Source organism: Gracilinanus agilis, chromosome 3 (genome assembly GCF_016433145.1).
Source record: "Gracilinanus agilis isolate LMUSP501 chromosome 3, AgileGrace, whole genome shotgun sequence".
Taxonomy (NCBI): Eukaryota; Metazoa; Chordata; class Mammalia; order Didelphimorphia; family Didelphidae; genus Gracilinanus; species Gracilinanus agilis.
In genome coordinates this window covers 128,637,538-128,925,895 of record NC_058132.1, presented here as the reverse complement: position 1 = coordinate 128,925,895, position 288,358 = coordinate 128,637,538, and the positions used below count along the sequence as shown (strand labels likewise).

Genomic DNA, 288,358 nt, shown 5'->3' with positions numbered 1-288,358 from the left:
CTCTATTTGTTAAGTTTGAAACAAGAGATGCTGCTTAGACTAGAGAAAAATTCATGAATGAAATAAAGTAAAGAATGATATGTTTTAATCTACATTCTGCTCTTCCTGGTTTAGGTATCAGCACCACATTTGTTTCATAAGAGGAGTATGCAGGAGTCCTTTATGAACTGTTTTAAATAATTTATTTAATGTTGGAATTAGATGATCTTTAAATGTTTTATAAAATTATCTTGCAAATTCATCTGGTCCTGATGCCCTTTTTCTTTGGAAATTCACTTATGGCCTGTTTAATTTCTTTTTCTAAAAATTTCATTTTAAATTTATAAAAATGTATAGATTATTTAGATATTCTATTTCCTCCCTGTTAGTCCAGGCAATTTATATTCTTGTTAGTGTTCTTCACATTCACTTAAATTGCTCAATTCATTGGCAAATAATTGGTTGAAATAACTCACAATAATACCTTTGATTTCATCTTCATTAGTGATAAATTCTCCTTTTTCATTTTTTTATGTTTGAGATTTGGTATTCTTTTTTCTTTTTTTAAACATACTAAACAATGATTTATCTATTATGTCAGCTTTATTTATTAATTCAATGGTCCTCTTACATTCAATTTTAATAATTCCAATCTTAATTTTTAAGATTTCTGATTTAGTATTTAATTGTGGGAGTTAATGTGTTTTTTACTAGTTTTCAAAAATTATATACTCAATTCATTGATCTACTCTTTCTCTATTTTATTGATATAAGCATTTATAGATATAAATTTTCCTCTAATTACTGCTTTTGCTATAACCCACTGGTTTTGCTATGTTGTCTCATTGTTATTATTTGACAAACTCCCTGTGGAAATGTGGGGGACCTTGGAACTACATTTCCCATGGTCCAATGGGTTTCCTGTTTTGGATAACATCTTCTAGGTAAAGGACGTCTTTAAATATTGGGAAGGCGCTTTGAATTTTCTCTTTGCTACCTGAGTGGGCTTGCTGAGGTCCGAGACAGACGGGATGGAAGAAGATAGGTACTGGCGGGCATTTTGAATAGATTTTTTTACAGGCGTGTAGTTGATTTATTCTATCAAAATGGGCCCAAATAAAATATTAATTTTCCTCATATCAGCCTTTATCATTTTTAAAAATAACAATATTTGCATCTTTTTTTATTTGTGAGTTATTTTTGTAAAGGTGCTAAGTAATACTGAAATATAAATCTGCTCCTTAAAATTCCCATTTAATTATTTCCAGTGGTCATTGATATCTAATTTTTCTGATATTTTAAAATATTTAATTTTTTTTCTTTTTTATGCTGATCTAAATCAGAAAGAAGCATGTTGGATTTTCCAGGTATTATTTTCCTATTAGTTAGGCAACATGGTGAAGTAAATATAGTACTGGACTTAAAAGAGGCAGAAAGACATGGGTTTGAATCTTGCATCACATACTTAACATGCGATCCTGGGCAAATAAATTAACTTTTCTGAGTCTTAATCAATTCATCCATAGAATGGAGAAAATAATAGTCACTACCTCACAGAGTGGTTGTAACATTCAAATGCAATAAAGTATATAAAATGCTTTTTAAACTTTAAAGCACTATAAATGAGCTGTTAGTATCATTGATATTATTCATCATAATCATTATTTCTCATTCTAGTCATCTTCCTGATAGAATTAGTACAAGAACAAGTCACTGTTCCACTATTCTTTTTATTTAATGTTCTACAGACTATCAAACAAATGAATGAAGGTTTGGGGAGTGGGAGGAGTAAATGAATGAAAATATTAAGATATAGGTTCATTTTCTTAGACCTGAGGAAAACATCATCAAGACAACTCTAAAAGCAAAAAGAATGATGGAACTAATTTGTAGTTTGTTATGTTGCCACCTAGTTTATTTTCTTTTACTGTTTCTATATTTTGAGAGTTTTTCATTCCATGTTGTTTGGAGATTATGAGTATTTAGTATGGTCACATCTATCCAAAATGCTATATTTAAGCAGTGCTTTTTGTGGTGGCAAAAAATTGGAAAATGAGGGGATACCCTTCTATTGGGAAATGGCTAAACAAATTGTGGTATCTGTTGGTGGTGGAATACTATTGCTCTCAAAGGAATAATGAACTGGAGGAATTCCATGTGAACTGGAACAACCTCCAGGAAGTGATGCAGAGTGAAAGGAGCAGAACCAGGAGAACTTTATACACAGAGAAGGATACACTGTGGCACAATTGAACATAATGGACTTCTCTACTAGTGGCAATGCAAGAATCCAGGACAATTCTGAGAGACTTATGAAAAAGAACGCTATCCACATCCAGAGAAGGAACTGTGGAAGTAGAAACACAGAAAAAAAAAACAATTCCTTGATCACATGGGTCAATGGGGACATGACTGGGGATGTAGACTACAAATTATCACCCTAATGCAAATATGAGTAATATGGAAATAGATCTTCATCAATGACATATGTAAAACCCAGTGGAATTACTCATTGGCTGGAGAGGGGAGAGGAGGGAAAGAACACGAATCATGTAACCATGGGAAAATATTCTAAATAAATTAAATAAAATTTTTTCAAAGTGAAAAAAAAAGAAAAAGAAAAAAGATCCACTTTTGGCTTGAAAAAAATGCTATATTTAAATTTTTGTGGTTTGATATTATATCTAGGTGATATTCTGGCAATGATTTGTGGATAACAATGTTCTACTTCTAGTTTAGTATATTTGATGAACTTTTAAGTATATCTGAGGGTTTGCATTTGTTGTCTACGGCTTTGGCATCTCTTGTGAAGTATAGCAAGCTTAGCTCAGTGCTTGACACATAGTATATGTTTAATAGACATTTGTAAATTTGACTTGCTTTGACTATTCACATAAAATTCTAGCCATGTAATACCTGCATCAGAAAGTTGTAAAACGAATGGCTATATGAGGTATGAAGGGATCAGATAAGGCTAACTATAATAGGTAGTTTTTGAACTGACTTTTAAAATATGGACAAAAAACTGAACTTTTTCACAAAATGCCAAGGTATAGTTTGAAAATAAGACCCTAGAACATGAATCATTTTGGAAAATTGAAAAGATATAAATTGAACCATAGAAATTGAATTCTTCTATTTTTAGTATTACTACTAAACCTCTTCTTCTGGATAGTCTTGATATCTCAATTAAGGTCTTGATTTTGATACTTAATAACTATATGATTCCCAACAAATCCCATCACTTCTATGAGCCTCAGTTTTTTCATTTACAAAATAGGGATAATATTTGTCATATTGTACAATCTCATAGTGAGGAAAACTTTATAAAGTCTTAAATCCCTTTGCTGATATATTTTTATAACTTACTTTTGGGGTGAAAAAAAGGCTAATGTAGGAGTGAGATTTACTAATTTTGTTCTAAGATTTTCAGACCATGTGTTGTATGGATATAGAATGGAAGCTTCAAGCTTACATTGCTATTACATTTTAATATAAAGTAGACTTGCATTCATTAGTTTCCTTCAGTTCAAATGCCAAGTAAAGTGAGGCCAACAAATTATTTCTGGAATGCCAACTATGTGCAAAACATTATTTAGGCTGTAAAGGAAGATAAAAAGGTAGATGAGCTATAATCGTTATATTTCAGTAATTAATAATCTAATAGAACAAATAAAACATCTATACAAATAAAATACAGGTATAATAGAAGGTCACCAGAAGACAGAAAAGGCTCTGGCTAAAGAGGCCAAAAATAAATACATGGATGAGCACCTAACTAACAGCAAGGACCCACTGCAATAGATCCAGTTGTATTTCCTGGTGGCTTTCCTCTCTACTCCATTTCCCTATTCCTCCCCTTTACCAAACCACCTAGGAATTATTCACCCACAGAATTTGTTATTTAACCCACAGATATTTTTATTAGCATAACAGTATAGAAGAGGAATTCAAACTAGATGGCTAATGTATTAGCCTAGATTTTTTTACCTAATATACCACCATTCATTTTCATTTAAGTGAGAATAATAACATTAAAGCAGTGGGATTCAGCAGGAATAATGGCTAAAAACTATATGTAAAATAAATAATTTCATTTGCAATATTCATATCACATTTATAATTTTTATAAAGGATTCCCATTGTAACACACTTTATTAGTATTCACTCAGCTTCTTTTTGAACATTTCCAATTAGAAGGAACCCAATGCTTCCCAAGACAGCCATTTCACTTCCAAAATTGTTATGAAATTTTTCCTGACACTGTGACTAAAATATCTCCTTTGCATCTTCCAGGTTTTACTCCTAGTTCTACCTTTTGGATCCACAAAGAATGAATTTAATTCCTCTTCCATATGAGGACTTTTCAAGTACATGAAAACAGCTATCAGGTCCCTAGCCTTCTCTCATGCAAGCTGAACATTGCTAGTTTCAAGTGATTTCATACAGCATGAACAGGAAGCCCTTCGCCACCTGATTGCCATCATTATGCTCTTCAGCTCATTGTTGACCTTTATGAAAACTCATCTACCTTAGATCTTCTAGACTTGTCAAAAAGTTCAGGTATTTGAAATCAACTCATTCCTCCAAATGCACAAGTTAAGAAGGGAATCATCTTTTTCATTCCTACAGCATACAAAGGAAAAGCAAAAAATATTTTTTAAAAGAATGCTGTGTCAATTTTACACTTATCTGGCTTGGATGTAACTACAGTCCAGACAGATTATAAAGGACAAGAATAAAGGCTGCTAGAATTAATGGAAAACTAAGAACTGAACACAAAATTCTAGAAAAGAGGTTATAATCTCTTTAAACTATTACTGACCAAGCAGAGTATAAAGAGACCATAATCTCTTTTTTCCTACAAGGTTCATCTTTCTTAACCTAGTCCAAGATCATGTTTATTTTTTTGGCTGTCATATCTAATAGTTGACTCTCATTAATTTTACAATTCATTAAAACCTTTAAATCTTTTTCAGACAAACAACTGTTTAATCATGCTTCTTCATCAGTATCCCAGGCTTCTGAATTTATCCTACTACCTCCTGCCACAAATAGAACTTAGCTCTACTGGATCCACTTTTTCAGTCCCACTTTATTAGCCTCATATAAGTGACAATGAACACTAATATCAGATAAACAAATCTAACCTAAGGCATTAGACAACTACTGTGTCTGTGTTCTCCTATACCAGAAAGTGCCCTAATTCGAGTTCCAGAAAACCTATAAGAACAAGGAATCAATTTTTAGATATTGGAGGAAGTATTTTTATAGGACTTCAGGGCTCCCCAAATGCTGCCCTTTTTATATGTTTATAGGACTAGCCCTGTCTTTTAAGTATCTTTAGGGTAAACTGTTCTCGCTAGTGTATAAAGACTTGGCCTCTGATAGATCTCCTTGCAGCCAGTTTTGTTATGAAAATGGTTTTTTTTCATATACTATATTATTTTTATATCAGGGTCTTGGATTATAAAGGCCCCAAATCCATTCCTATATATTAGGGGGATTTTTTGAACTCCATTCATTCTACAGATTTTTGCACTCTCTTTGTTTCAAGGAATGTGATTCTTTCATAGACTCTGGTTAACAGGAAAGTTCTGCAATGATACTTTTACAGCGTCCATGACCTAAATACTAACAGTCCACTAGTGTTGCCACCAATGTTGCTAAATATTTATAAGACATGAAATATAACTGCTTTCAAATAATTAAAAATGAGTATCACATAGAGGGCAATGGAGAGAAGCCTATAGTTGATGTCATCAGGCTGTCAGACATAATGAAAAAGGAAGTATGAAGATTTGTTGTTATTGTTGTTCAGTCATTTCTGTTGTGTCTTTCTCTCCATGACCCCATTGATGATTTTTTTAATTGAAAATTTTTACTTAATTAATTGATTTAGAATATTTTTCCATGGTTTCATGATTCATGTTCTTTCCCTTCCTCCCACCTACCCCATAGCCAACAAGTAATTCCACTGGGTTTTACATGTGTCATTGATTCATATTATTAATGTTTGCATTAGGGTTATCGCTTAGAGTCTATATCCCTGTTGGGGATTTTCTTGTGATTTGTCATTTCCTTCTATAGCTCATTTTACAGATGAGGAACTGACGTCCAAGACCACACAGCTAGTGTTTGAGACCATATTTGAATTGAGGAAGATGAGTCTTCAGACTTCAGGCCCAGGACTCTCTCCATTGCACCATCTAGCTGTGAAGATAACCAATATATACCCATTTTCCTTACTTGTACAGCATACATCTATATCTCTATATCTTGACTATGTCATTTACAAAGTACAAATGAGTGGCACTGATACCAAGAAAAATATATAACTTCATTCTGGGAAGGGTTGAGGATATAGAAACACAATATAGATTTTTGGGTAGCCATAGTTATTAGTCATGAATATAACCAGCCAGTTCTTATTCCAGTTAATTATTTGGTTTTAGCCTCCTGTTACTGGTCTTCTTGTAAATAACTTACTAAAGATGACGGCATACTCTGCAGTACACAGTTTCTACCCCATAAAGTAGATGGGCACCAGAAATGGCCAGTAGATAGCCATCATGTCCCAATATTCCTAATATCCTTTTATTTTTCATATTATTAAACAGAATCAAATATTTAATGTTCTCCAGTGTTTGCTTATCTGTTGCTCCTCTTGAAAAAAGCCTATTTATAGTACTAATAGCCTGGTTTTTCAAGTATGCTGCTTCATCTTTTTTCTGTTTTTCCATTAAATAAGCTATTAGCAGCAAGTCACTGTTCTGGGACTGGGTTGCCTTAGATTAATAAGAATTGTGCATGAATGGCTTTCAATCATGCCCTCCCTATTTGCACACACCTGCTCTAGGCAGATATTTCCACAAGAAATTCCTTTTATAATTCTGCAACATAGCACATGGCTCATACATGAGATTTAATGACCCCCAAATATCATTAATATAATTACTTTGGCCTCTTCAGAGATGTTCTTCATATGAAAAGATAAAAAAATCAGTTTTCAAGAACTAGAATGAAAGAATTTATCATGTTGTCAAGCAAATTCTGAACCCACCTTCCCCCATTACCTAGCAAATATTATATGCTACATATTATTGATTCCTTACTAATTTCTTTCTTCTGTCATATACTAAAGATTCTAGAATAATTACAATGCCTTGCTTCCTAGAAAATCCTTTTCCTTCTAAAGAATGATTTTTCTTTGTGCACTCCTCCAGATATATTTAATTACCTTTTTCATAAATGGGGTATTTGACTCTTTGAATATCCCCCAACAAATGATTTTAAGTGACAGACTAAAGAAAATATCTTGAGTTTGATCTCTAGTGGTAAAAATTATCTTTTTTTGATCCTGTAGTCACCTACTATAGTAGTCCATGTATTTTAGTATAGGAAATACCCATAACCATTTTGGTATAGGAAATGCCCATAACCACAAATATCTGCAAGTCCTAGAAGACCAAGGAATGCTATATTCTTAGAGGAAACTAGGGAGATGATGGGGAGGAAGTGCTGCCACTAGGAGGAAAGTGTAACTATGGCCAATTTTTTCAGTCAGTATATCCTTTTACTTCTTTTTCAGAGTTAAAATATGAATGGCAAAGGGTATGCTTAAATCTGTACATGGTCAATATCGGTCAACAAAAAGACATTTTATTCTTGCTTGGTAGGCACTGAAACAACTTTTTTTTTTAACTAAACTTTTATATGATGTGTTATTATAGTCAAAGGAAACAGTTCTCCAGATCTCAAAAGATAAACCTTTCATCTAGATGCAATGTCAGCTAGTACTATTCTCTGAGTGCAAAATTAATAGTATTTCCACATTGCAGTTCAGATGAACTAGACAGCTAGGTTGTTCAGTGGTTAGAGCAACAGAGCTTGAGTCAAGAATACTAATGAAAATGATGATGATAACTAGCATTTATCTAGTTGCTAGATAAGTTACACACAGTGGTTTAAAGTTTGCAAAGTATTTTACAAATATCTCATTTAATCCTCATAGCAATCACCATTTTATAGAGAAGGAAACTGAGGCAGACAGAAATTAAGTGCCTTGCCAGGGATCACAGGACTAATAAGTACCTGAGGTAGGTTTTGAACTTTGGCAGTTAGGTAGTAAAGTAGATAGAATGCTGAGCCTAGAGTCAGAAGGGCCTGAGTTCAAATCTGTTCTCATATAATTTCTGTGTGATCATGGGCAAGTCATTTAATCTCTACTTACAGAGAGTTCATCATCTGCACAATAGGGATAATAATAGCTCCCAGATTGTTATGAAAGTAAAATGAGAAAATATTGGTAAAGCACTGTACAAATAAGCACTATGTAAATGCTAGCTATCATTATTATGGTTTTTAATTGTCAACAACCAGCCTTCCCAAAAGAAATTCACAATATGTTGTGATTTAGAAATATTTTATTAATAGGATTAAGACATTATCCTGAACATTGTGATTAATGAAGTTCTCTAGAGGCTGTATTTTTAGTTATATAGTATTATTTTATTAAAAAACTACTAAAGATTTCTAAACTAGCCTGTAGACTTGCTACAGAATCTGAACAGATGTTAAAATAACCTGAGTGGGTCCTACCAGAGAAAGATGTGAGCAAAAGCTGCTGAGCCACCAGGCTTGGGAACAAAAGAAGAAAAAACCTGACTACCTGCTTGGAAAGTCAATATATTTTCTCTGTAACTCAAGAGACTTTTTTCCAGAAAGTGGGGGATCTTCAGACCCAAGTCACTGGCATGTGGCCCCATCAAACTTCCAACCCTGTGTCTGCCTGGCTGATTGATGACTTCATCACTCACTTTATTTACAGAAAAACAAGGAGCTAGTCCTTGTAAAAACCTGCTAATTTTTACATCTAGACAAAAGAAAGGAGGGCCCAACCTAGCCTGGGAAGAAACAGTCTTCTGCTTAATAATCAAACTGTTTGAGTTTTCAAATCAAAAGGCTTTGGAGAGAGCCAAAAAGGGGTACAAATTAACTTTCCACAGCACCAGGAAGAATCTAACCTAAAATTCAATCAATGAAAAATAAATTGCAAAGCTGGGATGTTAACATTGTGAAAATATCTCTCTTGTATGTACATCACTGTATGCATATTTTTCTCTCTCATTAAAATATCTTGAGGACAGAGAATGCACTTTCTTCTTTCTTTATATTCCCAAAGTTTAGGATAGTGCCTGGTCCATAGTGTGCTTAACAAATGCTTGTTAATTTATTGGAAGACTGACTAAAAGTCCATAAAATTACCAAACTGAACCATTTTCAAACTGTTATGGGATGTTGTTCCAAAGGCAAATACAGATGGGAAACATCCAAAACCACAAATAGATCTACCTGTGTATCTGAGTATTAAAGGATTTGACTTAGGGATTTTTTTTTAAAACCCTTGTACTTTGGTGTATTGTCTCATAGGTGGAAGATTGGTAAGGGTGGGCAATGGGGGTCAAGTGACTTGCCCAGGGTCACACAGCTGGGAAGCGTCTGAGGCCGGGTTTGAACCTAGGACCTCCCGACTCTAGGCCTGACTCTCACTCCACTGAGCTACCCAGCTGCCCCTTGACTTACGGATTTTAATATAATCTTGGGATAAATAAGTGATATAATTATATATATATGTGAGCCCAATAGTCCTGATGGAGCTTAGAAAAAGGGAATAAAAGGATTTATCAGTTTTCTCTAGTATGGTCCAAGAGAAAAGATACTCTAATTTTGGATAACTAGTCTCAGCCATAAATTTGCCTACACTAAAGAAGGGAAATTTAACAGTTCATAGCTTGAAATGTATTTCAGGAACATCTGACTCTTTTTTCTTGAATTCTATGTTCAAGTGATTTTCTGATACATAATTATTTAGTCCCTGGGTAAGCCAGGATTGCCCCCTATGTAGATGACTGGACTATAATGTAAAAGCCTATTAATAGGCCTTCCTGCTTCAAGTATTTCTCTTCTCCAAATCATCATTCTCACAGACACAAAATAATCTTCCTAAGGCATATGTCTGACCATGATACTTCCCTGTTAAAAAGTATGAGGGAAGATGGGTAAAAGGGCAGGTGCCTCAGTGGATAGAGAGCCAGACCTACAAACAGGAGATCCTGGGTTCAAATATGGCCTCAGACACTTCCTAGCAATGTGATCCTGTGCAAGTCACTTAACCACCATCATCTAGTCCTTACTGCTCTTTGAGGGAAGGGAAGGATTTTTTAAAAATACTCATGTAAACATGTAAAAATACTCTACAATTTTTAAAAAAACAAATAAATAGCTCTACATATTAAAGATACAGAAATACACCAAAGGAAAAGTGAAAAAAAAAATACTCAGTGGCTTCCCATTGCTTCTTAATGAAAACGCAAGCTCCTGAGTCTAGAATTTGAGATTCTCCAAAATCCAGATTCAATCTATCTTTACTAACTTTTGGCATTATTCTCTTTCATGCACTCTACTCTTGGCCAAATTGGCCAACCAGCTATTCCCTCCTTATCTTTGCTTTTCAGAACCAATTCTTTTTAAGCTCAGATCAGTTGCTACAATTTAGGTGAAGCCTTTGTTAATCCACCCAGGTTAATGTTCCCTCCTTTCTCAAAATATATTTTCCAGTTACCGGTTATATCCTCCAGTGAAATATCAACTCTTTTAAGTCAGGGCCTATTTTGTTGTCTTTGTATCCTCAAGGCCAGTTCATTTCACACACAAGGCTCTTAACAAATATTCATTGAATTGAATATATGTCATGAATGATAAAGTGGGTTTTTTCACAACGTCTCATGTGAAAATCATTTTTGGCGATATGTAATAACCTAGTTATATACTCCCAAGCATTTTTCCATTGACCTTTTAGTTATCTATAACTTATATTCTTCAGAGATGATGGCATCCCATACTTCTTATTCATATGACATAACTAGGAAATTATTAGTGTTCAGAAGATGGGCTTTAGTGCTTTTGCCATGGACCTCCAATTCAAAGTCAAGAGGCCATCTAACATGGGGTGGGGGCTCCCTAACTTTCCACTAATATTGCTATAACACAAGTAGAGCACTGGAACTTGCCACTAATTCCTCACTCTTGCCATGTGACTGACCCTCTTATTTTTCACTCAGATTTTCATTTGATGGCATTTTTTATTCAAAGTTTTAATTTAATTTTATTTTATTTAAAGTATTTTATTTTATTTATTTATAATGGGCATTATTTGATTCAAAGGCAGTCTTTATTCAAAGCTTATGATCCATATATGGCACAGTCTAGTCATACTACCATGCACCTCTTCATTAACCTAACTATGATACTCATCTAATTCTTCAGAAACTGTAGCATTCCATCATTTGCAACCATATAACAACATTGTCTGAATACTGATTAAAAAGATAAATCTTTGTTTCAACAAGAAGCTGAAGGTCAGGAGCTTTAAAGAGATTTTTACAATTTCATTTATGGAGGCTTAAGCCAAATTATTTTGAGTGTTTATGAATCTTTTCCAGGATACTTGGCAGAGTGCCCAAGCTTGATACAAGCTCAGCATCATTAACAAACAGAAGAATCTTGAGGAACTCTCCAACAATAAGAAATCCCTCTTTAGTCTATATTCTGTATGTAGCTTCTATTGGAAAAGAATTGTGAGGAAGCTAGGTGGCACAGGGATAGAGCACAAGGACTGGAGTCTAGAGGACTTGAGTTCAAATTTGACCTCAGATACTTTTTAGCTGTGTGACTCACAAGTCACTTAACCCCAATTGCCTGGCCCTTACAACTCCTTTGTTCTAAAATTGATACTAAAAGAAGGTAAGGTTTAAAAGGAGAAAAACAGCTGAGCATCAGGACTCTATAAAGTATCTTTAGAAAAATCTATAATGCAAGAAGGCACTGGTTTAACTATCCACCCTTCAAAAACAGACTGAAAGATAAATGCATATTGCTCTTTACTATGGCATAGTGAATAAAGCATTAAACCTGTAGTCGGAAGACACATGCTTGAGTCCTGCCTCAAATTCTTAAGTATTTGTTTGATTATAGGAAATTTACAGTAACTCTCAGAGTCTATGTCCTCATTTATAAAACAAAGGCAATATATTTTACTACGTACCTCATGAAGTTATTATGAGGAAAATGATTTATGAACCTTAAAGCTCCATATAAATGATTATATTATTTACATTTAAAGATATATCATAATATGATATTCAACTGGAAAATTCATTGAGTTAGCAACACATACACATGTATACATACCTGTATATGTACACATATACAAATACATGTAAATAAATAATCCTGACCAAGCACTATATATGATCAATAAATTGGACCCAGAATTGAGTAGAAAAAAAATCTTCATGTATAGTAGATACTTAATTTTTAGTTAACTGAACTAAAATAAGTCATAGAACTTAAACAGAGAAACACTGCATATAAAACAAAAAGCTTTCCAGAACTTATCAAGTTTAGTCACATAGTGATTTTATTCTTTTGTTTGATATATCCATATTTATCAGTATAACACACAAATCTCCATTTAAAACTGAAGAAAAAATTTAGGACTTTCTTGATAATTGTTTTTAAATATTTGAAGGACTGTTAAGTGGAAAAGGAATCAGAGTTGCACTGCTTGGCCCCAAAAGATTAGAATTAGAAAGAATGGATAGAAAATGCAGAGAGGCAGATTTAGGCTTTGATGTAAGGAAAAAACTCCTAACCATTACAATTACCCAATTTATGGGATCTCCTTCAGAGATAGTGATTTTCTCTTCATTGGAAGCCTTTAACAGCTACATGACACTTTTTGGTAATCACCAAAATATAAATTTGGAGCTAGCACTTAGCACAGTGCCTGGAACATAGTAAAGCTTAATATATTCATATTTAATCCAATGCTCTCATTTACCAATGAGGTAACTAAAGTTCAAAGAAACTGATAAAGTTCATACCCATAATAAGCACCAAAGGTAGAATTTGAACCCAGATCCTCTGACTCTAGGGACAGTGCTTATTTCAAAGATATTTTTTGTTCAAAGGAATTCTATAGGATAGGTTAATCTAGATTGCTTCTAAATCCCTTCCAACTCTGAGCTTCTGTTAAATATTTTAGAAATTAATTCCTAAGAAATATAAATTAATTTAAAATTATCTACTATGTATTATTAACCAAATCTTGGTTTCCTCTCTTAATACCAAATAACTGATTGTATATACCCTAGGAATAATTTCAGTTAAAGGTTGGTGAAAATAAATATCTATTTTTCCCAAATTTCGGATTCCCCCTGAAATCTATCCTTTTTTAGGGGTCCAAGGATGTCAAATTAAGAACCAGGTTTTAGGTAAAATTGGGGGAATTATGAGTACTGAGTTTTATTCTTTAGTAAATGGATAGAAATAGTAAGGGAGAAAGAGAAGCAAAATCGTCCAAAACCACTAATGCTAGGAGAAGAGGAAGAGGCCATAATTTGCAGAAGTGGAAATGGCCTGTTCCAGTAGTTAATTGTTGAGTTTAATTTAATTTAGTTGAATTGTGTAAAGAAATAAGACTGGGAGAAGGACTGACATAACGGAACTCCAGGATAAGGAAATTTTCTCTTTATTACAATGCCACAAAAAGAACCTGATTAGTCTTTCCCAGATAAAACTTTTTTGGGGGAGTGTGAAATTAGGAATAAAGCATTCTTTCCGGAGAGGTGAGAATAAATGGGATTGTTAAAATACCAATAAAGAAGTATGAACAGGTTTTTCTTTCGAGAAATAAAAGAGTGGCCAAATAGGTAAAGGGTGTGGGATATGGGTGAGAATTAACGGTACCAAGGCAAAACCGCGAATCAAGGTACAAATTATTAAAGTTCCTCAAATCTCCATCCCCCGGATAAAATTACAAGATCACTTCCGGGTAACGCCCCCTACGGTTTTCAGTGGCCTTAATAAGACAGAGGCCATCTTTCTACACATGCGCAGTCCATCGAGCCTCGCTTAAGTCCTCGGTGCCTGAGTAGGGCTTGCCGCTTTCTCCCGCCAGGCTTTCAAACGCAGCCTCTCTTAACACCCTAACACCCTCGTCCTGCAGCGTGGGGCGGCGCAGGCGCAGGAAGAAAGGCTACTGTGCGCCGGCGCCGGTACCTACCGCCTCGGATGCTGGGGTCGACGTTGGGTCGGGCAGGTCGGTTGCGAGGAGGGTGCTAGGTTGTCAGGCCCAGATCAGCACCCGCAGCACGGAGACGCAGGGAGCTATCGAGCCGGCTGGGGCAGGCGGCTCCGCCGCCCCCCTGGCCGCTGCTCCCCCAACCCCGCAGCTCACCTTGCTGGTTATGCAGCCTTGCGGCGCGCGAGAGGAGGCGGCTGCCGGAACGGGAGCTGGCGCCATCCTGCGGCCGGTGGCCTTGGTGGCCACAGCCCCTTCCCCAGCCCCGAGGAGTTGCAGCGCCTCCGGGAACCTCATGTCCGGCTATGAAGTGGCGGGAAATGCTGAAGACGAGACCGCCGAGGACGAGGCGGATCTGCTGGACACCTCAGACCCGCCGGGGGGCGGTGAGAGTACGGCCAGCCCGGAGGAGCTGGAGGACGAAGAGACCCACTCGGGAGGCGAGAGCGGCCGAGCGTCCGCGGGGGTCGCGGGCGGGAGCTGCAGCGGGGGCAGCGTGAGTAAGACGTGCACCATCGAGGGCTGCAGCGAGACCACGAGCCAGGTGGCCAAGCAGCGCAAGCCGTGGATGTGCAAGAAGCACCGCAACAAGATGTACAAGGACAAGTACAAGAAGAAGAAGAGCGATCAGGCCTTGAGTTTGGCGGGCACCGGGGCCTCCACCAGCGGAGGTGCAGGCAGTGGCAGCGCAGGCAGCATTAAGCTCGAGGTACAGCCATCCAGTCTGGAATCCTCGGGCTAGTCGGGTGCAGGTGCTTGGTGGCCTGAGCTCTCCTGTCAGTGGCGGGAATCGATTACTGTAAAAGTATTCTAATGTTTGCAAGCTCAGAGCTTCTTGTGCAGTACACTGCATATAATAAGAGCTTAATAAATGTTTGTTGGCCCACAGCCCAGTGGAGAAAGCTCCAGGCCTGCAGTCAGAAAACGAGTTCAGATTTGGCTCCAGACACTTTCTAGCTGTTGTCACTTGGATAACCTGTTGGCCTTAGTTTCCTCAATTGTAAAAAGGGGATGATAACCACCTCCCTGGAAGGACTGTTGGGAGGATCAAATGAGATAAAAATTGTGAAACATAGTGCATGACACATCCTAAGCAATTATCTATTATTATTATCTTCCTTTTAGGGAAATAGATTCTGGGTGTCCCGAAAGTCTTAGCTCAGATTAAAGTTATAAAAGCTTAAACTGAAATTTAAAATTATTAAAGCTGAAACCCTCAACAACAACAATAATTAGCACTGCACTTATATAGTGAAGTGCTTAAAGGTGTACGTATTAACTCATTTGATAATAGATGGATTAATTATACAAGATCTCATTTTGATAAGGTGGTACAGTGGATAAAGCTGGACTTATCAGAAAGACCCAGGTTTAAATGCATCTTGAGACACTTTCACTAGGTGTGGGAACTGCTTAATTGAACCTCAGCCAGGTACTTGAACTTAAAGTTCTTTGCAAACCTTAAAGCATTGTATATGCTGTGGGTTGTTATGGCCATCAGAATATGTGACAAGGAAAAACAAACCTTCACCTGAGGAAAGCAGTATGAACTAGAATGGGTGGGGCATATCTATAGAAAATCAAATGCAATTGACATATTGAAGGCTTAATTATCTTCCTTTTTCTCTATAATTGGTATGATTACTCCCTGAGAAAAAGCATTTCAGGCAAAATATCCCAAGATATTAGGATTTTTAAATTTAGTTTGCTAATATCTACCACTTTGCCAGTGGTTTATTTCATCTCCTTTGTGGAAAGAATAACTCGCTGTGAGCTTGAGCTCAAGAACTATCTTTTACCTTTCTTTGTATCCCCAGTGATTAGCACAGTATGTGACACATAGTAGATGTTTAATAAATGCTTATTGATTTAACACATCTAGGTAGGACTTAACTGCCTAGGACCCTGTGCGGTAGGGAATGTAGGAACTATAATTTTTACAGATGAGGAAAAAGACTTGGAGATGATGCTGCAGCAATTAAGTGTAGTGGTACCAATAGTTCTTACAGGCTAGAAGATAAATGCAGTTCAGAATGTTGTTTGAAATTTCTACAGGTTTGACTAAATCACTTTTAAGATCCCTTCCAAACTGAGATATTTAGGAGACTTTTAGCTCTCCTTGAGGAGAGGTAGTCAGGTAGAATCAAGAGGTCTGAACTTGGAATCAGAAGACCCAGGCTTAATACCTGCCTGGGATAACATAGTAGCTACATGACCATGAGCAAGTCATCGAAAATCTTTAGAACCTCATTTGCCTATAGGAAAATTCCTATATGGAATATTTAATTCATATTTATATATGCTGGCTTTGTCTAAAGTACAAAGACATTGAAGATATGGCCTTTACCTTCAAAAAGCTCATATCCTTGTTGAGAAGAAAAGACTTAAGTCTATAAAAAACATCTAACTAAAAAGGGCATATAATAGGTTTCAAGTTAATGGCAGAGACATATAGTTCCAAAGAGAGATCACTGGAATGTTTATGAGAGACATCATGGAGAGGGGGAAACTTGCACTTAGGATTTGAAGGATGATGCACATAAATTGAAAGGAAGTAGACATATAGACGGGCAGGAGAAAAGCATGAGAAAAGGTGAAGTGATATTGAAATGTTTGTTTAAGGCGTAATATATCTAGACCTTTATATTAGCATTATATCTATGTCTATTTCAACCCTCAAATTTTGAACACGAGTTCAGAAAAGTGCAGTCTTCTACAGTAGTTGGAGAAAAGTGGATTTATGGTCAAAATTCAAGAGTTAGACTAGAGCTAATTGTTATCCTCTGATAAAATTGGAGTCAGATTATAGAGGGGCACACAGGTGATATGGTGTTTATATTTGACTGCAGGTGTTAGCAAACAGACATGGATTATAAATGAAAAAAGGTTAATTGTTTTTATTTAATCATTTTTTATATCATTAACTCTAGGAAAGCACAGATTGCTCAGCATCTATTGGCAAACAAAGAACTGGTTCAATTGGAGATCGTCCTGCAAGACCTACTCTCTTAGAGCAAGTGTTAAATCAAAAACGACTGGTAAATATGATGATTTCTTTTATTAAATTGAAAAAATCTAAAAACGTTTTTTGGAATTTGTTTTGTTTTAAACTTTGAGAGGTAACTGAAGCTTTATGAACTGACCGACACTTAAATTTATAACTTTATATATACTGGAGCCTTGCTATGACTATCCTTAAGGAACAGAGTAATCATGTGGTAAGATAAGTCCTATATATTAATTAAATCCTTTAGTTTTTTCAGCAAAATGGAATTCAATGTGAACCTGTCATCATGAACTATATTTTTAGTGAATAGTGTTCTTTTTAGTGCTGTTGGTCTAATATTAAATGTCTCCTTTGTAAATTTTTGACTAGCTTCTGGAGATAGCCAATATCTTGATCCAAAAAAGAAATCTAGAATCTAACACAGGACATTTATCTTACAAGTTTAGTTATAGCAAGGATAAAACAAAATGATTGCATTTGAACAGTCTTTTCTTTTTAGTCCTATAAGATTTGCAGGATGTTTTTACATATATTATTATCATTTAATCCTCACAAAAATGCCAGGAGATAGTTATTGTTATACTTATTTTGTAAATGAGGAAACCAAAGCCCTGAGAAGTTAAGTGACTTTACTAGGATCTCACAGCTAAGTTAAGTCTGAAGCAGAATTTGAATTCAGGTCTTCCTGACTTCAAGTCTAGCACTGACCATTACACTGCCATCCAACCACTTTGAAAGGACTTTGAAAACTGTAAAGCACTATATAAATGTAAGGTAGTAGTTCTGTTAACATTCGTGTTTAAGTCAACTCAGGAATAATTTGTTCAGATTTGTGGAATAAGAGGGTTCGTTAGGCATATACTCCATTATATGCTATATTATTTCCATTACTTCTCAGTTTCTAAATGTGGAAGTTCCCAAAACTCTGTCCTGAGCCGCCTTCTCTCATTCGCTCTACTCCTGGAAACTTTATCAATTCTCATAGGCTTACTTATTACTTATAGTCAGTGAATTAAACATTTACTAAGCACCTACTCTTCACCAAGCACTGTGAAAAGCACTGGGGAATAAAAAAAAAGGCAAGTCAATCACTACTCTCAAGAAATTCACAATTAATGAGGAAACAACATGCAAACAACTATGTACATACAACTATCCATACAGGATGAATTGGAAATGAAAGGCTTCCTAGAGAAGGTAGCATTTTATCTGGGACTTTAGCGAAACTAATTGGGGAAGATTGAGGAAGGACATTTCCAGCATGGGGGAACATTGAAGATGCTCAGAGACAGTTTACAAATTTTCTCCACGTCAGCCCAAATCTCTTCCTTCAGCCTCAATCCAATCTCACCAAGTGCATATTGTATGCAGTTGCAAACTGTATGACTTGTAGGTTTCTCAAATTTACTGTGTCCAAAACAGAGCTCATCTTTCCCACCCAAATCACTCCTCTTCAAACTTCCTTTTTTTCCATCTTTTTTTTTTTTTTTTTTGCTCCAAGCACTACACTTTTCCCAGTCTCCCAGATTTGTAACTTCAGTACTAGGACTCAACTCCTTATTCTCCCTTTCCCTACAAGTTCATTATATTGTCACATCTTCATATTTCCCCATTTCAGACAACTTCAATGGGTCTCTTCTCTTAGCACATTACTTGACGCCCTTATCACCTCTTACCTAGATAACTACAGTGGCTAACTTGGTCTCCCTACCTCAAGTTTCCCTACTTCAGTGCATCTTCTAATTACATATTACAAACAAAATGATTTTCTTTTAAGTTCAAATTTGATCATGGTGCTTCCCTAATTCCTCAGCTCTGCCATTGCCTGTAAGACCAATCAACATCCACATGTGTTAACACATGAACAAATTATTAAACCTTCCTCAGGTCAAAAACTATTGTAGAAAGCTTGCTACTTTTCATACAAAATCATGACATAACTTCTGTCTTTACTATTATTCTATGATTTAGCATCATAATGTATATCATAGGTTCTGTTCTAATGCAGGTGGTAGCCTTATTAGCATATGTACTATAATATTAAAAATTAATATTATACCAAATGTAATATGTTAAATGTAATATCTAGAAATTGGTTTGGAAATATTAGTTTAAAAAAGAGAAAATATTATTGTGGTCGCCATTTTTAAAATAACCCTCAAGTCACAAGGGTGATAGTAGCTTTTAGCAATATAATTTTAATATAAACATAGTTTGGGAAGGAAATAAAAAAAAAATATTTCCTAGTCTACCACCCTAATCTTACCAGCCCACAAGAGTGTCTCCCCACTCAGCCACCAACCTCCAGACAAGAATGCCCCTCTCCTCTACCATCTCATTCCTATATCCTCTCTCTCCACATTACTTCCTTTTCCTGTGTGCTGATCTAGTGCATCTCAGGAGCCAATCAGAGTCTCTGTGTTTGGAGCATGTGTCAAGCTAATGGACTGGTTTGGATGAGCAGAAAGTTCATGACATTGGGGGTTAGAGATTCCATTTACACAGTACTAATAATTTGAGTTTAGCATTAGATATTAAATATAAAAAGTTTCATTTATTTGTAGGTCTGTTTTATGTTTTGGTTCCTAACATGAAACTTAATCTGGATGATACTAGATTATTAATATTTAAAATGACTGCATAAATAATCAGTGTGTTATACATTTTTTTTCCCTTCTTTTAAGGCACTTTTAAGAAGTCCAGAAGTTGTGCAGTTTCTGCAGAGACAGCAGCAGCTACTAAATCAACAGGTTTTGGAGCAAAGACAACAACAACAGTTTCCTGGAGCATCAGTGTGAAGGGACTAATTGAAGCTAGCCACAGGTTTAGTACCTTATTGTACTGACTGAAGATATTTTTATATTAAAGAGAAGTAGGTTACAGTGGTCAAGAAGAACACATGCATATGATTGTCATAAAACCTTTACCTAGAGATACATATATTTGGGGTTTTTTGTGATAGGTTTTTAGACTGTGGAAATCTGGATTTTGAAGAAATCTGGTTCAAAGTTACATTTCAAAAACTCCACCTACTCTCACTGTTTTAAAACATTTTTCAACCTAAATTTTAAAAATACCCCAAATCTTCCAACATGTTACCAGGCAAAAGGTCATAAATATGGTCATTCTTAAAATTATTATTAATGAAGAAAACAAGATAGTTACTTTCTGTGGAAGTTGTGAAAATAATAGTTATTGATATTGAATTGTATAGCTTAGAAATTCAGGAGGCCTGGGGTCAGGAGTATTCTTCTCTATGCTTTTCTACACACTTAAAACTGGAGTTAGCAAGGAAACAGTATAAAATGTGTTTATGTCTGTGTAAGAAGAAAGGTGGTAATAATCAGCTGCTTTATAGGACTGCCTCTGTCTTCAAAGATGCCCTGCTAAAGCCAAGAGGACTTCATAAAGGATATTGGAATAAAGAAAAGATAGAAGAAACTGCTTTATTATGTTGCCTAATATGACATTGCTTACTTCATGGGAACTATTAAATAGGATCTCTGTGGAAGAAGGTATTCTTTAAGTGTAGACTCTATAACTAGAGATTGTAGCCGATTCATCTTGTTCACAAATTGCCTGATAAAACTGACAATGATTTCATAACATTACTTTTTTTCATGGAAAATATTGAGAAGAGGAGGAAAAACTCTGTATTTTATGAATTATTCAAGAAATTGAGTCTTTCAAAATTGTTACTATCGAATAGATACCCAAAGAATGAAGTGAGATACTTTTATCCTTTCTTCCTGAGATAAAACTCAAAATCAGATTTAATCATAGCACCCAAAAGAATGTCAGAGTCACTGTGCAGGGGAAAAAACATACTACTGCCAAATGGGTATTAAGCCAGGTTGTATAGAAACATTTGTTTTTGGTAAGATGGTTTTTAAGCCATGGCCTCTACAGACAAGGTTCTCTGATAAACATTCAAAGACCATTCTTGTTCATTTTATGTATATAGGATTTATAACTTTATATTGATACAAAAAATACTAAAATAAAAATTTACATACTTTTGAGTTGTATCTTTGAGTTGTCTAAAATTAATTTATCCTTATATTTAGCTCCTTTAAACTGTAAAGGGGATCAAGTTAAATTGATCATTTATTGTCATGCTGGCATGTGACTCTTGTTTATGCCTTTGTTATTTTGGGCAGGAAAGCCAAACCTCTGTTGAATCTTAAGAATTGAGGATAACTTCTGCTTCTTCATCTAGAATAAGGGGCGTTGCTATACATTTGAGGTCTGAATAAAAAAAAAGAGTTTAAATGACTTAGATGTTAAGATATAAATAATACCAATATTAAGAATACTGTCATGATAAATGATATACTGGAATAGATGCCCTGGAATAGAACAGAGAAACTGGGAAATTTGAAGGTAATGTTGAGCAAGAAAAGTAGGTTTAGGAGAAGTAGGGCATAGAAAGAGAAGAAAAGATTATGATCATTTGGAAGAATTTTTGGACATGAAGTAGAACAGTTGTGGATGATGGCAAGATCAAGAGAAACACCACCCCTGTGTATCGCTGAGATGGAGTCAACATGCAAGCTGATCAGGAACTAGGGTTAGTGTGTCTGAGAAAATAGTAAAGTCCTCTGTTATGAGAGGGGGAATTGGGGTGGAGAAGACCATAAATCAGGCCCTGAACTGACTGAGAAGGACCTCCATCACTCAACTAAAACTTTTATCTCCAAAGTTATCAGTAATGCCACGGCCTTTTCTCATTCCTCAGCCTTCATGACCTCTAAGCAGCCTTCTGCACTATCACCCTCTTCTTCTGGATAGTTTCTCAAGTCTTAGTGACATGCTCTATCCTGGCTCCTTTACCTCTTCTCTACTTCAGTGTCCTTTGCTAGATATTCATCAGCTCATACTCACTCCCCTTGGGTTCCCCCCAGCAGTCTGTGCTTGGTTATCTTCTCTATGGTACAGTTGGAGATTTCATCAGCTCCTATGGGTTCAATTAACACTTTCAAGCCAAATGAGTCTCATCTGTTTTTCCGTTGTAACCTCCAATCTCACATTCACCTGTTCTACTGGACATTATGGCCTGGATGTCTCATAGAAGACTGATAGTAACCATTGCTGTCACCAAGTTCATCTTTCTCTACAAACCTTGGATTTCAAATCTCCCAGTTATGATCAAGAGCAGTGACCCAGCGTCCCAACTCTTCCGTTGTCTTCAAATCCCTCACTCTACCTCTTCACTCTTGTCCATCTTATAATCTCCTACTCTGTATGTTTCCCAGATTTGCCTCCTTCTCTGCTCACACAGCCATCACCTTTGTCCAGGTTCTTATCACCTCACACCTAGACCATTGCAATAGCCTGCTAATTAGACTCCCTGTCTCCAGGCTCTTCTCCACTTGGCTATCATCATGATCTTCCTTAAGGACAAATCTGCTCATGTCACCTCCTCTCGTACACTTGATTTCCAAATACTTTAGGACATAGCAGCAAGGTTGACCTTCCTTGTTCCTGGAGTTCTTTGACTTCCTTCGTAGCTCAGCTTATATCCTACCTTCTGCAGAGGGTCCTTCTCTGTGAGGGTTCCTGGTCCTGACACCTGCTGGGTGCCTGCCCTCTATAATTGTCTCCCATTTACCTTCTATATATGTCTTTTGTTTAGGTAAATGCTTCTCTGCACCTTGTCTCCATCATCAGAATGTGAGCCCCTTGAAGGAAGCCTTATGCCTGTCTTTGCATCCCCTACATTTAGCAGAGCACCTGGTTTAAAGTAAATGCTTAATAAATGCTTGTTTTGTTATATTTGCCAGATTGCTCTACAAAAACATTCTTTAAATTGGTAATTTCATCAGCAATCAGTGAATGAACGTATTTCGCAGTGGATAGAGCATCCCTGGAGTTAGGGAAACCTGAGGTCAAATCCAGACGCAGACACTAGTGAGCATGGGCAAGTTATTTAATCCTGTTTGCCTCAATTTCCGTATGTGTAAAATGAGCTGCAAAAAGAAATGGCAAACCACTCCAGTATGCCAAGAAAACCCAGATACAACTAAAATAACTCAACAACAAACAAATTTTATGGGTATGACAGTGTACCTCAAAATTGGTTTATTTTGCATCTTTTTGGTTATTATTGGTTTTGAGAGTTTTTTCAAGTATTTAATAATAATTTGTGTCTCTTTAAAAAATTATTCATGTCCTTTGACTCTTCATTATGCACTGGGAATTACTACTTTGTCTTTTTTAAAGGTTTCCTGCCAGTTATGGTGGCATATTCCAATAACTTCAGTTCCTGGGGAGCCTGAAGTTAGCATATTACTTGAGCTTGGGAGTTCTGAATTGCAGTGGATGGCTCTCTGCCAGCTGTGCATCTGCACTAAATTTGGCATTAACAGAGTGAATCTACAAGGTGGATTGAAAGAGGAGGGGTGCCACAAAGTTGCTTAGTTTGGCAAACCAGCCTAGGTCATTCACAAAGCAGGTCAAAGTTTCCATGAACTGGTAGAGATAAGAAAAAAAATCATTTAAAAATTTTTAAAAAAATAAAATTCCATATATTAGGTGTAAAGTTTGTATATATATTTACTCTGAATGTTTTCCTTGTCATTTTTCTTTTTATTTCAATAATATATGTTTATTATACAGAAATGTTTTATTTTCCTGTGGTCAAGCACACCTCCCTGGCAATTACTTTTGGTAAATTGAAAAAGAAAATCTCTCCTCCAATTGAGATATTTTATTCCATTCCTTTCATCATTTTTATAGTCATAGGAGGAGTGTATGGTCTAAAATATGAGTCTTTTCCTGACCTGTTGCCAATTAATGTCCCAAGTTGTTTGTTAAATAATTTTATTCTAAGTTTATATTTCCTATATTTATCAAACACTAATCTTTTGTGTACATTTAGTTGATACTCTAGTGCAGTGATGGGCAAACTACTGCTCTATTCTATTCTATTGATCCTCAAAAAGGCCACCTACTTCTCTCCTCACTCTCTTAACCCTTTACACTTTGACTTTCATCTTATTTCATCAAAGCTGCTTTCCTCAAAGTTACTAATGTCTTTTCATTACCATACCTATTGACTTCTCATTTCTGTCTCCTTGCCTCCTCTGCCACGTTGGCAGTGCTGATCACTCTCCTCCTTGACACTCTCTTCAGGTTTTTGGGACACACTCTCCATTTCTGTCTTCTTTGCTGGATCCTTCTCAAGATCATACCCTCTTACCACAAATGTCTCTGAGGGTTCTCTACCCTGGGCCCTCTTCTCTTCAACTTTTATACTTTACTTGTTGATCTCATCAGTTCCCACGTATTTAATTACCATCTCTCTGCTGATGATTTTGATGATTTTCATATCTACCTATCCTGTCCCAAACTCTCTGCTGGCCTAAATCTTGCATCTCCACCTGCTTTTTGGGCATCCAGAACTAAAATAACTCAATATGTCCAAAACAGAATGCATTATCTTTCCTCCTAAACCCTAAATCACCCACCTCCACAATATTCCCCAATACTGAAGAGGGTAACCCCATGCTCCTCACCCCTCAGGCTTATAACAGGAGTCACTCTGGATTCCTCCCTGTCTCCCATCCCCTCATATCCAAACTGTAGTCAAGGCCTGTCCATTTCACCTTCACAGCATCTCCCAGATAGTCACCCTTTTCACCTCTGACAGTGTCACGGATCTGCTGCAGGCCCTCATCACCTCACACCTGGATTATTGCAGTAGCCTGGGGGAGGGGGGTCTTTCCCCCACTCCAACCCATCTTCCATTCAGCCACTAAAGTGACTTTCTTAAGGTATAGATCACCCCTGTCCCAACTCCCCACTCAATAAACTCCAGGGGCTTCTTATTGCCTCCAGGATCAAATACAAAATACTCTATCAGCATTCAAAGCCCTTCATGGCCTAGCCCCCTCCTCCATTTCCAGGCTTCTCATACATTACATCCTAAAGCACAGTCTTAGATCCAGTGACACTGGATGGCAGTGACCCTAGCGGTACCCCAATAAGACTCCGTCTCTTGACCCTAGGCCTTTTCTCTGGTTGTCCTTTTGCCTGGAATGCTTTTTCCTCTGCTTTGACTACTGATCTTTAAGTCCCAACTAAAATCCCATCTTCTCCATGAAGCCTTCCCCAACCAGTGCTTTCCTCATTTCCCATGATTTCCTTCTGTTAATTATTTCCTATTTATCTATATTTAGCTTATTTTGTATAGACTTGGTTGCATGTTATCTTTTCCATTAACTTATAAGCTCCTTGAGGGCAGAGACTGGCTTTTGCCTCTTTTTATATCTCCAGTGCTTAGCACAGTGGTAATATTCACTGACTGATGGATGGATTGATCTGTTTCTCTTTTCCCAGTAGTAAAAAGTTTTGGTAATTGATAATTTGGAATATGTTTTAGAGTTGGGAGTATAAGACTATCTTCATCTATGTTTCTCCTTAGTGTGCTTCTTGATATTCTTGTCCACTTGTTTTCCATATAAATTTCACTGTGAATTTATCTAGTTCTATAAAGAAATCCCTTGGTATTTTCATTATTTCACTAACTATATAAAATAATGTAGAAGGCATTGACATTTTTACTATGACATGTAATCCATTCACAAAGATTGACTGTAATTCAAGTACTTGTCTTCCTTTATTTTGGTCACAATTTTAGCTTTTTTAATGTGGCGCTTGTGTATTTCTAGATGGGTAAATTCCTAAGTATTTGAAAGTTTCTGTTAATGTAAGGATTTTTAAAATTGTTTCTTGATTCTTATTAGTACTGTAAAAATAAAATAGGTGAGCACACAATATAAAGGACAAAGAACTAGAAAACAAAGGTTCAAAACTGTTTCTTTGTCCTTTTGATAGATGATATCAAAGTATCTTCAGTGGTAAGTCAAGTGAAGCTCAAATATGAACTTCCCTTCAGGGCCAGGCCCAAGGAATGCTAAAGAGACTCTTGTTTCTGAAAAATAAACTATTTATTTAAATATATATAAGGGAAAAGGATTTCTAAGTCTAAGGGATTCTAACTCCACCTAAATAAACTCCCAGGTCCCGAAAGGAACTACTTCTCCTGTGGTTCACAGGCTACACTAAAACTCCCTGATCTAACTAACCAAATTTATACTATTCTTCTTCGCCTTTAAGTTATAAAGATAACCCAGGCTAGCTGGTTGAGTCGCCACAAGATAAATGAATAGTGTTTCCCATGTTGGAAAAGAAAACACTCCACTCCTTCAAGTTTTCCACTCAGACAGCGATAGAGAGAGGCAAAGATGTTACCTTCTCTAGCCCTGAGAGAGAAAGAAGCTGCATGTGGCTCTGTCAACTGCCAGAAGCCCCCTCCTGGAATGCCACACCCAGAGAGTGTAACTGTCATAGAATGGCGGTTATAACTGCCAACAATTGAAATTAACACTCTCAGCTCTATTTGAGACTCCAATTCTTTCTCAAACCAGCTTCTCTACTTCTTCTCTCTAAACTAATAAAATAATACTTATTTTCTAATATCATCCTTATAGTACTAAATAAGAATGCAGGTTGAGCACTGTCTTATTTTCCTTTATTAGGCTATTTGTAATTCTATTTACCTAAGATAGTTGTGTTTAATGATTTATAGAATATGTAATGTCAAGTGAATATGGTGTCAAAATGATGAATGTTTTTCTTTTTAAATTTTTTCCATGGTTACATGATTCATGTTTTCTCCCTCCACTCATCCCTCCCTACTCCTGGAGTTGACAAGCAACATATATACATATATAATCACTCAAACCCATTTCCATATTATTCATTTTTGTAAAGAGCAATCCTCTAAAACCAAAGCTCTAAATCATATACCCATATAAACAAGTAATAAATTACATGTTTTCTTCTGTGTTTCTACTCCCACAGTTCTTTCTCTGGATGTGGATAGTTTTCTTTCTCATAAGTCCCTCAGAATTATCCTGGATCGTTGCATTGTTGCTAGTAGCAAAGTCAGTCACATTTGATTGTCCCACAATGTTACAGTCTCTGTGTATAACGTTCTCCTGGTTCTGCTTATTTCACTGTGCATCAGTTCATGGAGGTCTTTCCATTTCTTATAAAAATCCATCAATTCATCATCCTTATAGCACAATAGTATTTCATACCATTTTATATCACAATTTGTTCAGCCATTCCCCAATTGAGGGACACCCCCTCATTTTCCAATTTTTTGCTGCCACAAAGAGCACAGCTATAAATATTTTTGTACAAACAGGTACTTGCCCAGTTGTTGTTTTTTTAGATAAATTTTTAAAATTGTTTTATTACTACGTTTGAACTTGTTCATGTTACATTAGGGTATTTACTAAAGAATACTTTTGCTGTTTTAGTGCCTAGTTTGGCATTTTATATTTTGTTTTGTTTTTGTTTCCTGGAGAGGAATAAAGATTTTTACTATCCATTCTTCCCACCATAAAAAAGTGATCAGTATAGAAAAAAAATTTCCATTATTTGCCTAAACTCTTTCCATGATTTCTCACTATAGTTTATAAATATAGTTTTAAATAAACATAAGTATGGTTTATAAAGTAACCCCTATAATACCTAATTAATTCATTTTCTTCATATTCAAAAATGAATATTCACTGCCCCATCTATATCAATCAATCAAATAATCGTGTGCAAATAAAATATAACAATGGAGAGCAGGGCTAACATAGGTCTGAGATTTAGGACTATCACTTTGCCAACAGGGTAATGATCATATTTTGTTTGGATGGTTTTATTTTAACTATTCTTTGAACTCGAAGAACTTTTAAAGTCATCTTTTATGGTGTGCAGCACATTGAAATGTTCACTAAAAGTGATAGTTATCTAGTAAATAGCATTTTAAAGTAATGCCTATAAGTCTTAATATTTTGTAAGCAATGTTCACAAGGCTTCCTGAAAACCTGAGTAGTTTGCTAGACCCATTAGGCACTTCGAAATACTTAATGTTGTTGACTAGCTCATTTAGGCTGTCTTTAAGAGGATTGTTCTTTCTAAAAGTCATTTCCCTAACAGAATTGAGGAAGTTGTCCATAGATATGAGTAAACAATTCTCAAAAGAGGAATTTCAGTTGCTACTATCACTAATGATAGAAATGAAAATTAAGACAACTTGAGTTTCATCTCACACACAGCAAACTGGCAAAGTTGACAAAAAAATGTAAGTAGTCGGTTTTGGAGGAACTTTTAAAAGAGAAGCACTCTAAACACTGTTGGTAAAACTAAATTGGTATAACCCTTCTGGAAAGCAATTATAATTACACTAAAATACAAATAAGATATTAATACCTTTTAACCCAGAGATCCCATGACTAAGCATATATCCCAAGGAACTCAAAGCAAGAAAGGTCCCAGGAATATAAAAATATTCACAACATGTTTTGTGGTAGCAAAGAACTTGAATTAAGTAGCCCAACAGTTGGGGAATGACTGAAAACAGTGGCACATGGCTATAAAGGAATATTTCTATACTGTAAGAATTGACAATTAAGACTTCTAAAAAACATGACAACTGATGAACAGCAAAGGAAGCAGAACCAAGAGAACAGCATATGCATTGAATACACCAGTGCAAATTCAGCAATCTCTTAATCTCTCAGTTTCAGGCAATTCTCTAAGACTAAATTTCAGAGCTGAGCTGTGCTGATAAATTTTCCTCACCTGGAAGTTCCCTATAACAATGAAATCACAGGCCCAGACCCAATCCCTACTTTTATCCTCTCTTATTAATTTCCTTGGGTTCTAGTTGTCTTTAACTGTATTTGGATCTTAATAAACTCTTTGAGAGCAAAGGGCAGTATTGTTTTTCATCTTTTATCTTCGGAGCCTAGTGCAATGCCTTACCCTCACACCCCTTTTTTTAATATTAGATTCAGACCTGTGATTTCAACAGGGTAGGAAAATCCTGGTGAAGAACTTCCTTTCTCCCTTTGCAGGTTGGCACCTTCACTCAACTGCTGGTCTCAAAGCATTGCCTGAGACACTAAGAAGTTAAATGACTAGTCTAGGGCCATACAGTCTTCTTGACTCTAAAGCTAGCTTTCCATTATATGTGAAGCTGCTTTTACGTTGTAGTAACAGGTATGTCTTGGGAACAACATAGAATGATACCTATTTGCAGAAGCTACTCACTTGTAAGTAGGCCCCAAATATCAATAAATTAGCAAATAAGACCTGCCATGTACAAAAAAATCAATTAAAATAATGCATCTTAAGAAAACCCCAAAAGGGTCATGAGAAATCTGACACAATGCAACAACTGAACAACAAAGTTCAAAATTGAATAAATTAGTATAATTTCAATGAAAGTGCTATTTCTTGTTTTTCTTGGCACTTGAGCAGGTCATCTAATAATTAGCAGATAAGCAATTTTTACACATGGACCTCAATTTATATTTACTATTATGTTATATATATTATATACTTTAAATATATCGGACTGTTTCCTAAACATATAGACAAATGCTCTGTTCCTTGTTCAATAAAACAAAAATTGAATCCCTTTTTCTCTGGGAAGCATAATTAAGAAGCTTAGAAAGCACTCAGCTTTTTCTAAAGCACACAGCATAATCAGGGAAGTTCATTTTCACCAGTTATTTGTAGCTTGGGTTTAAGAAAAACTCAGGCATGGGTAGGGGGAAGGGGGAGGTGACAAAAAAAAAAGGGAACCCTGATGAAAACAAATCCAGTAGACAAGTTGTGACCAGTAGGTTTTTCTATTCTGTTTATTATTCTAAAATTAATACCTTGTATTGTTGCCTGGCTCCCACTTGAGGATGGCGGTTGGTGTTGATTAGGTTTCACACTGGTTGCCTTTGAAAATTGACTAAGGAGGCTTTGCTTTCACATGCCTTCCTTACAAGCTGGTTGTGCCTCTAATACTAACAGCTCAACATTAGTATTGTTTATGGCGTGCCTGAAAAAATGATTGCCTTAGAGTGATAATTAACATCTGAGTTGTACCTGCCTCTATCAAGAAGCCATGGAAACCTGTGAGAACAGCAAGTAGGACTTTTAAAAATAGTTCAGAAATGATAACTTATTTGTACTGATCTTCAGGAACGTCCTGTTTGTGTAACTTTGTAAAATCAACTTGATTGTAAACCCTTAAAGGACGGAAGCCATGTCTTACACTTTCGTATTACTCTCACCTGCTAGCATAATATTTTGCACTGAGTGGGTGCTCAACAAGCAGAATCACGAGAAATTTAAAGCTGGAAGGGTTTTAAATATTAGTGCAGTGCTCATTGCATCAATGGAATCATAAACTACACTTTTAATTCATTTGTCATTGTATGTTTCTTTTTTATTACTTTCGCATAGTGCTTATTTATAGAGCTCTTTTAATGCTCCATATAGTAATTAAACAAAGTAGATGCAAAAATAATTTCGTTATTTTATCACAGTATAAAGGTATGATCTACATGAAATTGTCCCAAACAACCTAATTTTCCAATATGAAATTAGTCTAAGTCCCAAAGTAAGTTCAGTTCCCTGCTACGAAGAAAGACCGTCTCCTGCCTGAATACCAGCCCAATTCAGCTCTGAGATAGGTTGAGTTTTCATCCTTCATTTATGTTTTTAAACATTAGGGAAGGGTCGAAGCAGTTTTCTTATTAGGACTTTATTGGCAACCTCATTAATAAACAAAATGGTATCAGGTTCATTGTTCTACCTTGCTGTAACACAAAGAAAAGATTGAGGTGGGGGGTGATTTTGAGGGTTTAGAAATGTTTAGCCTGACTACTACAAATTCAAAGTCATTGTCTCACTGGTTACCCTTTTCTTCCAATCACAATTTCATACTGGACTGCAGTTCCCAGTACCCTCCCTCTACTACATATTGTTCTAAGGCTGACTATTATTCCTCTGGGATGATGAATTGTATCTTCCTAGCTATGGACAACAGATTTTGAGAAATAATTTTTAGCTTCCAGCTAGGATGATAAAATGATCCAAAGCAAAATAGACCAGTTCTCATACAACTACTCCAACAAGGATGAAAAGGAGCACAGAATATGTAGTGGTCAAGACATTTAAGTAAAACCTATAATTAAGTACATTATTCTAGCCCAAATCCACACAAAAGACAGCTAGAAGCATGCAGGTACTGGGGAAGAGGGCCTGACAGCAAAACTTTGTCTGCCTTTGGAAGAACCAGGAAAACCTGGAACCCCAAGAGTTGCACGTCCCAGGGCCTGAAGGTTGAAGTGAAATCAGGATAGATAGAGACACAGGAAACCGCATCCATGTCCCACTCATGCCAGACCAGGATGGGGAGCCTACAAAGCTCAGACTAGGAAGGTAGCAATCAGAAAAAACCCAGGACCTTAAACGTTGGCTTCCCAGTAGTCTGAGCCTTCTCTAAGGTCCTTTTAGGACAGTCTTCAAAACCTATGAAACATGAGGCAGGATCTGAACCGAATTAGTTCCCTCCATTCCTTCTAGAAGTACACAGAACCTGTCCCTGACTGGAAGTAACACTGGAAAACAAGTAAAACAGAACATAGTGATAATTTGTGCCTAAAACTAAAGCCAGAACAAGAGAATAATTCCACAGCATTTTTATACACAAAACCTTAAACAAAAACATAGTGTGTGCATTCACAAAACTTCAAATTCCAGGAAGTAATGAAGCAAAAGTTTTAAAAAGATATTAGGTGGTTAACATAGTAAAAGGGAAAAAAATGGCAGGCAGTGTAGTGGTAAGAGCACTAGGTCTGAAATCAGGAAGATCTGAGTTCAAATCCAGTCTTGGACACTACCTGTATGACCTGGGTTAAGTCATTTAACTGTTGCTTGCTTCAGTTTCCTCATTTGTAAAATGGAAATAATAGTACCTACCTCCCTGGGTTGTTGTGAGAATTAAAGTACTTAAAGAATGCTTGTTTCCTTTCTTATGAATGAAATGAGCCCTCTAGAGAAAAGAATTAGAAATGAAATGAGAACACCAAATAAATGAATCAGAAGGAAATTAAAATACTTTAGTATGTTGCAAAACCTTTTCAAGGTAATAAATCCCTTCCCTCAAACCATCTTCCCACACCCACTGTGGGAGTCTTTTCTTGCTCCAACTTCCTCAGTGCTTTCTCTCTGCTAACATTTTATTATATTTACTTGTAGCCCTCTCAAATGTGGGGCTCCCTGAGAAGCTACGCCAAGGTCAAAGTAATTGCTCAGTCCTCTTCCGCTCAAAAACCAGAGCTTCTGAAGTCCTCCCCGATTTTCCTGGTCAGCCAGAGTACACAATTATATCAAGTCAAAGCCATATAATGAATCAGCGGAGTAAGAAAATCAGAACACACACAAGAACAAAAAAAAAATCAGAACACATAATGGAACACATGTTTTCCTAATTATTCTAGAACATTTCTACCAGTGCACACACCCTTTGTGAAGAGAGGGGCTGTACATAGGGATCACAAATGAAGGGCACCCCTTTAATTAGAAAATAGCCACCATGAAATACGCATCAGCCATGGGGGGGGGGGGGGAATCTCAGGGGTGGGTGGGTAAAGGGGAAAGTAAGAGCATGAATTATGTAACCATGTTAACTTTTCTAAAAAATAAATATTAATAAATTTTTTTAAAAAAGAAAATAGCCTCCATGCATGTGTGGAGGAGCCCATGTACAGAATACACGTGAAGGGATGCCTCGGATGGCTTGTAAAGCTCTCCTGGAACAGTCTCCTTCCCCCTCATGCTGGGCCCTGTTAAGCAGGTCTGCACATGAAGGTGCCATCCCTCGCCTTCCCTCTCCTCGTCCCAGCGAGAGTCCTCCACCAAGGTTCCAAGGTGCAACTTCTTCACCATCAGGCGAGTGGACTCTGGCATCTCTCTTTTAGCGCAGAGCCCAGGTCTTTGCTTTGGATGTTCTAGAAGGAAGGCCCTTCACCATCTGTCATGTGGGGGGAAACAGCTTTTCTTTCCACAGACCTGTTGGTTCCCAGATTCTTCACCTCCAGCTGCTGAACTTTTGGAACACAAGCAACCTAAGAACCAAGAAGCCTGAAGTTGAGTCTAGACTAGGCTGGGCAGGTCACTTTATTCCCCAACACTCTGGGCAATCGCTAAGGCTACTTCAGAGAAAGTGTCCATCAGCATTGGTAGAGGGGGTTTCCTCATCCAGAGAGGTCCCTGGATCATCAAATCGTAGGTCCAGTTCCTGTGCCTAACAGCCAGCCAGCTCATTGGCATGCAGGCATTTATTTAGTTTTTTAACTCCCTGTAATTATGGCTGAATCATAGTCTATCATTTGGGGCAACAACATGACTTAAAGTTAAAAACTCTTTGTGATGACTTTAATTCATTTCACAAGCTGTGGGCTCTGCTGAAGAATCTTCACTTGGTCCGTGTGGGTTGGAGGCTCTGCAGTTTTTCTGAAGCCCTCGAGATGCTTTGGATATCCCATACAAAGGAAATGGGTATGAGAAAAACAAAAATGGACATATATGGCTGCCTTGTTTGAAAATCCTGACCTTATGATGTCCGTATATATGTGGATATACCTTCAACACTTTCAGGTACCCCAAATATTGTGTAGATATTAAATCCCCCTCCAGTGGAACTGAAGTTCCTTGAGGGCAGCTCTGTTAGGAAGTGCTTTCTGGAAAGAAGCCAAAATGTAGTTTCCACCCAGTAATCCAAGATCACTGAATTTAGAATGGAAAGGCATCTTAGTGTTCATCTAGAGACAAATCCTTTCAATTATAGATGAGGAAACAAAGGGCTAAGAAGAACTGATTGGCTCAAAGCTACTTACATCTTAGGGTAAAAAAAAAAAAAAAAAAAAAGCTAGGATTTGGACCTAGATCCTGATAACAAATCCAGAGCCCTCAAGCAACATGTAAAACAGCCCTGCTTCCCCTCCCATTCCCATAAGAATAGCATTCACTGATTCAAATGAAAAGCATCCCAATTTAGAAGCTACAAACTTCAGAATTAAGATGTTTGGTTTATTACATGATTTTGCAAGATGACCTCCTTAGAGAGCTGTCTGAGTAACTGCTGATTAAAGAAAAAAAATCCACAGGCATTAGACTAGTGAAAGAATCCATTAGTCTCCTGAACAGGAAAGCAATTTCAGAAACTGAACTATGAGAATGCCAATCTACAGAGTATAGGTGGCATTAGGATCCTTCAGTTTGAAGAAGCTCTTCCTTTATCCAGATGCATATTATGGGGTCTAGAATATGGTACACCTAAAGGGAGAGATCTTTAGAAGATACATTTCAAACAAAAGTTTCCTTTGAAGAGACAGCACTATAGAAAAAAGGGAAACTAAAATGGAATCATTTCAGTGATAATAATATGGCAGACTATACAAGGAAAGTAAAAGAACAGTCCAAAAGAGATGGTCATTCATAGTCATCAAAAGTGTGACTAATATGGAAATTCTAGGCAACTTTGATCAATTTAGAATGAAGGTAAATACATTGCTGATTAATATGCTTAACATCGGTGTTTATTTATTTTATTTATTTGTTTATGTATAATAAAATAAATTTTAAAATTTATTTATTTGTTACATTAAAAGAAATGGCAAGCTGGCAAGTTCTGGAAAAACATGGAAAAACCTACACAAAATTAAGAAGTAAAACAAGCAGAACCAAGAGAATATTATATACAGCATAGTTATGTATTTTAACTCTTTGTGCCTAAGTATGTTGCTTTGATTTCCAGTAAGAGATTATAGGATTTGAAAGCAAAAATAAGTTTAAGGGTACATTAAAATTATTTCCATTTCCTAAATACAAATAGAGATATACAAAGACAATAATATTGGTACCAGGATCTAACTTTGTTCAATGATCCTTTGATTATTGATATCACAGGAGGTTTATAACAGAAACATTTTCAGTTGAAAGGTACCCACCACTGTCATGGAAGATATCCTGGACAAAATCAAATTATGTTCCCAATAAATGGCAAAGCCCCTTGCTCAACAGTTTCTTAAGCGTGTAACATGTGAACCCCTGGGGAATCTCTAAGACTCTTTCAGAGGTCTGAGAGATCACAATTATTTTCCTAATAATACCTATTATTTACCCATTAAAATAGGCTAGTTTTGAAATTAGAAAGAAGTGAGGCTGAGTTGCATGCAGTCATCAGCCTCATTCTTTCTTCCAGAGTTATCAATGTCCAGTGACAAAGCAAAAGTCAAGACCACTGGCGATGGCTCAGGATGCAGTGGATGACCTTGGCATCTTCGGTGTCTGACCAAGCTCTCTGCACTCCACGGCACCTCCTTCATAGGCACTGGAACAAATTGTTCATATCTCCCTGTTCCACCAGGGAAATCTTTACATGCTTGAGGCAGACATTCATTCCCCTAACCCACCAATGGATTTCAAGCCTGTTGGTTACCTTCACCTAGTTTAAGCCATCTGTGGGAAATAACTACAGACGTAATCCACATAAACAAAAGCTTGGCATCCTCAATAATTTTTAAGAGCATAAGGGAGGCCTGAGAATGAATAGTTTAAGAGCCATTGCTCTTGTTGCTATTTGTGAATGAAGTTGCTTTGATTGCAACAAACCCCCTCATTCTGGAGTCTCCTTACAAAAAATGTACAACTTCTGGGAAGAACCAGTGAATGAAGAATGCCTATTGTCCAGATTATAACACAGTTAGATGGGCAGATCATTGATTTAGCCCAGTGATGCCCAAAGTGGGTGCCACCATCCCCTGGTGGGTGCTGCAGCGATCCAGGGAGTGGTGATGGCCACAGGTGCATTTGGGGGCAGTGATAGTATATGACAGGGGGCGCTAAGTAATATTTTTTCTGGAAAGGGAGTGGTAGGCCAAAAACGTTTCGGAACCACTGCTCTTGCCCATCAGTACAGAGATCTCCAATAAACGCTGCAGATGAACAATAAGCTGGGAATAGGAAGGAGACAATGGACTAGAATGGACTTGCAAACTTATAGAGCTTACAAGCTGTCTTCATTTTAACATCAACATCTGGACAATAGGCATTCTTCCTCCATTTGGTTCCTTTGAGTAGTCATACTGGTGATCCTCAGTTTCCATGTCTGTAAAATGGAAATATTATTTGAACTGGCTACCTCACAGGGGTCTTGTGTGGATAGTTCTTTGTAAACTGTGAAGTATTTATTATATAAACAAAAGCTACTATAATTGACTTTATCATAGAACAGTGGTTTCATCTTCAGTTGACATTGGATTTTACCCATTTGCTTGGCAGAGTGCTTTCGGTGAGATTAGGAACAAAAGAAATCAGACAAGAGAAAGGTACAATATTCTTTATTCATAAACAATCATATCAACAGATCATATATGCACTTAGAAGGCCGGCTACACTTAGCTACTACAGCCAAAGGTTTTAGGATACCTAAATGGAGACAGCTTTTCAGATTTTGGCATTAATTTTAGCTTACACGGCATTGAACAAGATCACCTCTTCTTATCATCAAGTTTAACTGTTTGAATATTGTTAGGAAAGATATGTTTGGCATGACAGTTTCTAGTTCAACTAGTATATGTGTAGTGAATACTAGGGATGTAGTCCCAGTGAAATAGGAATGCCAGCAAAACTGGCCTAACTAAAAAGTTCAACAAGGACTATTTAATATTTCCATCTTTTTTTTCCCCTTTGACTATGGGAAAAACCAATTTCTTTAAAGACACTAAAAACACAAGGAATTCTACATTCTTGGTTAACAGATTTTTTTATGTGATTTACAATAAGCATAAAAGCTGAAAGTAATTGTGTATAAAAGTGACATTTTAATAGTTCCAAAGCACTGGCAACTATAAAAATATCACCCTCAAACAAATACTTCATCCCAATTTTTTTAACTGGAAAATAACTGACTTGAACCACAGGATAAACACTCTGGGTGCTGTGAGCAGGTCAGAGTATCATTATTCTTTCTTGGTATGTGTCGTTTTTCCATAGCAACCTGAAACTTGCTCTGAATTGCTGTTTCATATAAATGCTTAAAATAGCAATCTACAAAAACCTGCCTTTAGTGGTGTCCCTTTAAGAGTCATTATTACATTTTGGGAGCAACTTGGTTATTAAATTTTATTTGGGGCCAAACATCAAACACTGGTTTATAATTGCTGGGCAGCAAAAATGATTAAAACTTCCATATTTCTCACCTAGATTGATCAGTGTCCAAAAGTGACTGGATGACATTTCAACACCTTTAGATACCAATTTGGGAATCTCATTTCTTTGCTGCAGAATTTATAGGATCTAGAACTGGAAGGGACCTTAGAGCTCCCCTATTCCAACTCTTCCCCAACAAAGTGGAACTGAGATTTGAATCTAGATCCCCTGACTCCAAGTATAGTGGTCTTTCCATTATAGCTTTCTATACTGCCTCACTCAGGTCCAGTTCCACAAATATCTTTGGGGGATTTTTGTGAAAGTTTCTAAAAATGACAACATGTAAAGTAGAAAGAACATTGAAGCTCAGACATAAAAGTCTTCAGTTCAAGTCTTGACTCTGTACCTTACTAGCTGTAAGACCTTAGAGAAATTATTTAACCACTCTGAACTTCAATTTCTTTATCTATGACAACGGATTCCCAAACTTTTTTGGCCTACCCTCCCCTTTCCAGAAAAAATATTACTTAGCGCCCACCTGGAAATTATGAAACTATTTATTGAACTCAGAATAGAATGTAATACAAAAAAAGTGTGGCCATCACCGCTTCTCTGGATGGCTGCAGCACCCACCAGGGGGCGGTAGTGCCCACTTTGGGAATCACTGATCTATAACGTAGGCGAAGTAATTCCTACTACCTGCCTGACTCACTGAATTATAGTGACAAAAATGCTTTGTAAACTGGAAAGTGCTATATTAGTGTACACTATGTACTAGATAACTACATGAAAGCCCAAACATTTAAAAGTAGATGGTTATGAGTAGTTAATTGTTCTGTTCTTTATAGAATTACTTTAGTGATTTACCTATGTAAGAGCATTTATATAAGTAGTATGACTACTTTGCAGAATTTCAAAATATTGGAAATAGAATTCTCAAAAAAATATAAAAATGAAGGAAGGGAGTAAAATTTGTAATATTATGAGTTGATGTTTTTTTAAATAAAAGGGATTAAAGTTTGAAAATTACTTTCCAAACACATTTTTATTACTTAACTAAACATTAAATAGTAGATGCCTAGTTTCAATGTAAAAAGACTTTAATTGATACAGCAGATTTGAAATAACATTATCCATTATCAAATGATAAACTATATTATATATGTAACTGGATAATGACATATGACACTAACTTTTGATATCATTTAAAATAGAAGCTCTTAAACTGATGTCTGTGAACTTTTTTAACACAAGGATAACTATTTTCAACATCATTTCTTTGTAATCCTATATGTTTTATTTTATGCCTTTTAAAATATAATTCTGAAAATTTACCAGACTGCCTTTGGGGCCTATGACCCACAAAAAGGTAGAACTCTTGATTTAATATCACTTAATTAATATATGCATTATTGTTGGAAACAGTTCAAATAAAATAGCCTTTTGACTAAAGTATCTTTTTTCAGCAAAACTATCATTCTATATTTATAGATGTATCTGCCTGCCTATAATCTGTTCCTTGAAAATACACTATCTAAGCAACATGAAGTTGAAAGTGTATTGGAGTCAGGAAATACTTGGGTTCAAATCTTGATTTTTCCACAGACTAGTTTCATGGCCTTGAACTAGTCATTTAATTTCTCTGAACCTCATTTTTCTCACCTGTAAAATGGGGCCACTAAGCCTACATAACTCACAGGGCTGAAGTAAGGAACAACTGAGATAGTGACCATGATACAGGATGTCATCTATTATTAGTGTTATTACTAGAGAAGGGGGAAGTTAGGGAAGGATAGTTCCAAAGGCATACTAACATCAATGGGTCATCAGCTGAATATTAGGGCAGGTCTTGGTGGTCTTTGGTTAAAACATATTAACAATTTTAAAATTTAAATTAATGTCCAGTAACTCCAAGTACTATCTTTTATAAGATTTATTAATAATTACTTGAAGTAGAAGAAATACAAGAACAAAAGTAAAAGCCTGAGTAAAGCCACGTGAGTAAAATTCTCCTGCCTGGCACTCGCCCAACTGCCACAGTTGCCTTCCCAGGAGCAGAGAGCAAGGATGGAGCTACACAAAACTTATATCTTCCCTATGTTGATGTAGATACAGAAATGGGATGCCGGGAAAGAGTCCTGGGGAGAAAATTCTAATTACACAATCCTCCCTGTGATTCCACTGGGAAATAAGCATGTAGAAATCTCCCAGATTTACCTGCCTAGTTTCCCTAATGAATTAGTACACATAACCAACTTTTATCTCTAAAGATTTTTAACTAGAGGTACATACAATATTGCACTTTCTAAGGGGAAATTACAATACAATGGAGGCAGCATAGTAGAGTGGGAAGACTACTGAACTTAAAGTCAGAAGATCTGGGTTCAAATCTTAGGTTATGTAACCTTTGGGCAACTTTACTTCTCTGGCCCTTCATCTCTATAGAATGAGAAAACTAAACTAGAAGATTTCTAAAGGTTCTTTCCAGCTCTGAAAGTAATATAATTATTAAGCATTTGTGAAGAATATTTCTAAGATGATGCAGTGCTTAGTGGGTGTTTTTTCCATAATGTGCAATGAAGTTTTAAACATTTCTTATTATTATACTTAAAGAGTGAGAGCATTCTGCAGTGTACAGTTTTTAAAAGAGCTTCCATTATTCAGCGCCTCCTCCTATAAGGGTCCGAAGGCACTCCGAAGTGATTAACATTTTATGGGTGAAGTGTTTGGGGGTCACAGCAAAAGAGAGAGGCTACAGCAAGTTTGGGGCCAAGCTGCAGCGACGTCAATGTGAAGGGCCATTCCGCTTCACAGCTGGTCACTTTTGCAAAATGTCCTCACAGTGTTTCACACACACTGGATGGCTACTACTTGCCAAGATCAGTGGCTGAAGAGAGACGGAAGCCATGGAAGGATCAGGACAGAAGGACCAGCCTCCTGGAGGCTGTACCGTGGCAATGGAAGCGTGGTCCTTCTAGGTATGTGATCCCTCCTTCCATGACAATTGGTCTTCACTCTCAGTGGCAAGGCGTAGAAAGAGGACCTGGCACAAACACAGGAAAAAGGGATTTATTTCCCCAGGGGGAAGACAGCTTCAAGAGCCAAATTCCCATCTGATCTATTAACATATATGTGTGAGCCTTGGAAAATCACTTATTTCTAAGCCTTCTGTCCTCACCTGCAAAATGGGCATACTTTTGCTACCTACCACACAGTGTTATTGTGATAAAAGTACCTTGTCAACGTCAAAGTGATAAATAAATGAGTTATTATTATGACTATCCAATCCACAGCATGTTCTTAGCAACTGATTTTTTTTTCTATCCATTTTCTCTATGAGGAGTTTCTTCCTAGATAAGAAACTTTACTATGATGGATTAAAACAGAACAAACTCTAAATCTCACAGTTCCTGTCTCTTGTCCCATCACAACTTAAATTCTTTTTTAAATGCACCACTAATATCAGTAGAATAGCCTAGTTAGGGGTAGTTCTATTTCAGAAACAAAAGATGTCTCTGACTTATCTTGTAAGATTCGTTTTATGTGCTTGATTTGTTCTTGCCAACAGCACTAAAAGTGGAATAATTTTAAAATATGTGGACTTGGGTTTTTTGTTTTGTTTGAAAATGTCATTTGCTTGGTGCTGCTAGTACCGTATATTTTCTGTATAAACAGTTTAAAATATTCCACTGACCCAGAACATTCCCAAAGTCTTGTAACGATATGAGAAACAGCAGCTGCTTTTCTCATTTTAGCAATATCCTACAAAATCTATTGACACAATGTCCCTCATTGTTTCCTCTGACAAAAGCTGCTTCTTAACAGAGCACAGACACAATAAATCTGACTTCCTAATTTCATTGTATTGGCATCCTTCTAACTTGAAAGCACAAAACAGACTGAAAAAAAATATGGCTAGTATATCATTGTATTTACACATATATTTAGAAACTTCAGTTAACTGCAAATATGAAATGATATAAGCCACTGCCTGCAATAGCATCTATTCTATTAGAAGGGTAGCTTCAGAGATCGCTGTTAAGATACTGAAGAAATGGGGTTATGCGGTGAACCCATCTGTGTCAGAACTTTGTCCAGCCACTGCAGTGGTCCATGAAGATGAATCTCAATCCAGCAGGGTGTGCTGGTGACATCCTGACGATGATATTCAGCTCCCCAGCCCTGAAAAACCAGAATGTGGAAAACTCATTATTTCTGATCTGACCATTAGCTGGCAATTACAGAGTACCTTTTTTTCCTCTATCATCTCGTTATGGGGTCTCTGTTCTAAAGTCAGATGCTGACAGATTCCCACCAAGCACCCTCTCTCCCAGCAACATGGTGCCATGGAAAACATTGGACTTCTAAGTCAAAAGATCTGAGTTCAGATCTTTGCCACCCATTACCTGAGTGAACTTGGGCTACCGGGCTTCAGTTTCCTCCGCTGTAAAAACATCGTCTTTGGTCCCTTTCAGCTCTAGGGCTACAATCTAAAGAACTGTAAGCTTTTGGAGCAAAGGAACGTATTTTGCACTTGTTTGTATCCCCTTCCTTACCTAGTAAATTAGTATGTAGTAGCAATCAATTCATAAGCATTTATTAAGCACCTATAATATTCCAGGTATTGTGCTAGGTAGGTAGTACAAAACAGAAAGTGAAACAAAAATTACTTGAAGAAATAGGTTTAGCTCAGTGGTGCAAACTCAAATAGAAATATGATGTCTATATGTCACATCCTGATTTAGAGAACTACAAATTACAGTAATCCCTCCCTTACACACGGTTCCACTTTCTGGGATCTCAGTGACCCCTGGTCAACCCCTGGGTCCCAAGATGACAGACACAGGTAGAGGCAGAAGGAGTGAAGCAGCAGCCTCCTCTCTCTGCCCTGGAGGTCTGCCTGCACCAGCAGTCTGCCCAAGGCTTTAGGGACACCCTGCTTATGAATACTGCAAGGACTGGCCCTCCACTGGCCACCGACGTTATACTAAGATAACTAAATCTTAGAGTGACGAGGTCTGAATTGCAGTCGACTCTTCAAAGGTTTGCTCCCGCATCTGGCTGACTTTCAGCCATTCCCTCTTTATCAATACCAACGGGTGGGTAAAATAAATGAAAAGAGATGAAATCTCAAGCAAGGCCATCTCATGACCTGAAGTCAATATCCTGCAGTAAAAGGAAAGTTCCTATGGGGAGTGGGGAATGAGCTAAAACACTGGCAGAAATGGTCTCCTCATTCCTGGTGAATATTATCCCCATCCCCACAACTGGAGAGGATGAAGGATCTGACAGGCAGCCATCTGGCTTTGTCGTTGTTATTGTTGTTTTAATCACTGGTGTCGGATAGTTTAAAATATGTTTATAAAACATGTTGTTTTTCCAATCATGAGTAGTTCATTTTCTGAGTTACATAATTGCATTAATCTAAAGTTGCCTATCTTGAGAAAGACATTGGCTGACCAGGTGAAAATCAGACTGTTAAGTGTGTGTAATAGTATGCTTACCCACACCATATTAATATTATATTTTAATTCTAAGGACAACCAAGAATAAAAAATATTTTTAAAAGAGCACAAGTGAATGGCTATGAAACAGTAATGTGCTGCCCTCTGCTGACTCTATGGGAAGTAAGAATCACTGGCATGTTTTTATGCTGTCGTGGACTTTAAAATACTCTTAAGATCATTGGTGTGAACAGAGACTGGAAGGGGCTTTATTTGTGCCACTAACAAAAAGAATGCTTACTAAGAAGTCATGTACTGCTGTAAACGAAACTCTTGCTGCTTGTTTTCACATTTCTCTTGAAAGGATAAATGAAAAAGGCATTGAGATGATGAAAAAAACCTTATTTTTGAAAACAGGAAAAGACTATTTTAGAGAGCGATCCCTCCTCAAACTAGCTCTAAACTGTACCTCAACAATATGACAGAGAGTGGAAAAGGACTGTGAGAGAGAACTTGCAGGGGCCAAAGAATTACAGAATTTCCAAGTCTGAAAGTATACCAGGGGCTACCTCATCCCCCTCAATGATGATCCAGCCTCCTTGTGAAAGGGAGCCCAGGCCTTCTCCAAGCAGCTGATTCTACTTTGGGGGACGGCTGATTTGGAAAAGAAACATTTCCTTCCATCAAGCCTAAATCAATTTCCCTCTAACTTTCATCTTAATTTTGTCTTCTTGGGCTAAACAGAAAAAATCTAACATCTCTTCACATAACAACCCTTCAAATACTTGAACATTGCTAACATTACCACCTTCCTTTACTTTGCAAGTTAAATATCCGGAGTGTCTTGCATGGATTAATCCCCACACAGCCCAGCCCCTCGGTCTTTGCCATCCTTGTCACCTTCCAGATACCCTCCAGCTAAAATGGAAAACCAACAACCAAGCGCAATATTCCATGTGTGGTTTGAACTAAGTGTGATGATCACCTCTCATATTTTGGATACTACTACTAAGAGTGAGTATTTATATAGAGCTATAGGATTTGCAAAACACTTCCCAAATATCTCATTTTATCCTCCCCCCAACTCTAGGGTGTAGGTGCTGTTATCCTCATTTTACAGATGAGGAAAATGAGGGAGACAGAGGTTGAGTGACTTGCTCAGATCATATAGGGAGTATCAGAGGATGGATTAGAATTCAGGTCTTCCTGACTCCAGCTCTAGCCCTCTATCCACTGCCTCTCTTGGTGAAGTATAAGATAGAATTATTTTTAGTTGCCACTTCACTGCTGACCCATATTGTTCCTTCAGCATACTATATATACCCCCAAATGTTTTTCACTAGAATTGTGTCAACCTGCACTTTCCCAATCTTATATTGTAAACTGGTTTTCTGGAAAACATTCATCCTTTTTTAATTTGATTTTTTTTTCTAGCTTTAGATAGTCTTTATCATTCTCAACTTTATGCCACCTGCAAATTTGCTAAATACACCATCTATATATACCTTCACTTCACTGCCAAATATACTCTATCACACAAGGTGAAGGACAGATCACCAATCCCCTTCTTCTGAGTAAATATTAACTATTCTTATTCTGAGTCTAATTTACTTAGATGTTCTATTATCTATTATATGTCTCTCCATCTTGTCAACAGAGAGATGACATGAGAGACTTCATCAAATACTTTGCTAAATAAAATTTGGGCAAACCCTATTTGTGGCATTTTCCTAATCTAATAGTCTAGTAACTTTATTAAAAAAAAGGTAACGAAGATGAGTCCACCATCACAAATTCTTAATAAAATCATTCTGCCACTTAATGATTAACACTTCAATTTCTAGACATTGATATCTCTTTAAATAATGCAGTCTCAAATTTTGCCAAGGCCTAAAGTTTAGTTCGCAGGTGTATAGTTTATAGAATCTACTCTTTTCATTTATGAAAAGGAGGGAAACATTCACCCTTCACCCTTCTCCAGTCCTGTGTCACCTCTCCTTATTCTCCATGATCTTTCAAAGATGAGTAATAATCAAATGCCCCAGTTGTCTCACTCTACTAGGATGTCATTTATCTAGGCCTGGGGTGATTTAAACTCATCATATTGCTCTTACCATCTCCCTCCTTATCTTGAATTTCAGCTCCCCCATAACTATTTTTGTGCTGTTTTTTTCCAGTCCCAAAATCACCTCCTTTGGTGCTCCTTTCCCTGCCACCGTCCCCTTTCCTCCCAAAATAGAGGCAAAATAAGAGCTAAGATCTGCCTTCCCACATCATTTGTTTTCACTGCCCCCCCCCCACTCACCCTAAGAAGTTGTCCTATTTCTTCTTTGGGCCTCTTTATTCCCTAATTTAGTTGAAAAGCTCTTTTTTGGTTACTCTTACCATTTGTCTTCAGTCTCAGTTAATTCTTAGGTTATTATTAATATTCTTCTTAGAGGATAATGTCACCTTCTTGTATTCATCCTTCCTTACCTAACTTTGTTTCCATCCTAACTTGGTTCATGGATTTTCTTTACATCTACACTGGTCTTTTTCATCAGTTTCCTCTTAACTGCCTTACTTTCTGGTTGAATTCTTCAGATTTTCACTTTTGAATTTTCTATCTCCCCTCAGCTAACTTCCCCTTTAGAATTTTAGTTCATCTTTTCCTCTGAATCATTTAAAATCTATGCTCTACAACTCTGCGGTGCATGACAGACTATGCCTGGATTTCTTCTTCTTCCACAGCAGGAATTCAATTATGAAATTATCACATCATTCAAGAAAGATGTCTTTTGAGCCAGGCCTAGAGACAGGAGGTCCTAGGTTCAAATTTGGCCTCAGACACTTTCTAGCTGTGTGACCCTGGGCAAGTCACTTAACCCCCATCACCTAGCCCTGTAACAAATAAAAAAATTAATATAGAAGGATATATATAAAAAAGATATTAGGGTTTAAAATTTTTTAAAAAAAGATAAAAAAATAATATATATTATAAATTAAATATAATAATATATTTATAAAAAAGAAAGATGTCTTTTTTGTGTCTCATTTTAGAAGTCTAAAAGAAAGTCACCCTTACCTTAACAAAACTCATTCGAATAGTGCACATCTTAGTTAGCTCATAGACGACTTCAAAGCCATGATTAACTGACTGAGCAAGCAGCTGGGCAAAGAGTTGATTGTTGAAAATCTTCAGGCTGCAGCCACTGGGAATCTTGCAGACAGTGGCTGGGTGAAAGCCATGCTGATAGTTGCAGTTACGGCTCTGTACAAAAATGCTGCTATCACTTACGCATTCGGCATAAACTTCTCCCCCAATATAATACAGGTGAACACCTGCAAAGACAGTGACAAGAAAAAAAATTTCAGACTAATACTAAAAATATGCTCTTATTCATAATTTTAGACTTCCTTTTGGACAGTATCACATTTAATTTACACAATACATTATCACCACAGCACATTTCATCCACATAACTTCTCAAAGTTCAGAATTTAGTAGTATAGTTGTAATTTCACATATTTCTAAATACTTATTTAGTAAAGAAAACTGGATGTGACAATTATTCTATATTTTAAAAAATTATGCTCTAGAGAATTTTAAATGAAAATGTTAGTTTCATATATTCTAGTAATTTTAAAATCAATTTTAGTTTATAAATTCTCAAATTAATATTATTAAAGGGCTACATAAAAGTATTAAGGGCTACAAAATGATCTTTATGCTCGTTTATAACCCAGAGGTAGTACAAATTTCCAGTTACAAAAAAGAAATTTTATATATAGCTAAGTATGTGTGTTTATCTATCTATATGTCCTTCTAATTAAAAATCAACTTAACTAAATCTAAAGTCAAATATATCTTTTATCAAGTTGCTTTAGATACCTGAGATTAATGTACAAGGAAAAATCTTGGAGTTATCAGTATTCCACTGAAATTTGTTTTCTAAATTAGATTAGGAAAATTTGAAAATTGTCCATAAAGGGAATTTTTTGAATTTTAGCCCATTCCAGGGGCAGCTAAGTGGCTCAATGGATTGAGAGCCAGGCCTGGAGCTGGAAGGATCTGGATTCAAAAAGAGCCTGATACTTCCTAGCTGTGTGATCCCATGTAAGTCACTTAACCCCAATTGCCTAGACCTTACCACTCTTTTGTTTAGAACTGATACTTGTATCAATTCTAAGATAAAAGATAAGGGTTTAAGAAAAAAAAATAATCCAGTCCAACTTTGAAATTCAGCATTAATTTAAATGTATTTAAAGCAAGAAACTGAATTTAAAAGGAGGATTTTTTTTTTACTATAAGGAATATTAGATAATGGAATGTTACTGAAAAAAATTTCCTTGTCTATAAAGTTTTAAAAAATAGAATTGATTGCAATGGTTGAAAACAATTTGAGGCCATTATTAGATGCATCCTTTTATTCCTTACCACTCATGGCTCCCCTCACCCCCCCACCTCTTTCTGTCTCTTATCTATATTTTAGAATTTTAACCCTTTAGTTACTTGAACACTACTGAATCCAACACTCTCAGTTTTACAGATGAAAAAAATGATGTCCGGAAACAGTAAATGCTTCAACCAATGTCACAAAGTTAGCTTATCTGCAGAACTGGGGGGGGGGGGGGGAACCTTCGAGTTTCCTTATTCCCTAGCCAATCATATTCTACTATATCATGTGCTTCACTTCTTTTATTTTTCATCTTCTCTTTTCATTCTCCATTGCTTATAATTTGTAACTGTCATTGAGATCCACAGGCATAATATAGCCTCATTCAGAGCACTTAAGATCAAAAAAGTCCTTTTTTACAGCAGGTGATCAAAGAACTACTTATATTTGAAGTGCTTCTTGTCAGTATGCTTGTGGAATGAGTACCAATTTATGGTGAGGGGAATAGCAAAAATTTTAATACTGGTATGTATTTTTAATCTAAAATAGTGGGGCTTCATTTTAATATCCATGTATAGATTTAATCTATCAGGGAATTGATCTTTATAAAAGATGGAGTATGGGCTTGTAAATGTGTTATGATTTACCTACAAGACTCAATTAAATTACTTCTGGTTATAAATTTCTTTTTCACCTAATATGTCAAAAAAGTAAACTTGTCTATCTAGGTCTGATCTATAATTAATATTTTACTTAATATCTTATATCCATAGTTTATGATACTTATGGTAATAAAAGCTTTGGAAACATTTTTGGTCCTACAGGTATAATTTCTTTCCATTATAGCCAGAGGGCTCTTAGAAGATAAGGGGGTATTCAACAGCTTAAGAGTGATGGGCAAATGGATATTTAGTTACTCCTGCTGAGGAAAAACATGGCAGGATACAGAATTACAGTCTTTGGCAAGGGGCAGCTCATCTGCAATGGATCCAAATGGCCAGATGATTTTATCTGAATCCTATTTATATCCTGAAGTAATAACTTTAAACTATATTTGCAAAATTCATGGCCTGTATAAATAAGAAGTTCTGCCTATCCATGTACAGTAGGCATTGAAATTGGAATATTATTTTTTACTAGCTGATCTGCCGTCTACTTTATATGTGTCAATTATTTTCATGAAATCATTTCTTTGGAATGACAGGCCCATTCTGTTCATGAACACTAATTGATAATATCATTCATCTGCATGTTTTTCTTCTATTAGCAAAATCAAAGTTTTCTTTTCCACTTCTGAATCTTGGGACCTCAAACTCATTATCTGTGAATTTTGTGAGTTTTCCCATTTTTTCAGATTCTTTCCCTTTAAAAAGATAAATAACAAAATGCAGCTATGCCAAGTGTTTTGTAGCCTACATTTCAACAGACTGGGACTATCTTCTGGATTACTAATCTTTTCTTGCAATGCTTAAAATTATCACCATTATTTATTGTAATTAAAATGAATAATTTTTATAATTAATGATATACTTTTCAAAAAATGCCTTATTTCACAATTCTTATGATTCTGAAATAGCACACATAAAATATTTTGACTATTACAGATGAGCTGCCACTATTCAATTTAGACCCTGGGGAAATATGATCATTGGGGGGGGGGGTCCATGAAGCCCCAGACAACATGGCTTTTAATAGGCTAGAGCAGTGATTCCCAAAGTGGGCACCACCGCCCCCTGGTGGGTGCTGCAGTGATCCAGTGAGGCGGTGATGGCCACAGGTGCATTTATCTTTCCTATTAATTGCTATTAAAATTTTTTAAAAATTAATTTTCAGGGGGCTAAGGAATATTTTTTCTAGAAAGGGGGTGGTAGGCCAAAAAAGTTTGGGAACTACTGGGCTAGACTGTCTGCTGTGTAGGCTTCTAGAACTTTACTTTTGCTTAGATGGGGTTCAAGCATGTTTCTGAGCTAGCAGGCACTTTTGTCATTATGAGAAGTTTGAAGCCCTTGATTGAGACAAAGGTTAAGTAAGAAGGGGGAGGTACCACCCATTCCTTTTTCTATGATCCATTCAACAAAAAGGTCATTCCTTGCTGTTTTCCCCCAAAAAATGGACTACTTTAGTGGAATGGTATGTGCAGACTATAAAAGACTGAAGTGACTGGATAATGAAGAAATGGAAATAGTGAACAAAGATCATTCATTACATCTGTTTAGCTGAGAAAGAATGTAAATGAAATTAGAGCTGAAAAAAAGTCAATTGAAATTATAGCTGAAAAAGGAAACTGGGGGAAATATTTTTATTGTTGCTGTTGTTTTTAAATGATAAAAGAAATGTATACATGTTCAAAGGCAAAAGTAATCTGAAAACTGTTATCACCACAAGGAAATCTGTAATTATCTAATATCGTCCACCACCAGGAGGCAATGGTTCATTAGCTTAGTGTCTTCACCATAAATGGCAGAAGCACAGAGCAAATAGTTAAGGGCACCACTTCTTAAAGTATCATTTTCTAACCAGAATTTCAGCAATTTTCCTACAATAATATCTCTTGCAACAACCACATGTTTGAAAAGCAAACATGCTATCACAGATATTCTCACATGAATCCTCATCGCAAATGTGGGCTTTTGCAAAGTGAAGCTGCAGGAATCTAATTACTGACAATTCAGAACCAGTTCAGAACAATACTAATAGCTCCTCTAGAGAAAAAGACAGTATTCCAATCTATTATATTAGCTGAAAAGAGCATTCCAAAATTCTCTCTAATACAACTTTGTTCATAGCCAATCAGCAAATACGTCTTCTATGATGACCATTTTCATACTACTTTAGAGAAAAGAAATCTAAAAGATAGTTTTAAGTGATTTGCCTAGGTTAAGAGGGAGAATATAAAATCTATTAAGTGAGACTATAATGCTTTAATTCTAAGACAACATTGCTGCCTCTAAAGTCAAGTGGAGGCTTCTTATGCTTGACTAGAATTAACTATTCTGTGGTTTATCATGGCAAATCTGGTTAGAGAATCTTGCTAATGAGTCTAAAGCCATTCAATCCCCCAACAGCAGTTAACTTTTGCTCCTTTGCAAGGTTAAAGGCATCCACCTTAAGTCTAGCCAGTTATCTTGAAAATGTATACCCTTGATCACAAGGTTAAGTAAAGAATGCAGATGAATTAGCATGAATCCACCATCACTACTGGAAAAACAACTCCAAAGCCAGTGATTTTCCAACTTTTCTGCCTTACCTATATGAAAGACTTGTATGTGTCTGTTTTATTTTGAAGTAACCCCAACACTACTGAATCTTTAAAATATCAATTTTCAACTCTATGCCAATGATTCTCATGTCAACTTGTCCAGCCCTAACCTCTCTCTCAACCTCCAGTCTCGCATCTTCAATAGCCTGTTGAACATTTCAAACTGATGGTCCTAAACACATCTCAAACTCAATATGTCAAAAACTGAACTAATTTTCCTTCTAAGCCTTCTCCTCTTTCCAACTTTCCTATTTCTGTGAAGAGTACCTTCATCCTCACTGGTATTTAAGCTCATAACCTAGGTGTCTTCTTTGACTCCTTCCTCTCACCCCATCAATATCCAATCAGTTGTCAAATCTTGTTTCTATGTTGGGAATGTCTCAGATATACACCCCCTTTTCTCCTTGGACACTGCCTGGACTCTAGTGCAGACCCTCCACACTTTGAGCCTGATCTATTATGCCTTTCCGGATTGTTTCCCTGCTGCAAGTCTCTCCCACTCCCATCTATCTTCCACTCATCTTCCAATCAAAATGATCTTCCTAAAGTACAAGTCCAGCCATGACACCCTCATATTCAATAAATTCCAGAGGTTCCCTTTACCTCCTGTTTGGCTTTGAAAGCCCTTCATAATCTGGTTCCTTCCTACCTTTTTCAGGCTTCTTATACTTTCCTCTCCTCCATTTACTATGTAGTTCAGTGATACTGGCCTCCTTGCTGTTCTTCCCACGTGTTCCTCTCCACTCTTACATCTCCCAACGCTGAGCATTTCCACTGGCTGTCCCCTATTCATGAAACTCTCTTCTCATCTCTGCCTCCTAGCTTCCCTAATTTCCTTCAAGTTTCAGTTCAAGCCCTACAATCTGCAAGAAATCTCCTTATTCTTGGTGTTTCCCTTCTGAGACTATGCCCAACATATATACATTTTTATGTGTATGTATGTACATGTATAAATGTGTACAGATATGATGTATAACTTGTTTGTACTGATTCTCCCTGATTTCCTTTAAATCCCAAGTAAAAGCCTAGCTTCTGCAAGAATCCTTCTCTAATCCTTCTTACTTCCAGGCCTTTCCCTCTGTTAATTATTTCCTATTTATCTTGTATATAGCTTGCTTTATATGTATTTGTTTGCATGCTTCCTCCTCCATTAGATTGTAAGCTCCTTGAGGACAGGGGCTATCTTTTGCCTCTTTTTGGATCTCCAGTGATTAGCACACATTGCCTATCATGTAATAGGCACTTAATAATAAATGTTTATTGATTGATATTGATTTGCAAGTCCTTTCTTCCCCCCAAACCCCATTAGATTGGGAGCAACCTGAGAGTAGACTTTGGTGATTTTGGCTATCTTTGCATCCCCAGTGCAGAGTGACTGGCACATAGTAGGTACTTAATAAATACTATTAAATGACTGTCTTTAGGGGTTTTTCTGAGATCTTGAGTCCTAAGGAGAATGTGTTATCACTCTCACTAGTTTGCCCTAGCTGATTCGTGTTGTATGGAGGTAACAGCTTTAGACAAATTTATATAGCATAAGGTTTGTTTTGTTTTCTCTCTGTAGCCTTAGCAGAGGCCTAAAGTGTCATTAAATGCTGCCATTTTGGAAGAGAAGGCAGTGCAAAGTTTTGCCACTTCATTCCTAAACTCTGACAATGTCTAAATAGAATTAGCTATAGCCCATTCATAGTTAAACTCTTACTTACCCTAGGCATAGAAATGATTACAGTCCAAATCAATGTAGAGACTGCCATTTGTCCCCTTGAATTAGAGGTGGACCCACGGGAAGTGATGAAGGACACCATCTCTTTAAGTATGTTGGTGACTTCCTGTGGAGGCAGTTCCCGCCTTGAACTTGGTGCTGAAGGAGCTCCTGAGACCACAGACAGCTTCTACTCTGTATTGTCATGTGGGTAAGTTAGGCTGACTTCCTTGGCCTACCTAGGCCGCTTCCAAACTCTGCCTTAAGTAGGCTTATAGCCTCTCTGGTTGCTGGGCCTTGAGGCTTGCAGCCTAATTTATTTAGCCTTTTAACCTTCTCTCTCCTCCAGGCCTCCACAGGACTGGACTAGCCTTTCCCTTTCTCTTTATTCCTACATCTTTACCTTCCTAATTGTAAATAAACTGCCTAACCCAATGCTGACTTGGGTCTGATTTAATTACGGAATCAACCTGAATTATTGATTCCTGGCGGCCACACTTTAAATACATATCTATAAAATACCTAAATTCTCCCTCTTACACAAAGAAAGGATACTTTCCAGGCTAGAGAATGAGCTTAGTCCCGATGGCCAATCAGCCTTTTCAACTGTGAGATTCAAAGAAGAACCATATCACATTAAAAGTTCTCTGCCCAGTAATGATGCCATTAATCTACTAAAGAAAACCAAAGTACTTGCTCAATAACTAGCTTATATTCAATGTTCTTCCAAGTTAATAACTAAAAAAGAAACCTAGCTACCTTTCAGTGGTCATAATCCAGAGAAACCTTTGCTTCAGAAGTTATCTCAGATAAAACCTTTTAACAAGTTCAAATAATGACCAAGCACTTGTGCATTTATTCCAGTGACCCAGTACGTTCACATCTAGTATCTCATTTGTCACCAAAAAATTCTATGAGATGAATTATCACATAGATATAAGGTATCATTAAACCTATTTCAGACATAGGGAGAACACAGAGACAGAAATGGTAACTTGTCGAAGGTCAAATCAATCATAAATTGTGATGCTTAAGCCTAGAAGTTCATTCACTTGGTTTATCAGCCCTCTGAGTTCTCCACTATTTTATACTGACAATATACAGATGATATCTGTCCATTGCCAAGTTCATACTCATAAGGATATCAACATTGGTTCTTACCCTTTCCTATATGTCTCCGAGTATTTTCTATTGTTGAGTTTCTGTTTACATTAGAAAGAAGTCCAAGACAGAACCTGTTCCTGTTATTTGAAGGATCTGTAAATCCATCTATGAGTACACTTCTAGAAGAAGCCTGAAAAGTCTCCCCAACGCGGTTGTTGAGCTCATAGTAGGCAACGGAACACCAGTGCTGAGGCTCTTCATAACAAACGGGCCGAAAGTCTAAAGGAAAAGAAATCAGGTTATGTATCCCCGTGGTATTAAGCCTTTACCTGGGCTTCCTATTCCAGGACCCAGTGAGTCAACCCTTTGGGCAGCAAGTTTGTGACAGATGCGGCCGCTTTATTCTTCTCTCAAAATTATCATTTTCTCTGGAGTTTTAGAGGTAAATGATGACTTGCAGCTAGCTAGCTCAGTTGATTAATGTCCCATGCTAAAGGACTCATGTTTAGATCCTCTCCATGGATCAGAGAGCTTTGTTCTGCCCCACAGACTACACTCCCAGCTCTGGCTTGGAGTCTTACAAAGGTAAGCTGGTAGTTACAGAAGGAAGGGAAAACCAGATCAAATGCTCTACCAGGGCTCTCCTCTGTTGGAAATACAACTTAAGACAAGTGGTAGGATAGTTCCATCCACGATAGGGTAAAAGAGACATGGTTGGGTCAGCTGGGTAGCTCAGTGGATTGAGAGCCAGGCCTAGAGACGGGAGGTCCTTGGTTCAAATCTGGCCTCAGACACTTCCCAGCTGTGTGACCCTGGGCAAGTCACTTGACCCCCATTGCCTACCCTTACCACTCTTCTTTCTTGGAGCCAATACACAATATTGATTCCAAGATGGAAGGTAAGGGTTTAAAAAAAAAAAAGAGAGAGACACGGTATTTTGTTGTTCATCTTTGGCCTCAGTCTTATTGTCTTCAGAGTTAATGCCTACTCCCATTTGATTTTTCTCAAAAAAAATGATGGTATGAGCATCCAGTTGTTGGCCCTCTCTGATCTTTTTGGTGATTTCAGTTAGCTGTTGGATCTGTTCCTTTAATGCTTGCACCAAGTCATTGTTGTCTTGTTTAGGCTTTCCCCACAAATGTTCAATCACCTTCTTTAAAGCCTAAAGTCCCTGAAAAATCGATACTACAATAGCAGCTAGTGTAGGCAGGAATGCTATTAACTCTGCTAGGCTCACAGCTAACCACTTATAAGAATCATAGATTAATAAAATTTTCAGCAGGTACTCTGGTATTGTTTCAAACCACAGAGTATAAGCACCCTGGGAAATGGTGTAGATCATTAGGTATAGACTAGACACGATAAAAGTCATTCTTCCCACAGCCATTTTCCTTCTTGATGTTAGATTTGGTTCCCTTTGACTCACCAAAAACTGTTAAAACTGTTTTCCTCACCTACCATAGGTTCATACTGTTATTTTTGTCTTTGAAGGACAATGAATGAATGCTTTTAGGAAGCAATGATGGGCAACATACCATTTCCCAAGCAAGAGTCTGGAATGGGTAGATTAATTTGGATAAAGAACCAATTGGAAAATCTACCCAGGAGTGAATGAATGTACCAAAAAAAAAACAACCAAAAAAACTTTCCTCACTAGCATAGGTTTTCATTCTCCTTTTTGCCTCATCTGTGGCTAGTAGCAACTTCAAAGGGAAGTGATTTCTTTGAGAATCATAGAATTTGGGGGCCGAAAGGTACCTTGAAGGTCAAACAGTCTGACCCATCCTCCCACATGAAGCCGCCTCTGACCATTGTGGCGAATAAGATGCTTGAAAGTAAAATGAGATGTGTGGCTTTGAACAAAATCTCGAGATTTCCAAAGATCATCTGATCCCACCCTTGATCTCAGACACATATTATATTACTGTCATCTCCATTATACAGATAAGGCTATCATAGTAGAAGAGGGATGAATAATACTCAAGTATTCTGCCATAACTGACATTCTAGTTGGGTATTTTCTCCAATACACTCCCATTACCTTTCAAAAATCTTCACTTAATAACAAGATTCAGTGGATTCCTTTAGGTCAAGGGTTCTTAATTTTTTTGTGTCATATTCTCTTTTGGCAATCTAGTGAAACCTATAGGCCCCTTCTCAGAGTAATTTTTTAAGTGTGTGAAAGGCTTACAAAGGAAACCAAAGGTTAAAGGAAAAAACTACTTATGTATATATAAATACATTTATTATTATATACTATATATAAACATATAAAACTATATATGTAAAGATATACCTATATTTCATGGAGTCTGTGAACATGAATAGGAAAAAACTTAAATATATTTGTGTATAGCTATATATGTGTATATAGGCATATACCAATATAAACATACATACACATATATGTGTGTATGTAGTTATATGTATGTGTAGGAGTTTTTCCCCATTCATGTTCACAGACTCCGTGAAATCTATCCATGGACTCCTCAGGCGGCTGTGAATCCAAGGTTAAGGACATTTATTTTTAGGCACTGAAAGTTGTCTTCAGAAAGTAGAATCTGGACCCATGATTAGAAACTACAGAGAGATGGATTTTTTAATTTAACATGTGGAAAATTTCCTATTAATCAGAACTGCCCCAAAATAGAATTGGTTGCCCCAGGAGCCTACCATGACCTGAGGATTTTGGACAGAGGCTGGATAACCATTTGTGAAGAAAATTTCATGTTTCAGAGTGAAAGACATCAGAACTATCTTCCAACTCCGAATCTGTGAGTTATTAGAAATTCATAGAATCATCACAAAATGCTAGAAGGAATTTTGGCAACCATCTAGTCCAAGGACCTTATTTTACAGATATGGAAACTGAGAGCTAGAAAACGGCAAAGTCACTGACTCAGGGTCTCACTGCTAATAAATAACAGTGGCAGGGATCAAAACTAGGTCTTCTAACTCCAAGACTAAAAATGTTCTTTCTGCTACATCACTCTGCTTCCGCACCACTAAAACATTTAAAATAATTAAGTTTCATAGGAATCCAATAGTTTCAGAGTCAAAAAGGGTCATAAAATGTAGGAAAAAAATGCTTTCCATGAAAATTTTTCAGGAATACATTTGCTACCTAAAGAGAAGTGATGCTTGAATAAATAAATCTGTGGAGATTTTATAAGAATGCATTATCGACCCTCAATAAATATTGGCAAAAATTAGAACAGACTTTCCTGACACTTACAGTAACACACTAACCCATACCACTGTATAGATATTAAAAATGATAAACTTATGAGCACGATGATTAAAATAAATAATTAACTTATTCCAAGAGTCCAGGTAACAAAAAAACACAAAAAACAGTCCTTGTTGTGTTTTGGAGAGGCTATCAAATTGAAGTTAGAAGTCACAGCAGCCCCCATGGAAATCATATGTCAAATAATAGTGCTTCATCTTTAGAGGGAAAGTGGGGAGAGGATGATAAAGAACTACTACCAAAAAGTATCAGTGTTTATAGTGCTTCATCCACAAATTTACCTCCATTAGGCAATGACAACACTAAATGGCTGTCAGCTGAGGCATCTAGAGGTCGTCCATTGTGGCTCCCTGGTGTTTCTGTGGCATGATAAGGTGGGGGTGGTGTATCAACTACAGGGGGAAAAAACAATAAAAAAACAAGGAAAAAAATCATCAAATAAACCGATTCCTTAAGAACAGAGTGATTCCCCCTTCTTTGCAACTAAACCCCCATGGGCAATATCACTACAGGAAAGAAAACAGTTAATGCTAAGATGGTGCTCAGCATTGCCAACAAGGAGGGAGAAGAGACTTGCTACTCTAGGATTCCTGGTAAAGAAGGGGTTGGCTAACTTTCCCTGGGCTTCAGGAATTGTCAAAGGATGATAATTACTTCATCACTATCTTTTTCAAGAAGATGTATTTTTCCTCAGTGGCAAAACAGGGTAATTAATAATCTGCTGCTTAATTGACTGTGTAGGAAGAAAGATACATATGCTTTGGGGGAAATTTATTATTATAGTAGAATCAGAAGTAGTCTTGAACTCAGATCTTCTGACTCAAAATAATGGACTTCTTCTTTATCCTTTGCTTCCTCTCTCTGGAATCTGGTTGTATCTTGTGGGTGAAAGAGCCGGGAATGAGATGGAAGGGTCAGTTGTCTTTACACAAATATACGTAAAGGCTACTATCCCCAAAATGTCTGTAGGTAGACAGAAAGGTACACATGGAGTGAGAAGAGAAATCTCTTCTCCATACTTGGCACACAAAGTCCTTTTAGAATGGTGCCTAGTGGCATTAGGTACATAGCATGTTTGCAGCAAAAACTTTCCAAAATGAGCTAAAGGGAAGCATTCTTTGGGTTGGTGGAAGAATGTCAAGACCCAAAATTATAATAAGAAAGGAGCAAGGTATGAGCTTGCCGAAAATCTTTGTACCTCCAGAGTTCGGTCTACAAGAATTTGTTAAGCATGATGTGCCTTAAACTATGCTTAAGTGCTGGGGTATATACACAAACAAAAAGATTTACAGTTTCTACCCTCAAGGGCAAACTGACATTCTAATGTTTTTGTTGTTCAGTTGTGTTTGACTCCTCATGATCCCATATGGGCTTTTTAAATTTTTTTAAAGCAAAGATAATGCAGTAGTTTGCCATTTCCTTCTCCAGCTCTTTTTACAAAGGAGGAAACTGAGGCAAACAGGGTTAAGGGACTTGCCCAATGTTACACAGCTAGTAAGTGTCTGAGGCTGGATTTGAACTCTCATCTTCCTGACTCCAGGTTCAGCATTCTATCCACTGGTCCACCTAGCTGCCCAGTTACATTCTAATAAGGGAAGAAAATACATAATAAGGAAATGAGAAGTATGGATGATGTGTTCCCTTCTTCAAAATGGAGGTTCAGAAGGAATTCACCAACGGGAAAATGGGTCTGTAGGGGCTCAGTATAGTGCTTAGCACATAATAAGTATCTAATAAATACTTGTTTTTTGTTTCTGAAACTGGATCTTCCTATCTCACTCAGGCACCCAATGCCAATATAAATCAGCATGGAAGCTCTGATCTGCTATTTTTTTTCTAACCTGGACCAGCCTATTCCATCTTGGTCAGCCTGGTGACCCTCTATTCCAATTGATTTATTGTTTTGTTGATTGTCTAGACTTAAGAAAGTGATGAAGAAAATGTTAACAATACAGATTAAAATATAAAAATGTGTCCTACTTTTTTCCAGAGAGTTAGTTGTTAAACATTTACCAATATATTATCCCCCAGCAACAAGGATTACAAACATGAGCTACCATATCTGACAATAAATGCTGGGGACCAACTGACTAACTGGGTGATCCAGGGTGAGACCATTAGCCCAAAGGCTAGGAAGTATATGTTCTAGACTTATAATTCTGTGCCTAGACAAGTCACTTACTCTCTGGTCTCAGTTGGTCATCTATAAAATAAGAGGGTTTTAAACTAGATGATTTCTAAGGTTCCTCCTGCCTTAAAAATTAGATCATTCTAAATCTATTTGGTTCCCTATCATCCAAAGAGGATGAATTTGTTTTGAGGTGAAAAAAATTCGTTAATTACTTTTTCAAGAAATTAGAGAAGGATGGCTTCCCAGTAAGCTTAAAAGAGGGTAGTTACACTATGATTTGTCACTGAAAAAGAAAAGAAAGACATTGAGCCCATTAATTTAACCAAAGACAGAGTTCAAAGTCAATGCACAAACTGCCTTAAGTAGTTGTTACATGAACTAAGAGATCCAATATAAGTGATAATAGATGTACATAGAGAGTTTTACAAATAATATCTAATTTTATCCTCACAATAACCTTGGGAGATGTTTTTATTATTCCCACCTTCTATGTCATCATATAAATTCCTTAATAAAACTCCTGAGAAAAAAAGATCCAATCTTCTTGTTATACCCTAAATGCTTGAGCTCCATAAATATCACAAATGCATACCAAGCTTAAGCTCCTTGGGAGTAGGGACCATTTTTTATTTTTTATTTTGTCTACTTTACTTTAAGTAGGTGCTTATTAAATAAATATTTCCTGAATCAGATTCAGGTTTGTTGTGAGGCTTTTTCTTTTCTCTCTTAACATTCTATTATAAACTCTCTTTCAGTGTTATCTCACCTACTCTGAGGACTCTGACAATCAGCTCTATACATACATAGGATTTGTACTTCTTTGTAGCTGGTGCAGACTTTCCTCTTGAGCTTCACTCCCACATTTCCAACTGTCTACTAGGCATGCCCATTTGGATTTCACTCTAGAATTTTATACTCAATAGGGTATTGATAAAGATAACTAGCTGTAAAATGTTATTCAAGTCACTTTATTCTGTTTGCCTCAGTTTCCTCATCTATAAAATGAGCTGGAGAAGGAAATGTCAAAGCAGCATCTTTTCCAAGAAAACACTAAATGGGATCACAAAGAGTAAGACATAACTGAAAAGACTGAGGAACATTAGCCATGTCCTTTTGGGATTTCACTCTTGTACTTCACACTCATTGGGGCTCAAACTAAATTCACCTTTTCCCATATGAATTTAATTTTGCCTTCTAATTTCCATATTCCTATTTATTATCTACATTATAACTCACCCAATTAGCCAAGCTTGAAACCTTTTTTAATTCTTTCACATCTTCCTGTTCCCTAATACATATTCAGTTGCTGGGTACTATTGATTTTTATTTTACAGCATCTCTTGAGCCAATTTCTTCATTTCTCTAGGCAGCCAGGCGATTAAGTGGATAGAACCCTAGGCCTATAGTCAAGAAGATCAGAGTCCAAATCCAGCTTCATTTTAATTAATTTCTAATTAATAAAATTAATTAATTTTATCTAATTTTGTTTATTTATTGTTTGTGTCATTTATGATTCATATATTATGCTACATTATTTATTTATTTAAATAGTGCTTATTTGATTCATAATTAATAAGTAATATTTATTTAAGAAATTTAAGAAATTTTAATTAATAAAATGGATTAATTTAAAATTTTTTATTAATAAATTAATTTAATTAATAGCTTTGTGGCCTTGGGCAAGTCACTTAACTTCTGTCTGACAGTTTTCTCAATTGTAAAACAGAGATGATAATAGCACCTACCTCCCAGGGATGTTGTGAGGATCAATAAGATAATATCAGTAAAGTTTTTAGCATAGTGCCTGGCACATAGTAGGGTATGTCATAAATTCTTGTTCCTTTCTTCTTTTCTTTCCTTCCCAGTGAAATGTTTATTTCTTTATTATCTCATGCTTGGAGAGATAGTGTGTTAGAATGGAGAGCATACAAGATCTAAAATTAAGAGGACCTGGGTTCAAATACTATGTCTACTACATCATGACTAGTATGAATTTGGGCAAGGCACTTATCCTCTACGAGCCTGTTTCCCCATCCATGAAATGAAGGAGTTGGACTAGATGACTGTGAAATTCCTTTGACTCTAAATTTATTTTCACAATGACTATTAGGAAAATCTGCTAAAGGGCAGTTCTGTTACTAGCCTCTCCTACCTCCAATCCATGTTGAACATCACTAGACATAGTTATCCCTAGTGTTCATCACCTATTAGGGAGCTCCTTGAAGAATCATTTTGATTATAGCACTCTCCTGCCCAAAATCTATCACAGGCTCCTCATTACTGAGAAAATTAAGTCTAGATGGTCGGGCAATCCAAGAACATCACAATTTGATCTGATCCCAATCCACATTCTGAGTCTGATCTCCCACTACTCTCCTAAATATCAAAGAATCTCAGAACTGGGAGAGACCTCAAAAAAAAAAAACATCTTCTGGGGGCAGCTGGGTAGCTCAGTGGATTGAGAATCAGGCCTAGAGACGGGAGGTCCTATGTTTAAATCTGACCTCAGACACTTCCCAGCTGTGTGACCCTGGGCAAGTCACTTGACCCCCATTGCCTATTAAAAAAAAATCTTCTCCAATATGTACCACAGCATGAAACCCCTCCACAATATAACCATTGAGTAGTTATCTGGCCTCCACTTGGAGTCCACCAGTGACAGAGAACCTACTAGTTCTACTTTTGGTCAACTCTAATTGTCAGAGGTTTGTTTTTTTTTAAACCCTCGTACTTCGGTGTATTGTCTCATAGGTGGAAGATTGGTAAGGGTGGGTAATGGGGGTCAAGTGACTTGCCCAGGGTCACACAGCTGGGAAGTGGCTGAGGCCAGGTTTGAACCTAGGACCTCCTGTCTCTAGGCCTGACTCTCACTCCACTGAGAGAAGGTTTTTCCTCACAACTTTAATCTGCTCCTCTGTAACAGCCAACCCTGGTCCAGTTCTACCATTGGTGGCCAAGCTGAACAGATCTAATCCTCTTCCACAAGAGGGTCTTCTGTTCTAGTCACACTACTTTCCATGCAACAATATTTATTGAATATATGAAAGAATAAAATATTCTTGCATTTGGTACTGTCATTTTCACTTGTCTCTAAAGAGTCACTTAGTTCATGATATTTCTCACCTCAATTTCTTTTAGATGCATCTAGTTATATACCTTGCTTAATTACTTTAGCCAGGCACACAATTCCTCTCCTAGCTGGGCTTGAGCCTCCAGACTTTCCCTACCATGACTCAGTTGCCATCTCACCCTGGAATTTTTCCTGCTGCCTGAGATCTTCTCTTTGAGTTTCTTCTGGAACCTGCATTATGCAGACAAGCCCAGGCCAGTCATGCTTCCTTCCCCTCCTGCCTGACTTTACTACCCCAGGGAGGTGCCTCCTCCCCATGTTCTGCTTCTGGGCTCCCTTAATGTGTTATCTCCCCTGATTAGAATATGAACTACATGGGGGCAGGGACTCTTTGTATTTGTGCTCCCAGAGCTTACTGTGTGTCCAGAACATAATAAGTGCTTAATAAATGGTTTTTGCTTTGCATTATACATTCTATATATGCTTTAGTGTGGATATTATGAATTGTTGTGTTATTGTCTTCTACTTATATAAGTAAAATACCATTTTGATTATGCTACACTCCCACTCTCTGTGCACTGGTGTACATGGAAGATGTCTTCCCAGTTTTCCCAAATCTCACTGACTCATTTCTTGGTTTTATACCAAGAGAACCAGTTGGTTATCTAAGAAACTATATTCTTAGCTATATTTGATGACCTGTATTCTATTTCTTCTCCTTATAATCCCAAACTAACACAAGAAACTTGTATACGCAGAAACAGACCTTTAGTTTAAAGGGAAGCAAAAGCAAGAATAACTGCTAAGGTCATTATATCCTGAATTCTATGCTGGCCATTTTGCACCTGATTTCTTGAAGGGAATTTTTCTCCTCTTGCTATACCTTATGTTCATATCCCTGGGCCCTGAAATACCTAAATTCCTAAGGATGTTTTCACATATTAGTAGAATTCTCATGAAGAATATTTAGAATCAAACTAGGCTTGGCTTCTGGCTCTACCCACTTATACCCTGTATACCTCCGGTGAAGTACCTGACTCCTCTGGTATTTGTTTCTTTATATGTAAAACAAGGCTGTTAGACTGAAGAACCTCTACAGTCCCTTCTATCTCTAAATATCTGATCCTATGATTTAGAAACCCTTAGAGCTATATAATCATATGCTCTAATGGCTTTTAATTCCCTCTGTATGATAGTTCTCTTGGCCATTCCTTCATCATCTCTCTAACAGGTTTTCTTACCTGTGAGTTGATATGGACTCCCTGGTCCAGAAGAACTTCCTGGGGAATGAGGGTAGCTTATGGTGCTGGGAGACGGCAAGAACATGTGGCTGGGTGATGATGAGTAGGCAGAGCCTGTGGGCTGCTGAAAAGACTCGGGATAGGTAGCATTATGTGGCATCAGGGGCTCACTGTGGAGGGATGCATTCCGAAACTTGGCCAGAAGACTGAGCTGGGGGTTAAATTCACTGTGTCTTGGTACAAGCACAGGTGGAAGCACTACAACGAGAAAGAGAGACTGCAGTTAGAACTGAATGCTCTCCCCCATCATTAAATTTATTTTCCCTTCAGAGACAAAAAGAATCTTATGACCCCTACTAGCTTTTTGAATTTCAGATTTGTTATTGATGCTAAACAGAGAGAATTCCTATGGCTCTGATGCAAAGATGTAAAGGTAAATACTTTTTAAAAGAATTCAACAATGTAGTTTATCTGCCAATTGGCCTTGTCTTCCCTTAAGAGTATTATAGTTAAAAAAAAAAGAACATGGATCTCTTAGCTGTGACTCTCTGCAGGAAGTTAAATTGTAGAGATTCAAATTCCCAAAGCCAAATGTCTCCCTGAAACTCAGAGTTCACATCAGTTCCAAGTATTTTTTACCCAGAATGACCCATCAAAAATGATGATGCTCAGTATAGTATTTGTCTTTTACCATGTTGCTTCATATTTCTTTCTGTATCTGACTGGGAGAAAAACTAAATCAAATGACAAATAATAGGTTTTAAAACTTCTAACTATAATACAGAAACAAACTGTTTTTCTTACAGAAATGACAGATGAACGCTATAATATGTCCTTTTTACATATTCCATCTACCTATAGAGATACAGATCAATTGAGAAGATGACCTTTTTCTCATAAAACCTGTTTGTAAATTGCAGTATATGATGGTGATGGAACACTATTGTGCTGTAAGGATTGATGATCTGGAGGCTTTCCATATGAACTGGGAGAATCTCCAGGAACTGATGCAGAGTGAGATGCCACTCACACTGCAAGACCATTGTACACAAGACCATTGTACACAGAAAGTAAAACACTGTGGAAAAATCCAATGTGATGGACTTTGCTACTAGCAGCAATGCAACAAGCCAGGACACTCCTGAAGGACTTATGGGAAAGAATGCTATCCACAATGAGAGAAAGAAACTATGGGAGTAGAAATGCAAAAGAAAAACATGTGACTTTTATTTATTCTCCCATTTCTACCATCCTGGATCATGAAAGGCAAACCAAATCCCTCATTCCCATAACAATCCTCTAAATATTTCAACACAGCAACTATATTTCTTATCTTCTCTTGTTCCTTCAAATAATTGCCACATATAATGATTTCTTACCATCTTGATCACATTCCTCTGGCTACTCCCCATTTTGTCAATGTTGTTCCCAGAACTGCACAGAGATTTGGTATGACCAGGGCACCCAGTCATCTGATTCTGAACTAAATGCCTCAACTCATTGTGTCCAGAGATTCCATTAGAGCCATCAAATCTTTTTTCAAACAAGAACTTTATTGGGGTAAAGAAAAAGAGAAAAGATGGCCATTTTTCCAGTCCCTTGATTAAGGCATAATGACTATTCCTTGCACGTGGATGTAGATTTTCCAGTGATTTATCTAAGCAGTTCAAGGATAATAATAAAGCTAGCATTTTTATAACACTTTTAAGGTTTACAAGTATGTTACTATTCTCACAACCACTCTCTGAGATAGGTAGATATTATTATTGTCCCTGTTTTTTTAGTTGAGGAAAGTGAGACACACAGAGGTTAAGCTGAAAGTTAAGTAACATAGCTAGCAAGTATCTGAGGTCAAATTTGAATTCTGGTCTTCCTGATTCCAAGCACAGAACATTATCTACTACACTATGACCTGTACAAAGGTGCCATAATTAATTTGCAATGTCACTGTTTTAGAAAGAGAAATTAAGAGAATGAGAATGGCATTGTTTAAAGTAAAAATCTGTTTATGGCAATTTAGGATAACAAATGTCACAAAACCTATGGAACTTTCAAAGCATCTTGATTTTTTCATTGTTCTTGAACCATTTATATGCAGATGATACATGTTCCAAACATGTCCTAAAATCAGTAGCAAGAATAATTGATTTTTTTAGCAGAGGAAAGTCAAAGGATGAAATGAGAGAATATGCGAATAAAACACAGCTTTTTAAAAGTCTTTGTTATAAAACTAATTCTGAAACTATTTCTTCTACTGTGGTAGTATGAACTCTTATCTACCTCTGTGAATATCTGTGTCAAAGCAATAAGTTCCTTCCCCATGCAAAAAATGACATTAAGCTAAGTTTTTATGAAAGACTGGATTACAAATATTCTTCTATTAGGTTTTGCTTCTCCTTGACAATGAGAAATTATCTATAAAACCCAATAGATGGAAAGAGCACTGGTTCTGGGGTTAGAAGACCTGAGTTCAAATCCTCCTCTGTCTCATATTAACTTTGTTACTCATACAAGTCACTAATCTTCCTAGGCTTCAATTTCATCAACTATAAAATGAAGGGGTTAAATAAAATAATCCCTCATGGATTTTTTAGATCTAAATTTATGATCATATAAAATTTTACAACTATCCTAGAAATTCACTATGGCAATATCTTTGGGGTCCATGGCATGGACCTATCTTAAAGAGATATGTGGGTGAGATGTAAGATAGACCTAACATGCAGATTAGTGTTAAAACAAGGCTCCAATAGGTTTGTTGTTAGTTTATTCAACTAAATCTCAGCTTCTCTTTTATGAAGAATTTAGGGAGAGAAGGGAGGGGAAACTTCAATGGATATTTTGCTATTTAATTCACTTAAAAATTGTAGAACTACTAGTTTTGCAAGAAATAAAGCCAAACTTTTTTATTTTTTAGATGAGGAAACTGAGGCAGACAGAGGTTAAGTAAGTTTGCCAAGGGTCACAGGAGGCTGTGTGAGGCTAAATGATGATGATAATAATAATATTTATATAGCATTTATTCAGTGCTAGGCTAATCACTATATAATCATTATATCATCTGATCCTCACTATAACCCTGGGAGTTAGGTTGTATTATCCCCTTTTACAGATGAGTAAATGGAGGAAGAGGTTAAGTGACTTAACCAAGGTCACATACATAGTAAGTATCTGAGGTTGGATGTGTACTCAGGTCTTCCTGACTCGAGTCTAACACTCTCTCAAGCCACTCTACCCCTGGAAGTTTTTAGGTCCAAAACTACTTCTCAGTAATTCTTTCAATGAATAGCTACAAACAGACCCAGATGGGGGAAAGCTTTTCCCTTTCATTCTCCTTCAATCAAAGGGCAGTCTGGATCTTCTGCAAGTCCTGGAACTAATGAAATATTTAACTCCTCTGAAATGCACTTAGTATAATTCTTCTAATGATGTAGGAATTTATTACCTGGGGTTTCCACTCGGCGGTAGTGATATGGGTTAATGCACACTTCTTTCTGCTTTGAACCAAATGGAAATTCACAGCATTCAAGTGGTTTTAATTCATGGTGAGACTGTAGATCTGGCCAGCGCCATACCCTGCAGTATATCACATGGGGTAGACCCTTTCGGTGGGACACCTGCAGCCTTCCATCTAGGGATCGTGGTATGGTGACACATTTACTGGGCTGGCCTGGGCAGCTCAGAGCCCTCTCTAGTTCTTCCATAGCTCCCTTCTTCTTCTTTAGTTTCTTCACCAGAGAGTCAACAGCCTTCTCAGCCCACTTTTCCTCTTCATCTCCCTGTTTCCAGCCAAGCAGTCTTTTTACTGCTGGGCTAGTGAAGGAGAACAGAGAGCTAATAGGGGTGCTGGAGTGCATAAGAGGCAGATGGAAAATGGTAGGTTCAGGCAGAAACAAAAGATTTCCCTTCTCTGACTAAAGATCGAAGAAAGTGTCATTCGAGTAATCTCAAGGACTATCCACATATACAGCTGCTTCCTTGTTTCTGGGAGCAGATGGGAGAGATTCTGGTTGGGAAGGATGTTGTCTTTTTCCCAAAAATCTGAAAATGCCGGTTGAACCTGAAAAACAAAGAGAATATAATAAGAAAAATCAAAATGATTGTGCTTAAAGGAATAATGAACTGGAGGAATTCCATGTGAACTGTAACGACCTCCAGGAACTGATGCAGAGTGAAAGGAGCAAAACCAGGAGAACATTGTACACAGAGACTGATACACTGTGGTACAATCAAATGTAATGGACTTCTCTACTAGCAACAATACAATGATCTGGGACAATTCTGAGGGACTTATGAGAAAGAACACTGTCCACATCCAGAGAAAGAACTGTGGGAATAGAAACGCAGAAGAAAAACATATGATTGATCACATGGTTCAGTGGGGATATGATTGGAGATGTAAACTCTAAATGATCACTCTATTGCAAATAGTAATAATATGGAAAAGGTTTTGAACAATGACACAAGTATAACACAGTGCTTGTTGGCTCTGGGAGGGGAGAAGGGTGGGAAAGAACATGGATCATGTAACCATGGAAAAATATTCTTCATTAATTAATTAACTGAATGTATTTTTTAGAAATGATGGTCTCAAAGATGACAAATGGGGAGAATTCAGGAACCTTTACCATTTATGTGTAAGACCTACCTTCCTTATAGATTTCGGGATAATTTACTCCCCAAAATGAAAAATTTAAGTCCTGGCTGCTTATACACAGAAAAACTCCTTTTCAAGTGACCAAAAGAGCTCGACCATCTCATTTACATTCCCAATATTGATTTAACTGGAATGCCTCAGTGGAAATCTCACCCTGGAACTTCCCTCCGTGCCTTGGGGCTTCTTCCCCCTGAGGAATTCATCAACTTCCTCCCAGATGTGTTTCAAACTTTCTAAACTTCAATATCATGACCTGATATTTTTTTTCTCCTGGTCCCTCCCATTTGCTTTTCAGCCTCTTTTTGTTTGTTGACTTCTCACATTAGAATGTAAGTTACTGGGGGGCAGCTGGGTAGCTCAGTGGATTGAGAGTCAGGCTTAGAGACGGGACGTCCTAGGTTCAAATCCGGCCTCAGTCACTTCCCAGCTGTGTGACCCTGGGCAAGTCACTTGACCCCCATTGCCCACCCTTACCACTCTTCCACCTATGAGCCAATACACAGAAGTTAAGGGTTAAAAAAAAAGAGAATGTAAGTTACTTGAGGGCAAGCACTATCTTCCTTTTTGCTTGTATTTATGTCTAGGGCACTTAGCACAATGTCTAATAATAATAAATAATATAGGCAGCTAGGTGTCACAGTGGTTAGAGCCCTGGGCCTGGGGTCAGAATTTCCTGAGTTCAAATCCAGCCTTAGACACAGCTAATTGCATGACCTTGGACAAATCACTTACCCTCTGTCTGTTTCCCTGTTTTAAATATATAGATAGTAATATCACCTACCTCCCAAAGATGTTGTGAGAATTAAATGAAATAATAACTGCAAAGTGCTTAGCATAGTGCCTTGCACATAGTAAGTACTATATAAATATTTAATATCTATTTAACTATATATAAAAATAATATATGTGTAATTAATAATAATAAGCATATATTGCTTTGCCTTGCCTGCATATGTCTTTTCTCCAACTTGAATTAAAAGAAAGAGGAACATACAATTACTAGGAATATACATATTCATTATCTTTTATCCCATTTATTACAGGCCAAATTCTTAAATTCTTTAAATGTAATTGCTTTTTTTGCTCTCTTTTTTTGCCCTTAATAAGTGAGTCAGTCAGTAAATCAGTCAACATTACTATAGTTTCATTAAATGTGTGCAGCCCTGCAGAGAAACCCAAAAGAAATTTAACCCAGTTTCTGGCTTTATGGACTCACAATTCAGAATACAAACAATTCAGATAAGACATAAGATAATCATAAAGCAACATGCAAATAAGAAAAAGTGAACACAGTAGCAAAAGAGAAAGCCAGAGCCTAAGAGAACCCTTTATATATCTCAGGGGCTTAATAAATGCTCTTGAATTTGGTGAATCAGGACTGTGGCAAGACAGGGCAGAGGAAGGAGCAGCTGACTGAGTTATTCAACATTAGATGTCACATCACTTTACTTCAGCTTTCGGGTTTCTCAGAGCAAGTTCAAATAAAAAGTTTAAAAGGTTTGACTTCTTACAGGTTGAGGGCATACTGGAAGTAAGAGTAAGCAAATGCGTGGTTTTCCTCAGAAAGGGTAAGCTTCTTGGAGAGGGGGAGTATCCACAAAAGCTTGAGTGAAATAACCCCCTGAGAAGATATTGCTTTTTTCCTGAGGAAAAGAATTTTCTGGATTTCCCCTCATAAGCAAAGTATGAGCAGTCTATGCATCTGATATATGCCTGGCATCGTATTAAGCAGAGAGGATACAAAGACAAACCGAAAGTCTCTGTTCTCAAGAAGGTCACAGTCTAAAGGGGGAGAGGACATGAAAGCAACTGTGTACAAACAAGACAAAGACAGGATCAATTTAAGGCACTAACATGAAGAGGGACCAGAAAAACTTCTCATAGAAGATGGAATTTTAGCTGTGACTTGAAGGAACAAGGAAACCAGGAGGCAAAGATAAGGAGGAAGAAGATTCTAGTCAGGAGAAACAGCTGTAATAGATAGGTTGGCTGTAAGAAGAATATGCTTGAACATAACCTTCAAGAATCTTGTGCTGGATGTATTGAAATCATCTGTAATTCTTCTAGCTGCTGAAGAGACAGTATTGGGGGCAATACTAAGTGACTCGGTAGAATGAGAGCGAGGTCTGGAGATGGGAGGTCCTGAGTTCAAATTTGGCCTCAGATACTTCCTCACTGTGTGACCCTGGACAAGTCACTAAACCTCAAATGACTAGCCATTACTGCTCTTTTGCCTTGGAACTGATACTTATATGGATTCTGAAAGAAAGGAATTTGGACAAAATGCAAAGTGGCAGAATAAAGATAGAGGAGTTTGCTGAATTGCAGAAGACAGAATGTGCAGGAGGGAAACTCAGAATTCTCAGAGAGGGTTCTGAGGAGAGGTTAACTGTCAGATTGGAGGAGGGAGTGATAGAAAGTAAGGGTTATTTTTTAAGATATTTTATTTTCCCAATTGCATGCAATAACCATTTCCATGTATGTTTTCTGAAGTTATTAGATCCAAATTGTTTCCTTCTCTCCCATCCCTCCCCTCTCCTTGAGCTCGTAAGAAATTTATCTGGATTATACATTATCACACAAAACATATTTCCATACTGTTCATTGTTGTAAGAGAATATGAATATAAAACCAAAACCCCAAAATAAAAACATAAAAAATAGTATGCTTTAATCTGCATTCCAACCCCAATAGTTCTTTCTCTGGAGGCAAATAGGATTCTTTGTCATAAGAGGAAGGTAAGAGTTTTTAAAAAAAGGCAAATGGCATGAAGCAAAAAGATCAATAGGCTGGAAGTTAGCAGCGTGAGATTCTAGCTGTGCCTCTGGCGCTTACCAGGTATGTCACCCTCACTGGTCTCAGCTTCTTCATCTGTAGGAGAAAGCTGGGCTAGATCCTGAATTCTTAACCAGGAGTCTATGAACTCCAAATGTTCGTTTTAACATTTGGAGAATTCTATTTCATTATAATTTCCTTCCATTGTAATCTTATCCATTTGAAAACATTATTCAGAAAAGGAGTCCATAGCTTCACCAGACTGCTCAGAGAGTTCCAAGATAAAGAAAAATTTCAGAATCACAAGACTGGAGTACATTTAGGGTCCTTATAGCTATAAAAGTCTGTGATTCTTCTTACATACCTTAAATCACAAAAAATCCTATTGACTTTTCTTTCAAAGTGCCTCCAAGTCAGTCCTTTCTCATTTCAGTTTCCAAAATCTTGCAACAAGCCTTTATCACTTCATATCTGAATTATTATAATCTCTCCTGACTAGCCCACTCTCTTTGGCACACTGCTACCCAAAACTGCTTTCATTGTGTCATCATCCTATTCAATAAATTTTAATGGATTTCGATAGTCCAGCAAAGTCCATACCAATTTGCCCAAGCCTTGAAGACCCTCCACAACATGTCCTCATCTCCACCTACTCTCCAACACCAGCTACCCTCTCCTCTAATAAGGATAGTCTCTTTGACTTTCCTCCACAGTTAATGTTCTTCCTGCCTTCAAATATTTGCTGTTACTTTCCCTCCTACCTCCAATGCCTTCTTCTTTTGCATATAAAACCTCTGGCTTTTTTTTTAAATACTTTCTGTCTTATAATCAATACTAAGGATTGGTTCCAAGGCAGAAAAGCAATGTGGGCTAAGTAATTGGGGTTAAGTGACTTATGCAGGGTGGCACAGCCAGGAAGTGTCTGAGGCCACATAGGAAACCCAGAAACCCACATCTCCAGACCTGGTTCTTAATGCACTGAGCCACCTACCTGCCCCTCCCCTGGCTTTTAAAATCCTTCACCACCTGGCTCATTCCTACCTTTCCAGTGTACTTACATTTTACTATTCAACATGAATGGCTCCTTGCTCTTCTTGTCACGTGGGCCACTCCATTTCCTGACTCCATTCCTTTTCATGACTGTCTCACCTGGAAAGCTATTTTTCCTCATTTCTGCCCCCTGATTTCCCGCAGGACTCTGCTCAAATCCTACCTTCTACAAGAAGTCTTTGCTGTTGTTCCTGACAGAATAACTGGCTATTTCAAACCTCACATCTTCCCTAAATACTCTAGCCTAACATAATCTCTTATTTCTCTGAAGTCCTATAACACTTCTTATAGGTACCTAAATATAGATATATAATTATATACACACACCTCATAATCATGTAATTTATGTGTTTTGTTGATGGTTTTGGGGAAAGCCCAGAAGGATAAACTCTCTCTACCAATGCAGAGTCTTAGAGAGTCAGGGGTGGGGATGGTGGGTAAAGGGGCTGGCCACTGAGAAACTAAATGTCTTGCCAAGGATGATACAAGTAGTAAGCATCTCATTCCACCAAAATTGCTCTCTCCAAAGGTTACCAAGTCAGTAGCCTCTTCTCACTGATCGCTCTGCAACCTTTCACACTGATTCACTCTCTTCTCGTTACTCTCTTCTATCTTGAGTTTTTAGGACACCACTCTCTCTGGTTTTCCTCCTATCTATGTGGTCCCTCCTTCTCATTCTCCTTTGCTAGATCACTCTTCAGATCATGCCCTCTAGCCTTATATCCCAAGGGTTCTATCTCAGTGCCCTCTTCTTTTCTCCCTCCACACTACTTCATTTAGTGACCTCATCAGCTCCCAGGGATTTAATTGTCATCTCTATGCTAATGCAATATATCCACAAGGATTATTCACTATGACCAGTTAGGATTTATAACAGGAATGCAAAGCTGGTTTAATATAAGGAAAACTAGCAGCATAAATGACCATATCAATAATCAAACTAACATATATCCCAAATAACATTCAAAATCACTAAAATAAGGAGTTTAACAGTTATTTACAATGGAAAAACAAATGGATAAAAAAATAGCTTATGCTCAGTTTACAATGCAATTAGATCAACAATCTATATAACTGATCTAATATACATGCATCTTGGACAGACATTGTAAGATAGACTATGAACTGAGCTCAGAAATGAATAGGAGTGGGGTGGATTGGTTTTGACAATGTTTTGAATAACTCCAACTTTCTCCCTAAAACAAAGGACCATTTTTTCAAAGGACCATCTTTTTAACAATACTCTTCCAATAATGCTGCATTGTTACAATTCATAGAATAACACAATCTACAAAATAATTAAACTTTGATAAGAAGCCAAGAGCAATGAAGAGGAATGTGATGAGTGTAAGCAGACTACAGCATGACATAAAGGATATATAACCAAAAGCATATATGGATAGAAAAGGAGATGGGCCATTCGAGCTGTAATAATAAGGAATAACTATGGGTTCGCTCTAATGGTATCCTTTGTTAGGATTAAAATATTTCAAGAAACTGGTTTTTGGGTAAGAATATCAATTTATTGATTAGGATAGCAAATAACCAACGGATTGATAGGTCAATGGCCTCCTTGATGACCAGAGAAGGTTCTTTAGGCAAATCTACAAATATATTTTTAGGAATTCATTATTCAACCCCTCCTTTGAAAATCTCAAGGCATCTCTAATTGGAAAATAGCTATTTAGGGGGTCATCCATCAAATCTTCACCCCTTCTCTACCTATAGGTTATGGGAGTCAGATAGACCAGGAAAGAATCATTGTCTCCTTTGCCTAACAAGATTTTATTAAAAGGAAAGAATTCATTGTAATTCCTAAGAACAAAGGAAACACAAAAGTCCATGGTCTAGTTAGAGCCAGTGATCCAAGACACAAACACAAGAATTCTTTCTAATATACGGGAATTCTTTCTAATCCAAGCCCCTGAAGCAGTCTATAAAAAATAAATTCTTACACCATGCAATGTCAAGAAACATATAGGATGTACTTTGTACTTTGAATGTACCCACTGTGAGGGACTCACAGAAAGACATGAAGAACAGGTTCACAGGTTAAAAAGTTACAGATAGATTACAATCTATACTACTGGAAAGAATACCTGTCAATGAGCTCATAAATCTATGGAAGTATCAAAAAATATGATATAGTTAATGCATAGATTGAACTCTGAATTCTGATTTTTTCCTTTTCCATTATTTTAAGATAGATTTTTCACATTTCTTTTTATTCCCCACACTTATTAATAATAGCAACATGATAAACCTTTACATTAATGTGGCAAAGTCTAGCTATTCCCCTATATTATTGTTCCATTCCTATCTGAGGTTATTATGAAAAATGTGGCTATAAATTTTTTTACAAAGAGTCCTTATTTTCTTTTTAATTACTTCCTTGGGGCATATTTTCAATAATGAGTTAATTACGTTAAATAGTCCAGTCAATTTTATTAGTCTTGTTTTCCAGACCTCTCTTCAGGAAGATTGAAGCTGTGTACAAAGCTCCTAGCAATATATGAGTATACCTATTCCCCACCCCAAACCAAATTTAATTTTCTCAAGATCAAGCTACATTTCCTCTCCTATAAAATCACTGGCTTAACAAAACCTCTGCCCTCTTCCAGAGTATACAAACTTCATTAATGTTAGCCTGATACCATTTCAGAAGCTGACTCATTTAAGTATCTTGGAATCAAGTAGCTTATTACCTCCAAAATTCATTTGTTTCATAAACAACGAAACTTTAGATCCTTGGAAGGCAAAATAAGCATTTCTGAGCCCAATTATTTAAACTGTTATTTAAATAAAATTATTATTATTATGACTGTCCCTTTTCTATCATAAAGTCTGTCCACAGTCTGCTTCCTGTGAGCATGTAGCAAAAATACAGCACTTCATTCTTCTCCTGGAATCTCAACCTTAACAATAAGCTCAAAAAGTGAGCAAAACAACCTCACATTTTCATGTTTTTAAATAAACCAGACCACTTGAAAGGCAAGCAAGACTGGCCACATGCTTTAGAGCAGATGCCATAAAGACATTATTCTATGCAAAAATATAATTTGCTGGAGCCAAATAAACATTTGGTAAATAAGAGCCTTTTAATCCTAATGGTTGGTTTAAATCCAATACAGAAGAATAGTTGGTAAAAGTTATTTCTACTTGTTTGGCACCTTTAAGGGAGTGAGTTGGTGCTCTCAATCCCAATCCTAACAGATGTTCTAAATGGTATGCTGCTTGGCTGCACATGAAAGCAATAAGTAGTTCTACCTACTTTTGAATGGCATTATCTTTGTGATTGTGACACAGAAAGTCTACCAACTTTTCCTACACACACATACACACGCACACACACACACACACACTAGCTCTAATGTACATAAATTATAGGATTACAGAATTAAGAGCTATAAAAGCCCTAAGTGCTCACTCTCTCTCTCTCTCTCTCTCTCTCTCTCTCTCTCGCTCTCTCTCTCTCGCTCTTTCACATTTTCATCTATTTTACAGTTGAAGAAACTGAGGTCCAGAGAAGTAATGATTTCCTCAAGGTTATATAGTTTATAAACAACTGAAACAGTATTCAAACCCCTATCCTCTAAATAAAAAATCCATCATTCTTTGAGATATATCACATTGCCTCACTTACCTTAAGAGCCAAAAGAGGACTGTTCACAAATATAAAACGTAAGTTTTCAAAAATACTGAAGCTGTATCAAATTGGATCCATAGCATAACCAAAAATAAGATGACCTCTATTTATCCAGTAACAACAAACTGATGATTTAGCTAAGTAGTATAATGAACACTGATTGGTAATATATATATTTCATTTTAATAAAAACAAACCATTTTCTAAAGCATTTATCAAAACCTTTTAATCAGTACCTATTTGCATACCAATTATCATTACAATAATTACATGTTTAAGCAATTCGTTTTAATTAAAATAGTCCCAAATAGAAGCATTGCTAACTGGCAAAATTTATAGTTATCAACAACACATTCATCAATATATTATAATAGGTACTTATTAACTCTTATTATTAATTCTAGATTTCTTGAAATTAGGCGGATAACCCTATAATATGTGCCTTGGTTGGTCAGTCAAAAAATATTTATTTAGTGCCTATTAAATACTACTAAGCACTGGGGTAGAAGCATCCAAGTTCAAAAGAAAGGTAAAAGACAGCTCCCCTCCACCCCCCACTCCCCACCCCAACTCTCAAAGAACTCACAGTTTAATGGGGGGAGACAACATGCTAACCACTACATAAAAAGAAACAAGGATACAGGATAAATTGGAAATAATCAACAAAGGGAAGGTTCTGGAATTCATAGAGCTCAGAGAAGTTTTCCTGTGGAAGATGGGATTTTAGCTGGGACTTGAATGAAGCCAGAGAAGCCAAGAGAAAGAGAGGAAGTAAAACTTCTGAAATATACTGATGGTATGAGGGTGAAGAAGTCACTTTTTCTTTCAACATACCAGGCAACTCTCTAGGGATATAAGTTGCAAAACATTGAGGATGTGCTTTGGGTTAGCGATTCTCAAATTTCTTAAAACTCTTTAATATTCTTAAAAATCATTGAGAATCCCAAAGACCTTTTTTTAATGTGTATTATATCTGTCAATATTTATTTTATTAGAAATATTTTATTTAGAACTGATATACTTTAAAATAATAAACTTTATACAATATAGATAACTTTTATGAAAAAATAATTTTCTGAAACAAAAAATTTATGAGGAGATGGCATGATTTTACACATTTTTGTAAACCTCTAATGTATAATTTATTTACAAACAGCTAGATTTTCATATCTGCTCCTGCATTCAATTTGGTGTGATATGTTGAATTGGTTAGAGTATATGAAGTATATATAATGAAGATATATAATTGGAAGACAGAGAAGTACTGTATTTTAATAGACAAATTATATATTGCTAGGTAGGCCTCTATTAATGAAAACAATGCATCCCACAAATGTTCACATGTATTCAAATTCTTACTTATTGAAGTTATAATTATGTACATAGGGCAACTGATTCCAGTCCTATGGAAATACGCAGCATGAATTCAAATAATGAGACATAGGATTCATTATTGCACTTATCAGGGACCAAGCTGGATTATTATGAAAATAGTATTAACCTCTCAGACCCTCTGAAAGGATTTAAGAACTCCTGATAACAGAAATTTTCTCATTAGGAATTCTCTATATCAGGGAAATTACAGACCTATATTTAAAGGCTTTGATTACTCTATTTTGTAAATATTCTATATATTTTATGTATGACATACATGACATAGAATGTGTAAGTTGTATGGATATAATTTATTATTGAATAGATTAAACTAACAAATTTTAACAGTGTTTAAAATTAAGACTATTTTAAGGGGCAAAGTCCTACTGAGTCATAGAAAAGTGACAGGAGTACCCACATCAATGAAATTACAGGTGGTCTGGAGTTTTAAATGGTTATATTTACAACACAGAATTGGAAAAGAATAAGACATTGAGGTTTTCTCTTAATTTAAACTTTCTCCTCTAATAATCAGTTAATTGGGTTTTACTATCCTTTTCAATTCTATTATGAAAGACTCTAGCATAAACAAGATCGTGTAGTTTTTTATTATGGAAAACAAGGGAAATGCAGATCAAATTAGGCCCGTGACTTCATATTTGGGGAAAGAGAAGAAATCAGTTTGGTATAATTGAAATAACATTGAATTTGAAGTCAAAAGAAGGAGTTCAGCTCCCTGTTCTGCTATTTATTTAGGTAAGTTGTTTGACCTCCCTGACACTCAGCTGTGTTTCCTTGTAAAACAAAGATGTTAGACTAAATGATCTCTAAAATCTCTTTGAATTTTAAATCCCATTAAGCCCACAATTCTATAATTGTATACAAAGATTTTCACACACCTATAAAGTAGTTAGCATCCTGTATACCTGTTTTCCAATTAGACCCTAGTTGTAAGGTGATCTCTCTATGACTCTCCTGCCCTAACTCCAGCTTGGCAAAACCTATATTATTAGAGACAAGAGGAAGGAAAAGAAAAAGCCAGTAAGTAGCTAAAGAGAAAGGGTGGGATTACTTCTTTTAAAAATTGACAATTTTCATTGGAAATTATTAGCGACTAAGAAAATGATATGGAACAAAAACATTTTGTATCATCTATTTTAAGTAATAGAGGGAATAAATAAAAGTAGAACTCACCTTCAAAATTCTCATTAATATTAACACTAGCCACGTTACCTAAAGATTTCCTGAACCATATTATTATTGTTGTTTAGTCATTTCAGTTACATCTAACTCTTCATGACCTCATTTGGGGTTTTCTTGCAAAGATTCTAGAGTGATTTGCCATTTTCTTCTCCAACTCATTTAAAGATAAGGAAACTGAGGCTAAAACTGACTTGCCCAGGGTTATATATCTGAGGCCAAATTTGAACTCAGGTCTTCCTGATTCCAGGCCCAGCACTATAGGATAGAACAATTCTTTATAGTCATATTCATTCGTTGGTGCATTTGTAGATGTTTAATTTACCAAAAATTTAACTGGATGGTGAACTCTCCAGTACTGAATTAAAAGTCTTGGTGAATAGGAATAGGGACTCAAAAGAATATGCTTAGGGACAGGTAGGTGGTTCAGTAGATAGAGAGGTATGTCTGGAGACGGAAGGTCCTGGGTTCAAATTTGACCTTGGAGGTATCTAGCTGTGTGACTATGGGCCAGTCACCATTTAACCCCCATTGCCTAGCCCTCACTGCTCTTCTACCTTAGAACTGATACTTAGTATAGATTCTAAGACAGGAGGTGAGGAATTTTTTTAAGAATATATTTAATTTCAGTAATGAAAAAGGTAGAACAGAGGGGAAAAATGTGAAAAAAATATACATATATATTTCCTACCCATCAGTAATAACAACTTGTGTGAAGCATTCAACCTTAGGAGTATGAAAGCATTATTTTTTAGCTAAAACTTAAACTATGTCTCATCCACAAAAAAAAAAAAAACCTTTTTGATATTTCCCATTGGGAAAAGGTATAAATAATTAAAAACAAAAGCTAAAGTCTTGGGAAAAGAGATGAAAAGTGATAAACAAATATAATTCTAGTTTAGTTGAGATAATTGCTTTCCCTACCCCCTGAAATGATTAGTGCTGTGACCCACGTAAGTTAGAGCAGTATAGTTTCTCAGCACAGAGGAAGCCCTTTCAGTCTTTGTAGGGTATTAAGGAAGGGTTTGAATAGTTTCAGTCAAAGAGTAACCAATTGTCTCTTGTCCTAGAATAGTAACCCTACACTGGGATTGTTTTTTGAGCCTGGATCTTCCTTTCTCACCCAGGCTGGAAGTTCACTGACCACTCAAAGGCTCAACTCCTCCCAAAACTGATCAGCATGGAAACTTTGACTTGTTCCACATTTCTGATGTAGGTCAGTTCATCACTCCTTAGGCAATCTGGTTTCCCTACTCCTCACCTCCCCAGGGGCTCACCATTTTGGTAAAGGACTTACTGTGGATACCTGATTTGTTTTAGCCTTACTACATCTTGGAACACCTGAACTCAAGTGATCTATCAGTCTCGTTTTCCCTAGTAAGAGGGAGACAGATATGGGCAATTATGCATAACCCCAAACTAGTTTTAACATAATGTGGCTTTTTCCTTATTCAGGATTCCTATGTTACCTCAAAAATTGTCCCAATTGAAAGATTTATCCAAAGGCATAAGGTAGAAGGGAGACCTGGCAGCTAAAATGGTTTGAATGTTTCTCTTCAATGTAGAAATGCTTGGATTTAGAATATTTTAAAATAAATTTAAAGTTATTTCTGGCATACTTGTGCCTAAAATGCAGACTAGAATATTAATATTCTTTCTTTAATGGGAGCAAGAAACCTCTGAAAAAAAAGCAAGCCCTGAGCTGTTTTAATTCCAGATGAGAGAAGAATATAGACATAGGTGAGAAAGAAGAGGACACAGAGATTATTTCCCTCACCACCCACAGACGCATATGATTCTGTAACCTTTGACTATCTCAAGTAAAATCTGGCAAGGTTTTAAAAAATAGTTTATTTTCCCAGTTACATGTAATAATTTTCAACATGTTTTCCAAAATTATAAGAGCCAAATTGTTTCCCTCTCCCCCCTTCCTCCTCCTCTTCTGGAGATGGTAAGCAATTTGATCTAGGTTATACATGTGTGGTTATGCAAAACATATTTCCATATTGGTCATTGTTGTAAGAGAATACGAATATAAAACCAAAACCTCCAAATAAAAATACAAATTTAAATGAAGAACAGTATGCTTTGATCTGCATTCAGACTCCCAACGATTTTTTCTCTGGAGGCGAATAGCATTCTTTGTCAAAAGTAGGCTGGCAAATTTAGAGTAAACATAGGCAAATAATGTTCAAACTCTATCAAGAGATCAGGCAGGAGCATTTAATTGCCACAAAATAGCTAAGTAAGAGAAAAATCAAGCAACAAATCTCCCAGGCTCCCAAAGGGTGATTACAGGGAACACTCTTTAAACCACTTACTCCCCCACGTGATTGCATCATGACTAGAACACCACTCACTGTATCTCCTGGAATCCTGCTGTGCCCCTTGCTGCTTCTTGACTCTATCTCTCACATCTCTTCTAGCATGGTTCCAGAGACTCCCTAAACCATTTATGCTCCCCTCTAACACCACACTAGCCCACTGTTCTGTCTCTAAAGAAGCCATTCACTAAAGCAGCTAATGTACTGGCATCCCCTCTAAAGCAGCTTCTCAGCCATGCTGCTGCTGCTGCTGCTGCTGCTGCTGCTGCTGCGATCAGCTGAAGGTTCTTCTTTTTCCCTGAAGTGTCACTGCTGTCCAGTGGAACTGACCTGGGCTAAGTTCCCTTAGGTACTAATCAACCCATTGGCAATTCTTGGTTAGTAAGGTAATTGATCACTTAGTCAGCTATCTAGACTCTTTCTTAACTCACTGATTTCTCATCAGAAAGACTCCCACCCAAAGCCTTCACTTCCAGCTCCACTGGGAGATGGGAATACAGTAGCACATGAATTCTTTTCTGATCCCATCATTCTCCTGATAGCTCATGCTTGATCTATGCAAATTGTCTTGAGGTTTCCAGAGCTACCAGGAGACACCTAGTAACATTGCAGAGGGCATAGCCGTGGACCTTTGCCCTGCACGCCTGCTGCCTCTGAAGGTGCCCCTATCTTCTTATCACTTTTTACTGACAGTGAACCGTGCCCCACTCCTAGCCACGAAAGCATTAAGCTACGTTTCTTGAGGGCTTATGCTCTTTTTCATCTAACACAGGCACTTGTACGTTATTAGGTACTTTAAGAGGTTTGTTGGATGCTAAATAAATAGGGTACACAGAGAAGAATATCTTATTCTTTCATATACATTAGTGAAAAAAAGGGGTAAGGTTAGCCTGATACTGCAACCTACGATGGAGGACTTTCCAACACCGTGTATCCTGAGGCAGAGGAGGACAAATACTGACTCAGAGTATATGTGTATAGTAAGAAAATGTGGTTCAGTCAGACAGGTGCATAGAGTCATTTATCTCCACAGGCATCAGGGGAGATTAGCTACACAGATCAGAAAGATATTCATTCATTTCTCCCACAGGGTAATCAACCTGTGTACAGGTTGCTGCAGTTGTGACATGCTCAGCTAGTACCATCAGTAAGAGTAAAGGAATATGTGGAAGTGCCCTCCTAAGCCTAAAAGAAGACATAATGTTTTATCTCCCAAGATGATGGCTTGATATTTCAATTGACCACACACACTGACCATGCAGTTGACAGTTGTATTTCATCTATCTAGATGTCATTGCTCAAAAAAAAACTCATATATTTAGAACACAGTCAAGAACCAGAAAGTAGCATTAAAGGTTGCTGATCAAACTATTAAAGATGCCACAAAGTTCATGCACTAAAGTTTATTCATTTTATTTCTTCAGAGAATCCCTCAGGGCCCAACTTAGAGACTATTTATTCTTAATTTAGAAACAGTTATAACAATATTTATCTGGTTTCCTAGCCAACAACAGATTAGAAGCAGCAAATTATATTAGCAAGGAGGAGAGTTCACTGCACACAGTTATAGAGTTAAACAAGTAATGACAGCAAAACAGATCACCTATTAAAAACATAACAATTCTGTGGCCATTTAGTATGGAGCAAATAGTTCCATGCATCACTATCACAGAACAATAACTACTGATTCCAAGGCATTAAAAATGTTACATTATATTCATTGAAGAAAGGATCATATAAGATAAAATGGAAATTTTTGATTACATAAAAATGAAAAGTTTTGCACAAACAAAATCAAGATAGGAACAAATCTTCAATCATTTCATTATTTACTATTCAATCAACATTTGTTGAATACCCACTAAGTACCAGGCACTGTGTTGAGCACTGGGAATACAAAGAAAGGTAAAAGACATTCGTTGTGATGGCCTTAAACAGTGCCCAAGCCAATTATCCAGTGAGGGGCTGTATGTATGTTCAACTGTTACATGTACATGTTGTCTCCCAGAAAAGATGATAATTTCCTTTAAGGTAGAGACTCTCTCATTTCTGCCTTTGTATATTCAGTACCAAGTATAGTGTATCAGGCACTTTATAAATGGTTGTTGATTGAGGGTCCTTATTTAATTGGCAGTTTTAAAACGTTATAGCCAAAGAAGGAATATCAGGCTATCTGGATAGAAATAACCTAGCCCATTTGCTGGAATTGAACTATTTGTATTTCTAGTTTACATGTATTTCACTAACTAAAAAATGTATCATGCCAATCTTATCATTTTATGATTTTTGCTGGGTGCTGAAGAATACAATTGTTTGACTGTAACAAATTAAGTTAGTTTCTGTTAACCTTATCTCATTAAACCTTCTGCCCATCAGAACAAAAACATTTTTTAAAAAACTTTTAAGAATTTTACAACTGTTCCAACTTTTTGTGAGCTCTACAGTATTAAATTACAACTTGTAGTCAATGAGTCATTTTTTAAAATGTTCCCAGTGTATCCTGACAGCAGATAAGCTCTATTAGTCTAAATATCAGATTATATACACGAAGAACAGTTCAGCTCAAATGTGGGAAAAGGATATTTCTTTTTATTTTTAAAAGAGTCTGTAAAGATGTTTTTGTAGTTAACTATCTAGCTATTCAGCTCTCCCACATACAAAAGATGACAAGTTGGTTTAAATGAATGTAGGAACAACCAAGGAGCCCTTATGTAAGCACAGTAAGGAAGAATGGGGCACTTCAGGGCACCATGGTAGAGGAAGGCACAGATGGCACCTTTCAAAGCTTATAAAACAACAATAATAATGTTTATATAGTGATTTAACGTTTGAAAAGCACTTAAATATTATTTCATTTTTATTCTCATAGCATAAGGAGGTGGATGTTATTATTATCCCCATTATACAAAGGAGGAAGACAGAGGCTAAATAACTTGCCCAGGACCCCTCAGCTAGTAAATATTTCCTAGGAGTATATTCCTGTGGCTCTGGGGCTATGGAAGAAAACTGAAACAAATGCACACTTACTGCACTGTCACTTACACTATGGTATTTAGAGGGGTTAGTCATTCAGTTAGCTATCAGTTAAGTTCCTACAATGCACCAGGTATGATGCTAAGCTCTGGAGAAACAAAGAAAAGCAAAAAAAAAAAAAAAAAAATCAGTCAGTGCTCTCAAGGAATTCACAGTCCAATGGTGGAGACAACATGCAAATAACTATGTACAAACAAGATATTCACATGATAAATGAGATAATCAACAGAGAAAAGGCACTAGAATTGAGAGGGATCAGAAAAAGTTTAGCCTATAAGTAAACGGTGGTGAGAAGGACATGGTAAGAATGGACAGTTGAAGATGAGGAATGATAAATCATAAGTGTCTTCAGTATTCTCTTCACTTGTGACAAATTAATTAATAAGGATTTTATTAAGGTTCTACTATGTGCTAGATGCTTTACTAGAGTTCAAGGGTACAAACACATACATGAAACAGCACCTGTCCTCAAGCTTACATCCCACAGATGGAGAAAAGACATAAACATAATTTGGGTGTCCATAAAATAAAAACAAGCAGCATGGGGAGATTAGGAAAGATTTCCACTAAAAGGCATTTAAACAGAGAGCTTTGAAGGAAATTTGAGATTCCAGGGGTAGAGATTAGGAAGGAGTGTATTCCAGGCACAAGGAGACAGCCTGTGGAATGACACAGAAAGAAGGCCAGTTTGGCTGAATTGAAAAATATGGAAGAGTATATTGTGTGAAAACCTAGAAAGGTAACCTGAAGTCAAATAGGAATTTAATTATATTAGTTTCTAGAGATAATAGGAAACCATTGAAGCTTATTGATAAGGGGATTGATATATCAGTCCCATGCTTCAGGAATATTACATTGGCAGCTGTGTGGATGAGAAGAGAGATTAGACTTGGCAACAGATTGGATATCTAGGAAAGTGAGAAAGAGGGTGTCACACTAATATTGCAAGCCATGAATGACTTGAAATAAGGTGGTATTCTTGACAAAAAATGGGGAAGTAAGGAAGAAGAGTGAGTTTGGGGGAAAAGATAAGGAGTCCTAGGTCTCTTTTTTCTTATTTTATCATTATAGTAAAGATATTCACATTATCTTCATTGGGCTAAGGCAGTGATGGGCAAACTACATTTCTAACACTCTGTGATTCTAAGTTAAATGCAGAATCAATACAATGTAGGTCTTTAAGAGGGAAGAGCTCTGAGTCAAGATTTGAGGAATTATCTGTAAAACACATAAAATGACAACTCCCTCATATTTAGAACATTCCTAGGAGAATGAATAATTATAATCACTTCTAAGTAATTCTTGCAATGATTCCTTAGGTGCTTCTTATTCTACTAATCAACCAACATCATTTATTAAGTTCCTACTATGTGCCATGAATTCTATTATGCACTGAGGATACAAAGATAAAATAAAACAGTCCCTGCTCTCAAGGAGCTTACAACAGGAATCATATGTATAGATACAAATATTTACAAAATATATTCAAAGCAAATACAAATACAATACATTTTCACTAATGAGGAATCAGGAAAGACTGCACATAAGAAGTAGAGTTTGAGCTGGGTCCAAGGTAACTAGCAATTCTAAGAGGAAGAGGTGAGGAAAGAGTACTTTCAGGCATGAAGAACATTTGTGAAGGCATAGATATATGGGAGATGATATATTGTTTGTGAGGAATTATCATCCCCTCTCCCCTAATTCTTCATCACATACCTTTGGTGAATAATTGGGATATGCTTGAAAAGAGTTCTAGTGATCATAACTATTATCACGGCATATAACATCCCCAAAATTATTCTCCCATTTCTCTTCAGCTGAGTATAAGGCACAGTTCAATTCCCATACACATAATTCGTTCAAGACTTCACATAGAGAGGGTGGAGCACTGAGAGGGGAGATAAGAAAATAAATGGACATTAAATCTTCCTGACATTCCAAAACCTAAAAAAAAGTATTTAAATAAACATTAAGGTGGTCCCAGGGTCACATCCCTCCACTAAATTGCTATTCCAAAGTCTCATTTTGGCATGTAGGTGACCCTGGGTTCTAAAAGGCTCTGACATAGAATTTTAAGCTATGCAAAATCCCACCAAACTAAAAAATTTTGTGGCTAAATTTGGGCAATTAGCCACTGGAAGACAATTGTTTTGGTCACCACACCTCATTAATACATCACCTTGGGCATATAAGAGTTGTGATCTGCACTGGTGGAAGTACCCACACAAATGAAATCACAGATTCTCAAAATACTAAAGCAAAGATGGGCTATGGTGTGATTCTTACTGCCACATCTATTCAGATTTGAGTAACTAATAATAATCATTAACACTGATACAATTTTAAGATTTACAGAACATTATTTTATGTGTATTATCTCATTTTAACCTCACAACCCTTGAGATAGGTGCTATTATTATTTCCATTTTGCTCCAAGAAAACAAAGACTCAAAGGTGTTCACTGGTTTGCCATAGGTCATAGGACTAAAAAAATCTAAGCTGGTATTCAAACCTAAGTCCATCACTGTTCACAACTCTTTTCTATGCTATCTTTCTATTCTTGCAACATGAGGTCACAGTTCTGAACTTGTCAACCCCTTTTTTCAAGGGAATTGATAAAAGATTGGTGGCCAGTAGTATTTTTGCTACCTTGTACACTAGGGAGTAACACATGATAATTGTTTTTATGGCCAGTTACAGTTAAGCATCTAGAAAGACACCCTATGTTTAGAGACTTTCTGCTCAAAAAAACTAAATGTAGATATCAATGTAGGGATTTGACCTGGAGACTGACTTTACTAAAGGGATAAACGTAAAATACTGCACTTTGGTTAAAAAAAAAAAAGGTAAAAGAAAGAGTGGGTCTGTGCCCATCTAAAGGAAGGAGGAGATCCAGCTAGAGAGTAGATCTAAAATAAAATAAAACAACTTTCAGCTCAACAGGCACCAAAGGTACAGCATGGCAGACAAAAAAAGTTAAAGTGACCTTTGGTCATATTAACAGGATCAGAAGATACTATCTTCAGAGGTAAGAGATTATCTGTAAAGCTGCATATAAAGATACTGAAATCCCTAAGATGTGAAGTAATGTACCCCCAAATCACAAAGATGGTAAAACAGGAGAACCAAGATTCAAATATATACTTTTGGTTTCACCCAAGTTAGTGAAATCTTGTACTCTATTATACTATGAGCTTAAAATACCTTCCACAGTCCAGAATAAAAGTAGTTATAGTCCCACTGTATTCAGAACTGGTCAGTTCATATCTGGAGCAATGTGTCCAGTTATAGATCCTCTATTTTAATAAGTAAAGTGACAAGTTGAAGCATGTCCTGAAAGGGGTAAGATTGTTTCTGGGTCTTTGCTCCTACATAAGGCCTTTCCTGATCTTCCCCAATTGCTATAAATGCTCTTTCTGAAATTACCTTATATTATTCTGGGAAGATGGCGGCATAGAAGCAGCAAGGCTCCAGACCTCCATAAAGTCCTTCACAACCAATCAAGGACAAAGGGCTCCAAGGGAACAGAAAGCCAAATCTAACAACACAACAGAGCTGGGGGATCCTCCAGCTAAACCCAACTTAAAAGGTACACGAAAAAAAAGAGAAAAATAAAAGCCTGAATCCTTGGAACTATCCAGTGGGAGGGGAAAGAAAGGAGGAAAATCCCAGAATCCCTCCTCCACCTAATGTGCTGAGTCTCTAGCAGATCCTGGAATCTCTGTGTGGGCTGGGGCCCTAGTCCGAGGGAGTGCCTTGCTGGCACAGCTGTGCCAAACTCAAGGCTCTGATCAGGGATAGCAGAGAAGCTGCTGGGGGAGAAACCAGAGAGGGTGAACATACCCTCCATCTTTGCTGCCCCCACCCCCTTTCTCTTGAGGTTTTGACTTCAGGGCACTTCAAGCTGTGTATATCAACCCCACCTGGTTTAATCCTATAAATACAGCAGACAAGAAGTCTTCAGAGGACAGGGAAGCTCCAACACCTCTCCCCCACAGAGTACAATTAGAGTAGCCGAATTTACTTCTTTAGCTTTTACCACCAGCTGGGAAATCTGGCCACAGGTCCCACTAACCTAATTAATCAATAAAACAGAGAGGAAGCCCTCCCAGGACTGAATAGCCCAAATCCACAGATAAAAAAAAATTATCAGAGGGCCAAGATTACAGCCAATTACAGGGGAGAAAGAAGGAAAAAATATGAGTAAACAACAGAAAAAGAAAAAAGAAACAACAATTGACAGCTTCTATCCAGAAATTGAACAAAGGGTAAATGGATCAGAAGAAGATAAAGGAACACCAAGAAAAAACACAGAAACTTCAGTGAAATGGATACAGGCATTGGAAGAAATTAAAATTCAATTAACTCAAGAACTCAAAATTCAATTAAATCAAGAACTCAGAAAACAACCAACAGAGGCCAAAGCCAATTGGGAAAAGGAAATACATGATCTAAACCAAGAAAATAATGTCTTAAAATCCCAAATTGACCAGCTGCAAAATGAAGCAAAGAAGCTGAAAGATGATCTACAAGGAAAATCAGACCAGAAGGAGGATGACCAAAAAGCCAGAGATGAAATTCAGTCTTTAAAAATTAGAATTCAACAACTAGAAGCAAATGACTTCAGAAGGCAGCAAGAATATATAAAACAAAATTTTAAAAAATGAAAAATTTGAGGAAAATATGAAATATCTCAGTGACACAACCACAGATCTGTAAAAATGGGAAAACAGGGAAAATGGAGTAAATTTATATTCCATAAAGAAGCACTGGAGAAGATCAATACACTGGAAGGGTAAAGAGGTTGGAGAGAGGAAATACTTAATACTTAAGTTCATTGAAATTAACTTAAAGAGGGAAGAACAATCAAATCCATTGGGACAGAGAATTGATTCACACCCTATGGAAGAGTAGCAGGGGACTGGTGGGGAGAGATGCAATACTAGGGAGGGAGGGGGGCATAGCTTTAAAAGAGCCTTAAGAACAATAAGAGGGGAATAAGAAGGGAGGAGGGAGAAAGGGTAGTACAATAAGGGAGGGTATTAGGGGAACTGATTAAAACCAAAACACTGGTATAGAAGGAAGTGGTGAAAGAAGAAAGGACAGGACAAGGAGAGGGAATCAAAATGTCTGGGAATGCACAGTTGATAATTATAACTCTGAATGTGAATGGGATGAACTTACCCATAAATTGGAAGTAAATAGCAGAGTGGACTAGAAACCAAAATCCTACCATCTACAAGAAACACCCATACATAGAGTAAAAATAAAAGGCTTGAGCTAAATCTATTGGGCTTCAACTGAGAAAAAGAAGGCAGGAGTTGCAATCATGATTTCTGACGAAGACAAAGTAAAAATACATCTGGTTAAAAGAGATAGGGAAGGTAATTACATCCTGATATTACATCCTGATGAAAGGCAGTATAAATAATGAAGAAATAGCAGTACTCAACATGTATGCACCAAATGGTATAGCATCTACATTTCTAAAGGAGAAACTGGCAGAGCTCAAGGAGAAAATAGATAATAAAACTATACTAGTAGAAGACATGAACCTTCCCCTATAGATCAAACTAAAAAATAAATAAGAAAGAGATAAGAGAGGTTAATGAAATCTTAGAAAAATTAGAATTAATAGACATATAGAGAAAAATAAATAGGGACAAAAAGGAATATACCTTTTCAGCAGCACATGAAACATTCACAAAGATTGACCATGTACTAGGGGCATAGAAACATGGCAAACAAATGCAAAAAAAGCAGAAATAATAAATGCAACCTTATAAGATCATAATGGAATAAAAATAGCTATTAGCAAGGATACATGGAGAGGGAAACCAAAAACTAATTGGAAATTAAATAATATGATTCTCCAAAATAAGATAGTAAAAGAACAAATCATAGAAACATTTAATAATTCCATTGAAGAGAATCACAACACTGATAACTTCTTACTAAAACCTATGAGATGCAGCCAAAGCAATACTAAGGGGGAAATTTATATCCTTGAGTGCATATATTAACAAATCAGGGAGGGCAGAGTTCAATAAATTCAGCATGCAACTTAAAAAACTAGAAACTGAACAAATTAAAAATCCCCAGATGAAAACTAAATTAGAAATACTAAAAATCAAAGGAGAAACTAATAAAATTGAAAGTAAAAGAACTATTGAATTAATTAATGACTAGAAGCTGGTACTTTGAAAAAACAGATAAAATAGACAAAGTACTGGTAAATCTAATAAAAAAAGGAAAGAAGAAAACCAAATTAACAGTATCAAAGATGAAAAGGGAGACCTCACCTCTAATGAAGAGGAAATTGAGGCAATCATTAAAAACTTTAAACATAAAAATTAAAAATTAAATTTTAAAAAATTGCCCAATTATATAGCAATAAATATAGCAATCTAGGTGATATGGATGAATATTTACAAAAATATAAATTGCCTAGATTAACAGCAGAAGAAATAGAATACTTAAATAATCCAATATCAGAAAAAGAAATTGAACAAGCCATCAAAGAACTCCCTAAGAAAAAAATCACCAGGGCCTGATGGATTCACAAGTGAATTCTATCAAACATACAAAGAACAAGTAATCCCAATACTATACAAATTATTTGACATAATAGGCAAAGAAGGAATTTCTACCAAATTCCTTTTATGACACTAATATGGTACTGATTCCAAAGCCAGGCAGACCAAAAACAGAGAAAGAAAACTATAGACCAATCTACCTAATGAACATAGACGCAAAAATCTTAAATAGAATACTAGCAAAAAGACTCCAGCAAGTGATCATGAGGATTATCCATCATGATCAGGTGGGATTTATACCAGGAATGCAAGGATGGTTCAACATTAGGAAAAACATCCACATAATTGACCATATCAATAAGCTATGAAAGAAAAATCACATGATTATCTCAACAGATGCTGAAAAAGCCTTTGACAAAATACAAAAACCCATTCCTACTGGAAACAGTAGGAAGTATAGGAATAGAAGGACCTTTACTAAAAATAATAAACTGTATCTATCTAAAACCATAAACAAGCATCATATGCAATAAATTAGAAGCCTTCTCAATAAGATCAAGAGTAAAACAAGGATGCCCATTATCACCTTTATTATTTGACATTGTACTAGAAACACTAGCAGTAGAAATTAGAGAAGAAAAAGAAATTGAAGGTATTAAAATAGGCAATGAGGAAACCAAGCTATCACTCTTTGCAGATGATATGATGGTCTACTTAAAAAATCCTAGAGAATCAACTAAAAAGCTAGTGGAAATAATAAATAACTTTAGCAAAGTGGCAGGATACAAAAATAAATGCACATAAATCATCAGTATTTCTATATATTTCCAACACATCTCAGCAGCAAGAGTTAGAAAGAGAAATACATTTAAAATCACCCTAGACAATATAAAATACTTAGGAATCTATCTACCAAAACAAACACAGGAATTATATGAAAACAACTACAAAACACTTTCCAAACAATTAAAACTAGATCTAAATAACTGGAAAAACATTAATTGCTCATGGGTAGGATAAGCTGACAATAAAAATGACAATCCTACCCAATTAATCTACTTATTCAGTGCCATACTTCTCAAACTACCAAAAAACTTTTTTTATAGAATTAGAAAAAAAAGTATAACAAAGTTCATCTGGAAGTACAAGCAATCAAGAATATCAAGAGAACTAATGAAAAAAAATGTGAAGGATCAGGGCCTTGCAGTACCAGATCTTAAACTTTACTATAAAGCAGTGGCCATCAAAACAATATGGTAATGGCTAAGAGACAGAAGGGTGGATCACTGGAATAGACTTGGGGTTAGTGATGTCAGCAAGACAATGTATGATAAACCCAAAGAACCCAACTTTTGGGACAAAAATCCACTATTTGACAAAATCTTCTGGGAAAATTGGAAAACAATATGGGAGAGATTAGGTTAGATCAACATCTCACACCCTACTCCAAGATAAATTCAGAATGGGTGAATGACTTGAATATAAAGAAGGTAACTATAAGTAAATTAGGTGAACACAGAATAGTATACTTGTCACATCTCTGGGAAAGGAAAGATTTAAAAACCAAGAAAGAATTAGAAAAAATTACAATGTAAAATATATAATTTTGATTACATTAAATTAAAAAGGCTTTATACAAACAATGCAACCAAAATCAGAAGGGAAACAACAAATTGGGGAAAAATCTTCATAACAAAAAACTCTGACAGAGGTCTAATTATTCAAATATAGAAGGTTTGTAGTATAGAGAGAGTGGGTCATGACAGTTTTTTCAAGCTTTGGCTGAGTTCTGAAATCAGTTAGGAGTTTAGAATCTTGAAGAGAGTCAGTTGGTTTGGGAATCTCGTGGAGAGTCAGACCAGCTGAGCTGATTCCTTGCCTGTCTGAAGAATTGAAAATTTAGCCTAGTTTTAGAATATATATTTAAGAAATTTGTTAGTTTATATAAACCCTTTGTATCTCCATACCCTACCTCATTTCCTACCTTCCTTCCCTTACCTTAAATGTCTGTGGATTGAATAAGGAGAGTAAATCAGAGAGTAGTTCAAGTCTGTGAGGAGTTTAACTATAATTTGGCAATATTTTATCTAGAGAAGTTAGTTAGTCATTATCTTATTCTCTTTAGATTTCAAAATCACCTTGAGAGCTGAGTTAAGACAGGACCTTGCTCAAACCCCATCTCTGCCTCCCTTCCCCACCTGAGGTTTCTTTAAACAACTGTTAGGGCTTCCTCAATCCACTTTTCCTGACTAATCAACCTTATAAGACAATAAACCCCTTTGTGTTTCAACAGACCTGTTAGTTACTTTGTCAGTTAATTAGTAAGAGAGGGAAGAAGAGGGAAAGAACCAACATATACTCTGGGCTTGAAGGGAAGCCAGGGTGTCCATCTTGAAGGAAGGTGTAACTTCAAAACAAGTCCCTTCCTGTGAAATTAACTAAAGCCTATAGTTAATTTCAGTTCAGTCTATTTCCCTCAGTTTGTCTTTATTCTAAGTCCTAGTTTATAAACCCTGCTGTTCTTTGCCTGTTTAGATTAATTCCTCCTCTCCCTGAAAATCTTTGTTACCTTTAGTGCTATACTCCCTGACTTCAGCCCATATTATATCCTGAATCTCCCTATTCCAGCCTACCTGCAACCCATATTACTTACCTAGCAAGTCCCTGACAATCTCCCTTCAAAATCCCCTTTTACCACACACCTTTCCTCAAATTCTGCTCATTACATGAGCTAAATCAATTGTATCAAAAATCAAGCCATTCCCAATTGATAAATGGGCAAGGGACATGAATAGGCAATTGTCAGATAAAGAAATCAGAACTATCAATAAGCACATGAAAAAGTGTTCTAAATCTCTAATAATTAGAGAATTGCAAATCAAAACCACTCTGAGGTAACATCTTACACTTAGCAGATTGGCTAAAATGACAGCAGGGGAGAGTAATAAATGTTGGAGGGGATGTGGCAAAATTGGGATATTAATGCATTGCTGGTAGAGTTTTGAACTGATCCAACCATTCTGGTTGGCAATTTGGAACTATGCCCAAAGAATGCTAAAAGACTGCCTGCCCTTTGATCCAGCCATACCATTGTTGGGTTTGTGCCCCAAAGAGATCATAGAGAAAAAGACATGTACAAAAATATTTATTTTCGCACTCTGTGGTGGCAAAAAAACTGGAAAACAAGTAGAAACCCAGAAGAAAAACAAATGCTTGAACACATGGGTTGATGCAGACATGATTTGGGATGTAGATTCTAAACGACCACCCCAGTGCAACTATCAATAATATGGAAATAAGTCTTGATCGATGACACATGTTAAAACCAGTGGAAATGCACATCTGTTATGGGGGTGGTGGTGTTTGGGGGGGTGAGGTGGGGGTTGGAGGGGAGAGTAAGAACATGAATCATGTAACCATGGAAAAATTTCCTAAAAAATGAAATTACCTTATATTTCACAAGACAATGAGGAGACTTGGAATCATGTCATATGAGGATCAATTGAAGAAAATGGGAAGCTTATAAAGGAAGTCTTATGTTAAATATGAGAGTTTTCTTAACTTCATCCTATTGTAGAAAGGAAATGGGATTTACTCTGCTTGGGCCCTGAGGATAGCACTAGAATGAAGAATTGATAGAAGTTATTGGGATACTGATTTTTTTTTCAATGTTAAGAATTGTCTAATAATTAAGGGTTCTCCAAAAATAAAATGGATACCCTTAACAGTTAGCAAGTCCTCCATCTAATGATGGATCTAATGATTGTCCCCACAGATACTGAATGGCAACTTGTTGGAGATTAAATAGATCCTTAGTAAGAGCTGGACTAGACAATGTCTAAAGCCCTAGGAAATATGTTATGGTGAAAAAAGCAATGAAATTAAAGTTAAAAGACCTACTTGACCCTAATGCCTACTCTTACCTCTCTTCTGCCTTGGCTCCAAGACAGAAGGTAAAGGTTTAAAAAAAAAAGACCTACTTGATATCTATATCCAAAACCTGAATCTTATTCAATTTCAGAGAAATTATTCCCTCTTTCACAAAATGGGAATAATAACATTGGCACTACTTTACAGCATTGTCATGAAGAAAGCATGTTTTAAAATTATGCAACACTAGGGATACACGCTATAATTATTACATATCCAGAATTACAAGATTCTATGGCTCAAAGTAGTGCAGGCTGGGGGAGAATTCTCTAACTGGACGCCACACAAGCAGGTATTTAAATTTATTCAATTAACATTTATTAAATGCTCATAAAACATTTACTAAACTAGGGATTATAGACTAAAGGTACATAACATAGAGAAGGCACGTGCTAATATGATCTATGCTAGCAGTTGCAGCAGTCAAAGATAACTTCCCAAATCACGGAAAATTTCTTTTTAAATTGAGTATTCTCTCTCTCTACCTCTTTCCCCTCTTTTCCCTACTCTCATTTTAGTACTTCTGATGTCTTTGGCTTATTAAAAATTATATACTTTCATAGGTCACTCCTTTCATTGGGTATAGCTGTCTCACTGGGCATGGAAATATGCATCTCAACTAATTTCTCTACTAAGCCCCAACTTCTGTCATTCTACATTATACACAGCAAGTAATTTGTGGCTTTTTATCTTTTACTGTTGTAGAAAATCCATTATTCAAATAAGACCAATAGTCACTTCTCTGATGGTGACAGAAAATGGTCACCTACCTTATCATTCCAGTATGGGGCTATGACCTCTGTCTAAGTCACTTAAAATGCCTCAAGAATTTTTTTAAAATTTTATTATTTCAGTTTTATGTTGGGGTTGGGGTTTCATATGAGTATTCTCTTACTACAATGACCAATATGGAAATATGTTTTGTGTGATAATACATGTTATAACCCAGATCAAGTTGCTTACCATCTCCAAGAGGGGAGAGGGAAGGGAAAGAGGGAGACAATTTGGATCTTATAATTTTGGAAAACATATGTTGAAAATTGTTACTACATGTAACTGGGAAAATAAAACATCCTTGAATAAAATGTATGATTCTTAAAAGCAAAGAATGAAGCCAAAATTGGGGCAACTTTTGCTCTTGCAAAGCTACTCATAGGAGAAGCTATTTACACTCTACCAAATCCAGGTGACATCATAATTATTTTTCTCAAGTGCTCAGAAATCAATTCAATCACTTTGATATTTCCCTGAATAGTGGATGGCCCATGGTCAGATTAATCTATTTGAAAATGCTTTCAGTGGAGCAGACCACCCCTGACAGAAACACTCCACACACGTATGCTGTCTCATACCCTCAATCCTAGTATTGTCTTAGAACAGAATAGGCTTCTGTGCAAGTCTTGGGGTAGGTTGTTTCAGCTCTTTCACACTGAGCTACCTTAAAAAATAATAACTAGGGTTCGTTGGTGGAGTAAGTCTGATAAGACCAAGAAAAAGAAGTCCAAGTACTGTAATTTTATCAATGCCATTCACTCAATTTAGCATATATTAACTCCTCCTCACACACAATATTGGAAATGGTCCTTTGGACCTAATTATGATTGTCTTGGTAAAACTGAAATTATACAATCGGTGTTGCCTTTGGGAAAACAGCTTGTCTTTATGAGCCTCAAATTTCTCAATTATTTAAAATGAGGGGAGGGTTGAACTAAATGACTTAAAAAAATAAGTCATACCTTCTGTTGTAGAATCAATAAGCATGAGTTCCACAACAAAAGAGCAGTAAGAGGCTAAGCAACTGAGATTAAGTAACTTGCCCAAAGTCGCACATTTATAGAGTATCTAAGGCCACATATGAAATCAAGACCATCCCATCTTTAGGTCTGACTCTCTACCCACTGAATCACATAGCTGCCCCTGAATTAAATAACTTCTATAGTCTCTACCACACTAAATCCTATAATCCAAAGTTTCTCTTTATTGTTCTCTTACCTTCTCTTCTCTTCTTTTCCCCAAATAGACATCTTCATGTTCAACTCTGCTTAAGCAAAATAGAACACCAAACCAAAGTTTGTCCTTTAACTACAATTCTATCTTTTCCCTTTCTTTCTCAATCTAAACTATTCCTTGATTGTTACTGTTTTTAGTTAGTATTTATCTCATTATTTCAGTAAATAAAATCCTATGAATGTATGAATGAGGCCTAACCTCTGCTTCAGTGATCATTTTTTATTTTAACATAGAAACTTTTTTAACCTAAGTTCTTTCCTCACAATTTAGTGCTGGTAGAGACCTTAAAAGTCATTTAGTACAGGGGCAGCCAGGTGGCTCATATGGTTGTTACATGTTTTTGCAAACTACAAAGTGCTGTAGAAATTCAAATAATACAAAGTAAGTTTGTATTATTTGTGTCATACAAATACAAATAACACAACTAGTACTGTTCTAAAACTAGCAAAGGCTTAGTACTGATAAGATTCCTATATTATATCTCAAATAACACAGGGCAAAATACTGACATCAAGAAGGGTTCAGAAATTACTCAAATTTCTCATAAAAATGTACGTATCCCTTTCAACTCTGAAAGGCACTACGTAATTAAAAATCATAAGGACTTATAAAATATAATTAATTTAATGCACAATGTTTCCATTGAATACATACTGTGAAGCAAATCCTTAGAAGACATCTGTCACATAGTATCTATTGCTATATTAACAATGTTATCTGAGAGTAGAAGTAGAGAAACTCAAACCTAACAAATACCAGCTTGGTAGCTCTATAGAAAACACAATCAAGCAGAAACAGACACCTTAACCTCCTATGCACAATTGCCAAAAAGTGAGTAAAAAGGTCACATAAAAATAACTAATGAGCACTACCTGAATATCCACTATGCAAAAAGACTATAAAATATGACGCCTCCCATCCATTGGTGAGTCAAGACTAATTAATACATATGAAACAATGAAAAACAGGATGAAATTATCCCAAGCTATCATATTCTATATGAAAAAGTACTCACTTAAAATGAAGTGAGAAGAGGAGCTAGACAAGACCAAGTACATACAGAAATGGATGCTGGCAGCATCCCCATGTTGAAAAACACTGGGGGATAAATTTTCAAGTTATCTGAACAAAAGAAAGATACCAAATGATCAGAAGGGAAAAAAAATCAGTCACTGGTTTTATAATCTAAAAAAATGACCATGAGCATATGTTAACATTTTCTTTATGCCAGTCATCATCATGGAGGTTGGAGACACAAAAAGTAAAGTAAATTGTCCCTCATATCAGAGAATTTACATTCTATGTACATTTTTATATACACACATACATATATTATACAATATAAACACAAGGATTTAGGACAAAAGGGGCTAATAACTAAGTGATCATGTGCCTTAACACATACATGGGGGATACCTGATTGCAGAATCTTTAGCTCTATATATTTCTCTATTGAGTAAAAAAAATAACCAGAAAATAATTTTAAAAAAACATCAGAATTACACAGTAGTTTGTTTTGTACACTTCTCAATCAATTGTGTAATTTTAACAATCTGGCCATCCATGAAAAGTTGTCAATTAAAATGTATTAAATTTATCTACATATTAAAAGTTATTTAAATTATCTACATATATAGCAAATACTCCTCAAAAATGTAAGAAGGGAATAGACACGTCTTTGGATAGCATGCTACTTTTTCAGTAGAACACAACTGACAAAAGGAATCTAAGAATACAGTATCCTACTGTGTTTATTGTTTGCTGATTTTTTTAAAGCTTCTGATTCAGCAGTGCAAAAGCATTTTTATAGCCTCTGTTCTAACAAGGTATGTCCCAAGCATATATTTCGGTCATCCAAGGTCCCTGATAGATGTAAACAAAGATTAACTTTGTTCAATAATCTTGACTGCCAATATCAAACAAGGTCTCAAACAACACTATGTATTTTTCCCCATAGTGTTTGCCACTGCTAAGGAAAATGTCCTTTGTAGAGCCCTAATGGAAAACAGGTTTTCCTATGATGTTAAGGTGCTTTTTAGATTAGTACAGTCAAACTCAAATTGAAAAGTAGCCACTGATCCATACATAAGAATCCCTGCAGGCCACATATAGTCTTAGTTTTAAAGTTTAATCTATGATTTATTGCATTTTTCTTTATTTTGTAAAATATTTCCCAATTACATTTTAATCTCGTTTAGGTGTACTCATGATATAACCCCAAGGATGGCATATCTGACACCTTTGCTTTAGATGTTTCCATTAACAGATGACCTAGCACTAATTCTATTAAATTCCAGAATACTATGGAGTCTCCTCAATCATACCCATGACCATTCAAAAATCTATACTGGGAAAAAAACCTAAATGACTAAATAAACTCGATTTTCCAGAATAATACACAGCTTTATGGGAAGTCCAAAAATTTAGTATTTAATCTGTTCCCCTGAACACATATTTTAGTATGCCAATTTTTTACATTAACAACAGGAGCTGAAATATTGTATTATAAGGTTTGCAAAGTGTTTCTTTTATTATTACAAATTATTCTTCTTCTTTAATTATTAACCTCATTTTATAGATGAGAAAATTGAGGCTGAGAACAATTAAATAATTTGGTCAAGGCTCAGAGGTGGTTAAGCACCTGAAACAGGATGTAAACCCAAGACTTCCTAACTCTAAGTCCAACATTCTATCCACTACACCACTCTGCACAATGGCTTACATAAAGAGACCTTCCAATACTTACTAGCTACAGGACCCTAGGAAAACTATGGCTGTTGGGCCTCAGTTGCATCATCTGTAAAACACAGATAATAATAGCACCTACCTCCCAGAGTTGTTTTGAGGATCAAATGAGAACATAATTATAAAGCACTTAGCACAGTGTCTGGCACATAGTGCTATATAGATATAATCTACTATTATTATTAGATTGTGGTGGGCAACAACAAAGGCCCCCATGGAAGAGGTGATGAAAATAAATACCATCTAGGAAACATTTGTGTGAAAACAATGTGGGAAAGGAAAATGTTAAAAGTAAATTATAAAAGTCCAAGTACTACAATGATATTCCCAAGATATTACTGAATGGTCCCTAGAGGAAAGTCTCCTGCATTTGGTATTATGATTTGCATCACTGGAAGAGTCATTTAAGACAGCTCGTGTTACAATTCATATATGTGTATATATACACGTGTGTATCACTTTTCTTGAAAAGAAGAAAACAAGGAAAGTACATCATTACAAAGTAAATAATATTGAAAGTTAGTAAATAAATTGAAATTTACTTCTAAAAGATAACCATAGAATACAGAATAAAGCTGAGGAAAGTAAAATAACTAAGTGATAAACAGCAATCATGACTAAAGACAAGATTACACCAGAAAAATGAGAAAAGTCATCAGTTAAATGTAGTATTAAGATTATTGATGGAAACATTTCAAAATTAGGCACACCATTTTGGCAGCTCAAACTGAAAAATGAGTCCGCTTCAATGTGAATAACATATAATGCTACCAAGAATGCCAATACCGACCAACCAAATAGTTATAGAGGCATCAGGTCTACCCAATGTTTATATACTTTTAACATTAATCATTATAACCAAATTAAATCTGCATGTTGACTAAAGAACAAAATGGATGGAAGAGAAGAAATTAGAATTTAAGAAAAGGCAGATCACTGATTTCAGACAAACTAATATGAAATTATTTTGCATTTTTTGGGCACTGCCTAAGCTCATTTCGATATACCAAATCCAATACCTTTTCCATCACACAATTCTCTGAGGACTTTGGCTAGTTTGACACCCCTACAGAAATATTATTTTACAAAAAGTAGACCATCTGATAAATTCCTGGACTGTTTTGCTGACAACTTCATCTTTTGGAAATTTAAGGAGGAGATAAATTAATGGAGGAAGCACTATTTTGGTTTTTACTCTCATCATCAAAGAACATAACAAAACTGACCTTGGTAAAAATATATCCATATCAATCTAGAGGTCATGATAAGAAAAAAAAATGAATACTAGTATAACCTGAAGGTATCACTGTGGAGAGCAAAACTGGATGGCTGGCAACTACCTTCTTTTACTTAGTCCTTCTGGTAAAGAAATGAGCAAAAATAACTCACCATACCCTTAGGTGGCACAGAGTTGCCAAACTGGGAAGGAAACTTTCCAAAAAATTCAATCCTTTATAATCTGATAGTCAAAAGCTTTCCAGTTTGCTCTCTCTGAACTCAAAAACAAACACACTGAAACAATTTAGATCAAGATTCAAAGATAAAGACAGATTTAAAGTACTAGGGAAGCAACTAAAAAAGTCTGTAAAAGGAAATAGTGAACTTCTATTTAAACCTCCTATCAGACAGAAATGGTAAAGGAAATAGTAATTTGAAAGGAGAGGGTTGCACCCCACCTGGCTTTTCAGACAGGGGAAAGTTGACTAAAAAAAAAAAAAAAGGAAAATCTCTGACTCTAGTCATAACTCATGTTTACCTCTAGAAGAAAGAGACACTAACCACTTTGACGGAGCCTAGGCATATTTGATAACATTCTTCTCCATCTCTGCTGTCCACCTGTCCATGTAACTCCTTGACTCTCCACTGATGTATCCTTCCAAACTTCCTGGCTGAGGAACAACAAAATATAAAAATCATGCAACAGTTTTAGATCTCCTAGGTCTAAGAATACAATAATAACTCTGAGATACTGGACTATATTTCGCAGGAATCCATGAAGTTGGTCCTAGAAGACTCTTTCTGTCTGCTGAGATCTGTCTCCAAAAGGCACTTTGCTAAAGATAATCAGATGAAGATTTAAATTTGACTATATGATCTCCAACTATAATTAAATCTGCAATTCTATGTATCTAGACACTAGATGTTAGGAAAATAGAAAAATCAAGGAAATGATAATTATGATTCTGTATCCACAGGCTCTAAAAAATAAAATATTAGTCAATAAACATTTATCAAGCATCTACTATGTGACAGGTACTGTGCTATACACTGGGGATACAAAAAGAGCAAAAGATAGGCCCTGACCTGAAGAACCTCAAAATCTAGTGGGGAGGATTAATGATAATTATAATAAATGAAGATGATGATGATGATGATAGTTAATACTTATATAGTGACTACTATATGCCAGACACTGTGCTAAGCACTTTCCAAATATTATCTTATTTCATCATTACAACTCTGATACGTAGGAGCTATTATTATCCTCATTTTAAGATGACAAAACTGAGGCAAATAGGTTAAGTGACTTACTTGCCCAGGGTCACATAGTTATTAAGTGTCTGAGGCTGGATTTTACCCCAGGTCTTCCTGACTCCAGATTCAGGACTCAACCCATTGTACAATCTAGCTGTCTCAATAAGCAAATAAGTATTTACAAACAAGCTATAGATAGGACAAATAAGAGATAATATAAGGAAAGAACTAGAATTAAGATGGGTTGGAAAAGGCTCTTTCTGGAAGATGGGATTTTAGCTGGGCCTTGAAGGAAGTAAGGGAAGCCAATAGATGGAGATGAGGAAGAGTATTTCATACACTCAGAACATCCAGAGAAAGTACCCAGTGCCAAGAGATGGATTATCTTGTTCCTGGAATGGCAAGGAGGCCAGAATCACTGGATCAAAGAGTACATAGTAAAGAATAAGGTATTCAAATAATGTAAAGGTAAGATAGGGCTTGGTTATTATGAAGGGCTTTGAAAACCAAACAGAGGATTTTATGTTTGATTCTGGAAGTAATGAGGATCCAGTGAAGATGACTAAGTTAAGGGAGTGGGTTATGGGGTATATGAGGCACGGTTGAATATAACCTTTAGGAAAAACACTTCAGTGATTGAATAGAGGATGGATTGTAGTGGGGAGGGACCTGACGCAGGAAGACCCACCAGCAGGCTATTGTAATAATCCAGATGTGGGGTGATGAAGGTCTGTACCAGAATGGTGGCAATGTCAGAGAAGAGAAAGGGCCCTATTCAAGAGTGGTTGCAATGGTAAAATCTAAAAACCTTGACAACAGATTGGCTTTGGCCAGGGAGGGGGGAGCCAAGTGGGGTAAGAGATGGTCAGGCGACAGAAATAACAGTTGAAAGCCTAAGGGACTAAGAGGACAGTGTTGCCTTCTATAGCAATAGAATAGTTAAGAAGGAGAGAAGGAATTTAGGGAGGATAGTGAGTTCAGTTTTGGACATGTTGAGTTTAAGATGTCTTTTGGATGTACAAGCTCAAAAGATGTCTGAAAGGTAGCTGGAGACAAAATTTTATAGAAGTTGGGGTAATTTGGGTAAATTTGAGAAATAGTAGCCTAGAGATTGTAATTAAATCCATGGGAGCTGATAAGATCAACAAGTGAAGTAGTATAAAAGAGGGAGAAGATGAGTACCCAGAACAGAATTCTGTGGGACACCTACAGTTAGAAGGAGGGATCTAGATGAGGATCCGACAAAGGAGTCTGAGAATGAGTAAAACTGATAAGTATGAAGGAACTTAGAAAGAGTGGTGTTCCAAATAAACTAATATGACCCAAATCATCTCTACACCAAAACAGTCATAGTCTTAGTTACTTAGAACTTTTTATGGTTCTGTATCTTGCTCAGTCATATAGCCACTATTTATCAAAGTTAGGAATTGAGCCTATATCTTCCAGGATTGAAGGTCAGCTCTCTTTTTACAGTAGGTTGCTTCTGTGATGCTAATCATATCTCTCAGTTTTGTTTTCTATTAAGTTGTTGCTCTGTTCTTTTTCCAAATATTTTGCATGAATCTCCAATTAATATTCTCCCTTACTGACATATTAAGAACTATGAATTTGCCTCATGTGCTGATAGCTTATATCCTCTAAGTTTTAGCATTTATCATCTTTGTAGTTAATACATTTAATGTAATCTATTATTTTAATAACTGTTTCATTCAAAAAGTAATTTTTACTTCATTATGGGACTCTGACTTATTCACTGCATCATTACTTGCAACTAGTTTTCCTGCATTATGACTTTTCTCAAATTTTCTATACATTCTTTCTGACATCACATGATATATTTTTGTGTAAATTCCATCAAAAGAGAAAAAATACTGAGATCTCTTTATACATAAGGTTGCTTAATACACTATCTTAATTTATTTCATTTTTGACAATGGGATGTTAAAATCTCCAACTATTATTTTTAAATCTATTTCTTATTGCATGACTGTGGCAAATAAAACTAATAAAAGTAAACTGAGGTACAGAACGCTGAGTCAAATCAGTTTATCATCAGTGACTTGCATAACTGTAATTAAATAGGTCAGATTGGCAACCTCAGTAAAGCCAGGGACCCAGCAAGAAGGGGTATCCTCTTTATTGACACACAAGGAAAGTCTTGGTAGGCACGGATAAAAAGTGATAGGTTGTAAGGTTGGGGTAGAAACATTACAATTGACTATACTAAGAAAGGTGGGTTTGGGGATTCACATAAGGCCAATCATCACTACCCTCTATAAATTACAGAATACTCATTGTTTTATGAGATCCATCTACATCTTATAATCTTTGCCAGAAAACTACCAGATTTTCTGTCTCCTTGGAAGAGATAAAAACTTCAATTGTACAAATATAGATAAGGACAAATGATATATCTTTTGGGGATGGTACATGAGTTAGCTTGTGGGGGGCAAAGAGATAAACAGATGTCCCAGAAATATCCTAATGGCTACAGTATGAGATAACTTTATTACAATTTTAAACTACCTGAGAGGCAAAACAGAATTCCTGAACTTATTCAAAGACATGGAAAGGTAACTTTAGGAATCAAAATAGTGCTAATTTAATCTTCTACAACTAAAAGGTTTTTCTTTATGAATTTCACATAGTCTTCACTAGGGGACTACTCTTCCTCTTTTTTATACTCCCATGTCTTTAAAACATCCTGTAAAGTCTTCCTTATTTAGCCAATACAATATTCTGGTAGTTCTCACATTTCATTAACAACTGGTATATCTCAATAATATTTCATATTTCAATGACAAGTATATTGTCTGGAACACACACATATGCATACAATTTCCACCAGAGGACTTGTTTTTTGGAGATCTTCTTGAAATTGGATATATCACTATAAGCTTTTTGGAATCTGTTTTGCTTCTCATGTAGCCATTCTTTGTCTTTATAAAACATCTTGAACTTTGATAATGCTGGGTACATGGTCAATGTACCTTAATTTTGCAAATGCTATATTATATCCTATTTTTTGTGATTCTCTCTTATCTTCCTTGAAAAGTAATCCGATACTAATTATTCCTTCATAAGTAATTAATGTGTTTCTGGCAACTAGTAGTATTTTTAAAAATCAATATACTGTTGGAGTTTAATTATGATTTATCAAGGTGTATTCAATCTTGGGTTTTATTTTCTGGTGTCCTATAGATTCCTCCTCTGCTAATTTTTAGTTTGATGTTATCAGTATTATTAGTCTTCTGCTATGCCAATCTGAACTTTTTCTCTCACAGTATTCTAAAATATTCTGATTCTTTTCTCTTTCTAAGTCCTCTGAAATATCAATAATCATGAAACTGTTGCATGGTCATTTCTTTCCCAAGTTTGTTTTTTTTGTTTTGCACATTTTCTAATAGCTTTGATAATTCAGTAATTTGGGGAGCTTATAATTTCAGTTACTCCATACTATGTATATTTCAATTTTCCAGCATTTCAAATTTTTGGTTGTTTCTCTGCTGTCTTTTTAAAGTTTTTTCTTTTTTATTCATATTGAGTCATTTTCTTCATTTTTCTCCCATTCTTTTAAAAACATCTTTTAATTCTCATTTGATTTTCTTTTCCTTAAAGCTCTTCAAAATATAGTTTTTTGATTCTCTTCAATTCTTGCTTAATTTCTTTGAATGTTTCATTTTTATATTTGGAGCTATCTCTCAGACTACCTTGCATTTTGAAAAACATTTCTAGTGCTTCTAAGGTTGTAGTTGCTTAGGTTCCTTTAGAGCAGTGATACCCAAAGTGGGCCCCACTGCCCCCTGGTGGGTGCTGCAGCGATCCAGGGGAGGCGGTGATGGCCACAGGTGCATTTGGGGGTGGTGAATAACTGTAATGGTGATAATATGTGACAGGGGGCGCTAAGTAATATTTTTTTCTGGAAAGGAGACGGTAGGCCAAAAAAGTTTGGAAACCACTGCTCTAGAGTATTTATTTTAATTGTGAAATGGCTCTTTGCTTTGTGACCTGCCATTACCTCTTAGAATTCTTAGTTTCTTTCAGAAGCAGCATAGTGTATTAATAGAAAACTGGACTTGAGAGACAGAAATACATAGTTCATGTCTTGCCTCTTACATATAGTACAATATGAACCTGGGAAAATCATTTCACTCTTTAGTATCCTAGACAGCTCACTATGAATTGCAGAGCAGGTGCCAAATTGCAATGGTAGAAAGAGTTCTGCTTTGGAAGTTCCTTTCACCAATGAAATCAGAATTCTACTCCCACCAACCCCATCATAGGAAAAAAATGTAACATTCAGCTCAAGTATTATATTCTCCATGAAACATTTCTAAATTTTCATAGTACCTGACCTCTTATAATTACCTTCTATATATTTTGTGTATGTATCCATATATGTGCATATGTTGGTAAATAAAAGCTCATTTAGGGCAGAGATTATTTCATTTTTGTCTTTGTTTCCTCAGTACTTAACACAGTGCCTGGCACAAAATAAATGCTTGATGAGGTACTGATTTTTATTTACATGCATGCTTTTTTAGCCATTATTTCCCTTTTCCCTTTTTATTTCTTATTTTTTGGTGTTATTATTTTTGTTTTTTGCAGAGTGGATTGGAGGGCCTCACTCCCTTAAATCTTTTATACTCGGGGCAGCTGGGTAGCTCAGTGGATTGAGAGCCAGGCCTAGAGACGGGAGGTCCTAGGTTCAAATCTGACCTCAGACACTTCCCAGCTGTGTGACCCTGGGCAAGTCACTTGACCCCCATTGCCTACCCTTACCACTCTTCCACCTATGAGTCAATACACAGAAGTTAAGGGTTTAAAATAAAAAAAATATATATATAAAAAAAAATCTTTTATACTCTTACATTTTGGCTGTCTTCTTCCATGCCAACCAATCATTTAACCTTTTTTTTTTTTTTTTTTGGAGTACTTGGAAAAGTTGCTAACTACCATGTGTGACAGACACAAAGAATAAACATTGCCTGACTTCAAAGATGTTGTGTCCTCTCTGAAGAAACAAGAGATATATATAAGAAAAAATTCTAAAAACAATTAAAAATATAATGGAGAAATAGGAAAGAAGTTCCATATTATCACTAAATTTTAATAGAAACAAATGTCATAGAAGTTTAGAGGAGGGAAAAATCATTGTTGTTTTTGGTCATTTTGGAAGCCTTCACTTCAAAATTTGGAATTATAGTAGAAAGGATAGATAGATGAGAAGGGGAGGTCATTCCAGATTTCAGGCAGGGAATGGTATAATCTAAGATGAAGTTCCAGGAATGCACAAAGAATGTTCAAGGAACAGTAGTAGGTAAACCAGTTTGGTGAGAAAACAGAGGGTCTGTGTAGGGAAGTGGTGAAAGATGTTTGTCAAAGCAATTTGGGATTAAATTATGATCACAATAACAGCAATAAAAATAAAAATCGCTTTTTCAAAGGCTTTGTTTGCCTGTAAAAAAAAGGATGATGCAAACACTACTGCTCCCATTTTACAGGTGGAAAAAAATATTCATTGTAAAGAACATTTAATACTAGGCTAATAAATTTGGCCTTTACCCAATGAAGGAGAGTCAAAAATATAAGCAGGCTGAAAGCACTGGCTTGGCTTTACATTTAAAGAATCAAATGTCCCAAATAGGTAGATTGAAAAAAAGTAAACATCAAAATCACATCATTGTCACAAATGTTACATAATCTGGCAAGTATTTGAATTGTGTACTTTGTCATATAAACAGTTTTGTCCATATAGTACAAGAGAAGTTTTGTCTCCAACTTCCTAGAAAACAGAAAATTCATTTCACACTGTAGAATTTTAAACATTACTGTCATAATATCATGTAAGTCATATAGCATGGTTTAATGGCAAGAGCTCTGAACTAAAAACTCTCAGATCTGAATTCTACATCTACACTTACTGGCCAGCTTTGTCATTCTACTTCTGTACAGATTCCTCATCTATGCAATGAGGATAACAACACATATACTACCCAATGAGTTATTATTATTATTATTATTATTATTATTATTATTATAAGAACTCTCAATTCCTGCTCAGAAGTCAAGATGGTAGAATAAAAAGTAGGGTTAGCTCAGCTCTCCAAGACAACTCTTTCACAAAGATCTAGAAAATGGAGAAGACTGCACCCTGGTTGCAAATTTCAAGGAAAAAAATCACAGTCAGTCAATTTTGCAAGGTCAGGTCAGTATAAGGAGAAAAACAGAGAGATTTGAGGACAACAAGGGAGACTCTAGGCAAAAGTGCCTATGTCTAACTATGAGGGTTTGTCTGCTGCTGAACTCTAAGACTAGAAGAGATCAAGATCCAGTACAAAATAGCCTACAACTAGAAAATAAATTAGTATTTGGGAAAGAAATAGCAAAAAGTTTTATTGAATATCTACTTAGTCTGTAACGCTGTCAGGCTCTGAGAGTAATGCTGAATTATATACATAGTACATACCAAGAAGTATGCATGAAATGGTTAAGTAATAATGTTTCATTTCTACAGTAAATACAGAAATGAAAACTAATATGACTTACTATCACAGAAAAAAAAAAGATGTGACTTTGTGCAGGCTGCAAGAATAGGTACCAACTAGCAGCTTTATTACTCACTACCCAGTTCTGGGTCACAGATCTGGTGAGGACAAAGAGTAGTCATTTGCTCTAGATTGTGTACTGAGGAACTAGTAGAGATGCAGGTAGTAGCGGTGTGGCTCTGCCTCTGGGAATGATGCTAGTCCATCATGAAGCCAGCTCCTAGGCCGGCCTGCAGTGGAAAAACAAGGGAAGGAAGCCTAGACCAAAGAAAAGTCCACAGCTGAAAAACAAAAAAGCTGCAGAGCTTTTCAGATGACCCACTGTAGCTAAGTTCATTAGCAGTCTATTGGAGTTCCAATCTGGGGCAAGGGCACAGTTGTGTTTGTCAGACCCAAACCCAGATCAGGAACTTGCAGAGATTAGATTGAGGGGGAAGCACCCAGATTTTGCCCAGGATCAGACTTCTTTGGGGATACTGAAAGTTTACAAGTCCCCAGCCTACACTGTCCCTGAAATCCTGGAATAATACAATACTCAAAAACCTAAAAAAGTAGCATCAAGACCCAAGAAGACACAAAACTAGACCAAGTATGGCCCACCATTCCCTCCAGGAGCATGCAGAGCCTGGCCTTACCACAAATTCCAAAGTCAGGAAGTTAGTTTGGAAGAATTAGCAAATTAAAAAAAGAATCTTGCCATAAATAACTATTATGTTGATAAAACACAAACATAGAAAAGAATGACTACAAAAAGTCTCAAAGAAAAACAAAGTTTGGGTATAAATTCAACTAGAATTCTTTAAAAATATGAAACAAGAGTTTTAAGACCTAAAATTTATTTTATAAATGAAATGAGAGTGCAAGAATAAACAATTAGAAAATAAATTAGTGTTTGGGAAAAAATAGCAAAAAATTTTATTGAATATCTACTCAGGCTGTATGTAACACTGTCATGCTCTGAGAGGAATGCTGAAGTATATACATAGTACTTACCAAGAGGTAGGCATGAAATGATTAAGTAATAATGTTTCATTTCTCCAGCAAGTACAGAAAGGAAAATTAATATGACTTAATATTACAGGAAAAAAAGATCATACTCACTTTAGGATTGTTGGCATTGAGGTAGGTAAGAAAAAGGTAGGTAATAAAAGTAATAACATTCCAAGCTGAGGAAATAAATAGCATAAGCAAAACTTTGGGATCCGCAATATGTATGATTATATTTAGGTCACAGTGAGATGCTCAATCTGATTTGGAGAGAATAAAAAGTAGTATCAGGAGAGGAGGTGGTTTTCACTTAAGCCACCAGAAATCCTACATCTCTGGCACTGTAAAATTAAGAGATGGGAGTTGATTGGTTTTGTTTTTTTTTTTCCTTTCTCAATGTTGATCTCACAGTTAATTCAACATTATGTTATCCTTCACTCTTGAATCCCTTGCATACTCATTCTCATTCTATATCTGCTCATGGCTTATCAAAATCCAGCCCTGGATTATTCCCAATATCCATCTCTTTGATTACTATATATGAGATATCAAATGGACCTGGAAAGAGTCAAGCAAACATGGTGACTAGGTTCAATAAACATTTATATAATTTGTCTCAATTGCGTCTTGAAGGCAATCAGACAATCCTTTTACTCCTTTCTAAATCATACTTTATCCTAACCTGCACAGTGACTATTACAAACTTTTTCTTTTCTTCTCAAAATTTCTATAGGAGATCTCCCCATTCTCTCAGCAGAACACCTCCATATGCTTTATTGAGAAAAAAATATTTTCCAGGTATATCTTCTTCTCCCATATCTATATCACAAAATTCCTTCAATTCATCTACTGTTCTGTCCTTTACTCCACTCTTTAATGGAGAAAATGGACCTTGTGCTCATGGAGGCCACATCCTTTAGAGCCTATGCCTTCCTGATTCCACAGGGAGATTGCACTCACAATTATCTCCCCTTTCCTTCTACTCTTCAATTTCCCTCTATCTATTCAAATTCCCTCTATCTTATTCTCTGCTATTTATAAACATATCAAACCCCTCTTCTTTGAAGAAACCTCACTTGACACTATCATCTTCTCAAGCTATACCCTATTTCCTCCATTTTATGGACAAACTCCTAGAAAAAAAGTCATCTTCACTCTTGTCTCAACTTCCTCCTCTCACTCACTATTAAGTCCATTGACATCTGGATTCCAAACTTATCTCAGGACTCATTAGTTTCTCAAGGACCTGCTATTTGCCAAATCCCATAGCTTTTTTTTCTTATCAGTTCTCATCCTCCTTGACCTTTCTGTAGCATTAAACACTACTAAAGCACTCTATTGTCCTGGAGATGTTTGTCTTCTTTGGGTGTTTCTGATACAGTTCCCTCCTAGTGCTCCTTTTACTTTTCTGATTTCCCAAAGCTCTCTTTTAGGCCCTCTTCTCTCTGGACTCTCTTTCTTTATCAGGTCCTACACAGATAATTATCATCTTTATGTAAATGACTCACAAAGGTGATATGACACACTTCAAAATAATACATTTTCCAGTCATTTTTCAGTTGTGTCTGACTCTTCATGACCCCACATAGAGTTTTCTTGGTAAATATGAGGAAACTGAGATAAGTGTGGTTGAAATAATTTGCCCAGAGACACAAATCAGTGTCTGAGACCAGATTTGAACTCAGGAAGAAGAGTCTTTCTGACTCCAAACCTGGCACTCTATCCACTGTGCTACCTAGCTGCCATTCAATGCAATGCAATGCAAAAGTGTATTGAGCACTTACTATGTACTAGGTACTGTGCTAAGAAGTAGAGACATAAAAAGAGAGTCTCTATCCTCAAGGTGCTTACAATCTAATAGGTAAGTACAACACACAAAGGGAAGTTAAAAAGTACAGAAAGAGGTGGGGAGTATCTGCCATGATGCAAGATGATCATAGAGTTGAACCAAGCAGAACACCTTTTAGGAAATGAAGATTTGGCTGGGCTCCTGGGCCCTCTTTTTTTTTAACCCTTTCCTTCTGTATTGAAATCAATACTAAGTATCAGTTCCAAGACAGAAGAGCATCAAGGGCTAGGCAATGGGAGATAAGTGACTTGCCCAGGGTACATAGCTAGGAAGTCTCTGAGCCTGGATTTGAAGCCAGGACCTCTTATCTCTTGTTATGTCAATCTCGGGACTGAGTTAATTGGGAGTGTTGAGTCCTAATGGGACATCTAGATATGGTAGTGAACCCAAAAGGTCAACCCAATGCAGTTGATGTGAAAGGAGAATATGTGAATCTGCTTACTCCAATCCCAAGATGGCTAACAGTAACCCAGGGCTAGCAGCCTGAGCCAGGAATCAGCTGATAGTGGAACACAGCTAAACCCTTGTCCAACTGAAGCCCTGTAAGTTGATGTTGATGGCTATATCTCTTTACTTGATTCACTATAGATCTGATTATTTGATCTATAAAGATTAACTAATTAGTTTGACCTTTTCTGACTGCGGATTTAATCTCAAGAAATTGATTGAAGGAATATTGAAGTAAACCTCTTTCCTAAGTTGACATAGGACACAATCAACTGAAGACTCTTTGAGAACTCTCAGGCAAAGGATTTCTTATAAGATGATTTAATAGTTGATGAGATTAGGGAAAGGGGAACCGGGTAACTGATGGAAAGTGGGAATTGAGAATCCCAAATAAATCTAGATGGATAAAATGTTGTTGAATCTTCACTTGAATATTGTTGATCAAGGATCTTGGTTGGCTGACAGCCCAGCTGAGGCCTGACAAGCCTCAGCCCTCAGTTAAGGTTTGACCCTGTTGAATGATAGTTATCTTTGCTGATCTTCTTGGTGATTATAAATCAGGAAACAGAGATTGATGGAACACAGTTGTATCAGTCTGATAGCTAAAGCTGGTTGCTGAGTAAAGAGAGGATAAGCTATGCCAAAACCCTATCCACCCTCACCCAAATATCTCCAACTTAGACCCAGATGGGTTCAGATCTGTTCCTTTTATACCCAAGCCTAACTGCTTTGGCTCATGCCAGGCTTGTGCCAAGCTCAGTCCATTCTGCATTCGAAGCAGGTAACTGTCCACCACTCTTGACTTCAACATGGCTGCCATATATTTTCTTACACTCTCTAGACCGGGCTCTCAATCCAAAGAGCCACCTTGCTACCCCTAGACCTCTTTAAAGAGAAGCTTTAAAAGGAGGATTTATACTCTTGCCTTCTAGCCCTCTAATCAGAGAGTCAGAGGCAACCAAGGTTACTTGTAAGGTATAATAGCCAAAGCTAAAGCTGATACTACCTGATACTATTTCCTAGTGATGAGCTTGTACTGGAAAACATAATAATGATGGAGTTGAAATCAAACAGAGCAGTTAGTAGGAAATGAAATTTCTAGGCTCTCCCCTAGGCTCCAGTTTTGCATCACCAACTTCCTATTAGACATTTAAAATTGGATGTCCCTTAGGAATCTCAAAGTTAACATGTACAAAATGGAACTCGTTATCTTTTCTTCCAAACCTACAAGTGGTAGCAGTAGCAATAGTAAATAAATTGGGGAAAAGGCTCAGGGATTGGGGGAAAAGTAACTTATTCCAAATAGTCCAGGCACTTGTAATAATAGTCCACTCAAGTTTTCATGACTTCACCTATTCATATCATAAGTCTTGTGAGGACTATAATCTAAACTGCAAAGGGGAAAATTACAGGAGTCTCTGCATGAAGACGTATAATCATTCCCTTTTCTATTCCTTACATACCTTGTAGAAAGTGGCTTTAAGTGAAGTGAGCAGAATCAGGAGAATGTAATACACAGTAACAACAATAATGTACAATGATCAACTGTTAATGACAATCACTATCAGCAATGCAAGGATCCAGGACAACTCCAATGGACTGACCAAAAAAACCATCTATCAACCTGGGAAGAACTGACAGTATGAATGCAGACTGAAACACACCATTCTTCACTTTATTTCCTCCATGAATTTTTCTCTAGTGTGAGTGCTATGTGTCATGAAAAACATAATAAACACGAAAAGGTGCATTGTATGGTACCAAATGTATAACCTTTATCATATTACCTGCCATCTTGGGGAAGAAAGAGGAAGAGGGAGGTACATGGATAGCATGGATAGAAAACATGTCAGAATATGGATAGCAAAATGTCAGAAAATTATTATTAAAAATTGTATTGAACCAATGCAACCAAAATTAGAAGGGAAGCCACAAACTGGGAGGAAAATTTTATAACAAAATTCTCTGAAAAAGGTCTAATTTCTCAAATAGACAAAGAACTAAGTAAAATTTATAAGATTTCAAATCATTCCCCAATTAACAAATGGTCAAGGAATATGAATAGGCAGTTTTCAGATGAAGAAATAAAAACTATTAGAGAAATGCAAATCAAAACAACTCTGAGGTACCACCTTACACCTAGCAGAGTGGCCACTTTGACAGTAAAGGAAAATAAATATTGGAGGGGATGTGGCAAAATTGGGACATTAATGCACTGCTGGTGAAACTGCAAATTGATCCAACCATTCTGGAAAGCAATTTGGAATTATGCCCAAAGGGCTTTAAAAGAATCCATGTAAGGGGCAGCTGGGTGGCTCAGTGGATTGAGAGCCAGGTCTAGAGATGGGAGGTCCTAGATTCAAATCTGGCCTCAGACACTTCCTAGCTGTGTGACTCTAGGCAAGTCACTTAACTCTCATTGCCTAGCCCTTACCACTCTTTTGCCTTGGAACCAATACACAGTATTGATTCCAAGACAGAAGGTAAAAATTTAAAAAATAAAAAAATAATAATCCATGTCCTTTGATCCAGCAATACCTCTACTGGGTTGTATCCCAAAGAGATTTTTTTAACAGGAAAGGTTCTGTTTGTACAAAGATATTTATAACTGAGATTTTTGTGGTGGCAAAAAAATTGGAAAATAGTGGGATGTTCCTCAATTGGGGAATAGCTGAACAAATTGTTGTATATGATGGTAATGGAATACTATTGTATTAGAAGGAATGATGAACTGCTTTTTTTTTCTATAAGAACTGGAATTCCCTACATGAATTGATATGGAGTGAAATATGTAGAACCAGGAGAACATTAGACACAGTAACTGAAACACTGTAGAATGATCAAATGTGATAGACTTTGCTAATAAAAGCAATGCAATGATTGGGACAACTCTGAAAGACTTATAAGAAAGAATGCTATACACATCTACAGCAAGAACTGTGGGAGTAGAAATCCAGAAGAAAACATGATTTATCACTTGTTATGTGGGTATATGACTTGGTTTTGGTTTTAAAAGATTACTCTATTACAAAAATGAATAATAACAGAAATGGGATGAGTGATAACATATGTATAACCTAGTGAAATTGCTTGCCAACTCTGGAGGGGGAGAAAAAGAGGGAAGGGAGAAAACAAGAAAGATGTAACCATGGAAAAAAATTTACAAATTAAATTAAAAATAAAAATAATTTTATTGACATATAATCTGGAAATATTTTAAAATAAAAATTAGGGGGGGCAGCTGGGTAGCTCAGTGGATTGAGAGCCGGGCCTAGAGACGGGAGGTCCTAGGTTCAGATCCGGCCTCAGACACTTCCCAGCTGTGTGACCCTGGGCAAGTCACTTGACCCCCATTGCCTACCCTTACCACTCTTCCACCTATAAGTCAATACACAGAAGTTAAGGGTTTAAAAAATAAAAAATTAAAATTAAAAAAAAAAATAAAAATAAAAATTAGAAGTTGCTTAAAGCTCTGTTTGTGGTGGCAAAGAATCGGAAGTTATGGGGATGTCCATAAATTGGGGAATGGCTGAACAAATTGTGGTATATATTGGTAATGGAATACTATTGTGCTCTAAGAAATGATGAACAAGATAATTTTAGAAAAAGCTGGAAAGATCTACATGAACCAGTGAAGAGTGAAATAAGCAGAACTACAACACCGTGCACAGTAATAGCAATAGTGTATGATTATCAACTGTGGAAGATTTAGCTATTCTCAGCAATACAAAGATTTAGGACAATTCTGAACAACTATGACAAAGAATGCTACCCACCTCCAGAAAAAGAATTGTTGAGTCAGATGTAGATCAAAGCATATTTTTCACATTGTTTTATGGTTTTGTTTTGGAGGTTTTGGTTTTATATGAGTATTCTCTTATAACAATGACCAATATGAAAGTATGCTTTGTATGATAATACATGTACAACCCAGATCAAATTGCTTACCCTCTCCAAAAAAGGGGGGGAGGGAATGGAGGAACAGAGACAATTTGGATCTTATAATTTTGAAAAACATGTTGAAAATTTTTATTATATCTAATTGGGAAAAAAAGAAAAAAGTGGCTTTAAATTCAAGTGCATATGAGAGATAAATTAAAAGTTCTTAGGAAGAACTAAAATAAACCAGATCATGATATTTCCATATAGGAACTCTGGCTGAAGGTAAACATGAGACATAGAGAATAGTTATTACTAAGAAGGCTTCAAGACAGAACTTGGATTTTTTCTATGATGATATCATCCACAGGTTACCCTAGAATAAATGACTAAAATTAATGATGAATGCTAATTTCAGTAAATCAAGAATAATTATTACTGCCCAAAATTTTATCAGGCCCTAATGAGGACAAGTATTAATTCATGTTTTAAATAAGTATATGGATTATATTCTAAAATCTCATTGTAGGGGACTTGGAACACAGGTTCCTACAGAAATAATACTATAAATGGTGATTAGATTCCTAGACAGGTCTACTGTTTTTACCCATAATGGAACTGAAATAGGCACAGATTTAAATATGAGCCCTTCTATTTAATAGATATATAACTTAGAGGAAGTCAATTAACCTCTCCAAGGGCTTTGGTTTTCTTTTCTGTATCATAAGGGAGTTAGACAAGATAATTTCTAACATATTTTCCAAATTCAATGAATTTCTGATAGTTCCTGAACTCAGTCTAGAAATGTAATAGACTAAAATAGGCTCTAGAACTTGGGGCAGCTCCTGACAGAATTTGGGTCAAGGGACTCCAGTATCATGCTTTCAGGCAATGGGTTGAAAGATAAGATAGGGAGCTGAATAGCATCTTGGGTGAAGATATTGATATATACAACACGTTCTTCACAAGTAAAGTATAAGTCAAGGGCTGCCTGTACTTTATAAAATCACTTTTAAATTATTATTTTGAACACTGAACTTTTTCATTTCAAGAAAAAGAAAGCATCAGATACTTGGGAATGATTAGATAAGATGAAAAGGCATGCAAAACAGTGAAATGTTCTATTCTTGCTCTGGAGGGAGAGGAAAAATAGCCTGTGCTTTCAGATTTCAAGAGTCTCCATAGTTTTTAGTGTGTATAAATAATTACTCTTGGACTAGACTAATGTAATTTTATGATCATATCAGAAAATGTACTCTGAAATGTAAAAGTGCCATAGTGACCTTTTAAAAAATTCTGAACAGAGTTTTAAATAAACACATTTATCTCTTTCAATCCAATTAAATAACTCAGCAGTGACATCAGCAAGAGTCAGACCACTATTGTTGCTCACTGGAAAGAGACCAATGTTTTCTATGAAAGAAAAAAACAGAACTCTGAAGAAGATGGGATATAATTTAAGATAAATGTATTAAGCAATTACCTTTAATGTTCATTAATTTCTTTGTTAATGTAGAATTCCAAAAATATAATTGCAATAGCCTTTCGGCTTTAAGAGTTGCAGAAGAAATCCTTAAATGTTTCAAGGACTCATGGTTTTATTGGGGTGGGTACTCTCTGGCCAACAAAGATTTTAGACCTTGGTGGTCTTTGTAGACTGTGTTGATGGGGGCCTGGAGTCTTCCCTACCTCCACAAAAAAATTAGTATTCGGAGACCATCTTCTCTAAGGTAGTTAGCTCTCAAGTGATAGATATAAAAGTCTGTTATTAGACCTGTACTCAAAGCCTTTCCAAAATAACTGAAATATAATTTGGGTTGGTCCTTTCATGTAACTTTCAAGAACCCAGTCATCTCTACCTTATTATGAGATTCCAGAGTAGGACTTTTAATGATATTAAATAATACTTCTACTGTAAGTATAGGACTAAATTACATTAGTCTAGTCCAATACTGTAAGTATAGGGAAAAACACTCACCTTGAACCTAAGTTCAAATCTCAGCACTTGTACTTAGCAAGTCATAAACTTCTCTGGACCTTTGTTTCCTGACCTATAAAATGATGGGTGTGAGGGGGGGGACTATGAATTAAAATACTAAAAAGATTCCTTCCAGCTCCTAGATCTCTGATCCTCAGATTTTGAATTCTATATTTTACGATTTAATAATTATATTATCTTTACAGAACTGCAAATTGCTATTAGAATTACACAATATTTTGCCACTCCGAAATTAAGCCATATGGTCCCATCTGTTTAGATATTCCATTACAATCCTCCCCACTTTTCCTGGTTAATAAGGAAACATACTAACCAAAGGCTAGTAACGTGCTTCTTCTCCAGCTCTTTCAAAATGAGTATGGTATGAGCATGAAACAAATGACATTTACCAGTGTCTCAGTTACACACTAAGAAAAATTCAGGAATTAGATATGTATCTGGTGATTCTCCAGACCTGATAATGATTTAAAACAATAAACAAAGTATGTAAACTTTTACTAAAATTGCCTAGCTCTGGGAAAAACCAGGTGTTAATCATTAGGCCGAGGCCTTGGGGAAAATGTGAAATTGCCCCCATGCACTCATTCCAAGTTTAATTGCTGTTCCAAGATTCTAATTCCCCAAGCAGAGAGAGGAAAGCTTCACATCACACATTTGCCACCCATATGGCATCTATGGTCTAGAGACTACTACATTCAAAGTATCAACGGCTGAGTGTAAAGAGACAAAACAGGCAAGTGAGGAAAGGAAGTAACAGAAAGGACAGAAAAGGAACTACAATAAGGCCATAACTTTTTTTAAAAAACTAATTAATCATTTATTCTTAATATTTTTTTTTAATGAATAGTTGAGTTCCAAATTCCAAAAATAAATTTTTTGAGTTCCAAATTCTCTCCCTCCCTCTATCCTTCTCCCAGCCTTTGAGGCAAGCAATATGATATCAATTATACATGTAAAAATAAGCAAAACATATTTCTATATTAGCCATGAGTCAACACAGATATTATTTACAGAAATTTTATATTATTTTAATTCATCAAGGTTCATATATATATATATATATATATATATATATATATATCTGTGATTTGCACAAAACATAGTCTTTAATACTTGTCCTTTACAAACTCCATCCTACAGTCATCTTATAATATTCTTCTCTACCAATCTTCCCTGAATTCTATAAATTAAGTGTTTTTTATCTCCCACCAGAATGCTTTGGTGTGAATATCAAGTTAAAACCTCTTTGAGGCCTCAGGAGAGGAGTAAGATATGTGCTTAACTTCAGTTTTACTGAGGGTCCATGTTTCCCAGAGCTTTGCTTCATGGAGATCTCGGGCTTTTTGCCATCTACGGGGGCAGCTGGGTGGCTCAGTGGACTGAGAGCCAGGCCTAGAGACAGGAGGTCCTAGGTTCAAAAATCTGGTTTCAGACACTTTCCAGTATTGTGACCCCGGGCAAGTCACTTAACACCCATTGCCTAACCCTTACCACTCTTCCATCTTAGAACCAATACTATGTATTGGTTCTAAGATGGAAGAAAGGTAAGGATTAAAAAAAAGCCTCTTTGAGTTCTTACTTTTTTCATTAACTGCAAAAGAAGGAACCTGGAGTGAGGTTCCCACCAGCTCTAGGATGATGGTCTTTCTGGATTGGATTTGCATTAAGTTCTCCACTTTAAAGGCAGGGAAATGAAGAAGCAAAGGTGTCTACAAAACCTTAGAAGAAATTAGCCTCTCAATCACAATAAGGCCATCAGAAAATATTCATGTCCATTGCTGAACATGCCTTTATACTTCTTTCCAAATAGCTCAAAGTCTAAAAATGGGCAGCTATAATTTTCTAACAACTTGATGTTCTATCCATAGCTTCCAGTTTCAGATCTTTTTTCCTACTAAATGTTAAATGATTTAATAATGGTGAGGGGAACACTTAGCTCACCATATAAATGCTTATCTCTTCCTTTCCCTCCTTTATGCTTCTCCCATATGCATCAATTTTCTCTGAAAATTTTTAAAATATCATTTGCTTCTACACTGTGAAAAAGATAAAAACATGAAAGAATCCCTTTGAGACCTTAAGCTAAAATGATGATTATCATTTTATATCAGAACTAAGAGCAGTTTTGTGCCTCAGAAATAAATCACAAACTAGTTTGTTTTCTTTGAGTCAACTGCTTTGATATACTGGAGTGCAAAATTACTTTTGTTATCAAAAGTGTTTCTGTATCCTACAATAGAAAGCCTTCAAAAGAGAAAAAGGAAAAAAAAGATTTCAAGTGACTTACCTATCAATCGGGTCATTAGAACTCACTTTAAGTTTTAACACCATCCCAGAAGCCATAGCAGACCAGCATTTTACCCTTACCCATGAGAGTAAAAGCTAAACTCCACTTATAAATAATGACCTCATCAATCAGGCAATCAACCACTATTTATTAAATGCCTATTGTTCCAGTCACTGTATTAGGTGCTGAAGATACAAATACAAGGATCCTTACTAGCAATTACTTTACATTCTATTGAGGGAGATAATGAATATACATAGTATACATACATATGTGTATAAATGTATATATTTGAATACATGAATGTATGTGTGTATATATATATGTATATATATATACATACATATATATACAGGGTGTTTCAAAAGTTAGTATAGTTTTAAGCTACTAAAGCTTTATGTATATCTATAGATACGTGTATACACACACATATCAGGAAAGGCTTCATGTACAAAAGTGATGCTTAAGCTGAAGCTTAAAAGGTTTCTATGAGGTAAAGCTGAGGAGAAAGCTTATTGCAGGCATGGGGGAAGACAGCTGGCATGAAGATTTGAAGATAAAGGATGGTGTGTCATGTTTAAGGAAGAGAGGTATTTGGGGCTAGACTACAGAATACAGGAAGAGAAGTAATGAAGAGCCTGGAAACATGGCTTGAGACAAGGTTGTGAAGAGCTTTAGAAGCTTAACAGAGGAGTTTATATTTGATTGTAGAGGTAATAAGCTGCCAGTAGCATTTATTGTGTAGCAGAGTGGCATGTTCAGATCTTAACTAAAGGAAAAATCACTGGCTGTATCACAGAAGATTAGATTCTCTTTCTCAGTAGCATAGAAGATTGGATTCACCAGCCCCATAAGGGAGATATGTGAGCCTACTGTCCAAGGGTGCTATCAGTTTTAACTTGGAACAGTCTGCTGAATAAAAAAGAGAATCTTCATTGAAGGAATTTAACATCAGAATTTTTCTGAATACCTTTGGAGAGCTGAGATATGGGTTCCCAGAGGCAAGTGAATTCTGTTTGTCTGAATTCATGAAAGCACAAATACATATTCACAAAAAACTTTTAAGATATGGATAGATAGATAGATAGATAGATAGATAGATAGATAGATAGATAGATAGAAATAATTAATGTCGGCCTATAAAAGCTAAGGGAAGCTAGCATGGTTTATTTTAAGAATCAAGCTGTGTGATCCTTGGCAAGTTACTTCACCTCGACTGCCTAGCCCTTACTGCTCTTCTGCCTCGGAACAGATATTATCAATTCAAAGGCAGATGGTAGGGTTGTTTTCTTTTAATCAATACTGAATATTAGTAACAAAGGTAAGTACAATGTCTTCTTGATCTAAATGAAATCCTGTAGGCTATATATACTGAACGTACAAACTAGAAAACAAACAATTCGGAGAAGCTGGTATCCACAGAATTTATACCTATAAGCCATTTGGGGAGCACTCACATTCCTGTAACACAGAACTCTCTTTGGGCCATACTTTTGGTTTGATTTTCCAATTGAAATATAAATGTTGATTAGTCATCATTTTCTCATAGATGCCTAATGGGTAAAGAAAATTAAGACACTGAAACATATTTCACTCCCTTGGGGGATAGATATTTTATCCTTTAATGCCTCTCTAGTACTTTATTCAAAACATTATTTAGTGAAAGGGAGTCAAGTTAAAACGTTAGAACAATAAAATGGAATTTTTCCTTCAATTAGTAAGTTTACTGAAAGTCTAAAGTTCATGTTTTACTCAAATGGATCTGTGATCTTATCAATATGAATATTTGTTTCAGTGTATTAACTGCATCTAATCCATCTATATCCATCCTATGTGGTGGTGGATATGTCCATGACCTACCGTAACTTAATTACAGAGGGTCCCTTGTGCTGGAGACCTTTCCCAAGTTCTACTTACATGCCATGGCTATTACTATATATAGCATTTGGACTATCCTTCTAAAATTCCAAACTCTACCATGTGACCAATCCATCTTCTTGTAAATCACACATTTCTTTAATGACATCCTTTAATGCTGCTTCTTCTTTAGAATGTTTTGTTTGAAATAGACTTACACCTATCATGTAGCTCTCCATTGCTTTTTGGTGATCCTTTACTTCAGTTCTTCAGAGACAATAGCCATACATTATCATCAATAAAGATATTGATATTTTGTAAATGGAGCATTTGTTTCAAGGAAAAACTCAAATCATTAAAAGGATTTCACAATTTCACAAAAGCAATTCAGTCCACTCGCCTCTTCCTGCACAGCTCTAGACCCAACCTGTACATTTGCAATGCTTATTAAATTTATAACCTCATGAAGGACTCTTTATTGTGTCTAAATAAGACACATTCTTCTTATCCACTTGGCTTTCCCTACATGGATAGCTAGGCCAAAATGTTTTAAACAAGATGATCCGAGTTATATTTTTCAAGAAATCCTATATACTTTTGAAATATGAATGGGAGTCATATTTTGGAAGAATATTTTAATATTGTATTGTCCTATATCAAATTGATTATGATCAATAAATAATAAGCAAATAGATTGTGACATTCTCTTCCTATTTCAGTATCAACTGTGTGATATTAAAGATTCACGATTTGCAAAAGTCTTCCTTCTCCCTTCTATGGTGCCCTCAATAAGACTATTCTCACAAAAAATGTATATAAATGGGAAACTAGACCTATGGAGTCAGAGGGCTTCAAATTATGGCTCTGTCACGTATCATCTGGGACAAGATACATAATCTATCTGCAGATAAGTTTCTTCATCAATAAAAATGAAGGGTTTGAACTTGAACTTGGTGGTCCCTAAAGTCTCTTTTAATTCTAAATCTATGATTTTATAATCCAGTCAAGTATGTCCTACATTGCAGCTATTTGTTTAACCTTTTAGATCTCTAAATAGACTTTAATATCCTAAAGACTAATGATTGTCTAGCATTTCTTTATAGTTCACACAGGAACCTAGAATAATGCTTTGCATATATCAGGGATTCAATTAATATTTAGTGAATGGATTATTCAGGCAATAAGCATTTTTAATCACCTACTACTAAGCCCTGTACTAGGTGCTGGTGATATAAATACAGAAGTGAGCCCATCTCTGCTACTGAGATGACATAACATACCCAGAGAATTATATATGAGATTCTTACAAAATAATTACAGTCTGATGGGGGAAGGTGGCCAACAACTGAAAATATCGAGAAAGGCTTCCTGAAAAAGATACCCCTTGAAGTGAATTAGGGGTTTCATAGGGTGGAAGAGAGGCGAGAAACATTCTGAGGTTGGAGGACATCCTATATAAAGGTATAGTGATGGAAGATGGACTGTAATAAAAGGAAATTACAAACAGACCAGTTTGGCTATAATTCAGAATGCATGGGGGTGGGGGGTAGGGTTGGGAAAGTGTAGAATCTGTCCAGAAGTATAGGCTAAAGTCAGATTGAGAGGATTTTTAAATGACAAATGATAACTAATAATTAGTAATCTTAGAAACAATAGGGAGCCAGTGAAACTTCTCAAGTCAGGGCAGAACATGGTCAGATCTATGCTTTAGTAATCAGTTTGGCAGCTGTGCAGAGGCTAGATTAGAGATGTGGAGAGGGTAGATGCACAGAGGTAAATTTGGAGATTATTATAATAGTCCAAGTCAAAAATCATAGGGATCTGAAGCATCTCATAAATTCTTGTAGAATGAAATGACCTAAACTAGACCCCCTCCACTGGAAAGTGCTCATCTTCCAAACCGTCAAATAAACCTATCAACTTCTTATTATTTGCAAAACTGTATAAAAACAATATAAAAATATACCTTTCTTTTCTTTACACAAAGGCATTTGGATATTACTATGCACATTTGGTGAATGAAAACATTTATTAATTACTCACTATTACCTGATTCTGCTATCTCTTGAAGATGGAATTCTCTACTCTGGCATTTACAATTAATACATATAAAAAAATAGAAATGGAATAAAGAAGAAGTACAAAACTACTTAGCATTGCCAAAGCAATTGAGATTATACAACTTTCCCCCAACAATTCAGGTTCATTATCAGCTCTTAAACATCTGGTAATCATTGCTATCTTTACTAGTTTGGAACAATAGCTATGTGAATTCATTTTTGATATATAAGAAAATATTTCCCCAGTGAAAGACATTATTTATCAGTGTTGATTAGCTCCCTAGGCCAGTCATAAAAGCCCATTTAACATACTTGGCCCATGATACTGGTAAATTATAATGCTACTAGTACTAACACAAGGTGAAATTTGTCTTTGGCACCATCCTGATTCCTCTTCTGTGCCCTTTCCTTTCAGGCCTTCCATTAATTTTGGATAAACTATTTTTAAAATAATTTTTAAGCATTTGCTATATGTCAAGGCTAGGTAACAAAACAGAGAGTGGCTAATTTCTCCCAAGTCATAAACATGAACTTTCCCCTTGAATCTTTATAGCATTTCGTTTTGCAGCTCTAAATGAACTTAGGTTTTACAACTATCCTTGTTTATATGTTATGATCCTGCTACTAAAAGCTTCATAATAACAAGATCTCTGTTGAATCTCAACTTTTCACCATCACATGAATCTAGTGAAGTGTCTGCTGTGCTTAATAGAAGAGGAAGAGAAAGAAAAAGGAGGAGAAAGAGGAAGAAAAGGAAAAGAAGAAAAAATTATTTATATAGTGCTTAAATTTTGCAAAGTGCTTTAAAATATTACATAACTTCATCCTTGCAATAACCCTGGGAAATGGGCACCATTATTACTCCCATTTTAAAGATGAGGAAACTGAAATAGACTACATGACCTACCCAGAATCAGAAAACTAATAAATGTCTGAGGATGGATTTGAACTTAAGCTTTTCTGACTCCAAGTCCAGTGCTCTTATCTATCTGGCCTTCTAGGTGCTATGTCAATCCTTTAATGAGCAAATCAAGTGTAGATTCCATTCTTCAAAAATAGGCCTGATGATGCCAACAATCTTATAAAAAAACTTAAAATAAAAAAATAGAAGCATATCAGTAATACCATAATACTTTCTCTTTTGTGCAAAAAATTGTAAATAGACACACAGAAAACAGTATTAATTTTTATTTATCCATTTTTTTTAGGGAAAGGAGAGGGCTCAAGACTTTATGTTAGCAGTTTTCTGTGGAATCATGTTCAAGTTTTATTGTTGGTCATATGAAAATAAGTGTATTTTTGCTAAATGGCCTCCATTGTATATTTAGTTCATCTGATTTTGGAAAGTGCTAATGCAATAAGAACATTATATAAGTTTACTTTATTGTGATACCCCACAATAATATTTATGAGACCAAAATGTAGGAGACTTAAATACTGGAGTAATTTGAAGGTTCTTGATCCTCAGGCAATTAAGTATGCAACTGTGACCTCAAAGTCAGTGTCAGAATATGACATTACATATTCTTGAGCTCCTTTAGGGCTGAATTATTGGGGGAGGGGAGATTTCTCATGTGTTTTGCTTTGAGAAGGGATCATTTGTTCAGGAAAAAAAGGATTAGTTCCCTTAACAAATATGTATTTACCACAGCCAGGCACAAGGCACTGTGCCAAATGTTGTAGGAGATACTTGGATACTTTGAATTATCTGTGATTTCACTGGTGTGGATTTCATCTCCACCCACACAAACCTCAGCCTTCTCTTAAGAGCTACTTTGTCCAAAAAGTTAATGACCTGTTAACCAGCCTCCTGGTGATGAGCTTCTGCACTTGAGCCTGACCTTCAGACCTTTTACACAATCCATAAACTTTCAGTTTGATGGTCTTTCAAAGCTTACCCTCAGCTAGCAGAGAATTCAAAAGTTCAGGGTCATTTCCATGCCAAGGTGAGACCACAAAGAACTCTCTGGTGTAGTGTCCTGCAATTGATACGAAGATTGTCTTAAAAATATAGTTCTTGCCTTCAAGGAGCCTATAATCTAGTTAAAGAGTATAAAATATGTACACAAGTAACTAAGTTCAGAGGAAGGAGAAAGATTGTCTCGTTGTATTAGACAAAGAAGGTATCATTGAAGAGGGGACATATAATCTGGGTTCTGAAGGATGAGTGGAATTCATGAAGCAGTGGTAAGAGGGTTGAATTTGGAGTGGTAAAAGCCAAGTTCAAATCCGGATGCACTTATTGGCAGTAAAAACTAGTTTAACTTTGAGCATGATCTTGAGTATGACCTTACTCTGTAGTCTTTAGTTTCCTCATCTCTAAAATGAAGGAGTTGGCTTAGATAAGCTTGAAATCTATTCTATGATCCTATCATTCAGCAGGGAGAGATGAGGGAAGGGCATTCTAAGCTAAATGTACAGTGTAAGCATAAGCAACAAGGTAGAAAGTGTGCCAGGAAGGGGCAATGAGTTCAGTTTAGGAACAAAGGAAAATAGGCTGGAAAGATAAATTGGGATGGATTATGGAGGATTTTGACTGCCAGAATAAGAAGTTTAGACTTATTTGGTAGACAAAAGAGAGCCTTCAACAGTTTTTTTTCAGCAGAGGTGCAAAGCAGTGATTAGAAAGATTAATCTGACAAAGGTATGTAGAATGGATTGGAGAAGGGAAAGTCTGGAGGCATACTACTAGAAAAGATTAACATCCCTATTTTTATGTCTATGAATACTAATACTAACAAAACATCTTGAGATCTTAACAATTTGGCTTGGCAAGAAGTTTCTAAGGCAGTATAATTTACAGGAATATTTATTTTAAAAGATTAGTTTATTGCCAGGAAATACTTGTATATTTTTCTTTATGCCAGTGTCCATGACATTGATCTTCACTAGATTAATATTAAAACATTCACAAAAGTTTTCATGTCAAATTGTTGAGCCCTTAATTTCACTGTCATTGTAAGCTAGTTTTAATGTGCTTGACTCACTAGTCACCAAGAAAAAATAAATCTGACAGTTTAGGATTATAATTATTTGTAGAGATGAGAGTTTTCATAGTTTTGCTATATTTATTTTATTTTTAATTCAGAATACTTCCTTTTTCTGAATGTCTCTCTAGGGAATAAACAGTAGCCACAAGTTTTCTATCTACTTTACTAATGCAGTATAAGTTCAGTGTTTTTCACAGTAAAAATTTTGCTAATCTAGAAATGAAATTATTTTGCTTTTAGAAAAAGAGGCTGTATGGTGTATGAAAAGCACTGGACAGGGGTTCAAATAAATTAGAGTCTAAGTCCTGGCTCTTCCACTAACCAGCTTTGTGACTTTGAACAAATCATTTCATCTCTCAGATCATCACCTTCCTCAACTGTAAGATAGGTATTTTGACATGATATTAAAGGTCTTATACCGTCCTAGTATTTTGTAATCTAACTAGGATCGTTTCCTCATTTACTGTAAGTTTTTTAACTATCAGACTACATTAGATAAGTTATTATTATTTACTTAAGGCCTTCAAGAATCCATGATTGTGAGAGAAACTCCATTTAAAATCACTCTAGACCATATAAAATATTTAGGAATTTATCTACCAAGACAAATAGGAATTATATGAACATGTCTATAAAACACTTTCCACACAATTAAAACTAGATCTAAATAACTGGAAAAACATTAATTGTTCATGGGTAGGATGAGCTAACTTAATAAAAATGACAATCCTACCCAAATTAATCTACTTATTCAGTGCTATACTTCTCAAACTACCAAAAAAAACTTTATAGAATTAGAAAAAAGTATAACAAAGTTCATCTGGAAGAACAAGAGATCAAGAATATCAAGGGAACTAATGAAAAGAAAATGTGAAGGATAAGGGCCTCGCAGTACCAGATCTTAAACTGTACTATAAAGCAGCAGTCATCAAAACAATATGGTACTGGCTAAGAGACAGAAGGGAGAATCAGTGGAATAGCCTAGGGATAAATGACCTCAGCAAGCTAGTGTTCTATAAACCCAAAGATCCCAGCTTTGGGGACAAGAATTCACTATTTGACAAAAAAAAAATGCTGGGGGGAGCAGCTGGGTAGCTCAGTGGATTGAGAACCAGGCCTAGAGATGGGAGGTCCTAGGTTCAAATCTGGCCTCAGCCACTTCCCAGCTGTGTGACCCTGGGCAAGTCACTTGACCCCCATTGCCTACCCTTACCACTCTTCTGCCTTGGAGCCAATACACAGTATTGACTCTAAGACGGAAGGTAAGGGTTTAAAAAAAATAAAAAATGCTGGGAAAATTGAAAAACAGTATGGGGAAAATTAGGTTCAGATGAGTATCTTACACCCTATACCAAGATAAATTCAAAATGAGTAAATGACTTAAATATAGAGTGAAATCATAAATAAATTAGGTGAATATAGAATAGTATACCTGTAAGATCTGTGAGAAAGGAAGTAATTTAGAACCAAGCAAGATATAGAGAACATTGCAAAATGTAAAATGAATGACTTTGATTATATCAAATTAAAAATGTTTTATACAAATGAAACCAATGCAACCAAAATTAGAGGGAAAGCAACAAACTGGGAGAACATTTTTATAACAAAACTCTCAGACAAAGGTTTAGTTTCCCAAATATATAAGGAACTAAGTCAAATTTACAAAAAAAACAAGTCATTCCCCAGTTGACAAATGGTCAAGGGACATGAATAGGCAGTTTTCATATGATAAAATCAAAACTATCAATAAACACAGGAAAAAGTGTTCTAAATACCTCCTGATTAGAGAAATGCAAATTAAAACAACTCTGAGGTACCACCTTACATTTAGCAGACTGGCCAATATGGCAGCAAAGGAAAGTGATAAATGTTGGAAGGGATGTGGCAAAATTGGGACTCTACTACACTGCTGGTGGAGTCGTGAATTGGTCCAACCAGTCTGGATGGCAATTTGGAACTATGAGCAAAGGGCTTTAAAAGAATGCCTACCCTTTGACCCAGCCATACCACTGCTGGGTTTGTATCCCAAAGAGATAATAAGGGAAAAGACTTGTACAAAAATATTTATAGCTGCACTCTTTGTGGTGGAAAAAAATTGGAAAATGGGGGGGGGTGCCCATCAATTGGGGAATGGCTGAACAAATTGTGCTATCTGATGGTTATGGAATACTATTGTGCTGAAAGGAATAATGAACTGGAGGAATTCCATGTGAAGTGGAAAGACCTCCAGGAACTGATGCAGAGCGAAAGAACCAGGAGAACATTGTACACAGAGACTGAAACATGCTGGCACAATCGAATGTAATGGACTTCTCTACTAGCAGCAATGCAATGACCCAGGACAACATGGAGGAACTTGTAAGAAAGAACATTACACATATCCAGAGAAAGAACCGTGGGAACAGAAATGCAGAAGAAAAACATATGATCGATCACGCAATTCGATGGGGATATGATTAGGGTTTTTATGTTAAAAGATCACTCTATTGCAAACATGAATGACATAGAAATAGGTTTTGAACAATGATATATTTATAACCCAGTGGAATTGCTTGTCAGCTCAAGGAGGGGAAGGGAAGGAGGGAGGGATCATGAATTATGTAACCATAGAAAAATATTCTAAAAAGAAAAAAAAAATCCATGATTGCGGCATTTTGCTTACTCACTCCACCAACACAGATCACTGGCTATATAATATTCTGTGAGGGGCAATAGCATGATCTAATAGATAAAATTCTTAATCTTTATTCTTTTTTTAACCAAAAGCAAATATATCTTATACTTGAGATATCAGCATTCCATTCTCATAAGTATGTCCAATACTCTTTAAATGTCTAGTTTCTTGTTTGTTATTCAAAATTTTGATGGATCCCACATTTTGACAATGTCAGTACTTTTTTAAAAATTAATTTATTTGTTTGTTGGTTAAATCAAGATTCCCAGGTACTTCTCTCCCTCTTCTTATTGAACTAGAGAAGGTATAATTTGGGGAGGGGGAAGCATATATAAAATTATATATTGAAGCTTCTATCTACCAGTTTTTTTCTAATCTTTATTCTTTAAAAACTTTAACCTGGACAAGTCACTTAACCTGTCTACCTCTTTTTTTTTTTAAGAAAAGGCAGTGTATTATAAGCACTGATTATTAATAATAACACTTATGAATGATACCTTTACTAACAATATATCACTGACATTTTTAAAGCACTTTCCTCTCAACAGCCCTATTAGGGAGGTAACGCAAGGTAATAGCCCTTGGGATTTGCAGTGGTTAAACAATTCATCACCTGGTGACCAAACTTGTGATGAATCTCTAAGAAATTGGCAATGCTGGTCCTCAGATTACCCACATTATTATCCTCTCTTTCTTGAAATCTTTATAGATTGGTAAGACAAGGCAGAGCTTGTGCTCTACTAGTATACCCTTCCAAAAAACTAATCACCTCCAAATAATAAAGCATAAAAATCTTTGGTGGAATATATAATTATTATCATTATTTACAATATAAGAAGCAGAAAATAAAATTGTATTTTCATTAATTATATAAGTAACTTTGAGATATATAAACAATGTACCTCGGTGCTACAGTTACTGCCTAGTAAATACCAAACACAAACACAAACACAAACACACACACACAACTTGACAACTGCTATAACTTTTATTGGTCGAAAGGATCAGTAAAATGAAAATAGTTTTCTTGTTAGTATTTTAACTGATTTCCTTCACTAGCTTACTTATCCCCTCCATCTCTACCTAATGAGATCCTACTCATTTTAAGATTCAGCTGAAATGCCAATTCCACAAAGCCTTTCCTGAGTTCTCATTCCCATCTCATCCCATAGACCTCCCAAAGCACTTATGATCTGATTATGCAATGTTCTATATTGAATTATTTGTATGTGCTGTACCATTATTAGACTGAATGCTCTATGAAAACAGGAATCAGAAGGTTTCGAACTAGAAAGACCCTTCCAGATCATCTAACCTAAGCCTCCCATTTTACAGATGAGGAATATAAGATCTAGAGATATTAAAAAAAAAAGTCTGTCAGTCAAGCAAGGTTTATTAAGGATTTATGTTGTTTGAGGCACTTTGCTAACAACTAGGGGTGCAAAGAAAAGCAAAAACAATCCCTACCCTCAAGGAGTTCATATTGTAAAGGAGGAGATGACACCAAATCAAATGTGTACAAATGACAAATCTAGGATAAATTGGAGACAGACTCATAGGGAAGTTGCTAACTTTAAGAAAGGCTGGGAATGGCTTCTTGCAGAAGGGAGAATTTCAGCTACAACTGGAAGAAAGTCAGGGAAGCCAGGAGGTGAGGGTGAAAAGGGAAATGATTCTTGCCAAGAGGGATATCTAGGAAAAATTCATTGAGTCAAGTAAGTGATGGCATGAGTGCCTTTTGTAAAGAATAGCAAAGAGGCCACTGTCCTGGGATCACAGAGTTTATACAGGTAAAATCTATGATTTGTAAGTTGGGGTCAAGTTAAGAAGTGAATGGCAGAGCTAGTAACTGAACCTGTTTTCTCTAATTATAAAGCCAGTGCTCCTTTCCCTACTCAGACCATTTGATTTGATTTTTATGTCTCTTCTGGCAATTGCTCTGCACCTAGAAGGTGCTTCAAAAATGTTTCCTGTAGTTGAATCAAGCCACCTGCTTGACGGAATTAAACAAAATGATTTATCATTCTGTTGTTTATAGTTCTAATAGGATCTTACTTTTCAAACACCATTGTTCTCACTCAACATCTTAGCCAAAATAATTTTCTTTGAGCCTGTAGCTGGGGATCTTTATTCTTAGTTTGAAATTCTTAAAAGTCAAATTCTTAAAGTCAAAGGAAAAGAAACTAAGGTAGTTTCCACTGACATCACAAGAGAGACAAATAAGACTTGATAATTATATATCTTTTTTTTTTAAACCCTTGTACTTCAGTGTATTGTCTCATAGGTGGAAGATTGGTAAGGGTGGACAATGGGGGTCAAGTGACTTGCCCAGGGTCACACAGCTGGGAAGTGGCTGAGGCCGAATTTGAACCTAGGACCTCCTGTCTCTAGGCCTGACTCTCACTCCACTGAGCTACCCAGCTGCCCCCAATTATATATCATTTTAAGAATTAACCTAGAATTATTTTCTGTCTGTCCATAGATATACAAACTTAAATGATTTTCTTTTAAGTGTATGATAACATTAATTAAAAATGTATGGTTATTCAGGTCAAAAATCATTAGAGTTCGGGGGCAGCTGGGTAGCTCAGTGGATTGAGAGCCAGGCCTAGAGACAGGAGGTCCTAGGTTCAAATCTGGCCTCAGACACTTCCCAACTGTGTGATCCTGGGCAAATCACTTGACCCCCATTGCCTAGCCCTTACCACTCTTCTGCCTTGGAGCCAATACATAGTATTGATTCCAAGATGGAAGGTAAGGGTTTAAAAAAATAATAAAAAATTAAAAAAAAAAAAAAAGAATCATTGGAGTTGTCTAAAGGTTATTGGTGCTAATTTTCCTGGACCTGGCAAATTCCAGCCAGAAAGAAAAGACTTCTACTAACAGCAGATGACCATTGAGTGCAGACATCATTGCCTTGCCATCAAAAATAAGATATTTTCCTCCTAGAGGTCTGAATTTCTCTGATTGTAATATTTTTAAGTTGTTTTGGTGGCCCAAAATGCATTTGTCATGAATAATTTTAGATGGCCATTATTTATAAACTATCTCATAATTTTCTTATCTGCAGTGGCCTTCTTGGACAACTGCAGCTTGAACATATTTCAAAATCTTGTTCACAGTTTCCTACTTCTTCAAGCAAAGGAAAATTAATTCATTGGGAAGTTTTCTATTTTGAGCCAAAAATGTATTTTGGGCTTTATTTTTAATCCCTTTAAATATGGAATATCTATTTTTAAAATGTAAACATCTGATTTTGTACTGCACAATGTCTCCTTAAGGAAGACAGGACAACCATTTTAACATTGAAAGGTGCACAAATCTGCCACAGGTGTCATTATTAAGTACCTCCACTTTTATCCACCATTATTCTAAGTAAACCACATTTCCAAAACAATCCAAGAAATCCAGCAAACCACTAAAAAGGTAGTCATAAATGGGTCCATTAAAAGAAACTCACCCAGCACTATCTGTTTACATCAACTTGTGAATTATGGGGTAAGCAATGACTTACATGTAATTTTACACCAAAATTTAATCTATTTCATTTGTAGGCTATTTCTCAGGAGTCCTATTTTCAGTAAAGAAAATAACTTGAGCCAAAGGAGTATTTCTAAGCTGTCATGTCGAATTTCCACTTAAGGGTGGGGGGGAGAAACGGGGGAATAACGGGAAGACTTGTCAGCGATTAGCCATCCATAAAAATGTTTTCCCTCGCGCTTCTCCTTTCGATCACAATACTGGCGTCAGTTTGTCTCATGTATCTGTTCTCCTTCCTCACCTCCCTCCTCCCCGCCTTACCCTTTCCCCCGCCACACCCCCAAGCAGAGACCTGGCAATGAGCAGCAAAGGCAAGGGAAAAGGCAAATATACCAGCCAGGGAAGGGAATCCAAAAGCTAGCTCAGGCACATTTGAAAAACATTCCTCACTTTTCTTCTTTGCGTATCTCAAAGGTAAGTAAGGTCAATAAATAGCTTACAAAACGGACAGTCCGTGATAAGAACCCTCAAATCCTATAGATTTCTTTAAACACATACACACACTCTCTCTGGTCTGTCTCTGTGTCTCTGTTTCTGTCTCTCAGTCTCTATCTGTCTCTCTCCCTCCACACCACCCCCAATCCGGATTTACCTCTTTCCCTTCCTTTACACTCAGTCACAGAAAACGGTTCCTTAGCTTCAGCTTTGGCTCTGCAATCTGACAGAGGTGCGAGACATCAGCGAGGTACCCAGAGAGACGCGAGAAATAAAGTGAGCAGCTCAGCCAGAGCCGGGGCTTCGGGAAAGATGGCTATCAAGGTCTCAGCAACAGGCAATCTGCCCCATATGGACCCCCACCACCTAGGGCTGCCCCACTCTCCTACGCCGGGACCACTCCGCATTCCTGGCACGCGATACCGCGAAAGAAGCATCCTTTGAATGTCCAAAGTCTGGTTAGGACCAAGTGACTGCTTTTTGCCAAATCTGAGTAAGTTAGAAAGATGCGCAGTGCAGAAGGGTACAGTAGGAGGTCCGAGGAATGGGGGGCAGCAGGGAAGTTTGTAAATCCCGGTCTGAAAGGCGGCACCCCACAACCGAAGAGTGCTCCATACCTCTCCTCCTCACCCAGCATTTCCACTCCCGCCCTCCAAACACACACCCAAACGCCTCAAAAGCTCAAGAGCAGAACGAAAAGGCATGCTCCTAGCTTTAGGAAAACTTAAGCGTATTCTCCCACCTATAAACACGCGCGCTCACACCCAACACACACACACACACACACACACACACACACACACTCTCTCTCTCTCTCTCTCACACACACACACACACACACACACACACACACACACACACACACACAAACGCGCGCGCACACTCTCGAAGCTTGAGCACTGCGCATAACTTCTAATATTTGTACAGAGGGAATCTCTTACCTGTCCCTGGTGATGCCACTCCCCCACCCCCACCCGCTTCTCGCTGCCCCCTCCTTTCCGGTGGGTGCCGGGTGCCGGCCCCCCCTCTCAGGAGCGCTCCCCTCCGCCTGCCCTTAGGCGTGAGGACTGGCTGCCTGGCGGCAGCTTTGGCGGCGGCAAAGACACAGACAGCGGCAGGGCAGCGGCTGCAGAAGCATCGGCGGCGGCGGCGACGGCGGCGGCGGCAGCAACAGCAGCAGCAGCAACAGCAGCAGCAGCAGCAACAGCAGCAGCAGCCCAGGCAGCCCCGACCGGCGTCAGTCAGGCTGGAGCCTCGAAGCCTCATAGCCCGTATTAGTGCGCCGACCTGGAAAGTGGCCAGCGATCCTTTCTAGCTGTGTCCCGCCCCCGCCAAGTCTCTGCGCGCTCCCTGCCCGCACCCGCGGGGGAGACCTAAGGAGATGCAGAAGATGAAGGCTCACAGACCTTCGGAGAACTGCCTGGCTGGGAAAAAAAAAAAAAAATACCCAGGCTGCTTTGTATGTGTGTTCGGAAATTTAGGAAGACGAAGAGGATCAGAGTTGGGGGAGAGGTGCGCCTGGAGATACTCTTTGCAGTCCTAGTTCCTCTTCTTTCCTTCGCCAGCTCTTCTCTGTGCCACTGGCTCTTTTCTTGTCTGTGCCACAATCGTGCCTATCCCTACTTCAACTCCTTTTCATTCCTCTTAATCAAAAGCCAATCAGACAGCCACAATATACTGGTTCAGTCCCAGAGCTCCTCATTTCTTGTCCAAACCGCCCTACTGCCCCCATCCCCACCTTTTTCTCCTTTTCCTTTGTATCTTCAGAAGTCTTTGTTCTTTCTACCTGGAACCTGAGATAAATTGGGAAGTAATTTGTGAACAAATATTCCATCCTGGAAAAACACATTTACGCGGGAGCCAGGGGGTCCACAGGAGCCACAGGGCACCTAGGTGCTTAGATGATCTTCAGAGTCATAACTCTTACCATTTGTTTCTTTGGGTTTTGCAAAATAAACAAAACCCCAGGAAGAGAACTCAGTCTCCCCAACTCCATCTCAATTCATCCCAAATGATTTGCATGGTGCAAGCAAAAAAAAAAAAAAAATCACTCAGTTATAGTATTGGTTAAAACAAGTCATATAATTATGTGGATTGAGTTTTCTCTTTCTTAAGTGTATTTATTTACTTAGACAAGCATATAATATGTAATACTAGCTAATCTAATAAAGCTACAACCTTATATGCACTCTGGCTGTTTTAATATACAACCTGATTGCTCTGCAACTTGACTCTTCAAATTCACGGACTGCCATCTAGAATTGTACCCAGAATGACATCGAGTAAGGATATACACTTTTCAGATTTCTAGTTCTTCCCTACTCCAGTGTAGTTGGAGTTCATGGAATTGGTAATGTAAATTAAATATTCTTGGGTCTAGTTGAAATCGCAGAATCATAGAATTAAGGAAGTCAGAAAAGATCTCAAGAGCTATCTAGTCTCATCAGAATCTCCACTACAACATGCAAGGTCATCTGGCCTCTCTGCTCAAGGACCTACAACTATATTGCCTATAGAGGTAGCCCATCCCACTTTTGAACAGCTCTAATTGTTAAGATTGTTTTTCCCTGATATCAAAACAAAATTTGCAGACTTATTAGGAACATGATTCAAGTCCTCAACTCTGATATTATCCTGGTTAAGTGACATAGGGAAAGGCAATTAATTTCTCAACTTACAAGGCTACCATATAAGACTAACTTGCTAGTCTACATTAGTTATGAGAGTTTCTTCAAATGGGGTTTCCAACATGAAAAAAACCACTAATATATTTTAAAAAACATTCAATTTGTCAATATTTTGACAATTTTTTGACAAATTTTTCAAATATGGTAACAATCTGAGACTGATCCCCTATTAATGACAAAATTCTCCAAATGCTTTTCTTGCTGTTATTCAGTCACTTCATTTGTGTCAGGCTCTTCTGTGACCGCATTAGGGGGTTTCTTAGTAAAGATACTGGGGTGGTTTGCCATTCCTTTACCTGCCCATTTTATAGAATGAGGAAACTGAGGCAAAAAGAGTTAAGTGACTTGCCTAGGGTCACATAACTAGTAAGTATCTGAAGAACTCTTCAAATGTTACTGTTAATAAATAGCATGGTATAAATACATTAAAGTTGGAGGGGAAGCCATTCCTAATATAAGATGGTAAATTTAGGGCTAGAACAGACCTAAGAAGACATCTAACCTGCTATCATTTTATGTATGGTAAAAGTGAGACCCAGAAAGGTTAATCTTTCGATGTTACCAAATTAGTAAGGGGTCAAAAGCTAAGATTTGAACCAAGTTCCTTTCAATTCAAATCCAGAATTCTTTCCATTATGCCAAGATTCTTATAACACATAGCTGACCCAACAAATTCATTATAGCAATCTTGGGTGGGTATGATAGACAATAGCAGAAGCCAGAACTAAGAAAGTTATCAAGTCAGTTTTTATTTGGGGAGCTATCAAGGATTTCAAGTTGTTTCTTGTTTCTCAAGTCTACCTTTTAAAAACAAAAACAAAAATCCCTTACTTTTCATCCTAAAGTCAATGCTAAGCATCAGTTCTAATGCAGAAAAGTTGTAAGGGTTAGGCCAATGTCACACAAGTCAGAAGTATCTGAGAATAGATTTGAACCCAATTCCTCCCATTTCCAGGCCTGGCTCTATCCACTGAGCCATCTAGCTGTCCCAAAAGCCTATCTTTTTAAATAAAAATACTTTTCAAGTATACAATATTTTAACACATCATTGAAAACCATGGTGTCTGAAGAATCAAGATCAAGGTGGTTCAAAGAGCAATGGAAAGATATGTTGTGGATATTGTGAATTTCAATATGTTCCCAGTAGAGAAGAAATGATAGTAAAAGATGTCAGTATGAAAATCATAACTACCAGAGTGGTATTAAGCACAGTGTTATAAATAAAAATTAATCTTGGAGATTTTATACTAAACATATAAGTATTTATTAGTAAAGAGAAAGAGAAAAATAAGGTTTCCAGTTTTTCTAACTTAAAGTAAAATCAGGTCCTATATAACAGCCCTGCATGGTCCATTCCACACCACAGCTTGCCAGAGATTACCAGGAAGATGAGGGAGGGAGGGAGAGAGGGAGGAAAAGAGGGAGGGAGGGAGGGAAGAAGGGAGGGAGAGAGAGAGAGAGAGAGAGAGAGAGAGAGAGAGAGAGAGAGAGAGAGAGAGAGCGAGAGAGAGCGCTACTGGTGTCAAGAGACCCACAAGTTTTCTATGCTGGCTTTTCAAATCTCATCCAAGTTCTTCCCCTAAATCCTTTGATTGTCCAATAGCCGTCATAGTCCTATTTCCAAGAACTCTAGGACTTTTGGTGGTCAGAAATATGATTGCCCTGCTAGTACTCCAGACGTGGCTGCATGACTCTCATGGTGAGACCTTCCCAGATTGGACTGGGTTGGAGGTCCCCTAGATATTTAATTCACATAATCAGTCTTAATCAGGACAAGGGAAACAAATGATCTAAAACACCCCACAAGGAGACCACCCTGGGACAGCCAGATTTCCACTGATCTGCAAAACACAAGGTGTTCTTATAGTTTTATGGAGATAAAGAGATGGATGATATGTGAGATCACAAATGCTTGGAAACTAAAGAATAGCCAGTCACAGATGCCTGAGAAAGATGCATTAGACTAATCCCATGATAGTGAACCTATGGCATGCAGAGACCTCTGTGGGCACAGGCACCATCACCCACCAGAGTTAGTTACTAGAAAAGCAGAGGGACTCAGGCAGAGCTGCTCCTTTCCCCCTCTGCACTACCCTTCCCCAGCCCTCTGCCCAGCAGACCAATTGTACTTACTCCTGCTGAGTGGAGCACCTGGGTCACTCCCTCCCTTCCTCCCTTTCTCCCATCCCTGTCTATGGTAAGGTGGAGGGAGTACTTAATCTCTGGGGGTGTGGGGCATGAAACCCAGTAAGGGGTGGGCTGGGCTGGGCTGGACACAACAGTCAATGTCTAAAAGTTTTTAAAAAGTTCATCATCACTGACCTAGTCCCAGGTATTTGGGTAATTGAAATGTGACTGTAGGTGCTTACAGGTTAATTGTTTCTTTTAAACTCAGTCCATGGAAAAAAGTAAGCCTGATTCATAATCTTTGTCTGGCGGCAAAGTTAGAGTAACTGTGAGTAGATCTCTGGTTCTTTGGATTTGATTCCTCTTTCAAATTCAGTCTTCCATTTTCTGGGAACTAGGCAAAACTGATTCACATTCAATTTTACTCAATTGAGTTCTTTATTTCAACCTCTGGAAAAGTCAGGAATGGGATGAGCTAAAATAAAAAGGGCATGTGAGATCAGAAAAGAAGTTGGGCTGATCATGTGATAAGGATAAAAACAAGAGATGGATAGTGAGATCTTACATTGGTACCTTCAAGATATGGAAAAAGGCATAAATGAATGAATGTAAAAAGCATTGACAAATGCTAAGAATGTGTCAGAGGCAGTGCAAAGCACTGGGAATATAAATATAAAAGACAAAACAATTCCCATGCTCAAAGATTACGTACTTTTTTTCATTCTTTTCTTTTTCATTTTAAATATTTTTCCATGGTTATATGATTTATGTCATCTCCTTCTCCTCTTTACTTCTCCATCCTGGAGTTGACAGGCAATTCCACTAGAAATGTGGAAAGATTTGTGAATGGAATAAAGGGAACCAGAATCATGTACTATGAAAGAGCTTTGACTCTAGAGTTAAGAGAACCTGAGTTTAAATTTCATCTCTGTTGTTTACTACCCAAATGACCTTGGTACAGTCACTTATGTAGTGCAAAAGGGTGCATATTAACCCTGCAAAGCTTTACTGCAGAGTTTCGGACAGTTGAAAAGGGTTTAGAATCCTGAGGTTAGTCAGTTGACCCTGGAGACTAGATGAGAGTAGAAGGGTCAGCTGAGCTCTATCTTTGGATTGAAAACCTGGCCTATATTCTGCAGCTTTTCTCTTAAAATTTGTTAGCTTAACTATTTCCTTTGGATCTCCCTAACCTCCCTTCCTCCCAATCATCATTTTCCCTTCCTGGATTTCTATAGGTTTTGAAATGAGGGTGGATCTGGATGTTATAAGGGGATTAAGCTAATAGGGTAATAAACTGGTTGTAATAGGAGAATAGGCTAGAGGTAATAGGGAAATTAAGGCAAGGTAAGGTTGTAATAGGGGATAAGGCAAGATAAGGGACTAAAGGTAGTGTGAATAGAAATAAGGCACTGTGGATAGGGTTTGTGGATCCCTAAGGTAGTAAAGTGGATAAGGAAGGTACAGTGGTGAAGGTGGTAAATTGAGGTGGTAGGAGAAGAAAGGGTGTAGCAATCCAGGTATACATTAATTGTGATATTATTTTAAGAAGTATTAAAAAAAAAACTTAACTCTTATACTGCTAATGATTGATCTCTGCAACCTTGAGTCAAATTGAATGTTGACCTTGCCAAATCCCTAGCCCTTTCCTAAGGCTACACCCCAGAAGAGAGTCAGTTATCTCAGTCTCCTTACTTTTCCTTCAATGATCAATTAACATAGGTATCAAACATCAGTAGATGCCTTAGGCCATATCCACCCTGGATCCTGATCTTAGCTCTACCTATTGTTTCAGGTTTTGGCAGTTTGCATTTTATGATGATTACCTCATAATGTTAATGTATCAGGCCACTAGCCTCTCCCCTTCCCCCCATACTGTTGTAACCCCAATAAAAGTGACAAGACATCAGTTGGCAAGAGAGCTCTTAACCATCAGAGCTCCTAACCATGAAGCTCTTGACCATCAGAGCTTACTCGCTGTCTGTCTACCTTATGCCAAAACTTTCTGTGTCTGCGTATCTTTATTCTCACCATATGTTCTCTTTCCATTAATCCTTAACCCGTAACCCATTTTCACTCAGTCCTTGGTTCCCCTTTCTAAGTGTCCAACCCACTAGGAATCTTCGTGAAGCTGCTGGACGGCTTCAAAGGGAATGACTGAGTTTAGGGAATATAAACAGGAATGCATAAAGAGTTGCAAGGGAGAGGATGAGATATTTGGGGCAGGCAACTACAGCCCAGGAGACACAGACTAGGACACAGGTTTGAGACAGAGACACTAAAGGGAAACAGACTGAGCCCTCCAAGTAGGAAGGGCACTTCTACAGTCCAGAGGAAGTATTGAGATTACACTTCCTCCAAAATGGACACCTCCAATTCCCTTCAGGACCCAGAGACAATATTATTCCTTTCTCCCCTTCTCCCTCTCTTATCAATCAACTAATGAACTAGCCAAAGGTTTGATTAAGTGACAAACAGGGTTTATTGAGTTTTAAGATTGATTGGAAGGGATGGAGGGATACAAGGTAACTCTAACAGCTGCCTAGAGAAAGCTTCAGGTGGGGGAGGGAGACAGGAATGTGAGACTGACAAAGGACCTGCCTAACTCAGCCCCAAGAGGTTTTGTAGCCTATGGGGTTAGGAAAGTTAGATACAATGATTCAAGAAATAATTTGTAACAAGGGTAAGCCCTAATTGACTATGGGGAAACTAAATCTACCAAGTTTGAAAGTTAACACCCAGATCCACCCTCCTTTCAAAACCCACAGAAATTCAGGAAAGGAAAATGATGATTGGGAGTAAGGGAGATTAGGGAGATCCAAAGGAAATAGTTAAGCAAACAAATTTTAAGAGAAAAACTGCAGAATATAGGCCAGGTTTTCAATCCGAAGATAGAGCTCAGTTGACCTTTCTACTCTCATCTAGTCTCCAGGGTCAACTGACTAACCTCAGGATTCTAAAACTCCCTTGGCTTCTGTTTTTTTATCTGTAAAATCAGAAAGCTGAGCTAGAAATTTCTTCCATCTCTATATTTATGATCTTATAACTACAATAATGTAAAATACAAGATCACTAAAAGAAATGACTTTAAGTAATTAAAAAGCTGATGATCAACCTAGAGAATAGATAACAAAATGTACCTCCCTCCTCTCAAAGAAGATATGAGGAACTACTAAGTAAGAATGTCACATACATTTTCAGCTAAGGTCCCTGGATTGATTGTTTTTGCTCTACTGTTTTTTTTTCTCTTTTCTGTTTTCTCTTGTACTTTATAAGAGAACAGAGGGTAGTCTATCTAGAAATTATTATGATTGAAAAGTAAAAGATATCGATAAGACTTTTTTTTAAATTAAGTTTGATTTTATAACATTGAATAAATGTAAACTAACCAAGAGGGCACCTAGATGGCCCAGGGGATGGAGTGCCAGGCCTGGAATCAGGAAGACTCATTTTTCCTGAGTTCAAATCTGGCTTCAGACACTTACTAACTATGTGAATTTGGGAAAGTCACTTAACTGTTTGCCTCAGTTTCCTTAACCTTAAAATGAGCTGGAGAAGGACATGGCAACTCCAGGGTCTTTGCCAAGAAAACCCCAAATGGGTTCATGAAGAGGCAGACACATGGAGATGACTGCACAACAAAAACTAATCAAGAACTTGAGGTTGAAAGTAGCAAAGGACCACTCTGGTTTAGTTAAGAAAAAAATTTTAAAATAGGAAGTATTAAATTGAATTTTAATTTCATATTATATGGGCATCATACACATAGGACTTAAAGCTAAGAAAATATGAACTCTGTGTGGTAGTAGCTGCTTATGATCTTGGCACAAACTCTTTACGTTCCCAGAATTCTTTCATTCTCAAGCAGGACCTGGATTTACAAACTCTTTTGAGCGCTTACAGCCTGCTTTTTCAGAATACTCCCTGTTTCCTTACTGGTAAATATTTGTACTTACAGATATGATCCTTATCCCTTTTAGAAATTAGCCTCTATTCACTATTCCTTTCTAATCATTATTTGTACAAATAGAATGTGTTAAAGTACACTGAGATCTGGTGGGTGCTTAGAAAAGAACTAAGAAATTCCACATGCAGGGCAGAAGGTTCAGCATGCACAGTCTGCTGAGGGTAATCTAGTTTGATTCTTTCACTAGCAATGAGTGTTCTCCATTACTCAGTTTATTAAGTTACCCAGACTCCTTTGCTTCACTTTTCTCCTCTATTTTCCTACTTTTTAGCCATATCACTGCTTATTAACTAAAGAATGAAAATTTTAAGAAATAATAGAGATGAAGCTCAAAGCAGTTCCATTTTGCCATTTCCTAATACTTTGCTTTGAAGTTTTGGCTAGGTAAATTCATGCCTAGAATCATAGAATCATATAATTTAGATCTGGATGAAACTCAAGAGGCCATATGATTCAACTATGCCTCATTTTAGACAGGAAGAAATTAAAATCCAGACAGTCAATTATTGGCTAAAAATTCCCATTTGGGAATTTCAACTATTAGGGATCTTGAAAGATCATATCTCATAAGATCATTAATTTAGAGGTAGGAGGAAGTCTAAAGGTCACTGAATCCAATTGTTTAATTTTTCAGATGAGAAAATTGAGGCATGAAAAAATGAAATTTCTTGATCAAGATCAATCAACTACTAAGTAATTGGGGCAGAATTTGAATCTATGGCTTCTTGATTCTAAGTTCAACATTCTATCTACTATTTTCTGCTCCTTTTTACTCTTTGCTAAGGCCAAAATAAAAAATTAGCTGAGCAGTGAATACTCAAGACTTTGAAGCCAAAAAGGAAATATACTTAGTTTTGTTTCCAAATAGGCCAGTTTCATATATTTGCCATGTGTATGACATGTAGTCCTTGTTGCTGTGCTAAAAGCTATAATAATCAGCAATAGTAGTAGTGATATATTACATGTGCCTAACACTTTATAATTTCCAAGATGTTATCACACAAAATTATTTCATTTAATCTAACAACCCCTATCATCCTGCAAAACCTTCAAATAGATAAGTAATGAGGATATTTGATAATATATAGTTATCCTTCCTTTATCCCCAAACAGAGATTAATTAAGAGAGCACTGTCTGGGTCTAGACAAGAGATATCAAAGGTCTGTACTAAGGTGGTAGCTATAGGAATGAAAAGAAAAAAATAGATCTGAGAGACATTTAAAAAAGAAAGACTTGGTTGACTGACCAACTGATGGTATGTTAACCATCATGGGTGAGAGGAAGAAGGGGCAAGAGTTAGGGAGAATAATTCTAAGGTTTCAAATGAAGGCAACTGGAAGGATAATAGAACTATTGAAAGAAATAGGGAAGACAGGAGAAGAACTGGTCTGGGGGCAAATATAACAAATTCTATTTCTATGATCTGCTTAAGAATTCAATCTTAGACACATTGACTTAGGGTGGCAGTGGCATATAAAAACAGAAATATCTAATAGGTATTTAAGCATGTGGAACTATAAACAAGTGAGAGATCAAGATAGAGATATATATTTGGGATTTATTTTTATAGAGGTTATATTTGAAGCCATGAATATTATGAGATTTATAAGGAAGCAATCATAGATATTTAGATATAGATATAAAAGATCCAAAGTTTGATTCTTAAGATATAGAAGTAGTCAGCAAAGAGTCTACTACCACAGAGAAAGTAGGAGAAAGGGAACTCTTAAAACCACAGCTTTCCCATTTTTTCCTTTAGGACCTAAAATCAACTATCCCCTAACTTCTAGTCTTTGACATTCTTGCCTCTAACTCAATCAGGACTCACCTTTTTTGGGAAAAAACAAAAACAAAAAAGTCTTTGTGTGACCTGGGTGCCACCTTCCTATAATATTGGTCTTACTTTCTTGGCCAAATTTCTAATGCCTCACTCTATTACTCATTCTCTCCTTAATTTATCACAATTTATTTTCTATAAATAAGATATTTGATCAACTGAAATTGACTTTCAAAGTCATTTATGATCTTAACCTGAAGTCATTTCCACAAATGTGAAATCATTGAATTAAACTAGGGGAAGTGATCTTAAATATCATCTAGGTCTATTTCTTTGTCTTGTAGGTAAGGAAACAGGCTCTGAATGGGGAATTAACTTGCCCTACGGACTAGAACTCAGATTATCAATCCCCTAACACCATGCTACTGTCTTCACCATCTGATATTGTCAAAAACACTCTTTGAAACTCATTTTCTGATTGTGGAAAAACATCAGGATGATCTGATATAAATTGATGTGAACAAAAGCAGTATAACAGTACATAGACAATGATTATTTACCTTGATCAATGCAAATGTAAAGAATTTAAAAAATGAAATTGAACTCTATAATTCTATTGATCAAGGTATGCCCTGTCCATGTCAAGGACCATGCTCTTGAGGAATTCCTGCTTTTGCACTTACCCTCAGAGAGTTAGCATTATAAAGGGGGAAATACAAAGGAAGTTGAGTGAGCCCATAGAAAAACAGGTGGACATTTTTCTTCTAAGAACAATGGTAGGAATGATTTTAACAGTTTGTGGTTCTAAAACTAGAACGAAATAGTGGTAGGGAAGCTTATGATCAAAGTGATTGAATAGAAATGAATAGAATAAAGTGTGACTGGAGCTTTCCTGAAATAGTGGTCTAGGAAAACAATCACCTATCAGATAACTGGAGCTCAGAGCAGGAATTCCTCAAGAACAAGGTCCTTTTTTCATTCAGCCATTGGCTATAAGAAATGGTTTTCTGAAGAGAAAGGAAAGATATATTTGGAAAGGCAGGTGATATACAAACAAAAGATACTTATTCATTTTAACATTTATTTTTGTTATTCATGTGGTCAATTATTCTTTAATTTTTCTAATATTGAACCAGTCCTACAACTTTGGTATAAATCTAGTCTGGTCACAGTATATGATCTTTGTGATATATTCATGTAGTCTCCTTGCTAGAATTTTATTTAAAATTTTTGCATCAATATTCATTCTGTTTTTACTCATGGAGGAAATAAAAAGAAGAATGGTATGTTTCAATTTGCATTTGAACTCTGTCTATTCTTTCTATGGTAGTGGATATCCTTTTTCATCATGAGTCATTTAGAATTATCCTAGATCCTTGCCTTGTTGATAAGAGTTCAGTCATTCACAGGTGATCATCATAAATCAATGTGTACAACATTCTCCTGCTCACTTCACTTTGCATCACTTTATCCATGTTTGCAGCTTTATTCATGATCATCTTGTTTGTTATTTCTTATGGCACAATAGTATTCCATTGCAACAATATACCACAACTTGCTCAACCATTCCCCAATTGATAGACATCCCTTTAGTTCCACTTCTTTGCAACTACAGAAAGAGCTGCTTCTTTTATTATTTTTTCAAAGTAGTTACATAGAAGTGTCCTGGAGAGTTTTTCTTAGGGAGTACATTAATGATTTAATTTTTTTTCTAAGACAGATTGGTTTTTTTTTAAGTATTCTATTTCTTCTTCTGTTAATTTGAGCAACATATATTTTTATAAACATTCATCTGTTTCATTTATATCGAGAGTTTTGCAGGCATATATTTGGGCAAAATAGCTCCTAATGATTGTTTTAATTTCATCTTCATTGGTTATACATTCATCCTTTATGTTTTTGATGCCAGTGACTGACTTTTTTTCTTTCCTTTTTAAAATCAAATTAATCAATGGTTTACCTATTTTGTTGTTGTTGTTTTCATAAAACCAGCTCCCTGTTTTATTTATAGTTTTTTACTTTCAATTTTATCAATTTCTCCTTTGATTTTTCAGAATTTATGCTTTGGTGTTTAATTAGAGATTTTTAATTTGTCCTTTTTCTAGTTTTTTTAGTTGCATGCCCAAATTATTCATCTGCTGTTTCTCTCTTTTTTAAATCAATGTAAGCATTAACAAATATAAAATTTCCCCTAAGTACCGGCTTGGCTGCATCTCACAAATTTTGGTATGTTGTGTCATTGTTGTCATTATCTTTAATAAAAAATATTGATTATTTTTATGATTTGTTCTTTCATCCATTCTATAGGGTTAGATTATTTAGTTTCCAATGGATTTTTAATCTTCATTCCAAAGACACTTTATTAAATGTAATTTGTGTTGTATTAGGGTAGAAAAAAGATGTATTAATATTTCTCTTCTTTGGTATTTGTTCATAAGATTTTTAATGGCCTAACATAGGATTAATTTTTGTGAAGATGCCATGTATAGTTGAGGAAATGGTAGGTTCCTTTCTATTACCATTCATTTTCTTTCAGAAGTCTTTCATATCTAGCTTTTCTGAAATTTTATTCATCTCCTTAAATTCTTTCTTATTTATTTTATGATTAGATTTATCTAGGTTTGAAAGGAGTAAATTAAGGTTCCCTACTAGTTTTACTAGTAGGGCAGCTGAGTGGCTCAGTGGATTGAGAGCCAGGCCTAGAGACTGGAGGTCCTAGGTTCAAGTCCGGCCTCGGACACTTCCAGCTGTGTGACCTTGGGCAAGTCACTTGACCCCTACTGCCCACCCTTACCACTCCTGGGCCAAGGACGGTCCCTAGCCCGGATGAAAAAGGAGGAGGGTTGGGCGTGGGGCTAGCAACCCCACCCTGTAAAAACTACATCTGCTAAAGAAACTGCAACCTAAAGTAGGGGCAGCTGGGCTAGCTCAGTGGATTGAGAGCCAGGCCTAGAGACGAAAAGGTCCTAGGTTCAAGTCCGGGCTCAGACACTTCCCAGCTGGGTGACCCTGAGCGACTGTGTCCCATTGCCTACTGGTTGTGGCCCTATGTGTCCCATTGCCTACTGGTTGTGTCCCATTGCCTACTGGTTGTGGCCCTATGCTCCTTGAATGGAGTCCCAGGATAAAAAAACAAACAAACTAGTTTTACTATTTTCTTCTGTAATTCATTTAACATTTCCTTCAACAACTTGGATGTTACGTCATGTGGTGCATATATATATATATATATATATATATATAGTATTTTCAAAAAAACAACTTTACTTTTCATCTTAGATTCAATACTAAGTATTCCAATGCAGAGAAACAGTAAGGATTAGGAAATTGGGGTTAAATGAATTGCCCAGGGTCACACAATTAGGAAGAGTCTCAGACCAGATTTGAATCTACAACCTCAGATCTCCAGGTCTAACTCTCTATCTACTGACTCACCTAGCTGCCCTATTTATGTTTAGTATTGGTATTATTTCATTGTCTGTGGTAACTTTTAGCAAAATGTAATTTTTCTGATTGTCTCTTTTTAAAATTAGGTCTATTTTTTCTTTTGCTTTGTCTGAGAGCATGATTGCTACCCCTGACTTTTTTACTTCATCTGAAGGATAACAGATTCTACTCCAGTTCCTTATTTTAACTGTGTGTCTTTCTATTTCAAGAATATCTCTTATAAGCAACATATTGTTGGATTCTGGTTTCTAAACCAATCTTCCATCTGCTTCTGTTTTATAGATCTCTTATGGGATCAGTTCTCTGAAGCTTGTGCTATTTTTGGTCTGACAATTAACACCAAGAAAACTGAGCTTCTCACACCATCCACATATGGAACCAAAAGTTGTACCAATTGGAGAGATTTTGAATGCTGTAGATGTTGATTTATCTTGGCAGTATACTTTCTAGGGATATACACATAGATGATGAGAACAATGCACACATTGCTTGAACTAACTCAATGTCTCAGAAACTCCTGAGGAAAGTATGGTAAAGAAGTGGTATTAGGTTGCCTACCAAACTAAAGGTCTATAGAGCTATTGTGGTATCCTCATTGTTGTATATCTATGAAACCTGGACAGTACACCAGTGCCAGGGACCATCAAACCCATCTTGTATGACAAAATCACAGGTGGGATCCTGAAACTGCACAGCAGATTCCAGGGAGGATGGAAACACCCCACTTAGATATCCCTTGTAGCATCCATGTTTCTGAGAGGGGTTCAAGCTGCATCACAGAATTCCATAGTGCCCCCCCACCCGAACTCTAAAGGAGGAGGCAGTTAAGGGCAGTTGGAATCCTGGTATAAAAGCCAGGTCATCCCTCTTGCAAGGGTCCTGACTCTTGGCTCTTGGCTCTGGGTACACACACACTCTGTGTAGCTTTTGGACTGAGACATTCAGTCTCTGACAACCAGGGGCTGCTTTGCCTTGATAGCTAATCACAAAGATAGACTTTCAAGCAAGTTCACAGTCTGCCTTCAGTTTAGCAGTTTAGGTTTTAGAAGGAAGATTATTAGGGGCTTAGATAGGAATCCAGCCATTCAATATACATCCCCCACTCCCCCAGGGGGAATGTGTTATTAGCCTACAGTTAACAGTTTTAGCCAGATTACCTTCCCTCCTCTTTCTTTAAACTGATTCCCTTCTCTCTGTTCCCTGTAATCATTAAATTCATTCAGTTTGTGAATGATAGAACTTGTATCAAGTTAACTTGGGGTCATACTTACTACCTTCCTTTCACCAAGCCAAGTAATACATCCAAGCTGGAGCACCAGCCCTCTCTGTCCTACAGCCTGTGGTCTGATCTGTAGAAGACTTTAACCTCATATATTTATGTCCTGTGAGAGAATAATTTATACAAAGAAAGTTATTTTCACAAGGGTTTAGTCTCTATCCATTTACCATCTTGGCTCAGAATTTACCAAGCTTGAATATCTTCTACAACCAGCTCTGAAAGTATTCTGTTAGCTGATTTCCAACTGATTCCAGTGTGGGGGGAGGTGACAGAGTACTCCACAGGCTCCTGCCCCTCCATCCAGTCAAGTTTACCTGCTTCTCCTCTGATCTGGGACTGGGGAGAATTCATTGTCATCTGACCCTTAATCCTACACCCTGTGTGACTCTTCTCTTACTAACACTTCTTATTATTGGAATCATTGTGATCAATATCCCCACTCAGCCACAGGGAAATACAGAAGAACACTGTAGGCTATTAAATTAGAGCCCTTACAGGCTCTCTATACTCCTAGGAAAGTCCCACCTTTACATGTAATAATACAGAAATTCCCCTAAAGTCACTCCATAACAAACCAGCAATTAGTGAATTAATCCCCAACAAAACTGTACCTGCATTTTCCATTCCCATGCACAGAAACTTACATAATGAGAAACTAAGAATATGCCTCCCTGATTTGGTATGCTAACTTAAAAGGACACTGGATGAAAAAATGGAGAAATTGCCTTCAAAGGCTAAGTATGTCCCATTTCACTGAACTGTTTTCTCCACCCCATAGCCTAGGAGACATGTCAAACACACCTTTGAAAAATATTGAAAGTTACTGGAGAATGAAAAGTTGTTAGTAACAAAGTTAATGTATGACTTAATTCATTATCTCTAAGAAAAGATGTATGGTGAGAACGAAAAACCATGCCAACATGTTTGTAATCTTAAGTAAAGGGTATAAAACATAATGCAACTCAAGGCTGACCAGAGCAGTCTCCAAGGTGCCTGGCTCTGGCTGAAGTTCAAAGTGACTGTCTCTCATTCAGCTTAATGCACTGATGCCATCCCACCTCCTTGAGTACCTGGACCTGTGGGAGCAAGACTCCTGCACACCAGTGTCATGCCAGGAAGTTGAATCACTTCCATTTGAATTGTCTTAGGAAGATTCTGAAGATCAGCTGGCAAGATTAGGTACCAGACACTGATGTCCTTTCTTGTATCAAACTACCAAGCATTCAAACTGTACTGCAGAGATCACAACTACAATAGCTGGACAGTTTGTTCGAATGCCAAATGCACATTTGCCTAAAAGACTATTTTACAGAGAACTCACATAAGGAAAGTACGCAAATAGAGTTCAGAAGAAACAATATGAGGACACTCTTGAGGTCTCTCTGAAGAAATTTGGGATCCATTGTGGGACATGAAAGACACTGGTACAGGACTATCTTGCATGGCATGTTCACATCCAAAAAGGCTCTATGCTCTATGCACAAAGCAGAATTGCAGTAGCTCAAAAGAAATGTGAGTTACACAAATTAAGAAACATCTTCATCCCAAATGTTCATATGGACTATTTTGCCAGATCTTTAGTAGAACTTTCTGAGTTCATATTGGTCTGATCAATCACAGTTTGACATACAGTACTTTGACCCTGACACAGTGATGCTATTTTGGTCCTCTTTGAGTACAAAGGACAATAAGCATATCTTTTATAAACAATATATTGTTGGATTTTGGTTTCTAATTCAGTCTGCTATCTTATTTTTTGGGTGAATTTATCCCATTCACATTCCTAGTTATGATTGTTAAATTTGTATTTTTCCCCATTCTATTCTTTTCAATTTTTACCCTGTACCCTCCTCAAAAATATGTTTTGCTTCTGACCACTGCCTCTCTTAACACTCTCTCCCTCTTATTACCTCTTTCCCTTTCTCTTAATTCTTTCCCCTCTTACTTCCCTGTTGGATATTATGAATTTCTATACTCAAAGTGAATTGTGTGCATACTTTTTCCTCTTTGAACTAATTCAGATGAAAGTGAGGTTCAAGAATTGCCAGCTCTCCCCTCTCAATTTCCTCCTTTGTAGTGAAAACTTTTTATTGTGCTCCTCTTTTATGTGAAGTAATTTCCCTCTCCCTTTTCCCTTCTTCTAGTACATCCTTTCCCCCCACCCTTCCATTTTTCTTTTGTAGTACACTGCAGAGAGCACAACTCTGATGGGCTAACCATGTTTTTGAACGCTAAATTTTTCTGTTCAGCTCCAGGTTTTTCATCAGGAATGCTTACAAGTCCTCTATTTCATTAAATATCCATTTCCCCCTGTAGTATTATGCTTAGTTTTGCTGAATAAACTGCTAAATCTTGTGCCATTCTGTCTGTGGCTCCATGATATTTGCATTTTTCTTTTTGGCTGTTTGCAGATTTTCTTCTTGACCTGGAGTTACCAAATGGCTCCTACTCATGAGTCTACTGCTAGCATAGGGGTCTCCTACAACCTCTTTCTGATCGGATGTTCAAACCTCCTACTGTCCCTGGGTGCTGAGAACTGCTAGTACCAATCCTGCTATTTCTACTGCCTCCAAAACCTATATCAATATTGGTTCTAACCACTATGCTCCAGGCCAGTGCCATAGACTTTTCCCGTCCTTTCAAATTGTCCTTGAAAATATTACTCACTGGTTTTTGTTATTATACTGCTTAGAATTTGATTTGTTTTTAAAAAACGTGCTTTAAAAAAGTTTAAAAGGGAAATATTGGGAGAGTTCAGCAAAAAAAGTTCCCTTTACTTTTTTATCTTGGTTCTACCTCTAATAAATATTTTAAAGAGATTATCTCTTTCTCCTTTTTTAAACACACTAGTTGTCATCTACTCTCTTCTTTCTTCTCTCTCTTCTTTCTGTATTCTTTCTCCAATTGAACTAATTCTGTCTCTAGTCTTTCAGTGAAATGATCCTGCCTTTGGGCCATACTGATAAATTATTCCAAATGTATCTCCCTTATTCCAGCGTCAACTCTGAAATCCTAGTTCCTGATCCTCAATTACCTCTAGGATACCTTCACTTGGATATTGCCATCTTAAATTCACTGTGTCCAAAACTGAGCTCATCTTCCTCTATATACTAGTTCATTCCTTTCTAATTTAATGACAATGGCATTAACATAGTGTCAGGTATATAGGGTCAACCCCCTTCCTCTCTATTTCTTTTCAAGGTCATCTAATCATCTGTTCTTTCCTCTTTTCTGATACTGCCACTATCCTGTTGCAGATATTTATCATGTCCTACATGGATTATTGTAACCCCCTTCAAATTGATTTTCTTCTTCTATAGCTTCGCTCCAGTGCAGTTCATTCTAAATAGTACAGTCAAGACTTCTAGGTCATATGAGCAACAAGATGAAGGACTAGCATTTTTTCTAATCCATGTGACCTCACAGATCTCTCCATATACACTAAAGATAATGTGACTTCAATTGTCCTCCTGGTCTAGGCACCCGGAATCTAAAAGGTCAAATATAAAAATGAAAACTCCAAACTCATGTACTAACATGCCCTGACCTTATGCTAAACTCCACTTATGCCCCACCACTACCTCCCACGTTACCAGTACTGAGTCTATACTAAGAGACCCAAGGGCAGGAATATGATTACAACATAGCCCACCCCTATGCCCTAGCTCTCCTTCCCTCTTTCCAGGGCTGTAGAGACACAAACTTTGAGCTGCAGGAATTTGCCCTGGGCCCCCACTGCCCTGTTGGACACTAGAACCCTGTAGCATCAGTGCTGCAAAGTTCTAATGTGTCAGTGCCAGGGCAAAGGACTAAGGAATAGATAGTGGGGAAAAAATGTGTATATATGTGTGCGTGTGTGTGTGCGTGTGTGTGTGTGTGTGTGTGTGTGTGTGTGTGTGGTGGTGGTGGTGGTGGTGGTGGCAGGAAGGGAGCATGTTGTGTAGCACTCTACCAAGCCTGAGGGAAAGAGCACAAAATACAGCTAGGACCAAGTCTAACCACCCAAATATTGGTAGAGGCAGAGATCAAAGCTGATGATGAACCATGGGAGTGGGAGGATCTGAGATGATTTCAGCTCTAGCCCCTTTTAACTAATGCAGCTAGGATAGTCTTACTAAGACATAACTTTCATCATCTTAATCCCCTGCTGAAAAGCCTTTCCACTCCCTCAAACTCTTCTCTAATCTAGTTTCATCCCACCAAACAAATCTTTTTATCTAAGAGGAACCCTTCACTCTAGTAAGGTTTATCTCTTCACTGTGTAAAGAGGTGTATGAAGTATTCCAGGAGAAGTAGCAGCTCTGGTGCGAGAACTTGACAAGCCCTTTTCAGAGCTGCTCATCCACCTTTGGTGTTCATCTGTCATCTTGCTCTCACCTGTGGTTCCAAGAAGCTGTAGCATGTGCAGTGGCCATAGTCTACTAAAGCTGTTTCAGAAAACAGGCTAAACCAGGTTAGGGTAACCTCAACAGACCTTAAGTATTTAAGTCAGGGAGATGTCTACTCCATGCATGTGAAGACATTACCTGGCAGAATGGGCAGATGAGATCAGTTTGTTCCAACTGCCACGAAGGTGGTTGAAGCATGAAGTTGGCTGGTGCCTCATATATCTTATTTATTTGTTTGTTTACAATTTTATTTTTAAAAATCGATACCTTCTGTCTTAGAATCAATACTGTGTATTGGCTCCAAGGCAGAAGAGTGGTAAGGGTAGGCAATGGGGGTCAAGTGACTTGCCCAGGGTCACACAGCTAGGAAGTGTCTGAGGCCAGATTTGAACCCAGGACCTCCTGTCTCTAGGCCTGACTCTCAATCCACTGAGCTATGCAGCTGCCTCCTGCTCCATATATTTTAGAGTATGGTCAGACATCAAAGACACTGAGATCTTTTATTATATCCCAGGACATCATGAATTGTCTTGATTTTTGTCCTCTGATAACTCTAAAAGAGAGAGTGAGGCCAAAGGCTTTTCACAATTTTGTCCCACTTAATTCATGCACAAGTCAAGATAGCTATCCTGTGATGTCAATGGCCCTCTCCAAAAAGATGAAGAACAAACCATAATCTCTTTGTTGTCCTTAGAACAATGTATAGTGATTTCTCATGCCAGCCTCAGGGATGTTTCAAGGACAAAATTTTGTAAACATTAAAGTGATATATAAATTGTTATGTGTCACCTCTAGACCTTTGTTTATGATGTTCCCTGACCTTGCATGTACTCTTGCGACTCCTGTCTATTCAAATCATTCTTTAAAGTTGAGATCAAAACCTAGTCTTTCTTTAATTGTTCTATTACTGATCTTATTCTTTTCTGAATTTTTAAAGCACTTTGTCTTATACCACTGTTTTAGTCACTCAATCATATGTAACATTCTGTCTTCAGAGTTGTAGGATTGGGAGAGGTGGTACACATTTATTTCCTTACGTGTGTATTTGTTTCACACATGTTTGTCTTGTGTCCCCCAAACATTTTGATACATTTCTAGAGGATTGGGACTTGAATTTCTCTTCTCTCTCCCACAGCATCTAACACAATGTTTTATATATAATTGGGCTTAAATGGATATTTATTTCATGAATAAAGAAAAAGACCCAAAACCAGTAGGAAAAGTTGGAATTTAAATAAAATAAGTCTTTTGCCCGTCTAGGAGCCACCAATTTAAGATTCAATTTGTTAATAACATTTACCATCTGATTTATAACACTGGATCTAAAGCTTTACCAGAAAGGGAAAAGGAGAACAAAATAATGGGACTCAGGAATAGGTACCTTAGACCAGAATTCAAGAGGTTAGCTATTTAAAATAAAGCCTTGGGGGCAACTGGGTGGCTCAGTGGATTGAGAGCCAGACCTAGAGACTAGAGGTCCTGGGTTCAAATCTAGTCTCTGACACTTCCTAGCTGTGTCACTCTGGGCAAGTCACTTAATCCTCATTGCCTAGCCCTTACCGCTCTTCTGTCTTGGAACCAATACATGGTATAAATTCTAAGAGGGAAGGGAAGGGTTTAAAAAAAAAAAAAAAAAAAAAAGAAAGTCCTTTTCAGAGTGCTCATCCACCTTTGGCGTCCACTTAACACCCTACTTTCACCTGTGGCTCTAAGAAGCTATAACTCATGTGCAGTAGCCACAAGCCAATAAAACTCTCAGCAGACAGGCTAAACGAGGCTGAGGGTAACCAACAGGCCTTAAGTTAGCTTTGAAAAGCTTCCCCTGGTGAAATGGGCAGGAGAGAACAAAAGCAATGAATATCTACGTTTATTTCTGGTAACCGACTTCTGATAACTATTACAACAAGAATAGTTGACTCTAAGGCATTGCTTTTACAAAAAAAAAAAAAAAAAAATATATATATATATATATATATATATATATTGGATCCTCATGAGAATCCTACGAGGTAGGCAATGAATATGTTAGATATCCATATGATAGGAGGAAGAACAAGGCAGTCCTGGTAGTTGCTACTGCTGAGATGGGAGCAGGGCACAGGATATTGGTGTTTGTAGCAGGAGACCTTCACATCCCCCACCACCACAAAAATCTGTCAACTAAATTAAAAAAAGAAAATGGTGGTCCTATGATATTGTTGACTTATACTGAGTGCCCAGACTATGAATATCCTTATTGTTCTTATCTTTTCTCCAGGGGGAAAAATATTGTACATTCTTTGCAATGGAAACCTTTGCACCAAAGTTATGACTAGCTCAAGCCTCTGGCTAAAGTTTGCATTGTTAGAGGAGACCTGGATGAGAATCTGGTTTATTCAGAAGAGAAGATTGTGACTGTTGCACAATTCAAAATGGGTTTAATCCATGGACATCAAGTTATTCCATTGGGTGATGTGATCAATTTACCATTGCTACAAAAGCAGTTCGTGGTAGATGTTCTTGTTTTAGGAAACAAATCTGAGGCCTTTGAACATGAAAATAAAGTCTATATTAACTTGGGATCTGCCGGCAGAGCTTATAAAGTTCTGGGAACAATTTATCTTTCCTTCGTCCATATTGATGGACATCCAGGCTTCTATAGTTGTCACTTAAGTGTATCAGCTAATTGGAGATAATGTGAAAGCAGAACAAATTAAATTTTTAAAATTCCTAAAACTGCCCTTTCTCAATGATATTTTTTCTGTTCTCTTATTCAAATTGAGTAACTAAGCATTCAGAAGTCACAAAATTATGACAATTTAAAAGCATTCTGTTTTGAAAAGTCACATCTTATTTGTTCATACATAAGTTGTTGCAAGCGTATTGGAAACATTAAGAATGTATTTAGTTTACATAGTTTATAAGGAAAGACTTGTAGCAAATGGATGTTCTTAAAAACTAGTTTAAATCTGTTCTCAAAGTAACAAAATATTTTTCATACTGTAATAAATACTTAACCTTTCATTAAAACAAAATCAAAGTGCAGTTAGCTTGCTCAGTGGATTCTGGAGACATGAAGTCCTGATTTCAAATCTGGCCTCAGATACTTCCTACTTGTGTGACCCAGGGCAAGTCACTTAACCCCAAATTACTACTGCTCTTCTGTCTTGGAGCTGATACTTAGTATTGATTCTAAGACAGAAGGTAAGGGTTTAAAAAAAAATCAAACCATATGTTCTGCTTTGTCTGCCTTTGTTTTGGTGACCTTTTTTTTTATGGTTCTGATGAGGAAGTGCATGTGGTCTAGGCATGGAATCAAATGAGGAGGCAGCAACAAGCACAATGCTTAGACCCTCTAACAGGAACGGGATGAGGCAAAGTTTATCTTTATGTAGGGGTGCATTATTAACATGGCATAGAAGCACATTTGCTGGTTGAAAAGAAAACAAATCCAAAATCAGATATATAAAATTCAAACACCTTCTTGTTTCTTTCAGCTCTTCTCACCTCCAGACTTGCTTCTTCTGTTCCTGAGGCTCCTTCAAAACCTCTTGCTAAAAATTCATTGCTGTCCCTTCCACTGGGAATCTGGAAAAGTCACACATCCTTTGGTGTGCTGGAAGAGGCTGCTCTGGTTTATATCATATATTTCTTGTTAGATTAGATCTCTACACTCAGTGCTTACATTCAATGGCTAAACTCAGGGAAAGAACTCAAAGAACAGAGATTGAGGACAGATAGACATTCCTCTATGCTCTTGAAAGAGGAGGATGCCTGTATATTTTTTCTATAGAAACAAAATACATCAGAGGACCTGAATTTGAACAATAACTCTGCCATTTACCTTCGATATGATTCTGAGTGTTATCTTACTTCTTCCCCCATTTCCTCCCCATCTTGGGACCTGAGTCCTCATCTGTAAAAAGAGAGGGTTGAATCAGATGGTCTCTGACTTCCTTTCTAACCCTGGATCCCAGGATGCATCAATTTGTGGAAATTATGTCTCATTCCCTAATTTGCTTCGCTTAAAATAGGATTGCTTTGTTTTTAATTAGGTTTGGCTAAATGGTCAAACTGGTTTTATATTGAAAAATGATCACTGATTGGGGAGAATTGAAAACCTTTGTCTGGTTTCCTGTCATCCAATCACCAGAACTTCCTTTCAACCTAATGATGGCTTCTGCACCCCCCCCCCCCCCCCGTCCCCAAATCTGATTTTAAAAATTTTAGAGAATTAAGTCTGGTTCTGAGTGGAGAATTTTTCAGTACAGTTTGATAGAAGTCACCATTACTCTGTGTTGTCCAGTGGGAAATGACTGATAATAAACAGATAGAAAACACTCAATTTAAAGTCTTTACCTTTTACCCAGATGGGTAAGGCAAAGTTTCTCCCTTGGATTTGCAGCACTGGCTGAACTTGAAAAGTACCAAAAACCCTCTTTGTTGACTAGCCAGGCAGCAGGCAGATTTATGTTTCACATTGCTAACAATCTGAGTGAAGAACAGAATTTCTCTCTTTAGCCATTCTCTGAACTCTAAGCTTCTTCATGAACATTCATGAAACCTGTCAGACCCTTTTATCCCCTAAGGTGTTCGTGAAGGCCATGCATTCATTTCCTTGTCAGGGATAACTTCTTAGGTAGCATGGCACTGTTGCTCTTCTAAGTCACTGAAATGATATTTGAATCATCTGAAATGGTGAAACTATTAGCATATTTCTAAAGAAAAGTGGTGTACATTTCCAGTGTTTTTATAATACAGAGTCAATAAAACAGTCGTTTTTCTTCCTTGCTGACTCTCTTTCCTCTTAATGATATAGAATGAGTGATAATTCTATTTTTGTTTCACTTATGAAAATGGTTCATCAGGAAATAGAATCTTTTTTTTTTTGCTTTTCCTTTTCTATGAAAGGACAATTTTATTTATTAAATATAGGAAAGCTTCTTAAATTTACCAGAATTCAACACATTACTAGATACTGAAATGCCTTCTATTTGTACAACATATCAGATTTTTGTGAACATTATAAAATTCACTGTTTATGCAATGCTTTAAGATTCAAAAAGGGCTTTACAATTATCTCATTTTTCCTTAATATCAATATCAAAAAAATATTAAGTTCTTACTGTGTACCAGTCATTGTTCTACTATATATATATGTATATATATATATATATCTCCTTCATTGGCATGATTCCTCTTTTACAGAAATTCAAGCAGAGAGAAGTTAAATGACTTGCCCAGGATCCCACAGCTGGTAATCATCTTAAGTGGTATTTGAACTCAGGTCTTCTCTAGACTCCTGGTCGACTACTTTACCAAGCTCCTTCATTATCCTGTTTGACCCTAACTACAACTGTGTAAGGCAGGCAGGACATTTATTATTGTCCTCACTAAATAAATAAACTGAAGTCCACAGAGACTATTTTGCTTAAAGACACATAACCAGTAAATAGAAGAATCAGAACAGGACCCAGATTTTCTAATTCCTAAATAGCATTCAGCCCACTAAGCCCTGTTGCTTTTAATATAAAAGACTGTATGCAGAAGCAATTAAAATGGTTTGAGGCAGATATTTCTTTACTATTTTCCTCTAATAAAAATAGTATTGATTTCCTATTTTTATTTAGGCTTATCCTTTATTAAATAAGATGAGCAATTTATAGTGGACAAAAAAAAATAAACAACCAAAGAGGGAAAAGGTTTGATGGTATTTAAGAATCTGTGATTGTACGGTGAGCCAAAGCAGTGAATATACAAGTCTCATAAGAGGTCAAGATAATTTGTATAGAGTTTTAAAAGAGTCTGGGTTTTAAATTTAAACTTAATTCTGTTTCTCTTCACATAATCCATTAGCAGGAAAGAAAGGTAACCATAGTTGAAAACATTATTGGGCCAAAACTCTCATATTACCTAATACTGTGAGAGAGTGAGAATCTGGCCCAGTCAGATTAGGGCATGGCTTTGGCAGAATCAACCAATACATCTTTTATTTTGAGAAAGACAAGTTGGGCACTTGCTGAATACTTGGTGTTATGATTCCTTAACTACAGGTCACAACTCCCCTTTATGTTGCCAAAAGATTATATGTGGGAACACAAGACTTGTACTCATTTTATTATTACTAAAAAAAAAAGAAAAAGAAAAAGTAGTTGGAATCTGACATTTTAAGGTAAGAGACTATATGGAAGGCTTTAAAAATATGAGGAATAATAGTAGCAATAGGAGCAAAAATATCATTAGTATTAGTAACAGTGAGAATAGCTGGAGAAAAAGGAAGTAGTTTTGGGTTTTTTTTGTTTATCATTCTGGTTCTGCTCACCCCTCTACTGGGAATCTGAAGATCTAGAGCAGGGGTCGGCAACCTTTTTGGCCGTGAGAGCCATAAATGCCACATTTTTTAAAATGTAATTTTGTGAGAGCCGTACAGTGCTCACAGTGCGTTCCTGTAACAGCGCCTGAAAAAAAATGGACTTTATGGCTCCTGCAGAAAGAGCCATATGTTGCCAACCCCTGATCTAGAGGATCATAGATTATCATGTAGTGTCATAGGAATTTTGCCATGTTATTTAAGAAGAATAACAAAGACAGAATGGAGGTTGGTTTATTTAACAAGTATGAAAGAAAAATGGTAAAATTAATCAGACATAAGTCGTTACAAATATTGTTGTTCATCCTTCATTATCTAAAAGGACCAATATCATCATGGGGAGATTGACTTAAGCATGAATCAGATCTAAGTTAGGCAGTTTCACAGAACTGTCAGTCTCACTCTCTTTTCCTGAGTCATTGGAGTCCAACGGCAAGATGTAAGTCAGGATGACTGGTGATAGCCCATGCTGCAATGGACAACCAAGCTCTAAGCACTCTATGGTGTCTGCTTTAGCTGCCTTCAAGGCTTTTGGAACAAATTGGTCTCATTCATCTATTCTCTGTGGGGAAATCTTCACAAAAAAGTCATTAGAAATAATGTAGGTCTTACATGAACTGATGCAGAGCGAACTAAGCAGAACCAGGAGAACATTGCACACAGAAACTGAAACATTGTGGGATGATCAAAAGTGACTGACTGCTACTGAAAGCAATGCAATGGTCCAGGACAACACTGACGGACTTATGAGAAAGAATGCTGTCCACATCTGGAGAAAGAACTGTGGGAGTAGAAATACAGAAGAAAACATATACTTGTTTAGATGGGTATATGATTTGGGGTTTTGGTTTTAAAAGATTATTCTATGACAAAAATGAGTAATATGCAAATAGGATTTGAATGATGATATATGTATAACCCAGTGAAATTGATTGCCAACTCTGGGGTTTGGGATGGAAGAGGAGAGGGAGACGAGGATCATGTGACCAGATAAAAAATAAAAAGAAATAAAAAAAATAATGTAGGTCTAAGTCATAGAATATATTGAATTTTATAGTACTAGACTGATTTACTAAGATTCATTTTCATTATATTTTGTCATTATTTTGTTTAAATGTTTTACTATCTGTCATGGAATACATTCAATATTTTGGAAATCTGTAAAATTTTTCACTGGTTAAGAACACATTGACTTATGTTCATTTTTCAGCCTGAATTCTCCAGAAGTGAATTAACATTGATGTCCTTTTCTAGAATTCCATTAAAATATACACCCCTTACATGTAGTTTTCCCTGATTAAGTTCTGAGCAGGAAGTGATCATTAAAAAAAAAAAATTTCCCAAAGCACTTTGTCTGGATCTTGCCTTTGCCTTCATTACATTTATGTGTGAGATTGAAATTGCAGAGTGGAATTCCCCCTGGAATTCTGAGCTGTGGCCTGACCCCCTCTCTTGCAACTGGAATTCCACCCTGCAATTTCAGTCTCACATATGTCATTTCCAACTTCCTGGGCACATTTGTAATTGGGAACTTCAAACCCCACTAAAATACCTGCAGGTCAGGACCTGTTGTGGTTTTTTTTTTTTTTTTTTCATCTTTGCATCCCTTATGGTATTTAGCACTGTGTCTTGAACATACTAAGTACTTATTTCATTGAATTTAATCTGATTCAGCAACAGCCTCTGAACACAGATTCCCTTGCATTCTCTTATTAGATTATAAGATCATAAATATAAAGCCTATCAGAAAACTTAAGGGTTATTTAGTCCAAGCCCCTTCTTTTGCAGATGAAGAAATGGAGATCCAAGGAGAAAGCGACTTATCTAAGGTCACATGGGTGGTAGTTAGTAGCTAAGACTGGAACACAGGTTCTGTGATTCCAAGTACAATTCTCTATCTATTATACTTTGAATTAGCTAACAATGTGCCAACTGAATGTAATAATTTAAAATGACATGAAAACAAAAAATGAGTTAGCTTAGATTACTGCTGAAATCTTCCCACTTTAAGTCATGCTAAGCAAGAGTAGTGAAGCATAAAGAAAAGTCTTCAAGACAGGAATGACTCATAGAATGTATGGTAAAGAAATATGACTAACTGGAGAAGAGAGTTGTGGGTAGGGAAGTAATTGATAATGTTGGATAATAACAGCTCATATTCACTTAACGTGAGAGACATGATAACAATCCAGAAAGATCTGGGTTTAAGTCTTGCTTTTGTTACATACTGGTTTTGTGACTGAGCAAATCACTCAACCTCTCAGTGCTCTAGCCAGTTCTCTAAAATTTTAAGTAGTAGAGAAGAGACTGACCTGCATTGGTGGAACTCCCTATAGCAATGAAATCACGGGTCTGTTCCTTGTCTCTTACTCATTTAATACTTTATAGGTTACAAAGTCCATTACATACATGATCTCATTTGTTCCCCACAACAACCCTGAAAGATAGGTTATACAATTAATAATCCTAACTTTACTGATGAGAAAAAAGACACTGGAGAAGGAAATAGCAAGCCACTCATATCTTTGCCAAGAAATCCCAAAATTGTGGTCACAAAGAAGTGGAAACAACTGGAAAACAATAGAAAAATGGACTCAGAAGGCTCAAACCCAATGTCACAAAGCTAGTAGTTAGCAGGTCTCGAATCTGTCTTTTGTGTTTAAGTCTTCCACTCTTTTCACTGGCTCTGCATGTTACAATTGGTTATAAGCTTTGTACCCCAAATTGACTGATGATAGAAGCCATAATAAACCCTGGACTGAGATTAGATGATGTCAAATGTCAGATGATGCCACTGTTGCCGTCACCCCTGAGGCCCGCTGCTGCTGCTGTGTTCTGGATAGGCCTCCACCCCAGTGTCACAGACCTTTCCTGCCAATCTTTTAAATTGTCTTAGGTAGGAAAAGTATTTCCCCTGGACCTTTGGTTGGCTTTCCCACTCCAAAATTTGAATTGAGGCATTATTTTCAAAGTGTTTGGAGGGGACTGTTGGGAGAGTTTGGCTGGTTGCTGCCTCTAATCTGCCATCTTGGCTCCACCTAATACAGAATTTTAGTCTGCATATTGAACATCACATCTTTACAAAGAGTCCCACCCTGATGCTTTGTGTTGGAATGGAGATAAGTTTGAGCTCCTGAAAGTTATGCCAATGGAATAAAAGCTTGAAAGGCTTGGATTACAAGTCCACTCAGTATCTTTTTCTGAGGACTAGCTTAGAAAAGTGAAGTCAATAGCATTTATTATGCATTCACTGTACAGGCCATGTGCTAAGTCTTAGAGATACAAAGAAAAGCAAAAACAATTCCCTTTTCCTCTAGGAGTTCACAGTCTAATGGAGAGACAATATATCTATGTCTAATTAAGATATATACAGGAAGAAATGGAGATAATCTTAGAGGGAAGGCACTAGCATTAAGTAGAATTGGCAAAGGCTTCTCAGATGTTCATACCCTACAAAGCAGGTTTATATTATTGACAGACAGTTCTCCCAATATATTTGGGTAAGTTAGGCCCCACTATCCCAATGAGCATAGTGCTGTGTTAGGACATAAATGCAAAGGTTGAGGTTCTCAACTCCATGTCCCAGTAAAGAAACTCCCTCTCCCCAGAATAACACCGAGTGGAGGATCTGGACAACAGGTGATACACAAAGCTGCTCCCCAAAACAGACAATTAGACACCAATATTCTTTAAGTGATGTTATATAGCTATAAATGACAGAACACCTTGATCTCAGAAGAAAACTGTATGTAAACCAAAAGGCCAAGATGGTGGGTACACACAGGCTAGAACATCTTACTAGCCATGACTCATAAGCAAGAAGAAATGACATTAAAGGGATTAACCGGGAGATAGATGTAGTTTAAGAAAAAGGAGATAGGCTGGTTATGCAGCAAAAACAAGGGAGAATGGATGGATTGCTTGAGTGCTGTAATAGTATTCAAATAATGTTTAAAGGTATTAAAAAGGTCAATATGTTAGGGGGCTATGAAACATTGATGAGGCCACTGATAGGCAGAATGAGCTGCACACAATGAGGGATCCCATTTTGAGATAAGATTGAACAATCATTTAAGTATTAAAGGATACTGGCCAGCTACCTTAATCCCTATAAATGAAGGCTGAAAACTTGCACAAGAATCTATATTTGGTCAAAACATTTGGTGGATGTTGATTACTATTATTTTTAGAGTAACATTAACTGGACAGTTATTCTCAAAGGCTTTATTAAAGAACTGATTTGTGACATTTTGAAAGAGAAAAATGGCTTTGTGAAGGGGAAAGGGAAGCAGGTCATCAATGGGAATAATAATGTGTGACCAATGAACATTTTTTTCCCCTAAGATTTTGTGCTTTCTAGGTATTGGCCAACTGTAGTAGTGTGGCAAAGCTTCACTGAGATAATTTTCACTGGCACATTGGCAGTTGCTGGACCAACACTTTTCAATGCCCTCCAATCTTTTTTTCTACCTCCCTCTTCTCCATTCTCAGAGCCCTGGCTCTCAGGACCCTTATGCTAGTCTCTGGCTAAAGAAAATCTTCCACTATGGCACTTAATAGAGGCTTCAAACTCCTTTAACTTCTTTGTTACTCTCCAAATCAAAATTCTAATTCTGGCAATCCTTAGCAAGTTGTCAGGTAATCTGATCAAAAAAATTAACATTAAAGTGAGATTTAACTATGGATATTTGTATTTTAAACTGAAAATCTTTTTTTAAAAACTCTTTTTTAACCCTTACCAGAAGAGCAGTAAAAGCTAGGAAATGGGGATTAAGTGACTTGCCCGGAGTCACACAGCTAGGAAGTGTCTGAGGTCACATTTGAACACAGGACCTCCTGTCTCTAGGCCTGGCTCTTGATCCACTGGGCCACCTAGATGTCCCCTTAAACTGAAAATCTTTAATGTGAGATAAATTCTTCAGTTTAAAAGACCCTTTTCTTCAATTCAGTAATTTAAAACATTCTTTATTCTGAATTAAACAAAAACCATTACAATATACAAAGAGCAAGAAAGAATTGTATAAGAAACTGAAGTTGTTAGCATTTTTAAAAGTATAAACATATTACATTTAATAAGATAGTAAGAAAGTTACTGTTTGCTCTCCTCTGTACTTCCCTCCTTTTGTACACTAAGACATGTTTTGTTGATAAAACTTTTTAGTTAATACATTCCTCTAAAAATTAGTGTACTCTTTAATTTTTAACTTTAATTCCTATTCATGAAATTAAAATCAGCATTTAACTTAAATAGACTAAAAACTTATGAAATCTTTTTATTCACCATAAAATTAAAAAGTTGTAAGGATGAAGGTGGTCAACACATAGACAAATTTAATCAAATTCACAAAAAAGGGCACAGGAACATGGCATCTATATATACACACTTGCATGTATAAATATACATATGTATGTATACACACACACACACATATACATGCACAAAGATTATGAAGGAATCCTTAGGTAAACCCAGAAGATCAAACTATCTTTCTGGCTGAAAGGATTGCTAATTTATTTGGTTACATAGACATTAAGGAACAATGATGCCATTTTTGGTTATTCAAAGTTTTACATTATTCACAACCAAAGATGTAACTGTGAAAGAGGAAGGATATCAAACATAATTAGCATAAGTTAAAGCAGCAGATGTCTTCATCTTGTCTTGTACAGGAATTATTAGTTAAGTAGATTCATAGGCATATGGCCCACTTCTACTTGTTTTTACTACCTGATACAACACCAGAGAAGGAAGTGTTTAGAATAATTATTTGTTATCAAACCTTTACCTTCTGCCTTAGAATTGAGACTAAGTATTGGTTCCAAGGCAGAAGAGATTTTAAAAAGGGCTATGCAATAAGGGTTAGTTAAGTTACTTGTACAGGATACACAGCTAGGAAGTATCTGACTGAGGTTGAATTTGAACCCAGGACCTCCTGTCTCCAGGCTTGGTTCTCTTACCTGAGCTACCCAGCTGCCCCAGATTACTTTTTATGCACTTTAGATTTATCATGGCACAAGGGTTGATGGAAATGAACAACTTCATGAAAGTATATGAAAAGTAAACTTCAAATGCAACATACCCATAACATTTTTTTAAGAAACTCTGGAAATATATTTAGGAAAAATGCTTTGCATTGACCTAATGTTTTCTTGTTCACAGTTTGGGAGAACTATCTAGAGAAGGGCAAGATGTAATGCTTTATTATTGATATAAGAATTAGTAAAGCATAGACAGAAATAATTAGGAAAGGGAAGAGTATAATATTCTAATGAAAAATTCAAAAGGACTATGATCATGAGATCTGAATTTTGCCAAGGTATATATAAGTAAAATTACTTTGACATTTAGGCAATTAAGATTATTTATTGTAAATGTAATTTAGGGAAAACTTTTACCAAGAATACTTTAAAATTATGTTGATTTTGTTTTAAATATCTTGAAATGTACTTTATATTTCATAAGGAAAATGAAGAGAAAATAAATATAGAAAACTGTCACTGATGAAAAATTTCCTCAAAAAATCCCAAGTACTATTGCACTCATTAGTCATAGATTTATTTTAAAATAATATTTTGAGAACAATGAAAAAATTACAATATTACTTCCAAATTACCTTAGCTTAGAACATGTACTTTTTATACACTTATCTTTTAAATAACTTTTTTGAGAATATTGCCTTAAAAAACAGAAGCTATTAATATGGCAAAAGATATTCAATATTAGAAGAGCTGATAGTCTCATTATTAGAAAACCGAATCTTATAGCAAAACCTAGAAACTGATACTCTAACAATTCCTAATAAATCTGATTAAAGGAAATATTTTAATAAACTTAGTGAGACAATAACAATTTATACGAATAAAACTGCTAATTCTTGGAACAGAATTTTGATTATTAGCTTTTCTAGCAAAATTTATTGCAAAACCCCACTTGCTACATTTTTGGCATTTATCTTTAAATACATGATTAAAACCAGCTACATGTAAGAAAACATTTGTGTATGCATAAATATATATATAAACACATACACACACGCATGTATATGACAAAGTGATAAGCAAAGAGCTACGTTCAAACACTCACAAAACTAGAAAATACTACCCCTACATACCTACTTTTAAAAGTCTTTTGTTCTAATTACCTCCCAAAAGAACTGAAATTATTTGTTTTCTTAAAAAAAGAAAGAAAAAGTAGACCAGACCCACAGCTTTATATCAGTTTTATTTAATAGTTATGAAATGGCATTGGTGCATATTAATACCCTCATGAATAACCTAATTTTTTTTCCGCAAGTTTATAAGCTTCCAGATACCAGTCAAATATTGAAGTCGTATAAAAAGAAGATCTTTGCCCATCTGTAGCCAGCTCCAAAATGGGACCAGCTTAGAACCTGTAATTATAAAGAGAATTTAAAATAAATTGGCTTACATAAGAATTGAAGGAAAAGTCAATTTAAAAACCACTAAAAAGTCATGCAAAACTACCTTTGACATCATCTTTCAAGCCTGCTTAAATACTGATCAAACTTTAATAAGCTATATAAAATAACTCTAGAATGCAAAAGCTAGAAACAAGGACAGGAAGATTTCTTCTCTGGATGGGCATAGCTGGTTCTCTGTCTAAGGGGACAATGAAATCTAGGGTCTCACTTGGGAAGAGCCTAGCTCAAGTTCGTTAATGAGCAGATGCCTTGGGAACTGGGAATCATCATACCCTTTAGAAACTGCCTGCCCTTCAGAGGCGGGGGTCTGACAAAAAATAGGAAAAATGTGGATCACAAAGTAACACCGGGCATTAAATAATATAGCATAATATTAATTTTCCTCATAAAATAATTCATGTTGTTACTAGCGAAGCAACAATCACATAAAAAATAGTCAAAACACCATATAAGAGTTCACAAAAGATTTCTATGTATAATGATCCAACCTTAGTAATAATTCACATTTATAGTCTTTAGCTATTTTTCTTACATCATTGCTGTGAGCAGGAATTACTGCCCTCATTTTGTGGATTAGGAAACCAGCTCTGGGAGGGTCTCATGGTTAAAAAGTATTAGCACTAGGCTATGAATGCATGTCTCTCCCAAATCTAAATCCCCTACTCTTTCCATTATACCCAACTATCAGGCTAGACCAGATTGTCATACCATGAATGATCTAACTGCTTGAAGCTATGCTGTACAGCTTGTCTATTGTTAACTATTACTAGTTCTATATTTATACATGTACAATTTGAGGAAAAGTAGAAAAATTGTTAGTACCAAGTCCATTTCACTATCATTATAATTCACGTTTAAAGCATGCCTTATCCCACTACTATAAACTTATATAGTAGTTTCTATAAAAACTCAGGGAGCACAAAGAGCTCTGGACATAATAATCTCATTCTACATAGTTTATGGGACATGTGTTATTTCCATTTCATAAATGAGAAAATCAAGGTACCTAAAATTAAAGAGTGATGCAATTAATTAATTGTCCAAGGAATACAAGTGGGCAAAGACATTTATAGGATCTCTTGCCACTTCCAGAAATCTTATTTGTTGTTTAGAGGTAGGAGGTGCATGGAAGTAACAGGTGTTCACACACAGCTTTCTCTTTCACTTGGTCAGCAAGAAGAGTCCTTGATTATGTAGTTCCTTAGGCCAAGAAAGAACAGTGATAGTTCTTACACACACCTGGAAGAAGGAGATGTGTTTGCCCACTAGCCTGAGAGATTACTTTTTGAGCAATGTTCCTGATCCACAGCTTCCTAATTAGAGGATCTAGCCTTGTATCAGAAAAGGGATAGTTCCAAAATCTAGCTTTGAGAGAAAGGAAGATTGCCAAAGTGCTGGTGGCTGGTGCAGCTATGGGGCAACAAAGAGGGAAGCATAAGGCCTGCATATAGTCCCCCTCCGTTACTATGTGATATCTGGATTGCACAGGTAGAACTAGAAGGGGGCTGATTTTCCAGGAACCACAAAATATCTGCTCAGTAGTGGAATACAAGGGGATTCTACGTGTCTAGAAAAGATACTGGAGAACCTTGTTAGAATATTAAAGATTGGGGGGCAGCTGGGTAGCTCAGTGGATTGAGAGCCAGGCCTAGAGACAGGAGGTCCTAGGTTCAAATCCGGCCTCAGACACTTCCTAGCTGTGTGACCCTGGGCAAGTCACTTGACTTCCATTGCCCACCCTTACCACTCTTCCACCAAGGAGCCAATACACAGAAGTTAAGAGTTTAAAAAAAAAAAAAGAACACTAAAGATTTACTGGAATTATGAAGTATTGCCCTGTTGGCAAACCTTAGTTTGTGTCCGTTGGAGGAGAAACTATTTTGAGTGCTTTCTCTGTTTATAAGCTTTTGTGAGTCCTCTGCATCTTTTGTATTTTCTCCAGGGTGAAATAAAGGCTGTTCTACACGTGTTCTATTACCTTTTGTGCTTGTATGAAGTTGGAGATCCTTTTTATCCACGTGTGGAAAGCCAAACATAAACTGTTTGTAGAAATTCCTCAGTATGACTTCTACATGGAGGCAGAAGTACCCCCAGTGCCTAGCACTGTTTGGCCCTTAATAAATGCTCACTGAATTGGGCTGAAAACAAAAGCAAAGGCAATGAAAACACACCTCTGCTTCTCCACTCTCTAAGACATAGGGGTCAGTTCAAACCCTAAATAAATTAATGCATCCATTCTAGAATAGACTGGAGAAATATAGGTGGATTCTGGAACATCTACAGTCTGGAAAACTTTGGGAAGCCTGGATTAATTCTTAGACTGAGTAAGCCTTCCAGATGTGGAATTAACCTGATGGCTAGATAAGATATCTTTTTGGAAATGACAGGAATGGAACTCGGAGAAAGGTAACATTCATTTGGGTATTCATTCACCTGGTTTTGTTTTATAAGCTTTAAAGGAGATACAGCTTACAAAGCAAGTTAATGTCAGAACTAGTGCCAAGGCAAAGACATACTTATAATTACCTACTTGTATATAGTTATACATTAATCTAATAGCAGCCCAGTGTGGCACTTTGTCTTGTAAATAGCATACAATTATAAACAAAATCACTATAGTCCAGAATATTTATGGACCAAGAGACAGTGGCTAGAAGGCTGCCCTCAGAGTCAAAACTACTTGGGCTAAAATCCTTCTTCTGACATATCCTGGCTACAGGGTCATGGGAAAATCACTTACCTTCTCATTGTCTCAGAAAACTTTCTAATCTTATAAATTGTAGAACAGTTTCAGGTTTGCATTGATAAGAGGGAGTTTTTTCATCCAAGTGCTCCCTATATTAATGATATTATAAGGCTAGGAAGACGCACAAAACACTTATTTTTTTCTCCAGATATACAACATATATGTTTAATAGCTATTGAATTATATATGGCATATATATGTATATATAAATTTTATATATGGAACAGGCCTGCAGGTTTATCCACTTTTTAAAAGATGTCCATTAGATATCTGTAGAGTGGGTCAAATGAATACAATTCTAACAAACAGCAAAATCTATCCTCAAAATTTCTAAGTTATTTTGACAAGCATGGCACCTTTTCTGGTACCTGTTAAGTGAGTTTCTGGGCTAAAATAGGGGAATTCTTTCATTTTAGAAGGGAAAAAAATTTGAGAAATTGTGGCAGAAAGGATATGAGTTGATCCATTTATATTGAAAGCTGACCAGACCCTAATAGCAACAAGGAAAGGAGAGGCCTTAAAAAATCTGTTTTGACTTGGGCTGACTTAAGTCCATTTGTCATATGAATGATCCACACTTACCTTCAATTTCAGTCCAGTTGACAGCAATTTCTGCTATTGGAATTTTAAAAAATTGCGCAATATAAAGAAGCTCTACATCAAATGCCCTGAAATAGATACATTTTTTAAAAAGTAAGTTGGTTTGTAATTAGATCTCTGACATGGCATAATTAAAATCAGCTTGTTCAACAGTTGTTCAGTTTATGTGGTTCTCTGAAGGTCAGATCCACAAACAATGAAAATTAATAAAAAGCCAAGCTATGAAGAAGACAAAATAACTTAAGGATATGACTGAGATTCAAATAAGGAGAAATGGAGAGTATTGATTAGAAATTGGAGCATTTGGAAATTTGGTGGCATTTTAAGCCCAGTCCTGTTGTTTTAAAGAGTGTTTTATTTTACTATAACACATCTAGGAAAAATGGTTGTTAATCCTAACTTTAAGAAGTTTAAGAGCTGAGAGCCTGTTACAATGTTTAATACACAACCTAATACTGAGGTAATGACATTAGTCTCAAAGAAGTCCCCAAATAGAAAGTTCACAGCCTGTAGATAACTTAAGTAATTTTTGCTGCCACTACCCAGGGAATCAAGATTTCTCTCCAAAGGTCATGACTGTGGGTTCCCTCTCTGATGGCATTGTTTCTTCTATTATGGCAGCCAGGTGGTACAGTGAATGGAGCACTAAGTCTGGAGTTAGGAAGAACTGAGTTCAAATTCAGTCACAATCCATTTTCTAGCTGTGTGACCTTGGGCAAGTCACTTAAGCTCTGTCTCAGTTTCCTTCACTGTAAAATGGCAATGAAAATAGCACCAATATCATCAGGTTGTATGAGAGCCAAATTAGATAGTATTCATAAAGCACTCAGCAAAGTGGCTAGTTAATTCACTTAACTTTCCTGCTATTGTATATCTGTAGTATAACACACAGAAAGATATTCAGACTGTAAATTTGAATAGAACTTTGGGTGTAATTGTACAGATAGGTAATCATAAGGATAGAAATTAATACATAGATGAGACTTTTATGGACATTTCTAGTCACCTTTTCTAGTTTGCCATTATTTCCCTAACCATGGTGAAACTTTTTCTTGAAGCTTTTCTATTTGTTGAGGAAGAAATGGAAACTGACCCTCAGTTAGCATGGACTCTCTCAAAGTGTTTCCTTGCATTTTGCCACTGAATTTCTCCTGCTCCTGAGTGCAAAGGCAATAGAAAAAACGGATACAAGAATATTCTTTATTGTTCCTTAATCCTTCCGCACATTAAAAAAAAATTAAAGTTCTCTACAAGAAATAGGTTTCTTCTCAAATCTATTTTCTTATATTCGCATGAGTGGCATAAGCCTATGCCTATACTCTTTTAAGTCTCAGTACATATTAAAAAAATAAAGCTATATTGTATTACTCTGGCCTAGAAAGATTGGTTTTAAGTCTCAATTCACATGATTTGAAGAGAGGTGTTCCCCTCTCCCCTTTAAGGGTTTTACCTCTCCCTTCCCTGCTTAAATTCTAATTATATAACTAGCACCAAAATGAGGTAGTTGGATAATTTGGGATAAAAGTTATTTTAAACTTACTTAATACCTTTTCTTATCCTACTTAAATATTTAAGTAAGAAGATAGAACATCTAAAAAGAGGGTTCTTTGTGTTTTCCAAAAGAAAATATAAAACTTGTTAAATAGGATTGACAATCCCGAAGGAAGGAAACTCAAAATTAAGTCTTATGTTTTATCCTGACCTTTCTCCATTATTCTTGTTTTCTATTTCATAAGAGTATACTACCAGAGAAGCATCAATTGTTAGACTGAGATACTTTCTTATACCTGAATAACTTGAAAAAGATTTTCAATATTAAATAACTTTCTAAGTCCTGAATTGTGCAAGCACTTAGTTAAACAAATCTATATTTTATCAGATATAAAAAGTGATTTGATTCACGATTTATACAAAAAGGTTAAGAGGAGAGTTCATTGGTCAGAAATCACCTTATTAAAAAACCCAACTATGCTTGATATTTTTTATTTTGTTATTAGAGGGAGCATGCCATAGCAAAAGCGGAGTGGTAGGTGGTGGGGATGAGGTCCTGCAGTAGAGATGTTTTGGCTTAAGTCTTTCCTCTGACACACACAGGTATGGCCCTAGAAAAGAAACTTCACCCTTTAGTGCCCTAGGCAACTCTTTAAATTGTGGGACAGATGCTGGTCTGCCTTGGTAGCTATACTCTGGTGGGAATTTCTTATGACCAAGGCAATCATGGGGCTGGAGTAAAATTAAAAAAAAAATCCATCTTCAAATTAATGTGGAATTTTTGAGGATCCAAAGAAAGATTGTGAAAAAAATTAAATTACATTTCCACACATAATTAATAAACTTTCTTATTAGTAAGGTACATGGAATTACCAGAATAAGAATGCTTTTAGTCATTTGGCAAAAACTGCTGGGAAACCTAGAAATATGGCAGAAATTAAGCTTAGACCAATTTCTTACCCAAATATCATAAAAAGTTCCAAAAGAACAAATGACTAAATGTTAAAAGATCCAATTTTTTAAAATGGAGGCAAAGAGAAAAAGGTACCTTTCACAACTATGATTGGGGAAAGAATTCTTAAGTTAATAGGAGAAAGAGATAACCATATTAGATAAAATGGGCAATTTTCATTATATAAAATCAAAAAGCTTTTGCATAAATAAAATCAATGTAGCTAAAATTATAATAAAAGCAGTGAATTAGGAAAAAAACATAGAATTTGATAAAGGTCTGATTGTCAACAGAAAGAACTGATACAAATAGTTAGAAAAGAACCATTCCTATAAGAGAGATGTGGTAAAAGGATATAAATAGGTAGTTTTCAAAAGAAAGGAACCATATAAAAGAACTCTGAAAAAGTATTCCAAATCACAAATAATAAAATAAATGCAAATTAAAATACTTAGGTTTCACCTCACATCTGATGACAAAAGATGAAAATTGCAAATGTTAAAAGGGCTTCAGGAGAACCAGAATATTAATGAACTGTTGGGAGGGATATAAATTGGCATAAAAATTCTGGAAAACAATTTAGAACAATATTGATTCTGTATACCCTTTGGCTCACTACTAAGAAAATAACTCAGAGGTCAAAGACAGTGACTGGGCTCATACATGAAAAACTCTTTATAGCACCATTTTACATGGTAGCAAAGAACTTGAAACAAAGCAGGTAGTTATCAAAAGGAAACTGGAGAAACAAATTGTGGTATATGAATGTAATAGAATACTACTATGCTACAAGAAATGACAAATATGAAGAATCCATAGAAACTTGAGAAGAACTGTGTGAACGAATACATCGTGAAATAAGTAAAACTAGGGAAACAATGAGATCCACAAAAATATGGAGGAAAACAACTATAAAAGACTTTAGAACATTGCCTCTTAGAAGAGGTGAAGCACAAGAGGTATCAAGAGAGATAAAAATTATTAGAAATGGCTAAGGTATTGTTTTGCTTGGTTATACTTATTAAATATAAGGGAAAGTTTTCCAGGTGGAAGGGACAGAAATAATTATTGGAAAGTAAAAGAAATGTTTAAAAGAGAAAGAAAAGAACATCAATAAAACAAACATCTTTTTAGTAAAATGTCTAAACTTTAAAGATTGAGATAGCCCCTGGGTTGAATGTGTTACTGGCAAAGCTGTTCTCAGAATTGTCTTGATAATGCCAGGAAAAAATATATTTCAAATATTCCATTTTCAGAGACACTCACAAATGTGGCAACATAAAACTTAAACATTTGTTAGAAGGCATTTGGCAGCAGTATGTTTCTGAGGAATTTTATTTCTCCCATTAACTATATTTCACTCACTGCAATTCTGAAAGCATAAAGAAGTCTAGTGTGTCTGTATTAATCAACCAACAAGCACTTATTAAGACCTTACTGTGTACCATCTCACTATGATAGTCAATGGAGATATAAAGACAAAAAATAGAACAATTCCCTACTCAAAAATAGTATCAAGGGAAATAACCTGTACATATAAAAGTTTAAGTAGAATAAATATAAAAAGAATAACTACAAATAAGCTCAAGGTTGTTTTGGAAGGAGAGATGTGGCAAATTTAACAAAAGTAAACTGAAGTATAGAGTTTTGAGCAAAATTAAGTTTATTAACAGTGACACATATAAGTGTTAACAAAGTCAGTAAATCCAGTGACTTTAATGAGGAGGGGAACCACAACAAAGAAGTGGTCTTAGTAGACCTGGAAAAAAAGTGATAGGTTATAGGTCTGGGGCAGAAACAGTTCAAATGGCTATACTAAAAAAGGTGGGTGGGCCTTCACGTGAAGCTAATCATTGTCCTTCTCTGATAATTAGAGAATGTTAATTATTTTATGGAACTCATTTTCATTTTGTAATCTTTTCTTAAAGGATCAAAACTATCAGATGTGTTGTCTCCTTGGAAAATATAAAAACTTCCCTAATTGTATAAAGACAGAAGATGTATTTTGGGGGGATAGTACTGAGTTATTAAATATTAAAAAGATACCCTAGGAAGTACCTAAGGGATATTGGTATGAAAGAAAAGAACTTTTCTCCAGCTTTTCTAGACTTTTCCATAGATCTATAGCTTTATCCTATCCCATTTCCCAATTAGATAATTCATGCTGCTTTGAGTTATCTAAGAGTTGAGATGATAAATTAAACTCTCCCTTCCTAATCCCAAAACTTTTCTAAGAGTCAGGTTGAGGTTTATTCATTGTTATAATGAATGGCTCCCTTGGATGGGGTATGAATATACTGGGAAATGTAGATACTGTAAAAATAAAAGATATCAAAAAAAATTTCATTGTAAAAAAGAATTTGGACACGATGATATTAGGAAAGAAAGAATCTGAAGATTTTGAGGCTTTGGGAACTTAATCAGAATGAAATAAAACATACCCTTTTTTAGATTTTTTTGTTTGTTTCTTTAGAAGGGAAGAGTGGATAAGTTTTCAAATAAAGACCATAGAGGTGTGTTGGTGAACCTATGGGTGCTAGAGGGGCTGTTCCCTTCCCCCTTTCCATGCACACTTGAAGACATATCTCACATCACCCATCCCGATGCCCAGCAGCCCAATGGAAGTACTTCCTCCCTCCCCTGTCTGGGAGTAAGGCAGGGGGCTCACATGCAGCATGAGGGTTGCAGTTGAGCACTCAGTCGCTAAAAGGTTCACCATCACTGCCCTAAAGCAAAGAATGCTTTGATTAAGGGCTTATTAAAACAAAATTCTACAAGTACACATCAGAGATTTTCAATTAGTTTTGAATGAAATACTGAAGAATGTTACCAAGAGATGGAGCAAGACAGAATTTGAAGAAGCATACAACTTTTGATATTTATTGATTCCAAATATGTAAAAGACACACATACACACACACATATACACATGCACATGGGTACTCCAAAATAGGCTAAGAAGAAACAAAACTGTTCCAATGAATGGTTCTTTTTTTCCTTTTTTTTCAATCTTTACAAAAATTAAATTTGAAAGAAAAAAGTCCACCTAACTAAAGCCAAGTTCATTATTGTTTTGGTTATCAAGCTTAACTAGTTTTATATTTCAAGGAAAAAACAGATCCTCAACAATGAAAACACTATTCCCTATTACTAAAGCCTTTTAAACTACAAAGAACAAGTCTTTTGGCCCATCTGGATATAACAGTTGAATGAATAACTTCAGGAGGAGGAGCTTCCTTTCAAGTGTGGCTTCATATAACTATATTCACTGGTTTCATATTTCATAGTGATTATTTATATCGGTGATTATTTTGCTATTGTACACAGTAACAATATGAGTGCTCAAGGAAAAATATGCCATTTTTTTAAAAAACAAAGAATTTAAATAGCTCTGGATTCTAATGATCATTTTAATACTGAACAAAGATTTCTCCAAAGCAACTTCATTTTTTCTGGTGTGGCATCTGTTTCTTTGGAAACAGATACTAAAAACTGGAGGAGAATACTAATAATTAGAATCTGGGCAAGTCTCAGTGATTAAGGCAAAGAGGATTAGTGATATTATATAAACAGAAGTAACTGACTTAAATGTTAACAACTCAAAACATTTTCAGTTTTAAAAAGGATAATTATCATTTTACAACCTGATGTTAAGGAAAGCATAAAAACTAAGACTCTGAATGAAAAGAAAATACTTTTAGTCAATAAGTGTAGAACTGGGAATAACTATCCTCTTTAATAGTTAAAAACACAATCATTAATATAAAATTGCTCCATATTATTTATAAGTTAACAGATAAGAATATTAGTCATAATGTATCTGAAATATACTTCCAAGCTCAATAAAACAAATTTTAGTTTAGTATGTTGGCATTCCTTTCAGTGTACATTTCTAAACTGAAAATTGCTTCATCTAATAGACATGGGATAAATGTAATTATTTGGAAAGAAATAAGTTAAACTAGGCATTATTTGAAGGCCTTATGTGAAATTTATTTAGCACACTCTTATTCTGACAGCCAAACAAATTTAGATAGGGTCACAGAATTTAAAGGGAAGGGACCTTACAGATCATTAATTCTATTTTCAGATGAGAAAAAAGAATATTTATTTAATTGAATTAATAATGAGGAAAGGGGATAGATGGGTGGCTCAGTGGATTGAGAGCCAGGCCTAGAGACCCTGGGTTCAAATCTGGCCTCAGACACTTCCTAGATGGGTGACCCTGGGCAAGTTACTTGCCCCCCCCCCCCCCAATTGCCTAGCCCATACCACTCTTCTGCCTTGGAACTAACACTTAGTATTGATTCTAAGGTGGAAGGTAAGGGTTAAAAAAAATGTTTTTTAAATAATGAGAAAAGAAATTAATTACCTGACTTGCCCAAAGTCACAAAGTCAATGAATGGCAGGGCAAGGCTTTAAATCCAAATTTTCTGACTCTAAAAATACTGGTCTTTGACATTTAATTGCAATTCATTACTTTTATAATTATGCCATATCTGATAAGGCATCTAGGTGGCACAGTGGATTGAACACTAAAGATAAAATGAGAGAATATTTATACAGTGCCTTATAAATCTTAAAGTGCTATATAAATGCTATGTTTATAATAACTTTATTTTCATTTATTTTTTTAATGAAAAAGAATGCATTGTTTGGAGGGGGCAATGTGTTTAGTCTTATTTTATACTTTTCAGGAGATAAAATGTAGGCTTGTATAAATCTGCATATTAACATTTTAATATCTTTGAAACACTCATGCTTCAAACTAAGACCTAATAAGTATAATGGAAGTACAACGAGTCAAACTAGGTTACATATATACAAATTTTTTAAAAGCCTGTACATTCAGTTGTAAGAAGGTTAACATGATATTGCCAAGTCAGAAAACTTACCATCGCTCAATGTGTAAATTTGAAAAAGTCAGCAAAGCTGCTTCCCGAGTTAATAACTTGAACCCACACTGTGTATCTCTGATTTCTTTGACACAGAGGAACCACACTAGAAAGTGGAATCCATGCATGAGAAGAGTTCTGAAATAGGAACGCTGAAAACAAAGTACAGACACAATTTAGATGGCATTTTCATTTATTTGTCAAGGGTACTCTAAAGTGGTGGAAAGTATCTGACTGCACATAACTATGTTTTAATTTTAAATTGACTGTGTACACCTAACATATAAACAAAGTTCCATTAGCTTCACCAACAAAACTTATCACAAGGACAGTTTTTAAAATTTAATAAAAACAAGTGAGAATGCCTGGAAGCTGAGCCACTGAGCAGGGGCACTAAATAATGAGTTCCTGAGTTATTAATGGTTGAGAAGGACAAGAAATACTACAGTACTTCCTGAGAGCACAAGGCTCCAGGCAGTCTACCATGAAAAATGAGCTTTAAGTTGCTACAAGCAAGGAGTAGATTATCACGTGTATTTATGATTCTTCTTTGCGTCACCAACTTTTATCAGTCTAAGAGAAAGCTAATAATTATAATGGCAGAGCGAAATAATGACAAACTAAAATGCAGCCTCTTGGAAAGAGCAGTGGAAGAGGAGTGAAGATCCCTGGGTTTGAAACCCAGTTATGATACCAATTGAGCTTTGGTTTCCTTATCTATAAAATGAGGATAAATGAACCTTGTACTAGCTACATCAAAGAGGTCACAGGATTGTGGGTTTAGAGACGGAAAAGCCCCCTTAGAGGGCTTTTTTTATTAATTTATTTTATTATTTATTATATATTTTATTATTTATTAATTTTTAAATTTTATTTAATTAATTTAGAATATTTTTCCATGGTTACATGAGTCATGTTCTTTCCCTCCCCTCCTCCCAAAGCCAACACATAATTCCACTGGGTTTTACATGTATCATTGATTAAGACCTATTTCCATATTATTAATATTTGCACTAGAGTGATCATTTAGAGTCTATATCCCCAATCATTTCCCCTCGAAACACAATGCCATTATTTTAAAGGTCAGGAAATGAACTCCTAATGAAGATTACTGACTTGCTCAATGTCTTGTGGTAAGGAGGGGGTAGAGCCAGTATTTTTTTTTTTTTTAAAATTTTAAACCCTTAACTTCTGTGTATTGACTTATAGGTAGAAGAGTGGTAAGGGTAGGCAATGGGGGTCAAGTGACTTGCCCAGGGTCACACAGCTGGGAAGTGTCTGAGGCCGGATTTGAATCTAGGACCTCCTGTCTCTAGGCCTGGCTCTCAATCCACTGAGCTACCCAGCTGCCCCTAGAGCCAGGATTTGAATAGAAATTTGAACCCAAAGTCAACACTCTTTCCATTATTCCAAACTGTATCTAATCAAGTCTTTCCAATGTGGTTCAAGTGCTGATTTCATATAGCAGGTCTAAGCATCTCTTTAATATTGATCTTAATTCCAAAAGCATTTCTAAGTGATCTTTAAAAAGAATGTACATACCAAACAAACAAATGCTCACTGTAACAGGTGAAAATAAATAGCACAAATAACCTCATATTATAGTTTTAAAACAGAGGTGGCTAAAATGTTTTTTTTTTTTTTTTAAATCAATGGTCATTTACCTAGAGGGGAAAATAAAATCAACCAAATAAAACATAACTTAGATTTTCCTTTGTAGCTGTAAGAGTATATACAAATGGGGCAGGGTGGGGCACTAGGTGGCTCAGTGGATAGAAAGCCAGGTCTAGAAATAGGAAGTCCTGGGTTTTAATCTGATCTTTGACACTTCCTAGCTGTGTGACCCTGGGCAAGTCATTTAACTTACGTCTAGTCCTTACTGCTCTTCTACCTTAGAATAGTACTTATTCTAAGATGGAAAGGGTTAAAAAAAAGTATATACAAATGGGAGATATTATTATATAGACCAGAGGATCGTGTCTAGGAAGTAATAACAATGATAAATGCTCACATTATCACTTCATGGGGGTAGCTGGGTGGCTCAGTGGATTGAGAGCCAGGCCCAGAGATGTGAGGTCCTGGGTTCAAATGAGACCTCAGACACTTCCCAGCTGTGTGACCCTGGGCAAGTCACTTGATCTCCATTGCCTTACCACTCTTCTACCTTGGAACCAATACACAGTATCAATTCCAAGATAAATGGATGGATGGATGGATGGATGGAAGGAAGGAAGGAAGGAAGGAAGGAAGGAAGGAAGGAAGGACGGACTTCAACATTTGCAAAGTGCTTTACGTATGTCATCTCATTTGATCTTGATTAACAGCTTTGTGAGTTAGGTGCTATGATTATTTTCATGTCAAAAATGAGGACACTAAGCTTGAGAAAAGTTAAATGACTTGCTGGAGGTCACATAAGAGCTAGTAAATATCTGAAGCAGAAATTAAACTTTGGTCTTCCTGACTTGAAGAAGTCTTGGTTCTAGGAATTTTCTCTGGTTGTCCCACATGCCTGCAATGCTTTCCCTCTTCATCCCTGCCCACTGGCTTCCCTGGATTCCTTCAGGTCCCAGTTAAAAATTTTTTTTTTCTATATGAAGCCTTTCCTAACTCCTCTAAATTCTAGTGTTTTCCTTCTTTTAATCAATCCCTATTCATCCTATATATAGCTTGTTTATACATATTTATTTGTTTGTGGATTCCCCCATTAGATTATCATCTCCTTGAAGGCCAGGACTATCTTTTCATTCTTTTTGTATTTCTAGTACCTAGCACATAGTAGGTGAATAATAAGTATTTTTTAACTGAAAAAGTTACCACAGGGTATAAATAAATTGACATGACTTTTTCTCACTGCATAGACATGTTTAAGTCTATCCCAAAATTATAAACCTTTACTTGACAAGTATGCTAAAAATACTATTGATGGAGGTGTAAATTGATCCTATTATTCTGGAAAGATACTTCAAAAATTCACTAACTAGCCTATCTTTTGACCCAGCAATACTACCACGGCTACTAGGCATATACCTCAAGAGATCAAAGAGAGATAAGACCTACATAATAAAAATTTTATAGTAGCTCTTTTTGCCTTAGCAAAGAACTGGAAACAAAGTGAGTATCTATCAACTGGACAGCAGCAATCCTGTTTCTTGACAGAAGTTTAGAATGAGACAGATATCAGATATAGTCAATTCATAGCTCTGTTTTACTCAACAGTATTTTTTGAGGGTGGGCTTTTCTTGGGGTGGGTGGGGGGCCTGTGAGAATTAGAGAAAATAGGAGTAGAGATAGCAATACCAAAAAAAAAAAAATCAATGAAATATTGAAAGTGCATAAAAGAGAGGAAATGAAAGTCAAGAAGGGGACACAAAAAGAACTACTATGTTAAATTTAGTACAAATAAATCAATCAAGAAGCATTTGTTTAGTGCTTACTATGCATGTGCCAGGCACTTTGCTAAAAGATGATGATAAAAGAAAAGGGGGAAAAAAACCAGCCCCTTCCTTCAATAAGGTACATTCTAACAGTGGAGACAAGTAACTAAATGGGTAACAGAAATTCATGTTGTCATAAACACTCAGTTTTTTTCTATCCTCCTATCTACTCAAACCTGATACCCTTGATAGTAGAAAGGAAGTTAAGAAGACGAGGGAAGAAAATTATTGTGTTCGATTTATTTTAATTTTGATTTGAACAAGTTGAGTTTGAGATGTCTATGGGATATAGTTAAAATGTTAGTTAAAATGATAGTTTAAAATGACTAATAGGCCATCAGGGAAATGGAACTGAAGCTAATAAAAGAGTCTTTAAGTTTGCTTATAAATATGGGAATCATTGAGAAAGATGGTAACTTCATCCTATGGGAGCTGATAAGATCACTAAACATATATTTTAAACTGTACATAACAGGAATGTCATATATCATCATTGCTTTTTCTGTTCTTCTGTGTATAAGGATATGTTCGTGTTTTTAAAATATTTATCAAATTTATAATAAAGAAAAAAATTTCACTTGACTTGCCATGATCTTAAGTTATTTTCTTATATCCCCACTCCCTTTCCACTGCCAAACTTCTAAAAATAATTATCTGTACTTGCTGACTTCACTTCTTCTTGATCCATTTACTTTTTTTTAAAAACCTGTACCTTCTGTCTTAGAAGTCAATACTAAGTATTGATTTCAAGGTGGCCGACTGGTAATTAGCTAGGCAATTAGAATTAAGTGACTTGTCCAGGGTCATACTGCTAGGAAGTGTCTAAAGCCAAATTTGTACCCATGATCTCCAGTCTCTGGGTCTGGCTCTCTATCCACTGAGTCACCTAGCTGCCCTGACCCATTTACTCTGTAATCCTTTGAAATGTAGCTTCTGATGTCATCTCTCAATTAGAACTGCTTTCTCTCAAGGTCTCTCTTAATTTATAAATCTTAATGAACTTTTATTTCTCATTGTTTTTTACCTCTGAGTTTTTGATACCCTTGATGATTCCTTCTTCCTATATATACTTTCTTTTCTTACCTCTCAAGACACCACTGGTATTCTGTCTTTCTGACCATTTTTTCTTAGCCTCCTCTGCTGGATCATCAGTCTATCTCCTGCTTTTTTGGCATGGGTGTTGATCAATATTCTGTTCTGGGCCCTTTCATCTTTCTATGCTTTCTAAGAGATTGTATTAGTTCCCATGGGTTTAAGAATCATCTTTTATGCAGTTGATTCCTTAAATTCATATTTCTATCCTTAATCACTCTCCTAAATTTTAATCTTGTATCATCAACTGCTGGCTGGATATTTCCTCCTATATGTCTTGTAGGAAGTCCAATGAAGGACTTCAATATGTTCCCCTCTAAACTCATTACTTCTTCCAAACTTGTTTTGAAAATACAACCATAAAGATCTATGGGAACTGATGCAGAGTGAAATATGCAGACCTGGTAGAACATTGTAGGCAATAACAGAAATAATGAACACCAATTATCTGTGAAAACCTGGCTACTCTCAGCAATGCAATGATCTGGGACAATCCTGAAAGACTTATGATGGGAAATGTTATCCACCTCCAGAGAAAGAACTGTTGGAGTCATCTTTCACATCAGTATATCTTTGGTTTTATTTTGGGGTTTTGGTTTTGTATGAGTGTGCTCTTACAACAATGACCAATATGGATGTGTGTTTGCATGACAATAAAAAAAATTTTTAACCCCACAATCTTCCCAGTCAGCCATATTCATAGCCTTGAGTCATCCTTTATTCTTCTCTTTTTTGGATTATTCTTCCATCCCCAAATTATTATTTAATCTATCTCCACAACATCTCTCACAATTGTCTCCTTCTCCCCACTCAGACAGCTACTGCCATGATTCAGATCTTCATGAGCTCTTGCCTGTTCTATTGCAGTAAGTTCCTAATTGCTCTCCCTGATTCCATTCTTTTCTCTGTCTTATCCATCTTATAGAAAGTTATCAAAATAATCTTTCTAGGGCATAAGTCTGACCATCTCACTAACCTTTACAAAAATGATGAGTGGCTCCCATTACTTAAAGAATATTAAAGAGAAAACAAGTTTTTTTAGCATTTAAGACCCTTTGAAACCAGGAAACTATCACTACAAACTACACACTTTTATAAATTCTACATTCTAACCAAATTGGACTAAAAGCTCTTTCCAAAACTTGACACATAGTTTCTCAGAAATGGCACCTCATATGCTTTCTATTCAGTCCTCATTTCTGTATCGCAGAAAGTTTGTCTTCCCTCAAAGGTTCAGCTAAGATATAATCTTTCCCATTAAGTTTTCTCTGATTCCCCTAACTCTTACTATCTTCTTCCATCACAATTTCTTTGTATAAATGCATGTTGGGGTTATACTGTATACATGTTGTATGCTCTAATAGAATGCAAATTCTTTGAAGTCAAGGACGCTTTGATTTCTTATAAATATATGATTTTATTTGACTTATAACTTTGGGTAGGAACCATATTACAGGAAACACAAAGTAAAGTTGATACTTTGATGGATCCATTATTTTATCAGTGATGTAGATAATAACCTTACCATGCCTCTTTTTTTTCTTTTTTAAACCCTTAACTTCCGTCTTAGGATCAACACTGTGTATTGGTTCTAAGGCAGAAGAGCAATAAGGGCTAGACAGTGGGAGTTAAGTGACTTGCCCAGGGTCACACAACTAGGACATGTCTGAGGCCAGATTCAAATCCAAGATCTTCTGTCTCTAGGCTTTGGCTCTCAATCCATTGAGCCACCAACCTTCTACCTATCATACCTTTAAATCTTTTTAACTTTTAAAATACTAGGAAGAGTCCTTTAAATATTGGGTGCCATATTAAAATGCAAGCATTTTCCTTTATATAAAATCTTTTTGGCATGCATAAACTTTCATATTGCATCTCTACTGAAGAATGGCAGATTTTAACTCAAAGTTATAGTTAGTTGTCTTGAAATAGAAAGGGTTTATGCTACCTAGGATTTTAAAGAAGGGCTGATGAGCACTTTGGGGAAAGGCAGGGGTAAGCCTGAGCAGTGTGCTGCTGCAATGAAGAGAACTGAATATGAAGTCACAATCTGTGTTCAAATCCGAGCTGTGCTGTCCACTACCTGTGTGATGCAAAAATTTTATCTAACCTTATTGGACTTCACTTTACTTGTTTTTAAAATTAAGGAGTTGGACTTCTAAGGTTTTTTCCAGATTTGAAGACCTGGGTTCAAGTCTTGCTTCAAAACATATTGGTCATGTAACCAGAACAAACCATTTGAGTCACTTAATCTGTCAATGCCCTAAGCAAAACTAAAAATTATCAGCAAGGTCCTAATATACATAAATGGGAATTATTCATTTCAATATAATCATAGGCCCAGATAGAAAAAAAAGTTCCTTTTACTCTGTCTGGTTCCTATCATATAATAAATACTAAATTAAAAGACTAATAAAGTATCACACTTTTAATAGTCACTAAAATGTATAATTGGTATATTTTACAGTAACAAATATTTAAGAGGGAACCAAGCAGTGGTCAAGAGAGGTAGCTTTAAAGAAAATGGATATTTAAAAAATGCCAAAGTCATTGCCCTCTGTTCGTTTGCTGATAAAAGGATTTCATATGGAAAGGTAAAAGAGAATGTATAGTTCTGAAATCATAATAATGAAAACTTTTAAATTGAGGTAATTTTCAAAAATATTTAGAAAAGTATGGCAAATAAATAGAACAGAAACTGAATAGCTTAAAAAACCAGGGGAGGGGGCAGCTGGGTAGCTCAGTGGATTGAGAGCTGGGCCTAGAGATGGAAGGTCCTCAGTTCAAATCTGGCTTTAGACACTTCTCAGCTGTGTGACCCTGGGCAAGTCACTTAACCCCCATTGCCTAGCCCTTACCACTCTTTTGCCTTGGAACCAATACACAGTATTGATTCTATGATACATACTATTTATTGATTCTAAGACAGAAGGTAAGGGTTTAAAAAAAAAACAAATAGGGTGAGTGTAAATATTTTAGAGATGCTACTTGTCTAGGATCTGTTATATGGCATAGTGGTATGTCTACTAATTTTTATTCTTCCTTTAAGGCTCAACTCAAAAGCCTCCCACTCTATCAAGTTTTCCTCAATAGAACTTCTACCCTAGTTCTATGTCTTATTTTTCTATTTCCCATTGTGCCTTGCAAATAGCAGGTGCTTGATAAACAAATACTTATTCATTACTCAAAAAGATTTCATCTTGGTGATCATTCCTGTTACTGATAAATATTATTATAAGTATATCTACCAAAACACACACAAGACTTTTAGATTCAATTGCAAAGTACTCCTTAAAAAATAAAGAACAACTTAAATAGCTGTGCTCATGGCTAGGTTGTGACAATATAATACAATTGACAGTATTGCCAAAGTTAATTTACATTGTTAAGGCTAAACCAATAAATTATTAAAGGGAAACTTTATAGAACTTGATTAAACAAAGGAAAAACTAATCTGAGAAAACAAAAGATTTAGTACATTAAGAGAAATGATGAAAAGATGTAGGGACAAAGGGGGAATTGAACTTCTAGACCTCAAATTATATTATAAAGCAGCAGACATCAAAATCATCTGAAATTAGTTTAATAGATCAATGGAACAAATTAGACAAGGGAAAATCAGAAACAATGTAAACCAATAACTCAGTGCCCAATAAAGCAAAATGTAAATTACTTAGGAAAGAACTCTATTTAATAAAAACTGCTTGGAAAACTGGAAAACTGTTTGGCAAACATGAGGCTTAGATGAATACTTTACAGCATATTCCACAAGTCATTCTAAAGTGTGACTTTAATATTAAAGATCATTTTAAAAAAAAATTAGAAGAGAAGCAGATCAAAGACCATAGCTATGGGTAAGAGACATTCTCAACTGAAAAAGGGATAGTAGCAATTAGAAAAGATAAAACAGATAACTGATAAAACTGAAAAGCTTCTTCAGACAAAATCAATGGACCTAAGATGAGAAAGCAAATGGTTGAATGCAAAAAAGTCTGAATGTCAAATTTCCCTAATAAGGGATTGGTATCAATCTTAAACAATTAACAAATATCAAATTACAAATACATATTCTCCAGTAGAAAATTTGTCAAAGAATATGAACAGTTCTCAAAATAACTATAAAGCATTAAGAACTAAATGAAAGAATGTTCCAGATCACTAATAAGGAAAATACCAATCAAAATAACCCCTCACTGAAAATCAGCAAAGATAATAAAAATAGCAGCGGTCAATATTACAGGGGTTATGAGAAGACAGGTACATTGATGCATTGTTGATGGAGTTGTGAATTGGTATGTCCATCTGGGAAAATAATTTTAAATTAAGCAAGTCATGTGACTAAAGAGTATATACCCAGAGATTCAGTTACTGGGCTTAACCCAAGGAACTGATTGAAAAGAAGTAAGTCCTCATATATACCAACATATAGCAGCCCTTTGTGAGACATCAAAGAGCTGGAAAAAAAAAGAAGATGCACATTGACTGGAGAATGGCTAAACAAATTATGGTACAAGAATGTGATGGAATAGTGTGTTATAAGAAATGATGAATGTGATAAATATAAAGAAACATGAAAAGATATAAATCAGTGATTCCCAAAGTGGGTGCCACTGCCCCCTGGCGGGTGCTGCAGCAATCCAGGAAGGCAGTGATGGCCACAGGTACATTTATCTTTCCTATTAATTGCTATTAAAATTTAAAAAAAAAAATTGATTTCCAGGGGCGCTAAGTAATATTTTTTCTGGAAAGGGGGCAGTAGGCCAAAAAAGTTTGGGAACCGCTGATATAAATGAATTGATTCAGAGTGAAGTAAGGAGAACCAAGAAAACAATATGTATGTGTATGTGTGCATATATATGTACACATACATAACAACAATGTAAATGGAAAGAACAAATAAAAACACTCAAAAGTGAATATTGTGTGTCATTTGGAATTATTGTAAGCCCTGGGAGACTACAACTCCCAGGACTCCCTTCTACAACTTGCCCCAACAACTCCCACTTCCTTTGTGTCAGAAAAAGTATAAAAGAGAAAGTTTGGCACCTTTTCTCTCTCTCTACCCTGGAGGGTTGGCTCTCGAATCCTGAGCACCAGCACCAGTGTGCACTCTCTCTTGCGCTCGCTCTCTCTCTCTCTCTCTCTCTCTCTCTCTCTCTCTCTCTCTCTGCCTTTTCCCCTTTCTATTTTCCTCCTAGTTTTCCCTAGACCTTCCCCTTTTCTAATTAAAATAAAACCTAGCTATTCTAAACCCTCAAGTTGCTCTCTAATCTTTTATTTGAGCCCCTGAAGGGCTCTGGTCAATTCCCCCCTGCCTGCTGGGGACACTACCTACCTTTCCCTTCCTCTACCTTCCTCTCTCTTTTCTTCCATTCCTCCAACCTTCCTACCTTCATCCCTTCACCCCCTCACAGTTGTAAAATCAAAAAACAAGTATAGCTTGAAAAAGAAGAGGACACTCCCAACCTCGCTCCTTTGTGGAGGTGGGAGGGCCACAGTACTGCATATCATACATGTTTTCAGACTTTTTCAGAGTACAGATTGGTGTGATTTTTCTTCTTTTTCTTGTTTTAAAAAAATTATATAAATATATATATAGGCAGCTGGGTAGCTCAGTGGATTGAGAGCCAGGCCTAGAAACGGGAGGTCCTAGGTTCAAATCTGGCCTCAGACACTTCTCAGCTGTGTGACCCTGGGCAAGTCACTTGACCCCCATTGCCTAGCCCTTACTACTCTTCTGCTTTGGAACCAATACACAATATTGATTCCAAGAAGGAAAGTAAGGGTTTTATTAAAAAAAAAATAAAATTAGTTATATGAGATAGTTTATATCATTAGTATTCCTTTCCTTCCCAGAGAGCTATCATAATATAAAAAAAGAAATTAAAAAAATACTTTATCTAAAAAAAAAAAAAAAAAAGAATACGGTTTTAAGAATAGCCATGGCCAAGAAAGAGAAAATCATTTAGTGGTTAACCTTCTGGTTCTGAGACTACCTCTCCACACTTAACTAGGTTGGCTTTTTGGTGACAGTCTATTACTGACTTGTGCTAGAACCCTTGACAGAGCCTGCTAGAACCTGTATTTCAAAGGGAAAGCCTTCCAGAATTCAAGCTTATATCCATACCACAATGGAACTTCAAAACAGGCCTTTATATTTGTTGAATTTGATGGAAAAGTCAACTATTATTAAGAAAAACTCAGTTGGAAAAAAAAGAAATGAAATATAGTAAATAAAAAGATTAACTAAGATGAAACTACTTAAGAACTATTAAGAAGAAAATTATTAATATAGACTGAGACTATCGCTACCACTTCTGCATGAGAATACAGAATATGAAACAAAATATAAGAATTTCCTAGTTTCCCTTGAAGATATTGTCATACATTATAAAACTGTCAGGTCTTTCACAAAAGTAGTAATGAATATAAATTGATCCACTGGAGTCATGATGACCATTCCAACTAACAGCAGGAGAGACACAAATGGAGAAGTGCTGAAAACATGAGAAAACAAAAAAGAAAGAGAAGGGTGGCAGCAAGCCAAAACACAATCATTAAATTTGGAATAGGTGTTAAGAAGACAGTTTGCTCCCAAGTTTATAATTCTTTTAATGGAAAAGAAATTTCCATGCTCTTAATTCTTCACTACTCTGTCTCATCAATAACTACTTATTGAGTTCAATGTATTAAAATACTGCAGTTTGTTTTTTTCTTAAATAGATGTCAGGAAACAAAGTATCTGACATTAAAGAGATTATGCCCAAAGTTATACAATGCCAACAGGTCTCTTGTGGGAGTCTGGTTCCATGGTATTATTAGTATAGTAAACTCCTATTGAGGAAATTTCCTCAGCCGAAGCAGCTGTGTGACTTTGTTTTACAACCTGTAATCTTTTGCCTAGAGCACTGAGAATAAGTGACTTGCCCAGGGTAACATGTACAGTATGTGTCAAAAGTAGGGAATTGAGCTTAGGTCTTCTAGATTGAGGTTGTTGACACTAAACCTTGCTGCCTCTCTGTCAGTCTTTATTAATCATAAATATCAAGGGCCATTCTTACATATCTCAAAACAAGAATCCTTTTGGAATGTTTCTCTCAGAACAGCAGAATGGCACCATTATTCTCTACTGCTATAAAATACAAAGGCTTGAGGCATATAAATTTTTAGGTAATTTAAACTGGCTGAAAAGTAAACTTATAGAAGGAAATTAGTAGTATAGAAGTAAGCATCAGTATTTTTCATGTCTAGACTTTTATTTTCTTCTACCTCTAGAATTATTACTGAATAAAAATTAATAGTGTGACTAGGTTAAATTCCTTAGCTCAAGGAGAATATATATATCATCATATTTTCCTTTTTAAATGCATTTTAAATCCTTTCCCTCCAGTTACCCCAGATTTTCTAGCATATGCTACCTAATTTTCAGAGATTAGTTTCTTCTCACAATTTAAAGAACCTTCCTAAGACTTCTTATACTGTAAAATAAAAGTCAAATACTAAATGGCAAAGAAATAAGAAAATTTTAGGTTTCATTTCTTTTCTAACCCAAAGGCAGCACAAAGAAGGATAACCACTTGGACTATGAATAAAACTCTAAATACACCATTTAAAAGTGTGCATGAACCAGCACATATACAAATTATTTTAAATTGGGTTTTTTTTGAGGTTCTGTATTTCATTGTATTGGGATTCATATTCTAAGTTCAATAATATAAATATTAGCATACTATTCTTTCCTGTTACCACCAGTCTTTGAACTTTAAAAAGTCTAAGGTCATTTATATTTTCAGAATATTGCACTTAAGTGCATTAAATTAATTCTTCAAGCTTTCCTTTAAAAAGAAAAAAAAAGAGGATAATTTTTCCTTAAACTTGTAGGGTTCATTTAATATCTTGCAACATGTACTCATGAAATCAAAGGGTGTTCCAGGTCACCTGGCCAAAGCCTTACCTGAGCTATTGATTCTTTCTCCAGATGAGCTCGAGATCCACAAGCAATAGCCATTTGATCCTGGAGGGGAAAAGCAACCAAAATTCATGATATTTTACGTGCAGCTGTTCTATAATCTACTCTTAGAGGGTTGCCCAGAACATCATTATTTCATCATTGATGAGAGTGTTAGTTCATTAGCAATGTGAACATTTGTTTTACAGTATAGGGAAGCTGAATTTTTCTTTTAGCATTAGTGTTTGTTTAGTAATAACAACTCATTTATTTTTTAAAACATGTTTTTATTTTGTTAAATATTTCCAAATTACATGCAAATTTTTAACACTCATTTAAAAATATCTGAATTTCAAATTCTTTCCCCCTCTTGTCCCTTCTTTCTCCTTGAGAAAGTAAGCAATTTGATAATGATCATACATGTGAAATCATACAAAACATATTTCCATATTAGCCATGTTGCAAAAGAAAGCAAACAAAAAAATTAAAGTAAAATAAAGTAAAAAAAATGTATGTTTCAATCTACATTCAGATTCCCAACAGTTCTCTCTTTGGAGGTGGACAGAACTTTTCACCATAAGTCCTTTGGAATTGTCTTGCCTCACTGTCTTGATCAGAGTAGCTAAGTCTTTTGATCATCCTTATAATACTTTTGTTACTATGTACAATGTTCTGGTTCTACTCACTTTACTTTGCATAAGTTCATGTAAATCTTACCAGGTTTTCCTGAAAGTATCTTGCTCATTATTTCTTAGAACACAATAGTATTCCATCACAATCAAATACCACAACTTATTCAGCCATTCCCCAATTGATGGGAATCCCCACAGTTTCTAATTCTTTGCCACCATAAAAAGTTGCTTTGTTTTTGAACAAAAAAGTCCTTTTCCCTTTTCTTTGAACTCTTTCAGATACAGATCTAGAAATAGTATGACTGGGCCAAAGGGGATGCACAGTTTTATAGCTCTTTGGGCAGTTCCAAATTCTCCAGAATGGAACAACTCATATTTTCTTAGTGCTTAAATGCTAAAGGTTTTTTGTACAGTTCTTGAATGTTTGTAGACTTAAAAGAATAGCATCATAATGCTTACCAGATGGGAGAATGTTGGGGGCTATGTACAAAGGTGGTTTTACACATATGCATGCATATATGTATTTACCTAAAACATTCCTTCCTTGCCTCAAGTAGCCAGGAGGGAAAGCTAGTAAAAAATGGGGATAAATGCATTACCAATTTCAAAGAACTGACATGAGAATCCAATGAAAGAAAGTTTATAACATGCTTTATAAACCATAAAGTGATATTATAAATAAAAACTAATAATAATCATGAGTACTGAACCAAGAGTCTGAAGACAGGTTTTCTAGTTCTGGCTCTGCCACTAACTAGCTATGTGATTCCAGACAAATGGCTTTTTTTGACCTCAGCCATCACATCTGTAAAATGAAAGGGTTGAACTAGATGAATTTTAAGATCTCTTCTAAATCTAACATTATAAGATAAGTTTTTTCTTTGGGAGTGAGGGGTGGGAAGTGAAAAAAAAGCAGGAAGTGAATGTTGGAAAATTTTATGGAGGGCAAAAATTCCATATCAGATGGCATGATATTATCAATAGATACTATTAATAGTGCCACAAGCCTGCAACCCCAGTTCCTGGAGAGGTTGAGCCTAGTTGATAATGTGACCTCTGGAGTTCTGAGAGCTGATCAGGTACTCACATTATTAAGACCAATGCCAATATAATGAGCATACCCCACAAGGGAACATCCCATCCTCCACTAGAGAGAGAAGAGCCAGTCCAGATTAGAAATGGAGCAGGTCTACACTTTGCCAGTCAGTAGGGGTATTGGGTCTGTGAGTGGATGGTATACATCCAGACTGAATAGGGGACCTAGTCTCAAAACAAAAAGAACCAAAACCAACAATAACAAAACCAAAAGCACCCCCCCAAAAGCAGTCAATAACAAATTATATTTAATTTTGCAGCAAAGGCCACAAAGATATTATCACTACAGTATCACTAACAAAAGAAAATTGTACACATATGCTACTCCTTTACCCCATGTATTTGTAGCAATTGTTTTTAAACTCTGTGTTTTTATTCAAATAAGATTTCAAGGCGAGAACTAATAGTCTTTACTAGAAGTAGCCAAGAACTTCCACCTAAAATCTTTTCAGACTTTCCCCCAGTTTATCAGTACATCTTCTTCCCTGAGTGCTTTTAACATCTCTGATGTTTTGTATAGCAGAAGAGTATGAGTTTACTAGGCATGGAACCTTATGGAGGAAATGAGTTCATGGTACTGATCTCAATACAAGGATGAATTAATCTAAAGAGCTTACAAATGATAAGCCAACTCGTTATACTTCTTAATAAGAGAAAGACATCATTGTTCTAAAAATCGTACCTAAGGAAGGATATCTAAGAGGATATGGAGGCCTTTCCACTAAAGGTTTTAAGGAACAATAAGAAATTCAAATCTATCATGGCCAAGTACTTTTGCTAGTCTGTGAAGATAGGAAATAATATAGTTTGCTTAAAAAAAAAAAGGTAGGGGCAGTGGAGTGTGTTCTATATGAAAGTACTGTACTACTTCCTAAGAAGGAAATGTCTAATCAGAATTTTTCTCTCGTAATGCACTTCTAAAAACATCTAATGGAAGGTGATACAGGAGAATTGAGCTTGAGGGAAAGAAGGAAATGTACATTTCAAAATAAAATAAAAACCAAGACCAAAGTAAGATTGCTATCAGAACAAATCCTAAGAGTAAAAATGGAATTATGCAAAGGTAAAATGGGGGACATGTCTCATGCTGAAATGCATTTTCTTTTTCTTTGATTATATACTTTTAAAGCAATCTTCTGATAATTGACTAAACTTTATGAACTGACCAACCAACTAGGTGGAAATGCTATGCTTTAAGGTCAAAAGGACTGCCCAACAGATATTCCTCTTCAGTGTTAATTATTACCCTGACATTGTGGCTACAAATCAGTCTCTTACGAGTCTGGCAGGTATAAACCAGCTTTTGGCCATATGAGCTTTGACAGAGGCTAGAGTAACTAAAAAATTGAATAGTTGACTTGTAAAACTGAATTGAGGGGGCAGCTGGGTAGCTCAGTGGAGTGAGAGTCAGGCCTAGAGACAGGAGGTCCTAGGTTCAAACCCGGCCTCAGCCACTTCCCAGCTGTGTGACCCTGGGCAAGTCACTTGACCCCCATTGCCCACCCTTACCAATCTTCCACCTATGAGACAATACACCGAAGTACAAGGGTTTAAAAAAACCTGAATTGAGTTATCAACTTGTAGGATAACTATAACTGTAGCAATTCAGGAGGATGCCTAAAAGGCCTCAACAAAAGGTCAACCTTCATCTTCCAGGGTTATTTTAAAATGGGTACTGACTCATAAAAAATAATCTAGAATTAGGAAGACTGAGGCTCAAATTTTATCTCTAGGAAACACTGTGTGATCTTGGGCAAATCTTTTTAACTTTCCATTCTCTTTGGGAACTCTCTAAAGCTATCAGTTGATCTGTATTGAAGGAGTAACTTAAAACAACTGATAAAGATGGCAAGATGCATGTTGTTTCTATCTCAACCCATAATCATCATAATAACTACTCGTATTTATATAGCACTTCAATAAACTTATAAAATAGGTAGTACAATGATATTATTGTACAGACAAGAAAACTAGAGCTCAGAAAGATTAAGTGATTTGCCTGAGGTCTTATATGTTTATGCTTATTTTGCAGGCATACATTCACTAAGAAGGTTTGTGCAGTTATTAAAAGAGATGGGATCCTTATCAAAATGAAAAAAAGGCTCCCTCAGAAATTAGCAGGTAGCCCTTCCCAAAAGGTTTACAATTAAAGCCTGGAGACCACTTGTTGGGGATCCTTGTTCAGTGAGACATCAGACCAGTTAACTTCTTGAAGTACCTTCTAACCCTAAAAATCTTCCTGTTTGCCTCAGTTTTCAATCTTCTGTAAAATGAACTAGAGAAGGAAATAGCAAATCAATTCCAGTATCTTTGTCAAGAAAATCTCAAAAAGGGTCACAAAAAGCCAGAAGCTACTGAAATAACTGAAGAACAACAAAACTTACTCTACCAGAAACTGAAAAATTGGTTGTAAAGTATTTTTTAAGAAAAGGTCAGAAAAATGGTAAGAATAAAAAAGGTAAGGAATTGGAATATAAAGTCTTTTTTTTCAAAATTAGGGGTTGTGGAAAGTTCTATTCAAGTTATTTATTGTTTAATTCAAAACCCAAGTACATTTTTAAAAAAACCTTTACTTTCTGTTTCAGAATCATTACTGTGTATTGGTTCTAAGGCAGAAGAGTGGTAAGGGCTAGGCAATGGGGGTTAAGTGACTTGCCCAGGGTCAAACAGCTAGGAAGTATCTGAGGTCAGATTTGAATCTAGGACCTCTCCTCTCTAGGCTTGGCTTTCAATCCAATGAGCCACCTAGCTGCCTCCACAAGTACATTTTTAAAGAGAAATAATTACATTTAATTTTGCTCTTTAGATCTTGGAAGGTCAATCAAACCTGCACAAGTGAGTAAAACATTCTAATACTAAGGGTAAGATAGGGGAGTAAATTTCTTGCAGTTTCAGTGAAAAATAAAATGAAAGAAAGGAAACAATGATATAAGTCAATGATAAAAATTCAGAAATTCTTGAGATTACTCCTACAAGATAGGAAACTGTAAATATGTATGCTTAGTCAGCTAGTGCCCTCTAGTGAAGTCAGAGATATTCGAGCTTAAATATTACATTATCCATCTATAACTTCAAAAGGTAATTTACTTCCAGAACACAGTGCCCATGCTTTTTTCATTTGTGCTATGTGATAGAACAAATATCATAAATAGACAAAGAGGTGAATGAGAGATATTTTTCACTGGGCTTCTTTGTAAACTATTAATTATGGAGTTCCTCTCCCATGCCCACAGTCCCATTTCTTTTTTTTTTTTAAACAACTTTATTTTTATGTATTTTTTAAATTTAAATATTTTTTTTTTTAGAAAAATTTTCCATGGTTAAGATTCATGTTTTTACTTTCCTTTCACCCCCCCTTCAGCTTCCCCATATCCAACGCACATTTCCACTGGTTTTAACATGTGTCATCAATTGAGACTTATTTACATATTATTGATAGTTGCAGCCACACTCCCATTTCTTAAGTGTTGGATGTTACATATTTAGACCTTCAACAAATCTGTGATTTTACTACTTTGAGTACATTCTCTAATGATCTAAATCATAATTCATTCAAACCTCCTCAACTTTTGTGATTCTTGTGTACGATTAGTTAGAAATACTCCTTTAGTTTATTTATGCTCACCATGTAACTCCCCAATTGCCTTTTAGCAATTTGATTCCTCAGAGATCTTAGTGTTTTATGACTCCCAGTTAAAAAGCAAAGGGAGTTTGCTTTTTACTTGCTTGTATTAAGCAGTTGTATTTTTATTTCATGAAGGTTAGTAATAATTTATAATTTCCAAAATGAAATTTAATCATTTTCTTTCTCCTATTCAATCTCTACTGTCCACAGTCCATCCATGATGTCTGTCTAAGTAAGAAGTAGCAAGGTGACCAGCTTTGAGTTGTCCATTTTATCACATGTGCTATTTGGGATAAAAGGAATTCTTTATCATTTGTTTTTTCCTGTGTGAAAAGTTAGGCAGCTTACTTCTACTGTGACTCTGGAAAAGTCACTTAAGTTGTCTGGGCCTCAGTTCTCTCATCTATAAAATGAGGAAATAGTCAAGATGAGACTATAAGATCCCTTTGAGATCTAAATTTCAGACTTTATGTGCATATATAATCTTTTAAATGATTACAGATTTCATTTAGGTGGTTTATAATTTTTGAAGGCCTAATGCAATCTACAAACAGGGGCATCTATCAGACTCCACTATTTATAAATGTTATAGGAAATTTGTAGATAAGGACTTATTATAGCTAGTATAAAAGCAGACTCAGCAAAACCTGGCAAAAGCTGAACATTCCAAGCCTGTAATTGTTGGCAGGTGCTAGTTCACAGAGACTGGTAAAAGTTGACAGTTTTGCAGGGTTGGCAACGTATGGCTCTTTCTGCAAGAGCCATAAAGTCAATTTTTTTTCAGGTGCTGTTAGAGGAGCGCACTGTGAGCACTGTATGGCTCTCACAAAATTACATTTTAAAAAATGTGGCGTTTATGGCTCTCACGGCCAAAAAGGTTGCTGACCCCTGCCTTAGAGAGTGAGTAGTGGAGCTGAAGGTTTTGGCAACTGATTAGCTAGCCTGTGGACTTGTAGTGGGATCTTGGAAAAGTGAAGCTAACCTTGAATTTTCTGAGAGGTGTTTTACTGGGCTGGTAGACAGTAAACCTTAGTCTCCCTAGCCTTTATTGGATTAAGTTGCTGATTATCTGGAGTTTCCTGAGACATGATTCCATGAGATTCCCATTTTCCCCTGCCTTAACAGCCCTACCTAAGTTGGCTGCTTTATAGTTAGTTGTTAGTGAAGCCATTTCCCTACCCAATATTCTAACAGTTGGTCCCTAGACTTAAGATGACAATTGATCCTCTTACCTCCTTTCCTGCCCTTGTAAACTATTAAAAACTCTTTTTATAAATTTCCTTGACTTCTCCTTCCCAGTCTTCAAGAACCTACTGTTAATTTAAACTGTTTCCCTGGCTGTGTTTGGTATTTGTTACTTGTTCTTTCCCCAGCTTAGTGTGATAGCTTGTTACTTCTCCCAATACAACTGTGGGCTACTTTTAACCCAGTTGTACTGGTGTTTCCCCTTCTAATTCCCTACGTATTCCCTTATTCCTCAAGTTATTTATTTCATAAGGAAATCGGAGAAATTTGCTATTCCTTCATGTTTTCCATCTTAAGATGCTCTAAACATATTTATTATACTTATAATGTGAATTTAAATGAACTGCATTTTGAGAATTCTGAAATACCTTTTGAAATAATTAGATACCCTAGGGCCATGATGGTGAACCTATGGCACACATGCCAAAGAGGGCATGGAGAGTCCTCTCTATGGGCATGTCTGCCATTCGCCACCAGAATTCGTTACTAGAAAGCCAGAGGGACTTGGGTGGAGTTGCTCCCTTCCCCCTCTCCACACATGCCTGCAGACATTTTTTCATTTAATCTGTCATGCTGCCCAACAACCCAATGGGAGGCTTCCTCTTTCCTGTCTGGGGTAAGGCAGGTGGCTCACAGGCAGCAGGGCTAGAGGGGGAGTGGAACACTTGGGCCACTCCCATTCCCATTCCACATGCAGGACATTCCTCATTTCACCCACCATTTTGTCTGACAGCTCAATGGGAGCACTTTCTTCCTCCTCTGTCAGGGGTAAGGGAGGTGGGAGTGGGAGCACAGCACTCTGGGGGGATAGGAGGGGCCACAGCACACAGTTGGGGGCCAGAACACAGCACAGAATCTCTAAAAGGTTCACTATCACTGCCCTAGGGTACCATAAAAGCAGGGCAGAAAATAAAGGATATAGTTGTAATTTAATAATTCCTGATTTCATGCCAAAAAATGAAAAAGTAATAATTTTTTAGAATGCCTCCCTTTATATTACTTCTTTTTTATAGACAGAATTATATCAATCAAACATAGCCACAGACCATTTTTCACCAGCAGATGAAGAAACAGATTAGAAAGTAGTTCAAGAGTTCTTTCTGGCACAGACCTCTACCCTACTTTAAGCGACCTGGGCCAAGTAATTTAATTTTTCTTTGATGCATTTGTTAGGCCTATAAAAAGGCATAATTTCACTTGTAAGCCCATCTCTTCATAGGAGAAATAATAGAAAGAAAATATCTATATAGGTCTTTAGTTGTCATGGGGCAAAACTTTTAACATCAGTGAATTGTTGCCCTGGTATTAGCCAAACTAATCTCACAAGAGATTTAGGAGAGTTAAATTCAAATTTAAAATATCTGTAGTTAGACAGTGGAGGAGCTGCAGTACTGGACCTAGAGTCAAGAAAACTTGAATTCTAATCCATCTATAGACACTTAGTACCTGTTTGACACCCAGAAAGTCACTTACCTTCTGTCTACTTTAAATTCCTCATCTGAGAAAAAGGAAAATAATAATTCCTATCTCCCATGGCTATAATAAGGATTAAATGAGATATTTATAAAGCATTTTGCAAACATTAAGACAATATATAAATATCAAATCATGATTTTTATCATAATCTTGGGTAATGGAATAAATAACTTACTGGCACTGTAGCAGGTGGTTCATTAACTCTAGGGTTTGGAACAATGGCTATTATTTAGCATAAAAATCCCTTTTGCAGCAACAACTACCACACGTGAAGTTGCACTGATGTGTTTGTGTTGGGCAGGGGAAGAAGCATGATGGTTCCTTCTATACTCTCTGATCCAGCTAACCTGGCCTTATTGCTATTCCTCACACACAATGCCCCATCTCTTGCCTCTGGGCCTCCATACCTGCTTTACCTCTACCTCTTAAAATCCCTCAATTCCTCTAAAATTCTGTTCAACTTGAATTGTTCAACTGTTCTACTTGAAGCCCTCCTGATCTCCCCCTCCCCACCAAAGCGAAAATTACCTTTCATTTGTTTGTATAGGCTTCCTTACATACATGTTGCCTCTCTATCGAAAAACATTTATGGAGTTTTCCAATTAGGAATGTAAGCTCCTTGAGGAAAGGGACTATTTCATTTTTGTCTTTGTATGACTAGGACCCTTAATGGTGTCTGGCATCAAGCAGGTGCTTATTAAATGCTTGTTATTATCATTTCAAACTGGGCTTTATGACCCTCTAGTTAGAACTCATTACTTCCAAGGGCATCCATTTCCCCTTTTGAATAAGTTTATGAGGAAGTTTCTCCCTATATCAAGGGTAACTTGGTCTCTCTGCAGTTCCCAACTACTGCTCTTACTTCTGCCCTCTGGAACTTAAGAATAAGTCTAATCCACCTTCCACATGAAAGTCTTTAACATACCTGAAGGCAGCTTGCTATAAGTATTCTCTTAAGACCTAGGAAAGGACCAAAACTTTGGCAGCTTTTGACTAATAGAGGCAATTCAATGATTGATTATCTCTAGGTGTCAGCAAGTAATTAGTGCCAAGTATTGACAAGCCTTTTGCTCCTCCCCTACTGGACCTGGTGACAGACTCCTATATCTTCCTTCATAGACTCAAAGGCTGACTTTTTCAAGGAAGAAGGGCAGCAAACCACCTGGCAGCTAATTCCCCAACTGTAGGTCCAATTGTGGTCCACATCTGGGCAGAGCCAAGGAAGATAGGACTGTATAAGCTGTGGTATCAAGTGGAAAGATACTGGAAAAAATGTTTTACAGAGTGCTTAAAAACAAACTCAAAGGGTGCTTGATAAGCCTATGTAGAAGTGCATTGTTTTTAGGTTCTCTCAAGAGAATCATCACAAAAAGTGCAACATGCAATCCTTAAAGACAATATGATTTAAAAAAAACCGCAGAAAGCCCCACAAAACTCCCCCAAAACATTCAGATCTCTTGTTAGCCTTTTACTTCCAGATGCCAATGGATGGATGTGCTCATCAACGTGGTTACTCCCTCTAGTGGTTTTATCCCATCTATGCCTCCCATCCCATGTGCCTTTTCTCCATATCTTTCATAAATCTTCTATAATCAAGTACCAACCTGAAATACTGTATAGCTTCCTCTAGAGTTTTTGATATTTTGCGGGTACCAGCAGTCTTCAAGTCACCCATACACTATCATTTGCTCTCATTATATAATTAGCAGATACACTTTTGAGGCCATACATTTTCCAGAAATTATTTTTATGTCATTTCTTACATGCAAATTATCAGTCATATTATGCCACAGTTCACTCATGCCTAACAGACACTTCCCTACTGCCATTTCAATTACTGGAAATTTGACTTCAGTCTAAGATTGTTACCAAGAGAATAATGATATTAAAAAAGATGGTGTAACATGAAAAAGAATGCTATCCACACCTAGAGAAAGAACTATGGGAGTAAAAATGAAGAAGAAAAACATGATTTATCACTTGGTTATATGGGTATAAAACTTGGGGTTGTGGTTTTTAAAAGATTACTCTATTACAAATATGAAGAATATGGAAATAGGTTTTGAGTATTAAGACATGTATAAACCAGTGGAATTGCTTGTCAGCTCCAGGAAAGGGGAGGGAAGAAGGGAAGGAGAGAACATGAATCATGTAACCATGGAAAAATATTCTTAAAAAAATTTATGTGAAAAAATAAAATAAATTACCTCTAGGAAAAAAAAGATGTTTTTCCCTCCCCCCCCCCCCCGTTTTCCTGCTTTTCATTATGTGGTAAACATACTTCTGCTATAAGTAATTGTAATTTTATATAGGGACTTTGTTAAAAATGTTTTTTTGATTTTTTGATTGATTAGTGATAATCATTAAATATACTCACAGGCCAAGGCTGTAGATTTCTAAGTCCCTTTTCTAATTTTTCAATATCTGCAAATTTTGTGGCTCCATCGGCATCTGCCATAAGGATCTTTTTTCCTCGAGAAGTGAATACACCCTGCAGTTAGAAATTTCAATAAATTATCTTTTATAAAATTGGCAAAACTATATAAAGTTTTAATTGCATTATTTCATTTGAAATAGAGCAACTAAATCACATCTATATTCATAATATTCAAATCTTTACATACTTAGAAGACTTATTCATTCGTATTAATTTCTTGTACAATCTTGTTTTCAATTGTATAGATGCAAAAGAATGATGGAAGTTTATTATTAACATTTACAGCAATTGAGAGGCAGTGTACATGGAGAGCTGGCCTCAGATTCAGGAAGACCTGGATACAAATACTGTCTCTGCCACATATATATATTGTCAAGTTACTTTACCTTTCAATGCCCTGACCAACCCTCTTAAAAATATAAACTGCAGAAGATGTCCCTTTGCATTGGGAGAGCGAGGTTTTTAATCTGAATTCCTAATATTTAACTCAGATAGATCCCTGAAGGCTGCATATTGACTTAGAAAAATCACAAATTAACATTTATATTGTCCTGTATTTTCATTTATATGAGTAAAAATGCAGAAGAAAACTGCATTTTTAAACATTTCTCAATTCTATTTCAATCAAGTTTGGGAGCACCCAGTCTGAACTCTCTACTCTATACTAATGAAACTACAGGTCCTATTAAAGAAAAGGTGTTTTTTTTTTTTTAAAGTAATGTAAGATATGGGGCAGCTCTAGGTGACTCAATGGATAGAGATAGGCCTGGAGATAGGAGATCCTGGGTTAAAATGGGAATGAGACATTTGCCAGCTCTGTGACCCTGGGCAAGTCACTTAACCCCAAATGCCTAGCCCTCATTGTTCTTCTGCCTTAGAACTAATACTTAATATCAATTCTAAGACAGAAGGTAAGGATATAAAAATAAAAATAATAATGAAGTGTGGGTTTAAACAACTACTTTTGGGAATAATTACATAATTACATGTCTCTTGGTTCAGTAAGTTTTTCCTTATCCTGGCCCTAACATTATAAATACTGGCAAATTATCATTTACTACTGTCAAAACGTTTCTGTAATCTATATACAACAACCTTTTATGTTCTAATCTCCTCTATCATCACCTTTTTAACTCAAAATTTATTTTATCCAGTAAACCATCTCATTTTTTTAGACCAGCCTATTACTATATATCCTTGGCACTTTTCTTATTCTGCATGTCTTCAGCATTTGCTATTGTTAAGTAAACATTCTTAGGTAATTTTCATAGGCTATATTCTTCATTCCTACCCTAGATTGTAAAAATTTATGCAAATTCAACTTAATATTATTCTATGCCCATAGTAGGCACTGAATAAATATTATTAATTGTCCAACAAACTTCAGTCTTTGAGTTGTCATTAATATTTTTGTTAATTATCTGGTTGCTGGAGTTGATAGTACTATCATCTTAAATATAATGAGTCAAGTTGAATAAGGGCACTAGCATTTTTAAAGAAAGAATTAAAAAAGATTTGTTAAACTTTAAGATAGATCATCAATAGGTATGCTTTCTAAACATACTACTGCAGTGTTTTACAAAACACAATCTATAGAATAAACATGTTTAGGGAGTACAAACTGTTCGCTGGCATAGCATGCCACTGTATCCTTGATTAGAATGTGAGCTTCTTGAGGACAAGGACCATGTATCTGCCTTCTGTCTGGTTTTCACAGTGCCTTGAACATAATAAGTGCTTAGGATAGATTGTCTGTCTACAGAAAGTGGAAGACCAACCAGGGAATTCCTTTCCAAAAGGTCTAAAGATGTCATGTGGACCTAAGTAAAGAAATGGTGAAAATGCAACTAATATCAATTCATCCAACTACACTTTGCCAATTCATCAGCCACTCTAACAATGTGATTTTAAATGATAGTTCTTTGTGTAGATTACGTGGGTATTATATAAATAAATATGTATCTCCTACATATTTTAATATACATATTTTATAATTCTAAATTTTCATGTCATGATGTTTAGAAATATGAATGAAAAACCAAAAAAAATCTGTAAGTATACTCCTGTTAGAAGGAATATTTACCACATGAGGAAGAGGTATAGGATTTCGAGAACAAATATAAATAGTTTGAATATTGGTACAATATTTAGAAATGCAGGCTCAAATGAGATCATTTCTATTACTGTATGGTATGATAAATCCATTATGAGTTGGTGGTATTATATATCACATTATTTTAACAATGTGATGTCACAGTGAAGTGATCACATTAATTAGAATACAGTTAAAAGAAGAAATAAAAACAGTGGGGTCACATTTGACATTCAAGCAATTCAAAACCCATTTTTAGTATATTTCTGGAAAGCAGAATGCCATAGAATTGCATAGACTTAGGAACTATGAATGGGAAAGTAAATATCAATACATCTAACCACCTGAAGATAAAATGATAAAGGGAGACAGGTCACCCAGATGATCATTTGTCTTATAAATGGATAGGTCAGACAGGAGATGTAGGAACATATCGTTATGTTTAGTCTGTACAGCTTCATACAAGGCATTCAAAAATGCAAAGAAGCTGATAAATAATTTGAATGTTTGATTCCTCAAAGTACAATCTACATTTTAATATTTTCATTACAAATACAAATATCAAGGACATTATGGGAAAACTTGTGGTATAATGGATAGAGAGTTGCCTCTAAGTCAGAATAACTGAGTTCAAATTCTGCTTCTAACACTTCTTATCTGTGTGACTCTGGATGAGCTCTAGAGTCCATTTCACTTTGGGGCAGCTTTATTGCTGTTCCACAGTCTGTGGTTACATCTGCTTCTCCATAATTTCCCACTTATTGCCCCTATATCTGCTTTCTGGAGACAAACAGAAGTTAAATCCATTTTCCATATGACAAACCTTCACACACTTGAAAAAAGCTATCAGATTTACCCTAAATTATTGCTATTCTAGGTTAAACTTGTCCAAGTTTCTTCAATTGTTCCTTGTTTGGAATGGTGTTGAGTTGTTTTCAACATCCTGATTGCCCTTTTCTGGACAAGCTCTAGCTCATTAACATCCATACTAAATGCAGTTTGCAGAATAGGACATTCAATTCCATATATGGTCAGACCACACAGTTGTACCTGTTCTATATTCTAGACATGATTTATATTAATGCTGTCAAATCTTTATTGACAAGATAATGTGAAACAAATCAAGGCAGATATTTATATTAATTTTTTTTTATGAAATATGTTCTACTGAACCAGAAACTCTGGGACACATTTGACTGGCTATACAGCATACACATGCTATGGCTAGTAGTATAGGTTACTAAGAATGTTCATATTTTAAATAAAAGTATTCATTACCATCTTGATAGCTCCACCCTTTCCACGATTTTTCACCATTGTTATTACTCGAACTTTGTCATTTCCAAATTTTTGGCAATAATTAAGAGCAATCTGTTAAGTACATAAAAGTCATAAAAAATTAATTTGGATTACCATGAAAATACAAATTCCATGTTTCTTATTTTGGTTTAAAAATTATTACTATATTCTATACATGATTACCATTCCCTTCTTCCACATATATTTCTGTGATTTTCATGATACTGCTCTCCTCTGTTTCAGTTCTTAAATCTACGACTATCTTTTTCTACCTTCTTTGCTAGTTCATCATTTAGATCCTTCTTAAGAGTGGAGATTGGTAGCTCAGTGGATTGAGTCAGTCCTAGAGATGGGAGGTCCTAGGTTCAAATCTGTCCTCAAACACTTCCCAGCTGTGTGACCCTGAACAAGTCACTTAACCCCCATTGCCCACCCTTACCACTCTTCCACCAAGGAGCCAAATCACAGAAGTTAAGGGTTTAAAAAAAAAAAAAAAGAGTGGAGATTGGGGCAGCTGGGTAGCTCAGTGAATTGAGAGCCAGGCCTAGAGATAGGAGGTCCTGGGTTCAAATCAGGCCTCAGACACTTCCTAGCTGTGTGACCCTGAGCAAGTCGCTTAACCCCCATTGTCTAGCCCTTACTGCTCTTCCGCCTTGAAACCAATAAACAGTATTGATTCTTAGGTGGAAAGTGAGGGTTTAAAAAAAATAGATAAAAAATAAAAATCTAAAAAGTGGTGACTCCTCAAAGTGTTATCTATGATTTTCTCCTTTGATGATCTCGTTTTTTTAAGTTTTTTTTTTTTCTCTTGATCCTACTATCCCCTATAGCTATGTCCTGTTTCCCTCAACTCTTTCTCTGAGAAACTCCAAGAAAAATCTGGCTACATTTATTGCCTCTACTTTCTATCTCTGGTTCACTTCTGAAATTTGACTTCTGATCTTATTATTCAAGAGAAACAACTCTTTTAAGGTTCTTAATGATTTCTCCCTCCCCCCCCCCCCCTTTAAACCCTTACCTTCTGCCTTAGAATCAATTCTGTGTATTGCTTCCAAGGCAGAAGAGTGATAAGGGCTAGGCAATGGGGATTAAGTGACTTGCCCAGGGTCACACAGCTAGGAAGTGTCTGAGGCCAGATTTGAACCCAGGGCCTCTTGTCTCTAGGCCTCTCAATCACTGAGGCACCAAGCTCCCCCCTTTACTGATTTCTTAACTGGCAAATCGCATGGTCTTTTCTCAGTACATCTTTCCGGATGTCTCTGTAGCATCTGACAATGTTGACTGTCCCCTTTTCCCTAATGCAGGGTTATTAGCCCTTTGGTGTGTGTGTGTGTGTGTGTGATACTACTGGCAAATTGGTGAAACCTATATATATTCTCAAAATGTTTTTTAAAGTATAAAGTATAAAGTTTAAAGTATAAAATAAGATACACAGGATTATGAAGAAAATTAATGATACTAAAATGCAATTATTAAAATATTTTCCCTCAAAAAAAGTTCCAGGTTAAGATTATAGTCCTAGAGGTTATCTTCTGCCTGAGATTTCATGGCTTTCATTTCTTCTGCCCTTCCTCCTGTCTGACCTCTACCTTTTTTGGTTTTCTTAGGAATTATAATCCGTGTCCCACATTCCATTTCTGGTTGTGCCACAAAACAGTTCTGGGGTATCTTCTTTTCTCTCTTTTAACTCTCTCGATGATTTCATCAGTATGGGTTCTTTCATGAGTTTATCTATCATCTTTTTACAGATGATTCTTAATTTCCCTCCAAATTGCAGTGTCATCCCTAAATGCCTATTATCCTTTTCCTAAAACATACCCTTTCCACTTTACTATTTCTTTTGAGGTCACCACCATTCTTCTGGAAAATTCAAGTTTAGAACCTTGAAGTCATCCTTAACTCTTGCCTCCTCTTCATTCATTATATCCAGTTGCCAAATCTTACTGATTCTAACTTCATAATATGTACATCTTAGATCTGTCTTCTTTTCTTCACTTATCAACTTGATTCTGGTATTTATCATCTATTGTCCAGACTACAGCAATAGCTTTCTAATTGGTCTTCTTGAACCCAGTCTCTTTTCTTCTTAATTCTTCCTCCATACAAATGCCAAGTTGATGTTCTTAAAGCACAGGTCTTTCTATGTCCCTTCCCTATTTAATAAACTCCCTGGTTAAGATGTGGCTCCACCTGACCTCTAAGATAAAATGGAAACTGTGGAGGAATCTAAGACAAATTAGGTCCCCTGAGGAAAAGCAGCCATAAAGACATGCTTATGAGCTTGCCTGAGATTTCACTGGTAAAGTCAGAGTATCAAAATACAGTTTAAAAAGTAGTCTAGTTATAACCAAACTAAAGACATCTCTTGAAAGCTTCTTTCATAATAATCCTTGAGTTGTTCATTATTTTGATGGCCAAAGAAGCTTCTGTAATGTGATGACCAAATGATCTAGACTCTCCCCCCCAATTCCTATAAACCCCCAAGTTATTGTCAATATTCTTCAGTGCTTGGGTTTGTAGATATGCCTTAAAAATGTTATGAGTAAAGTCTTTTAATAAACAATATTCTGTGAGAAAGTTACACCCCTAAGAATGATATAATGCTTAAAATCTATATTCTATAAAAACCTTTCTCTTTGTCAATAATAAATGGAAGACCTAACTACAGATCAATGTGCTGTGTGTCTTACTTGCTCAGGGTCTCTCCCAGTCATTTGGGTGTTTTGCTCTTTCTAGTTTGTCTCTCCCTGTCTTTCACTTTCGTTTGCTTATGAGGAGTTGGCCTCCTTATTAAGCTGACTCTTCTCTCCATGGCTGTGATGATGGGCAAAACCCTGATTAGCTGGCCTCACATCCAGTCAACTCTTACAAATTGCTTTTTTTTTTTTTTTTTTTAACTCTTACCTTCCATCTTAGAATCAATACTGTGTACTGGTTCAAAGGCAGAGAAGCACTAAGGGCAGGGTGACTTGGCTTTTGTTTTTTATAACATCAACACCAAGTTTGGCATAGAAGTAATTTAATAAATGCTCACTGAATAAATGAAGGAACCTGATCACCAGGTCTTTATCATCTCTATTAAAGGACTCATAAATCTCCAGTCTAGACTTTACCTCTCACTGAAGTTTCAATCCCACATGACATTTCTTGCTATATATCTCTCCCTGAAAGTACTTTTAATATCTCAAATGAAGCCAAAACAGATCATCTCTTTTAAATACATTCTCTTCCATCTTCAATATTTCTGTTGACTATACCACTATTCTCCTAATCATTCAGGTTGTAATCCAAGAATCACTATTCTTCCTTCTCCTTCATCTTCCATATCCAATTAGTTGACAAATTCTATAAACTCAGCTTCATATTTTTCATAATCCTGTCCTTTTCTCAACTCATATGGCTACCATGCAAGCTTCAGAGGCTACTCGTTACTTCTTGGCTGGTTCAGTGTGATAGCCTTCACATCTTATGGTAGAGAGAAGCATTCAAAGAAAGAATGAATTCCATGCATTGTGCAAATATAAATATATGTAACATATGATAAATGTTATTTCAATACATATATAATTAATATACTTTAAGAGTAAAAAATTTCCTTAATGGTAATTTTTCCTTGTTCCATCCAATAGGGGAGAGCAGCAGGCAAATATATAGGGCACCTTGAATGAATAACAATGGGGCAATCAGGTAGTGCCATAGAGCACATAGCACTAGGCCTCAAGTCAGGAAGATCTGATTTCAAATCCAGCCTCAGATACTCTGTGACCCTGAGCAAGTTACTTAGCCTCTGATTGTCTCAGTTTCACTTACTGTAAAAAAGTAATAAAAATAGCACTAACTTTCTAAGTTATAAGAATAAGAAAATATTTTGTAAAGTGCTTAGCACAGTGCCTAGCACATAGTAGCTATTATATAAATGCTAACTATTATTACTTTATCTAATGCCACATTTTTCTTAGATCAAGTACTATAAACTTCTTTACCTGTGAGGTCTGATCTTTACTGCCATCATCAACCACGATCACTTCATATGTGAATGTAGGATCTTGTTTCTTCAAAAAATGAAAATGGAACATACAATTTAGTACAACTACTCCTAAGAGAAATCATGATATGAGTTTTAAAATAATTTTATTTAGTAACTTAGGATGATTCCTTTAAATTAAACTAAAATTATTTATCTTTGGTATGTGAATAATGATACACACATACACACAAAATACCAACATAAAAACAAGAAGGAAAGCAGCTAAGCACGGAAATAGAGGAGTGACTATTGACTAGCTCTCTCTTTTGTCTATGCCAGGGAGTTAAGTAATTTAATTTTTGGTTTTCCTTTTTTGAAACAACATATTCCTTCTGAATATAATGTCATGTTTCAAGTCATGATGTTCTTAAAAGAATCCTCCAATAATTGCTCAAGTTATTATTTTAAGGATGAAGAAAAAACTAGAGTTATTTAAGAGAAAACATTTTCTTCTCAAAATCTAGTGATAATATTTAAAGGAAAAATATAAGAATATAAGAAGAGCATTTGGAACTATATCAATTTATTGAACTGATTATTAATGTTGTTTCCTTAAAATTTATAAATGTTAAAAATGTATAGTGGTACCATACTACTACATTTAAATAAAACATATGCTAATTATACTATTTAGATCCAAGTTGGGAGGCAATATGGTACACTGCCTTTGGATAAAGCTGGCTTTAAAGTCAGCAAAGTCTAGATTCAGTCTGCCTTTGATACATATTGGTTGTGTGATTCTAGATAAGTCACTTAACCACATCTTAGTGACTCTTTTAAGGTTTTATGTTGCAGATAAGTTGCTGATTTTCATTGGTAGAGGGCTGAGTTCCCTCTACCAATGAAATCATAGGTCTAATCCATAGCCCTATATCTAAATCCAAATTACAAAATTATTGCACATGAATTAAGAATAGCTTTTTTTGTATATGAAGCATTAAAGGAGAAGATAAAAAACAAAACTCTACTCCCACCCAGGACACATATGCATCTTTACATGTCTTTTATTTTTTTTATTATAGTGTTTATTATTAGGATTATTAATAGGATTAAATGGGATACTATTTGTGAAGCATTTTATTTTTTTTACATTTTTAAACCTTTAACTTCTGTGTATTGGCTCCTTGGTGGAAGAGTGGTAAGGGTAGACAATGGGGGTCAAGTGACTTGCCCAGGGTCACACAGCTGGGAAGTGTCTGAGGCTGGATTTGAACCTAGGACCTCTGGTCTCTAGGCCTGACTCTCAATCCACTGAGCTACCCAGCTGCCCCCTTTACATGTCTTTTAAAAAGACACCAGTCTGGGGGTGCAGCTGGGTGGCTCAGTGGACTGAGAGCCAGGCTCAGAGATGGGAGGTCCTGGGTTCAAATCTGGCCTCAGACACTCCCCAGCTGTGTGACTCTGGGCAAGTCACTTAAACCCCATTGCCTAGCCCTCACCACTCTTCTGCCTTGGAACCAATAAACAGTATTAATTCCAAGATGAAAGATAAGGGTTTTAATTAAAAAAAAAAAGATGCCAGTCTGTCTGTAGGTGCTAATAAATTTATAACTCATGAACTTAAATTTCTAACCAAACAAAACATGGTAACACTTCAAGTATGTTATGCATTAGAAAAAGTTGTTTACCACAATCATGCAGAGTACTCTATTTTTCAGTAGGGAGGTGTCAAATTACTGACTGAATATATGATGGTGTAAAATGAGCAAGATCTTAGATTTTAAGCTTGAAGGGATCTCAGGAGCCATCTAGGCCAATCCACTCAGTTTATAGATGTTGTCAGGAAGAAGTATCAATAGTCATTCTTCTTTCTCCACAAAAAACTTTTCTCTATAAATCAAAGGTGGCATGCCTTAGCCTAAATAATATTCAAACACAAGTAGCCCCAGAATGGTACAGCTTATTAATGGTTATGGCTAGCCAGAAGGTGCAGCAGGTAAGGATGAGAAGGATTAGGATGTTACAAAGAAGAAATTCTGAAGAATATGCTTTACAATTTTAATCAGAGCTATAGAAAACTATTGATTTGCTGGTTTTGTCATTGTGTCATGAATTAAACATGCCTAATATGGATCAATAAGATCCTGTGTCAACCTAGGGGAGCATTCCATGCACATGATTCTGCAAAAGAATAGGATCTTGCTTCCATTCCAGGGAAATGTCTCTAGGGTTGAATTTAGCCTCTGATCCACAAGTCATAAAGAATTATCTGTACTCCAAAGCAGTTTTTAATTAAATGACTTAGTTTTATATGAAAAAATATTATACCTGTCTCATCTCTAGATATTCCAGAGCTTCATCCATCATCAGAGGCACTAAAAAAAAAAAAAGAAATTGAATATTGCTTTCCACAACTATTTACTAAATCAATTAACTCAACATTAAATTTTTGTATGTCTTTAATACAAATAATAGTTTCTAGGGAATACTATGTGAAGTCTCACAAATATGTCTGTTGTACACAGTTGTTTGCATGTTGTCTACCCCATGAGACTTATAAGCTACCCAAGAATGGAGATTATTTTTAATCTTTCTTTGTTTAGCATTGTCTGACACATACTAGGTGTTTGGTAAATGTTGAATGGCTGTGTGACTGACATAATTAGACCTGTGTTTTGGGGAAATTAAGTTCTGCAGTTGCAGAGAGGACAGAGCTGCATAAATCATTGTTACCTTTATAATCATTATTTATATGGTAGGTACTGGAGGCCTTTCACAATTGTGGCAGTCTTGCTATGAATTAGCTGTTGTGAATAATGTGCTTCTTAATCCATGGTATTAAAAACTGAGCGAATCCTATCCAGCTATTGTCTGACCTGAGGAAGTATAGTCTGATACCATTCATTTTCAAAGATGAGGAAGCTGTGACCCTGAAAAGGGAAATGACCTATCCTAGAACATAAAGGGAAAGGATCTGAATCTATTTTACATGTTTGTAAATCACATTTGCTATGAAATTATTTCCTATTTATTCATATCAAATTTGCTTTATTAATTAAAGTTTCTCATTGATCTTGGCTCTATCCTTAAGAATCTTCTGCCTTGTGAAAGGGAATTCTACATTCTCTTTGTCCATTTTGAATTAATCAATCAAGAAACCCCTACTTAACACTTTGTTAGTCATCGAGTGAGAGAATTTACAAGTCACTTACTTAGAGCTCCACCCTTTTAACTCCCTCCTAAGAGTTTACGCCCTCAGAGGACGAGAGGTAGAACCACAGGCACTGCTCCCTTGGGCAGTGCTAGGCAATTTGGAAGCTGTGATTGGCCCCTGTGAAGAGGGGAAGGGACAGGAAGTAACATAGAAAAAGGGCTATAAAAAGTCCGGAACTTCCTGTCTTTGGCTCTTCTCCTTTGTTCTTCTCCTTGGGACTTCTGGCTTGGAGAGATTCCTGCCTTGGTGGCTCTGCAAGTCATTGGTGCTTCAGTGGAACACTCCCTTCAGCATGAGTTCTGTGGAGAGATTCTTTTCCTTGGATCCTGCATCGGCTTGCTGGTTTGTGACTCAAGACTTCCATGTGGAGATTGGAACTTTGTTGGGGAGCGAGCTGAATTTCATTGGATCAGCACTTAGGGTGGGCTAGGAAACTCCTTATCTCTTTTCCTCTTACATTTCACACTTCAACTCTTTCTCTTCCTTTTTTTATATAAAATATATATTATAATTTGGTGATCACAACATTGAATTTAAAACTCTCTTATTCAGTCAAAACCCCAATTTAACCCTTACAACCTGAAGGAACATCTTTGTCTAAAGCTGTGATTCCCAAAGTGGGTGCCACCGCCCCCTGGTGGCGATCCAGGGGGGTCAGTGATGGCCACAGGTGTATTTATCTTTCCTATTAATTGCTATTAAATTTTTTAAAAAATTAATTTCCAGGGGGCTAAGTAACATTTTTTCTGGAAAGGGGGCGGTAGGCCAAAAAAGTTTGGGAACCACAGGTCTAAAGTATTACCTTTCCTTAAGCAAGTTGACAGAGTTTAGGGTCTGTACCAGGTGCTAGTTCCTGTATTTGTTTCACCTCCTTTGGAGATATTATAGGGAGTCTTTCATCCTCCATCTCTGGGTTACAATTCCATAATTACAATAGCTTCCTAGATAATTTGAACTAGATGACTGTAGGCATCTCAAACTTAGCATGTCCAAATTAAAACTCAGTCTTTTGCTTTCCCTTTTTCCCTGCTATCTCTCCCATTCCAACTCACTTCTCTTTTGAACTTTACTATTTCTCTCTGTTAGGTTTAAAATTAATATCTTCCACATTCTTATTTTCTATAAAGATTATTAATAATCATTTGAAATATAAAGGATAGATAAGCATAGATTTAAAGTCTCTTTCTTACTCTAAAGTCTGACCATGAGTAGCTCATCCTGCTGGATTCTCCATCTGTCCTCCTGTTTGCTCTGGGAAGTAGTAAGCCCAAAAGACTCCGTGAGTTCCACCCAAACCCTTTTTATATATGTAGAGAATGGGATGGACTGGGTCTGCAATCTAGGTGGGGGAGGGGATGAAATTCTCTCTGCACAATTCCCTCTGTGATCCATTGGGGAAATGATAGTGGGTTTGTTTGCTATTGTCAATTAACTGGGCTCTTATAATTTTGGGGATTTTGGCACTTCTCAGAATCTGTATTAGCTGCTGTACTACTGTTTTAAAAAGGTTTTTACCTGGTGAAAAAATCATGCACACTCACACTGTGGATCATGGTCAAGTTAAAAAAAGAAATAGATATCATTTTTGATTGAAAAAGCTTTGTGTTCTGCCTCTGCTCGGCTAATACAGTGAACTATGAAATTATGATTTTTTAATAATTTATTTTTCTTTTTTATATTTGCAATAGGATATTTGATTTTTTTCTTTTTTCCTATCCTTTGTAGTTACTTGAAGTACATGGAATCAGTATTAATGTTTTTGATCTTGACAGATAAGTGTACAGTATCTATTAGCCTTAATAACTATGCATACCCAAAAGCTTTAGATTATGGAAACCTGCCATTTATTGATAAATGTTATGGGACTGTGATTAATGATTGTGTCTGATTCCAGAAGAAGGGAACAAAAGAGCCACTATACAGTGCCAAGAAGCACAATGCCAAAGAGACCAACCAATCCCAATGGGATTAATGAGAATCTGCACAGTGCCTAGGAGCATAAGGTCAAAAAGGACCAAACCAATCCAGGCAGGATTGTTGAACTTCTACACCAATACAAAAGGACTTGAACCTAGTATGAGACTTGAGGTTGTGGAGCTTGACATATGTTAAGATGCAGGACTCCTTGTACTACACTACTTGTAAATACTCAGTCAAGTACTGAAGTTTGGCTATCATTATTATGTTTTTCTTTATTATTTTTCTTATTATGTTTTAACCAGAATTTAATTTTTGTTCTTTTATTTGGGAATTTGGGGGGGGTATTGGTTTTCTTTTGATATTGCTTCATATACCTCAACTCAGCCATGTATCCTAGGGATTATTCTGGTGTTGGTCAACACCCTCCTCAGGGGGGATTGTGCAATTATCCTAAAATCCAAGACGTAAAATCCTTTGGAGAAATTTCAGGAGAAAAAACCTGCCAACAACCCAAATCAAGAAAGCGCATCTTTTGAAGAAGGTGCCATAAAGATGCCTGCAGAAGCCACACACTGCATCAAAAGATCCAGCATGAACTTTAAGATATAATGAACCGAACTGAAGGGGGTTGAACATACTTATTCTGAATGTAAACTCTTATGCCAAAGGGGACTGCCCCATAATTGGCATTTTGGCAATGTGTCTATCATTGATTTTTGTTTTCTTCTTTTCTTTTCCTTTTATCTCTAAATACTGTAACTCCCTCTTAGAAAGTGTAATATTGTATGTACTTTTAGATAGAAGAGTTTTAGAGGTATAAGATGTTTAAATGATCTATTGGTGAGACTAGTCTCCCAAAGGATCACAGCGGGGATTTGCAGAGGGCATTTCATCCCTTCCCCCTCCTGGACTGCCTACCTGTTCATTCCATTTTTTGCATGCCAGCTCCAAGTCCAGAAATGTAGATAAAAAGGGTGTGGGCAGAGCGTAGGGGGTCTTTTGGGCTTACTACTTCTGGGAACAAGCAGGAGCACAGATGGAGAATCCAACAGGATGAGCTGCATGAGGTCAGACTTTAAAGAGCTACATGTGGTCAGACTTTAAAGAAAGAGACTTTAAATCTACGTTTATCTATCCTTTCTATTTCAAGTGATTATTAATAAACTTTATAGAAAATAAGAATGTGGAAGATATTAATTTTAAAACTAACATCTCAAAGGCTCCACTGTCCTTTCTAAGATACAAGGTCACTCTTAATTCCTCATTTTCCCTTCCCCTTCATATTCAATTAAGTTTCAAATTTTCCCATTTCTACATTTATGACATCTCTAGCACTTCCCATCTATTACCATAGTTCAGACCCTCATTACATTTTGACTGGACTTTGGCAATAGCTCCCTAATTAGAAGTCCTGCTTCTACTTTCTCCCTTATTCAATTAATTGGTAGGAAACATGATGGTTCCATGAGAACACCATTCCTGGAAATGTACTTTTCTTCTTTTGATTAAAAGTACTCTAATTCTTTTGGTGATTTATGCTTATGAACCTGGAGGCCCAGCACTTTGCATAATGAAGGTGCTCAATATATACTTCTTGATCAAATGATCTTTGGCTGTTTCTTATTCTTTCTATTATGTTATACCAATCCCTTCATTTCTACTTCAACCATCATCACTGTAGTCCAGGCACTAATGATTTTGTAACTACAAAATTTTAATGTTTTTTTGACAGGTATTTCTGCCTCTGGCCTTAATTTCCTTCAATCTATCCTGAACTGATATCAGTGTTACTTTACTAAAATGCCAATTTCATCAAGTCCAATCCTGCTAGACAGTGGGCTCCAGGATCAACTCTGTAATCTAGCCAAACTGGTTTTCTCACTAGGAAACTTATCTTTCTATGTTATACACACACACACACACACACACACACACACACACACACACACACACACACACACACACAATATATTGGTCTAGCACAGTGTTTTTTACAAAGAAGAAGGTTTAAAAGGAGTTAGTTGAATTTTAATTTACATTATTATTTAAGAGAGGTAATTTGGTATAGTGGAAAGAGAGCTGTTATCAAAGGCAAAGAAGACTTGAGTTTAGGTACCATCCCTCCTGTATTATCCTGGACAAAAAGTCTAATGTCTCAATGCTCTGAGCAACTAAGATAAGTTGCAGATCTGAGTTGGTAGTGGGAGATTCCTCTCCAGGGAGTTCCCTATACCAAATGAAATCAAAGGCCTAGTCCTTATGCCAATTATTATTCAAATGTTTCACTTTTAGTGTTCCTAACTAAAGTAATTGATTCTAAAAGGCAGGCAGGTGTCAAGTCTTATTTCCATATGTGTAGTAGTGTTACAGATAGAGAGGCAATTCAAATCCTTCTTTATTGCTCATTTGACTATGAGAACAGGAAAATGGAAACAAATAGAATCTCAATCCTTTAAAAATAATTTCAATAAATGTCCTATAAAAATTCAGAACTATTTAATAGTCATTTTGTAGTTGCTAATAATTACTGACATTCTGGAAATCTTCTAGTACAAATGTTAGGATACAAACAATCTACCCCAAGCTCCTTCCCGGCTACCCAAGCCAAATTGTACTTACACCGTTTTTCTTCATTATATGAAGGCACAACAATGGATAACTGCCTCGTTGGTGAGTCATGTATAGTAGGTAAAGTTTCCTTCTTGTCTGCTGCATTTAAAAAGAAATTCTTTTCTTTGTGCCAGTAAATGTCTGGAATTTTGGTAGCAGAGAGAAAGGCAACACAAGATAGCTAAAAGTAGAATAAAATACATGTTAAATATATGTTAAAATACAGTTAAATACATGTTGGTCTTTTCTTGTTAGTTCAGTACAGTTAAAATATAGTTTTTACAATCTATTTTTTTTTTATTTTTTTTAAACCCTTAACTTCTGTGTATTGGCTCATAGGTGGAAGAGTGGTAAGGGTGGGCAATGGGAGTCTAGTGACTTGCCCAGGGTCACACAGCTGGGAAGTGTCTGAGGCCAGATTTGAACCTAGGACCTCTGGTCTCTAGGCCTGATTCTCAATCCACTGAGCTACCCAGCTACCCAGCTGCCCCACTACAATCTATTTTTATAGAATATGACTACGCAATTCCAGTATCCTCTTGGGACATAGAAAACCAAAATATAGCCTGGCCTCCACTTTGGGATTCTTTAAAAATAATAACAATAATAATAAGCACTAACATTTAGAGTGCTTTAACATTTGTGAAGTGTTTTTTTTTCCTCTACAATGGAGAAAAATGCTTTATTTGATTATTTTTTTTAACATTTATTAATATTCATTTTTAACATGGTTACATGATTCATGCTCCACCTTTCCCCTTCAATCCCCCCTCCTGTACCTCCCCCCCCCCACCCATGGCCGATGCGCATTTCCACTAGTTTTGTCATGTGTCCTTGATCAAGACCAATTTCCAAATTGTTGGTAGTTGCATTGGAAGGTAGTTTCGAGTCCACACCCTCAATCATGTCCACCCCGACCCATGCGTTCAAACAATTGTTTTTCTTATGTTTCCTCTCCTGCAGTCCTTCCTCTGAATGTGGGTAGCTTTCTTTACCATAAATCCCTCAGAATTGTCCTGGGTCATTGTATTGCTGCTGGTACAGAGGAATTCTGTGAAGTGTTTTTAAAATATTCTATCCTCACAAAAAACCCTATGCTTTTATTATTACTTCCATTACAGATGAGGAGACTGAGGCAGAGAGCAGTTAAATGGCTTGTCCAAGTATATAAATGAACCTAGGTCTTCTTGAGTTCAGATCCAAAATTCCATCCATTGCACCTCCAAGCTACTGAGGAAATTATGGAGACCCCAAAGTGCTGGAGATACATTGCTGCTGCTGCTACCATCCAAAAGAATTGTTCTTGATGACATCCCCTTTCCTTTGGACACTGCTATTGCTACTCTAGTTCTTTTCTACCTCTAGCTCTTTCAGCCTAAAAGTGAATTCTATCTGCTGATTCTAAGTATCTTACCCAGCAATGTCTCCTCTTTCCTCCTCATTTTTTTGCTTCTATTCCTTATCAATAGCTGGGTTCAATGAACAACTGTAACCCTATCACCAACATTTCCCCAGGCTCTTAAGTTTCTAACCTGGGAGTCATCTTTGATTCTCCCCTGCTCCTTATCCTACATATATAAATGTCAAGTCCTGTCATTTCTAATTTCCAGGGCATTTCTTACATTTGGCCTGTCCTCTACTCTACAACAAGGACCTAACTTAGGTCTTCTCTCCTTTACTCATTTGTTGTAATTGGTTTTGTCACGAGGTTAACTTCTTTCCGATCTATTCTTTACACCACTGCCTAAGTGATCTTTCTAATGCTATACTATAATACTCTTATGTTTAAAAATGGGGTGGGGGAGGCTTGAGTGACTCTCTTCTAATACTGGAATTCAAGTCTATCTATAATCTGGCTCCAATCTACCTATCCGATCTCATTCCCTTTCATGTAATCTATGCTTCAGCTAAATGGAATTATTTTGTGCCCTTGCTCATGCCACCCCCATACCCAGAATTCTCTTTTCTCTCCTCTAACCATTCCCACCTGTTGAAGTACCTCCTCTTGGAGACAGCTGGGTGGCTCAATGGATTGAGAGCCAGACACAGAGATGGGAGATCCTGAGTTCAAATCTGACTTCAGAAGCTTCCTAGCTGTACAACCCTGGGTAAGTCACTTGACTCCCCTCCATTGCCTAGCCCTTACCACCCTTCTGCCTTAGAACCAATACACAGTATTGATTCCAAGATAGAAGGAAAGAATTAAAAAAAAAAGAATGAAGTACATCCTCTTCCTCTAATATCTATCTCCTTGGATGTCAACTTCTCCCTAAAATCTTCTCTGATTCCTGTCTTGCTTGTAGAATTACTGAAAATGCACTCCTTCCTTCTCAAATTTCTCATGGTCCTTTGCTTGTGTTGTGGAAGAAACATACCCAAGTTTATAGCAGGATCTAGCCATAAGAATAGGAGATTCAAACCCCATTCAATTCAGAAGTAAGAAAATTTTATTTGAAGAAGTGGTTTACTGTAGTGTAATAGTCTAATAGCTGGTGGAGTAATCTGAGAGCTACTTAGGTAGCTGCAGGGCTGATGGACAAGCCCAGGGTGGCAGCTTCCACTGTAAAGTAGCTGCTTACTTTGTAGAGTGACAGCTTCCACATCCTATGGATCAGGGTTAGCATATTTATAGGGGTCTGGGAGCTTGTCATCTCCCATCCCAAAGAAATCTTCACCTTTCCTGAAAACCCTGGAAGATAGGTATGGCCAAATTCAGAGGTGGAGGTATGTTTTAGGATTTGTTGTCATAGGGAATAAGGAGCATGAGCAAGTTTAAGGGATTCTTTTGGAATGCCAGAGTCTCCAGTGTGCAGGTTCCATGTTCTCCCATTGTCCACATTGTCATCATTTGTCATTGTGGGAGAGGTCTTGCTGACCTTCTAGAATAAAGAAATGGTGCTGGGGGTCCTTTGCAGTACACTGGAGGACCACTGTAGATAATTATGTCTTACAGTTCTAAGAACAATATAAGTAATTAATACAGAGCTAATGCTCGATATTGAATATTACAGATCCAGTACAGGGAATAACTGATCAATTTGCAATTCATGCTTGACTAATGGTCAAAATGCTCAAGTTTTGCAGTTGATGTTTAGTCAGTGCTAACTAGTAAGAAATGCAAAATTATAGAGTATGAGGATCCTCTTCCTTTTACTATCCTTCACTGTCAGCCCATATCACCTGGAAATCATTTTTGTACTAATCTACTCTAACTCTTGCATGATTTTTATTTGTTTATCCTTCCACCCGCTCTCATGGCTCATATTTCTTTTTGTATGCCCAGAGTTCAGTAGAGTACACATAGGAGCTGCTCAATAGGTTTACTGAATTAAATTTATTGAATCCCCCTGAATACCTGTCCCCTTAATATTTTGTTGTTGGCATTATCATACTAAGAACCTAGGCTTGAAACTTGGAGTCATTTTTTATTCTTCCTCCTCCTTAATTTTTCACACCAGGTGGCCTTTTCTAAGTTTTTAGCCTTCTTGGCTTCTCTGAAACATGTCATACTGCTGACCATTTCCTTTCTGGATAGCCAGAAATACCCTCCTCCCTGGGTTTCTATGATGTTGGTATTTTTTTTTCCTTACTGTTATTCATCTGACTACTTTATCACAGTCTCCTTTCCTGTATTGTCATCCATGTTCCCCTTTCTAACAGTGGTTGCACCCAAAGACCCTTTCTTGGGGTTTCTCCTCTTCTCTCTCAATAATTTAATCGACTTCCATGGTTTCAACTAATAATTTTTGTGCAAGTAACTTCTGGATCTATAACTTCATCCTTGGGCTTCAGTCTCATAATATCAATAGCCTTCTAGACAATTTGAACTAGATGACCATTGACATCTCAAACTCAGCATGTCCAAATTAAAACTCAGTATTTTTCTCTCCTTTCTACCTCAACTCACCTCTCTTGAACATTACTAGTTCTGTCAAAGGCACCACCCTACTTCTCACAATCCAGAGTCATTCCTTCCTCTTCCTTTCCCTCACATCCAATTAGTTTCAAATTTTCTCATTTCTGTGTCAACAAAATCTCTGGGATCTGTTCCCTACTTGCTATACCTATCTATCACCTTTTGTTTGGACTTTTGCAATAGCTTCCTATATAGAATTCCTGCTTCCTGTCTCTCCTTTATTCAATTCATCTTCCACAATTATTTCTAAAATAAAGCTCCTAAAACATAGACCTGACCATATCATTCCACTACTGAAAAATCTTCAATGGCTTCTTACTGTCTTTATGTTAAAATGTAAATTCTTGATCTTGGTATTTAAAGCCTTTCACAATCTAACTCCAGACTATATTTCCTCATATAATCTCCACTTACATATCTAACTATATATATGTATATATATAATCCCACTTATCTACTAAGCAAAACTGGCCTACTTGCTGCTCCTCATACATAACAATCCATCTCCATGTCTTTGTACACGATCCATTCATTCTCACCTGCATTTCCATCTAGTGGCACCCAAAACATCTACTAGACCCCAGGATGTTAAATGATTTGCCCAAGATTACAGAGGTAGTACCAAAAGTGAAATCTGAATTTATGTGATCTGATGCCTGGAACAAATGCTCTTTCTACTAAGTATGCTGTTGCTTCAACTGTCTCAGTGGTAACCACTGATTCATGAATGAGCTTTCAGACCACGACATCAGTACCTACAATGAAGTGTGCAGAACAGAGGCCTTATAAATAATTGATGAAAAAATTAGTTTTGTCTAGATTTGTTTTGATCATTTGATTAGGAATAATGACCTAAACATATTGTTTGTACAGCTTGAAAGTTTATCTACTTTAATCTATGCAAATTCTTATATGGACTGAATGTAAGTTTCCCAATTGGAGATAACCTCCTTGAGAGAAGAACCTTAATAAGAGATTCTGGATCTGGAGTAAATTCAGCTAAAGTATGAATATTTCTGTAAAATAGCTGAAGAAAAATAGAGACAGACCATGGGTGATGAGGCAGAACAGGGAAGTTATGTTAGAAGAGGGTCTTAAGATAAGGATGAAGATGACTATAAGCCAAGTACTGAACTTATTAGGAAAAAAGAAGAATGTCTTGGGAGTTCCAGAGATGTTAGCCACAAGGTAAGAGATGGTGGAACAAAACTTAAGAGGTGCTTGTTTAGTGATAAAGGCAGAGAGAGCACGAGTGAGAAAGGAATTGCCAATTCTTCTTGTCAGGGACTGTAAGAGAAATAACAGCCAGATTTAGAAAGTGTCAGAAAAAGCACCATCTTTCCAAGAAAGCTAAATTTTATAAGTAGCATAACACAAAAGCAATATGAGAAGATATCTAGAAGATACATGAATGTGGTAGCTGAGTAAAGGGGTCAGATGTGAGAAATGTTGTAAAGGTACAAAAGGCAGTATCTGGCAACTGATTGGATATATGGGATCAAGGGAGGTGACATGGCAACCTGAGAAACCACAAGGATATCTTTAACTTAAAGCAGATTTGAAGAGGGAAATGTTTATGAGGAAAGATATCTAGTTCAGTTTTAGACATCTCAAGCTTATCATGTTTCTGGGACTTGCAGGTACCTGTCATATCATCTCCTGCAAGACCAGCAATCCTGCTCCCTTGCCCTTTCCTGGGCCCATTGCCTTTTCAACCATCAACTGAAGGATCCCCAGCAGCAGGAGCCAAAGAGAACAAACTCCTCTTCTCCTACAACACATTTCTCCAGCTAGTTACCCTGCTCCTTCGTTGTCTCCCTGGGATCCTTCCTCAGGTAGCACAGGGCTAGGGAGAAATCTGAGGAAGAAAGAAGTAGTGCCTTTCCAGATGTCAGTATCTGAGGCAATATCTTGGCTTTTATGACCCAGTTACTATTATAGTTTTGTAATAAAGCTGATCCCCAACCCCTTGTTTTCTTAGGATATAACATCTATAATATGTAAGATAAATGGTTGCTAAATTTAATTCTTCAATGTTTTGAGTTTCAATTTGGAGAGTGGGACAGAAACTGGATTCTTCCTTCCTTCAAAACAGACATGGCTGAATTGTCTGAAAAATTTAATATTGCTTGATTCAACAATACAATCTGCGAGAATTCATCTTTTACCTAGATACAAGTCCCAAGACAATATACAGGCAAGTCTCATAACAAGAATATGGGTATTGCTTCATCTACAGAGGAAATCTTCCCAAGATGCACTAGAAGTACAGAGCTAAGAAGTCTAAGCTTTTAGCATTTGCTAAACATAGACTGCCTAGGATATTATTCTCTAGCAAGATTCAGTTCTATACCATCTATTATATGAGCATTACTCAAATCTTTTAAAATTCTTCATAACTGGGGTGTCCATCGATTGGGGAATGGCTGAATAAACTGTGGTATATGATGGTGATGGAATGTGCTGAAAGGAATAATGAACTGGAGGAATTTCATGTGAACTGGAAAGACCTCTAAGAATTGATGCAGAGCGAAAGAAGCAGAACCAGAAGAACATTGTACACAGAAACTGATACATAATGGCACAATCGAATGTAACGGACTTCTCTACTAGCAGCAATGCAATGATCCAGGAAATTCAGAGGAACTTAGGAGAAAGAACACTATCCACATCCAGAGAAAGAACTGTGGGAACAGAAATGCAGAAGAAAAACATATGATCAATCACATGGTTGATAGGGATATGATTAGGGTTTTGATGTTAAAAAGATCACCCTACTGCAAATATGAATAACATGGAAATAGGTCTTGAACAATGATACATGTATAACCCAGTAGACCTGCTTGTCAGCTTCTGGAGGGGAGAAGGAAAGAGGAAAATCATGTGGCCATGGAAAAATATTCTAAATTAAAAAAAAATTAATTCTTCATAATTTATTGGCAGTAAATATTCTATCAGAAGGCAGCTAAGTGAAGAAGAGAGTGTGCCAAGTCTGGATGCAAGAAGACCTGAATTCAAATTTAACCTCAGACACTTACTTGCTGTGTGACCCTGGGCATGTTGTAACTCTGTCTGCCTCAGTTTCTTCATCTATAAAATGAGCTGGCAAAGGAAATGGCAAACTTTTGCCAAGAAAACTCCAAATGGGGTCACGAAGTGCTGGACATGACTGAGAGACATCATAACTCCAAACCCAGTAGAGTCTAAATGCAACCCTAACCCTTGCTTCTGATAGGGCTTAATCTTCATTCATTCATTCATTCTTCTCTCTTAGAACATTACCTACCACAGAGGAGCTTTTTTGTATGCTTATTTATTCATTTATCGCTCCTTAAATTATTATTAAGAGGTTACATCTGGCACTGCCCTATCACCACTTTCTCTCTCCCCGGCAAATAAAGTGGAAAGACTGGAGCATAATGGAGTTGAAGAAATGAAGAGGAAATATCTCAGGGTCACAGGATCCAGAATAGAAAGTATGATGAGAAGACTGGTGGGAAATGTAGGCTGAGGGGTTGGGATGGCAGCAAAGGGTAAGGAAGCTACAGTCAAGTTAAAGCTTCTGTGAGGACTGGGGGGTGGCGAGGGAGAGGGTCAGGACCCCAAGGGTGAAGCAGTATGGTGGGGTGGAAAGGGCACAAATGTGGAGGCAGTGAGACTGGATTCAAATCCCGGGTCTGAAAATAAGACTGAGTCTTAAAATGCCCTCCCTAAGTCTCAGTTTCCCCGTCTGTAAAATAAGGGCGTTAGCCCCAGGTTCCCTTCCAGCTCTAACTACGGACTAGGGTGAGAACTAAAGGACAAGGATGCTTGCCTTGCGGAGTAGGCCAGAGACAAGGGCGTGGGTCGGAGACCTGAAGCCTGAAGGGGAAAGTCAGCAGAGAGCGCAGGGGCCCCGAGGGTGGGGGTGATGGTTCTAGGGGAAAGGGGGCCCTCTGGGCCAAGGTTCCAGACCCTCACCTTCTTCATCAGAATCAGCGCCGCGGCCACGAGCGCCAGCGCCACCACGAGCAGCCACAGCTGTTCCAGGAGGAGCCCCATTCTCCATCACCAGTGCGTACGGCTTCGCTCAATCTGGCCCTATCCAGGGCCTACACCTAAGCGGAAGCACCGACCACTTTGCTGGTATGGCTGCGGCCGCGCCCCGCCTCCCGCGTAGGGAAGGACACCTCGCCTTAGTCCGGCTCCCGGTCCACTCTCACAGCGCCGCCTGCCGGTAACGCGCCGCTGCGAGCCTCGCTTTGACAGACCGACTCCCATCACGCAAGTACAGCCTTTGCCTCTCGCCCCGCCCCTCTCAAGAATTTACTTTCCGGAGAGTATTCTTTGTAATCTTTTCTGGGGAACTTCTTCGGTTCTTATCAGTTAGCTTTCCTTTGTTAGAGTCTAAATTCCTGGGGGAAAAGAATAGTCTCCTTTTCTCTTCAGACCTAATCCTGTGCCCCAGTCATGCTCCGTCTTACTCCCAGGAACGAGTCTTTCAAGAGATGGGCTATTTTGGTCCATCTCCAAAAAAGTTTTATAAATTAAGTGATTCTTTTATATGATGTATAATGGATTCCCTGGGCGGGGGGGAGGAGGGGGCACGCACACACGCACACAAGCCAAAAGTGTACAAATATTTGCTGTCACTTAGTCGTGACTTAAGGCGCATCTTATGCTTGGGTGGCTGCAAACAGCAAAAAATCCACTCGTCCCACCAGGCGCTGGACTTCGCAGGCCTAGGGGAAGAAAACCTCCCAATCTTACACCAACAAAAAGGAAGGAGGAGGGGGGTGGGGGGAAGCAAAAGACGAGATCATATGGTGATTGCACTGGGCCCCGCCCAAGTCCTCCCTTCAAGACTATAGACTGCAAACTTTTCTACCGAGACCATATATTCAAAAGTTGTCCCCAGCTCCCGAACTGGAAATCTAGGCAAACCACGCCCGGGTGCGCTCCCCACAAACAAACTCCCAAGGGGGCAGTGTCGGGAAGACACCAATTTAGCCTGTTTTCCCGAGTCCATATTCTCCATTTCCCCAAACGGAGATTCGCTAAAATTCAAGACCAAAGAAAAACAAAGATGACATCGCTTCGCTCAGTGCTCCAGGTCCATATGGCTAGCAGCTCACCCTCATAGCCCTCCTCAACTTTTCCTGTCCTAGGACAGGTTAGGGCTGAGGGACTCCGTGTCGAAAGTGCGGAGGCGGAGCGGGCGCTGAAGGAGGAGTGGGGCGGTAGAACGACGCGATGCACGTGGGACGCGTCGAACATGGCGGCTGGATTCAAGTGAGTCTCCCCGGGGGACTGCGCCTGGAGGGGCGGCAAGGATTACAGGGAGAAGTCCGCGGCAGGGGCTATTGGGGCGATGGCTGGCGGAGAGCTGGGCCCCGCAACTCACCCAAGTGGGCTGCTCTCGGCCCTCAGAGCCCCGCCCCCCATTTCTCCCCCTTTGAGGTCCCGCTTCCCCTTCCTAAAGCAGAGGTTCTGGGGGAGGGAGGTCGGGCTTCAGGGACAGTAGCTGTGCGGATTAACCTGACCCTCTGGCCTGGAAAGAGGCCAGCGAGGTCCCCTACGCGCCCTGGACCGGGGTGGTCAGCTCAGGGCGGAGGGGGGTAGGGCGGAAGTTCTTAACCTGCCCCCACTCTTCCCACCTGCGTCTTTACCGCGCTTCCGAGGGGAGTCTTCGGCACTTGTTGCCCTGCAGCAAGTAAGTAACGAGCATCGGATCCAAAAATGGGCTGGGCATGTGATATAAACAAAACTATAACAGTATTTGCTTCTTTTACTACAGTTAAAAAGTCCAGCCCTCAATGTAACTGTTGGCCAAATCTGTAAATGTTTAAAGAAACAAAGCTAGGGGCCCGGGAGGAGTCCTGGAGCGGAAAGTGCAAAAACAGTGTTTTGTGATGCTTGGAAAGTGATAATTTGGTTGTTAAATGATTTGCAGATTTACAGACACTTATTATAACGTCAAAATGAATGAGCTGGACTAGATAATTTGCAAAATGTTTTCTAGGATTCTTGTTAATCTTTAAGAATGAATTTTATTTTTAATCATTTGTTTCAGAACAGTGGAACCACTGGAGTATTATAGGAGATTTTTGGTAAGTAAAAGCAACTGTATACAAGTAGAATCACAAATCTAGAAGTGGAAGAAATCTCAGTTCATCTAGTTTAGTCCCCACATTTATATAGATGAAGAAACTGAGGCCTAGGGATGTTAGTTAAGTGACTTGTCAATGTAATACTGCATTGTTTGTGATAAAGCCAGGAATTAAACTCTTGATATGCCTTCTATTTGTTTATATCATCACTTAGTTTAAACCAAATTTTCAGTCAAGTCTTTAGTTTTACACAAAATGATTTAAAGAAGTGTGAAGGAATTATATATCTGTAGGCCTGTTAAACGTATGTGAATCATGTTTGTTTAGAAAGAGAACTGCCGTCCAGATGGAAGAGAGCTTGGAGAATTCAGAACCACTACTGTCAATATAGGTAAGATTATGCCCTAAAAAAGAAAGGAAATGCTGTAGTACAAAACCTATTTTATATGTAATGCCTTTTGGATTATAGTGATAAGTTCTTTGTTTTTTTTTAGAACTTTTTTTTAACAAGCATTATTTTGTTCCTATTTACCCATCATAAATAGTTTGCCCAGGCTAAAATTTATGATTCAATTATTTGTGAAAGGCTAGAGAGAGTAAGAAGTGGCATTGGAAATATAGTTCTCTTAGGAATAAAGCAAATCTTACTGTAACAAGTGTAGGTACAATAAAAATTTCTGTACGTATTGCTAAGTTCCAGTCCGTTTCCAACAATATATAGCATCCAGATCCAATAATCAAAAGATTAAAAATATTTTGTAATGAAATTATCTTTAGCGTAGTTATTTGATTGCAAGTTTAAATAATCTGTTTAAGTTCAAACCATTTGTCTATAATACACTTGACAGTTCCTTGTTCAAAAACCTTCAGTAGCTTCCAGTATAGATAAATATAAACTCTTCAGCCTGGCACTTGAAGCCCACCACATCTACCATTCCATTCTGATTCATATTATTTCCCTTTATATAACTTCACATTCAAACCAAATTGGCCTTAGTTGATCCTCAAACTCTGCATTCCATCTCTGTGCTTTTTTTACATGCTGGTTCTTATCCTTGGAATGCATTTCCTTTTTATCTTAGCTACACAGACTCTCCAGCTTTCTCCAAGACTCATCTCAGATGCTACCTTATATGTAGTTCTTTTTGATACTCCCACTTTTCAAATTGCCTTGTATTCTACTTATCAGTATACAAGTTGTGTCCCCTTCCAAGAATATAGGTACCTCAAAACAGGCATTGCTTGTGTCTGTATGTTCTAGCATCTGGCACAGTATAAATGTTGGTTGAATTCGACATGACTAGATAGTACTAGACTTTTTTCTATGCACCAACCCATGAGGCAAAGTAGAGGCAAAATTTTACTAATGTGACTCTACAACCTCCAAAAATGTGTAAAGTCATGAGGTGAAAAACATTAAAGTTGATTATAATTACTGGTAAGATGATTTTTGTATTCTAATAAGTTTTTTAATTTGTTAAATATCAGGTTCAATTACTACTGCAGATGGTTCTGCTTTAGTGAAGTTGGGAAATACAACAGTAATTTGTGGAGTTAAAGCGGTAGGTCTTTCTTCATTTAATCATCTAAAAGAGTTACCAAATTAATTTCAGTGATCTTTTTTTTTTTTAAAACCAGACCTGAGTTCATCAGTATAGGGAACTGTTAGTGATGAAACTCTCCTAGTAAGTAGACTGGCACCTCCTCTACAACTTAGAGGCTTGGAGACTTATCTTGGATACTGAGAGGTTAAGTAATTTGACCAAGATGACAGCGTCAGGTTATCAAATGCTAGAATTAACCCAGGTTTTCCTTACTATCAGGGAAGCTTCCTATCCTTATGCCATGATACTTCTAATTCCTCTTTTAGATTGTAATGAATGTCTTATGACACTGCAGTTGATTAGAAAATTCAGTAGCATTTTTATAAAGTTCTCATTTTTATTTCTAAAGAACAATTTAAGGATTGGTAATAGAGTTGATTGTAACAAAGACCAGAGAAACAAAGTTCAGTAATGACACTAATTATACATGAATTAAAATTAGATGCATCAAAATTGGAATTCATTTTAAATTTTTTCAAATTTTAAAAATTATTTGAGACATTTAGATCCTTAAAGTAAGCCTACTGATAAGATGAAATTGTAGTAAGAATTATATTACATTTAGGTTATTTATTTTGAATGGAACATGATAGAAAATCTAGGCTATACAAAAGAAAATAGTTTAAATGGTAGTGTCTTTCTAGAACGGCAATATAAATTTTCTCTTTTAAAAATTTCCTTTAGTAAAATGCGGGAAACTTCTTTTGTTTTTTGTTCATAGGAGTTTGCAGCACCCCCAGTAGATTCACTCAATAAAGGTTATATTGGTAAGTTAAAATTTGTTTTTAAAAATACTAATTTGGTATGTCATTTAGTTTTGGAGTACTGGTAGGCTAAGTCAAATATATGTTGGAATAAAGAAAATGTTTTGGCAAATTTAAAAACTATAAACATATCCCTTCATATATCAAAGAATGATATTCCTAGAAAGTATTCTGCTTAACCTTATTAGTTAGTGGAAAAAAACATGAGATAAAAATAGTGGAGTGAATTTAATACCACATAACGCATCCTAAAGTTTTTCTCTGATGCCTCATTTTAACAAGAGGGCAGATTCTAGGATCTTACTAGCTGTGTGATCCTAGGCAAGTCACTTAACCCTGTTTACATCAGTTTCCTCATCAGTAAAATGAGCTAGATAAGGAAATGGCAAATTTCACTCCAGTATTTTTGCCAGGAAAATCCAAAAAGAGGTCACGAAGAATTGGACATGACTGGAAATGACTAAACAATAAGGTTGTCCTATCAGTCTGAAGAAAGTGTTAGATATGAGTATAGAGAACAACTTTATGTTTGATTTCCAGAAGCTAGCCTAGCAAAGTTTGGAGTCTTCATTGTTATGCTAGCCACAAGTTGATAGATTTTTTTTTGGCCCCAACTCATTAAGACAGCCTAGTAAGAATTTTAAAAGGGTTATGATTTATGTTGGTGACCATACCAGGCTCATTAAAATACAGTACACGAAAATTAAAATCCATTTGGCATGCAGAGGAATAAATAAGAACACTAATTATTCCCATTATGTATTATTTGTAAATTAACTTTTATGAGGTGGAGGATTTCCTGTTTTCAGTCCGATCAAGAGTTTGCTTTACTTTCATGTTCTGAAGCAGTCATACTCTTTGGTCTCAGGACCCCTTTATATTCTTAAAAACAGAAAACACACACACACACTCACACACACACACACACACACACACACACACTCACTCACTCACTCACTCTTACTTTCATTTATTTGAATTATGCCTATTGATACCACATTAGAAATGAAAATATCTCATGAACATAGTTTTGACCTCAAGGGCCTCCTGAAAGAGGGGGAGAGTGGTTCCCCAGACATATACTTTTGAGAACTATTGATCTAGCACTGTAATAAACAGATTTAGGTTTTAAAGTTGACTTCTCCACTTAAAAACTTCAGCTTGTTCAGTAATGGATCTTTTGCTAAACACTAAAATGAAGTTCATGGTGTTATGAGGAAAATTAAGATTTAAGTATAAGTTAGCAGCCAGTTCTGTCAGGCAAGTGACAGAGAGTTCCAAGCATGGAACAGTGAAGTGAAGAGATCTTTTTCTGAGAGACTCTGGTTGTAGCTGATGGCATTTGGGTGCAAACTTGGCTGCTTGAAGTGAAGAACCCAGAAAAGTGATTATCTCCTGCTGAAACCATCTGCAGTTCTGGTCGGCGGACATACCAGACTAGCTCAGCTCCCCGACTTTACCTCTTTGTGGATTATTTGCTGTGGATCCTGGAAAGCTGTGAACATCGCTGGAGCCGAAGAGGACCCTGCAGTGAGACACCCCAATCTCCTTCTGACCTAGCAGGCTTGACCTAACAACCTGGCTGCTAACTTATACTTAAATCTTATTTTTCCTCATAACAGTTGTTGAAGGTAGGCATAATACTGTATATCTCTAGTTGCATCAAGAGATTGTTGGATAAATTATCTTTCTAACAAGATAGTTACAGTTATTGAGTTTATAGTTATTGTAACAAGTTATAGTTATTAAGATAGGAATCTATCTGGCAAGTATCTTATTGTGGTTTAGTCATTTTCAGTCATGTCTGACTCTTGTGTTCCCATTTGGGATTTTCTTGGAAAGACACTGGAATGGTTTGCTATTTACTTCTCCAGCTCATTTTACAGATGAGGAAACTGAGGCAAAGTTAAGTGACTTACCCAGGGGTCACAGAGATAATAAGTGTCTAAGGCTGAATTTGAAAGGCCTTTCTGATATCAGGCCTAGCACTCAATTCACTGCACCACATAGCTTCCCTATGTTGTCAAGTGCCCAGAAATATTTATTTAATTTTGGCAAATCTTCCCCTTTTATAGATGTTTCACCTGGGTATTTGAATAATCTTAGCAACTCTGACTACTTTGCAATTACTTGTTTTAGCTCCTTAGCAATAATAATGCCCATTTCTTTTTGTACACTAAAGTATGTTTTGCAACTCGAGTATTATCTTTGGAATGAAATTTAATATATAGTGTAGGCAATCTTGAACCCCCTCCAAAGCCTTTATTCCCTGAACGATCACAAATACTTTGTTATAGGGCAGGACTATGTATTGGACAAAGGCAGAATGATTAAAAAGCTAATATCACATTTGAGAAGTAGCTTTTTTTAACAGATGCTTATTAATTTATCATGGCCATGTTCAGAATCACTGAGTTGGAAAGGTTTATGACCTTTTCATCTTTGTGACCAATCCCTTCTATAACACCCCCAACAAGTGGTCAGCTATTTTTTTTTAACCCTTACCTTCTGTCTTGGAGCCAATAATGTGTACTGTATATTGGCTCCAAGGCAGAAGAGTGGTAAGGGCTAGGCAATGACTTAAGTTAAGTGACTTGCCCAGGGTCACACAGCTGGGAAGTGTCTGAGGTCAGATTTTGAACCTAGGACCTCCTGTCTCTAGGCCTGGCTTTCAATCCTACTGAGCCCCCCAGCTTGGTCTCTTAAAGACTTTCTGAGAGTTAGATTCTATTGATTTTCAGAGTCAGCCTATTTCATTTTGGGAAAGTTCTAAGTGTTTGAAAGTTTTTCCCCATATTAAGCTAAAATTTGCAACTTCTACCCATTCCTCTTAGTTTTGCCCTGTGGGCCCAAGTAGAATATACCCCATTTATGTGATAGGACCACATATTCCCAATGAATCTTCTCTTTAAAAAGAGAAACACTTCCAATTCTTTCAGTTGATTTAATAAATGGCACAGTGTCCACTTTTTAAAGTCTTCCTCTGTACACTATAATTGTCTTTCCAAAAGAAGTATGGAGCCCAAAACAGAACCTAAGGCAGAGACTGACTGTCTCAACCTCCCACCTCCCCAACTAAAATCTGCTTCCTTTGGTGCAGCATTAGCTTTTTGGGCTTCTTTGCCATTCACAATTCAAAGAGCTTCTTTTCTAGACTACTGCAGGAGTGTTAAGGGACTCTCCTTCCAGTTTTTCTCTTCATTATCATCTTCTACAAAATTGTCACAAGTAACATTCCTAAAGCACAGATGTGATCATATCACATGACTCAAGAATCTTCAGGGCATCTCTATAGTCTCTAGGATAAAAAACAAACCTCTTAGCTTTAAATGTTACACTTTGGCTCTAGTCTATATTCAAACTGATTACTCCTTTGCATGAATCCTTTTTCTCTCTCTCTTTTTAAAACTTTCACCTTCTGTCTTAGATGCAATATTGACTCCAAGAATGAAGAGTTAAGCAACTGGGGCTAAATAACTGGTCCAGGGTCACAGCTAAGAAGTATCAGAAGGGATATTTGAACCCAAGACTTCGGTATTTTATCCACCGAGTCACCTAGTCACCCACTTTCTCTGATCCTTGCATACAACTTGTTTTTCTGCAAACCTGGCTTTGTCTCCTACTTCTGTGCATTTGCAGTCTTGCATACCTGTAATTCACTTCTACCTTACTACTGCATCTAAGAATACCTAACTTGTTTCAAGGCTTAACTGTGGTGCTACCTTCTCTACTTCCTTTCCTAATTCCCCTAGTTGTTATTGCTCTCTTCTTCCTGAAAATACTTCTGTTATGCTATCCCTTCAAGGATGTGAGGTCTTGAAGGGCAGGGATTGTGCTTTTATTTTGCCTTTGCTCTCCAATACCTAGTATTATGCCTTTCTTATGCTTAATAGATTGAACTGGGTGCCCTTTCTCATTGGTGATTGAGGAGCTCTTAGACCACTAACCCCCTGGGTCTATTTAATATATAAACTTCTCTCTATAAATACTTTTATCATTATTATACTTATTTTGAAACTTGTGTAAGGCTTTTACATTGATTACTATTAGATTTGATCTTAATAAACGTAGCCAACCCATAATTTTGGCCTGTTAAGGCTTTTTTTCAGATTCTTAATATTGTCTAACATGTTAGCTATTGCAGCATTTGGGTCATCTGCAAATTTGAGGAGCATGCCAACTATGCCTTTGTTCAAGTCATAGGAAATGAATGTTAACCAGCACAGGAATAAGGATACAGTTTTGTGGCATCTGTCTCAAAGCTGACATTTCATTGATCCATTCATTTCTACTCTTTGGATTTATTCAGCCAGCTCTAACTACATACAGTGTACTATCATCTTAACCAGATTTTTAGCACTTTCTGAAGTTTTCGTAGATTCTAACTTAAAATTATTAATTTGTCAAGCTGCATTTTAAATGTAATGTCTTAGTAATATTATGCCTCTTTGTATAATTATGAACTAAGATAATTTATCTCTATGTTCAGTTATTTAACTCGTCATTATCTTTTGTACCTGTCAACAATGAAGTTTTTATGTCACAGTTATTATTATGTAACAATACATAGAATTGCATATGTAAAAACATGTACTGTTACACAAAGCACATTACATATTATTTCATTTGGTCCTCACAATAATATTGTGAAGTAGGTACTTCTTTTATTATGCCTATTTTACAGATGAAGAAACTGAGTCTCAGGTTAGTGACATGCCCATGGTCATAGCTAGCAATGTTAGGAGTGGGAGTTGATTTTTAATTGTCTCCCGATTCCAGGTCCAGTGCTCTTTCCACTATGCTACACTATTTATACAGTTTACCTATTTCAAAAGTGTTTGCAAATCTTTTTTCATATTATATCATCATAAAAAGTTTGTGAGGAGGGAAAGACTTTTTGTAATCTTTATTAAAAACAATTGAGGCCATGAATATCATGGCTGTGACATGAATGAAATTGGTGGAAAGATATTTTTGTATATATATATGATTTAGTTTTTCTCCATTTCTAGGAACATTCTTTAGGCTAATATGCATTTCCTATAGTGTTTATTTCCCTGCTTTCATGTTAAGAATCAACACATGCAAAACAGGTAAAAGAGCCAATTAAGAATTTCCAGGATAAAGGAAACCCTTTTGGTGGAGACATTTGTTTTGGAGAAGCTAAAAGAATTTGGGGAAGGATTTGTATTAGTGCATATAAGATAGGTTTCCCTTATGGTGTGTATGGACTAGTAAAATAGTAGTATTATGGAAGAGTACTTTAAATGTTAGAGAAAACACCTTTATGTAGACTAATAGGTAATGTAATTTGAAATGTTTAACTAAACCACCCTCCTAATTTAAAGGGTCCTGAAATTAAGGTCAGTATTCTCAGTCACTGTGATATGACAAGGATTGACCTTTGCTCTTACCTTGTATAGTTTTTAACTTTTAATTAAAATGTTCTTGGATGAAGTTGATAGTTATTTAGTATAAGGAGAATACATATCCTCATCTTCAGCCCCTTGGACTTTTTCAGATTGCTTGGTAATTCCCAAGCCAATCTACCACAGACAGACTTATAAGTCTGAAAGTTGGAAGGAATCTCAAAGGTCATCTCGTTATAATAAACTCATATCTGAGCAGGAATATCCTGGACCACAAGATCTCTAAACTCACTGTTGTACTTACAAATGACTGAAAACTTTTTATTTTAAAATGTTAAAAATAGAGTATGCCATTTTGAAAATGTATCCAAAGAAGCACTTAATAAAAGTTTTGGTATGTGATTTTTTTTGAGTTCATAGTTGTAGAGTGGTTCCCCACTCCCCCTTTTTTTAAACAGTTCCAAATGTGGATCTACCACCTCTGTGTTCATCAAGATTTCGTTCTGGACCTCCTGGGGAAGAGGCCCAAGTGGCTAGTCAGTTCATTGCAGATGTGATTGAAAAGTAAGACATTCCAATAATTTGAGCATCAATGACTTTAAATTTAATTTTCGCTTATAATTCACTCGACTTTCTCTCTTTGATCAAGTTCACAGATAATACAGAAGGAAGATTTGTGTATTTCTCATGGAAAGGTAAGAAAAGAGTAAGGAGGAATAGTGAGTGGGTATATAAAATAGTGTAGGTTTTTGTTTTTGTTTGGGGAGGGGCATATGTGTGGAATATAAAGCCACCACAATCTGTGTTATCCTTCTGGCATGTTTTGGGTAGAATATGATAAATCTTAGAAAATAAACATCATTGAAAAATCTGAGAAGCATACTACTTATTTAATCTATTGCTTTACATTGGCAAAGGTACTGCTTTTTTAAAACTTAAATTATATTTCTACCAGTGCCTAATCCATTGGTTATTTGGTGGCAGGGAACCCTGAATTTTTAGAAGCTGTATCAACAGAGCACATGCCTTTTCAGTAGCTTTATCAGCCTAAGCTGAGAAATCAGCATAAGGGGTAGATGTTTGGCCACCAGATAATGATGAACTGTTTTTTGGTCACAGAAATTCCCTAAATTATAAGTTTGTGAAGGCATAGAGGGACTTTTGTTTTACATTGGTGGAGGGTTTACCTACACTGTTGAAATTATGGATCCCTGAAGTATTGAAATAAGTAATGATTCTTGTAGTACCTTTTTTAAGCCAGCATGTAAAGTCATTATTTCAAATTCCTTTTAGGTTAAAATAGGACCACTTCAACCTTAAATCCTAACCCCAAGTTGCATATGTTTCTAATTACTGATACTAACCAACCTATTACTAGATATTTTCTCTTTCCTTGACTTCAGAGACAGTACATTTGACAGGATCTAATTCTTATGCTTTTTACCATGCTTCCTTTTTGCACTAGTAAGTTTGTGCCTACTACAATGTTCCTCCAGTGTTTTGTCCCTGACTCTTTACATCCAATCTCCCTTAGAAATCTCAGATTCACTCCTTAAATTTCAATTATGTACCATTTTATCTGCATATAATTCCCAAATTTTTATTCATACATCCCTAACCCTTCAGAAGATATCTCCCCTGAGATATTCAGTCAACAACTGGAAATCTGTGTTCAGCAAAAAGCATTTTCTTCTATTTCACTTTTGTTTCTGCCAGTGGCACCATTATCCACCTTTCCTCCCACATTGAGAATTTTTTTATTACCTTTGTAAATTCAATTCAACAAGCTACATTGTGAAAAGGGCTTCCAATGAAAAGCTGAGGAGTTTCTGTTTTATTCTAGAGGCTATAGGAAGTCACAGAAACTTCTTGAATAGGAAAGTGATATGGTCAAACTAGCGTTTTCAAGATTATTCATAAAGTCCTTTAGAGAGCAGATTAAAGAATAGAGAGCCTGGGAGGAAGATTAAAAGTTTATAGGAGTGGCAAAGTAGCAAAGTGGAAAAACCACCAGGTCTGGAGTTGGGAGGACCTGGCCTCAAATCTGGCTTCAGATACTTTGTAGCTTTGTGGCCCTAGGAAAGTCACTTATCCCCATCTGCCTAGCCCTTACAACAGATTTTTGCCTCAGAACCAATACTTAGTGTCAATTCTAAGAGAAGGTTAGGGGGGGGAAAACTTATTGTGCAAGTCTGGGTGAGAGGTAAAGACCTAAACTAGGTGTTGTCCAGGAGTGGGAAAAGGAGTAAGGAGGCAAAAGATGTTTTATAAGTAGATCTGGCAACTGACTGGACTGAGGGCAAGGGATGAGGTTGAGGGATAGCCTAGAGCTAAATAAAGGATGTTTCTGAAGTGTTCTTAAGTGTGCAAGTAGTTTGAATTCTGTTATGCATTTTCTCATAGGAACATTGCTATGAATCGTAGTTAAGCCAATGAAAATGAGTGGTATTCATATCAAAGAGCCTAACTACTATTACAGAAAATAAAATTTCTGTGGGAAAATGTTTAATCTAAAATTGAGTTCATTTTAAGATGTCAGAGAATTTCTGAAGGTAAACTCAAGCACTGGTGATACTCATTAAGGAAAAATTCATATAACCCCAAATTCAAGTTGCATATTTGTTTTAAACTTTCATAACTTACTCTACTACTTGGACTTACATATTCCTCTTAACAGAGGGATGAAAGGCTATATAGTTTATGATTTGGACGGTAAGTAGTTTCCAGACTGTGGATTTGAGATTCCTGCTAATACAAATTAATTTTACTATCGTTATATCCAGTAAAAGGCTCTTTCTGTGGAAACTTTTTTTTAGCTTGCATGGGTTCTATATTGTGATCTCATATGCCTTGACTATGATGGGAACATTTTGGATGCCTGCACATTTGCTTTGTTAGCAGCTTTAAAAAATGGTAAGTGAGCTAAATAACAAAGTTTATAGACTTACCTCAGTAATAGGATTCCAACTGGTAAGTAAACTGACTGGTAATTGAATAATCAAGCATGTGTTGCTGTTAAGACATCTTCAGCTACTGCAAACAAATGGTATAATTTGAAGTCACATTTAGCAATGGTATTAAGAGAAACATATCTTATTATAGTTATTTGGTTTTGTTTTTATAATTAAAATTCAGTTTTGTGACCAATAGTAATTTGAGTACAAAAATTACATAAAAAATTAGTTTTACTCATACTGTCCCTTGTGTTTTGGTTTTGCCTGTTAGAAAAAATATTTTGTGAACTTAAAATTATAAACCTTTAAGAAAAGGCGCTACACAGTTCTGTATAACATCTCACATTTATGACATTTTAAGATGTACAAAACACTTCTTGGAATCCTTTGAAGAGTTGGTGATTCCCATTTTATTTATTTTTAAGCCCTTACCTACCTCTTAGAATCAATACTGTGTATTGGTTCTAAGGCAGAAGAGTGGTAAGGGCTAGGCAATGGGGGTGAAGTGACTTGCCTAGGGTCACACAGCCAGGAAGAGTGAGGATAGATTTGAACCCAGGACCTCAAGTCTGGGCCTGGCTCTCAATACATTGAGCTACCCCGCTGCCCCTGGTTATTCCCATTTTACATGAGGTTGTTGATGTCATATTTCCTAGGACACAGCTATAAACTATCTGAGCTGGGCTTCAAACCCAGGTGATATAGCTCCTCTAGTGTTTTACGCTTCATGTTATTTCCCCTACTATACTACCGTGTGCTGCTTTGCATCCAGTAATTGGCTAAATTGTACCCCCTAGGAACAGATGACATTGTTTTTTGCAAATTCAAAAAATGGGAAGTTCCTCATTCACATACTTTCAAAGTCTTTTATATACTGCCATGTTATTAACTGCTGAATCCATCTACCCAGATCAGAGACACAATCTCCCCTGCCAAAACAATTTACTTTGGGGGGGAATCTTTATCTTAACTTAAGCAGATGGCATGGTGGCTGGGGGGGGGGATCTTGTTTTGAAGCAGCTTGGTATTCTTTCTTTTCCACCCACCTTTGTTTCTTTATACAAGTTTGCTGCTAGAGGAATTTGGCTTCAGGGAGTAACAGACTCCTTCCCCTCTTTCCCCCATAACATGTTGACCTCTCTCCTGCTGACTAACTGGGGCCAATTAGTAACATTTACCAGAGCTGGTCCTCCCTACCAATATATTACAGTAAGCTAACTGGAATTAGCTGTCAAAAGCAGATTTAATTAGTACATTTATTAAATTAATAGTTAATGGCTTTATTTAGGTTTTCTGTAGAAAGGTCTATGGGCATGAATTATGCTTAATTTTGCATGTTGGTAGTATCCACATAAATCTTTTACCTCTGCCTTCACATCTTATTTTATGTGACAGTAATAAAGATTCACATCTGTACTTATTTTAATTTTAAGAGAAATTCAGATATATTTTATATGTTAAGATTGCTTCTGATAAAACTGAGATGGGAAGAAAGAAAATTTTATTTGGGGTTAGCTAATGAGAGTACTTTACAACTCAGATGCCTTTTAGAGACTAATAATTATTTGTCTTTTTGCAGTACAACTACCAGCAGTTATTATTAATGAAGAAACTGGTTTAGCTGAAGTTAATTTAAAAAAGAAAAGTCACTTGAATATTAGAACACATCCAATTGCCACATCATTTGCTATATTTGATGAGTAAGTTAATAAGGTAGTAGAATGTTTTAAATATACACTCTTTTCTTCTTGGTTTACATGGGAGAAACTTTTATTTTGGGGAAAACTGCTTCAATGTTATCATTTATCAATAATTTTTTATCCTTGTTGTTTGCAAATATAGATTGAAGGTTTCCAAGTTGCTTTTAACTGTTTTTGGCTAAACAGAAATTACACATACTATTTCATTTTGTCTTCAATCTTCAAGTAGGAAGCACAAAAATTATACCCATTTTATAGATGAAACAATGGGCTTAGAAAGCTTTAATGTCACCCAAGATCATATAATAAAGCATTATAAAACTAGGACTTAACCTAATTCTCTTTCACTACACGACTTTCATAGGGATGATTGGAATTTCTGTCCCCTTTGTTCTTTGTAATTTTGAAATTTCAAATAGTCTCAATTAATTGAACCTGTTCCCTTCTGAATATGTTTGTTTTGAGTGTTAAAGTGAATTGCAAAGAATTAGTTAATCTTGTTTTCTATAGTACTTTACTTATAGTTGACCCTACTGGAGAAGAGGAACATCTGGCAACAGGAACCTTAACAGTCGTAATGGATGAAGAAGGCAAGCTTTGTTGTCTTCACAAACCAGGCATGTTATTTTACTTCAGATCTAAAAATATTCCTACCCTTAAATATTAGCTTAATCATGCATTAACACTGTATCTTTAAGAAAAATATGGTTTTGTTCATCAGGATTTAGTGACTGTCATTCTCTCTTTCCTACTTCAGATTCTCTACAGAACAAGACTACTTTTAGCATTCTTGTATGTCATAGCCTAGTGGGACAATAAAATATTCTTCCATTTCCATGTTATGTTTTTTCAGGTAGTTGTATTTTGTTTAAAATTAGCATGAATAGGAAAAATTAAAATAACCAGTTTAGTATATAAAATTTCTTTTCAGGTGGAAGTGGGCTAACTGGAGCTAAACTTCAGGACTGTATGAGTCGGGCAGTTACAAGACACAAAGAAGTAAAGAAACTGATGGATGAAGTAATTAAGAGTATGAAACCAAAATAAACAGCCAGCACATATTTTTCAAAATGGATTTGTAAAAATTGTATTTGTTACAGTGCTCACAAATCTTTTATACTAAATAAACAAATATCAATACTACATTTACAAAATCCTTTTTCCCCCCTAGAATTTCTTAGGCCACCTCCTTATACTATATACAGTATTCCTTAATGGAAAAAAATGCACAGTAAAACAACTGTTTTAAAAGGCTGTGACTTAAGAAAACCAACCCTAGTTTGTTAGATGAACTCCCTAATTTAAAAAATCTTAAACCACAATTGGGTTCCCATATTAACTTGGTACTTCTGCCCCCACTCTAGCCATGTAAAATACTGACACTTAAAAAAACCCAACAAAACAAAAGCAAGTGAAATAAAAACCCAGAAGAACCCTTTGATTCAATGCTCTTTTTTTAAAGAGAAAAAAAACCCTAAATAATGCGAGACTCAGAATTTTGGAGTGGTTGGCGTGCCTCTCTTCATTTTACTTTTTGACTGGCTGCCTGTATGTTGATGCCGATGGAGCTGAGCTGTTTGTGCTGCTGCTGCTGCTGCTGCCATAGCCATTTGATGCTGTAAGAATCGCAACTGCTGCCAAAGGGGGAAGGAAAAAAATTCAAGTTATGTTAAATTTAGGTAGGTATGGACAGGTGCTTTTCTTCAGAAAGAATGGTGGAAAATAACAAAACTTGAAAGTGAGAAAGCACCGTAATAACAAAAAGGGGACTGTACCACATTGAGACAATCAATGCACAGTCAAGCAGCACCAGTGGCACGGAAGCCTGCTGAGGGCCTTTTAAAGATCATGGATCAACTTCAATTTTTTTTTGTTATTTTGCCCTGTCAGTTATTACTGTAGTAACTCAGCAACTTCAGTTACCAACTTGGTTCATGGTGGGAGTTTGTAACAATATAATTACATCTCAAGTTTCAAGTTCCTTTTCCTTGCTATATTGGTTATTTATACTAAAATAATTAAAAACACCAGAAATTATGACATTTAGTAGTATGAACGCTGCTATATTTTCTGCACTATAATGTCAAAAATACTTGCACTTAAGCATTCTTTGGTTTTGAAATTAGAATGGCAACTGGGAAGAACTGGTAATGTGTCGCCAGGACTCCTTGAATGTTGAATTAGAAAAAGATGACTTGAATGTATAAAATGTTAAATATCAAAAGTCAAATGATCAGTATGTTGGAACTCTGGATGCTAAATTGACTACTAACTTTATTTACTGAATATTATAGTGCATAAAAGAATTAAGAGAAAACTAAACCAGAGTATTAGGGGCACTTTGGGAGCTTAGAATTGTATTTTTTAAAAAATGTAATCAGAGTGAAGTTGCTGGATTACTTGTATCTGTTGCTGCTGCTGTTGAAAGGCAGAGGAGAGCTGGAATCTCTGCTGAGGAAGGCTTTGCTCAGGTCTGTTCTCGGCAGAGCCAAGCTGAGACAACACTACAGAAAGGAGAAGGGGAAAGCAGGCCAGTCAAAAAGGTTTGAAGGTTATCAGAGTTAGAAAATGGCAACACAGAAAAGTGGGATAATAGAAAGGCTGTCAGTATGATTAATTCTAGGTATAAAATCACAAACATTTCAGAATAAATGTAATCACTTGTTAGTTGAAACATGCAATTAGGTTATAAAGCTTTGTGGACATGCAACAAGTTTTCATATAGAACTTGTACATTCTTAAGGTTTTTTTTGAGGGGTGGGGTGTAAGAGGGGAACTCAATGTTAAGTTTGGAATAAAATCTTGCTGTTTATTTTGGAAGGTATTTTTCCAGTATCAAAAACTGCTACCCATAAGATTAAAAAGTATATAGGTTTCTGATGTTCTCAGGAGCAGAAAGATAGCTTAAATAAGATAACTTATAGATACCAAATGAGTGTTTTGAGACAATGGCTTATGTTGATGTCAAACAATATTTGAACAAAATATGGGTCATTCATTTTGATAAAAATACAGAATTTGAACTGGAAAGAATCTTAGTAATTATTCAGTCCAATCTCCTTAATTTCCAAGGTAGAGAACTCAAGGCCCAGAGAATTTAAGTAATTTCTATCCAACGTCACATGCTTGTTAGTGACAGAGCCAGAACTAGAACCCACAACACAACTTGAAATTCATTGCTCTTTCCACTAAACCATTTTGTAGGTATCATCATACCTATGCTATAATTCAAAACTAGGAATAACAATTACTAATTGCTTGTTTCCAAAAGTTCATTCCTTCCATATATTAAATGGTACCTATGTTCACATTTCTGGTGCTGTTATGTGGGGGTTGAGTAGGGAATAGAATAAGTAACGGGATTCCCAAAATTGAGTGACCTTCTAAATGTGTTCCATGTAATAGCTATTCCCCTAGTATCTGACTTATACGCAATATGGATTACTATTTTAATTGCAGTTTTAATGATTCAAGTTACATTTCTAATGAATTATTTCTTATAAATAGACCTTAGGGTTCTCCTTCTAGTCCCATCCCTAAACTATAGATGAGGAAGTGAAGCAGAGTAGTTAACTGATTTGTCCCAATAGACTGTGGATATGCAAACTGACAGAAAAAAAAAGATAAAATGTAGAAAAGGATTCATATAAATAAGCAGATAATGTGCACAATTACTGATTGACATTTACAAAAGATGTTTTCTAACTCCCCAATTAATTTAGTAACTGTGCAAAACAGTAACTGTAACATGCGGAACAACTACAGTTAGTAATCTGTGGAGGGCCAGGCAATTGATCAACTACAACTTCATGTAATGGAAAAACTAAGAGGGCCCTCAACTGACAGATCTCAGAATTCACACATTAAGACCAACTCTACTTTCTACTTTAAGTCCCCAGTTATCATTTGCCTGGAAAGGAAAAGAAAAAAATAATTCAAAAGGTGAAATAAAAATGGCAAGTGAATTTTGGATTGAGTACTTTTTGCTTGAAAATACAGCATAAGTTAAGCACTGACATACCGGCTGCCTGGGACTGCATAAAGCTCCCAACTCCAGTCAGGTTAATAACAGCAGCTTGTTGAGCAGACAAGGCCTGGTCTTGACTGGCTGCACCTGGTTCAGAACTCTGAAAACAAATGAAAAAGCAAAAAGCCAGTATTGAACAACATGTCTCAAGGAAGAGATTTTACTTCTTTGATAGTTAAAAGAAAAATCCTCTAAACAATCTGATTTAAAAGTTTTCCCCTTTAAAAGGATATTTACAATCTTACAATAGACTTGTTTTAGAAAAAAACAAAAAAACAACAGAGCATAAGAATTTTAAAACTCCCTAACCAGCACTCACATTTGTTAGATGAATCAGTAACACAATTTTATCTAACTCAGACTTCAAAGTTCTATGAAACCTTCACTTGATCAAGGGCTATTACTGGATGTCACGATGCCATTGTAAATAGACTAGTGTAGGCCAAAAGAGGGCCAGAAATCACTGAGATTTGGGTAAATCTGACTGTTCAAGGGTTGGAAAAGATACTTTGGTTGAGTTAGCAACAATTCTCCACTACAAGAACTGCACTGCCACTATCATTAAAGTTACCACACCTTTGGAAATAGATATTTGATTTTTCATCGCCAGGGAGGGCAGAAATATAAAATATCAAAAGGTGTGTCTACATCCAGCCTAGGAAATCTACAGTTTGTACAATAATGCAGTGATAGTGGAGGCTCAGATATGGCTAATGATTTGGAACTATCTAAGCTGAAAATTAGTCTGAAGGATGCAAATCTTACAAGAAACTCAATCGAGTATATTACTAGGGGGAGAGTATACTGAATGAATATAAACTATAGAGGAGTGTCATAATTTTAGCAGGGGAAAACCAATTTTATCTTTTTTAATTTGTAAAGCAAGTGATAGTTTGTCCTATACAGAATTGTTCAATTAATCTTGTCATTTTTATACAATGATACTGGTTATATATGTATATGGATTTTAAATTTGTGCTGTTATGTGTACAGCAGCTATGTATATTCATTTAAAAAGAAAACTTTCAAATGTGTAGATTTGTATTTTTTAAAATATTAATTCAATAAAGAAAAACTATCTGCCAAGAGTTGTCCAAATTTGTTTGCCATGTATTTTCAGAATAATTGGTAATTCTTTAAATTAGATAATTCTTTATTAGTTTTGAAAAATGTGGTATAGAAGAACATTAACTCTGCATAAATTCAACACTATTTTTTCCTGGAGCATAAAGTATCATATGCTATTGTGATTTAGTGACATTTAGATATAATATACAGTCTATGCCAAAAGGTAGATTTGCATTGAACCAAAGGAGAGGCCCATCAAAATGAAAAGAATCTTTTCCTGAATATAAAAATTGATGCCATTATTATGGCAGAACAATTATTTTCTTAATGGTAGGAGAATGAGAGACCCTGTTGTGCTACAAAGTGCAGATGCTAACACACATTGAAAGGAATGCTGATTATATTCCTAAATGAGGCTCTACATAGGTTTTAAACAACCACTGAGCTGTAGTTCAGTTACTCACTTAAGCATTTATTAAACACTTTTGATCTAGGCATTGCAGGAATACAAAGAAAAGCAAAAAATATGGTTCTTACACTTAAAGAGCTCACATTTTAATGAAGGAAAAATATGCATATGACTATGTAAAGATTTTTCACAGTGTAAATAAGGAGATAATATGGAAGTAAAGGGACTACAAAGGAGAGGGCACAAAAAGCTTCCTGTATATGTTAAGAGTATAAAGTTGAGAAGATAGTCAGCCAGTGCAAATGCATGGAGACAGGAGATGGAAGGGGAAAAAGAACAAAGAGGCAAGTTAGCTGGGTTAAGGAATGGGTGAAAAAGAGTAAAACAAGATTATAGAGTAGCAAGGAGCTGAGTTAAATGGTTTGCTACCACAAAAACAGCAATGTTAGTGAATAAACTGAGTAACATCAAGTCAATAATAGCCTTGTTGAAAGGTTATTTTGCATAATTCCAAATTGCTTTCCAAAAATGCTAGTACCATTTCATAGCTCCACCAAAACTATATTTGTATGCCTATCATTCCATAACCCCTTTAATATTGACTATTGGCTTTTTTGGTCATCTTTGTCAATTTACAGGGTGAGGTAAAACCTCAAGAGTTGTTTTGATTTGCATTTATATTGTTAGTGATTGAAAGAACCTTTCCATGTGATTGTTAATAATATGCAATTTTTCTTTTGACAACTGTTCATATTCTTTGACTATTTGTCTACTGAGGAATTTATGTGCTTATTATGTCTTGGATACTAAACCCTTATTAAAGGAAGTGTGAAAGGGAATTATTTTATTCCCTTTGTCTATTTTGAGTAAACACTTGGTTAAACAATAACTTAAGTACCCCTACTTAGTAACTCACTAGACTGTAAAGACAAGATTAACTCTCCTTTGTCCACTTTTGGTTAGAACCAACAAAACCTAGAACTAGGTGGAGGAATTCGCAAGTCACTTACTACAATGATGGGTAACAACTCCAGAAATTTGTGAATCCTATGATCAGAGTTGACACCTTCTGAGGTCTATGATAAGAGCTCACCCCTCCAGAAGGTGAGAACTGGTTCCAAAACACTGCTTCTTGGGCAGTACTAGCTCCATAAAAGCCATGAGTCTCCTGACTAGACCAATCTAAGCCCATGATTTCATCCTTTGAATGCATTTTGTATGTCCCCAAAGTTATTAAATTGTGCATAATTCTTTGACACATTTATACCACCAACAGGCCTATATCCCCAAAAGAAAACTACTACATGTATAGAAATATTCATAGCAATTCTTTATGTAGGAGCAAAAAATTAGAAACTAAAGGGCTAGCTTCTTATTAGGAAATGGCTATACAAATTGTGGTATATGAGTGAAATGGATGATTGTGTCATAAAGAAATGAAAAAAAGGGCAAATTCAAAGAAAACTGGAGAAACCTCTAACAATTGATACAAAGTAAAATGAGCAGAACTCAAAGAACAATTTACTGAATGACAGCAATACTGTAACAAAAAACTATTTTGAAAGACTTCTAGAGATCTGACTAACACAAGAATAAACCACAGTGACCAATATAGGATCAATGTATGCTTACGGTAAGGATTTTTTTTCCTTTAGCTTTAGTTTAATTAAGGAGAAGGGAATAATGAGAATTATGGGTTATAATACATGTAAATTGTTTTAAAAAAAGAAGTTAAATTGAAAATCAAACAATTCATATTACATTATCAAACTTCTCCCCATTTCTCTACTATATAGGACATGTCCCATTATAATTATATAGTGCTTTATAACTTAATCTAGTCATTATCATTATTATATACACAATAAATGTTGGTGGACAGTCCTACCCAAGAACAAAGAAAGCACATACCTGTTCTCCTGGCCGCTGAGGACTTGAAGTCGTAGAGGACTGAGGCTGTTGCTGTGGAGAAAAGGGAGAGAGCTGCTGTTGCTGCTGCTGCTGCTGCTGGAGTGGATTGAAAATGAGTGAACCTCCTGGAAGCTGTTAAGGAATTTAAAAATTGTTAATTGGCTATATTCACATTATTTCCATATAATTTTAAAATGAAATTTTAATTGCTGGATCATTGGATCTTAAGATTTGGAACTGGAAGGGGTCTCAAAAACATCTAGTTGCATCCCCTGACTTCAAAGACGAGGAAACTTGAGGCCCAGGGAAGTTAAATGACATATTCTAAGACAAAATCACACCGGAAATCTCAAAAAAATTCTAGTCAGTGCTCAATTCACTTGATCCCAATATGAACAATACATTCCCAACAACTTGTTTGGACATGATTTCTAAAATGAATTGAAAAAGCACTTATTAAGCACTTATTACTGACAAGAACTGGGGATATCAGAAAAAGATGACAGTTCTTATTCTTAGGGAACTCACTCTAATTGGGGAAAACAACACATAGAAGAGAGTTCAGGGGCAGGACAGCAGGATGTAGGTACTAAGGACACAACTACAGTGCCAAAGGTATGTATCATTACGATGTCTACCTCACATGAACAGCCCATTACCATTGGGAAAGAGGAGGAGGTCTGAGGGTCAGAAAGGAGAGGGAATCCTGGGTTCCCTTTAGCTAGGCTGTGGTTGTCCAGAATGGAGAGAGTAATTTTGAAGATTTAATACAAATAAAAGGCAAATTTTTAATATTTTTACTAACAAATGTTTTATTTTCAGAGATGATAAATTACTATCCAAGTACCTCAGGATAAATCCCTTTGTGAACTTCACTAAAGAAAAACCCAGATTCTGTTAGGTTCTAGAGGGAATTTCTAAAAGAGATGAAAAGCTAAAGGCCATTTGTAAAGAACACACACAACTCGGTTGCCCACATATTGTTTTAGGAACTTTCTTTGTCCAGTTTTTAAAAAAAAAATGTCATGGCACCTTCCTGATGAGGAAACTATCAATGCAGATTCACCTAGGCTGAGAGATTGAATAATTTGCCTAAATTCACAGAGGCAGGATTTCAACCTACATCTTCCTGCTTCCACCTTTAGATTTATATTACATTACTGTTGATATTTTGGAATCTTGATTTAAATGGGAAAAGATTTGTTATTTTAAAAAATTAGAATCATAATAAAGGCATGCACCAGATTTAGAATAAAAAATTAAGTTTATTACTAACTAAATGGGAATTAATAGCTAACTTGTTATGGATTAGAATTTTAATCTGTAAATACTTTTGAAGTTCTTGGCATTTGTGTACAGCTACACAAACAATTCCTATAATGGTTCATATGCAAATAAATTTTTCATTCCGTGGCCCTTTTAGCAATAGTAAGAGATTGGCACTGGACCTGTGATTTCTTTGGTATAAGAAGGTCCTGGAAAAGAAACTCTCTATTCAATGCAGGCTGGCACCTTCTCTGCAATTTGAATCTTGGATTTCTTAGACTGAGAGGATAAGTCACTTGCCTAGGACCACATAACCAGAATATACCAGAGGTCTTCTTGGCTCTAAGGTTGGTTCTCTTATCCACTATGCCATGCTGTCTCAGCTGTCTGGCACATGCACTAATAGAACAGAAGTAGGTTCTTAAATTAGACAAAGCATGCAAACATGGAAAAAGCACAAGACTTGGAGAAGAATTTTAAGTCCAAGCCCCCTTCCTATAGATGAATCACTAAGCCTGTTTTATATGAACAATCTGCTAATGTATAAAATATTTAGTAACTATAAATATGGTTTATATATGAAATGTTTCACCTACCATCATCCCCCCAACCAAAAAAACAAAAACAAAAACAAATGGCTAAGGAATGAGTATTAGTAAGGACAGATCAAGCTTATGCTTAGTTTTCCCGACTGGTTCTCCACTTTGGACAAATAGTATTAATAATGGAGTCTCAGTTTCTTTTCTGCTTTTTTGTAAATCAAAGAAATGGGATTATTCTATACATTCCACATTTCCAAAGATAACCAAATTTAAACTCAGAAAGAAAGAATATGGTGTGAAATTTTCTTGTTCTCTCTATATCTGTAAAATTAAAAAACAAACTGCGTGAATTCTGTTTTATCAAATAAACTCTAAATCTGAGGCACAGAAAATTTCAAAATAAAGCTGTAGCTAGTCTGGAATTAAGGGAGTTATCTAAAACCTAGGAAAAAACTTTCTGCAATAGAACTTCTTGGATGAGTTACTAGGATGGAGACCATTTTCTCAAATACCTTCTCTCTTCTTTGATGCTGATTCACTGGCTTTTATATAAAACTTAAGTGGTTTTAAATCAGTTGTCATCTCACTAATCAAAGATCTGCTTCTTTGACAGTCTCTTTCTCTCTTCTACTGGACTTTACTGAATCCTTCAACAAATCCCTTTCTTGCCACTGTGTCAGCACTTTCATCTTTATGCTATCCAAAGTGCATGCGTGCGTTTGTGTGACGTGATGGGACAGGGGAAGAGATAAAATAAAAACTACTTAACTATTGAAAAGTTTAGCTAAAATCTCACAACTGTAACTTCATCGATTAATAAAAATTTGGGGAAGTAAAAAACCATTTACATAGACTATTACATTGATTTGTACTCATTCAATAACTATTAATTTTATTTCTTAACCCAATAAAGTTTTTTTAAAAGAAAATCTAAATGAACATTTCTTGAGCTTTAAATTAGCTTTCTGTTTAGGACTGATTTCTGTCAACCCAGACTGATTAGATGCAGTTAGAAAGGTATTGGCAAGGGCAGGTGGCTCAGTGGATTGAGAGCCAGGCCGATGGAAGGTCCTGGGTTTAAATTTGACTTCAGATACTTCCTAGCTGTGTGGGCGAGTTAGTGAACAGCTATTGTCTAGCCATTATCACTTTTCTGCCTTAGGATCAAGTATTGATTCTAAGATGGAAGGTGTGGGTTAAAAAAAATACTGGCAACTGGATCATAACACATTCACTGTGGACATTTGTTATCATATGTCATAAGGACCTAAATAGATGAAGTTAAATCATACATATCCTCTGAAACACAATTAAATGTGGTAAAAGCCTAATACATTAGTTCATGCTAGAAATATTAGTCATGTCCCTCCATACTTGTATTAAAAAGGGTCATCTCCTACCTAAATTAGATCCTGATGGTAGTAATTATCAGTATTTCTAGGTAGACATAAAAGACTAATGAGATCTAATAGTATTTTCCACAAGTATATACAAACATATTCTTTTTTGGTTTATAGCTAGCGGCCATCACTATATGCCTCTTCAATACACAGTTAAGTCTAAAACTTTTGCACTAAAAGAGTAGAAAGGAAATAAAAGAATATCAGTGAAACAGCAAAAAAAAAAATTAGGGATCAGGAAGATGTTCAGATGCAGATAGAGAAAAGCAGAACAATGTGGGTCTTTTACAATGTTACATATAACATATTAAATGGAATAAACTGTATGTAATGGATTCATGGTTTCATATTTTCTGAACTTCTTTGTGTATGAAAACATTCAAGTTTATTGATTACGATTTTTAAGTGTATAATAAAGTTTATTAAAAATAGCATTTAATATCATATACTAGACCATAATGCTTAGTAATGGACAAATCCAAAATTAAAACTATATAACCCAGGGTAGAACTACATTTTCTCTCTCTACCTTTCAGGATTAGATCAATTCTTCCCCTTCAGAAGTGCCAAGACCAGTCAGAATGGGGACACAATTTTGACTGGGCCTTCTCAGTTTCCTGGCAATATTTGTAGACTTTCAATATACTCCTGATAAAACTCCTCACATGCTAAAAATAATCAGTATGCACTATCATATCTTTTTTTTTTTTTTTTAATTTTTAAACCCTTAACTTCTATGTATTGACTTATAGGTGGAAGATTGGTAAGGGTAGGCAATGGGGGTCAAGTGACTTGCCCAGGGTCACACAGCTTGGAAGTGTCTGAGGCCGGATTTGAACCCAGGACCTCCTGTCTCTAGGCCTGGCTCTCAATCCACTGAGCTACCCAGCTGCCCCTGTACTATCATATCTTAAACATATACACATATAGTAGAACTGTGATAAAATAGAATCCTTATTTACCTGGAGTAGATTTAAAGGCCTGAGACTGGAAGTATTTTTTAAACCAAAGGGAACACCTGACAAAGAAAAGGTTTTTTGAATTATAAAAAGGAATCAACACAACAATCTAATACATTAAAATAGGTTTGAATTTGGTAATTGTCCACCAACATTATTTTAAAAATGTTATCACATGTAACAACCCAGTAGAATTGTGTGTCAGCTATGGGGTGGGGCGGGGGCAAGGGAGTAGGTTGAGGGAGAGGGAAAGAACATGTAACTATGGGAAAATATTCAAAATTTTAAAAAATGTTCTCAATAAATCATGACTATTTTTAGTTTTGCTTGTACTTTGTCCAACACCTTATATTTGACATAGTAATGAAACATTTTTTAGATAATATTGATTATAATTAAGTGGTAAATTTTAGAACCTAGAACTTCTTAATGAATTATTCTTGGCAGATGACTAGCATAGTACTATGCAGGCACCATGAATATCACTACAATCATGATTTTTGAGTGGGGATATCTTTCATTTATACTATATATTTATCTTGTACATACATAAACATTTGCAGGTTGTCTCTCACAATAGCATGAGCTCCTATAAGACAAAAGTCATATTTCTGCCCGCTTATCTAAGCCTCCCCAATACTTAGCACAGTACCTGGCATATAACATGCCTGTTTGGGGCAGCAAGGTGGCTAAAGGATAAAAGAGCCAGGTCTAGAGATAGGCAGTCCTGGGTTCAAATCTGATCTTAAACACTTCCTAGCTGTGTGACCCTGGGTAAGTCATTTAACCCCAACTGCCTAGCCCTTACCACTATTCTTTCATGGCATTAATACCTAGTATCAATTTTAATACAGAAGGTAAGGGTTTTTTTTAAAATGCTTATTGAATGACTATATATTTCAAATCTTCTATGTAGGCAGTGCACATACTTGTAGATTTGAGACTTAAAGTATACAACTGGGAAAAGAGACCATACTGATACTTCAGGACATTTTATTTTTAGTTACTTGAGAAAAGTATTTCAACTAATCTAGATAGGCCACAACTCAAAAAAGACCCAGCCCAACATCAGAAGCCAAATTCCTCATATTCTAAATTGAACCTTGGCAGACTATATATTTATAACATTTCTCAGAAATACCTGTGATGTGTTTTTGTTAAAATAAAAACCTTTATCTTCTGTCCTAGAATCAATACTGTGTATTGGTTCCAAGGCAGCAGAGCAGTAAGGCCTAGGCCAATGATGGCAAACCTTTTAGAGACCATGTATCATGCCCCCACCCCCCAACCCCATGCTGTGCACCTTCTACCCTCCCACAGATAGGGGAGAAAAGAAGTATTCCCATTGGGCTGCTGTGAAGAGAGGTAGGTAAAGTGAAAAAATGTCCTCAGCATAGTTGAAACGGGGAGGAGAGCACCTTCCCCAAGTCCCTCTGGCTTTTTAGCAACAAACTCTGGCAGGCAATGGCTCTGTGTGCCCTTTTTGGCACATGTGCCATAGGTTTGCCATCCCAGTGCTAGGCAATGGGGGTTAATTGACTTCCCCAGAGTCACACATCTACAAAATGTCTGAAGTCAGACCTGAGCCTAGTACCTCCTGTCTCTAGGCATGGCTTTCTATCCACAGAGTCACCCAGCTGCCCCATGATATGATTTTAATAAAGCATGAAGGCTGCATAAAATCAGAGAAGCTATAATAAGTGCTATGCATAATAAGCCATAATAAGTGCTAAGCTAAGCTTGCAAATAAATTCTACGGAGAGTCCAAAAAGAGGGAGGCTTATTTCACTCATGAATCAAGGAACAACTCTAATCTGTTAGGGAAAAATCCTAAAATTTTGCATGCTTCTGTCTCTTGCCAAATGACTTAGTATTGTGTGACACAGTGTCATTAAGCATACTAGTATCCCTGTATCATGTAGGGCCTCTGTATAGCTTTAAACCACCTCAAATCTACTATCAAGAGAATATTGGGGATCCAATGCATATACATGAGTCATAACTATTTTATATAACTCTAGTTCCTAAAAAGTTCCGACCTCTCAGAACTGAAGTCATGACTCTTAAGGTAAGTATATCGATGGAAAATTCAATTTTGAATACTATTTTCAATTTCATCTGGCTATATAACAAAATGAAGTCTAATAAGGTAGAAGAAGAATACTCAACTGTAGGAATCTCAAAGGCCTTTGTACAGGCAATTGCAAACATTTTATTTTAAACTCTTACCTTCTTAGAATCGACACTAAGAATCAGTTCCATGGCAGAAGAGTAGTAAGGGCTAGGCAACTGGGATTAAATTACTTGCCCAGGGTCACACAGCTAGAAAGTATCTGAGGCTAGATTAGAACCCAGGATCTCTTGTCTCCAGGCCTGGCTCTCTATCCACTGAGCCACTTAGCTGCCCCTATACAATACATTTGTGTTAAATCACAACTGGACTCAATGATTTTCTTTTAGGCAAAATCCCAAATAAATGATAAGGCTCTTTAATTCCTTATAAAAAAGTGAAACCAACAACTTAAAAAAATTCTATACATCTTGAATTCATTTTCTAGAGTCAGGAAAACATCTTAACAAGTTAAATTGATTTGAAGGTGAACTATTTGCTTTCTCATTCTTGTAACTGATGAGGAAAAACTTGATTTTTTTCAAATTGTCTCATAAAAAGTACTTTGAATTTATTTCTAGCTCGTCTGGCAATAGCAGCTTTTTACTAAGCACTTGTATTCTAATACTGTTTTAAATGATCTTTACAGGAAGCATTTATACAAAGAATCACAGAATTTGAATTGGAAGAGAACTCAAAGGTCATTTGGAACAACCCCTCTTTGAGCAACAAAGAGCCTACTTAAGTCACCATTAGTATAGCTCTCGTAAGGCAAATCAAATTCAAATAATTTATAGATTTAAGAATGCTACAAAGAAACACTCTTGATGGCATTTACAAGTTTAACATTTTCAGTTTTATAATAAATAAGAAGCCAAAGTCCTCAATGATCACGGTAAGATAATGTACTATATGTAGCGAAGTCAAAGGCTTGTATTTTCATATTTAAAGTGATACTGTCTTGACTACATAAACATTTTCTCTTCATGATTATATTATTTAAAATATACTCACCTGATTGAGAGGCTGACTGCATTGCAGCTGGCAATGCACCTGGTACCAGACCTCCTGAAGGTAAAATGCCACTCAGATTTAAACCTGCAGGGGTTATGGCACCAGTATTACACCCGAGCATGGGATTTGAACTGCTCATCAATGCTTGTGCTCCACTGCAGATGAGGAAAAAACATGTATTAAATACAAAATAGTAACAAATTTTTTCTCTTTGACAGCAATAAACATTTAACTCTGGACAAATTTACAGTCACTAGTGATGGTGACTAGGTTAAGTCTACTCATCAGTTTATCTCTCTTTAAAAATGCATGATTGTGTGAAATGCACAAAACCCCCCAAATTTTACTGGGACTTTTTTTTTTGACCCATCTATTTTGACAAATCTGTTTGTGATAGCATAGCTTTAGCAATGATTTAGCCTTTTTGCATACATTTTCATTAGGAAATGTAAATCTACTAAACTCTTGACAGAATCAATTCTAGAAGCAGTTAGAAGCTCTTTTGGGAAAAAAACAACAACATAATTTGCTTATAAAAATTGGTATCAAATTATACATGTGCGTTTCCTTTCTTTTCCTTGTGCATAGACTATTTTCTTGTTCTTTTTATGCTATATACTGACTTCAGGCTAGTGAAACTATGTACTTTATATAATAAAAAGAATCTTTAAAAAATGTAACATGGGAAAATGAAAAAAAGATTCTGTCAAAAGAGAAAGCTAAAAAGGATGTAATATTGAGAAATTCACTCTTTAAGATTTCACTGTTATTTGTGAGTATAAAGAACAAGAAGAAACACTGAGATAATATTTCAATAAGAAGAGCTATAATGCACTATTTGTAGCTGTTATCTTTTCTAAAAGTTAAACATGCATAATTTTGGAAGTATTCATATCTACATTTAAACTAAAATAATTTTCACATTTAGATAATGTAGAATTTATTCTTGGTTTTACATTTAAGTACGATAGACTTTAGCCTAGGAAATTTAGAACCATCTTTTTTTCTTGGGCATTGAATCTTTCTGAAAATACGTCTAAGGGTTACAACTCATGTATATTAACGAGAAAACACAGCAGCAAAGCAAACTTACCATACAGAGCCCACTACATTGATGAAGTTAAGTCCAGCAGGGTTTGCCATGACTTGAGTAGACGTGGTTCCTGTAGTTATAGATGTTACCATGGTGGAAAGAGGAATGGTCATTACAGGCATTGCCTGGCTCAGAGACATTTGCTGCTGAGCAAACGGGGTTAACAAAGTGGGCTGAGGGGTGAAGCCTGAATCTTGGGGAGTAGGGGTGGCACAAGGGGTAATAGGAGTTGAGCTCTGAGCATCAGGAGGGTGTGGGGTCGATGAAGGGGTTGGTGTAGGAGTAGATGGCTTAGGAGTTCCAGATCCTGCTCATTGAGAAAAATAAAAAGTGCTAGTTTGTTATAAAAGGCCAGTCCTTTTTAAAATAAGGTTAATGGAATCTTACTTAGCACTGACAATTTGTTTCAGTTTTTTTTAAAGCAGTAAACTGCAGTGTTAATTTCTACATATGATACAAGAGTGTTGCTACACTCAATCACAATTAAGGATGCAGTATATCACCTATAAAGTCCATTAGTGGCAGTTTTACTATTACAATGCTAATACAAATTTGAATTTTTTCCAACATCCATTTAAGTTAAAATTCTTATTATATATGTATGTATATATACATTTTTTACTAAAGTTCTGAAGTAACCCAAATTCACTTATCATGAATCATTTAAAAATTGATTTAACTTTTATACTTATATAATTTCTACAATAATTTGATAAATCTGAATCAAACTGATAACAGTATTAATAAATTAGGTTTGGCCAATAAACAAAAAAATTGGGCACCTATATATATGAATAAATATTATTTCTAACATAGTTCACCCAAATCATAAAAGCCAATAATAATGCAAATATCTTAAAGGTGAAAATACTGTATCTTTAACAGTAACTGTGTATTTCTCTTTAAATGTAGAATGTATAGAAAATCTGTTGTGAATGCAGTACGCACAGTTTATCAATTTAAAAAAAAGAAAACAAAAAAAAAAAGCAAAACCAAAAGCTCTTGAGGTGTTTTCTTTTTTAGCTTTCATGTCCTGCAGAAAGAAAGGAAAGAAATGTGAATGTCCAGAAGCTGTCACCCAACCCTTACTTCTAGTAACAACCGTGTGCAGTAGAGTAACATAATCCATACCCCCAACATAAGAAGGTGTGAAGAAGACTTAGAGAATTTATCAAAGATTTTTGTTTTTCTTTGTGCAAAACAAGAAGGCAGAAAAATTACACCTTTTGAGCTATCAGGATGAAGATGCTTATAACTAATGCAGAGAACCACACTCTACCACTGTGCCATGTACTAAAAGGTTCAGTACACAAAGTCTATTTAAAAAATGTAAAAACTGGAATGTAGCTTCTTTGGACAAATCTGTTTCTAAAATGTCTTAAGATTCATTTTTATTTGAAGAATTTAGTTCAACACCGAGCTAGAATTATAGTAATCATGTTAACTGACATCTAAACCTTTGAAATCACTTGGTTGGAAAAAAGTTCTATTTTAACATCTTCAATATAATGCTTTACAATCATTATCACAGTTTTATAATCGACAATGATTTATAAAACAGTATAGGAGTGTTGTTTTTTTAAATCAGCTTTTAATTTATTGTATTACCACCTCAGGACTAAACAGATTGTTACATACACAAAGATATAACTGCTGTATCCCCTAAGACAATTTTATCAAATCTGCTGTATAACTTATGTAAAATGCAAAGTGGTCCAAGGTACACTGGTATCAAGAACACTTTGGAATCTCACTGTCAACATTAATTATCAGGATATTTTTTTTAAAGGAAAAAAGTAACACAGATAGCAAATGTATTAGAAACGTATACACAAGGGTGCATACATAAATACATAAAAACATACAATACAATAAACATAAAGTACATATAATCAACAAGAGACCTGCCTGCACCTTTGCAAAACTGATACAGTTGGGGGCCCACTGTACATTTAAGTTTTATTATTCCATTGGCCAAGAAGTTGTCTTGGAATGCACTAACGCAAAAGCCTATGAATATTTAATGGAGAATTTAGGTTGTGACTCACTTTGTGATGAGCTGGCAGGTGACAGTGCAGCTGGAGAAAGCATGCTAACTTGACTAAGATCCATGGAAGGTTTCCGAGAAAGACCAGGTGGCTTAGAAGTGGGGGGAGGAGTTGGGGATTTAAGATGGCTGCCTGATTGCTGTGGACTAAAAATATTACCTGAAAAAGAATAAATTTATATTATTATTTTGAACTATTTCACAGGAGAGGTTTTTAATTATGTAAAGCTACAAATGCAAGTCAAAAAAGTTTTAACAGATTAATCTTTATCACACTGTTTTTACAATTAATCAGTTGTTATCCAAGGCCATCCTCCACAGAAAAATAAAAACATGGGCAAAATAAAGAGGAAATGGAAGGACTGAATTACCTGAAGAGCTACTTCCTGAACTCGAAGGGAGTTTAATGGGTGGAGGCCGATGTTTTACTCCCTTTCCCAACACTGATGGCTGAATCAATAAGCTCTCGGGCTATTCAGAAGAAACAATGATTAATATATACTTATGAAGGCTAAGATTGTTACCAAAAACATAGGAACTGTCAAACACAATAAAATCACATAACTCAAGTGAAAAAAAATTTACTCACTACAAAACAGATTTAGTGGTACAGAGATCAATTTCAAGGATGGTGATCTAATAAGTACTACAATGTCAGTTTAAATTGATTTGTGAGAGGTTACTTGTTTTGTGAGATTTATGGGCTACCAATAATGGGCAGAGGAAATGAGAGGAAGGCTTAGGATATTCACTTGAATGTAATCTTAGTCCTACCCAGGGTTGCAATTATATCTTCAGAATGTGAGCTTTCCTTTTGCTTTGAAAATACTTTTAAAAAGCTAATCTGATAGCGGTGGAAGAGACTTCCAGGCCAACAAGAGCCAAAAGCAAGTATTTTTTTTGTCCATCCTCAAGAGGACATGCTCTCTTTATTACCCTCCTAGCAAAACAGAGAATGAGATCCTGATATCTAAAATCAATTACCATTTGCAATTCTATTCATCTGAATGTCAACACTACCATACAGAAGAGATAACCAAGAAACCAGCCAAAAGGCAGAAATAAAAGCCATTATTATTCATGTCCTTTATACCAAGAAGGACTGGAAATACCATAGAATATGATAGGAAAAGACTTTTTTTCAGGAGTTTTTAACTGATGTGGTGGTGGTGGGGTGTGTGTGTAAATATTCTGATTACTTCATTTTAAAAATTAAGTCTTTTTCAAATAATGAATATCAACTTTCTCCCCCCTCCACTGAAAAAAAAGAAAGAGAAAACCCTTATAACAAATATGAATAGTCCAGCAAAACAATATTATTACAAGTGTCCAAAATAACCTCTAAATCTATCAGAAGTGGGTAACATTTTATCAAAAACCATCTGAAATTGTAGTTTGCTTCTGTTCTCTTGCCTCCCTTCTCCCAGAGCCCAATCTTGGGTTTGTACATTTTCTTACTTTCCTTTTCAACTCTTCTTTGTGACCTATCTACTCTTTCATTAAGTTTGTCTGGATTAGGACTAATTCCTCCTTCTGATACCTCCTTTCCTTCTATTTCTCTACTGAGTAAACATATTTCTGTACCCAATTGTATGTGCATTTTTCCTCTTTTGATCAGTTTAGATGAAAGAAAGGTTCAAGAATAGTCCACTCCTCCCCATCTCCTTGTTTGTAAACCCTGGTTACTCCTCCTCTCTCTTTCCATTTTTCTTTTAAGATCAGAAAAAACATAACAAAATCACTCCCAAGCCCTCTGTTTTATTAGGCTTCCTCTATGGCCTCCAATGATGATAGAGTTGAGAGTACAGTCCCTTAGAGTTGCTCATTCTTATCTAATTGTCGTTTTTCTTGACTATAGTGCTTGTATTTCAACTCAAGCTCTGATTTTTCCCTCAGGAATGCTTATAAGTCCTCTATTTCACAAAAATCCATTTTTTCCCCCTATAGGATTATACTGTTTTGCTGGGTACATTATTCTTGGTTATAAATCTCTAGCTCTTGCTTTCCGGAATATTTCAAATGTAGATCTTTTCAATTGGTGGCTGCTATATTGTGTGTGATTCTGATAGTGGTTCTTTATTTAAACATTTTTATTTCTGGCTACTTGTGAGGGTTTTTTGTTTTGTTTTGACCTGTAAGCTCTAGATTTTGACTGTAATGTTCCTGAGAATTTCTGTTTTGAGTTTTTTTCAGGAAGTGACTGATGGATATTTTTCTATTTTTACTTGGCCCTCAAATTCTAAGAGGTCAGGGAAGTTTTCTCTTTCAATTTTCTGAACTGTGATATCAAAGCTACTTTTTGGTCTTTCAAAGGCTTTATGGTGATTCTGAAATTCTCTCACCTTGATCTGTTTTCCAGGTCAGTTGCTTTTTTAAATGTGAAGCATCTTTTCTTTTTTAAACCTTTATTTTCCACCTTAGAATCAATACTATGTATTGGTTTCAAAGCAGAAGAGCTGTAAGGGCTAGGCAAGGGGGGTTAAATGACTTGTCCAGGGTCACACAGCTAGGAAGTACCTGAGGCCAAATTTGAACCTAGGACCTGCCATCACTGGGCCAGGCTTTCAGCCCACTGAATCACCCAGCTGCCCCCCAATTTGAGATATCTTATATTTCCTTCTATTTTTTTTTCAGTTTTTTTGCTTTGTTTTAATATTTCTTTTTCTCACAAAGTCATTGTCTTCTATTCAATTTATTCTAATTTTCAAGGAGCCTGCTAGCTCTTTGTGCTCTTATTTCTCCACTCAAATGCTTTTTATAATGCCTTCATTTCATTTATAAAGTCATTTTAGCTCTTTTAAAACTCTTTGTTCATCTCATCTAGGTGTTCTATTTGAACTTGCACCCAAACTGTGTTTTCTAGCTTTTAATTATTAGATGTTTTAGGAATCATTCTCTTCTGGGATTGTGTCTTGACAGCCACTACCACATAATATCTCTTTATGGTACTTTTTTTTTTGGTTACATTAAGGTAAAGCTATTATAGAGAGAGTGGTCATGATTCTTCTGCTTCTTTCATGGAGTTATGTTATTCCAGATCTCAGGGACAGTCAGCATGGAAAACTGCAAATATGCTGTTATCTAAAACTATCTGATCCATATTGGAAATTGGGTCCTGCCCTTTTGTTGTGAACTAAAAATTCATGAGAATTTGGAGGAAAGCAATATAACTATTAATGTACCCTGATTGGGGCTGGATTGTACAGCTTTTGGAGTTGGCCACCATCAACCAGATGGAAAGCTCTGCAGGTTCAAACTGACAGGAACGCTGGCTCCCTTTTGAATTTGTGCTTTCTGCCAACTAGTTATTCTGCTGCAAAATTTAAAATTTATTCTGCTGGATTTGAGACTAGAGTAAGTTCTCCAAGTGAGAGCCACATAGCTACTACTTGCTTCTATATTTTAGTTCTCAGTCTAGGGCTCTTAACTGCTCTTTGCCTTGGACCTAGCCCCTACCCAGTCTAAACTGGATCTGTGACCCAACAATGGATATTAATAGAGCTACCTATTGGTACTCATGTTCCCTGTTCCTTACACAAAGTTAGGCCTTTCTGTACCAAATCTGGGACTTCGTCTATCTCTTGTCTAGCTACATGTAGGTCCCTTACCTATGTTCCTGGCTAGAACTGTTTCCTTCTCTTTTCCCCCTCACCAGCAATCCTATCTTCTATTTTTTTCCAGAACCTCCCATCCTTCTTTTCCACAAACCTCTCTACTAGCTTTCCTATGTCAATATGGACTAGAAAAATGACTCACTGTGATTTTTTCTTGGATTTCCCGATCAGGACTTGGTCTGATGCGTTTTCTAGATCTTTGTGGAGTAGTTGTGGGAGACAGCTCGGCTGTACTACTTCCTTCTACTCCGCCATCTTGGCTGGTCGATAACTGTATTTCAATATAATTGGTTTCCTTTGTAATACTAGGTATTTTATGCATTAAGAACATTATTTTGAAAAATGGCATTAGGCTTCACCAGATTTTCAAAGGAGCTCATGCAATGAAAAAAAGGCTAGTAACCCCTATTCTTAACTCCAAATCCCTCATTTTAAGGAGGGAAATCCTACTTAGAGAGGTGAAGTGACTTGACAAAATCACATATCCTGCTGTTAATAGTTCAAAAATTCAACATTCTTTCTGTTACACCATGCTTAACAAATAGCCTTTTAATAATCACATGACCTAAGGAATAAGTTTCAGAATGAGAAAATCTGGGGAATATTATGGAAAGGATACATTTTTTTTTTGCTTAAGTTGACGTAATAGAATGAATATGAATGAAAAGACATATTTATAATGGTTAATCAAATAAGATTTTGTGAAAAATTACTGTTCTAATATAAACCTTACTATTTTAGCACAGAGGTAGAGTTCTCTAGGAATATTTGCTTCTAAATGCAAAAGTTACCAAATATAGCAAACAATGAATGGCCAAAAAATTCTCAATATTTCTTTTTTTAAAACTCTTGCTTTCCATCTTAGAATCAATACTGTGTATTGGTTCCAAGGCAGATGAGCAATAAGGTTCAGACAATGGGGGTTAAATAACTTGCCCAGAGTCACAAAGATAAGAAGTATCTGAGGTCATATTTGAACCCAGGACCTCTGGTCTCTGGGCCTGGCTGACCCTAAAAATTTCCCAATATTATAGATGGTCCTTAAGGTCAAAAAGTGAAAAATGTAATGTAATGGAAAAATATAGTATATACTAAGAACTTTATGCCATGAAAAATTTAATCATTTATAAAGCACTTAGATAGGGGTTATAGGCACTAAAGAATTTATGTGGGACATTAAAGCAATCTTTTAAAAGTAGATAACAGGTTAGGTTCTTCTTTTAACTCCTTTTTGATACTATCAAGTTGTACATAGACAAGAACTCATAAGCAGTTTTAACTCTATTAAATAGGGAACTAAAAATTAAAGGATAATAAGAATTTGTAGCATGGTTGAGATCAAGATCTATGAAGTATTATGTACATGAGGTGGCAAAAAAAAAAATCCAACTTTAAAAACCCCAATCTTTCTATTCTGGTTGGAAAATTAATCAAGAAAATAATACTGATTGATCTTACTTCCATTTCTTTCCCAGGAGAAAGTTGACTAAGATTGCCTGATCCACTTGAGTTATGAGACATCTTCACTGGACATTTGGCTTCATTCTGAATCAACTCTTGGTATTGACTAATTATTCTGAAAAAAACATATATGTATATTATATATATGAAAAAAAGATTCTATTGCTATTGCTTCAAATTAATTTATTACAGATGTACTGAATAGATGACAAAGATCTTATGAAATGTTTCTATATGCACAAGCTTAACCTTGACAGAATTACTCCATTTTTCAGTTTTTGGTATATAACCAAGTACCTACATTCATCAAAAATGACCAAAGGCCCTACTCAATGATTGGATCATATCAATTAAATTTCCCATCTGACAATGTTAGTATCTGTGCTTTATGTCCTACAAATGGTATTACAATCTATTTTTTAGTTTAACCAAAACCATCAAGATGGATGTATGCTTTTTGTGACTTGTAGCTTTTTTAAAAAATCCAACTTTTATCCAGCTAAAATACTTTTGTTAGCTAAAATGACTGAAAACCACCTTTCTATCGCAGCCTCACTTAGCACTGTCCATTCACTAGCTTAAAAAAAATTACATTTTAGGTATTTGTCAAATTATAATTTTAGAGCAAAAAACCAGATTTCATCTAATTCAACACTTTCATTTTATAAATGAAAGAACTGAGGGCCAGAGATATGACATGACTGCCCAAATCATACGAACTATATTATAAAAGAATAGGGGCCAAAGAAACTCTCTTGGGTTTTCTCATTCCTGACTAATTATACTTTGTTCTGTACCATGCAAATTTATTCCCTTTTGGATTGATTCTGTGCTTTTTCCGCAATACAAAACAAGTAGAAAATAAGACTTGATTGTTTTACCTTTCAGCATCAGTTTTTGATCCAATAAGGAACCTGAAGTATTAGAGAAAAATTAAGATACGAGTCATTTCTTGTAGCAGTGGGATGGTTAGCTGCAGAAAACTCGATTCAGAGCCAAATTTCAATGAAAGTTATAGTAGTAAAGTATAATTCTATGAATATCATAATTTTAAAAAAATTACCAGTATAACATAAAACAAAGTTTTTACATTCGATTTCTTATCTAATGTACTACTTGTCTGAAGTCAAGGAAATGAAAATAATGTTCAAGGAATTCAGCCTTTCAAAATATATATATATAGTGAAATTTCCTAAACTGAGGTAAACAGGTAAACCTCTTTACATGATTGGTAAACTCTTTGGGGTTGATTTCTAGTGTCAGAACATGTAGTAGATAACTTTCAGAAGCAAATTTGCAATGTTTTGATAATCATAAGAGCCCTTTGATCTGTTGCTTTCCCCATTTTTTTTGTCCAATACCACCATTTCCCCCCCCCCCCCCAAGTCTATCTTTTTAACTCATTTCATTTGCTGTTATAAACATCTAGGTTTTAATGTTTCAACTAGTTATTTCTTTGGTATCTGTGTCTCCATGACTTCCTGGGGTTCCCACTCTTTTAAAACAAATTTTTGGGTAAGCCTCACCATTTGATTTTATTGCCCAGGGAATATGTTGTAGGTGAAAAATTTAAGGTGTATTATTTCTTTTGGGTCCTTATTTCTGCCTAACAAGTAAAAATACAGCAGTGGTGATAAGGTGGAAGAAAGAACTCAGAGTAAAAAACAGGTTAAAGAAGAGACCAGTTATAGTACACATTCAAAAATAAGATTGACATCAGAGAGAAAGTGTTTTTTAGAGTTAAGCCTTAAGTGAGAGACTTCAGGTGATGCAAGGCAGTATAATTCACTTCCTTTCAATTAACAATTCCCCACACATGAACTGTGACCTCTTGAGGAAAGGTAGTTTTTGTATGTGCTGCCATTACTTAGCACAGTACTTTGAATAGAGGAGGCTATGTTGAATTGAATCTTATTTTGATACATTTTCTACCTCAGGGCTTAATTACTGAGATCACTTTATAAACATCCTGCCCTGACAGAGTTCATAGTCTAATGCTGATATGGAGGAAAAAATGCACATAAACACTATAGACAATGTCATGACTCTGCTTCCTCAACTGTAAAGTGGTGGTGGATCATTAGATCCAATGGTCTTCAATATCCCTTTTCAAATTAATCAATTTAAGAAATAAATATCAGAGATCACAAAAAATCTTTGACTAGGAAATCTTTTTGATTCAAACCCTTTCTTCATGTATATTATATATAGGCAAAGACAGGCAGGTATAGCTGTTTCCAAAACTGCTACTTCTAGCCCCTGTTTGATATTTAAGCCAAGATTTCATGAAATTTAGCCTATGACATCTTGATTCTTAGGAATTAGGGATTTGGGGAAAACTTTTGATTTTGGAAAGACACTATGAAGGTGGAGTGCATCCTGAAGGAGGCAACCAAGAAAGCAAAGTAATTAGAATGTCTTCTATACAGAAATTAGCTGAGAAAATTAGGATTATCCTAGAGAAAAGACTTAGAAGAGGCATATTAGCTAGATACCTGAAATACCTGAAAAGCTGTCAGGAGGCAGAAGGAATAAACTTGTTTTGCTTGGCCCCAGGGATAAAACTAGGAATGCCACCTTTAGAAGTTGGAGAGGTAGCTTAAGGCTGGCTATATGAAGAAATTACTTAATACTTGTTAGCCATAAATGGAAAAGTCTACTCTAGGAAATGATAATTGGTAATGTTGTAGAGACAATTTATGCTTCATCTACAGAAATGGGTTAGATCTGTGATGGTGAACCTATGGCACGTGTGACCTCTCTGTGAGCAGGCACAGGCCCCTGCCTTGGGCCTGCTGGGAACCTGGCCCCCAAATACAAGGGGGCATTGGAGTCTCCCCAAAGAGCTAGGTTTGGCCTGCATCCCAGCCCCACCCCCTGACTGCAGGGGTAGGTGGGGCACTGCATGCAGTTAGAGGGCAGGGCATGCAGTTGGGGGCGGGAATGGGCACACAGTCTGGGGGGGGCTTGGTGAAGCATTGCACAGGGTCCCTAAAAAGTTCCAAAAGGTTCATAATCCCTGGGTTAGGTCATCTTTGGAGTCTCTTCCAGCTCTGAGATTCTACTCTATTGTTATCAATGCCCCATCTCATTCCCTTTTAGTACATAATATAAAATGTTGCTCTAAGGATCAAATGAGATAATGTAGGGTAAAAGACTTTGTTAAATTTAAAGCTTTTTATAAATGTGCATTATTATATTGCCTTCAGTGACTGTTTCAAAGCTTTTCCTATCCCCTTTTCTAAAGTTCTTAAATGCAATCCAAATCCCAATTCTTTTTATCAAATGACTTCCTATTTCAAAAGACTGAGATACAAACAGGTTTCTCTCCTGACTGCTTTCAATAGCCTGCAAAAGTAGTTATCCCCTTTACTTCCTACATATATTTCAATCTTTCCTCCTTTCCAGTCTCACTTCCCATGTACCTATAAATGTACTACAACTTTCTGACCCTGCCAGATTGCCCATTCCATCCATCCTTCTCATAACTTCTAAATTTCTTTATAAGTTCCCTAAACACAGAGTTCCTTATACCACATGCCAGGAGCTCTATACTCTCCTTAATCCTTTGTAATACAGTCTGCCCAGGAAAAATAGGTTTTACTGAATTTTGCTTTTTCCAAGAGTGGCCTCCCAAATTCATGAATCCAATCTTTTTCTCAGTTCTTCTCTTAGCATTCTCAGTATCATTCTTGACACCGAAACTTTTTCTCTTACTGGAAATTCTTTCTTCCATTGGATTTAGAGATATTGGACACAAATTATTCTCCTTCTTCCTGGTAATTCTCAATATTCTTTAAGTTCCTTCTCTTTACCTGGTGGATAATTCCTAAAGTTCTGTCTCCTGTAACTTTTCTTGTTCTCTCTTTTGACCAACTCATTGTTTCAATTATTACCTCTATAAAGATAACTCACATATCTATAACCAAACCTTAATTCTGAACTCCAGACTCATATCTATACTTGGATGTCCCATCACTTCTCTTGGTGAGAACTTTCTAAAATGGGGTTTATTTCATCTCCCCTAAACTTCCTTCTACTTCTATCAGTGCTACCATTATTCATTTCGTATATTTTCAAAATCTTGGTGTTATCACCGTATCTTCTTAACCCTTACCTCAAACATCCAGGTAACAAAGCCTATCGACTTTATCCTGTAATATCTCCTGTTTTTGTTTCTTCTTTTTTCTTATTGGCCTACATCCTCACTAGACATTTTTCTAAATGACTGCAATGGCTTCCTTGCAAGTCATCCCAGTGCCTTTCTCTCCAATATCAAAGATTCTTCATATCACTACCATAATAATTTTCTTTATGCAATTTACTCCTACGCCTTATTGAGTAATGGTCAAACTGCTGACTGGCATTCAAAACCTTTATAATTTGGTTCTACTCTACCTTTCCAGCTCTCAATCAATTCTTTCTCTATAGTTCTTCTATACTCCACTTAGATTGGATTATTCTGTCCCCAAATTTGCTTTGTATTCCTTTGAACACACACATCTAGAATGCTATCTTTCCTCTCCTTTTGAATTTCCACTCAACTTTAGCAATCAATTCACATTCCAAACCCTATGAGAAATCTTTGTTTCTCATTCTCTCTTCAGGAAACAACCTTCACTCTTACATTTAACACTATAGCATCTCATTTGGCACCTCTTTATCTGAGAGGTCTCATTGTGTACTACTTATTTCTATGTCATATCTTTTTTTTTTTTTAAACCCTTACCTTCCGTCTTGGAGTCAATACTGTGTATTGGCTCCAAGGCAGAAGAGTGGTAAGGGTAGGCAATGGGGGTCAAGTGATTTGCCCAGGGTCACACAGCCAGGAAGAGTGAGGATAGATTTGAACCCAGGACCTCCCGTTTCTAGGCCTGGTTCTCAATCCACTAAGCTACCCAGCTGCCCCCCATATATCATATCTTCTTAACTGAATGTAAACTACAATTTTACCTCCTTCTGTATCTCTCTAAGTTTTGCATACAATTTATGTTTAATAAATATTTGTTAAATTTAACTTAACATGAGGATAGGAAATAAATAACATCTTTGGGCTTTAACCAACTCTTAGTTTTAGGATATAACTAAATTTTCATCTTATTTCAAAATAAAAATTATTATCTGTCAAAATTCAATCAGTAAGTTTACAAATATTAGGAACACAAGAAATTTTCACTACATCATTACCTGACTTACATGCATGTGTATTTAAACAGTACTTACTGGGTTGGTGTCATTGGGCTCTCAGTTTCTTCATCACTTCTATAAGTCTGTATTTTACCATAGTAAAGTGGATTACCAAGTGACTGAAAAATGGTTAGCTTTGTTTTCTGAAACTGATTACCAACTTCACATTCAAATACATAATCTTCTTTTATCTCCTAAAAAAAAGACAAAATATCACAAATAATGTTCCTCCAAAACAAGTTAACAAACCAAACTAACTAAAACAAGAGAAAAGGTGAGGAGTGTGGGCAGAGCTGCTCTAACACAGTCTATATATGTCTAAAATAATTCCTCTACATCATTCTAATACCTTCCATTCCCTAACCACATGTCTGGTGGGCAAAAAGAAAAATGGCTCCTACGATACTTGGTCTTTTATTCTTTGCCTAATAAAAGAAATAAGCTAAAAGTATTTTTATATTATTTATCACTGGGGAAATATAATAGAATTTTAAGTTCCATGAACCTTGTTGACAGAAATATTATATTTGCACATAACAGACATATCAAATGCTAATGTTAAATAATATCAGAAGGATATGTCCTCTGGAGACCACTCTAATTTTTATTATTTGTAGTTTTTTTTTTCCACTATGAGAAAGGATATTTCACCATTTCAATTTCTTAGGATGACCTAATTAATCTGAATACTTTCCACTAAAAAGAGTCAGGAGCTCCAACCTTCAAGGAACCAAACTCAAATAATGGAGAACTTATTTTCTTCATGGTTCAATTCTAGAAGACATGTACATTACTAATATAAAACAGAAAGTGAACAGTAGTAATTATCTATACAATTTTAAAGAAAACCAAAGATCAACATTTAACATCTGGTTTCTAATAAAGCTATCTAAAGGTTATGAAGAAGAATATAATTTTTCTTTCTAAGATTTCATAATACCTTAGAAAACCAAATGTTCTCAATTATTTTTAAAAAGATAGCTCTTAATATTTCATAAATTCTGTTCCAGAACATCTTCACTAAACATTAGAAACAGATATTGGTTGGGGTTTCAATTACTCACATGTGCTGGCCAGACTGTTGGCTGTGAGTCATCAGGTTTGATAGACTTTTCCACTTTAGCATACTTTTCCACCTAGAAAGTCAAACCAACAAAACACTGGATTTTAGAGTAATGAATAAAAAAGTTTGGAAGATGGAAAAGAGTTTAAGGAGTAGCAATCCTTTGGCTATAATTCTACATAAGAACTTTTAAAATAAATACATCAGTTCAAGAAGCTATTAAAGATGAGTGAAATAACACATTCAACTCTACAAACACAGTTTAACAGTGTTTAGAACTTCTTTACATATTCTGGAAAAGTGATTTGCTTTTAAAACTAATACCTACCCCAAATTAGTTTCCATTCAATCTCAATCTCAATATCTCTATCTCTCTCTCTCTCTCTGCCACTGTATTCCATCATTTGAAAATTTACAATTTGTATAACATTAAACTCAGACTTCATATTTATATAACTTTTGTTTTAGACCTAAGTAATTTTCAAGCTTAATTCTGTCCCCAGAATTTATACCAAAAAATACTTTTTGCAGAATTAGTTCCTAGAAAAATACAAATTACTAAAAGGTAAAATTCACTATCTTAAACCTATTTCTTATGACAGTTTTATAAATGAGTATATAAAGAAGAGACCAGACAATAATGGAAAGAAGACTAGATCTGGAGTCTTAGATCTTATTTCCTATTAGAAATGTGACCATAGAGAATTCACTGAACTCTAAGTTTCAGTTTTTATCTGTAAAACAAGCTCCTTCCAACTCTAATCTTATCATTTTAGAAGAAGGGAAAAACAGATGCAGTGGTGGGAAGATTTGATACTGTTACTTCATTAAGGTAATGGTTCACATACAACAAAGTTCTTAACTTTGATCACTCTTGATTTTAGACTATAATCAATTTGAGCAAAAAAGGACACTTAATGTTATGATCACAGAACACTAAAGCAATTACAGAGTAGAGGCTCTGAGACTCCACTTGTATTCAGCCTACTTTAGGATTTATTTTTTAATCTTACCCTACAAAAAGTTTATAGTCTTTTCATATCTTGAGCTGTTTTCATTCACTACCTCACACTGTAACAGGAAGACAGCATATAAAGAATAATATTTTAAATAATCAGTTACTTTCTAAAAGACTATTACTATAAATGTTCAAAATCCTTCACCTTCAAATCCAAATTAACACCAGCTATACTTAGGTACTTAAAAATAAGTTAATTAACTTACATCTACTTCTGAAGGTGTAGTCAAATAACAAGGATTCTGCTTCCACATATCCACACACTAAAAATTAAATAACACTGTAAGTATCCTGGAAATTATAACAATGTTTTTATTTCATCAATAAGTACGCATCTTTTTTTCAAATTTATTTATTAAAAATTACATGTAATAAATTCACACATAAGTTTTCCAAAGTTATATGATCCAAATTGTCTCCCCTGCCTTTTATTCCTTCCCCACTCCCAGAGCTGGCAAACAATTCAATTTGGGCTATACATGAATTTTTTTTACGTGTTCATTTTTACAATAAAATATACTCACATTTCCTGCTTTAGAAATTTTGAGGTCATACTGCTGGGCTGTTTTTCTCTCTTTTCTTTTCTGCAAGTAATCAAGTAACCTTAGCTGTGGAGGAGCTGTGGAGTGGGACATATCCTGCTGTCGATTCAGGGAAGATCTGGAGTATCTCTTGAAACATCTAAAACATTTTGAGATTCAAAATAAAAAATGATAGAGAAAGAAATATTTAATGTAATGTAGAATGTAGGAAACATTAAAAATTTGACTGAATAAAAAAGCACCTATGAATATTTCTGGGAAAGCTGCTTTGTATGCTATCTATTAAAAATGAAAAGAAACACTGTGATGGTAGGCTTGTACAGTTTTGCAAGCAGAAAAAAATATTATTTAGTATTATTTAGAAGTAGGTTCTCATTTTCTCCAAAAGCATTTGTAGTTGATGTTTAAAAAGTCTGTAGAAGATGTATTCAAAAAGAACAATTGACATATTTCTGGTAAGCAATTAATGTTGGTACCTGGGTGCTTAGGCCTAAAATCTTCTGTCAGTACTAACATTTATATTGACTTTAAGGTTTTCTAAAGCACTTTCTGTTTTGATCTTCGCAACTGTAAGGGTTAAAAAGGGGTTTTTGGTCGAATATATTAAAAGATGGTCGCCAGAGGATTGAACAATTTTCAATCCTCAATTAAGAATAATCTCAAGTTAAAATTGACTTTTATGAAAGTTTATTTACAATTGAGGAGAGAGGAAATACATAGTAGGTAAATTACTATGATCCTCTAATTAATCCAGGTAGATCTAATTAACTCTCAGCCAACAGTCAGAGGGCCAGAGGCCCAGAGGTGAATAAAGCAAAGCTTCATTCACAGAGTCTATTAAAGGGAAGTTCCTTAAGAGAAATTCAGGAAGATTGCTATATCTATAGAACTTGTGACAAGTATTCATGAGTTCATAGATTTTTTTCATATGTCACATGCATTGGAGATAATAGTCCATAAAAAAATGGACACCAATTTTGGGAACACATTGAATTCCTGAAATTTTATTTTGCTATTATCTTTTACTTTTTTAGAACATTTGATTTTTACCCATTTTTTTAAAATTCCTTGTACTTAAAGTACATATAATCAATATTAATTTTTGATTCTGCAGTAATATAAGTTTAAAACATATTTGTTCTAATATTAATGCATACCCACAAAGCCTTAGACTATGATAACCTGTCATTTATTGTTAAATATTATGACTGTGATTAATGATTATTAATCATTCCAGAAGAAGGGAACAACAGAGCCACTATACAGTGCAAGAAGCACAAGGTCATGGAGACCAACCAGTCCCACTGGGATTTATGAAAAACTGCACAGTGCCATGGAGTACAAGGTCAAAAAAAGACCATACCAATCCAAGTAGGACTGCTGAACTTTTATGCCAATACTAAAGGACTTGAACCTAGTGTGAGACTTGAAGTTGTGACTCTTGACATATATTAAGACATAGGACTCTTCGTACTACACTACCAGTTGAGTATTGAAGGTTGGCCATCATTGAGGCTCCCCTATCCCTGAGAATGAAGGTAAATCAGATCAGGGAATGACATTTCCCTTTTACATAAAAATCTAGTTCTCTTTTCTCTTATGATATGCCAACTTGTTCTAGTCTTGGCTGCCAATGGGTAAGTGCAATATTACTGCATTTTGTCTTACAGATTAATGGTACAGAATTTACTTTAATTGAACCCTAATACAAGGCCTGTTATGAATTTATTCTTGTTTACTTAAAAATTTAACATATAGAATTTTGATATTTTGATTCTTATTTTGAATCTTTATTTCTCCCAAAATTTAACTTTTTTGTTTTTGGTTTTTCTTTTGATAATTGACTCATACACCCATATTTCAACAATATATTCTGAGTTGATCCAGGTGTTGGTCAAATACCCTCTTCAGGGGGGATTGTATTTTTATAAAAATCCAAGTTTTAAAATTTTGTCCGAGAAAATTTTTTCAGAAAAAGAAGTCTGCTAATGCTTTGAAGACAGAAAATGGACTATTTGCCTGCAGAAACCTACACTGAATCAAGATGATCCAGAAAAGATGCTTGCAGAAATCTACATTGAATCAAGACTATCCAAAATGAACTTTGGGGTGCATCTAATTGAACTTGAGGGTATTGAACACAATTATTTTGAATTGTAAACTTTTATGCCAAAGAGGATTGCCCCCTAATTTCAACCCTGGCTGAGATATTTTTAACAAAGTCTATTACTACCATTGTTCCAAAATGTGGCAGAGGAGCCCAGGAAAAAAAAAAACCAAAAACACAAACCTCTGTACCACAACTTTGGTACCAGATTGGATGTAGTACAAGTATTATTATTATTATCTATTACTATTCTACTATTATATTGTTAAAAAGTTTGGTTGTGGTACACATGCTATTATTCTCAATTTACATATAAGACAAAGAGATTTGTCCTAGAGTATGAGACTAGTAAATGGCAGTGCTGGGACTCAAACTCCTTCCAGTAGATCACCAGAAAGCTGTTGTCTCAACAAAACTAGTCAGAACAGAAGTTGCCTTTGGTTGTGCAGTTATTTGAAAAGTCAGCTACTCTTTGGGAAACCAACAGAAGAAAACCAGTGAGCCATTCTGGCCTTTTGCTTTTGCAACTATATCATAGTTTCTTTGAAGGATTCCAGGCTGATGTCTCATGAAAGGGTCTTTGCACATTTGCTAAGGCTGCCCATATACCAAAAGTGCTTATTCATCCTTTAAGGACTTGCTGTGGACAGAAAAGTGGCTCACTCAATGCATATCTTAACTAGGATGCTTTTAAAATACCAGTTTAAAACAAACATAATAAATACTTCTTCATTAGATACTAATATGGCAATGATCTTAAAAGTTAAAGACAATATGCTAAACAAGCAACTGGTTTAACTGTTGAGTTAAATTTAAGGAAGCAAAAGAAAAAACATCTCATGTTTCATTATTTCCAATGGAAGGCACATCTCTATCATTATGTCCAAGGATATCATTGATAATAATCTTCATTAATGACACATTAAGTTTTACTTGAACTTTCATAATTCAGTATTATAAATTAGAAAGTACTATTTTAGATGTTATAGTTATTAAAGGAAAATTATCTTTCTCATATTCTACCAGGCAGACATCTTTAAAAGCTGTGTTCTGCTGGAGGAATTCCATGTGAATTGGAATGACCCCCAGGAATTGATGCAGAGCAAAAGGAGAAGATCCAGGAGAACATTGTACAGAGAGACTGATACACTGTGGTAAAATAGAATGTAATGGACTTTTGTATTAGCTGCAATGCAATGATCCAGAGCAAGGCTGAGGGACTTATGAGAAAGAAAACTAGCCACATTCAGAGGAAGAACTGTGGGAGGAGAAACACAGAAGGAAAACAACTGCTTAAACACATGGGCTGATGGGGATATTATTGGGGATGTAGACATTAAATGATAACTCTAGTCCAACTATCAATAATACGGAATTAGGTCTTGATCAATGATACATGTAAAACCCAGTGGAATTGTGCGTCGGCTAAGGGGGGTTGGAAGGGTGGGGTTTGGGGGAAGAGAGAAAGAACATGAAATATGTAACTATGGGAAAATATTCAAAATAAAAATTTTAAAAATTAAAAAATAAAATAAAATGAAATGAAAGCTATGTTCTGCTTTTGCCTCAGGTTTTTAAAACCATACCCTATCTGAATCAGTGCAAAAGAAGCCAACAAAGACAACTATTTCAATGTGAGAAAATGTATTATGCATAGTAAATAATACTACCAGTCTCATGGCATGCATAAAATATTTAACTGAAATATTAATGACAATATTGCAAAATTTAGTAAACTATTTAGCTTACCAAAAGTAGCTGTTTTTTCTATATATTTGAAGAAAATTTATTTGAGTTTATGAAATATAATTTTTAAAGCAGTGACAACTTTAAAGATTTAATTGAACATTGGTTTATACAGGAAGTAAAAAACTAGTATTCTGGTTTATATATGGACTTTCAAATTACTAGAACTCTGGAAACTTGTTCTACGAAGTCTAAAAGAAATTTTTCACTAAACACTGGGAATACAAAACAGTTAAAACCAAAGCCCATGAGCTCCCTAGGACATAGGAGTAAAAGCATTATCTACATAGCAGGAGCATCTAGCAAAAGTTAGACACACTCTTTATGGCAGAATGTCCTTAAGTCTAAATATAACAAGGATAATTACCGTTTCATTGGTCGAGTATTCATCTTCTGTTTGTTATAAAGCAATCTGTTTGCAGTACAAGTCACAGCTATAGATGGATCAAGACACAATGGCTCTGCTGTGGCTAAGATAAGCTGGCTCTCAAGGAGAAGTTTGTCTTCCTGAAATGTAGACATGCACATTGATAGCACATTTAAGACATTTCAAAACTTCAAAATTATGAACACAGATTTTAAATATTCCTTGTACCTTCAAACATACTGAGAGTGAAATGCAATACTTAATTTTAGAATTTTAATATATAAGACTTTTAAGAAGCACAAAAGACTTCTAGTGATAATCATTTTTACACTTTTAAAAAATAACTGTATTAATTAGAAGTGTTTGTCCAAAATGCACAGCTAAGAGATAGATTCTGGGAATAAATTGTTTCAGAATAATTCAGAACAAACTGCAATTTTGGCAATTTGGCCAATGCCTAAAGATTTTCTCAGAATAAAGTTGACTAAGACTTGCCTTGCCTAAACTGAAATACTCTGTTAAATAAATGTTTTCATTGCCTTTAAGTAAACTAAACATGAATGTTTTAGTAAAATTGAATCCTAGGTGCAGCTGGGTGGCTCAGGGGATTGAGAGCCAGGCGGTCCTAAGTTCAAATCTGGCCTCAAGACACTTCCTAGCTGTGTGACCCTGGGCAAGTCACTTAATCATCATTGCCTAGCCCTTACCATTCTTTTGCCTTAGAGCCAATACAGTATTGGCTCCAAGAAAGAAGGTAAGGGTTAAAAAAAAAATTTGAATCCTACATTTTTTAAAAAAAGCACCATGATTCAAAAAATTTAAATCTAGAATTGACATATTAATGCTAATTAATAATATAGTTAAAGAAGTACTTTTGCAAGAAATAAACATAGCTTGCTTATGCAGTTATCATTTTGTTGTAAATTGTGAAATGAATAGAAAAATTACTGTTTTCTCCAGGGAAGAAATGTCCAAATGTCTATTAATGTAATGGCTATTGATTCTTTCATAAGCACATTTCACAGAATCATTTAAATTATTCAGATTTTTTCCTTCATTTGAGTATTCTGGTCAAAGAGGTGTAGCTCATTGAGGAATTTCTTGAATGGGATAGAGGATGTGGTCAAAGAAGGAAATGGACTAACTGAGCTGTAAGATTTGAGAAATAAGTGATTTCCGATGTTTTGGACTCTACTCAAAATACCACAAGACCAGTCTATGAGATTAACTGATCAGACAGAGAATTTAGATTTTTATAACTAAGTCTCTAATTTAGAGATCATTCGAGAGAGGGAAGATAAATTCGATGTGTCCGGAGTAATTAAACGCAAAGGCTAGTCTTTGAGTGTTTAAGGACATGAAATGTGGGGAACAAGGTACTTTAGGTGGATGTCATAACACCGTTTGGAAAGCACTCTCTCTGATGGGGATAAGAAATATAAGTCTAGCAAAGGGTGGGTTAGAATTAGAATGATGTAGACCCACTGGTGTCAAAATAAGAGTTGGCTGAATTCAATATTTGGTTTTCATTATGATGAGTAAGACTCTACTTTTCCAATGATCATAAAGCATTTTAAGCACAATGGAGAGTTTGTGTGGATTTTGTTTCATAATCTTCAAATATGACTATCAATAGCATTTAGTTCATACTTTTGATAATAATTTTTACTTTATGCCTTAATTATGTGGTTTATTGGGGAAAAAAAGAATTACTGAAATTACCTGTGTCCATTTATGGTTGTCACTTGTTATAGAATGAACATCACAGATTAGAGTCTGGAAAATAAATATAACAACCATCTAAAAACACATGAACATAATAGTAAATCATGCAATTAAAACAATAACCTACAATTTAAGAATTGAACTGAAAAAATGCTCACCTGCATTGTTGGACGTAAGAGAATATGCCTACTTTGATAACCTGGAGATTTCATATTTCCAGATTGCCTATAGTCACGTATTTCTGCTATGACACACCCACAATGAAAAATATTAACCTGTTTAAGAAGAAAAAAATTTTTTTGGTAAATACTACATTCTTAAAAACCGAATCAAGATTCTGAGGCTCTGATGGAAGATTTAATTGCTCAAAATATATGAATTAGGCCAATTTTTTGCCTTATTTTAGGAAATTAAAAATCTGACTTAAGTTTATTTGGCTAAAGATTCAGAGCTTAATAAAAGAGGCAAACTGATTATCATTAGAATTTAAAAGATAGGTACGAGACTAAGCTTGAGTATCAAAATAGTGTGAAAAATATCAAAAGCTTTGCTTGAAGCAAGAATATTTAAGCTTATGCAAATGTATGTCCCTGAACAATAAATCATGCTCATTCAAAGAATATCAGTAATTTTTTGACATGTGACTGATAATTGGTAAGGTAAATGTGAAAGTGATTTTAATACAAAGCACATAACTCGGCCTTTTTTAATGTCAGATTCAGCAAACAGCAACCAGGGGTCAATACTACTAAGCCTTTTTTTACTTGAAGGTAAAAATATTCCAGATACTACAACAAATCAACCTTCCATTGGTTAGATTTGATGACTCCTACTTTCTAAAGGCAGTTAGCCATTAGACATTAAATCTCACATCAAAGGACATAATAAAAATCCAATTCAAAGTGGAAATCTTTTCACCTGAGATTTTTCCAGAAGATCAACCAAAATAGGTGGTAATTCTTCAGCATCCAAGTATTCAAGAAGCTCTCCTTCTTCATAAGGCAGGCGAATGGTTTCAGAATCTGAATTTTAAATGATAAAGTAAAACTTATAGATAAGAAAAATGGAAAGTACATTTTCATAATTTAAATGCTCCTTCTCCAAAGGGAACATAGCAGACATGTAGAAGATCAATGAATATAACTATTCATTTAAAAGGATTCTAAAGCTTCTCCTTGCTTAAGCTATCTGGATGAATAATTTAGCACAATATCAAAAGGCTTCATTCAGCTAACACTAGGCTAAGTTATGAAGAATATGATGTTTATATAATATAAATAATGATCAAATACAATGCAGGACAAAGTGCCATGGAAGGTGGAACGCTGTCAATAACTAAAGTGACTGGCATTTGGGTTAAGCTTAAAAGATAGGAAGAAATTCAAGAGAACAAGGGGAAAACTTAACAAAAGCACAGAAAACCATACAAAGAAAGAAACAACAATTCTGCCTGTCATGTTGTTTTTTGAGGGGGAGTGGGGTGGGAATGAGGACACGGAATGTGAATACCAAAAGATAATACGGTTTCAGTAGAACATCCTAGGTATTAGAGAATATCAGCATAAAACATAAAGCTTGAAAGGTTGAGTGGCAACAGGTTGTAGAAAGCCTTAGAAGCCTGACAGAAGAATTTATTTAGCCTGCTATCAGAAGTTACTGAGGAATGACATAACCAGATATATACATAAGAAAAATTAACCTGGCATAAGGGACGAATTAGAGGAGGTAGGAGAACAGAGTGTAATGAGTGCTTCTACTAGTATGGTAGCAAAGGGAATAAAAAGGGATGGATGATAAACTACACAAAACTATACAAAAGTATGAGACAAGGAAAAAAAGGTAAGGGTAAAATCTCTTAGGAAATATCTGACCAACAGGTGTCAGATCAATTCTATCATAATCATACTAGTTCAAGAAATTATTACTATAAAAACACAATACAAATTCTAGGCAACTGTCTCCTGGTAAAAAAGAATAGTCAACAACCCCAATAGCTTTTATGTTCCCTGAAGTTCATCATAATAAAACTTGAACTATGCTAATGCCTTCATATTTCACCTACAAAATGCTCACTCTTAACAAAATTCTCCTGATATCACACTACAAAAGGAAATGAAAACCAATACAAAATGGAAACTCCTGTTGGCAGAAATCCTACATATGTTCTAAAAATAACCCAAAACCATAATATTTACCATACTAAAATTTATTATGTAACCTATGATCTACATTTTAAAAAATGTCCTAATTCTTGTCATTTCCTCTAGTAGTCTTAGAGACATGGAACTGATCCTGGTTTTCAAAAGCTATACCAGTAGAGCATAAGTTCTAACAGGTTATACTGAACTAGAGGACTCCAATTATGGGTCTAGTGACAAAAGTTAAAAACCAAGAGGGGCAGCTGGGTAGCTCAGTGGATTGAGAGCCAGGCCTAGAGACGGTTCAAATCCCGCCTCAGACACTTCCCAGCTGTGTGACCCTAGGCAAGTCACTTGACCCCCCATTGCCTACCCTTACCACTCTTCCACCTATAAGTCAATACACAGAAGTTAAGGGTTTAAAATTAAAACAAAACAAAACAAAACAAAACAAAAAAACCAAGTGATGCATGCAAACAATATTTACCTGATCCATTCTTTCCCCTGAGCATCAAAGAATAGCCTTCATTTCCTGGATACAGGTTGACTACCAAACAGGAGAGTGTTTCTTGCATAACGAGCTTCTCTAGCAAGTTCACATTTCGTCTCAGCTTCTGCTTTAAAAGGAGACAGAGTTCATGAAAATAATCATTAAAATTATTTGGCACATAAGCCACTCTTTAGAAAACAAATACAAGGTTGTTTACTAGAATACTCAACAGTGAATTAAATAAATATAATTCCTAGAGTTACTAACTCTATAATATACAATATAAGTAAAAAGGCATTCACTTTCCATGCCAATAAACTCAATATAGTCTTCAAGGAGAACATGGGTCACAGTAGAAATCTGAATGATTTTTATGGAAATCAGTACTACTTGAGGAGACTTTTTTTTAACAAATCATTACATGAAAAATGGGTTTTAGTTCAGTGTTATTTTTTTTCTTTGCTCAAACTTCAAAAGATTACAAAATAATTTCTTTGAATTAGTTAGAAGTAGCTAGTTGTGATGATTTTATATATACATATATATGTTATTTTCTTATCATTCAGTCAATGAGAAGCAAATTACTTTTCATTCCCATTTTAAAAAAATATTGCTGGAGGAAATAGAATTTTAAACTGTCATTAGTATCTTATTTCAGAGATGAATGTATTCAAAAACAAAATCAACATATTTTTTTAGGCTTTGGAAAGGTATTAATATAGGACAAAAAAGTATTAAGATAACGAGAAACATTATTTTCAACTACAGAATAATCATTGATCAAATTTCAGGGAGAATTTTAGCTAAATACCCTGGAGAATTATCATTTTTGTATACTGTTATTCTTGAATAAAGATCTTTCTTAACACATTGAAAATTTTTAAAGAACAAAACAAGAAAGCCTTTTTAAAAAAGCAACAGGGAGCAGCTGGGTGGTTCAATGGATTGAGAGTCAGGCCCAGAGATGGGGGGTTCTGGGTTCAAATCTGACCTCAAGACACTTCCCAGCTGTATGACCCTGGGCATGTCACTTGACTCCCAATGCCTTGCCCTTACCACTCTTCTGCCTTGGAACCATTACATAGTATTGACTCCAAGATGGAAGGTAAGGGTTTAAAAAAAAAAAAAAAAAGGAACAAATTATTCTTGGTTTTAACTATCTCGAGTTTTTATTAGAACCTCTAAGAAATAAAACTACCCAAATATTAACCCAAAAAAAGCCACTGTAATACAGAAGGAATTCTTGGTAGATTAGTACAGATCACAGTTTAACAAAATATCTTCTTAAGAAGACAAGTTGATTCCTGTATAGTCTCTAGATACAATTTTAGACAAGCACAGGCCTAGGGAAGCTGACTCCAAACAGACCTAGATAGACTGTCTGCTGTTTGTAGAGCCTAATTTTAAATTCTCTAAAGCTTAAAAAAAAAAAAAGTTCAGGCTAATCTTCCTTTGTGCTCACTTTTAAAATGACCAATTGCTAATTAACTTTTGGATTCATACTATGGCATTTTCCAAATGCAAAGGAATCACTTTAGGAGTCACCTACTTTCCAGTGAAAAAAGCTAAGGAAATGATTTGTTAACTTTATCTTATACAGATTCTTAATTTTCAATATGCTTCCATATTCCTAAAAATACCACCTTTTTTCATGTTTGTTATTAGCCCTAAGTGGGGCCAAGAAGATAATGTCTTTAAAACAGCCTACACAACTGAGTTGAAATTTACCTTGAAAATACCATTACATTCAAAGGGAAGAGTACTTCCTTAGAAATTAAAAATTAAAAGGTCATTACTTATATCCAATTATACTCTTTCTTACTTCTTTTGCACTTCAGTAAGTATGATAACAAATGAAGAAAAATTCTACTTACCTTTATCTCAGGCTCTTTCTCACATTCTTCTATATATAAATCATAGAGCTTCTGAAATACAGATTTCCTAAAAAATTAAAAATACATAAGGTTAATGTAAATATGACAATGATTATAAAATATCTGATGCTAAAAAATGTATTATAAAAATTCTTAAGTGTACACACCTTCCACTAGATAAATATTTCCGTTTAGGAGGTCTCTGACGGGCACTTTCAATGACATACTGAAAAAAAGAAGTTTATGAAAACACTGATTTCTTTTGTTTTATGACTGAAACAAATATGTAAGATTACAAATGCATGTCAATGACATCATAAAAGAATGGGCAAATTTCTGATGTATGTTAAAATTATAGGTGATAAAAACCCCTACTACTTGTTAAAATACAATAAATCAGTGGGAAGCTACTATGTGAAAGGCACATGATTAGAAAACCCAAGTAAGAAATACAAGATTCTACATTCTAACTATATCTTAAGTTTTTCCCCCAAAAAACATACCTACTTGAAAATGACCCCAACACAGATCATATATACACCTCTCACAGCTATGGGCAGGAGATGCATTCTTAGCCAAACAAGGGAGAGAAGCAAAATTAAGTGTTGACTGAATGAAAGTTTCTGCACAAGCAAAATTAATGCACCCATTACATCAAATTTCTCTGAAAAGGGTTTGGTATCTAGTGAACAGATATCTATTAATTGTTTTATGTACAATCACTCTATAAAAACCAAAAGCTATTACCCAGTAGTTAAGTAGAAAATGGATATGAATAAATGGTTCTCCAAAGATGAATCACAAATTATTAATAAACATAAGAATAAGCCAACACACTAAGAAAAAATACAAACCAAATTAACCCAGAGGCTTACTTCACATCCTGCAAATGGGCAAGGATGACAAGATGAGAATAGTAAACATTGGAGAGGTTGTGGGAGGACAGTGAATTGTCAGTGAAGATGCCAATCAGTACAACCATTTTTGAAGGCAATTTAGAATTAAAGTGTCTAAAATGTCCCTACCCTGTGACGGAGATATTACATTAGTAGGTTTATACTTCAAAAAGGCCATGGATAATTAGAAAGTCCCCAAATACACTAAAATATTTATAGCAGCACTTTTAATAATGGCAAGGATTTGGAAACAAAGTAGATGCCCACTGATAGGGAAATGGCTAAACTAATTATGGTACATGAATGGAATGGGATATTGCTGTGCTATAATGATGTATGTGATGAATACAAAGAAGCATGAACTGATGCAGAGGTAAGTTAGCAGAGCCAAAAAAAAGTTTACTATAATACTATAAATAGTGCAATCATTAATTCAAAAGGGAATGTTGCAAAATTAAAAATAAAGATGACTTGAAAGAAGCGTTATGAGAAGACATCAACCACTCCACCTTTTTGGAGAAGTGTAAAGTCCACAAATGTTGAACAATGTACATGTTTTCAAACTTTTTTTTTTTATGAATTGATCAGTTGTGCTTATCATCCCCACCCCCACGCCCACCTTTTTGTGTCTTTAAAAATATTTGTTATATGGGATGGCTCTCTGAGATGGAAAAAGAAAGGGATACTGGAGGAAATTATAGTGATGTTAAAACACACACACACACACACACACACACACCCCAAATACATCCATAAATTTTTTTTAAAACATGAAAATAGATCAAACATAATTCATCTGGAGCTAAATTATTCAATTAACAAAATTTCAAGTTATTTCTTACCTCTGCACGATCCAAAGCTAATTCTAAAGCTTGTTGCTGTAAAAATGATTTAAAAATGTTTTCTTGTGAATGTTATTTTAATAATAAACAATGTTATAAGCATTTGAGTGAAAGACTGCTTAATCTAACATTCATTTCCCATTTTTTTGTGATCCAAGGATTTTAAGTTCACCACTAAGCCTTACCCAGCTCAAATACTTGTCCTAGTATAGTCAAAAGGGCACAAACATACATTGAATGGAAAAAAATCTATTCAGTTTTATAAAACTTAAAGTATACTTAATTTGTTCTAGGAATGCACAAAAACAAGGCAGTTACTGCTAACAAGATGAAAGGAACTACCCACATTACATATTTGCTGGTCACCATCATGAACACCTCAGGCTATTATTACAGAATACAATTTCATGGCCTTTCTCCAAATTTTTTCAAAGGAATTACCTTTCATTTGAATAAAAGAAAGGAGGGAGAAGACAAACATCTTCATAACTGGCTTAACAAAGCTTCATAAATGTTTTCTCTTTCTAGCCCCATAGCAATGGATGAAGTTAAAATAGTTTAATACTAGATTCATCTTTAACTCATATACAAACAAAACAAGTTACAGATTTAGGTATGCAGACCTTATTTCCAGACATTAAGATATATGCCAATTCCATTAAAAATTTTTTTAGAACCAGATTACTTTTCTTCAACTTTGTAGGCTAGTTAGATAGAGAAAAAACGTTAACTATCTGCTGACTCTCCCTCTAGAATAGAATCAAGTTCTCCCATTCTAAGGAAACCCATAGAACGTTTCAGAATCCTTGAGATTCTCTGTATGAAAAACAAAATATCTGTAATTTAGACAATAACCAAAAGGTAACATTCACAGGTGTACACATTGTCAAACTAAGTGTAGAAAAACTCAAATACTTTGAAAACCAATGTGACTTTGAATTTTAAGGTTTTTATACTTCTAAAAAATGGTTACAAAAAATAAAACTCCTGTTGAAACTTAGTTTTATTCAGAATATGAATTGAGGTCCTTATGTACAGAAAACTTTACAAAAATCACATATTTCAAATAGTTTTCCCCCCAAGTAGTTATTGTTCAGTCCTGTCCAACTCTTTGTGAACTCATGGACCATAGCACACCAATGCTGACCAAAGGGTTTTCTTGCCAAAAATTATATTTGCCATTTCTTTCTCCAGTGGATTAAGACAAACAGAAGTTAAGAGAGACTTGTCCAGGGCCACACATCTATTAAATGTTTTGTCTGAGGCCAAATTTGAACTCAGGTCTTCCTAATTCTAGGTCCAGTGCTTTATCCACTAGCCTCAATAACATACAATTGCTTAATAAGTAAGCATGCTGAAACGAGGGGAAACTTGAATTTTAATCTCCACACCAGTACTAAATAGCTGCGTGACCAATGGCAAATCACTTTACTTCTAAGCCTCAGTTTCCTCATCTATAAAAATGGAGATAGTGATGCTACACAGAATGATGCTACCTCATATTTTATGTTCCTAAAAGAATTATGTGAAGATTGTTTATTATTATTATTATTATTATTATTATTATTATTATTATTATTATGCTTTGGTCGAATCTTTTGGCCATAAGATTTAAATACAACTTGATATATAAAAATTTATGTACCTAGGTTCCAGTATTTTAAACAAAAACTTTAGGCTATATATGATCCTTTGAAGCAAAAATTCTCTCTCTCTCTCTCTCTCTCTCTCTCTCTCTCTCTCTCTCTCTCTCTCTCTCTCTATATATATATATATATATATATATATATATATATATATATATATACACACACACACACATATATGACATCAGCTAGATGAGCAAAAACTTCAATCTATTCAGTAAAATGTAAGCATGTATATTTGTCACCTTTTTCATGTATCCACTTAACTGAAGAAAAATTATTATTGTTACATTCTTGAAGTTATATTTTTTTTTTCACTTTTTCAACAGCCTTTAGAAAGTTTTAAATTAGGAAATGTGAATGCATACCTTTGAAGTGGATCCACATCCAGCCACTGAGGCAGTTAATTAATCAAGATTACTTTTTACTGTTTCCTGTGTTTGGGTTTTTGCCCTTGAAAAGTCTACAATGGGAACTTACTTTCAAAAATATGCCAATTACTGTCTGAGTATGAATGCTAAGAGGAGCTACTTTGGCAGAAGAAATGCATCATGTTAAACATTCGGCTTAAGTTAATAGGAATGAAAGAATACACGTTGCTCTATTATCTCTAACATTGTATTTAGATCTCTTTCTCTCTTTCCTGTTCCTGTTATGTATAAAAAGGAAATGCTTCAATTTTTTAGGATAGGCCATAGAACCTAGAAAAGGAAAAAAAAAAAGATGTATCTATAATGTAGATATGTTAATCATGAGGTAAAGAAGAATTTGCATGACAGTACTAAAGTACTTTCTGGCTAGATTAGGCTACTTTCAAAAATGCTTCTGACAATATACTTTGATATAACTTCTTTTACGGTGTCACAAAAAACTTGCTGCCATGCTCATAGAGAACCTACATTTTAAGATACCTTAAGATAACAGTGGCATTTCTAGATGGTTCTTTAAGGCTTACAAAGCACTTGATAAATATTTTATCAAATATTTAAAAATATTCACACTTCCTCAAGCTTCCCATGGCTTCTCACCTCCTGCCTTCCCCCTCACCTAAGGACCTTCCTTGCCTTATACTTTTCAAAAATAATTAAAAAAAAATTTGAAGTCATTCTTCAAAAATTCCCTCCTTCATCTCATATCATTAAGTCTTCTGCTACTATCTCTTTACCCGTCTCACATGATGAAGTGGCCTTACTCTTTACCAAAGCCCACCTCTCCATCTGTACAAGTGATCCCTTTGCACCCTGTTTTCTCCAAAAGATTGCCCCCTGAATCATCCATATTCTATCACTTATCTTCGGTCTCTCTCAGACTCATTCACTATAAATATGCCTAAGCCTCCCACCCCGAATTTCAAAAATCCTTCACTTTATCTTTCAACCTCAGCTATCATCCTATATCTCTTCTGCCTTTTGTGGGTAACCTCCTTGAAAAGGCCTGTGGACAAAAGGTGTTTCCACTTTGTCTTCTTGAATTTTTCTTAAAACTCTGGTTTCTAAGCTCACCATTCCACCAAAATGGCTCTCCAAAATTATCGATGATCTTAGTTGTCAAATCCATTGGCCTATTCTCAATCTTCATTCTTTCTTGGCACCTTATAAACTTTGAAACTGTTGATCACTCTCTTCTCCTTGACACTCATTTCTGTCTTGGGTTTTTAGGACATTATTCTCTCCTGGTTCTCCTCCTACCTATGTAACCACTTCTTCTCAGCCTCCTCTGCTAGACCCTCTTCCAGATCAGGCCCTTTGGTCTTGGGTATTCCTAGGGTTTTGGTCCTGGGCTCTCGTCTCTTCTCTCTTTACTCCTTTGGTACATTAGCTCCCATGAATTTAATTACTATCTCTATGCTGATGATTTCAAATCTGCCTATCCTGTCCCAAACTCTGAATGCCTTTCAGACATCTTGACTTGGATGTTTAATAGACATCTTAAGTTCAATATGTCCCAAACAGAACTCACTATCTTTCTAAACTCTACCCTATCCCCCAGCTTCCCTCTAAGTGCAGAAGGCAAGACCATCTTCTCAGTCCTTCAGGCTCACAACCAAAGTCATTCTGAATTCTTTACTATCTCTCACCCTCACCCCCTATATCTAATTTGTTGCCAATGCCTGTTGATCTTTTATCTTTGTAACACCTCCCCAATATGCCCCCTTCTCTCCTCTTGAGACCCCACCTTACACCTCCATTACTGCAATAGTCTATTGTGTGGGTTCACCTGCCTCCATTCCATCCTCCATTCAACCATGAAAGTGATTGATCCCATTACACCTTTGGTGTTCAAAGTCCTTCACAACCTGGCCTCTCTTACCATTTCAATCTTCTTACATCTTGCTCCCTGCAAGGTACTCTTTGACTCGTTGACCCTGGCCTCCTAGTTCTTCCATGAACAAGACAACCCATCTCTTGCCTCTGGACATTTTCTCTGACTGTCCTCTCCATGCCTAGATGCTTTTTCCTTATCTCTGCCTTCTAGTTTCCTGCCTTCCCTCAAGTTCCAACTAAATCTACTTTCTACAGGAAGCCTTTCCCCAACTTCTCTTAATTTTAGTGTCTTCCCTCTTTTAATTATTTCTTATTTATCTGGTATATATAGCATGTTTGTACATATTTGTTTGCTTGTTTTCTTGTTTCTTGTGAGCTGAAGGGCAGAGATTATATATAGTCTATCGATTTTTGTACCCCCACTGATTAGCACAGTGACAGGCAACATAGTAGTCACTGAATAAATGTTTACTGACCAAATTTATCTTCACAAAGTAAATGCTTTTATTATCTCCATTTTACAGTTGAAGAAAGTGAGGCAGACAGGTTAAGTGACTTGCCTAGATAGTATTCTAAGGCAGATAGTATTCTAAGGCAGGATTTGAACTTGGGTCTTCCTGACCCCATCCAGTGCTCAGATTTCTTAAGATTCACTTTGAAAAGCATTTACTTGCCTGGTCTCTGTATCTGAACTCTTGGGTTTAGATCTTCAACTATGACAGAGTGGCTGTATGACTCTAGATAAGTCATTTAACCTCTTGGTGCCCCAGGCAACTCTCTAAGATTCTAAGTTGCAAAGCAGCTGCTCATCTGCTTAGCAGAGGGAATTCCCTAAAACAACAAAATCACAGGTCTGGATCCCTTACCTCAAAAGATGCAACTTACCATTGTAGTATAAAAAATTATTCAAAAAAGAGAAGAAAATAATTTATGTGCGTTGATGAAGTATGGTGACAATCATATCCAAGATCAATTTCAAAGTACTGTAGAAGTAAAAAACAAAACAAAATAAACTTTATTAACATGAAATAATCAAGAAAGTAAAATAGTATATAGTGGATAACTTGGCAAATTACTTGTGACACATTCAATTTAATATTTTTATGAATATTGAAAAAGTACTTTCTAGAACTTCTCTATAAAAATCTTTAAATCATTTCTGAAAACCGAAATTAACACTGGGTAGACACTTTTAGTTTGCATATTGTATCATCAAACACTCATACTTTCCAAAAATATTTCAATCTCTGGGAGAATACAAATATTATAAATAGCACCTTCCTCTAATCTCAAAGTAAGCCTATTTTATTATCTCTTATTGGCTAGGCATTGTTAAGTTATCTCTTTCAAAGTTCACTAAGAGTTATCACAGTAGGATGAAAAGTTTTATCAATTTCATGTGAGCTTTTTTTGGATAGTCTTTTCTTCCTATCCTGCTATATTGTACTACTCCCTTGTGGCAGCTAGGTTTCATCAGTTTAAATTTTGCTTACTAACTAGCTGCGTGACCCTAAAAAAGATAACTTTCCCCAGCTCATTTTCTCATCTATAGAATGGGGATACTAAGAGCACCTACTTCACAGGATTCTTACATACAATAAGAGGAAACTTTAAAGAGCTATATAAATGCTAGCTACTACTGATCCATAGTTTTTTTCTTGATTCCATGTGACCACCAATATGCATTTAACTTATTGAGCTATGGGTACAATTTGTGGCTCCTGGAACCTCAAAAAGAAGAAACCTCCTCATTCCCAATGGGATATAAGATCCTTGAGAATTTTCTTTTTAACTCTGTATTGCCAGCACAGTGTATGGCACAAGGAGATGGGGAGGATATGCATTTATTATGTGTCTACCATGTGCCAGGCACAGTGCTAAGCAATTTAGGAGGTTAGTATCTCAGATGATCCTCACAACAACCCTGGGAGATAGGCTTCAGGCACTCAGTAGTATGTGCTTAATAAATATGTTCATTGATTTTTAGGGCAGTTGACAGAGCTTTGGGCTTGGAGACAGGAAGACTCATTTGCAAATCTGTTCTCAAACACTTTACTACCTATGTGAACCTAGGCAAGTCTTTTGCAAAATGAGCTAGACGAGGAAATGGCAAGCTACTCCAGTTCCTTTGCCAAGAAAACCCAAAATGGAGTCACAAAGAGTCCAAAAAGATGTAATACCTACTGATTTTAGAATGAAGAAAATAAGGCTCAGACTTGCCTATGTCACACAAAATAAAGGATGTGGCCAAAATTCAAATACAGGTCTTCTGATTCCAAATCAAGTGTCATAATTTTCTGCCATATAATTAATTAGTACTCCTGGAAACACCTGAAAAACAAACTCTTTAATCCTGTGATTTAATCTATTTATAAATTAAATAAGGGTATGATGAGAGGCTGACCACAAAGTTCAGTTTGGGATTGACTGAATTTTATTTTAAATATGGACAAGATACGATAATTTAAAAACTCAACTTTAAATAATTACATTAGGTGAATTTCAGCAGCTTTTAAAATCACTTTGAGGTAAATATGAAGGCTAATATCACTTTAACAATATATTAATGTTTATCAGAACCACCTAACCTACATCTGTTCCTATTCATTTAAGCTACAGAATACTACAAACCAATTAGGTGGATGAGCACTGAATTTAATTATCCATCACTTCTGCAATACTTTTTTTGATTCCTATGTTCTCATGTCACCCGACTCCCTAGGATTTTTTTCCCTGCTTACTCAGAGTAGTACTTTGTTACTGGCCCTAATTTGGAAAACTTGGCAAGAGAATCTCACCTAGCAGTTCTATTAAGATGTAAAAACAAGAAAAATAACAGAAAAGGGTCTCTTGGGTAATCGACACGAGTCGAGCTGATAACTAGCAGTTATTATTTGACCACTCTGTGCCAGTTCCTACTATTTGGGCTGTTTACTGAAACTATAACAATTCGACAAAAAGTAACCTTCTAGGACAAAGTAGTTCCAAGAGATAGAATGGGAGAAAGGGGACCGGTTCTGGAGTCAGAGGATATGGGTATACATCCTAACTTTATACCAGTGTGCTTATAAGGCAAGTCCCATCCTCCAAGGGCCTAAGATTCCTAATTTGTAAAATGAGAGATTTGGCCTAAATAGGGACCTCAGAGGTCCTTTCCAGTATTAGGATCCATGATCTTAAGTGTCTTGGGATTTTCCCCTGCCCCTTTATACACTTGAGGACGGAACCCCTACGTGGTGCAAATCACTCCACACTCAAGTGCAAAAGAAGTGACCATCTTAAAAACAAACTCTCCCATTAGGCCTAAGGGCTGGCGGACGTGAAGGAGTCGGAGCCACCGCCAGGTACAAAATCCGTGCCAGAACTCCGGAAATACCTGTAACAAGGAAGCTGAGTCCCGGCAGGAGCCAAGGGGAAAGGGGCCCTGCGTTCCAGAGGGCGAAGTATGGGCCCTGCGACCCCAGCCAGCCCCCGCCTCCGCACCCCCCACGGGGGAGGGGGGTCAGGGCAAGAGTGGGGCGGGGTGAGTAGAGGCGATGCCCCCCACCCCCAGTTCCCCCCTCCCCCGCCTAGAATTGAGATGATGGCGGCCATAAACGCCAGCGAGTCGCCGCACAGACGCAGGGGGGTCCAGCCGAGCACAGAGACAGGGCCGGACCCTCGCCGCCCGCCACACCCTCCGCCTCCTGCCCGCCCGCTCCCTACCTGCCCCAGCGGCGGCGGCGGCGGCTGGGGCGCTCAGCCTCATGACGGCGCCGCCAACTCCGGCCCTGGCAGGATGATCCACGCGAGTGAGCCGGTGGCTCCCCCCGGCCTGGCCCGGCCCGGCCCGGCCCAGCCCAGCCCAGCCCAGCCCTGCCTGGCCCCGCCGAACGCACTCAGCTCCCTCCCTCCCTGCCGCCCGCCTGGCCGGCGGCCTGTTCCGGTCTCGGCGCTTCCGATTCGGCCGGCCCGCTCAGCTCGGATCCTTCTCGGCGGCCGCGGCGGCGGAAGGGGAGGGACCTGGGGCGGGCAAATGCCGGAGTGCGGGAGAGGAGCGCGCGGGAGAGGGCGGGAAGCCCGAGGCTCGCGGAGCTCCAACTGAGTGTTCTCAAGTTTCCCTTATCAACCCTGGGCTCTTAGGGGCCCGCGGCCGGCCTCCCAGGTCCCTTGCCCACGCCTAGTTCTCTAAGTCGCTTCAATTTGTATTCCCTTTTCTCACCCCACCCGAGTCAAAAAATTAAAGGCCACCCAGTCACACCTTTGCTTCCCGAGTTCCATCAAATTTAACCAAAACCCCTTCCAAGGACTACCTCCAGGCACTTTAGTTCCAAGCTTGTATTTCTGAGGAGCTTAGTATAGTTTTCAGGACTTGTCCCATTCTGGCAATTGAATCAATCAATTAATAAGTCAAGCATTTCTGAAACTCCTATATATTCCTTACACTGAGCATAGCTAAGCACTAGGAATACCAAGAAAGACAAAACATAGACCCTTTCCTCCATAGAGCTCACATTTTAATAGGGGACCATTGTAAATTAGTTACAAGAAAAAATAATAGTGGATATTCACATAGTACTTCAGTATTTGTAGAGTGTTCTTACATACATGAACTAGTTTGAACCTCACAATAAACCTGAGATAGATGCCCATTTTACAGAGAATGATAGGTGAAGGGGAAACTGAGGCTGGCAGGTTAAAGTGACTTCCCCTTGGTCACAGAGCTACTAAGGCAGAATTCATATTCAGATTTTTCTGACTCCAAGTCAACTCTAATCACTGTACTACCCTAGTTGACTTAGAAAAGTCACCAAATCCTGCTGATAATTGAAGGAATGAAGCA

General features: G+C 36.2%; 5 protein-coding genes across 6 annotated transcripts in view; 2 read left to right on the top strand and 3 right to left on the bottom strand.

Moving 5' to 3' along the window:
* LOC123241257 (regulatory factor X associated protein) overlaps nucleotides 1-21,143 on the top strand; it is a 77,421-nt gene extending 56,278 nt beyond the window's left edge. The window contains 5 exon segments of the mRNA XM_044668954.1: nucleotides 13,780-13,934; nucleotides 13,937-14,022; nucleotides 14,025-14,834; nucleotides 17,056-17,163; nucleotides 19,817-21,143. Of these exon segments, the coding sequence (XP_044524889.1) occupies nucleotides 13,780-13,934; nucleotides 13,937-14,022; nucleotides 14,025-14,834; nucleotides 17,056-17,163; nucleotides 19,817-19,930 (1,273 nt within the window). The 3' untranslated portion in view covers nucleotides 19,931-21,143.
* A 20,094-nt stretch (nucleotides 21,144-41,237) lies between these two features.
* SMAD9 (SMAD family member 9) lies at nucleotides 41,238-66,633 on the bottom strand. 2 transcript variants are annotated; one of them, XM_044666084.1, is made up of 6 exons: nucleotides 66,222-66,633; nucleotides 62,777-63,034; nucleotides 56,616-56,726; nucleotides 53,142-53,363; nucleotides 45,708-45,964; nucleotides 41,238-41,381 (listed from the first exon to the last, which is right to left on the bottom strand). In XM_044666084.1, exons 1-6 carry the CDS (start codon nucleotides 66,631-66,633, stop codon nucleotides 41,238-41,240), a joined length of 1,404 nt encoding a protein of 467 aa, XP_044522019.1. The 2 variants fall into 2 exon arrangements, with proteins under 2 accessions (XP_044522019.1, XP_044522020.1); XM_044666085.1 differs by lacking the exon at nucleotides 56,616-56,726.
* Nucleotides 66,634-165,307: 98,674 nt separating this feature from the next.
* On the bottom strand, nucleotides 165,308-222,303 carry ALG5 (ALG5 dolichyl-phosphate beta-glucosyltransferase). Its single transcript, XM_044668253.1, has 10 exons — nucleotides 222,191-222,303; nucleotides 214,324-214,495; nucleotides 208,899-208,945; nucleotides 206,587-206,655; nucleotides 202,583-202,675; nucleotides 199,153-199,266; nucleotides 188,709-188,768; nucleotides 176,229-176,380; nucleotides 168,873-168,958; nucleotides 165,308-165,493 (listed from the first exon to the last, which is right to left on the bottom strand). Exons 1-10 carry the CDS (start codon nucleotides 222,269-222,271, stop codon nucleotides 165,378-165,380), a joined length of 990 nt encoding a protein of 329 aa, XP_044524188.1. The 5' UTR covers nucleotides 222,272-222,303; the 3' UTR covers nucleotides 165,308-165,377.
* A 1,136-nt stretch (nucleotides 222,304-223,439) lies between these two features.
* EXOSC8 (exosome component 8) lies at nucleotides 223,440-237,765 on the top strand. Its single transcript, XM_044668254.1, has 11 exons — nucleotides 223,440-223,501; nucleotides 224,283-224,319; nucleotides 224,647-224,710; nucleotides 225,808-225,881; nucleotides 226,645-226,690; nucleotides 232,515-232,620; nucleotides 232,706-232,751; nucleotides 234,873-234,969; nucleotides 236,590-236,710; nucleotides 237,221-237,327; nucleotides 237,642-237,765. The coding sequence occupies exons 1-11, from the start codon at nucleotides 223,485-223,487 to the stop codon at nucleotides 237,755-237,757; spliced, it is 831 nt and encodes a 276-aa protein (XP_044524189.1). The 5' UTR covers nucleotides 223,440-223,484; the 3' UTR covers nucleotides 237,758-237,765.
* Nucleotides 237,766-238,187: 422 nt separating this feature from the next.
* On the bottom strand, nucleotides 238,188-284,432 carry SUPT20H (SPT20 homolog, SAGA complex component). Its single transcript, XM_044668252.1, has 25 exons — nucleotides 284,422-284,432; nucleotides 279,627-279,662; nucleotides 278,056-278,114; nucleotides 277,889-277,955; nucleotides 276,012-276,138; nucleotides 274,305-274,408; nucleotides 273,545-273,661; nucleotides 273,384-273,437; nucleotides 271,662-271,801; nucleotides 267,424-267,580; nucleotides 267,106-267,162; nucleotides 265,883-265,954; nucleotides 264,855-265,012; nucleotides 260,513-260,545; nucleotides 259,629-259,746; nucleotides 257,946-257,948; nucleotides 254,928-255,027; nucleotides 254,558-254,716; nucleotides 252,510-252,579; nucleotides 251,417-251,571; nucleotides 248,296-248,351; nucleotides 244,126-244,257; nucleotides 240,732-240,837; nucleotides 239,111-239,214; nucleotides 238,188-238,344 (listed from the first exon to the last, which is right to left on the bottom strand). Exons 1-25 carry the CDS (start codon nucleotides 284,422-284,424, stop codon nucleotides 238,201-238,203), a joined length of 2,331 nt encoding a protein of 776 aa, XP_044524187.1. The 5' UTR covers nucleotides 284,425-284,432; the 3' UTR covers nucleotides 238,188-238,200.
* Between the last annotated feature and the right edge of the window lie 3,926 nt (nucleotides 284,433-288,358).

What these genes read in the sequence shown, in the direction of transcription:
- ALG5 (XM_044668253.1), bottom strand. Translation starts at nt 222,271, where the DNA reads ATGGGGCTCCTCCTGGAACAGCTGTGGCTGCTCGTGGTGGCGCTGGCG. An exon ending in GTAAAGATCAGACCTCACAG is followed by an intron (nt 202,676 to 206,586) that starts GTAAAGAAGTTT and finishes TGTACTTAACAG; the next exon opens with ATTGCTCTTAATTATTGCCA. An exon ending in AGGGTGGAGCTATCAAGATG is followed by an intron (nt 199,267 to 202,582) that starts GTAATGAATACT and finishes TTCTAACTGCAG; the next exon opens with GGTGTATTCACTTCTCGAGG.
- EXOSC8 (XM_044668254.1), top strand. An exon ending in AGTATTATAGGAGATTTTTG is followed by an intron (nt 224,320 to 224,646) that starts GTAAGTAAAAGC and finishes ATGTTTGTTTAG; the next exon opens with AAAGAGAACTGCCGTCCAGA. An exon ending in TTGTTGTCTTCACAAACCAG is followed by an intron (nt 237,328 to 237,641) that starts GCATGTTATTTT and finishes ATTTCTTTTCAG; the next exon opens with GTGGAAGTGGGCTAACTGGA.
- SUPT20H (XM_044668252.1), bottom strand. An exon ending in CAGGGGAAAGAATGGATCAG is followed by an intron (nt 274,409 to 276,011) that starts GTAAATATTGTT and finishes TTTAAAATTCAG; the next exon opens with ATTCTGAAACCATTCGCCTG. An exon ending in CAACAGTCTGGCCAGCACAT is followed by an intron (nt 265,013 to 265,882) that starts GTGAGTAATTGA and finishes TCTTTTTTTTAG; the next exon opens with GAGATAAAAGAAGATTATGT.
- SMAD9 (XM_044666084.1), bottom strand. Translation starts at nt 66,633, where the DNA reads ATGCACTCCAGCACCCCTATTAGCTCTCTGTTCTCCTTCACTAGCCCA. An exon ending in CCGCCGAGTGGAAACCCCAG is followed by an intron (nt 63,035 to 66,221) that starts GTAATAAATTCC and finishes TTCTCGTTGTAG; the next exon opens with TGCTTCCACCTGTGCTTGTA. An exon ending in TCGGAGACATATAGGAAAGG is followed by an intron (nt 45,965 to 53,141) that starts GTAAGAACCAAT and finishes CTGTCTTTGCAG; the next exon opens with GTGTTCACCTGTATTATATT.